At 39.3% G+C, this 269,280-nt stretch overlaps 16 protein-coding genes and 4 long non-coding RNA genes across 49 annotated transcripts; 8 read left to right on the forward strand and 12 right to left on the reverse strand.

The window, feature by feature from the left end:
• Positions 1-1,456: 1,456 nt before the first annotated feature.
• LOC110949427 (coiled-coil domain-containing protein 158) lies at positions 1,457-13,659 on the forward strand. 3 transcript variants are annotated; one of them, XM_051951163.1, is made up of 23 exons: positions 1,457-1,748; positions 1,829-1,886; positions 2,120-2,265; positions 2,558-2,742; positions 4,214-4,323; positions 4,400-4,727; positions 4,839-4,891; positions 5,213-5,323; positions 5,516-5,597; positions 5,852-5,971; positions 7,786-8,001; positions 8,168-8,404; positions 8,513-8,681; positions 9,413-9,565; positions 9,977-10,089; positions 10,274-10,432; positions 10,982-11,074; positions 11,191-11,313; positions 11,681-11,829; positions 12,137-12,199; positions 12,389-12,453; positions 12,851-13,012; positions 13,207-13,659. In XM_051951163.1, exons 1-22 carry the CDS (start codon positions 1,631-1,633, stop codon positions 12,964-12,966), a joined length of 2,967 nt encoding a protein of 988 aa, XP_051807123.1. In that variant the 5' UTR covers positions 1,457-1,630; the 3' UTR covers positions 12,967-13,012; positions 13,207-13,659. The 3 variants fall into 3 exon arrangements, with proteins under 3 accessions (XP_051807123.1, XP_022047197.2, XP_022047196.2); XM_022191505.2 differs by having other exon boundaries at positions 13,541-13,659; XM_022191504.2 differs by having other exon boundaries at positions 12,851-13,659.
• Positions 13,102-14,798, reverse strand: LOC127534866 (uncharacterized). Of its 2 annotated transcripts, none has more exons than XR_007943412.1 (2): positions 14,652-14,798; positions 13,102-14,533 (listed from the first exon to the last, which is right to left on the reverse strand). It is a non-coding gene; the product is annotated as an uncharacterized LOC127534866 (long non-coding RNA). The 2 variants fall into 2 exon arrangements; XR_007943411.1 differs by having other exon boundaries at positions 14,628-14,798.
• An 89-nt stretch (positions 14,799-14,887) lies between these two features.
• Positions 14,888-19,111, reverse strand: LOC110949426 (uncharacterized). The gene is made up of 3 exons (XR_007943413.1): positions 18,987-19,111; positions 15,183-15,507; positions 14,888-15,051 (listed from the first exon to the last, which is right to left on the reverse strand). It is a non-coding gene; the product is annotated as an uncharacterized LOC110949426 (long non-coding RNA).
• Positions 19,112-34,563: 15,452 nt separating this feature from the next.
• Positions 34,564-53,432, forward strand: scarb2a (scavenger receptor class B, member 2a). Its single transcript, XM_022191499.2, is given in 15 exon segments — positions 34,564-35,095; positions 39,080-39,237; positions 39,394-39,541; positions 39,878-40,072; positions 41,226-41,317; positions 42,240-42,359; positions 43,602-43,660; positions 43,663-43,683; positions 43,686-43,778; positions 45,851-45,969; positions 46,852-46,925; positions 47,040-47,091; positions 47,186-47,338; positions 48,880-48,927; positions 49,273-53,432. Coding segments are annotated over 15 exon segments (1,587 nt in total). The 5' UTR covers positions 34,564-34,972; the 3' UTR covers positions 49,405-53,432.
• Positions 53,433-58,534: 5,102 nt separating this feature from the next.
• LOC127534932 (uncharacterized) lies at positions 58,535-65,367 on the forward strand. Its single transcript, XR_007943585.1, has 2 exons — positions 58,535-58,621; positions 64,751-65,367. It is a non-coding gene; the product is annotated as an uncharacterized LOC127534932 (long non-coding RNA).
• Positions 62,580-84,410, reverse strand: ppef2a (protein phosphatase with EF-hand domain 2a). Of its 2 annotated transcripts, none has more exons than XM_051951390.1 (19): positions 84,370-84,410; positions 82,892-82,933; positions 82,343-82,471; positions 80,024-80,083; positions 78,511-78,638; positions 78,369-78,423; positions 78,094-78,269; positions 77,599-77,713; positions 77,111-77,157; positions 75,874-76,040; positions 75,749-75,785; positions 74,257-74,406; positions 73,838-74,176; positions 71,277-71,462; positions 70,377-70,519; positions 68,971-69,077; positions 67,559-67,725; positions 66,671-66,758; positions 62,580-65,294 (listed from the first exon to the last, which is right to left on the reverse strand). In XM_051951390.1, exons 4-19 carry the CDS (start codon positions 80,073-80,075, stop codon positions 65,041-65,043), a joined length of 2,211 nt encoding a protein of 736 aa, XP_051807350.1. In that variant the 5' UTR covers positions 80,076-80,083; positions 82,343-82,471; positions 82,892-82,933; positions 84,370-84,410; the 3' UTR covers positions 62,580-65,040. The 2 variants fall into 2 exon arrangements, with proteins under 2 accessions (XP_051807350.1, XP_051807349.1); XM_051951389.1 differs by lacking the exon at positions 84,370-84,410 and adding an exon at positions 83,936-84,004.
• Positions 83,928-98,716, forward strand: LOC110949423 (flavin reductase (NADPH)-like). Of its 4 annotated transcripts, none has more exons than XM_022191494.2 (6): positions 83,928-83,999; positions 84,571-84,623; positions 91,434-91,601; positions 93,140-93,341; positions 95,537-95,701; positions 96,757-98,716. In XM_022191494.2, the coding sequence occupies exons 2-6, from the start codon at positions 84,609-84,611 to the stop codon at positions 96,912-96,914; spliced, it is 708 nt and encodes a 235-aa protein (XP_022047186.2). In that variant the 5' UTR covers positions 83,928-83,999; positions 84,571-84,608; the 3' UTR covers positions 96,915-98,716. The 4 variants fall into 4 exon arrangements, with proteins under 4 accessions (XP_022047186.2, XP_022047188.2, XP_022047187.2 ...); XM_022191496.2 differs by having other exon boundaries at positions 83,972-83,999; positions 91,377-91,601; XM_022191495.2 differs by lacking the exon at positions 83,928-83,999 and adding an exon at positions 84,360-84,471.
• A 4,095-nt stretch (positions 98,717-102,811) lies between these two features.
• Positions 102,812-120,532, reverse strand: LOC110949419 (long-chain-fatty-acid--CoA ligase ACSBG2-like). Of its 2 annotated transcripts, XM_022191489.2 has the most exons (15): positions 118,180-120,532; positions 116,839-116,913; positions 116,510-116,712; positions 114,645-114,931; positions 113,616-113,704; positions 112,693-112,813; positions 112,501-112,581; positions 111,539-111,688; positions 110,168-110,335; positions 109,906-110,087; positions 107,341-107,571; positions 106,825-107,042; positions 104,244-104,383; positions 103,908-104,151; positions 102,812-103,587 (listed from the first exon to the last, which is right to left on the reverse strand). In XM_022191489.2, exons 2-15 carry the CDS (start codon positions 116,856-116,858, stop codon positions 103,496-103,498), a joined length of 2,226 nt encoding a protein of 741 aa, XP_022047181.1. In that variant the 5' UTR covers positions 116,859-116,913; positions 118,180-120,532; the 3' UTR covers positions 102,812-103,495. The 2 variants fall into 2 exon arrangements, with proteins under 2 accessions (XP_022047181.1, XP_051807348.1); XM_051951388.1 differs by lacking the exon at positions 118,180-120,532 and having other exon boundaries at positions 116,839-118,129.
• A 126-nt stretch (positions 120,533-120,658) lies between these two features.
• On the reverse strand, positions 120,659-124,391 carry hint2 (histidine triad nucleotide binding protein 2). 2 transcript variants are annotated; one of them, XM_022191493.2, is made up of 5 exons: positions 124,039-124,391; positions 123,806-123,943; positions 122,472-122,576; positions 121,071-121,143; positions 120,659-120,981 (listed from the first exon to the last, which is right to left on the reverse strand). In XM_022191493.2, the coding sequence occupies exons 1-5, from the start codon at positions 124,240-124,242 to the stop codon at positions 120,890-120,892; spliced, it is 612 nt and encodes a 203-aa protein (XP_022047185.2). In that variant the 5' UTR covers positions 124,243-124,391; the 3' UTR covers positions 120,659-120,889. The 2 variants fall into 2 exon arrangements, with proteins under 2 accessions (XP_022047185.2, XP_051807352.1); XM_051951392.1 differs by having other exon boundaries at positions 124,162-124,389.
• Positions 124,392-125,032: 641 nt separating this feature from the next.
• mrps30 (mitochondrial ribosomal protein S30) lies at positions 125,033-130,670 on the forward strand. The gene is made up of 5 exons (XM_022191490.2): positions 125,033-125,663; positions 126,756-126,901; positions 127,454-127,559; positions 128,212-128,388; positions 129,630-130,670. Exons 1-5 carry the CDS (start codon positions 125,057-125,059, stop codon positions 129,887-129,889), a joined length of 1,296 nt encoding a protein of 431 aa, XP_022047182.1. The 5' UTR covers positions 125,033-125,056; the 3' UTR covers positions 129,890-130,670.
• A 117-nt stretch (positions 130,671-130,787) lies between these two features.
• On the reverse strand, positions 130,788-137,530 carry emb (embigin). Its single transcript, XM_022191492.2, has 9 exons — positions 137,311-137,530; positions 135,434-135,511; positions 135,032-135,215; positions 134,565-134,647; positions 134,307-134,443; positions 133,271-133,438; positions 131,768-131,885; positions 131,540-131,570; positions 130,788-131,460 (listed from the first exon to the last, which is right to left on the reverse strand). The coding sequence occupies exons 1-9, from the start codon at positions 137,381-137,383 to the stop codon at positions 131,400-131,402; spliced, it is 933 nt and encodes a 310-aa protein (XP_022047184.1). The 5' UTR covers positions 137,384-137,530; the 3' UTR covers positions 130,788-131,399.
• A 1,239-nt stretch (positions 137,531-138,769) lies between these two features.
• LOC127534795 (uncharacterized) lies at positions 138,770-149,801 on the reverse strand. Of its 17 annotated transcripts, XR_007943254.1 has the most exons (6): positions 149,055-149,801; positions 148,224-148,306; positions 147,265-147,835; positions 143,754-147,020; positions 142,083-142,324; positions 138,811-140,092 (listed from the first exon to the last, which is right to left on the reverse strand). It is a non-coding gene; the product is annotated as an uncharacterized LOC127534795 (long non-coding RNA). The 17 variants fall into 17 exon arrangements; XR_007943261.1 differs by lacking the exons at positions 148,224-148,306; positions 149,055-149,801 and having other exon boundaries at positions 138,770-140,092; positions 143,754-144,703; positions 144,821-147,020; positions 147,265-148,216; XR_007943263.1 differs by lacking the exon at positions 149,055-149,801 and having other exon boundaries at positions 138,809-140,092; positions 147,265-147,461; positions 148,224-148,506.
• Positions 149,802-152,728: 2,927 nt separating this feature from the next.
• On the reverse strand, positions 152,729-174,865 carry malt1 (MALT paracaspase 1). Of its 2 annotated transcripts, XM_051950901.1 has the most exons (19): positions 174,833-174,865; positions 171,702-171,813; positions 170,417-171,181; positions 168,224-168,390; positions 167,821-167,942; positions 165,642-165,789; positions 165,369-165,550; positions 164,680-164,788; positions 164,537-164,584; positions 163,424-163,447; positions 163,269-163,313; positions 161,637-161,840; positions 160,501-160,678; positions 159,622-159,693; positions 159,407-159,534; positions 158,846-158,995; positions 157,178-157,335; positions 156,963-157,088; positions 152,729-156,275 (listed from the first exon to the last, which is right to left on the reverse strand). In XM_051950901.1, exons 3-19 carry the CDS (start codon positions 170,563-170,565, stop codon positions 155,784-155,786), a joined length of 2,502 nt encoding a protein of 833 aa, XP_051806861.1. In that variant the 5' UTR covers positions 170,566-171,181; positions 171,702-171,813; positions 174,833-174,865; the 3' UTR covers positions 152,729-155,783. The 2 variants fall into 2 exon arrangements, with proteins under 2 accessions (XP_051806861.1, XP_051806862.1); XM_051950902.1 differs by lacking the exon at positions 164,537-164,584.
• Positions 171,683-185,842, forward strand: prlrb (prolactin receptor b). Of its 2 annotated transcripts, XM_022191488.2 has the most exons (9): positions 171,683-171,821; positions 174,879-174,947; positions 176,245-176,377; positions 176,638-176,807; positions 179,407-179,573; positions 181,715-181,856; positions 181,948-182,044; positions 183,105-183,174; positions 183,260-185,842. In XM_022191488.2, the coding sequence occupies exons 2-9, from the start codon at positions 174,893-174,895 to the stop codon at positions 184,001-184,003; spliced, it is 1,578 nt and encodes a 525-aa protein (XP_022047180.2). In that variant the 5' UTR covers positions 171,683-171,821; positions 174,879-174,892; the 3' UTR covers positions 184,004-185,842. The 2 variants fall into 2 exon arrangements, with proteins under 2 accessions (XP_022047180.2, XP_022047179.2); XM_022191487.2 differs by lacking the exon at positions 171,683-171,821 and having other exon boundaries at positions 174,834-174,947.
• Positions 185,843-185,993: 151 nt separating this feature from the next.
• LOC110949415 (selenocysteine insertion sequence-binding protein 2-like) lies at positions 185,994-195,944 on the reverse strand. Of its 3 annotated transcripts, none has more exons than XM_051950903.1 (18): positions 195,720-195,944; positions 195,103-195,236; positions 194,860-194,993; positions 194,708-194,777; positions 193,829-194,049; positions 193,627-193,711; positions 193,430-193,524; positions 192,769-192,912; positions 192,611-192,685; positions 192,436-192,522; positions 192,211-192,343; positions 191,876-192,042; positions 191,668-191,797; positions 191,388-191,562; positions 191,023-191,243; positions 189,802-189,956; positions 189,501-189,696; positions 185,994-188,804 (listed from the first exon to the last, which is right to left on the reverse strand). In XM_051950903.1, exons 2-18 carry the CDS (start codon positions 195,125-195,127, stop codon positions 188,677-188,679), a joined length of 2,241 nt encoding a protein of 746 aa, XP_051806863.1. In that variant the 5' UTR covers positions 195,128-195,236; positions 195,720-195,944; the 3' UTR covers positions 185,994-188,676. The 3 variants fall into 3 exon arrangements, with proteins under 3 accessions (XP_051806863.1, XP_051806864.1, XP_022047177.2); XM_051950904.1 differs by having other exon boundaries at positions 195,694-195,944; XM_022191485.2 differs by having other exon boundaries at positions 194,860-194,998; positions 195,720-195,943.
• Positions 195,945-196,263: 319 nt separating this feature from the next.
• Positions 196,264-205,559, reverse strand: mfsd10 (major facilitator superfamily domain containing 10). Its single transcript, XM_022191484.2, has 13 exons — positions 205,419-205,559; positions 203,460-203,644; positions 202,869-202,965; positions 202,647-202,750; positions 202,277-202,435; positions 200,831-201,022; positions 199,219-199,321; positions 198,986-199,097; positions 198,787-198,895; positions 198,585-198,675; positions 197,508-197,555; positions 197,326-197,415; positions 196,264-197,151 (listed from the first exon to the last, which is right to left on the reverse strand). The coding sequence occupies exons 2-13, from the start codon at positions 203,610-203,612 to the stop codon at positions 197,048-197,050; spliced, it is 1,362 nt and encodes a 453-aa protein (XP_022047176.1). The 5' UTR covers positions 203,613-203,644; positions 205,419-205,559; the 3' UTR covers positions 196,264-197,047.
• A 749-nt stretch (positions 205,560-206,308) lies between these two features.
• On the reverse strand, positions 206,309-221,535 carry LOC110949400 (zinc finger protein 462-like). Its single transcript, XM_022191469.2, is given in 12 exon segments — positions 206,309-207,108; positions 208,154-209,342; positions 210,743-210,966; positions 211,050-211,192; positions 212,255-212,498; positions 212,583-212,717; positions 213,069-213,187; positions 213,798-214,087; positions 214,192-219,164; positions 219,167-219,289; positions 220,997-221,062; positions 221,392-221,535. Coding segments are annotated over 11 exon segments (7,593 nt in total). The 5' UTR covers positions 221,007-221,062; positions 221,392-221,535; the 3' UTR covers positions 206,309-206,965.
• A 2,639-nt stretch (positions 221,536-224,174) lies between these two features.
• coq2 (coenzyme Q2 4-hydroxybenzoate polyprenyltransferase) lies at positions 224,175-229,698 on the forward strand. The gene is made up of 8 exons (XM_022191481.2): positions 224,175-224,288; positions 224,667-225,043; positions 225,557-225,723; positions 226,645-226,766; positions 227,169-227,254; positions 227,351-227,484; positions 228,803-228,991; positions 229,196-229,698. The coding sequence occupies exons 2-8, from the start codon at positions 224,722-224,724 to the stop codon at positions 229,307-229,309; spliced, it is 1,134 nt and encodes a 377-aa protein (XP_022047173.1). The 5' UTR covers positions 224,175-224,288; positions 224,667-224,721; the 3' UTR covers positions 229,310-229,698.
• Positions 229,699-230,454: 756 nt separating this feature from the next.
• On the reverse strand, positions 230,455-232,639 carry mboat4 (membrane bound O-acyltransferase domain containing 4; the record flags this gene model as incomplete). The annotated part of the gene is made up of 2 exons (XM_022191482.2): positions 230,455-231,533; positions 232,401-232,639. Coding segments are annotated over 2 exons (1,191 nt in total), but the record flags the coding sequence as incomplete, so codon positions are not given.
• Positions 232,640-238,598: 5,959 nt separating this feature from the next.
• Positions 238,599-261,980, forward strand: gldc (glycine dehydrogenase (decarboxylating)). The gene is made up of 25 exons (XM_022191479.2): positions 238,599-239,069; positions 239,182-239,260; positions 243,951-244,086; positions 244,485-244,649; positions 245,178-245,255; positions 245,511-245,658; positions 246,153-246,349; positions 246,441-246,537; positions 247,106-247,211; positions 247,605-247,744; positions 248,503-248,583; positions 248,726-248,823; positions 249,810-249,894; positions 249,994-250,035; positions 250,657-250,799; positions 252,595-252,670; positions 256,008-256,133; positions 256,632-256,781; positions 257,551-257,663; positions 257,959-258,100; positions 259,002-259,113; positions 259,237-259,332; positions 259,479-259,651; positions 259,753-259,833; positions 260,953-261,980. Exons 1-25 carry the CDS (start codon positions 238,776-238,778, stop codon positions 261,091-261,093), a joined length of 3,099 nt encoding a protein of 1,032 aa, XP_022047171.1. The 5' UTR covers positions 238,599-238,775; the 3' UTR covers positions 261,094-261,980.
• Positions 261,981-269,280: the final 7,300 nt, after the last annotated feature.

Consider the following 269,280-nt stretch of genomic DNA (forward strand, 5'->3'; position numbering starts at 1 on the left):
CCTCTTCTTTCTGCAAAATGAGTGAATTTAGAAATTACAGTTGGCTTCTCAAACCCAAAGACATTTTAAACTGATCACTGCTGATCACATTGGAGGAGTTCCAACAACATTGAATACGTCAAATACTGCACTGTGATGTGGAAACCTCCTGTTTCTCTGTTAGATGTCATAAAACTGAATGATTCAGTGATATACAGGAACATGAAACTGTCAAAGACCTGATTGAACCACATCTTCTAAAGCCACGCTGTTGTAGTATTGTCTTTGTGTTTTATGCTGTTTGTCTTTAGTGTTCAAATTCATGTGAACTATTTTGACCTTGAAGACGGTGAAGCCTTGTTTGCTTTTACTTTCTGAATGAATTGGTGTATTTCTGTTCAACTTGTTCCTATAAATAAATATTTTTCATTGTTACATGTAAATGTCTCAGCAGCCCTTTCTTATTGATTTGCTCCTATATTTGCAGTAGCTTTTTGTTTTTTTTACACAAATTTGTTAAGTGTTTGCTTGTAAATTAATGGAACATTATAATTCATTGTTAAATTGTTAAAACCAACATTAGGGAAACAATGTTTTTATCATCGTCTACAAGGAAACTGTGCTGCAGTAAAAAGAACAATATTAAACATCCCCATCTGCTGGGAAAAAATATGAAGCAACTTTTCAGACTGATAATTTAACCTGTGACTGAAGTTTAAAAAGTCTCAGCAGCTCTTTCTTGATGTTTTGGCCTCATTTTTGCAAACATTTCTTTCTGAGTTAACTCATTATGTTTCAAAAACATTTTTAACATTTATTCCACCAAATAATGTTGAAGAATTTCCCAAAAATCTAATTTTAAAGTTTTTGCTTAAAATTTTACACGCTGTGAGTGACAGTGTGCTTAAATGACAGCCCTTGAAAATGCGGGACATTTTGGTTGCTGTATTTGGAGGAAGGATGAAAACTAGTTTCGTGTCAGCCCTGCGACAGACTGGCGACCTGTCCAGGGTGTCCCTTGCCTTCACCCGAGTCAGCTGGGATAGGCTCCAGCACCCCCCCCCCCCCCCCCCCCGCGACCCTCGTAAGGATAAAGCAGTGTATCATCTCGTGAAGATATGAAAAAACTGTTGTGTCTCCCCCTTTTTTTCATTTTCAGAAATATTTTAAGCGTGTGACTAACTTGAAAATGGGTTTTAAAGAATGTTTAGCTTCTTATCTCGACCTGACCAGTGTATTTGATCTGGACCTGATTTGATGTGGTCAAAGTGCAAAGTAAGCAGTGAAACGATCCCCTTTTTTCTTTTTTCTTTTTTGAATTTACATAAACGGAATAATGCTTCACAAATAAAACGCTGTATCTACAATAAAATAATAAATAAATAAATAAAATAATAATTAGATTTCCCCTCAACTGCCGGATCTGACGTTGACTTCCGCATCGTAAGCTTGTTGACGATTTGAACCGATGACGTATATATATAGTTATATACGTCATTGATTTGAACGTTAGCCGGGAGTTAGTAGCATTAGCGACGGATGTTGTCTCCATGGTGATCAAATTTGAGCAAGAACTTGCTAGCTGTTGTCGTGAGCTGCTTCTTGTTTGTAAATTCTCACATCTATGGGTTAATTACCAACGTGAAGAGGAATGTCGTCGGAGTACCGGCTTTCTGAGCCAAAAACCGACGGGTCTTTCCTCGAGGAAGAAGCTCATGTTTCCGATTCTTCACCGAAAGACGCGCAACAAATAGAAGCAGTAGCAGCAGGTAAGCTAACTAACACTGCCCGTTAGCTAGCTTCCTAAACGGTTAGTTTTTTAACTATTAAGCTCTTACATGTTTTTCAGGAACCAATGGCAGCACTTTTCGGATGACGTTCAACAGTCTGACACTGGATGAGCTGAGGTAGAGTTACTCACCTGAAGTTTCCTTTCATAAAGTGATAATATATTCCTGGTTTGGTAATTTGTTAGCTTCTTTGAATGATTATTAGCTGCTATTTGAAGATATACATGCGTAAAACATGTATGGATCTACTGATAACTTTAATGTGAGATTCTTGATCCCAAAATGGTAAAAATGAAAACAAAATGCTGTCTAAATTTTAATATTATATATTATCTTTTATAATTTGTCAGCGAGGAGCTTGACAGACGCACAAAGGAAACCCAAAGACTCCAAGAAGAGGTGGAAAATGCAACCAGGGTGGCTTTGGAGAGGTTTGGCTGCACACATGGTATCAGCTCATCCGGACAACACTGCCATAGTCAAAGATGTAATGTCTGTGAGTACAACATTCTGTTTATGCAGCAGCAGACATATAGGTGAAGAAATAATGTGTTTTGTAGGCGTCTGTTTATTGCAGAGTGCTGGAGTGTGACTGTAAACTAAAGCTACTCACAAATTCCTGATTTTTCCAAGAGATATCAGGCGAAACAACACATTAAAATCATTTAAGATGAGTTCACAAAAGCTCAGCCTTCTCTGTGCTACACAAAAGTGTGTTTTATAAGTCAGCCATTTGATAAAATGTGTGTGTATATTAAAGACTTTCTTTGTTCTTTTGTTTCTTTCAGTGACAGATGACACACCTGAAGACTACAATATTTCCTCAACGCACCAGCAGGCAGCAACTCTGAAGGGTCTGGATAATTTGAACCTGGGGGTCACCCAAAAAGGCATCAGCTCTCAGAGAAAGGAGGTGTTGGAAAATGCAATAGATGATCGTCTACAGCAGCTGTCTGACTTACAGCTCAATAAGGTGCATATATTTATTTTAGCTATAAATATTTTTAGTATTGTTTTAGTATTGCCTGATAAACTGATGCGTAGACCTGCGCAATACTGAAAAAGCTGTCACTGCAATATATTGTTTTTCTGCAATATATACTGACACGCAAAAGAAACGCAAGTTTCTTTTACCCGATGAAAAATTAAATTTGGTTTCCCAAAACAAAAATGCATTTGGTACTTTGTGGTGCATGGTGTGTTCTTAACATTTTCTGTTGCGTTTTGTAAGGTTGGTGTGAAAACGGAAAACGAATCGTCGCAATACACCAATGCATTGATGATGTGAACATGATTCACACTTTGCACGTGCAATTGAATATGCACGATTTATGGACACCTTCAGTGGGGATAAATTTCATTCAAGATCATAGGCATTTCACTTGCTGTTTAAGTATGCCACGCTTAAACCAAATTGAGAGGAACCAAGCCATCGGACGTCTGCAAGCTGGAGAGTCTGTCCGCTTTGGGGAAGGTCATCAGTGCTCTGTGTGGTGTTGTATCGACACTGGAGACGGTAAATGGTGGTGATGTTGACATTAAAGTGACGGGCAATGTCTCGGACAGAGTTAAGCGTGGCATACTTAAACAGCAAGTGAAATGCCTGTGATTTTGAATGAAATTTATACCCACTGAAGGTGTCCATAAATCGTGCATATTCATTTGCACATGCAAAGTGTGAATCATGTCCACATCATCAATGCATTGGTGTATTGCGACGATTCGTTTTCCGTTTTCACACCAACCTTACAAAACGCAACAGAAAATGTTAAGAACACACCATGCACCACAAAGTACCAAATGCATTTTTGTTTTGGGAAACTAAATTTAATTTTTCATCGAGTAAAAGAAACTTACGTTACTTTTGCGTGTGAGTATATATTGTAATGTCAGGAAATACAGGAATTCTCACCAGATGATCTGAATAATTCCATTTTGCAAGAATTAATCACTCAAGAGTGATTAGGGTGATTTTGTAGAGGAATGCATCTGCATAGAAAATTAAAACTTTTTATTCTTTTGAGCTTTATCATATGGTGTAACACTGGCGAAAATATCTGAAGATTTTTTGCTTTGCCCTTGTCATACAGAGCTTTGCAGTGCTGATTTAAATGTTCAAACATATTAGCTGTGCTGCCTCGCGTACTGACAGCAACGGCAAGACAGTGCTGACAGAATACTTTTTTTGCTCAACCACATCCTTTCTGTATCCAAAGTATTTCCACACAATTTCTACACAATTATGGCCAAAATCATAATCATCATAATTTGATCATCACTATTAGCCTATTTGTCACTATGATTTATTGACTTTCTGTGGTGTGACTCTTACGTATGAGCAGATTGCAACATATGTGCTGAAAGAATATATTGTGAAGCTCTAGTGACAAATAATAAGTAATTCTTTCTCCGTATGACATATCATTTCACCTTCTCAAACACAGACACATAATCAACCTGAACAAGACCCGATCAGTCCTCAGGAAACTATCGTGAACCTGCAGACTGAGCTGCGTGAAGCCCAGATGGAGAGAAATGTGTTGTCTGATCTGAGGTGAACACACGGAGACAATTTGTCCTTAAAGAAAGTGTTTTAAATCACTCTGACCCACAGATCTTTTTATTTGTAGACTGAAGGATTCGAGGAAACACGCTGATCAGATGGAAAAGATGCTGTGGGTGTTGGAGGAGCTTCAGAGCATCAAAGGGTCAGGCGACCAGAAGCGGCAGGAGATGGTGCAGGAGACAGAGCACAAAGCGTTGGCACTTAACAAGAAAATAGAAACACTTGAACAGACAATAAAAGAGGTGTACCATACACTGCATGAGAAACAATGTGAACACAACTTGATTATTAGTTCTAAAAGTACTGATAGCCCAAAGCAGCGATCTTTAACTGCTGAGGTAAATGAGGATTTCAACAATGACGCAGACAAACTACTGGAGAGACGTTTGTTGGTGAGTACTGGGAGTCAGTTATGGATCATGTTCAGTGGCATGTAGGCTCTTCCTTCCTACATTTCAAAACTTTGATCCTAATTTTTTTTTTTTTTCATCTGTTCATACCAGTCAGGGGAACAGCTGGACAGGGAGGAATACAGTGGAGCAGATACACTAGAAAGGTATAGCAAGTTTTAATTTTTGGTCGTCACACCCGTAAAAAGTGTTACTTACTGTCAATATTTGAAAGACTGCAAGTAGCAATGATTTTCATTACAGATGTCCCGGTGATCTTCTAGCTGTGTGGCGACAGTTTTGACCACTGTGCAGCTCTACCAATCCGATCCTAGTCCAGATGCTGTTATTCTAGATAATACACACTTCATGTACACTGCGCTTATTAAAATCAGTCCAAGGTATACAATCGACAACTGAATAGCTGTGCAGTGCAGAAACAAAAAATTCATTTCTTCATCAAACTATTCGCTTTTTTGTGCTTCCAGAGTGGAAGATGTGATTACAAGTCTCGGCCAGGAGATGGCAACATTGACTGAGAAACTGAGCTCATCAAAAGACAGTGGTGTCAGCTTGAGTGTGAAGTTAGAGCTGCTAAAGTAAGTTGATATCACAAATCATTGAGGGTTTGCAGTGTAAATTGTTTTAGTTCAGTAATCTCTCCCTGTTGATTTCTGAGTTACAATACAAGAACTTTACAGTATTATTGTTATTGTATCATTATTACAATTATTGTAATAATGTCTGCTAGGTGTTGTGCTGTCTCCTAAAACTATCACTCCTTTGCACAGAAAACTTGCAGACAGACAGACCTCACTGCAGCAGTATCAGATCACTGAACTTGAGTCAACTCTGTCCAACCGTAAACACAAGGTAAAGGTGAATGTACAATTATGTTATCAGCTATAGTGTCAGCAAATAATCAGCCTGCTCAGCATTACTATTAAGCAGCCATACAGATTTACTCCTCTAGATGTTTGTCAGTAAAACCAAAGTTTCTTGTGCATCGGTCAAACATAACAGTCGCCATGTTAACTTAGTAGAACTGTGCTGGTGTTGAACCCCATCGAACTGTTGTTCTTAGTAAATGTTTATTTAGTTTGTGAATGTAATTTGCTTTATTATAGGTTTGTTGTCTGGAGCAGCAGCTCATTGAGGCCCAGACTCAGCTCTTTAACATCCAGAGAGAGAAAGACCGATCACATCATCAGGAAAAGGAGCTGCAGAATCAGCTTGACCAACTTCAGGTACCGCAGCAAACCACTAGCATGTAGCCAGTCTTGTTTCTGTCTGGTAGTGTGATGCCCAAAGTCTGCTTGTAAGTTGTGGTTTCAGGATAATAAAGGAGCACTGATTGTGGCCGCTGACTTTTCATGATGTAACTTGTATAATCTGCCAGTGAAGCAGCTTAAGAGACGGGTGGGAGCGGTTAAAGAGGATTGTCAAAATCAGATTCAGGCTCTTGTAAGGGGGTGGGTTTGTTGAACAGACTGTTCTGATAACACCAGTCTTACAGCAACCAATATACATTTGTTCTCAGCAGGGGCATCTGCATCTTTGAGAAGAAATTTTCTGACTTATTTTGTGTAAGAAAAATGAATGACAGTCTCTTAATGAATTCTGTTTTGCTTTTCAGCAAAGCACATCCTAATAGGTCTTTATTTTTTCCCGTGACACTAACAGTAGAAGGCTTGTGTGTAGTGGCAGGTACTATTTAGGTGTGTAAGTAAAGGTTGGGTACTTCCTTTCTGTGTGGTAAGATGTGCAAGCCAGTGAATCTGTACAGTAATTCGGCAACAGAGGTCACACCCAGAATGGTGCTTCCTGTGGTGGAGGATTGCAATTTCTATTGCTGCCCAGGTTGATGTACAAAAAGTGATTCAAATGCATTGTTCTCAGTATCTGGGGAGTCACTTAATCATCGTCGATTGTTGTTTACTGTTTGACTTACTGCACTGATTCCATCCTCATGTTAATGTTTAGAACCAGGTGTTACTATTAAGAGGGTTTGTTTAACCCTGTGAACCTGAAGCAGTTTCTGGGTATTTGTTGCTGCTGTAACATTTTTACTCACTGTGGGCTCATTTTTCAATACAACATAAAGTCCTGCGCCTCTGTGGAAACAACACAACCGTGGCTAGAACTGTTTTTTTGTGCAGTATGACTCAGTTTTGTGTCATAAATCATAAAAAGGGGATAACAGTGCAAGTTAAATTTCTTTGAATATTTCTTTTATAAACATTGGCCAAAGCTGGAATTAGTAATAAGTGCCCACAAGTATTTCCATCACAGCTGATTCCACATACTTGGATATTTTACTAGTTACACTTCTACATCCTCTGTAAACTAGGTGTGTCTTACACTGCTATGCACATCAGCTCTGCAACAATGTTTCACCATTTTGAATGCGTCTTCCAAAAATGTGTTATCAACTCACTCCTCTGTACCATTTTTGAGCCATGCTGCCTTTTTTATGTTTGATCAAGTTGGTTTTATTTTCTTTTTTGTCACTCTAATTTGTTTCCATACTTGTCTTCATTCTTCTCTGTCTAAACAGAACCTGCAGTTCAGCTGAATTTTGGTCATGTGGTTGTTGATTGCAGCTGATGCAGTCATGGCTTCTGAGTTGGGCTCAGTAAGACAGATTTTTTTTAGTTTTTTACAGATTCTGGTTAGTGCAGAGGTTTTATTGTGGTAAATGTTTGAATGAGACACACAGACTGAAGCTCATGACACATGATTAGCTCAAGGAAAGATGAAGATCCAACAATTCATCCTGTTTCTACAGTTTCAAGCTTTGATAAGTGTTGTAATTTGGTATTTTTTGTGGCATATATCTTAAGATAACATGTCTTTCATACAGACTGGTGGATTTTGGGGTTCTGAGGGTTAAATGCAGAACATGCTTGTTCAATCAACCATCAAAGAATAACACAAGATGACATCTGAAGCCAGCTTCTCTCTCATCACTGAGATTATATTGTTTCACACTGCTGAAGGATTATTATTTTTTTCCCCCATTTAAATACAATCAGCCCACTGTGTCTCCTGCTTTATCCAGAGGTGCTTTGAGCAGCAGCAGTGTGAGGTCCTGGAGGAGGTGAAGCTCCTGAGAGGACAGCTGGAGGCGGCCAGGGAGCAGCTTCACAAAGCTGGGGAGGAGAAAACCTACCTACAGGCCCTGCTGGATCAGAGGGCCCAGGAGGGGAGGAAATCCCAGGAACTCCTGCGGGAGAAAGACGAGGAACTCCTGTTCAGGCAGCAAGAGACCAAGCAGGTAATGAAGCTGGGAAATTGCATGTCATGTTCCTTTTCTAGGGGAAATTCTTTGCAGGAGATGCATTTTTTAAACTTACCATTTAGATAATGTATAAAGCATAATCTGTTCACTACCTGCATGGTTTAATTGCACATTAGAGTCTGACTAAACTGATCTTTCTCAGCATCTTGCCAGTTTAGAAGAGGCTCAGAGCCGGTGTCAGACCCTGCAGGCTGAACAAGAGGCGCTGTGGCTAAAGCTGAATGACAGCGAGAAGATGATAGATGTTCTGAGGCTGCAGATGGAGAGCAGCATCCAGATGACAGTGCAGCACAGCCACACCATCGACAGTGTTCAGCAGGAGAACAGCCTCCTCAGCAACCAGCTAAACCAGCACAAGCTGGAGATTCAGCATCTCAGGGTCAGGAGCATTAATTAGGATGACACACGCTTGTTCTTTGCTTCCCATTGATTTTTACTGTTCAACACGACTGCTAACTTCACTCTCCTCGTCTGACTCTTGACGCAGGCCGAGTTAGACCAGCACAAGTCCGACTTGGCTGCTGTGGAGCACGAGAAGCAACAGCTACAGGCCTCCGTGGTCGAGCAGAGTCAGCGTGTCCTAGAAGAGACTCTGGAGAAACAGCAGCTTACCAATCAGCTGGAGCTGCAACGTATGCAGTTACTCACCCTGACTAGTGAGTCTAATGTACACAGAGTAGCCCAACATCCATTATACATGGCTTGTGTCATGTGCATATCCTGTTGGATAGATAGAAGAGATAAGGAAAACACTGCAAATATTAATATTATTAAACAACTCAAAAAGGTTGTAGGATGAAGAGCTGTTTGTTTAAAGTACAGTGTGTTGACAAAATAGGACTACAGCCATTAGATTTGTGTTTAATTACCTGAGTCATAGCATGGCTTATGTGAAGCATCCATGTTTGTTTTGTTTTGAGTCCCTTCTGTATTATTATTTGGATAGATGTTTATTCCCTTTAGCAAACTCAACTGGACTTCCCTTACAATTTCTGTTGTGATTCGGGACAGCCTCCTTGCAAATATCGTAGACAAGCATTAACTGACACTTAATACAATATTCTTGTTATTCAAATTTTCACCTTATTAGAAGTTAAGCCACCGTCTCTCGGACTTTTGACACATCAGACCAGCAGACTTTTGCAGTCAGGCCTTCCATTCACCAGGAATGATAGTCATGTTTCTAGAAAGAGTTCAGCCGTCATGTTTTTTTTTTGTCAAATCAAATGATCTTCTTGTCCTGCTGGATTAAAAAAAGGAAAGAACCATGTTTGGTATGTTTTCACTGTCAACCAAGCCCTTCTGTTGCTGCATGTTTTTGCCTATGTGTTAGCTTGTGTGTCTTTCTGTGGAAATAACGCATGTGTTTGTGTGGGCACGATTTCAGAGGAGCACAAGGAGATGCAACGGCTCCACAGCTGCAAGAATGAGGAGCATGAGGGTGTGGTGCTGCAGCTAAAGAGCCAGCTAATGAAAGCTCATGGTGAGCTGGACCAGGTCAGGAGCACCATGAGGACCCTGGAAGGAGCTGATGGACACGGTTTGATCCACAGTATTATTATTTAAACTGAGACTTAATTAGAAGCCCTTAAGAACAAAGCAAACTCAGAGAATTATATGATTTTCATCTAATATGTGATCAAGTGTACAGATAATGGTGAATTACTGTCATCTAAATGAAATCCAGGAATGCAGACAATCATTTGCAGTCTTGAGAACGAATATTTATTAGTAAAGTTCTGTGAAGCTGTTATTTTTCATCCTCCTCTGTTTCATGCCATTCTGATATGATCTGACAAGAGTAATCATTAGCACATGGCTTTGGTATATTTGTACAAAGCCGGTCCAAAGCTACAGCTCTGTGACTTATGTTTTTGATATACTATGTGCACGATGTTCTTTCTCAGTTAAGCACTTGCTCCCTTTCTGTTTTGTGATTGGTTTGTCTCAGGTCTCCAGGTAGCTTTGGACATGCAGAAAGAAATCACTGTCCGAAGAGAGCAGGTTGACACTATGCAAGGCAGAATCCAACATCTGGAGGAGAACATGGAGGAGTTGCGCAAGGTAAGAAGTACTTTAGTGTTTTTATGAATACCCGTACAGCAGAAAGCCTTTGTCAAGATAGCCAGTCATCTTGCAGGAATAATAATATCTCCTTTATATTATGCATTACTTGGACATTTTTGTTGTGCATATACATTTTAACCAGCACCACTGTTTATTTCATGTCTTTGTTCTTCTTGTCCAGGAGAAGCGCTACCAGAACAGGGAGACCCAGCGTCAGCTCCAGGAGCTTACCCTCGTCAAGGAGGAGAAGAAACAACTTGCCAATGAGCTGGAGGCCCTTCGGTCCAAAGATCAACAGCTGAGGGGCCGAATCGGCGAGCTGGAGGCCATCCTTCATAAGGTGGTGCTCATTCGTACTATATTTTATTCATTACACTACCACCAAATGCTTTCTGACATTAATAGCAGCCTGGATATGATGGTGACAGACTGTAACAGTTTTAACAGCACAGAGCCATTTTTATTGTAAATATTTCTTGATAGTTATCAACAATGAGGAATAAGAATTTCTTCTAAAAATGTGTTTTGTTTCCAAAGTATTTGATTGTGAAGTCAGGGTGGTCTTGATTTAAGGTGCAGACTTTTGCCAATCTGTGTTGCGTGTCATTCCCTTCTCTCCCTTCATCTACTGTCGATTCTCGACTGCATCCTCTGTAGTAAAGGCACAAAATACCCTGGAAAAGAAAATGTATTTAAAAAAAGAATGCTCTTTGAAAAGGTCTTCTAAAGCTTTAATATGCTTTTCTAGGTGTGGCATCATTTTTTCCCAGTTTTCTTGACAGTTCTGATCTCCCTCTGGAACAAAGTTTATATATTCTAGTCAAAAAGGAACCTTATCAGTCCTGTTCTGTCTCTGTTTGTGTCTGTTTTCTCTTGCATCTTGCCACAGATGTCAGAGAGTTTTGCAAACTGTCAGGATTTTATCCAGCTGCAAGAACAGGAATTTTTCCGTCTCAAACTCCAACATGCCCTGGACTTGAAGGTAGAGCCATCTGCATACTATTGGGACAGAGGGTTTTTGCAACTGGGAAAATGGTTTACTTAATATTAAATTAAGTGGGTTACTCTAAGTTTCTTACACTTTTATGTTTTCTGTAGGAGCTCCAAGGTCAAAATGTCTGCACAGCTCTGAATGTATCTCCACTTGTTCTGAACTCACCAACCCCATCAGCACACACTGCTGCACCCTCCTCCCAGCATGCCTCCAACACCCAGATCAAGGTACATCCAGGAACTCAGTATATCTGCCGATCCCCTTTGGTTTCCGCCCATCAAGTGCATGTGCGAATCGTTTTTATTTGGCTGCACATGCACAAGCTCAGCACATCTGCTCGGCCTTTAAATCAGAAACACACTGAAATGCATTCCTGTGGCAAGAAGTGAAAACAGATTGTAAATCATTTCTACACAACAGCCTGATTTAAAAAAAAAAAAGTTGCTGCTAATACCTACAGAAATAGATTTTGTAGCATTGTCTCATGTTTCCTGGTTTCATTTTTAAATGTGAGCAAATCAGAGCAAATATTTTAGTATCATTGCAGCACTGAGTTTACATTGTCTTTCCTGTCTCTTCCTTTGGCTGCTGAAGACAAAGAGTCGGCAGGAGAGCCCTGCCTGCGAGCTCAGATCTCTCATCAAAGACCTGAGAGGAGTGATTTCAGAGAACCACAGACCACACACCAATAACAGCTTCCACAGGAGGAGGTCTGCACCGGAGAAAGTGCACAGAGCCACATTGTACGTCTGGCTACATTCCCACACACTCTAAGGATTAGCTACGTTCTTGGGCTAGCTCAGGTCACATCTGAAAATCATGTGATGCTAGTAAGTGAGCAAGAAGTCACAGGAATGGAGGAGGAGGGGGGATTCATACACGAGTGGTTTCACTGACCACACTGGATCTCAACGCTTGCACTGTAATACACAATAAAAACAACAAATCTTGGCTTGTTAGTTAACAACTCCTTAACGTTCTGCTAATTTCTCATGCAATGTGATACGTTCTTGTGCAAGGCCTCACTTTATGTTTTAATATTTCCTAAAGCGATACTGACAGCGTGGAAGATGTAAAAGCTGAGTCCAGATTAAGAAGAAAGACCTGCGGCAGGTAGGCAGAAACTAACTTGTGTCATTATTTGTGTTTTTTATTGCTTTGAGCATGACTCCCCTCGAGACTATGAGATAGCCAAACCGCTGACTCACGTGACCTCTTACCCCTCATGCAACATGCAAGGCGCCACAAAGTGCTGTGGGTTGTGTAAAGTGATGCAATGTTTGTCTGTGAATAACTGTACAGTGAGCCACGTTACCTGAAGACAGCTGAGCAGAACGGGAAAATAATCAACAATTCCTTCAGCGAAAGTGAGTTTCATAATCAGACACTTGGTTTCAGTAAAAAGATGTACAAGTGTATATTCCAATTTCTCATTTCTGTTTTTTAAAAAAAAATGTAGCATTCATCTTGCAATACAACATACGATAAGAGCTACAACAATCATTATTATCTTAATGATTCATTATTGATAACTAGCAGTTATCTCTAGTTTAGCTTCTCAAAAGTGAGGGTCCTGCTTTTCTCTGTTTGTATTGGTTGGACAAACAAAGTATTGTCAGTATTTTCAGACAATTTATGTACCAATCAGTAAGTCAAGATACTAACTGACAGATAGACGCAGTCTTACAGAAGATAAGATAGAATGTAAATACAATAGGTTTTGATTAATATTCAGATCTTTAACAGACGCTCTGACTTTTCTAGGTCATGTCAGATTGAATCCAGCGGTAGCAGCGAGGTATGCTTCCTCCCTGCAGCTACTCTCGCTGGGCCGCAGATCACCCGTCTACTCTCTGCTGACCTCTGACCCGACTAGCTAACAGGGATGTGATCTGACAACAGTCCTGAGGCTGGTTCCTCCTATTAGTAAGTTGTTGAAATTAGTCGTAGATTTAAAAAAAAAATCAAATCGCTACAAACACAGTGCAGTAGACTGCACAAGCACAACTCTGAAGTACTCAAACATTTGTGTAGCTTTATGGTAGAAAAAAACATAAGAAATAACAAATCTACCGTCATATTGATCTAAATTAGGTAACAAGAGACATTTTTTTATGCAGATGGAGTCATTCATGGGTTTTCTTCAGTTCAGTGTGTCCTTCAGTGGCTGAGACAACAATTTCAGACTGTATGAACTTCTAGTATAAGAACAACATCCACACAAGGTCTAATAACAGAAAAGACAGGCATCATGTCAGACTGATTATTGCTAATTCTCTTAAGTGTTGGTGAATGTAACGAGACAACTGAAATCCAACTCAGCAATAAAAGCAAACAGCACACAGAAATCTTACTTTACATAAACTTTTGCAAATGTTACTGATTAACCACAGTGGAGATAATATTATACCTGACAAATTGGTGATTTAATTCTTCTTCTTTTTTTTCGTATAGAAAGGTTGTTTGTTGAAGAGTCACTAGAAGACCTTCAATGATGAAAGAAGATTTTCTAAATGTCTGCAATCAGGTGTATTTTCATAATTTATTGTTTAAATAAAGTGTTTAAGAAATTTTTTGGTGTTTGATTGTTGAATGCTGGGTAAGGAATGTATAAAAAGTGATATTCTTTATGTGTAGCTTTGTCATAGATTTGCACACTTGGAGGTACTTGGAACTGTGTTCAATGCAAACTAGAATCATGAAGCTGATCGTGACACAGAACAATAAGCAGGATACAAACAGAATAAACGGGAAGAAATTGTTAATGTGGTGCCTACAGTTTACTGGTAGTTCAGTCTAAGTTTAGACGCTCTTCAAACAATGTAAAGTCACTGCTTTCATACAGTAATTAATTATTTTTGCTTCCTTTATACACTCAGACACGTACACACACACACACACACACACACACACACACACACACACACACACACACACACACACCTGTCTCCTGGAGTTTTTGTTCTTGTTTTGAAACAAGATCATTTAGAAACTGCTGTCTGAAACAAGACATGCATTTCTTCTTTTTCTCCTCTTATTATAGTCCAGTTTTGCTGCAGATTTCCTGCATACAAATGTGAACCAGCACACGTGTGTTTGTGGCAGCTCGTTGTCGACTGTTTGTCTGTCCCATCTCCTCGTGTTGTTGTCAAACCGGCTGCATTAAACACACAGGAGAGGGAAAATGTTTACCTAGAGACTTTGCAGTGGGTAGAAGTCCTCTTCTTATCTCATGTTTGGATTTATCACCTGGGTCTTGAAACGGTTCATATGTAGATGCTGACATGAGGTTTTTCTAATCCGCTTGTGGTTTCCAGCTTTTTGTGGCCTTCACTCTTTTTGGCCTTTTTGATTCAGAACCTTTTGCCACATAACAGTCCTTCCTGTTTGGTGCTGTGACAAGATTCCTGAACGGAGAGACCATTGTTGTCATTTTGTCTCTTCATCCTGTAAGAGTCACACATACATCTCTTCTATCATCATTTCAACATTATTATTATGTTATTATTGTGTAACTTCTGACAAATTCATTGACACAAACTTGCTCTTAGTGGAGATCGCAAACCATTTTCTGAAGCGTCTGGCAGCTGTTTTTGCATCTTCATGTGTGCTCAGTGGATCCAGAGTGACCCCCTGGCCTTTCTTGATATTGTTTACATTCATTTGTAGTATATGAGGGTTTCTGTTACTTGGATGTTGTACATCAGTGCTGCTGTAAAGTCCAGAGAATTAGCATTAAGCCACATATTTCTAACTGACTGATGATAGCACCTATAAATTAGCCAGTATACTTGCATTTTATTGGCAGATGTTTCTTTTTTGTGTCCGTCCAGTTCCTCATCACTTGGCTCTCTGCTGTTTTCCTCATCTTCCACCTCTCCATGGTCTCCCGTAGGCGCAGGAAGTACAGACATGCTGTTTATGCACATATCTGGGTCCAATACGGATACCACCTGATCAAATAGCTGCAGGGAAAAGAGAAGGCTGTGTAAATATGTGTTAATGAAGAGTATAAACAGCCTTATTCAAGCCCTCATATAATTATCTGCCTACTCTGAATGTAAAACACAGGCCTCTTCGCTCCAGAACAGCTTACCTCAGGCGTCATGTGATCCTTATAGTGAGGGTACATAACTAGAGGATGCTGTTTGAGTTGTTCCTCCACAGAGGCCACATACTCTCTGCGGATCTGCTTTTGGATCATCTGCTTTGAGAAGCAGGCGTGCTCCTTAGAGAGGCTCTTTCTAGGCTTTTGACCGGAGCTGTGGTGTGGAGTTCCCTGGAAAATAACCGGTGAGAGGCCACTGTGGGAGCCACTGAAGTCATCAAGGCTCGTGTTTATGAAATGCCACCGAGTGCTGACCGAGGGCTGCTTGCTTGTCGGGGCTTTGAGATACTTTGTCTGCAACCTCTCCTTGTACCTGAAGATTTCCAAAAACAATTGAACTGTACTGTTCTTACAACGATATCTGAAATATGAGAGGAACCTTGACAAACAGTTTAGATTCAGTAGAGTAAAAAATAAGAATGAATAAGGGCACTCCTCCTGAAGAGACACAGCTTTTAACAGCAGACAGTGTGTTAAAGTCACTGTGTATCTGTTACTGAACACCACAGATATCCTTCCTAGGAATGAAACTGGTAACAAGAACACTGCATTCCACAATATTCACTAGGTATCAACAGTTATTAGAATTTGACATTAAGACATTAAAGTAATGGCAAACAATGATCAACTAAAGCTCGGTGCGAATGACTTTTTGTTGCTTCTGCAGCATCTTCACACTGTATGCATTAATTTGCAAACGCAGATCAATTTAAAGAACAAAAGTCAGACAGAAGTATTTTTTGCTCAACCCAAAATATGTTGAAGTAGAAAACAGGCAATTTTAGTTTTACAATGAGGGGATTTTTACTCTACTTCTTGAATGTTCAATCAGGAGATGCCTCTGTTTGAACCTCAGACTCTCTGCTCTCTGGTTGTCTTTTTGTGCCTTGCTTTATGTTCTGCCGCTTGAACACTCAGCCTGTACTAAGTTACAATCCATCACTGAGTAATGTCTCTGACAAAAAGGAGCTGATAAGACAAACTATATGTGAGGACTGGTAATAACTCAGACTGCTTCGATGTGTCGTCTCTTCATGTCATTTTAAGTAGAAGTCAGTGTCTTGTTTATGTGTTGGTTTATTCTACAGTGGATTTGATAGATGGATAACGCTGTGCATGATGTTCCCTTTGTGTTTGGAGTTTAAACGTCCCATAAAAAATGATTCCCCACTTCAACGTTCTTATCCATCTTTATAAACTTTCTGCAAGAGAAGTGGAGTTCACAGTTTGAAGTGAGGTCAGGTGTTAGTTTCTTTTTGGAAAAAAAAGAAACTAAAGTAGTTTCTCCACTTCCTATTTACTGGAATCCACCAGATTAGGTTATAATTTGTGTTTTACTTCTACACTGAAAAAAAAAAAAAAAAAAACCCAACAGACTGTTAAAAAAAAAGATAATATTCTGACCACTGGGGCACCATAAAACAGGACAGATAAAAAGCAAAGTGACCATCTCATAAAAGTAACTTCACATGACATTGTGTAATGTTTTGGCTGTTTTTTAGTTGGATTGTAGGGGGGAGTTTGAATGTTTAATGAAGGATATAGATATTTTTTATAAACTATTAATGTGTTTTCTGTTGTGAAAATGTCTGTAATTATACAAAATGTCTCTCATTTAACAGACTTAAGTACACTATCGTTCAAACGTTTGGGGTCACTTAGAAATATCCTTATTTTTTAAAGAAAAGACTTTTTCATTAAAGATAACATTAAATTAATCAGAAATCCAGTCTAGACATTGTTAATGTGGTAAATGACTATTCTAGCTGGAAACAGCTGATTTTTAATGGAATATCTCCATAGGGGTACAGAGGAACATTTCCAGCAACCATCACTCCTGTGTTCTAATGCTACATTGTGTTAGCTAATGGTGTTGAAAGGTTCATTGATGATTAGAAAACCATTGTACAATTATGTTAGCACATGGATAAAAGTGTGAGTTTTCATGGAAAACATGAAATTGTCTGGGTGACCCTCAACTTTTCAACGGTAGTGTCTGTAAAATTTCAGATGCTTTTTTTTTTAATGTTAATCGTCACTGATTGTGTCTCATTTTAGGCATAAATTTACAGTATCAAACTTGAATTTTACAGTTTTATCGACTGAGTAAAAAGAAAATGTTTTTAAATGCAAATTGATTTTAGCAGTCGTTTTATGTCAAAAACTTTTCACATTATTCTCTTTATAAAAGTAAATTTTATGGTTAATCGCAGTTGCAGGTTTTTCCATGTTACTTTACCGTAGACATGTGCATTAAGTATCTCCCTTCATTTTATTAATGTTTTGTATATTTCAAAAATACAGATTTTTTACTTCATGAAGGTATTAGTTGCAATGCTGCTGTATTCACCTCAAATTTATATTAAATTGGAAAATCTGAAAGATTTAATATTCTGTTATTAAAGTAAATATTTTCATATAAAATGACATGAAAACTTATATGTGTTTCAGCCATGTCAATTTTTATTGATAACTTGTGTAACTTAATTGCGTTGAATTTGCTCTCTGGGTTTAGATTTCCACTTTTTCTTTTTTTTCTTTCACTCTGTGGTGCATTCAAGGAGTTCAGAATGCCACCAGAGTGTTTTTGTTATTCTCATCTCTCTGCTTAGCAACAGACTGACTCCGGTTGTTGTATCATTGCTTCTTATGTGTTATTGTATTATTCATCTCAGAGGCATTTAAGTCTTTAACCAGAAGAGGGGATGTCCAGCTGCATCCCGTCTCTCTCAGCAGAGAAATGCATCACTCGTTGACATGAACTCTCAGGGTGTAGGTCTAAATAAAACAGCTCAGTCATATACATGTTTGTCTTATCTATTCCTGCCTCTCCCTTTTCCTCTGAATTCTAGGTATTCCACCATCCCTCATCTCCTCCTTTTTCCATCATTAAAGTGGGTCAGTTCAGAAGAGCGAACTGTATTTATAGACTGAAAGTAATGTTTTCACATTAAAGCTATTGGTAAACACCCTAATGAAAGACATTAATCAGTGTGTTTGTCATCGGTGGATTGACTCTAAGCACAAGTACTTTATTAAAACAGAATTCTGAGACACTATGTTATACCTATTTTGCAACTTTACATTTATACTCCACTGCATTTCAGATCGTATTTTACATTAATCTGACAGCTGTGGTACATTTTACAGGTAAAACAGCAGTTCATGGTGCAATGTGAGAAATGAAACTACACAGAGTAGCTGCAGGAATGCTTATATGTAGAAATTGTTAATGACACAACTAGAAAATGTAGGTCTACTGTTATCGTTTATGTATATAAAATACTCCGTGGCAAATAAAAGTGCAGCTTTCAAGATTTTGCTTACTTAAAAGTACAAAAATATTAACATAGCAATAATGGTTAAATTTAATTAAAGTGCAGATGGGCTCCCTTCAAAGTCAGATGTATTAATAAAGCACACTGGAAGGTTGGACCAAAGTAAGTGCACATCTAAAACAGCATAACACAAATCAACATTAAATGCAGTAACTAACATGCAAATCTAAATAAAAGTCAATAAAATAGTCATAAAAATACAATAAGAGTAAAGAGTAACAGCACAGTGAGTGGTTGAGTCGGGGATCTACTTGAATCATATGCCAACAGAAGGTAATATTACTATAATACAAGCTTAATTTGTAATATTTGTGGTTTGTGGAAACACTTATTTTACAACAATTAAAAAAAACACTAAAGAAACGACAGCTAATATTTTCAGGTGTCAAAACCGGCACATAAACGACTGTAACTAAATAATAATGTAGTCTATACGACGTTAAATGTCACTTACCACGGGAAAACGGGCTGTTTCTTTATTGTCTCCATTCGTCTTCTTTTAAAAAACTAAATACTATCTATTAAATCAGTAAAAGTCCAGTGAAAAATACACGCCGCTTTTGCAACGGCTGCGGCTGTTGTCGGTAACTATGGCAACAGCGGAGCAACAATGGCGGCTGATATTTCAGTGGAAAACGACAGAGCGGTAAACGTTCGATTTATACTGAAACAACTGCATTAAAACCATTTTTAGAGTTGCTTGTTTTTTTTTAAAAAAATTATACAATAAAATCTATATTTTATTTTACATTCATGTTGTTCCACTCTGCCGGATATTTATGACGTTACTATAGTAACTGTTTCAAACAACACAACAGCTGTAGTTAAACACTATAAATGGAGCTTTGGGTGGTCACATATCAACACTTACGTTGTATCTTTAGCCTGCTTTGTACAGGGTCACTTCTATATACACGGCAGGGATTGTTTTGTCATTTCTTTTATTTTACGATGTCAATGAACAAGCCAGGATTGTATTTTGCTCAGCCGTCTGAGCACTAGAGGGCTCTCTGTGTTAGATAATTTGGAGCTCAGGAATCCATCATTTGCTCACTATTAAATATCCTTGATTGTCAGTAATGGAGCTGTATTCAAATCCTTGTTAGAGTTAAAATAGCAATACCACACTATAAGTGTACTCTACACCACTTAAGCAGCCATGTATTCATTTTTTTTTTTACATAAGTAACAGTACCTAATCAACTAAATGTATGTAAAATATTTATGTGATGTGATGTTATACATCTATTACTCACTGCATCAAGTAGAATCTTAATGTTGTAAATGATAGAAGTGGAGCTAATTAGAGCTGCTTTAGTTACCTTTGTGTATTTTCATATCCTTGAATGTACAAATGTGCATTTGTCATGAATCATCATCGAAAAAGGCCTATAAATGAAAATATCACTTTCGACCCAGTGTGAATATTAGCAAACAGATAATGCTGAAATGATTAATTGATTAGGTGTCAACTGTCAGATTAATCGCCAACTATTTTGATAATTAATTATTTGGTTTGCGTTATATTTTAACGAAAAAGCAGTCTAAAATCCTTGATTCCAGTTGTCTAAAACTGAATAAATTGCTAATTTCTTTGCTACTATGGCATTAGAGTGAATATTTTTGGGTTGTAGATAAAAACATCACTTGATTATGTCATCTAGTCCTTTAGGAAGCACAGATCAACATTTTTTTCACAATTTTCTGACATTTTGTGGCCCAAAATATCTCTTTAATTAGTTGAGAATTTGACCAACAAATTAATTGACAATAAAAATATTCTTCAGCAGTTGCAATCCTACAGGCAGATTATGCCTGTCTGGCTAAAGATTTACAGTTTAGTTTAAAAATGTTATAGAAAAATAAATATAGCATGTTTTACATACTTTTCTTATTTCACCTTGATTATGTACATTTAGAAGGAAAAGAGAAGGCATGATCATATGTAGATCAGAATACTGGAGAAACCTGATGTTGTTTGCCATTTAGGGGAAAAAATATCTGCACATATTGGCCAAAATGATGTGAAAACTATTGGATATCAAAAAGGATTCAAAATCCCTACTACAAACAGTAGCTGTCAAAACACAGTGAGGCACTTCATGTATTGTGGATGTGCTTTTTAATAATCTGCTTCTGTTTTTACAATTCTTTATATTACTGGACTTATAGAACACTTTCCTGCATTTATGACTAATATGAGAAACTGTTCAGATTCCAGAGGAGGAATTCACGACAACTGCTGTTACGGAGCAAAGTGTTTGTTGTTGACTGGATTTAATCACATGTCATTGCCTCCAGGGCCGATGAATTAGCTAATTAGCCTGAGTTAAGGTCCCCGGACTCTCCTGCTGTTCAAACACCAGGGAAAACACTGCTGGGACAGAGAGACTACTGTTTCTCCTCTTTCAGCGCTGGGGATCCCTATTTATAGCAACAAACTAACTTAGTGAACGGTTTCAATGCAGTCAGTGAACTGCCTAATGCGCAGCTCCGGTTTGTTTGCCAGCAAAACAGCCGGCCCTTGATGCGGCCACAAAACAGTGACTTTTGGATTCGCATTTGGAACCGTCACCTTCACCTCTCTGTATGTTCTGTATTCAGATGTTCACAATGAGCCTACAAGATCCTGTTGTCAGTAGGAATGAGTAGCACCTGTTGAGGAGTCAATTAAGAATGGTGTTAAAAGAACTCCTTAGAGAAGAATTGTTTATGCTTTTTGAAAAAACACAATCAGGTGATGGAAAGGTCAGCACAAAACACCCGTTTAAAAGCAATAAATGTGATATTTTTTAAAAACTGTGCTGTTATTCAGATGCCAGCCTCCAATAAGATCAGTGTCGGAGCTGAAGCAGACAGTGAATTTATTTCACTCCACTCATTCTGGGACATCTCTCGCCTTTAGCTTCCTTCAAGCTGTCCCATTGCTGCTCTGAGGCGACAACATGATGCATCAGCGGCAGCATGGATCTGTGAATGGATAGCCATCTCACATCCGATGCAATCTCCAGCTGAAGTTTCACTCATGTGACTCTGTGTCCACCAACAACAAGCTTGAAGAGCTCTGTCTCGCATACCTCAGTCGGACTGGGTGGCACGCAGTGACCAGTAAAAAGCCAAGTGTTAGGTCAGGCTTTCTTCTCCTTTCTGGTCTGCTGATGACCTGAATTTTCAGTTTCAGTCACATGTCAAAACCAACACTCATATGATGTTTACTGTAATTGTTGACATTGGAACCTTTCAGTGTTTGCGTATCCTCGCTGTGAAACTCCCAGGTTCGGCCTGCTGTTGCCACTTCAGTACTTTAAATTAGTCTTTAACAAAGGAAGACTAGCAGAAAAGCCACTGGGAAGCATACAGTATAGGACTGAACCCAGTACACCCCTCTTCAACGTCATTTAAAAGTCAAATAACTCAAAATGTAATCATCTCTCTCTAATTACAGTATTTTTAAGTTTACAAGTGGAGCATTTACTCTCATAAACCATCAAAACAAATGCTTTAAATGGACTATATTGACAATACAGGCCCCAAAGTACAAACTCAGTCATCAAAGTTAATATTTTTTGATTACAGACCTGGGTTGGAAAACCATGTCATGATTCAAACAAAGTTAGTATATTTGTGATTTCCAGCTAGCATGAATGCGGTTATAAACCACTCAACTTTCTCAGTTGTGGACAGATGGAATGTGTCTATGTGTGCATCATGGCTTCATACGGAAAATAAGCTAGAAGAAGTTAAAAATCCAACTGTGAGACTCCACAAAGATGGAAAAGATCAGTGAACAACTAAAATACCACCCGAAGCACAGCTGCAGCAGTAATCAGGAGCTACAGTCCAAGCGATGGTACCGCTAATCAGCGCTGCAGTGGCTGTTTTCTTAAAATTACACCACGGAGAGTGTGTTAGTTTCATAATCTGCTCTGTAAAACAGACAGCAAATGAATTACACTTAAACACAGAGATTATCAATGGAAAATATAGTTTCTGTGATAGCTCAGATGGCACTAAGGACTCTGTATTCTGTCAAAAACAAGATGCCAGTGCTTGTTCTATGGAACAGTGTAGGATTACAGCACATCAACAGACGTTTGATAAGTGCTGGTAGTTCTTTCATCAAATGAGATCAAGACACATTTGTCATTTGTTGGGTAAGATGGGGTCAGCATGTTTGGTGCAAATCTGGTCAAAAGAACCACAGCTAATGCATAGTCCTGACCATGAAGCACAGAGAAAGGAGTGTGATGATATGAGGCTGCATGAGTGCAAAAGTGTTATAGAGGCACCATGAATGTCTGTGAATACACCAAAATACTGGCAGACAACGTGACTGTCTGTCTGCAGAAGCTTGATGAAAGAGGAATAATCATCCAGATTATTCAAGTTTCTGAAAAAGAACAAAATTGGACAAGTATGTAGCTTGACTTGAATTCAGCAGAACACCTTTGTGGTGTTTTAAAGAGAAACACAGCGCAACACAAGCTCTCTACCCAACAGCTAGAGATATTACTGAATGGTGGAACATCTCTCCAGAAGTTAGTGGATTGTGATATGACAAGCCTGCCTGAGTCTATCAAGCTTTCAGTAATTAAAGCTGTCTGGGCTTATGTGCTTTCCCACTGTGGGGCCTGTATTTTTAATGTAGAAAGTCTGACCTGTTATGTAAATTGAAAATGCAAGCGCAAATGCTGTTACTGTTCAACTTCGCAGCAATGGTATGACTGTTGACGTCACGCATTATAGAATCATCTGACATCTTATCTTATCTGTCTTATCTTCAGGATGTGATCTTAATCTCTGACCTATCTGTGGAAACACCTGAGACTTTGCGTCGTTTTCCATACCACACCTTTCTTTCCTTTTCAGGAGGATTTCCTTCCCTTGCAGTCGGACTTATGAACATTGAAATATGACACTTGTGTAATTGTCTGCAAACAGCTCTGTAAATGGCTGTGCAAAGATGGCCTGACTGTAGAAAGTTCAGCCCCCTTCAAAAAAAAAGAAAACGTCTGGCCTCATCTACTGCACACATGCAAACTTCAAGGCGTTGTAGTTGCTGATATACTCAATGTGGCCAATGCAGAAGCAATGTGCAGGTGCAAATTGAAAATAAATCACACTTTTAGCCTTAAAAGAAAACCCCGACATTCTGATTTCAATTATTTTTGCACTTTCAGACATGATAAAACTAAAGAGAAGCTTCTTTTGATTATTTGTGTGATTTTGTTTACAATTCTTTTTTGTTTATTTATTGCACGCATGCACAATAAAATTCAAATTTTAAAAAACAAAGCAACAGGACAGCATTTATTTTCCTCCAGAGACTTTCTTCACTCCCATTGACAGGATCAGTACAATCGGGGGAAACTGGTGCGATGCACAGGAAATGTTTTGTTTATGGTAAAATCAGAGGGTTCGGCAGCATGCTGGTTTTCCACTGGAAAGGAGTTCACTGCCATTTTTAACGACGTTTCACAGCCTTTAGGATGTTGAGCAACTGGAGAAAACAATACACCAAAGAGGATGTGCTAAACTCCCAACACGCTAGCTACACTGAAAACAATACAGGTGTAGCAGCACGGCGTCCTCCCTCTTCCTCAGTGTCCAATGGTCAAGGTCCTGTCAGCGTTTGGTGAAGTTTATTTGTCTGAACTTTAAGCACAGTTAACCACAACGACCTTCACACGTAAACTGAACATAAAAGTGATGCTGGGTTGTCATAACTTTTATTTTGAATGGAAACAAGATATAAAAAGAAAAGATGTAGGTTTAATACATTAGCAGTCAAGATTTGAACCCCTATTTTTTATCTTTTTTAAATCTATTCCTTTGGCTAATTTAGTCTTTTAAGTGTTGTTTTTATAACCCACACTTTTGACTATGTAAGCCACCTCTGACTTTCAGTAAGGCTGTGTATCGGCGTGACAATTTGAATTGAGAGAAAATAAGCAAGTATATAATTTGAAGTGCAACAAATGATCATTTTCATTATTTTTTTGTACAGTCATGACTGGAGGTTTTATGTTTTTGTTTCAGAGTGCAGTATATCAAGCACACCTTAACCCTCCTGTTGTCCTCATTTACAGGCACCAAAAAATATTGTGTCCTTGTCTGAAAAAAATCCAAAAATTCTGCAAAAAAATCCCACAAATTTCTGAAAATTTGCAAAACCTTCAGGAAGAAAATTCCATTAATTCCTTAAAAATTCCCCTTAAAAGTTTTATTTTTTTTTTAAAAAAGCCCCCAAATTTGGCAAGACATTTCTCATAAATATCTTCAAAAAATGAGTAAAAATCTTCCCAAAAAATCTTAAAAATTTCTAAAGTGATTCCATGTACATCAGTCAAACTTCTAATATTTTCTTTAAGAACATTCACATAAAAATAAACCAAAATCCAGTGAATTTCGCTGGATTTTTTTCCCCAAGATCTTCCCAAAATGTTGAAAATGTGGACATTAGAAGTTTCACTTTGAAAATATGTATTTTTTGCCACATTTTCAAACTTTAAATCAGGTCAATTTTGACCCGCACGACAACAGGAGGGTTAAGGGAATTTCTTTAAATTTCAACTTAAATTCAACAATAAATTGATTAGAAATCAGTGGTCAAAGATCACAGAGAGCACACAAAATGCATTTTCAACCATAATATAAACAGGAGTTTATATTGCAGTTAAAAATGTGACAGGAACAAAAAACACCAAGAAACAGCTTGTGGCTACGAGGGGTCAGGCTTTTGAATGGGGTGCTTGTTAATCTTGCATGAAATTAAATAATTTCTTTCATTAGAAATTTTGAAGATTTAAGCTTTTTGCTGCTTTGAGTACCATCAGATGCTTTTATGTGTACGTTTGCTGCACTTGTTTCCTGTGATCTCCCTTCACAAAGCCAGAGCACATCTTGCAATCGTGCAGGCCTAATGAGGAATGCTTTGTCAGACTTTGCTTAATGCACAATGCATACGTTGTTGCATAACCCTCCTCTGAAGCCCGAGGACAGGAGGGTTAAATGGGGGTCGCTGCAAAAAACTTAATCCAGGACGGACACTTTGGATGTTTTCAAAATATGTTTCAGAGATCAACAGGATTATTTTTCTGCCATTGTAATGTGATGCGACAGCGGTGCCTCCTTGAATTCTTAAATTAACACTGTTATGAACAATGAGTTGCTGTCTCCTGTTACAAAACACATCAGCTGAATGGTGGGAAATGAGCCACACCTAAGCAGACAAAGGAATGCTATGGTCAGTCCATCACTCAACCGCTGCTGAGTAAATAAACTAGAAAGCCAAACGATGAGAACGCGTATACAATGCATACAGTGACAAAGAAACTCTTTGATTGTTCCATACTGTGGACTGTGTGGTGTTTAAATTACAGTATAGCAGCAGCGGAAGACGTACTTACCGGTAGATTCTTTTCTTAGGTACCACTTCATAAAATCCTGAACCCTAACATCCCTATTTGGTGAAGTTTTGGTGATTAAAAAAATCCTTTAAAAATCTCATTTTTAGCCAAAATTGATGCATTAATATGTTCCCTAGGTAGGATGTTTTTCCTGTCACTCGTTGAGGTGAACCTCAGTTCAGCGGTTTTCAAGTAAGTCCTCAATCATCAGATGAGTGTAAGAGAAGTGTTGTTGGGGAAGTTGTGATCTATTGAACTTTTGTGTAACCTTTGTGGCTTTTGTGACATGTTGGAATTTCTGGACTCAGAAGTTTGGAGAAGTTAAATGGTGCTCTAGTTGGAACTTTTTTGAGTTTCATGCCCAACAATGGAATGTTTTTATGAGATTAAATGATGTAGGAGCAAGAAATGCAGTATTTCACTCTGCAATGTGGTGGAATGGGAATATAAAGTTGCAGAAAGAACCGAAACACCTGAAAATAATGTGAAAGTACTTTACAATCGTTAACGCTGCAGTATTTTATACACACTACCGTTCAAAAGTTTGGGGTCACCCAGACAGTTTCATGTTTTCCATGAAAACTCACACTTTCATTCACATGTTGCCATAATTGCACAAAAGTTTTCTAATCATCAATTAGCCTTTCAACACCATTAGCTAACACAATGTAGCATTAGAACACAGGAGTGATGGTTGCTGGAAATGTTCCTCTGTACCCCTATGGAGATATTCTATTAAAAATCAGCTGTTTCCAGCTAGAATAGTTATTTAACACATTAACAATGTCTAGACTGTATTTCTGATGCATTTAATTTTACCTTCATAGAACAAAATGCTTTTATTTTATTAACAAGGACATTTCTAAGTGACCCCAAACTTTTGAATGGTAGTGTAAGTCTCGGACATCTGTGCTTTACTTCCACGGTACATATTGGTTTTCTCGTATATTACCCAACATTTCTTTTGTCTGCTACCCCACAGCAAGTTTCGGTCACTGTGATCCTCTCCAAGGAGAACGAGGAATGGTTTCCCCAGATATAAATTCACCGTGGTGTCCTCTTCCCATAGCACTTAATGGCTTGGTTTACATTAATCTCCTCCAGTGAAAAGGTCTGCAGCTCCTCACAAGTCTCCACTCCCACAACTATGCCTGTATATCAGGGCTCTGGCCTCACAAAGACTGTCTCAGCCTCGGCAAGAACTGTGACTTAATGTTTGGTACCAGGCTCCACTGTGGTGCGGAGGAGGACACAGCTTACCATGTCAGGCAGCATTTACAGAAAGAGTTAAAGTTGTTTCTGTGGTGTAGTTTGAAGGAGGGAGCTGCCGATAGTTAGGACAGATGAGGGAGTTGGTTTGCACATTCTTCTTATGATACAGAAAATAGATTGTAGCTGACAAGTAAAAATGCCGCTCCTCCAAAATTTTATGTTTTAGAAAAGCTGTCCCCATTTTGGTAGACTGTCAAGCAGTTTTTAGATTGTTTGGTTTAGACAAAGTGACAACATTGGTTTCCTGAACCATAAAAAATATGGAAAAATTTTGTCACTTTTATGGGGCAACAACTTTATCATGAAAATGTTCAAAAGTCATGTTTCCATTTTGTACAATCCATCTAGTATATATTTACCATTGTAGATTTTACTATTTACTCCACCTTTTAGCTTTTCAATAGCATCAAAACTCCATCTATTGAGAAGAAAGCAGCATGTGATTAAAAACAGGCTGAGTGGATTTTGAGTAGTTTTATTTCAGTTTGCCAAGGTTAAGTTTGAACTTTCACAAATACAGTCATTGTAGTATTTTATACCTGAAGGCTGTAGTCATTCAAATGAATATCACCTTGTTTTTGTGGACATTTATGTGTTGTGCGTCGCTTTGGACAAAAGCGTCTGCTAAATGAAATTGTAGAATTGTAGAATTATGCTCGTAGAGGATGACACCTGACAGCTTTGGTGATCCCCTGACATTTTCTCTGGTGTCAACAGGAAGTTCACATTTGTGGTTTTGAGTTCAGCTACTGTAGTGCCTCTTCAAAATGTTCTTGTTTGTGCGTTGCTGTAGCTGTGAAAATGTAAATCACCAATTTTAATTCACTGTACCCACTTTAGCTGGACATGATAGGTTTAGAGCCTATCCCAGCTAACATAGGGCAAAAGACAGGGTACAACCCGGACAGGTGAAAAGTTAACTTTTATTAATCTCTTTCTTTGATAAAGCCTCTGCTGTGATAAAACAGATAGTTAGACAGCTCATAGTTACGAAGAATAACATCTAAATCAACGGCATATCTTATTTGTAATGAGTTTGAGCACAGTTTGAGTTTGTTTTGTGTAGTGTTTCTGCTGACTGGCTATGTGAGAAGTGGCCAGTGAGCTGCATTCTGACTGAAAACTGTTGCAATGTCAATGCTCCATGACGAAGGCTCCCAGAGGATGTCACTGAAAACATTACTATTGTGAAAGTGTAGCAGAAAGAATTGCTCATCTAAATGACTCCAGACACAACATTTCACTGGGTACTGAGTAACACAGCTGCCAAGGGTGAAGTACAATGAATAAACGGGTGTCAAGAAAAGACACAAATACAGAATAACCTTAGTCTATAGATAGATTATCTTGGTAGCTATGGATGTATACCCTCTTCAATTTGAAAAACTTTGGTAATCCTCTAACTCCATCTAATGCCATCATCAGGTCTGATCCCCCCCCCCCCCCCCCCCCAATAGTTAGTAAAGAAATACCCGCTACACTAATGACAGTCTTATCAGCCTCAACTGTATATTATGTTTACAGCTAAATAGCAAATGTTAGCTTGCTGAACTAAGATGGTAAACACATTGACTGCGTATAAAGATGGATGTAGATAAAGTGACATCACCCGTTGGTTTGTGAACTATAGTTTTGAAGCCTCGGGTTGGACATTTGTCTGTTGCCATTCTTGTTTTCTTCTAAACCAAAAGTAATAAATGAAGGGTGAATCTGATTCCTGATGCCCATAGGGTAGCGACTTGTCAATCACAGGATAGCCCCGCCTTAAAACCTACAATGCTTTATCGTCTATTTTACTCTAAATTAAACCATAATTTACTAAATGAACACCATTCTGTACTGAAAGACACTCAGGACTGGCATTAGAGACCATAAAGTCATTAGAAAAATGTTTACTGAAGTAACAAATTAGGGAAGAAGTTGGGTTATTTGCTTATAGATTCTTGTATGATCACATTTCTTCGCCCCCTTCAGACCTACAGGCTACATCCATCTTTCCTATACAGTCTGCGGGTCAACGTCAGCATTTAGGTCAGCACACTGTTGGTTTTCTTATTAATAACAGTCTCTTTTCAGACACACCTGTTGCTTTGTTGATACATGAAGATATAACCTCAGGTAGCTTTGTGAAGCAGGGCGTCGGCTGTGCTGTTTGTACAGTTCTGCAGATGAATTAAGTGTAGCAAAACTTGAAAAGGCATGCATCATTGTTTGCATACCGCGTCTGTTATCCGGTATCTCATTTATCAAGTAAATGATGTTGACTTTGGGCATTTGCAAAGTTCACAGTGAATCCACCCATCAAATATCAAACAGGACTTGTTGCTTAGACTCTATAATCAAACTCCACTCAGTGGCAGCTTTCTCTGTCTATCACATGAGATTGAACCACAGCTACTGAGTTATTGGTTGTGAATTGAATTTATTATAATTGCTGATCGTGTGAGGATTGTGACCCTAAATTGCCCACGAGTTTGCACATTTTGCACACTTCTCATTGCCGACTCTGAGAAGCTGACAGTGCAGAATGTGTGAAGCATCCACAAAATACTCGCTTTTCCAAACTCATGAATGGCCATTTGTGTTCATATAAATGTGCTCGGTGTTGAGCCGCATTTGCACTTTTCTTCAAAAGTAGCAATTGGTGCAGTTTTTTTGGGAGAGTTAAGGAGGGGCAAAATGTGTCAGAGCACAATAAGTGATTTGTGGGAACGACAGAAAGTAGTTTGAGGAACTTATCCAAAATCATTTACCCTGTGGATGAAGCCGTCGTTTCTTGCTGTAAATGGTTGCCTTATTCTCACCACGAACCCCTTTTATGATGCAGAGATATTTGCATAAAAAAACGTTGATCTCCAGTCATCAAATAGCTTTGTGTGGGCCTTCAAAGCTGGGTGTCTTCAGCTTCCAACAAGTCTGGCAACAAAAAAAAAGAAGAAAAAAAAAGAAAGAGACATCAGTGTCGCTCTGCTGACCAAACATAAAAAGAGACCATTACAAAGGTTGAACTGTTTTACCCCTCTTCGCCCTCCCACCCTTTCTTTTGGCAGAAACAATGTTGCTGCATTACTTGACTGTTATCCTTCCCCCCTGATGATTTTCTTTAGCATTTTTTACTCCTCTTGTTTGAACAGATGCCGCCCCCCTCCTGCAGCCCCTCGTCCTCTGGGATTGCCATAAGGCTTAGCACAATGAGGTAACGCTCAATTACATTAATGGCCAGAGTCCAGCCCAGTCGGTTCCTTCCAGTAAGCAACATCAAACGATATGATGTATATCACTTCCTGAGCAAAACTTGTTGTCTTTTGTCCTGTTTTTTTTCTGAATGGATTATGAAAGCGCCGGCTGCATGACCGTGCTCACCTCTCAGTCCGTCCATTACTACCAGTGCAGCACTTTGGAGCAGAATGAATCCCAACCTGTTGGCCGCCAACCAAACCCCAAATAAAGACGCAGATCGCTGAGATTGGAGGGCTTTCACGAGGCCAATTGCACAAAATAGATGCAACCAGAGGGATGAATCTGTGAATGAGTGGTGGAGCAGAGGAGCAGGGGACGATTTAGCCGGTCTTCTCATCTCATTAGATAACCTGGTATCTGAACTGGCATCTCGTCCAATAGGATTCTGGGTAGAAGTCTGCTCTTGAAATAGACAGCTGGTGTTGTCTGTAAATAAGGACGGTGGCGACTCCCAGTTCCCAGTGTCCTGTTTCAGACTTGCACCGGTTACATGCTTCAAGTGCCGTTCAATCCAAAAGGCATCGAAGAATCCCAGCAAAACGTCACCTTTGACCTTCTCTGGCTTTAAAAGTTGATCACATTTCGACCAGATTGTACCAGTGTTTCTGTGTGCTTTGCTTTGATGCCATGTAGTTGGTGTGAAACTGCTTTCACTTCAGCGTGCATTCAACCACAAAGGCTGCAGTCAAGTTAATTTTCCACTGGGTTTCTGGCCACTTGTTCAAAGTGGCCTCAGCAGTTACAAGCACATTTATGCAACACCAGACTTACATTTTCCCCTTTTTTCCTTCCACTTTTCATACCTTTGTTGTTACCATAGTACAGCAATGCTGTGCTAATGCTCCTGCTTCTTCTCGAACTAATTCACACTAAAAAAAATTAACAATCTGCTTTGAACAAAATCCACATTCACTCGATTAAAGCTCTGGAACAAGTTTGCATAGCATTGATTTGTGTTTGCCGTACCGAAACAAACGGATTATTTGAGTGTAAAGCACATGTTTGCTGGAATGAGAAAGTTTTCATCAAAGCAGAATGACTCATCTACAGAGTCATGAACAAGCTCCATCATTAATTGAACAACTTTTGCGTTCACATTTGTATTTTACATGATAGCTGCATGTAAGGAGGTGATTGACTTCTGGACACACACATGTACAATATTTTCTTGTTTTAAAAGACACAACTTTTTCTCTGTAACATCCATTTATCTGTGAGATTTGTGGAAATGCTGAAACCCTGTTTTAGTTCAAAACTGGTGCTGCATTTTAGTCTGGACAGGCAGCCAACACCCATGTTTGCTTGGTGATTTGTCCTTTCATTGTCAGTTCAAGCAAAAAAGAAAAACTCTGGTACTGCTTTTTGTCATTGCTGTTCTTCCTCTGTAGCATTTTGTGAAACTAAGCAACCAACCATCTGCTTCTTATTCACACCAAAGCATGCATGTCATGTGTGCGTACATGGCCATGTGATATGCAGGTGTATTAGCATGAACGGAGTTAGTAAATGGTTTGTACTAATATATATATATATATATATATCTGTGGTTTCCATTGACTTATTCACACTCTGATCTGCTATACCAGCTACTTTGGGTTGAATGCCTTGTATTTCCAGCATGTTATAAGGGTCTAAAAAAACCTCTTTTGCAAATAATAGACAACCTGTGTTACCACCTGAGCCACAGACAATCATTTTTGTTTCAAGACACTGTTTTAAAATTGAAGTGTATTCAAGTGGATGTAACCCTAATTAACACAAAGAGACATCAAACAGTGTGACCTGTGTGGTCATTTTGAAAGCAATTTTCAGGTAAAACCTTTAATAAAATCAAAGATGTAGGTTCACCTAAAGCAAACCCGTTAAATGATATGTTTTCTGGGGGTTAAAGCCTCTAAAAACCTGCAATTAGATCCCAAATATGCCTCTGCAGCATCGAACAAGCAGCAATTACAACTAAGGTTTGCCAATAAATGTCAACAAGTGTTCTCTCCAAAAGGTGGAGAACAGTTTGACGAGATCTGATTGACCACAACCTCGAAAAATCATTAGATATTCATTCAAATGTTGCTAAATATTAACTGCTGCAGGCCTCGAACACCTTAAACCAATGTGAGGAGATCAAGCAGAGCACAAAATGGGAAATCCCTGTCTGTAAAACAAGCTAAATTCTTCATTTGGATGCCACTAGCCAGAAGAACAGCTGACTGAAAAGCAGACGTTCAGGGCCTTTAATGAAATGTTGCTGCAACATCCTCTTTAAAGAGTTCAGTGATGTAAGCATGAATATATCGTCAGTCATGCTGCATTTCTGTTTAACAACATGTATGTAATGAATCACACACTGTAAACCAACTATTACAGTAAATAGTAAAGCTACAGCTTGTGGTCTGCCAGTGTAGTCATGCTCTAAATATAGTGAGAAAAGTCCCAAACAAACACATCGCATCACTACTTAATAGATTATTTAGTTTTGTTTTTTTTTAACTCATCTTAACTGGAAAATCCATGCTTCTTTTTATTCTAAACTTGTTTTAATGTTAATAATGTCGCTTCTCCTTGTTGTTCCAGTGTGTTTAAATACGAAGAAGGCTGTAAATCAAGAAAACTGTTAAATAAATCTGCAAAATGACATGAAACTAATCCAAAAATTTAATAAGATTATTTTTTACAGTGTACCAGGGGCATTACATCTGCACATTTTAGTAGAATTCAGCTCGAAATACTGTTCTTAGTTGTAATAACTTATTTTAAATGCAGTGTAAAGGTAAATAATCTGTGTTTTGTGACAGTGGAGAACCTTTCTTTCAGTTATAATTCAGTTTCATCAACAGCTGTGTCTTCCACATCTGCAGGGAGTTTTTCAATTAAAAAATAGTTCCAAAAAAATCTGTAAAATAACAGGAAATTGCTCAAAAAATGCAATAATGTTCATTTTTATAGCATTAAATCTGCACATTTAATTAAAATTCAGCTCTAAATACTGTTCTTAGTTGTAACAACTCGTTTTAAATGCAGTGTAAATGTAAACGATCTGTGTTTAGTGAGAGTGGAGCACATTTTTTAAATCAAAGTTATAATTCAGTTTCACCAGCAGCAGCATCATATCACTGAGTCTTCCACATCTGCAGGGGTTTTTCTGTTCATTCAGAAGGTTTAACGCGCCCTGATGTGTGCTTGTCAATATTTAATGGCCGTTTGGGTTCATGATGGCAGTAATGCAGCCATAAATCCTGCACATTTCTGCAGCATCCTGCTTGTCTTCGGTGGTCTCAGCCCCGCAACGAGCCGCTCAAACGATCCCACACTCCGGCGGAGGCTCGCGGCGCGTCACCACCGTCCGGTTCCCCCTTTATGGCGGCTCCGCCCCGAAATCAGTCGATGAAATTCAACATCACACTCACCGGCCACCGACCAATCCGCGCGCAGAGGGGGTGGTCTCGAGACGGTGGTCCGGGATGCTCGTGGCCAATCAGAGCGCGTGCTGGTCGGACAAAGGGCTCGCGTCAACGATCGTTGGTCGCCTGAATGGCACATTATTCATGTCCACGCGGTGCTTATTTAAGGAGTCACGATGAGGCGAGATAGCGGATTCCGTATAAAAGGTGAGGGATCCCTGCTGTCTGAGCATTTTCTGCGTGGATGAGTGAAGTCTGGATGCCGCTGTAATAAAATAAATAAAATAATTCTAAACTGTTTCCCCAAACATCCACACCCTCCCGGTAAGCGCATTAAAAAGTCACAAGGTGAACCACAACCACCGGTGTCCATGCGGATGAACAGGCTGCTGCTGCTAATTCATTCATAATCCCGGCAGTGCTGCGAGTTGTTCAGCAAACTCCTGTGTGCCACTAACCTAAAACAGCCAACTTAATGAAGCACAACTCAACACAAACCTCTGTGGAGTTCACCAAAACCTGGATAAACCGTGCGTAAAAGCGCGAAAAACAACATAATTAGTTCAATTCAAATGTAGATTTATTTATTTATGTTTTACAGCGCGACATTAGCTATGTAAGAAAAGCACCATCACTGAATTTTTTTTCTTCCTCTTTTTTTTTCTTTACACACACCCACCGCCCATGCAGCCTCCCAAAACGACGCTTTTCGCCTGACCGGCTTCATTAATGCGTAGAGGAAGGGGAGGAGGTGGACAGCTCGTCTTCTACTTCCCAATGTGCTGAGAGCTGCCGTTTCATTTCACCACCGCCTCCGAACAGCCCGGTCCCTCCTCTCTCTTGGTGCCAGGGTTAAGTATTACCAGTTTATTTTTTACTATTTACGCGAAACAAGTGCCAACATTTCTCAGCCTCGCCAAGGAGAGGAAAGAGCCCGAAGCAGGACGGTGAAGAGAGAAGTTTAAAGCCCGGCTGCTGCTCAAGAGGACGGAGGAATCGAGGTTTTTCACGGTCCTCGCTTTCTCTGCTTTCTGTTAAATATATATATTTTTGGAAGTTATCATCGACTTCAGTGAAGTTTCCTGCTCGCCCCGGGAGGACGACACAACACGCCCGGAATCATGACTCGGAGATCCTGTGCCATTTACGCCACCGGGATCGTGTGCGCTCACCTCCTGATCGTGGGGATCGCCCTGGTCGTGGCTCAAGTCTTCCAAACAATGATCCACAGCCGGTTAAAAAAGGTGAGTTTGTGAACATCCCGACACACTTTATCAAACGTGGCCACCGTTAAATTTCAGCGCTGTGCTTCAACCGTATGTCACACTTGAGGGATTTAAATCGTCTTTCCTCTGCAGTGACCAATCATAAGCATTCAGCATCTCGGTGGCGATAATACACGCGTGGGTCACACGATCAGCCGGTGTGTGAATTGTGGCTATTTTGTAGTAATTTTGTGTGTTGTGCTGCATTCTGCACCTCTGCGGGGAAAGTCGTCCCCTCCGTGAATCCGCATGATCCGATGCTTGTGCGGCGTCTAAGTCCCGTTACATGGTCGTGCAAGCTTTTTTTCCCTCCCATTTATTCATCAGTATATTTGTTGTATGATCTAATAAACGCCCTGCTGTAGGTAGAAATCCCCTGCAACTCCCACAGATGAGGGGGGAATTACGATTGTGCCACTCTCGGAGGTGAATCCTCCATGACCTTACCTTTCGTTTTAATGTATTTTCTCCCTTAAACGCTCATTCACGGACCTGCAGTGTCTGTACGTTGCCCCCAGTTATCACATAATTCATTTGGGTTTTAATTAAACGTAACCGGCTTCGAGAAATGTGAAGGAAATGTTTGATTTGTGCTGCAAACCGGCTGATCGGGTGAAATCATGACAGCTTGTCCAGAGCTTTGCGCATGACCCGGTGACATATTTCTGTGGATGCCGGGCTTCATGCGCTGACTTCTTCATGGTTTGCTATTCTGAGGTGGTGGTAGTAGAAATGTGGGGTAGGGGGGGAGGTGAGCAGGTCTGGAGGCATAGGGGGAAGGGAGAATGGGTGAGTGCGGGAGTACCTGGGAGTCATCCACCTTGAATACACCAAACAAATCTGCATTGACTGGTTGTCTCACCACAGATAAATGGATTTTCAGGGGTGTAGGTGACTGGAAACGCTTCAGTGTGCACTCAAAATCCTGTTAATCTTAAAACATGCAGTGTTTTCAGTCTTGATGAGGTATTTCTCTGTCAAGATTCAACATAATCAACATACAAGCTTCATTTGAAGGAGCTAGGTATTTATTCATTAACCCAAGCTGGATGGAAATTCCTGTAAAGTATGACACAAAATGTGCAAAAGCTGCGACGCTGCACCCTCTTCAATGTGTGCTGATTCTGAGTTCTGATTGTGGGTTTGTTGTTGTAGTATGGGGTGTGCATTGGAGATGTATTGGCAGCCAGGTGGGTTCAGAGGAGGGGTTTGGCTGGCAGCTGACACCCCCTCACATCCTGCAGACCCACTCACTGCCTTCTGCCCTTAAATACTTGGCGTTCCTCTTGCTGACATGAATCACTGTGTCTGATGCTTTTTCCACAAAGTTCTGTTTGGAAGAAGGAAAACAGGCCGAGCAGAAAAAGGTGTCACGTCCAAGTTCTGGACTCGTAAACAGCTGGTTTCCCCCCCTCCTGCAGTTTGATTTTTCTCTCATTCGGTATCCGGCAGCATCCCAGGGGACCCAAATTAAGAGAGTTAGTCAGAGTTCATCAACAGGGGACCTAATTCTGATGTGGCCGGCGATTACATGAAATGACAGCATAGCTAATCCTCTTTGGCCGCAGTCTTCCCATTGAATCAGGCTGGCCGGGGGGACATGCTGAACAGACTCCAAAAAAAAGAAAAAACAAATCCACCTAATCTGACTTTGAATGTGGCTTTCTGTACTAATGATGTGGCCGAGTTGTTTAGGTTGAGCCAAAGTTACCTCCAGGACAAACACTCTGCATCTTGGGCGTGGAGAGAAGCGGCGTTGAAGTCATGTGAGGAATCTGACAAACTTCTCGGCCCCCGAGGGCACGACTTTTGCCGGGGAGCAATCTCCTAATTCCTCGCTGTTGTTCCAGCCTCGGCCTATCCCCAGACGTACGGCTCGGATGACGAAACTGAAAAAGAAAAAAAATAGAAACACACCCTCCCATGCCACTCCTCTCAGCCTTGTTTGGCAGAGTTTTCACTGTAGCGTAAAAAAGCCTTGAAGAACAAGGTCATGTTCAAAACGCAGCACAGCTTGAATGCAAAGTCTTCAGCGCAGCAGGGAAAACTGGCAAATGATTTTCTTGTTTTTAATTGAATTTCTGTGTTTTTTTTGCTTTGAACTTGCGTCAGGCAGGATTTCGTCACACCACACCTCAGCTGTGCCTGACACTGACAAACCTCTTTTCCACACAGTTGTTTTACTTGTTTGTGACAGATCAAGGTTTTCCTGAGAGATAAATGAAGATTTACGTACAACTTTGATGAAGGCCTTTTAAAAGACCTTTAGTCAAGGTTGGCAAACAGGAAATCATGCAGGTTTCTGTCCCAATGCTGCAGGGTGGAAGGCCAAACCAGACGGATCCCTTCTTGGAAACAGACAGTTTGCATTTTGTTTCAAAAGCCAACAAATCGAGTCATTTCTGCTGGTTTAGCATAGTTTTTGACTCGATTTGACGGTCACACCCTTCTCCTGGTTTCATTTTGATCTTGATTAAGAAGCACAGAGACTCGAGAGAATCCAGCTTCTTAAATACCTCAAGTTCCTTCTTTCTTTCTATTTTGAGTGAGTTTCCTCTGATTCTACACGAGTAGTTTCGCTGCTGTGACGCCAAACTAGAAATCGATGATTCAGTCCCTTTGCAGGACAGTGACGGTCTCGTGGGTTGAATCTGAGATGAGGCCAGTGCATGATCAGTAATTCTGGTTTATTGAAAATGAAAATCAATGCAACAGATCCATAGCTGCAGAAAGGAGCCACGGCCATACTCATCTCTACTGATTTGTCCATCAAGAAAAATCAGCGAACATTGAATAAATGTGCAAATTTTCATTTTTTTTTAAAGCCTAGTGACACAAAAAAAGACATTTGAATGCATCATTTTGGGCACTGGTACCTTTTAAGAATCATTTTTCACCATTTTTAGTCCGTTTACAGTGGAGAATGATAATCTGATAATGAAAGTAATCACTGGTTGCAACCATAGTTATGCATGCACAAATCTAAAAAAAAATATGTAAAATCCGTAACCACATGCCCTTTTCTTCAATTTCCCCTTTTTTGTTTTATCAAAGTAGATGTTCTGGTTGACCCCTCTGATGCGGGTTCATGAAGGGGAGCTGGTGCAACAAAACCCGGAAAAAAGCCCCGTACAGGGCTACACGTTTTGAATAATGGAAGCTGTAACCCAAACAGGAACTGCCACACCTTAAGCTATAGTTTCTCAACAGTAAGTGCCTGCAAGCGACCACAGAAGACAATGTATGGCCTCTCGAGTGCACCTCTCTGTACTCAGGGGACGCAGGGTTTTCAGCAACTCCACTGAAAGACACAAAAGGAAGAGGGTTGATTTTCCTTTTTTCTATTTTTGTTTTCCCCCTTTCCCAAGTTTAAAAATGCCACCAAGAATGGAAAGAGTTCTTTCCTGGTCAACAAATACCTTTCAATCAACACACTGGAAGCTCTTCTTTAGTTTTCTGCTACAGCTGGAGTCAAACATTACAGTTTGTCCTGTTCAGACATGTGGCAGCCCAGCTTGTGTCGCACACATTTGCCTACTTTTAGCTTTAATTTTCAGGCTCGTTTTCCTCCACGTGATCACAGCCCAAACATGCGAGTGAACTCACAGCTTCACCTGACGTCCTGCGTGTAGTTTTGAGGCTAAATGCTGCGTTTGTGTCGTTTCAAACTTGTTCTGCTGAGTTGAGTGGGCTGACTGGTAGCCCACAGTCAGATTCTTGCCTCGGCTTGCTGAAGTTGAAACACTTTTTTTTTTTTTTTGCAGAGATTTGCTGATTGTTTGTCAGCAATGAAGGACTTTTCTCTGCTTCCCTGCTGTGTTTCAATTAAATGTTAAAAAAAAAGAGAAACCGAATGCATTTTCCATAATTTTCAGGGCTAAATGAGAGTCTCAGCTTATAATGCTTTGAAAGATTTTGGTCTTTTTTTGCTGTTTCTCAGTCTGAATATCTTTGTCTTGGCAGGAAATTACTTTGACAGAGAAGAGCCAAGTGTTTGAGTCATGGAAGAATCCGCCTCCACCTGTTTATATGGAGTATTACTTCTTCAATGTCACCAATCCAGAGGTGTTCCTGGCAGGCGGGAAGGCAGCTGTTAAACAGATCGGACCTTATACTTACAGGTATGTTTGACCTAAAAGTCAAAGGTGACGAATAAGGGAAGCAGTTGTTTGTACAAGCCACGTTTAAGGAAACCCATCTGGGATTGTAATTTTATTGTGTGAAATGGAAAACAAAATGACATCTGGACGGACTGACCGATGTCTCATCCTCTGCAGGGAATACAGGCCGCGGGAAAACGTAACTTTCCTGGAGAACGGCACCAAGCTTTACGCCCTGAACCCAAAAACTTTTGTCTTTGTGCCTGAGAAGTCGGCCGGCGACCCCGAGGTCGACATCATCAGGACCGTCAACATCCCATTTGTGGTGAGACAGCGTGTCTGTACAGGATGAAGTGTGTTATCATGACTGCCAGGTCAGTCGAGTCCTTCACATTTGATTGCTATGTGTGTCTTTATATTTCCTCACATACACTGTTATTCCGCTTGCACACTCCAAGCCATTGTTCCTCAAAGCTATGTTGTGACATTTTTGTGTCATGTGCGTATAAACTGAAGGCACATCAAGCCAAGACAAACAGTCCAGTGGTCCTGAATGCAGCGTTCCACCACAGAAAGGACATGAAGTATTCCAGACAGAAAACTCATTGTGTAGGATGGCAGCTTTCTCACCCTCCAGTCTTTTCCTTTGTTTCTTTCTCAGGCGGTGTTGAACGAGCTGAGCAGCTACCCCTTCCTTCTGAGGACTTTGGTTTCCGTGTACATGAACAGCCTGGGCATCGAGATGTTCATGACCCGCACCGTCCATGAGGTCCTGTGGGGCTTCAAAGACCCTCTGCTCTCCAAGATTCACAACATGAAGCCCGAAGTGGACGAATATTTTGGGCTGATGTGGAAGGTAAGGGAGCTGAATGTGCTGAAGAGTCCGGCTCGGTGTTCTTGTAGTGCAGAAACACAGAAAAGCCGTTGCGTGCTGGTTGTCAGGGGTTACTGAAGGAACAAGACAGGAGGAAGTGTGTGGTAACATCAACAGAAGTGAGATCGACTGCATGCTGATGGAAGATGCTGACACTTCCCATTCATAGAGCAGCGTCTGCGGCTCGGCACAGGCCCCACCAAGCATGTGATTCTTTAAAGTGCAGCATTTGGGGTAACGTCAGATCAGTTGATCAACAGGAACTTAGCTGTAATTGTGTCAGCCTTTTTTTTTTTTTTTTTTTTAATGTATTTCAAGCAAAAATGGTGCCGCCCAGTTTGTGAGTCACAAATGTGAGAGTTGGATGCTTTTATTTAACTACTTGAAGATATTAATGTGTAGAAAGTACAAATAGAAAAATAGCTTTTTTCACTATTTAGACATTCAGATCAATCGAGTTTTGGCCTTAACCCTCATGTTGTCCTGTGGGTTAAAACTGACCCGTTTTAATGTTTGAAAATGTGGAGAAAAAAATATTTTCACAGTGAAACTTCAGATTTCCACATTTTTGGGGATTTTTTTAAAACATTTTTTGGTGGTAAAAAAGAAAAGATAAAAATGTTTAAGAACATTCACAAAAAATCAGCCAAATCCAGCAAAGTTTGTTTAATTTTGGTTGATTTTTTTTGTGTGAATGTTCTTAAAGAAATAGTAGAAGTCTTACTGATATATATGTAATCACTTTAGATATTTTTAGGATTTTCTTGGGAAGATTTTTGCTCAGTTTTTGAAAATATTTGCACAAATTTTCTTGCCACATTTGGGAGATTTTTTTTTTTTAAATAAAACTTTTAAGGGAAACTTTTAAGAAATTATTGGAATTTTCTTCCTAAAGGTTTTTCAGAGTTTCAGAAATTTGGGAAATTGTTTTTGCTGAATTTTGGGATTTTTTTCAGACGGAAACAATATTTTTTTTGGTGCCCGTAAATGAAGACAACAGGAGGGTTAAACAGGAAGAACACCATCTAAAAATGTAATTAATGAGGTCCTTTTTCAACGTTCATAAACCGACAGTCGGTGCCTCTGCTGTGTCCTGATCCGTCTGAAACTCGTGTCTTGTCTTGGTTTTCCACAGAAAAACGGCACCCATGAAGGGGAGTTTGTGTTCCACACCGGCGAGGAGAACTACTTGGATTATGGAAAGATCGACACGTGGAACGGCCTGAGGTGAGGACTCGCATTAGACAGCGTCCACTGTCTGAGAGAAAAACTTGAGTTTTTTCCCCTGTTTTCCTAAATGAGATCAACCGTTTTCCTGTCAGCACATTTCTTCCACTTCCTTCCAATCAAGATGTTCACGTTTGCTTTGTTACACAACCTGCCTCTGAACATCCAGAGGAGAGTGAGCCTTTGGTCTTTGGCTTCAGTAGAGCAGGATTGCAAAATGAATGTTTGGACATCAGAACTGACTTTGCACTTTGAATGGTATCAGCTTGTGTATTTAGAAGTAAAAGTACTAATACAGTGTAGAAATACTAGATTACAGATAAATGCTCTGCACCGAACTATATTAGAAAGAAAACACTTTATTTGCAGGTATGTTGTATGTTATTGTTGCAGCTGATGGAGGTTGGGGATTGATTTAGACTTTATGTTGTCTTATAGCTTAGTCCTGCAGTTTTCAACCTTCTGTCTGCTCCAAAAAGTCTCTAGATAAATGTTGGAAGTTCTGATACATAAATCAGTATTTATATGTTGGAATTTTGTGTCGTATTTTCGTTTTTGGAGTATTCATCATTATGATAATCACAAAATATTTAACACCTGAGGCCTGTTTGTGTCCTACATAGGCTGAATCTCTTCAGGCTTTGGACTGTTTAACATGAATCAAATAATCTTTTACTTGAGGAAGCATTTGGCAGATTGACTGTTTAAGCAAGTAATTCTTTTTACAGCTCTGTTGGGGTTTAATCTTCAGCAATTTTAGCATTTATGTATGAAAAGAACTCATATCTTTTGGACACCTTCAGTAACATGTGCAATATTTCAGGTTGATTACAGTGTAGAAACTAGAAGTGCAGTGTTTGAGTAAAAGCTGACTTTTCAGCACGTGCAGCACTAATATCTAGTGTTTCTTCGTCATCAACAGGGAAATGTCGTGGTGGTCCTCCAATCAGAGCAACATGATCAACGGGACGGACGGCGCCGTCTTCCACCCGCTGATTAACAGGAACGAGCTGCTCTACATCTTCGCCGCCGATCTCTGCCGGTATGCGCATGTTCACGTGTGGCTATAAATTTGCTTACAGTCAAAGCATCCCGTGTGGCGGGGCGAATACCGGGACGTCCGGTGAGGTTTACGTTTGGAAATACCGGCTGAGTCATGCACAGTGTGCTCACAAATTGCACTGATAAGGACATGAGTTGTTGCAGCGTACGATAAGGCTGGTAATGAAGATTATTCTGTGCATGATACCCACTTTCAACCCATTTCCTTCATCTTGATGGCTCTTTATTTAGACTTTTGTAGCCTTAAATCAGAGGGGTCAAACTCATTTTAATTCTGGGGCCACATTCAGCCCAATTTGATCTCCAGTGGGCCGGACCAGTGAAATCACAGCATCATAACCTATAAAATAAATAACCACAACTCCAAATGTTTCCTTTGTTGTAGTTAAAAAAAAAAAAAAAACATTCTGAAAATGTTCACATTTAAGGAATTGTCTTTTTTACCAAACATAATGAACCACCTGAAATTTCTTAAGAAAAATAATTCTTTTTTTTTCAATATTATGCCTCAGTTTATCATTTACACGTTACAACTTTCAGATCAGAGTGTCTGTAAAGGCATAAACCATTTAGTGACAGATATTTGAAACTGCATGACTAATATTTTACTGTAAGAAAAGACAACAATAAGACAAAATATTACAAAACTGAGACACAAAACGACAAAAATGAGACACAAAACGACAAAAGCAAGAAACAAAATGACAAAAAATGAGACAAACGACACAAAACAAAAGGAGACAAAAATTTGAAAAAAGTTACAAAAAATGTACAAACGAGACAAAAAATATGACCAAAGCGTGAAACAAAATGACAACCATGGTGCACAAAACGATGAATAAAGCAAAACACAAAATAACAAAAATAAGACAAAACAAGCGTGACAAAAAGGAAACGCAAAACGACAAAAAACAGAAACAAAATATCAAAAACACGAGAAAAAACGGCAAAAGTCAGACAAAAAAAAGACAAAATATTACAAAATTAGACACAAAGTGACAGAAGAACAATAAGCAATCTCGTATTTTACTTTATGATCAAAGCTTCTTATGGTCATGAAATTATTTTAAATTTATAGTTTTACAAATTTACAAGTGGCAGTTATTGTCTTCTAATTTTTACACTTTGAGGGCCAGATTGAACCCTCTGGAGGGTCGGTTTTGGCCCGCGGGCCGCATGTTTGACACCCCTGTTTTAAAGTGTCTCCGTCTGTCTCCATCAGGTCTATTCACCTGGCCTATGTGAAGGACGTGGAGGTGAAGGGGATCCAGGCTTATCGCTTCGCCCCCCGAGCGATGTCCTCATGAGCCCAAAGACAACCCCACCAACGCCGGCTTCTGTGTGCCGGCCGGGGACTGCCTCGGCACCGGAGTGCTCAAAGTCAGCGTTTGTCGAGAAGGTAGGAGCCCCGCTAATCATCTAACTAACCCCCTTTTCTAATCATCGGAGCCTGACCCAGTTACCCACCACTTCCCCTCCGAGCAGCCCCATGACACAGTTTCCCCTCTTTTCTGCCCCCTGAAACTGTCCTCTCAGTCATCCACCGCGTCCCCCTGGCTGGGATCTGACATTCCCGGTGTTTGAGCTCGCCAGATTTTACTCAATACGCGGTTCAATGATTAACTGTGCTGACTGCGTGTGGAGGTTATTCGAGTGTTTTATGGTTGGACATTGAGTGGTGTAGGATTGCTCTGATAAGGGGATCTCCACAGGGTTTGACTGATGAAGAAGCTGTAGTGTTATTTAAAGGTATGCTACTGTAACCCCTGGACTTTACTTATTTATTTGATATCCCTTTGCTGCTATTTTCACAAATATATTCTAACATCCTTCAGTAGCAGAAAACAACACCCAGTGTTTTACAAACGGCTGTCTGCTGGTTGAACTGACTGTAATCAAAGCTGATTGGCTGACAGCATCACTTCCTCTGACTCAAACGCACCTAATGGGTGACACTCTGTGATGCTTCACCGGCAGCCAATCAGCATCGAGCCCTGCGGTCACGTGCACAGTGGTGCCATTCTGAAATGAGCTGTGTCTGAGGTTTTTTTTTTTTTTTTTTTTTTAAAAAAAAAAGCTTCAACCACAAAGGAACATTATGAAAATCTTCTTGCTGTCTCTACACCTGCTGTCACCACTCAAACACGTCTGTCTGAAAACATCCCCTGTGACTGTTTTAGCACAAAAAAAAGAAAAATCATTGCTTTTTTTCCGGTTTTTCCCATTGTGTGAGCTTTGTTAAAGGTATTTTTAGATTCATTATGTTTAAATTTGACTATTTATATTTCATAAAAAGCTAAATAAATTAAGATTTCAGCATCTTACCTTCAGCATTCTCCTCCTGGTAGCTTAGACTGAACTTTAAAACAGCATTTGGACATATATATTTGTAAATATTACTAAAGATGTACAGCTGACGATTAGCTAAACCTGTGTTTTATATATTAGATTTGAATAATCCTCTCAGTCCTGTTTCTCTGGTTCTCTAAAGTGAGAATAAGCTGCTTTGTTGTGTTTTTATACATCTACAGACTGAATCTTTTTCAGTCGATCGGGCAAACATTTTGAAGACGACACCTTTGGCTCTGAGCTCTTTTTGGTGGCATTTTTTCATAGTTTGCTGACATTTAATAGACTTAACAGTTAATCTATTACCCTCAACTGTGATATAAAGAAGAGCTGATTAGTATTTGGCGATCTTAATGTTGTTTATGATGAATTAGATTTTGCATTTAATCAGCCACTTCACGGTGACTGCGGGATTTTGGTATTTGAAAATACACCTTTCACAAACTCGATTTTGTTTTGTGGTTTGAAGGTATTAAGTAAATTTGCTCTTTAGTTTTTTTTTCTATAGTTCTGTCCTGTAACTTCAGGAGTCGCTAGATAAATGTGAACAGTTTTGAGGTGATTAATGCAGCAGGAAAGACATTTAAATCCAAAAATTAGTATAAATATGTTGTAAATGTGTGCCGCATTTTGTTATCAATCCTTATAATCATTGTAAAAGGTTGTATATAGCTTGTGATACATGAGCGTACATTGAATCAGAATGATTGACTTCATGATTTTTGTGTTGGGAAATAATCTGTTAAGCTCTAATTTGTTTTTGGTGGTTTGAAGGTGATGAATAAGTTTAATTATAAATATATTGTTATTGAATTTGTGGTGTGACTTCTGTAGAAGAAAATATTCCCCTGAGGCACCGGTTTTCATGAAGTTTTTTTTTTTTCTCCAACCAGTCATTATTTAGACTCAATAAAACCCAAAGCACACATTCTTTCAACTATCAGCTGCACTTTATCAGTTACAGATAATACTGTATCTCCCCTTTGGCACAAAACAACAACTGGCGGGTTGTTTGTTGTATCTTATCTCACGTTTTCTGTTCAGTCTCTTTCTGGACCGTGTTGCTCAGAGTCCTCTCAGGACGTAAATGTGACTCAATCTGTTTGACTCGTTTCCTTCAAGGTGCTCCCATCGTGGTGTCCTTCCCCCACTTTTATCAGGCCGACCCCGTTTACATCAACGCCGTCGACGGGCTCAGCCCCAACAAGGAGGAGCACGAGACGTACCTCGACCTGCAGCCGGTACGACGAACGCTTTGCATCACCACAGATTTTTAAAAAAAAGAAAAAAAGAAGTTGTTTTAGAAATGATGTGTCGTCAGCAGCTCTGCTTGCTTTTTCTGCATTTTTAAAAATTAGATTACATTTGCAGAGATAATTTTGCTTTTAAAAAATGGCATTGAGTGCTGGAAATGACATCAGTTTATTCTTGTTTATCTAATTATATTAATAGTTGGATCTAATAAAAGAAGAAAAACATGCATAGAAAGGAGTAAAAGAAGAAAAAAACAAGAATTACTACATTCAAACACTTCTTCCTGATTCTTATCAAAAAATGACTTTAGTCATTCGTTCAACATTAAATTAATTAACAGTGTTGCTTCTCGAGGCTTATTCTGTAGTTTATCTTTCATTTTTTTTATTACATTCTATCTTTTTTTTTTTTTAACCAAGCCTCACTAAATTTTCAAATGGACAAAAAAAGGCAATTTAGATATTGGGCTTTAAATCCAGTAGATGTGAAACAGAACAGACGAAAGGGGGAAATAAAGAGAAAAGAATAGCACAGGCAAAACAAAAACATGCAGAAAAGTCACACAGTTATACATGAAGAAAAGCATTTTTATTGAGAACTGAAGCCGACATTCATTTAAAATTTTATCAATATGTAGTAAAAACACCCAAATGTCTTAAATATCTCCACTCACATTTGTAAGATACCGTGAAATATTTCAGAAAGTCATTTCTTAATCTTCTAATTATTATAAAAGGTTTGTTTCTTGAAGCCAATTTAATCCTCTTTATTTGAAAGTTAATTAAAGCATCCAGCTGGATTTTAGTGCTTGGAGCTGCAGTTTTCTTTGCACTAAACAAAAAGAAATGTCTTTTTTTAATCTCTTCTAGACAACGGGGGTTCCCATTCGTGCCTGCAAGAGAGCACAGCTCAATATCATTCTGAAGAGGGTCCCCGGCTTCCCGTAAGTCCAGCTCCGTTCACCTCTAACCCACTTTGCTGTTGCTTCACTCGTGTTCCGGCCTCATGTCGAGCCAGATGTCCTCCCTGACCTCCCTCTCTTTTTTCTGCCCCTCAGCAAAACTAGGTACATCAACGAGACCATTTTCCCCATCATGTTCGTCAATGAGGTGAGGCTCTTTCGCCACCCTTTGCAGCACACACCTGTTCCAATAACCAAACGTGAACCCTTAAAATCAATACTGCTGTCTTTCCTGTCCCCAGACGGCGACGATCGACGATGACTCAGCAGCTCAGATGAGGACGCTGCTCCTCATCGTGACTCTGGTGTCCAACTTCCCAGTGCTCATCGTGGGCATGGGCATCATCCTGCTGCTGGTGCTCGTTGTCTTGTTCTGCCGAAACCGCCAGAAGAAGGTAGGAACCGCCGCCGCCGCTGCTGTGGACTAAACTGTAGAAGAATAATCCACACAGTTACTTTGGCGTTTGCTAGCCACTGACATTAGCTCACAGTGCAGACGAGACATAGCCTGGTGCTAGATCGTAGCCACAGTAAATGCTTTAGGAGTTTTTAATGTCCTGACCGGGTTTTTGCATGTTTTTAACAGTTTTCCTGCATCAACTTCACTGAGCAGCTGCAGGTTTTAACCCAAAGCTACGTGCATGTTAACTAACACACCCCTGTGCAGCAAAGCCAGCATGAGCAGTTTTTCCGCAATTCTGGATCAAGTGGTGTTTTTATTTTATTTTTTTCCCCTTGCTGAGTGTTTTTCTAACAGTCGATGCATCTTTGATGAATTCAGGAAGAAGAAGTGTCTCAGTTTCCTGTCTGTCAGCATTTAGCTAGCCGAGCTGCAGGTCACTGAACTAGAATAACCTGAGAGCGATGTACTGCACATGTCCCCCTCTTATCGCCACAAGTGACCTCTCAGATTATTGTAGTTCAGGTTATTCACTGAGCAAAGGGAGGCCTGCAGCATGTTAAAGGAGTAGTTAAATTCTTTGGGATATGTTCAGTTTTTTTTTGCTGAGACTTAATGAGGAGGTGATGCCAAACTTGTGTCTTTATACCAAATATGAAGCCAAGAGATGGTTTAAAGCAAGACTGGGAACAACTAAAAACTAAAGAAAAACCGAAAAATCCACCAACCACCACCTACTAGTTTGACTTTGGTACAGATTAACTCTATAAACCCAATTTAATTTCAGAGCATTTTCTATTCCTATCACATTTTTTACTCACTTTGGGCTAATTCTTTACTGCAGTATAAAGTCCTGCACTTCTATGAAAACAGAACAACAACGACAAGAAGTAGAAAGAACTTAAAAATACACTATCATAAATCATAGTAAGAGGAAACCATTTCTTTTATTACTTGTTAACAAATATTTTTCAGGTGCCCCAATACTGCAAAAATGCTAACTCTAAATACTAGTTTAAACACATCCTGCAATTTAGCTAAAAAGTCCCTGAAAATTAGTTTCATGGCTGTTGGTCACAACTGAGTCACTAATGACTTCCTGGTTGTGCCAAGAAGTGCAGAATTTTTATGTTTTTACAAAATTCGCTTAATGCAAACAGGTAATTTATGGCAAATTTTTGTATGAGAGAGGTTGAAGCTGGTTAAATAAAGGTAATCTTCAGAGGTGCTGGTATTTAGGTTTTGCTACTTTTTCAGACAGAGCCAGGCTAGCTGCTTGCTCCAAGTTATGCTAAGCTACGCTAACCAGCTGCGAGAGTGGTATAGATCTCCTCACCTAAATCTCCAAAGACGGCAAAGAACTCCATTCCCCAAAGCTACTCCTTCAACATACATCCATACAGTAAAGTTCAGACCTTTAGCTTAGCATCGTGAGAATGTTCCGGACATGCTTAATTGCAATGTGAAAAAGTGTTGTATTAACCATGTTCTAATTTTAATTTTCTGTAACCCCCCTTTTTTCCTTTTCTGTTTTAGAATGAAGTAAAACGTATTGATTTTACTGAAGCTTTTCATTCTTTTGCTGTAAGTCTTCAGTTTTGCCTTGTTTTTCTATTCTCCTTTTAATTTGTTATCCATCATCTCTTATTTGTTATCATTTTAATTACCTCTATGGGACATGAAGTTCTTTTTTGAGTTCTTGCCTCACAGTGTAATTGGGCTCCTTTTAAGTTTTCTGTGGTGTTTAGTTTTGTTGTAACTGGTGCATATTTAGACTGTTAGTGGTGAACATTTAGACTCTCACTGTGAACATTTCAGTCAAAACATTTATTTCCATTTCAGTGTTGAGTGTAAACTAATATTCAGACATGTTGCCATTTCTGTGATTTGCACTGACACTTTCTGTCCTCGTGAATCTTTCCCGCTCAGACGGCGAAAGACGACACGGCCTACACGCAGGTCAGCGACAAACCGGACGAGCCGTCGGAAACGGCGGCCAACCAGCCGATGAGGAACGGCTCCTACATCGCCATGTCTCCAGTGGAGGCGCAGAAGTGTTGATCGAGGATCCCCCCCGTCTCCCAGCGTGGAGCTCAGGAAGGGGGCTGAGGGAGCAGCACAGGGGCGTTACATTACCGCGGGTGGGAGTTTGCATATACGCTGGGCTCAATTTCACTTAATTTCGGGGGTTTGGGGGAAAAGTGGTGGGACACAAACCCCATTAGCCAACAAAGACATTGCTCCTCTCACTGAGCCTTCTCATGACTGACCGGCCTCCTCCACTCTACCTGCTGAGCATGGCCCTCACTGCCTGCAGTACTGCAACACAACCAACACCCCCCCACCCCAACACTCTAATCCTCATTTCCGTCCTGGTTGGGCCCCAAAGACGGAGGGACTCTTCGGCGGGCTTCGGCTAGGACGAGCCTTTTCTTTTCCGTAAAATTCTTCTGAGGGAACACGGTAGCGTAGGTGTCGCTGTTGCACACGGATGCATGATCTTCAGAGCAGACTCGAAACAAAACAAAGAGCATTCACGGGAACAGCTGTGGGTGTTTACAGTAGTGTTCTTGCTCTTTTTCCTCTCTATCAGTGTGGCGTGAGGAGAAAACTTCTATTACTAAAAGGCCCTGTAAAGTTAGGACTAAACTCTGAGCTCCTGGACTCAAAAGATCGAATGGGTTTGCTAGCAAAACTTTTATAAAAGGAGAAAAAGAAACCTGACTGAGCCAAACTATTTATAGCATTTTGCCTTTTATTTTTTCCTAAGATGAATTAGTGCACACACACACAGATAAACACATCACACTTCCAGTAACAGAGAAAGCGTGTGCACCTTTATCTCACACCTCAGCGTCCTGTTTTCATGGACAGTGGGCCACTATTTTTCCTAGTGACACCTGAAATACTCGTGAATTTGATCCCCTTCCTCCACCTTAACTCAGCTTTTTTTTCTTTCTAAAACACTAGTTAGAAATTAAAAATAACATCAGCTACATTTCAAAACTTCTGTCTAGTTAAGCTGATGACTCGTTAGCTGTGAAATTATTAGGAAAGTCGCACCTTTTTAGGCTTCATCACAAAATGGGGAATAAAAGGAAGATTTAACAAAGGAAAAAAAAACACCCACAGAACTTACAAGGGAGACTTGAACCTGCTTTCTGCCTTACAGTGGTTCAGTTTGTTCAAACGTCATTCAAATAAGCTGGAGATCTCTGGCGGTTATTGTACATATGTAAAGGGGAACTGTTGAGATACCTCTGACCAAATCCAGCAAGCAGTCCTGCTCGGTGTGCTGAAAGACACTAACTTTGCTCTGGTGTCGACCGCTCCTTCACATCTACACAGTTACGTATTAGAGAAAGCACAATTTGGATTGCTAAAACCAGTCCTCACACAAGGCTACCAGGTGTTTTTTTTTGTGTGTGTGTCCTGTATTATATATAAATATCGAGAACATTTACAGCTGATCTGTCAAAGACACTGTCAAGTGCCCAGACTTATTAAACTGAGCGGGAGCTTCTCGCCGCTGTGCAGTCGTTCGGTTTGCCAAGGAGCTGTAGGCATTCAGGCAAACTCAGCACACAGCACTTGAATCACTGTTTGTCTTACGTTTCATGTTGTGTTTTTAAGCTCTCTGTCCGCCACATTTTCAAACCCGCCGGTGGTGGGAAGTGAATTTAAGGCCATAATACTGTCAGCGTGGAAAATTCCCTGCACTTTGCCTGGAAATTGTGCCCTGTGTACTTTCATTTTTTTTGTTGTTGTTATTGTTTGTTTTTGTCCTGTTTTATTTCAATGCAGGTGGTCCATGTGTTCAGCACATTTCAAAGGTTTTGTCCCGACTAGTATTGCTCGTGAAGGATGCTGCTGTGATCCGACAGCAGACCTCCCTGCCTCTGTGTTACTTGCTTCTCAGCACATGGAGTGTCTTCTTTTGATATACTTTTGTATTTGTTATTGCTGCTACAAAATGCCATAACCGATGGACTTTTGTATTTGTATTTACCACAGCGTGCTCGGCTCCAAGTTGATCCACAGAGGCTTTTTTTTGTCTCGAGGCTTGTTGTGTTGCCAACCCTTTGACACCTGAGCACAAGATACAAAGCCCAAAGCTTGCTGCCATTCATTGGACTTAGCAGTTACAGTTTTTTTGTAAAGTTATCACACTCATTCCTTTTTACTAGCAGGTGATCTGACCATATCACACGTGTCGTTTGGGGGGGTTTATTCTTCGGGTTAGTAAACTTGACAGTTTGTTAAAGGTGCCCAAAAGGGGACGAGCCACTTTGGCGCCATCTAATGTTGGTGTCAGAAGTCTGATTGTGGGTTTAGGAACACTGTGGTGGAGAGTCCTTGAAAGCATCGGTTTGGAAAAGACGCTTATTTGCTTTGAAGTTTGATGCTACTCTGTTCATTAAGGCTGATTGGCTTAAATTAGCACAAAGTCTGGAAATGGCTAAGCTGGCTCTATGGAGCAATGAAAGCCAGGAGCACCTCTGGAGTTCAGTAAACGTGTAGCGTCTTGGCTTTTTACTCTATACAGAAACCAAAAAGCGCAATTCAGGCTCCAGAAATTGGGCAAATATGTCAGTTTTTGCACGTTGGAAGAGATGCTTCAAGTTGCTGATGTGAGGATTCCTCTGCGTTTCCATGCCAGGCCTTTGTGCTAAGCTAAGCTGATCATCTGCACAGATAGAAAAGTGGTGTCGATGTTTTTTAGCCACAAAGCAAATAGCTCCAACAATGTTGAACTCTTCCTCTGAAGCAAAATCGATTCACTAAAGGCCTTTTTATTCCACCCAATGCACGCGACCGGCACCTTGTGCAAACTCACAGTTCATCCTTGTTCACCTTTTTTGATATCTTGACTTGAACCTTTTCCTCGAGAGAGTCGCGCGCGCGTGTGTGTGTGTGTGTGTGTGTGAGTTGCTGTCCAAACACCTGAGCCATCACTCCTCTCTACTACGCTGACCTTTGAGTCCGATCCTTGAAGCCCATTGGCTCGTCCCTGCTCGACCAAAGATAACCCGTGTAGATCTGCCCCCCAGCGCCGTGTTTACTCTGCGATAACGGCCGTGCCACAAAAACCACCGCCTGCTTTTTCCTTTTTTTTTTTTTAAAGCAAACAAAATCGTGCCACCACTTACATGAAGTATTTGCAGCGGTGTTGCGTGTGTTTTTGTGCCTTCACATCGAGGCAAAAACAAAAAGAAGAAAAATTTGATGTTTGAGTATTGCTCCTTTTTTTTTCACCCAGCGCAAAGCAAACAAAAGTAATCAATGCTCTTTGTGAGCTGAAGAAATCTCAGTATTATGTAAGACAAAGCAATACAGAGTTGTGTAAAATAAATAGTGGATGTTTTATAAGGGGCCACGCGATATTTATGTTATTTTCTTCCCTGAAATTCCTGTTTAGGAGTGTAGGAGTATTTTCTTTTTTTTTCCTGTAGATTAATTTAGACATTTTATTTTGTGATATTTCAGCACATTTCATTGTCGATCATTTAATTTTTTTCACACTGAAATTACAAAAAGATGGACCACTACGTCACACTGGGAACAGTCAAAGTCCTGTAAAGAGTCTGTAAGAGTGATCATGATTGTTTTAAGTTTTGGGCGTTTGTGTTTAATGAGTATGAGAATGTGTTTGTGGAGCGATGCGCCGTTTCTATTGAACTGGAGTGATTTACTGGAAGGCTGATTATCTTGACTGAGAAAAGCGTTGATGCTGTGTAAGGTATTTAGATGAATGAAGCCCTCCTTTGGGGATGAGCACTAGTGCCATACCATCCTTATTGTCATTATTATTATTATTATTATTATTATTATTTTCCTTTCAATTTGCTCTTTGTAACAACACGTCTCCCCATTTCAATACCCTGAGGTCACTAACAGACGTTTCCTTATGAGATGTACTAATTTGTTTTGCTGCTGAAAATGACAATCCCCCTTGTCATGTTAGGTGCAAAATGATTTCAAAGTAATATTCATTTTTAGTTTTGATAATTTACACTGCACAGATGTTTCTACAGTGCTTTTGTAAACCTTTCTAGTGTATTTGCAAAAAAATAAAATTGCAAAGTTTACATGGTTGTCTGATGTCTTTTCTTCACCCTTCTGCCTTTAGACATAAAATATAAACCAACATGTGGCGATAAAAGTGTAAATGTATTTACATAGTGCCAACCTACAACATAGAGTGGTGGGAAAAAGTTTTTGGACCCCCCATGCCTTTGTGAAATATTGCATTAAGAATCACTCTTAAGCCATTAATCATTAATCTTTCACCAAAGAACAATGCGTCCTGAGAGCCAGGATACTTGAATGGAGAGTGGCGAGGATGTGGGGGGAAAAAAAAAAACTCTTCTAGAATATGTAAAATAGTTTTTATGACTTGTCTGAAACTGTATCATAAAAAAAGGATACAGAGAAGAAAAGAGATTCAAGTTTCGCTCTGCATGCTGAATACTTGTGAAAAGCTAGTGTGAGTGTACTTGAAGTGTATATTGTTGTCCGTTTGAAAATAAAGAATTGGAAAAAATAAGGCTAAAATAAGGAACCTAACGCACGCCTGAAGATACATATTCTCAGACAGGAGGGGTACAGCTGCCACCAGATAGCAGGAAGTGCAGATGCAGTCCTTCAGCAGAAATACAGACGAACCGACTGCTTGGAAAACAAACGAAGATCTGGGCGTCCAAGAGTTTCCTCAGCAAGAAATGATCACATCCTGATCCACATGTGCTGAATGGCGTCACAGGAGCTTCAGTAGCAGTGGTCAAACCAAACAGCCGGCTGGGCTTGAGGTCCTACAAGGATGTCAAGAAGCCCCTGATCAATGAGATACAGAGGTTAGCCCAGCATGTTTGCACCCAAGCTCACAAGAACTGGACAGCCAGGAATTGGAAGAAGATTCTGTGGTCAGATGAGTCCAGTTTCCAGCTTTATCTTCCCCCTGAAGTGAGGGTATGCAGAAGGCCAGACGAAGCACTATCTCCAGCATGTACAGTACCTACTGTCTAGCATGGTGGAGGCAGTATCATGGTTTGGGGATGCATGAATGCTGCTGGTGTTGGTCATCTCACTGTCTGTGATGGTACACTGAACTCACATGCACCCCTTTAAGAGGTGTACAGGAAGAGGGTTTTTTGTACTGATTATCTTTTACTTTGTTCCTGGTTGGAATGCCCATCAATGTCAACGTGAAGTTCACTTTTATTTCTGTTTATTTATTTTAATTTTACGAACACCCATTTTTTTAACCCCCTCACATGTTGTGTTGTTGTAAACTTACTCTTTCAAATAAATTCTCGTCTAACCCTCTGGAAACCAGCGATTGGACTGTTTGTGTTGCTCCTCACCTACTTCAGACAGCAGGGACAGAACAACGTTTTGTGGACTAGAGGCTATACTATGACATTTTTAGAGCGACATGCTATAATACAGGCTTTTTTAATTGACATATTACTATGACTTTTTTTTTGTTTAAGTTTTTTTTTTTTTTTTAGCAACATATAAGAATTTGATTAGTTTTAAAAATTACTATACTTGTGCAATGAAATATTATTCTATGGAATTTTTTAGACCACATATTATACTCTGATGTTTTCTTGAACAGCACAATATTTTGACAATATACTGCACTATGACATTTTTTGAACCACATATCATACATAACAATTTTAGGCCACATCCTATCATTTTGCGCTTCTTGAACCACATAATAATTTATGTTTATTTGGGGGCTTTTTTGCCGACATGCTATACTATGAACTACAGGCCATACTATGTTATTCTTGAAAAGTATACTATACTTTGACATTTTCTGAACTACATCCTATACTATGGCGTTCTACACAGAGTGCTTTGGTTATATGTTGATTTATCATCTAGATTTATTTTCAAACTAACGTCATTGGTGCATTCAGGTGCAGTCGTTCATGAGCGTCGGAAATCGGAGTATCAGTAATGTAAATTTCCAACGAAAAAAATTTTTTTTTGGGGGGGGGGCACACGGGGTGTCCAATCAGATCACAGGGGGGTCCACTGCCCCTAGTGCCCCCACGGAAGATCCACCCTTGGCAGTAAGATACAACAGTGTGTCATCTGTGTACAAATGCACATAACAGTTAGTTAAAAGTTGAACAATGTTATTGATAAAAAATGCAAACAAAGAAAATAACCTTGAGCTGAACCTTGTGGAAGTCAGTTAATGGTAAAGAACAACACAGAAACTGAACCCAACACTCTATTAATTATGTCTAAGTAAAAATTGGTCAGTGATGTTAAAAAGCTTCTAAAAAGTTCGGAAAAATTGGCAGCATAGTGTTATTTTTTTATCCATTGCACTAATAGTGTCCTTACAACCATACTGATGACAGAAACAGTGCAAAACATTGACCTGATGTGGACTCAGGATGCAGTTTGTGTTCAGGACTTCTTTACTGTGACATTAACAAGTGATTCTGGATAAATGCTCCGTTGAAGGCCTTACTTTGTACCATCTGTAGTGGGATTAACCACTGCAAGCATGGTCAGAGCTTGGGAAAATGATAACAGACTGGGAGCCGCTTTCAAACTGCATGTCAAGTGTTCTTATGGTTGGGTGATGCTACAGCTGAGATGCTCAGGATCAATAATAAACTGAGAGACATGAAACATTTTGTTCATGCTCTGAGTTTTTCTACGTCTTCCAACACTAGATTCTCTTTGTAACTATGACTAAGTTTCTCTAACAGGCTTTTGATAAATTATCTTTCTTTTCCCAGAATCATTAAAAGCAAGGACGTTGTCTTGACTCACCTTTTGCACAAACATCCGGTAAATTCAGGGAAAGTTCTACAGAAACGAGATACATTTCCAACAAGAGCTGAGACTTTTTGCTTTCTTTTCAAACTGTTTTGACTGTAAAAACTCAACAAGTTCAGGCAGGTTGTTTTAGGTGGAGATGAGGTCGTACATTTCCGTCACGTATCTCAGCCTGCATCAGAGACAAATGCACTAATCCACGAGGACGCTACATGAGTACATAGCAGCAGCCTTGTGTTTGTTATTCTGCCTCGGGGCAGTTTTTCCTCTTCTGAAAACAGCATATGTTTCTGCCCTCGAGATGATGGTTTCAGGGTCTGCAGGCGTCAGCATGTCAGCATTTTCTCCATCAGTTTATAAATTAGGTGTAAATTATTCACTTTTTTACAACTTTGACCTTCAGTAGAGTGGAAAGCACCTTCTGGATTCGTTTCTGTAGCAGATTTTAAGATTTAAGACTAATTTTTTGTTGTCAATTTTGCAAAATATGAACCCCAAATTCAACAAAACCTACACAGACACCTGCAAAATACAAATCTTGAGGTATAGACAATCGACATATTAATATTGAACACTTTTTATACACAGAAATACAGCAGAAAAAAAAGGCTGCAGGCTTCTTCTTCTTCTTCTTCTTCTTTTTTTTTTTTTTTTTTTTTTACCATTTCCGGTATTTGATGAGTACATGTTTCTTCACAATGTCTTTTTAAGAATTTCAAGAAAAGAACAATGCTATTTAGGTTAAATCATTGATCAAATAATGAAAGATTTAGCCTGAAATTTAAAAAGCACATAGTGTTGCCAAGAAAATCTTAACAAAAATCTGAAATCTGCCAACATATAGAGTAAAATGAATGAAGAAGAAAGTTTCTGATAGTAAAAAACATGTTTTTTCTTTTTTGAAAATCATTTAAATTGCTAACTCATGACGGAAACCTTGACACAATGCACTAATTTCTAAAAATTTTACCAAATCTGAATACTTGAAAAGTTGTGTGAAATGATTTGCACATGAGTTTTCTACATTTCAACACCAATATTGGCACAAAAACATAACAGACACAATCTGTTTGTTTGCCAAAACTATAGAACTTCTCATTCAGAATACAAAATGAGAGAATTGGAGCATTCTGCTTAATTCACAACCTTTTATTGGGCAAACAGACTAATGTTTGAACTCTAAATAGTCCTTATAAGAGTCTGTTTCTATACTCTTCCCTTCACTTTGCCCTTCAAATTCACATTTATTACGAACCGAAATGTCCCAAAACAATGGAACTTTACTATGTAGCAGAAAAGAAAACAGAAAATAGACAGTTTAGCCCATTTTTTTCCACCTGGCAGGAGGAAGTGAGGCGATAAATCAGACAACTGTTAGCTGCTAACAAAGGCAGAATGAAGACAATGGAGAGGGGAGTTAAAGTTGGATAAAAGTAGATCTCAGGAAGACAAACCAGCTTTCAGTCATCTTTGCGTCAAACAGTAGCGTTTTAAAGTAAATGGAACCCAAAAGTGTGAGTTTACAGCCGGATATAAATGATTTTGCACCTCTTTGGACACCTCAAGGACTGTCACATGGATGTTTGTCTCTTTGTTGGATCCTGTTGCAGATAAGCCTCCCTTTGTCTTCCTAAATCTCCAAGCTTCTCTTCTTGTTTAGGGCGAACCTCCTACCATCCTTAGCTCCTCACCAACATTAACTCACCCACGTCTATCAAAACTCATCTAAAATGCTCTGAACTGGGCTAAAATTTATATAAATGATTATTTCTACAACTGACTACATTTGGAAAGTTTTTCTTGATTAATTATTTTAATTTTCCCGATCAGTACGCTGAAATAGAATCCTGTTTTGCCTGTTTCTGATTAGAATTTGCATTTTGTTGATTTCATGCGCCTTCGTCCATGAGATATTATTGTGTGTGATCACAATTTGAGTTTTATATAACCTGATTTGAATAATGAACCTGGATTGATGTCTGTGTTTTCTTTCTGTCTTGTGTGTTTTTTTTTAAGCAAGGGAACGAAACTATCCCTCTGATTTGCTTAGAAAATATCTTATAAAGTGACTGCTCCCTTTGAATCTAAGGACTACATCCATTATGCTGTAACTGATGAAGACAGAGCGACGTCAGATTAATAAGACTGATAATAAATGTAATCCAGGGGCTGGTAAATCATTAAGAAGAGCTGCAGTTTAGTGTGTTGCTTCCAGCTGTTTGTAGAAGGGTTCCTTCTGAGTTTGTTAAATAACTATATAAGGTTGCTACCATTGTTCAACATGTGTAAATGTGCACAACCCATAGGCGTTTCTAGCCCATTTTTGGGGGTGCTTATTGGTATTTTTTCATATTTATATAATTTTTCCTCTAGCTGTATACAATCTATTTGTGTATGATTGTCAGTCCAAAGAGGGAGAGATGAAAAAGGGAAGGAGAGGAGAGATTGCAAAGTCAGGAAGAACCAGGTAAGAAAACAAACAGAGAATAGTGGCAAGCAAAACAGTAATTGTTAAGATGACAAAGAAAAACATCCTTTCACAATATAATTTTACATATATGTCATGGAGGTTATGTGTTCTCCCCACATTAAATGCTTTCCAGAAGCACACTTAACAGATATCAGTGGACTTCATTCTAAACAGAACATCTTCATTACATTTTCCTAATTATCTATTTGTTTTTCTATTTGTTTAATTTCACTATTAAAGGAAGAGAACAAGGAGAGACTCTGGGAGATGAGAGCGTGCAGACCAGGGAAAGAAATGCTGTGCATCACATTTCAAATAAAAGTCAAAAAATAAGTCCTAGGTCCATTTTTTTGTTTTGTTTTTTTGGTGCTTGGTATAGGAGGCTGGTTAACTCCAGAAACATACATGCTGTTTATGTGTATGTTGAGGAGCTGCTGTATCTAAATGAGTCATCTTGTCCCAGAAATTAGGACTACGATATGTTTCTTTTAAGATTCCAGTGTATTCCTCCTTTGTGGTGATTCTGCATTTAAATAAACTTTATCAGATTGGATGGTTTAGTCACAGACCTTTTCAAAAAGTGTTATGCTTTTCTTTCACAAATGTGGAAGTGAAACTGCATTAAAACGTACAAAACAATGAAGAAATTTATCTTGCCTGGCTGGGCACCTCTGGGTGCTCAGCACCCCTAAACCTCTGATCCTAGAATCGCCCCACAACCATTTCTATTTGGAGACACTCATGTGGATCCTGCTGCTGTTTGTTGCTTGCAGCTGTTTGTATTTGAAAATAATCATCTGTATTACTGTTTGTATTATATTTTTTGTCCACATAAGAACAATTTCATGTTTGAAATATGTTTGTTTTTCACTTTATAACAGATTTTGAACATTTTGATGATTGCTAAAGAAGGATATTACACGGATCAGCAATAGAAGAATGTCAACATGCATTTTGTTGACATTTTTCCCTCTTTTCCTCCAGGTTTGTGCGTCACCTTTAGTATGATATTATCAATGACAAAGAGCTTGGGGTAGTAATACAAATATTACAGTTTCATCAAAAGTATAAAAGGCAACCTAAAAATTTAAATGCAGTTATATAACAAGACACGCTTTTTGAGGAAAAACTGGAAAATGGACTGAAAAACTTTTCATTACTAAGACACATTTTTGACCCACTTATGTATCTAAGGGTTAAACACCTGCAGCATTATACAGCATCAGGATCCAGATGAGCATCTCCAAAGAGTAAAACAACAGCAGCAGCTTCATCGATTAAAATTGTAAATCATCCCTGGCATGGAGACAGGATGTGCCGTAGGATCTAACATAAGGCCACACAGATAAATCATTTGTTGCGTTGTGGTTTCAGATTGAATCTTTTATTTGTTACTGTGATATCAAGTTTATCTCATTTGATGCACCGTCTATTTTGACATATATAATAATGTTGTGGGCACGTATGAATAACTCTGAGGAACATTATTGTAAAAGTGACCCGCCTGACAGATTACCACCACTTTAGCTAGACTGATGAAGCCAGCAGTGTTATCCTTTGTCTGAAAGGAGCTTTTCATTCATTAGTGCAGAACTCCAACAGCTTCTCAACTGTAAGACCACCTGCAGACAGCAAACAATACTCTGAAAAACTGTGTCTAACTGCCTCCTTCTTTGTCCCACGAGTCTCCACAATGTGCGTTTTTCAGTGTTGGGGGTGGAGGCGGCAACACGTCGGCCTCCGTCCCTGGGGATTATTTCTGTCATGTTTTAAATGCTGATTAAGAGGTGAGCTTAAAGAAATGCATTTTGGGTGCAAGATTGATTTCACTTATGTTTTTGCAGAGAAAACCTCAATCAAATCAGGATTAAGTGCGACCGTCATTTGATTTTAAGCAGTTGTGTAGGTAAATTCAGGCTGCCTCTCCTCATGTAAACCCACTCTGACTCCATGTGCTGACTGTAGCCGACAAGCAAGTTTAGTGTTCGCCGCATAGCTCAGGATCACCCTTCAGTCTACACTAGAAAAACAGGATTGACCCCCTCCACATACAGTTTTCCTTCTTAAGTAGCTTTAAGGTCGTTAAAATCCTCTTATTCTTCTCGGTGTCAGCATGTTCCATTAGATCTGTACAATCTGTACACTGAGACAAATACGAGGAATGTAAAGGTTGTAGTGATTTGTCGTTAAGAAACGTCTTCCTTCCTTGCAATATCTGTAAATGAAATGCGATTTAAAGGCATTTTTTATTGCTGCAACAAGAAAATTGCACTTGTTGTCTTAAAGATAGGCGATTCATTGCTCCGTGTTTAAAATAGAAGTCTTTTCTTCAAGTTATTTACTGAGAGGTTTGTGTGAGAAGCTATTAAATGTAGGAATTTAAAATGAGACTTGGTGACAGAGAAGACAGATGAATCAAACTGTGTTTTTATGTGGTGTAGACTGTATTGTTGCTGTATCATCTTTCAATTAAAAATACCCTTTAAATTCCTGACCTTAGAGCTGCTTTTGTTACTTTTGTACAGAGCCAGGCCAACACTTTTCTCGTTTCCAGTCTTCATTACAAGCTAAGCTAATCAGCTAGCATTCATTTGAGCGGCATGAAGCTACTCGCTGCATTTTGCCAAGTGTTACACAACTTATTCCACTAATGTTTGCACACAGGGCTGTAGAAACTCGCCAGCAGGACAAATGTTCCTCCTAATCCAGGGAAAAGACAAATGTGTGTAAACTTTGATTTGTGAAATGCTTTAAATCCTGCCTTATTCAGCCTGCAGGCAGCTCTGGACCTGTCCTAAAGTCCACCCACGTAGAAGGTGATCATGTGCAAAGAAATCTGCTGTCCTGACTTCAGCAGCTCAGAGGGATAATGCAGCTGTGGTTCTGAATAGGAAAAGAAACTAACTAAATAAAAAAAGCACAACCCATCCCAGAATTATCTTAGTCAATGAATCAAGCTTGAAGATGGAGACGCATTATGCCAAGATAGAAATATACAAAAGCTCTTACCAAAAATACCATTTGTAAAATATTGGATTAACAACTCATAGACATCTGAAATGTGATACTGATTTTTGTAAGATGCATTTTTAACAAAGTGTTAAGTTCTATTGTGTAAAATCTTCCTCTTACAAGTAACTAATCCTGTCAGATAAAAGTAGCAGAGTAGAACGTACATTATCCCCCTCTGCCATGTAATGAAATAGTAGCAGCATAAACAAAAACACTCAGCAGTGTACCTCAAAATTCTACTTATGCCCAGTGAATGTAATTTCCACCACTGTTCCTCTGTGCCTGTTCTGTTTATCCTTCATGGACAGTGAGGATTTACTTCCATCCATGTGCTGGTAGAGTTGGTCTGTTGCGCCTCCTGCTGGTGATTCTGAAAACTCAGTGGACTTCCCAGCCAGAAAATGATCAAATAATACAGCTAATAATTTAACATCTGAGCCTGCAAATGTACTTTAATGCACTTTAAAGCAGAATTTAAATATCTGGACTGTTTGAAATATATAAGATGATGTTAAACTATTACTTCATTTAGATCCAGTAAGTGGAAAATATAAACTTAGTGTAAAATAGTTTGAAATATCATTGTTATACAGAGCAATTAATATAAAGTTTGTTGACAACAAAATAAAATGCAAACATGTAAAATATTCACATATTCCTGATTAGCAAATAACAGAAGATTTCATGCATAATAATAAATAAAATAAGTTTATTGAGAAAATAACTATCAGGTTAATGTTAATTGTAGCTTTATTGTGTAGGAGTTTTCTGTTCGATAGCTGAAATATTATTAATGAAGAAATAGTCGGCATAGATAAAACCATGTGCATCTGAGAGAAAAATAAAATAAAACCAAACAAAATAACTGTAAATTATTTATTTTATGTAGCTGCGTATGTCCATAAAACATCTTGGGAAGTTATAGACAAATAAAATAAACACATTTTCATTTTTTTTTCAAGTTTAATGAACTTTTGTATATAAAATAAGTAGATTTATTTTTTTTTAAATCTTGTCCTGCCCATGCCTTACTTTCTTTACAATGCAGCTGTGCTAATTGAGAAGAAATCTACAGTACATGTTGATAATACCAAGGAACACAGTCGTACTTTATCCAAAAGGCCTTCTTGCATTTCATAAACACAAAGACTGACACAAAATAAATGCTAAAAATGGGACTGTATTTACAGGACATATTTTTCATGATCGGAGTGCTAAAACACAAATGTTCTCCTGTCGTGTTAAATAATATGCATGAATGTGGGAACTTTGTCTAACAGATTTACCTAAAACATGTAATACAGCATGTATAGTTTTGGGAAATAAGTTTTTTTGTTGTTGTTGTAGTTTGTTTAGCTTCACATAAAGACTGGAAACAAGAGGAACTAGCTCGCCTAAAGGGAACAGTCAAATATCCCCAGTGAAAAACCACAACTTCTCATTTTTACTTACGTGTTTCCTTCAGAATAAACATACAAGATATAATAAATGAATAATTGAGCTTAAAACGTGCTGGTAAGCGGGTTTTATTAGTTTAAACTGAGCGAGCTAGCCGTTTCCCCTCTGTTTCCAGTCTTTATGCTAAGCTAAGCTAACACAGCTAGCTTACTTCCCAGCTCTCTCAAACTACTCCTTTAAACTACATTAAACATTCTAGATTTCAGAGCAGCAGTTTGGTTTGAGGCAAACATCCTAGAGGTCAAATTAATAAACTCATGAGTTCTCCCTTCTGGATAAGATGAGGGTTCGTTTCCCTCCTAAAATGAGGAGCGACCCATCGTTGGCAGGCAGCGCTGATGGAAAACTCCATCAACGCACACTGGACTTTACTTCAAATGCTTCGACTGTGAAGGCACCAGCAACATTTAGCTGCAGTTAGTCAGTCCATCGTACTATTTTATCAAATATTGTCAGTTTAGTGTAATTTCTGGTATCTATGAAGTCTTTAGAAGGAGTGTAGCTGTACCAACGTCATGTAAATACAAGTTATTGAAAAACTGCCTGTACGCTGACTCATTTAGAAACAACACTGGAGGCAAAACACACAGTTTCCAGTATCAAAAAGCATCATGTGCACTGAAAGAAGAGGAAAAATGACTTCTCATGTTTAAGAAATGCAGCATTTACATAAATCTTTAATGTAAATTTAAATGAGAGATAAATATCAGTAGGCGATGATTAGTTTAATGTTTGATGCACATTCAAAACATAAAGATTTGCTGCTTTTTACAGTTTTACGTCACTATACACTGAATATTTTTCAGTTTTGAACCATTATTAATTCAAATTTTGAGAAACTGACAGCTTATAAATTAAACTAATAGATAAGACAGAGTTTCGTTGGGGATTTTTATGCCTTATACCAACCTACGCGTTTTAAAAGATGTGCTATTATTTTTAACATTTTCCAATTAAGTGCAATGAATTTTGATTGCCTTATTTCCTTAATCATCCAGTTCATTTTATTTTTTCTTTTCTTTTTGTGCATTTACTATCAGGCCATTGCTGCTTATTTTTCTGACTTTTCAGGAATTGTGATGGAAATTCTTCACATTTTTACATAATTGTATGAACAGGATGATTATTCAATAGCAAAATTAGCCAGTAAGAGACAAATTCTTGATTATGGGGAATGTTTGGATTTCTCTTTGTAATATTAAAGTGCCTTAAGGTAACATATGTTATGATTTGGCGCTCTACAAATAAATTGAAGATTTTCTGATATAGGGGTTTCACTGTATTCTTTTGTATCTATGACTGTTTGCTTACAAGCAAACAGTCTGTCAGCCACTTTGAATATGATAATAATAAACTTTTCGGGGAATATTTCTCATATATTTAACATTTTCCTTCATGTGTGCTGCCACCCTGTGATGAATTTTCAATTGAGATTTGAATTTTTTGTCTTTTTGAGATGTTTATGTCCAAAATGTTGTCCATTTAATCACATCTGGAGTCAGCATGCAGGCATGCTTTCATTCTTTTCTGTTCTGTTAGTAAAAGCAATGACAGTTGTGGACATAAAATGCAAAATAACCGTATCTAGTATTGTTATTGTAATAATGCTGCAGTCTGAATATGCTGCGTTTTTGTTCCTGTGCTTGTTTTTAACAGTTTTAACTATCATAACCAAATGAAAGAGACACATTTCTTGATCCAGCAGCCGTGTTTCACCCTCCCACCTCCTGTGAGTGAAACTGTGTCACAAAGTGAAATGAACAGTCGCTGTCAAACGTCCTGACCTTTAAACTCCTCCTAATCCCATATGATCCACACGGCTGTTGCTCAGCGGTGTCCTGCGTCTTCATGTGCGTCATTGAAGCAGCTTGCGTTGGCTCTGTCTCCATCCCCTCCCCTCCACCGCCTGGCGAGGAATCTGCTTTCAGTCTCTGCGCTCCGTCTGGTCAGATGTTGGGATCTCCCTCCAGCTTGGTGAGGTCGGTGGCCGTGCCCATGAACATGCTGCGTCCTCGCTCCAGCCGGCTCTTCTTGTCCGTGAGCCGGAAAGCCTCCATGAACTCGTCGATGTCGATGCTGCCGTCCTGGTTGCTGTCGATGGTGACGGCCAGGTCAGAGATGGCCTCGTCCGTGATCTCCATCTTTAGGTAGACGCTCAGCAGCTTCCACGTCTGCCGGAAGTCCTCCATGGTGATGAAGCCTGAGGAGGAGGATGTTGGAGGTTAAACAAGCAGAGATGCAGTAACAATAAAGGATGGTTCCTGATAAAAACATGTCAGTGTGTGTTTGTGTCGTGGTCAGAGGTGGGGAGGGGAGCCAGAGACCAATAGATCAGTGGGTTAATCCTCAGTGGGATTCAGGAGGCCAGTATTTGCTGCGGCCTCTTTGGCATGCTGCAGGTGGATTAACGGAGGATGAGCTCAGCAGACGTGGCTCAAAGTCATCAGAGCCCTGACACACTTTACACCTCCACTGGACCACATTTTTCACTCTACAGCAGTATTTCTGTGCTAATTTATTGCTTTCTGACGCATTTTAACAAACGCTGTTTCTTTGTCAACCTACATATTATGAATATTGTAACAATTTTCAAACAGAAATTGACATTAATCCTTCTAAACCCAAAAATCAGCAGCAGTTTTGAAAGGCATGTCATCCTTTAAAAAATGATCATACCAGGATACTGCAGAAACAGAGATCACACATTCAACTTTCAAACAGTAAATTAATTTCTTAGGTATCACTTTTAGTTTCTTTGAGGAAATACTCCAAATCAAAGCTTATTTTAATAATATTTCATCAAAAATCAGTGTGTTCTACATTTAAGAACTGGTCAAAAGTAAGTCATATGCATGAGCCTGATTCTGTTAAAAACACACACAAATTTGCACTATATTACACTGACTATAAACCCGGCTGAATTGCAGGCAGTGTTGACATAAAAAATAGGGGAGAAGTATGGAAACAAAATTTAAAAATTAAGTAGTAAAATATCTGTTTTCCGGCATTGTTAACATCTTTGGACACCTGGAAAACCACTGCTCATATGTTTACATTTTTGCAATATTTAGAGAAATTCAACTTTTCTTTTTTATGCTCTTTGGTGTTATGACTTTGTTTCCCTGCACAAAACATATTTTTGAATTCTCTTTACTTCCAGCCATGGTTGTGCTGTTTCTATAGAGTACAGGACTTTATAGGGCAGTGAAAATTTAACCCACAGCAAGTAAAAATGTGACACTATTCCTTTATTTTTTATAATATTTTGCTGTTCTTTTGACACATTAATTGTCTAATTGCAATTTTTCTTTCTTTGTGACCTCTTTTCTCTCATCTTTCTCACCTCTGTCATCTGCTTTATTGTCTTGCAAATAAACTAAACTTTTTTCCCCCCCAAAATTAACAGATTGTTGAGTCACTGATAGTAAAATTTTATATTTCTTGACATTTCTGATGTGGACGTATCTGGCAGCTTTGGTATGGAACGACAAAATAAATCCATTTAAAGAGTAAATAAAAACAGCAGGGTGTGCAAACATGTGCACATATTATGGTTTACAAACAAATGACTCTTACCTGAGTTGTCTGTGTCTACGATCCTGAAGATGGTCTCCAAAGTGGAGCGGTGGCGGTACAACATTTCCAGCAGACTCTGATCAATGTTCTGAAAAAGAAGAAACAAGAAAATGAACAAATTCCAGAAGAAAAGCTTTTATTTCCTTTTTGTCATTTAAGATTTTATGAGTTTTAACATTTGGACATTACACAAAATGCACATTGTAGAGTTACATGACAAAATAAAACAGCTTGGTAGCTGTAAAAACATAATGCAGTGAAAAAGAACAACCAGACCTCGGTCTCCTGGCATTTAAAATAAAACCTGCTACTCATGGCTAAACTGTGCTTTAGTTAACCTTGATGGCAATAAAGAAGTTTCCACTACAGACAACAGTTTGAGGATTCAGGTAAAAGGTTTGTTTAAGGCACTATGGAAAGACACTTTAACCCTTTAGCACTCACTGAGTGAAAATTCTGTCACTCTGTGCTAAAATTATACACTAAAAAACTGTATAAATCACTGTAAGATACCAAAACCACATGAATAATGTTCTTTACTTTGTAATAAGGGTACATACTTGTTAACCTTCTGAATGCCAAAACCCACCAACGAGTTTTAAAGGCATTTTTTCTTCAAAAAATTGCCATAAATTACACCATTTATCAGTGTGTATCAGGCTAAGATATACAGGGTGTCTACAGAGGTGCATTCTATGAGGTAGGAAAAACTTTGACGACCACTGATTACAATAAAACAAACCTCGTTAAGATGTCTTATCAATTGCATTTGTAATAAATTCTCAAAATAGTAAAGAGACTTTATGGACACGCTGTATTAACTATGCACACTCCTTTGATTTATCCAAAAAATAACTTTATAACTTTACTAGAATTTCGCGTCCTTACGTCACTGTTGGGCCCGATGATGGCGAGCTCGTTGAACCAGTCGTAGTAATCTATCATGCCTTCGCTGGTCTTGCGGGTGACGAGCTGACAGCGAAGCATCCTCCAGGGCAGGTCGAGGTGCATCACACTCTCCACTGCCAAGGCCCAGTCGTTCAGAGACACCAGACCTAACAGAGGTGGAAGTTCATACTGTTTCAAAAGAGACTTTTTCATTTTCATTTGTTTCAAGTCCAATTAATTGCCTCAGTGTGTTGCTTTTTGCACACTGATGACATTTTCTGAGGTATAAATTCAGAGTGTTTTGCCAAACTAACATTCCCAAGGCCCTGAATCAATGTATGGATGGATCATATTTAGATTTGCAATACTTTGCTAATTGTAGCATATAAAGTGTAAACAGCATTTTTTCCTCATCAGGAAGATTGAGAACTGCAGCTAAGAGCTCCTGAAATGCTACTAATGACACTGTAGTGCAACTGTTTGGTCAAAAGCAGAATTGTCTTCAGTACGTACTTTTCTCAGTTCTATTCAGTTTTTTTTAATTACAATCCTAGTGGCAGAGGAACACAAACGCTGTAATCTGTAACATTTAGCCAGTATGTCATGTTTTCATGAATGAAAATATTAGTACAAGTTGTTCTTAATTCTGCAATTTTCACTCATTTCTCCGTGGACGTTACAAGTGCTGAACAAGACGTGATTTTAACAGTGGCCTTGATGGAATTCACGACTCCTGTTTCAAAGAGGGGGCTGCACAGTGGAGTAGTGATTAGCACTGTTGCCTTGCAGCTAGAACCTTCCCTGGATCTTTCTGCATGGAGTTTGCATGTTCTCTCTGTGCATGTTTGGGTTTTCTTCAGGTTCTCTGATTTCCTCCCACAGTCCAAAAACATGCTGAGGTTAACTGGTGAGTCTAAATTGTCTGTAGGTGTGAATGTGAGTGTGATTGTTTGTCTCTATATGTAGCTCTGTGATAGACTGGTGGCCTGTCCAGGATGTCCTCTGCCTTCACCCCAAGTCATCTGGAATAGACTCCAGCCCCCCACGACCCTAATAAGGATTAAGCTGTGTGTAGATCATGGATGGATGTTTCAAACAGGATCAAATGCTTGTCCAACTTTCCACATTTATTCACATGCCTGTATACAATTTAATCACTGAACATGTTCCATCTAAAGTTCCTGTGAAACTGAAGCGTTCTGTCCTGCAGTTCTACTTGTTTTCATCCTGAAAGGTGATTATTTTGTTCCACTAAACAAACAAAGACGAAGGCTCATATTCCTCCCCAGCCTGCCACTGTCCTTTGAGAACTACATGGGAAAATAAAAGTGCACAAGAGATCCGCCACAAAACGAATCAACACCCGATCTGCTGAGGACGGCAATGCTTCACGGAACTCAAACTACCCACACCTGTGTTCTCGCTGTCGAGCTTTTTGAAGGCACAGATGAGGTCAGACTTGTGTGCAAACAGCTGCTCCCGCAGGACTTTGAGGGCTGAGCGCTCCGTTCGGCCGACACTGCAGACGATGCAACAGAAAACGTGGAGATGTTTCATCAAAAAAAGGAATAATTGTGATTCTCTGTCAAATAAAACTTCATGAATGTTATCATTCATGTACAAAGTTCTTGTTTAATCCAGTCACAGCTGAAAAAAGTCACAAGAATATTGCAGAATTTCTGTGTAAAATATGAAAGAAAGGGAATTTAATTAGGATAATCAATATATTGTCTAAAGAACTCGCTGGACATTTAGGGAAATAACTGTATTCTGTCTTTAAAGCTCACAAACAAATGTGCTATATGTTGTTGTTTTCCTTCATCTTAGGTCAAGCTAACCTCAATCAATCGTTAATATAATATATTTTTTTATAGTACAAGTCATGCATTAAACACACGTGTTGAACATGAATAGATTTAACAAGTCCACAAGTTTAATTAATAATAAAGTAGAAAATGATAAGAGATAATATCAAGTGAATCATAAAAAAATATAAATTTACATGTTGACCTAAAAAAAAGTAAAAAACAACAAAAACAGATCCAAACTGTAAATAATATTTGCATCAAGAATCTGCATTTTTACAAATAGAAAATTATTCTTCTGCAATGTTTGACCAAAAACGTGACATTTCTTCTGCATTTAAATGAAAACAAACATGACTTTAAAGAAAAATGATGTACATTTGGTTTAAAAAAAATGAGAATATTATTTTTATTTCTAATTTCCAGATTTTCTCAGTGTTGTTAAATAACAGATAATGTCGAGAAAAATCACAGAAAAACACAAATTTACACGCTGACCTTTAAAACCAAAAAAATAAAAAATAAAGAAACAAACTGCAAAATAAAAAATAAAATAAATAAACAATACTGAAGTAATAATAAAATACTGAGTTACAAATTACAGTAAAGTTAGAATTTGAAATAAAAATATACTAGATAAAAGTAAAGTTTATTTTAAAGACATCCGACTCTCTGCTCCAGTCAGGTTAATGCACGACTGATCAATTCAACAGCTAGACAAAACAGCGGAATCAATCTTCTTATCTTTGCGTAGAAAAAGAAAGCAAATTTACCCGTTTCCTAAATGCCAAGCTGTTTTGGGTCTTCAAAACTCTAAATCTGCTGACTTTCTTAGTTTTGCATTACTGCATGGTGCAAATCTTTGGCCACTGAACTGTTCGCTGGACTAAACAAGCAACGTGAAGTCGTCACCTTCAACTCGTTGCTCATTTCTTGTTGTTTTATTTGGACATTTTCTACATTAAACCATTTTAAAGGAACGAAGCTACCAACAGCTAAATAGTTTCTGATACCTTTGCCTCACGGTGAGCTCTCTGATCATGCTGCTGGCCTGGTACTGGACCACATAAGGCACGAGGTCGGGACCCAGCTTCACGTACGCCCCCCTGTTGCTTCCCACATCGTAGTAATTGGAGGCAGAGAACAGAGTGAGGACCTGAAGGAAACGAAAGAACCGATAAGAGGAGCCGTACATCGTACTACGAGTGAGTCCGGAAACAAACCTAACATACATTTATTACTCTGCCAAGGAAGAGCAAAGGTATGTAACGATTGGCATCTGTCGGTCTGTCTGTCTGTCTGTGTGCAACATTATTCAAAAACGAACAAACAGATTTGGATGAAACTTTCAGGGAAAGTCAGAAATGACACAAGAACCACCTGATTAGATTTTGGCAATGATGCGGCTCATAGTCTGGATCCACGGATTTATTAAAGATTTCTGTATCATTGCCAGATAGCGTCACAGCGTCACTGTTACTATGACAACAAGTGAACGCTACATCACATGATTGCGAGCCTACTACAAATCCATCACTGCAAACTTATCAGGACTTATCCATCGGAAATGATACAAGGAACAATTGACTTAATTGTGGGGGTGTTTCCAAGTCCCAATTCCCACCATCCACTACAAATTCAGGTCACACGATTGGGTATCTGTACATAACATACACATGCATGACACGCCTGTGTTCAGCACGAGGTCATTTTGTTTGTGGGTACATATATTAAATGGCCACATTCTATGCTGCCGTGATTTCTGCACAAAATTTTTCAAGATTTGATCCGATACGACTGAGCAGCCTTGGTGGTGCACTGCGCTTCCTGAGGGTTTCTCTCGTTTTGCTAATAAAGTTCTGAACTCAGGCAGTGAACTGTGGGTCTCTTCACACCTCCCTGTCTGTACTGACCTTACGGTTGTGGCAGAACTCATAACCGTCCTGTTTACACTCGTGCGAGCGGATGATGAGCTGCAGGTTGTGTTTGTTCAGGAAGTCCTCGGTGACGTCGGGGCCCCAGTAGCAGCCTCCTCCTCTCACCTCGTTGGGGATGCAGCCTTCCTGAGCCATCGGGTCGCTCCACAGCAGGTCCAGGATCTGGTGAACCACAGGAATCACAGGAAGGAGATCTTTAGTGGATAAATCAGTTTGTTGTTGTTCCACATTTAGCAACCATTTCTGATGTAATTGGCTGCTCCTACTTCCTTTAATGTCAGGTATTTAACGTGTATCAATGGATTGGTGCGTCTGAGCTAAAACACAGACAGCATTTAAGTCTTGCATCTTATAGACACAGTTAATATTTCTCTAATTTTTCTTGTTTTCTGAGGTATGTATTTGTTCTTAGCATTGGGTAATGTGCACATGGTACGTAGACTTAAAACATTCAAATGGAAGTCTGAGTTCTCAGACTGAACTTCAATAAAAATGCAACTTTTTCAGTCAATTTTTTTTGCAGAAATGGCGACTATTTGCCATAATTATGTACCATGATAAATAAACAGCTGATATTCTGCAGTTTGCTTGTGGTTCATGTTCTGGAAATGCTTAAAATGCATTTATTTGGTGTGTTTATTTCATTTTTATTATTTTCTTTGGTAATTTTACCTTAAACCTGAATTAAAGTATGGCTTTTCTACTTGTTACTGTTTACCTGTTCATAAAGTGAATAAATAAATTGGGGGGGGGGGGGGGGGGGGGATGACTGAAGCAACAATAAATAGCAGAACGGAGGAAGCACAACAACCGGTCCAACTCTAATCTAAACTGGAAATAATCGCAAAGAAAAAGACACAAATCACTCAAAATAAAAATAAAAGTAATCAGAAGTAATTACTTTGCAGATGTATGTCTCTTTCAACAAGTGAAGTTACAGTTTACATTCATTTCTGTCCAGATTTCTGGATGCAGTGAAGGATTTAAAAGGTGGGGAACAATTAACAGTCTCACTAACTAAATAAGGCAGAATCTGACCAGAGTAATGGTGTTAAATAATGGCCACATCTGTCTCTGCAGTAACCTTTAACCAACTAAATCTGATCCAAAATAAAAGTCTCCTCTGTATGTCGTGAAAGCAATTTAAAGATCTGTTCATTTATACAGATAACATACATAATAAATCAGTTTACTGATGACGTTACAGCTTGAACCCGTTTGCACCTGCCTGCTGTTAAGGTGGTGACGATCAGTTTAAACAAAATCTGACTGAACTCATGGCAGCAGAAGGATTAATGACGCAGTGGATTACGGCTTTTAAACACTCATGCAGCCAACAAACCACATCAGTGTTGATTACTGATGGAGTGTTTATCGGGTCACGACTCTTCTCCAAGTCGCCAGGCATACATCCAAATTAAAACTTAGAGTAAATACATACACGAGTCTTCTTCATGTTCTTCTCAGTGAACTGCTCAGCGGCTTGTTTCGAGGCCAAGAATGAACATTTAAACTTATTCTAGACTCCTTTACCTGCAGGGAAGAGTGTTGTTGATTATTTTGAATTACTAACATATATTTTTAATACTGTAACTTGGGAAGCAGCAGTTTTAAAAAAAAAAAAAAAAAAGGTCTGTAGCAACCAAATGAAACTGTATGCTGTTTGAAAGTGTAACTAAACACATCCCTTTTCTGTAGAAAAGATGCTGAATATGACACAAGAGTTCAAATAAATCCATCTGTCAGCGACTAAATAATTATTCTCAATTGGCTGCAGCTTCATATTTGCCGTTACAGACATGAAAGTGCCGTCTGAGTCTTTGCTAGACCGAAACATCTTCTGTAACATCATAATATTTGTCTGAACAGTGCGACAAAAGCTGGATTCGGTGATCATTTTAAACATTTCTGAATACAAAATGGTGTACCTGCTTTCTACTGATAAGCTAAAAATTAAAAATAATCAAATACATTAAAGTGATTCATCCAGCTAAACAAACCATTGAAATTACTGATCCATTGTTTGGCCTGTATCAATTTCACCAAAGATATTCAATTTACTAAAATGCAAGACCAAGAAAAGCACAAAGTTCCCAGATTCAAGAACTTGCCTCAAAAATCTAAATTTATTGATGAATTTATCAACAAACTAATTAATCGACAGACTTATTTATAGTTAAATTTATTTAGTGACAAGTTTATATAAAATGCAGCATAAACGTCACCTGTATTTTAATGGAAATCTGACAATCATTTACCAACAAGTGCATTTATTTATTATTTTTACTCATTTAGGTTTTTATATGACAGGAAACAATCATTAAAAGTCACATGACTGATTTAATAGCTTTTCATTCCCCAGATCTTTAAAAAAGGTCTGTATCTGTTCTTCCTAAATTATCCTGCCTCATCAGCATTGTGAAGCAAGAAGAGCTCCATAAATAAAGATGAAAAAGACTCCTAATATTTAAAAGCACTTCAAAAAAAGTCTCATTGTGGATTTAGATATTTTAAGACTTTTATCTCTGCTCCTTTACCTGTTTCCACTCCTCTTTGGCGTTGTCACTGTAGACAGAGTCAAAGGATAAAGCAGGCGTTTCATTTTCTGGCGCCTTCATCACAGTATTGAAAGCAGACTGCCTCCTCCTGCGGATCTCCATCTCCGTCTCCACGTTCACTTTGATCCGGTCCGAGAAGTCCTGCAGCGAGCGGTTGTGGAAACAGTCGCGGGTCCCGAGAGGTTTGGGGAAAGTGAGGGAGGCTCGACGCCGGAAGATCCTGTTGGTCCCCCAGACGTCCTCGTCCAAGTCCGAGTCGATGGATGTTGTAGCTGAGCTCTGGTTTCTCTTCTTCGGAGGCCTCAGCGCTGAGATGTACTGATGGAAACAGAGAACAGAGATTTTATAGACTGCTGAAAACCTCAGTTTAATCAGGTTATCACATGTTGGTTGCTCACATTGTGTCTGTCCAGTCTGGCGAGGAGGTTCAGGTCCGTGCTGTCGGAGATCCCTCCATGGAGGACCAGGACCTTCTGGTCGATCACTGTTGCTAATGGCAACCAGCTGAAAATCTTCTGCAGCAGCTTCAGGATCCGTTTGCCGTGCATCTAAGATGAAACACAAACACAAAGCAGCAGTCTGCTGTCAATATCTACGTTTTACATCTTACAGAATATTTTATGATCTGGACTTTTCTCGTTTTTTTTCTTCTATGAGGTATACTGATCTTAGTGCTGGATAACCCACACGTGGTTTACAGATGCGCAGGAAAAAATTTAATAATCCAAAAGAAAGTGAGTTTTTTGTGTGTTTATAAAAATTTTTCTAATCTTATTTTTAATTCTATCTTTGTTGTCCTGTTCATAAATGCAATATATAATAAATAAATAAATTTGGAGGGGAACACAACTGAATTAACAAGAAGTGTAAATAGTAGAATAGAGGGAGTTTGAGTTCTTACACTGAACTTTAATGATAATGCAACTTTTTAAATCATTTGAATCACAGATATGGGGATTATTGAGCATGATTACAGGCCTTGATACAATACCTTTCAAAAATTTGGTCACTTAGAAATGTCCTTTTGTTTTATGTAGTTTTTCCAATGAAGATAACATTAAATGAATCAGAAATACAGTCTAGACATTGTTAATGTGGTAAATGACTATTCTAGCTGGAAATGGCTGATTTCTAATGGAATATCTCCATAGGGGTACAGAGGAACATTTCCAGCAACCATCACTCCTGTGTTCTAATGCTACATTGTGTTAGCTAATGGTGTTGAAAGGCTAATTGATGATTAGAAAACCCTTGTGCAACCATGTTAGCACATGGATAAAAGTGTGACTTTTCAAAACATTAAATTGTCTGGGTGACACCAAACTTTTGAACGGTAGTGTGCATTCACTTTAAATGAACAGTAGAAACAATCAAACAAAAAAATATTTAAAAAAAAACAACTATTCTTTGCCTCATTCTTTTAATCAGTTACTGAGGTTGTAATTGTCTCTGATGTTGTTTATAACTGAACTGTTTGTTTTTGCAGCCTCTGGTCCAGTGTGTGTCAGAAACTCTGCATTGTTAATAAAGTTAATGTTTGAATTATGCAGGTATTCAAACATCGGGGACATCTGAGGTTTTCTCTTTGGGTCTTTGGAGCAGCTCGAACTTTTTGACTCAGAAGTCAGATGTCCTCCGGCCACCTGGTTTAATGACCTCAAATCCTCTTAACGTGAGGAGGACTGACCGGTGTTGTGTGCAGAGGATGGCGTCCTAGATCGAGCTTTCCGGGGAATGTGTGGGCGAAAGTGAATGAAGCAATTTTAACTTGGTGCTTCAAAGATAGCACAGGTAAGGAAACCTTTTGGCTCCTATGATAAGAAAAGGTGTTAATACTAAGCTGCTGGCAAAGGAAGAGCTGCCCTTTCAGGCATGTAGGGCTGAACCTACCTTATATTTAGTCAACACCTCCTTAGTGAAGCCGTACCTAAAACCAGCCAGACAGACACGAGTTAGAAAACAAGGATTTAACTGCAGCTGGTGAGTGTGGTCAGACAGGAGCAGGGAAAATTCACCTCAGGTTGACGATGTGGTCCTCGTGGTTTCCTCTGTTGAGGTAAACATCGCTCGGATACAAGAGCAGGAACGCAAACAAGACGAGGAGGATCTCGATGGAGTCTTTGCCTCGATCCACAAAGTCTCCATTAAACACATACGGCTTCTCTAGAGACGGCATGCCGTTCTGTACAGCAGCAAAAGAAGAATAAGGGTTGAAGGATCTATCAATGGTCAAAATAAATGATAGCAAAAACACTGAAAATGCTGCTGTTTCACTAAGTGATTCGTAACAAGTGACTAAGAAGAAACATGCTGCAGTTAAACATCTCAGTTGTTTTGTTTAATCCAGTAAAAATACCAAAAATCATCTAACTGTAGCTATTATACTTCTCTCTGTTTTATATCACTTTAAACTGAATATTTTTCACCCTTTGGTATATCCAGACTGTCAAGATTTAAGTTCGAAAAATACGTTATTAATCAATGGCAGGAAGTTATTTTGTTACAGCAGCTACAATCACAGACACTAAAGATAAAACAGTGATGGCACAAAAAAACATATTCCAGTACTAAAATATATTTTAATATATATTTCAAGACCTTTTTTTCTCTATATAATGATATTTATACAATAAATTATTAAATTCTCTTCGCGTCACTCAATAATCTCCAATAACTACGTCTCTGTGCAACAACATAAATATAACTCCTTTACTATTTATTTTATTTATTAATAAAAATATAAAAAAAATTAAATAAAACACAAATACAACTCCATTACTATTTATTACACTTACATTTTCATTTTTCTAGAACAATGCACAGTTTACATTTCATTCTTATACTTTTCTACTTATGTTTATCTATATTGTTTTTGTACTGTTTACATTTCTAAGACTTTGAACGGGAGCAACTGTAACATAAGCAATTTAATCAGGGATTAATAAAGTATTTCTGATTCTGAAACTGGAGAGAAAAATCAATAGATTCATCAATGTGTGTTTTTTGCAGTTCTAGTAATGCTACCCCATGATTTGTTTTTGAACTATGAAGTTAAAGCTGGAGAAGAGGAACTTGATCACATTGTAAATATCAAAACATCTTAACAGTGTCAGTAATAAAGTACATCTGTAACCCTCTCTCAAAAACCAATAACTACAGCCCATAAGATATAAATAAAAAAAGTATAAATCCAGGTGTAACAGCTCAAAGACAGAAGTGTTTCAGCATTTCAAAAATGTTTAGAGTCCCAACCTTGTAGAAGATCAGCAGCAGGTCTTCTAGCTGTCCATGCAAATCACCTGAAATGAAAAACAGAGGCATAAATACACTCATAGACTTAATCGGCTAGAAAACAGAAACGCACAGTTCACATGTCTGTCTAGAAATGACAGAAATGACCTTTGAGGAGATTTTTGAGGTGGCTCAAGGATTAAAAACAGACAAAACCTATTTGTTCTAAATCTTTTCAACTAGAAAAAAATGCCCATCACAATTTAACATGGTTTATTTTAATAGGGAATTAAGAAAACCTGCACATATTTACAGTTTAGAGGCTGAATCCATACTGGTTTCAACATTTTTGCTTAGAAAATTACTTAAATGATGACTTAGATGATTATTAGCATTGTAGTCGCTCTTTTTTTTTTAGATCTCGATACGGTGAATACCACAATATTTCTCATCTCTCCGCCTTCATGTCCAGTCTCCTCTCCAGTGTCACTATCCATCTAAAATCTCACCACAAATCGTGATTTCTTTGCTGTGGCAGGTGGAGATGCGGTTGATATTTGGCAACAGGCGGAGCAGCTTCCACGTCTCCAGGAGGAGCTGGAGGGCGTAGCGCGAGTGCAGCTGCTGCTGGCAGAGAGACTGGTTAGCAAGAAGGCCTCAGACACAAACACATGAAAGCAGCCTCATGCTTCTCTGTTTGGTCACTGATGTTTGTCACTGCAGCACAGACACTTAGCAGCAGTTCCTTTGCTCAAATATAAAACATGTTCTCCAAAACATAGGCGATCTGCTGTTTGGAAGCACCTTGTTGAGGAAATATACACCATATAAACCTCACTGGATCCATCATTTTCATAATAATATTCCAAGAGTAATATTCCAAGTATTGTTGCAGTTGTTTAATGAACTGTTTTTCATTCATAAATATGATTAAAACAATATTCTACTCATTAGAGAGACACAAATCTGCTGAATGATAGTAAATAATACTGTTGGGCACCTACTTTCTTGTTCCTGAAGGCCTCCACCAGGCTGACTGCCTGCTCCACCGTCAGAGGGAAGGTGAGATGAGGTCCTGAGTAAATCTCTGGCACCTCGATTTTCTTGTAGCAGAAATACCTCTCCCACTCAGCGTCCCGACAAATATCGTTCTCCCTGAAGATGTGCGAGATCAAATTTCCTGGAAGGTCGACACAGTTCAAGGTTAGTTTCAAATAAATAAATCAGGTGAAGGACATCTCGTGCGAATCCAAATCACAAATCAGGACAGAAATCTTACGTTCATTGCTCGATGGTGTGAAATTGTCCATGAGGTAGCCGAGGAAATTGTACAGCTGCACACAAAAGAGACGTGAAGGTTGTAGTTTCGTTGTTAATTTAGGGCAAACATTCGGAGTGGATCGTGTCTGGTGGTTCGTCACCTTTATCTGGGCCTGTTCTCCAGAGTATTCGATGGACTGGAAGATGTGCCAGGTGTACCTCCGTCTCATCTCTGTGCGGGCGACATACTGACGGTACCATCGCTGGATCAGGACGGCAGCCCGTATGGCTGAAACACAGGGAACAGGCAGGATTTTGGAAGTATGCCACATAATCTACAGCCTGTAGGTAGACGTATACGTAGCAGTGCTGTGTAATTGTCAAGAAAAGGGTTTTTGACTGCTGTGATGCTAAACTTTGATGGTCTAAGTTATGGTTCATCATTGGAAACTTGATCATATTTTTGCACTGTGGAAGTTGATCATTATCCTGAAATGGCCTTCAGGTGGTGTATTGAGTACAACAAACAGAAAATATGGAAGATACAATGATAGCAAAGTAAAGCTAGTACTCCCATAACACTCCTACACCACTCATAAGAAAATTGTAACTAAAAGTTAACAAAATCAGTTGTGTGGTTTTTATTTTTTCCAATGCAACACACATTCTTGTATTGAACATTATTTCACTCAGTTTGACATGTGACATTATACATACATTTGCCAAACTGCTACCAATCTTGATATCCCAAATCTAAATATAATAATTCTGTAATACTCTCCGCAGTAGGCCCGCTTTGTCAAGATAAACAGCTAACTGCTTTTCTACTAAATAATAAGTACAAACCTCGCTGCCTTACTTGAGTGCTTCATAGTGTACTTTTTGTTTACTTGAAGACATTTGTGTCGCTAAAACTACAATCCACAATGTGGGACGGCATGGCTCAGTGGGTAGAGTGGCCCTGAGCAAGACACCGAACCCCTAATTGCTCCTGATTGCACCATCAGTGTGTGAATGTGTGTGTGAATGGGTAAATGTGACATATCATCATGTAAAGCGCTTTGGATAAAAGCGCTATATAAATACAATCATTTACAATGTGTGAAATTTCTTCCACCATAAAGTTTTAATTCTGTGTAACTCTAAAAAGCGAACATGTTGAGACATGGCTGCAGTTTTTCAGGCTTTCTCTTCTACTTTAAAGCCTTCATCAGCAGCAGAAACACACATATTATTTCGTCACTTTTCAAACAGAAACTGCTGTTTGAGCCGTACGTCCTGATATAGTCTCTTTCCCATATGTGCCTTTTTTTTTAAAAGATAGCGAACTTAGCAGTTTTCTTCTACTTGTGGTGCACAATCGTTCTTTCCATCACTGTCTCTGACCCAGAAATGTGAGTTTTGAGTTTACGACTAACATCTGGCAAACAGCAACAACGTCAACAACACAACAAACAAGGTGAAACAAATGATGCTTACTTGTGACAGCTGCATGCAGCAGAACAGAAAGACAAAAAGAAATGTAGATTCATGAATACAGCATGAACTAAAGGGAAGGAATCATAATATATCAACAAAAACAGAGCAGGTAACAAAAGGAATGAAGTGAAGTTTTCTGTACAAGCTGACTAATGATGATTTGTGTAAATCTGTGTGCGTTTGAAGTGTTGATACCTTTTCCCGAGTGTTTGTGGAAATGGTCGGACTTTGTGACGCCACATCCCATGACTGTTCCTGTTAAAGCAAACAAACATTCCTCACATCAGACAAAATGATTACGATATTAAGCAAATTTAAGTATAAAATGTATTTAACCATGGACAGATTACTGAACAGGCCTAATGGGCATAGGACCCCCCAAAACACAATATATGTCCCAGAAAGACACACAAAATTACTGAAATGAGACATAAAAGAGAGGGAAAGGAAGAGATGCAAAATAAAGAAACATAAATTAACCACACAGAGCTGAAACTGCCACAAAGAGATGTAAATTCACCGACACGAGACATAAAACGACCAAAATTAATTGCAACAATAAGCAATATGAGACACAAAACAACCATGGTGAGACACAAAGCGACCACAAAAAGACAGAATAGCTATAAAAAATGCAAAACGACTACAATGAGACAAAAAACTACCATGAGGAGACAAAAAAATAACCACAAATAGATGGAGAAAGTACCAAATCTGACACTGAAGAGATGCAAAATGACTAAAATTTTATGCAAACAACCACAAAGAGAAGTAGTAATGGCCAATATGATCAATATGAGACATAAATAAAAATAAATAAATCAAAATTAAATGCAAACAACCCCAAACAGATGCAACAATAAGCAATATGAGACACAAAACAACTACGGTGACATGCAAAGGGACCAAAAAGAGAGAATGTCTACAAAAAATACCAAACGACCAAAATGAGCCACAAAGCAACCATAAAAGACGCAAAAGAAACATAAATGAAGAGATGAAACGGAAAACAACAACAGCGACACAAAATGACAAATACAAAATGACCAAAATGAGACACAAAACAACCGTAAAGAGATGCACAATCACTGCAAAGAGGCCCAGAAAGTCTCAAATGTGACACTAAAGAGATGCAAAACGACCAAAATATGACAAAAAATGTCTAAATTTTTATGCAAACAAGCACAAAGAGACGCAACAATGGTCAATATGAGACATAAAACGACAAAAACCAAATGTAAACAAGCACAAAGAAATGCAATAATAAGCAATATGAGACAGAAAACAACTACGGTGAAATGCAAAGAGGAAACGGCTACAAAAAATACAAAATGACCAAAATGCGAAACAAAACAACCACAAAGAGACGCAAAAGAAACTTAAATGGAGAAATAAAACAAAAAGCAACAACAGAGACACAAAAAGGGCCGCAAACAAACACAAAACACCCAAAATGAGACACAAAACAACCACAGAGAGGCACAGAAAGTCCCACAGGTGACACTAAAGAGATGCAAAATGACGAAAATTGAATGCCAACAACCACAAATACTTGCAGCAATGAGCAATAGTAGACACAAAACAACCATGATGAGATGCAAAGGGACCACAAAGACTTACTAAATTATCAAAATGAGACAACAAAGTGCTAGAGAGATGCAAAATGATGCATGAAACCCACAAGAAGCACAGCTGGAGACACAAAACAACCACAGCTGATGTCTGCGTGGTTTTCTACACAATGGGATGAATGGTGGGGTCTGTTGTTTTACAGTCTGTCCTTATATTTAACTGTATGTCATTGTTGAAGTACTTGATGATTAATCACAAAGGTAAATCTGACTTTCTGGGGCCACAGATCTGACATTGCATACATTTTCAGGCTGGGAAAAGTTCTCCTCAGCAGGCACATTTTGAAACAGTTCAGTCTTGGCCTCTTCATTCACAGACTGACAAACTAAGCAGCAGCAGCAGGAGCAGGAGAGCTGAGGTTGGAGGACGTTCAACTTTGCGCCCTTTTAATCTCGTTATCTCCTGGTTCACTCCTAACTTCTGTGATTGGCCTCAATCCTGCAGCACAGGACTGCTTTGGTCCGAATTCTGCGAAAGCTTACACTGACAAACCAGTGAAACCAGGAAGCCAGGAAATATTCTTACAACCTGAAGCTATTTTAATGGAACGGAAAAATTAACACCCCCTCTTTTTTTTCCACGAGGCATTTTAAAATGTCACTCTGTTGTTTAAGGTCAGGAAATGATGGAGATATCAAAGCGTACCATTTAAAAATCAACACTGGGCGTTTAAAGCTGCTTTGTAAACTGTGCTATAGGGCAAAGCTGACATTTGAAGTGGGTGAAATTAAACTCTGTGAAGTACTTGAAAACTTGTGTTCTGAGAAGGAGCAATTTGACACACATATTATCTAATTTCCACTTGTGTCTGCTATTTTAGAGACTTTACTGGTCTTTTTATGGATTTAAATCAACTGCTGTAGAAATATGAAGTTCACTTACGTGGTCACCTGCTTTATCCAGTCACCACTTCCCAGGTTATTTGGCTGTCGGCTCGCGGATTCAGTGAGTATTCAAACAACCATTTGCTCTGTTGCATCCTCCACCAGTGGGCCAGGATCAGGTCAAGAACTGCGGGACGTCAATCAGACTGATCATTGTAGCTGGAAGAATGACAGCAGCACCCACCAACTCACCACAGTGGCCTCATGTATGAAGCTATCCGCACTGTGCAGCTCCCCTTTGACTGAGCCGAAGCTGCTTTAGTCTTTAGTCCCTCGGTGTGATCGCATAATCAAAGGACCGAGCCACAAGTGGATTACTTGAGCTAATGACTTGATGCGACTAGACGGGTCTTTATATAGGAAGATGGCAAAGTGCAGAGGTCAGCGTGGGTGGCAAGAGGTTGACCAGCGTCTTTTTTCGAGCTTGCTTTTGATTACAGGAGTCCAAGTTGGTGCTTACATGTGAGCTCATGTGATTGTAGTGGAGCAAAACACAATCAGATCTCTGAACATGTCAAATCTTGACGTGCGACTGATGGGAGCTTACCTGCTGATGGCACCACCATGGTTGACTGAAGCTGAGGCCTGGCTGGAAGAAAAAGCACAAAACCCTCGTCGAGAAACAAATCATAATGCTCTGCGTCATTTAGTTGGGTTTAATTGTGATTCTCTTTTTCTTGTTTTTATATGTTAGTAATTTTAATGTTTCCATTTCACTTCTCAAATGGTTTGTCCCCAGTGTGAACCATATAAAAATCACACAAAACACACAGTTGGGACTCAGTTTTACAACTTATACTTACTCTTTGGGGAGTATCATATAGTCTGAATTCAAAAACTGTTCCATACCTTAAAAAAAAAAAAAAAAAAAAAAGCAGAAGCAACCTAGAACAGAGGTAGGGCCCAGCATAAAGGATTGCAACATAATTTAGAGGGGTTTCTATGAGGATTTTAAGAAAAAGGAAGAGAAAATGCTGTGTTTCCCCCCTTTTTTCCCGTAAAAACGATTGCTTAATTTCACTCCTTACGGACAAAAAGTGATTTAAGTAACACACGAAAAGATATCTTCACTCTTTGATGAGCTGCATGGTCACAATTCTCAGGCTGGGGAACAAAGTAAACACATGTAGCTTTGTTTGAAGGAATCACAGGCCTAATGTTAGGAACCACTGACCCACTAATTATGAATTAGTCCTTTGTATGATTACTTAGTTCATCATTACTTCACAAAATCTGAGAGGTGGCATGATAAATGAACTTGACAAAGTTACCAAAGTCCAAAAATACGAGATGTTTGATATGAACTTGAAATTTAACACGTAATAGCAAGGACACGTAGCATTTTATAAGCTGTAACCTGAAAATTTGACGTACTGGTTACCAAACAGTCAAATTTCTGGCTATATGCAACTGTGAGGTTTAGCTGGATGCTACTTTCACGTTAAAATATACATTTTGGGATCTAGTTTTGCAGTAGCTTCGATATATGCCTTAAAGAATTATGTAACGTACCACTGCAAAGCATGAAAACGTAATTTAGAAGTCACAGTAAAGATTTAAACTTGTTAAATTAGTTGTTTTATGAACGCACCTGAACGCCACCGCTCTTGAACGTCTCCTTGACTGGACGTGACGTAATCATAATGGCGCACTGGGTGAGTGTGGAGCTAGCCAACATTTGGATATTACATTTTAACGGCTATAAGATGCTATCCTTTGTAGTATGTGTACAAATTCGGACGCCAAACTGTACAGATACTTTGCATAAATGTTGCACAATGCATGTCGTTTGACCTGTTGGCTACTATAAATGCGTTTGAGAAAGAAGTTAGACGAAAACAAAAGCGAAAGACAGGGCCACTGCGATTTGATTAACGTTAGAGATCAGCTAAGGTACCGTTTGGTAGTTAAACAGTTGACAGTTAAGCAGGTAAACCCAAAGACATCTAGCAAAAACAGACCATTCATGGGTCATGTTTTAGTTTCATGTTAAACTTTAAAATCGGGAGGTCACTTCCTACTCACCAACTTGTATAACTTCCTTGTGTAATCATGTATTTTGTCTGACCACATCAAGCACTAGTTGGAGAAAGAGTGATTGTTGGGTCATTACATTGAATCAGACTGGTAATTAATACAGTAATTACACAAATAAACTTTCATTGAGTTGTTATTCGATGTTTTATAAGCACAAATTGATGACATTGTCCTACCTTTTGACTCTAGATGGTGAGACTGTCAGACTGTCAGCAGTGGGATCACTGATGCATTTAACAAGAGTAAGTCTAAAACATCAGCATGTTGTTACTGCAGAACCAGAATGAACCCTTACTGACATACTTACTGATTAACTTTACACGGATAATAATAAGGTTAATGTTTGGGTTTCTTTATTTTGAGGACTGTTACTCAATTATGTGTACATGCTTAGATAATGCAACAAAACTGTGTGATTGGACTAAGACAAGATAATGATAAAACAGCTTGGTCTAAATACTACAATATCTATGCACTGACATTAATTACATACACAAATTTTATTTCCACGTTTTGTCATTTATTACGACAGCTTGTCTCCTGGTGTTTTTGCTTTCTGGCATGGTATTGTTTCTGTACTGGTATTAAAATATTTAGGCAGTTTTAAAACAGAACTTTGACATTGTGCCTGATTATCAAATCAAATCACATTTATTGACATTATATAGCAGGTTTAAAAACAGCCCATGCAATTATGTGCAAACCAAGTCAAAACAATATAAAACTTGTAAAAAATTATTGAGGAAACTAAGTAGAATAGTGTAAAAGTAAAGCACTAAAACAGGCAAAATAGGTAAGATCAACTTATAAAATAGAAATATGACCATGATGAGCAACCACAGACTATATAATAATTCTTATTTTTAATGATAAATTTTATATATATATACATACATACATACATACATACACACACACACACACACACACACACACACACACACACACATATATATATATATATATATATATATATATATATATATATATATATATATATATATATATATATATATATATATATATATATACATATAGTGCAGTAAATGTGACCAACCTACTATATACTGAACATTTTTTATTCGGTTAGAACAACTGTGCAAGTGTCACAAAGTATCCTATAACTACGGATCTAAAGTTGTGTGTATTTGCACGTTGTGACTTTTGATGGAGCTGTAGCAGTCAAACACATCAACCTGCGACGCCCTCTAATAGTCCCACCCACTCCACTGGGCCAGCTTCTGGAGCGGTGGACGGATTCTGGGCTCTGATTGGACGACTTCATTGTCAGTCAAGCCTGACAGCACTGTTTACATGTTTAGACAGTCCGGGAAAAGACTGATCACATGGAGATGGAGAAGAGCGGGGAGATTGTGGAAAATAAGGTGTCGAGGCAAACTAATGAGGGTCGGAGACGAAGTTTCGACGCTGCTTTTAAAATAATGGTGATTAACGAGGCCGAGGCGTCGAACAACTGCCAGGCAGCAAAGAAATACGATGTTACCGAGTGTCACGTTAGGAAATGGCGAGCACAGAAGGACAATCTTAGGAACGCTAACGGCCAGAGAAAAGCTTTCCGCGGGCCCAAAGCGGGTCGCTTCCAAGAGCTTGAAGGGAGAGTGTGCGAGTATGTGTCTGCGAAATGTACGGAAGGAGTACATCCGTCCAGAGCCGACATCCAGGCCAAAGCTCTGGAATTCGCCGAGCAGCTGAAGATATCTAAAAGCCGGTTCAAAGCGAGCGTCGGCTGGTGCCAGAGGATGATGCGCCGGAACGGACTGCCTTCCATGAGAAGGGACACTGTGACATCTGCGAAATGTGAGTAACCGTGTTTCCAAATAAAGGATGACATGCAAAAGTTTTCTTAATTCTCATGTATCAAACCAAAGTTGCAGGGGAGCTACCGTTATGTACTTCCGTGTATGCGCAGTAAACTGTTGCTAGCTGTTAGCATTCTTACTTACTTGTCACAAGCTTCGAGAGGGTTATCTGCATACTGCATAGCCAAATAAAAACACTAAACTGGTCTCAGTGCAACCGTAAAGGTGCTTGAATTTAAAGGATCACATTTCGTTTCGTGTTACAGCGTGCTTTCTTGTGTTTATGTGAAGTTTCGCGTATGTCTTGGATCTTGACGAGCCAGTGACGTAGTTGAAGGATGCATTGTGGGATAGCAAGAGTAAAACAAATTATGATCTAAATAAGGCATTAAATGAAGTACAGAGCTGTAATGCAGGATTTAGTAAGACATTAAAGTCAAGTTGTACATTAAATATAAATATTAAAAAAAGTTGTGGAGGTTGATATTTGACAGATATTGTGATCTTAGAATCTCCAGTAGAAGCCAACTGGACTCTTCTCTTTGGTTCTTGAAGATATGTCACCTCTCAGTTTGCTATGCAATTGAAGATTTAAAAATGAGTAGGGGGTTAAGCAAGAAGTTACTTAGAGGCACAACTTTGATTTTAGTTGGAGATAGATGACAAGCTAGAAATACTAGCTTGAGGTGGTTTGTCAGTATTAAGTAGCTGGGAAATAGTGCTTAATAATTTTCTGTGTTTGTTGTGGCATGTAGACCCTCTTGGTAGGACTTTTCGATGGTGCTTTTTCATTGATTTTGCTTTGTTTAGCAGTATTCTTTTGCTATCAACATTAATGATGGTGCATTGACGAGCTGTTCAAAAATGTGGCCTTTGTTTCTGCTGCTTAGTCTTGTGTAGTCTCTAATGAAGTACCTGATAATTACTGAGTGTACCATTTTTGTCAAATTATCTCCAGGTGTCGGTGAAGCACAGCAGTTGTCCGACCTTCCTGTGTGCAGTTCAGACAGAGCATCAGAGCGAGGAAAACGGTATCGGTCATGATGTCTTAGTCACACATTAAAAGAAATATTTAATAGCACATCAGCCAACTTGGACAGTTACATTAAAGAGAATAATTGGAACACATGTAAGACGTTGCCTGACTTGTGCTCAACCTTGCACACCTCAGTATTGCTTGAAAAGTATTTTTAATACCAGGCACTTTATTTACAATTAGAAGTATAATATTTTTTAAGGTGATAGTAATGTAGTCAAACAGGACCATTTATACAGATCAGCTGCGCTGATATTAATGTAAGTATAAACTAATTGGGATTTAGACAGTACAGTGTTAATGCAGCTCAATCTTTTGTTTATTTATGTTACTTTTACAGCACTACAGGCACAAGTTGCTGAGACGAGACCTCATGACTGTTTTCCTGTTCCTGTACCTGGCGTGAGCTCCTCAGACGATCAGGATGAGGAAAAATAAGGGAGAAAGTACTGTGTTCTCTGTTTGGACCTGAAGAAGAAAAACTGGACATTCTTCCAGTGCAGGTCTTGCAATGTTGCACCGTGTTTCATCCTGGACCGTCTCTGCTTCACAGAGTGGCATGACCTGCAGAGGGCCGGAAAACTGAATTCCAGCAATGCCAAGCAGTTCATGGAAGTCACTGTGAACAACTGTAAAGACACCAAAATAAGCCAAATCATGTGCTACAAATGGACAGTACTGCCTCATTAAAGGATCCCTTTGTAGACACAAGCACATATACACATCTACCTATATTTTTTCTATGTCCATTTTAAATGTCCTTTGTGTTGTTGTTGTTGTTGTTGTTAGCACTTTTACAATTTTGAGATGTGTGTGAAGAATGTTATGGAATTAAGAGCAACACTTTAGCCGCTTTTGGTTTGTTTGGCTTTGAAAAACTCCTGTACCTTTTACATATCAGCCTAATATTTGGCACATTTACAGTCTGCGCGAATGGGCACAATTTATTACTGGACCGTGGACCAGTAAACAGTAATTTTTTACTGGACCGAATATTTTATGCACAAATGTACCAAAAGTTGATGTATAATTTAATTTTAATAATTGTTATACAAATTTACTACCATCAACCCTTGCATACCATAATCCATGAAATAATCTACCATACTCTCATAGCAACAGCCAAATCTTGCTCAGAATCCACCCTCTCTCATTATACACCTGGTAAATTACCATCTACATGCACTGTCACCGTCACTACACCCTCCTACACCATTCTACCATACCACCATCCACTTTTACCATTGAATTACTCACCATACACGTCCAATTTGACCAGAAAAACAGCTCTCAGCTTCGTTTTGGCGCTACTTTCACACACTCCTGCAGAAACTTGAATTTGTACTTGTAACCGGAAATCACTCTGTGCGCGCCGGGAATCATGATGTGATCATGTGACATAACGTCATCATACAAAATGGCTGCCCCCACGATGTTGCATTATCCCTTGGTGATTCTCGGCGACTTTAGGGTGATTTACAGGAAAAAAATTACACCGGACATGAGACCAGTAATGTAGTAAGTTTTACCGGACTTTTGGTACTCAAATCGGATTTGACCGATGGTCCGACGTCATTGGCGCACACTGCATTTATGTACAAAAGACGAGAACCAGGAAATGTAACACTGAAAGACATTCTTATTTTAGTAGGTTCTCTAAAACACACACAAAAAATGCAATTTATATAAGTTCAAACAAATGACTATACTGTATTGAATATTTTCATGTTGCTAAATTAAGTAATAAATGCTTTTTTATCTCTCTACATCTTATGGTACGAGTCTCTTCTTTGATTTCAGCAAAAGTGGAGCTGTGTTATTAACATGGAAAGTTGTGAAGCAATACATGGCCTTGAAACAATTTCTACAGAAAGAGGTCTCACTGTAATTTGTTGTTACTTTAAAAAGATGTTTTGTGAGTATTTTGATTGATTCATTTTTTTGTTGGCTTGCACTATTTAAGTTCTTTAAATACAGTAGATTTGCCAAATGTCTTATCTGTAAGTGGTATTTTTTCAGAAACTGATGCATCAAAGGGAAAGTGTCTTATCTTCAGACCACTATGGTAGAGGTCATTCTGGGTGTTTAAAGATTTACATGGTATTTAATTGTTGTTGATTGAGTCGCTTCCTTTTTATGGCAGCGGCGTTCAATCAGCTTTATTGGATAGAAATCAGCAGATGCAGCCTGTTGATGTTTAACATCCCTGTAATCTACACTTGAGAGAAAAACTGCTTTCACTACTCACTTTATTCATGTTAAAGGAAAACTGGTCTGTGCAACAACCAAAAAACAAGTTTCCATCACATTTTCTCTGATACTAAAATGTCAGTAGTTCTCAGGCTTAGTTAACTTGAACATAGCTCGAAGCAGTTAGCTTGAAAATCCACACATCAGTTCAGATTCAGTCAACAGAGCCGGCTCAGTATCCGTAGTGAGCATCTGACCGACCAACTCATCGTACTTTGGTGCCACAGTTGTAATCCATTCGCCTCAGTCTGGATATTAAAAAGACATGCATTGTTCAGCTGTGCTTGTTGAATCAAACTTTGTATCTCCTAGAGATATTCCACAGTCTTCAGCTTTAGTGTTTCACTTAGTAGGAAGTAATGTAACACTTTGCTAGACAATTAGCAGACGTCCTCTTTAAATCATGTGATAAATGGACCCATTGGAAATGCCACACACCTATTTGATGTGTTTTCATGTGCAATCAGGCCATGACTGGAAATGTTGGTTTATTTAACTGCTGCAGTTGGGAACAAACTTTGCATACTCAAAGTCATGAATATCACAGAAGTCTTAAAGTTCCCAGTTACTCCTTTAACTTTAATTTTCTGTGATGGAATCATTTTAAACTCGTATGTCTTTGTCACAAAATATTATTCATCTTGGTTCTTTCATAAATATATTTTCATAGTAAAACAAGCCTCACAGCATAATACTGCCACCACCATGCTTGATGTTAGGTTTGGTGTTCTAGAGGTTCAAGGCCTCCCTTTCTTCTCCATGTTTCTCGTCGTGGCCAAATAGCTCACTTTTTGATTCATGTGACCACAGAATCTTTCTCCAGAAGACCATTTTCTTTGTCCGTGTGATCAGCAGCAAATTTCAGTTGAGCCTCAAGGAGATTTAGCCAAATTTCTAGAAGACCTATAATAATTCTACGAAAGAACCAAAAGGCATGCTTGTGTTTTGTGACAAAGACACTCGTGTTCTCTTTGAATAGTTCCATCACAGAAAAATATGAATCATGGATAACTCAAGACTGTCGTGATATACACCACCATTCAAAAGTTTGGGGTCACTCAGCCAATTTCATGTTTTCCATGAAAACTCACACTTTTATTCATGTGCTAACATAATTGCACAAAAGTTTTCTAATAATCTATTAGCCTTTCAACACCATTAGCTAACACAATGTAGCATTAGCACACAGGAGTGATGGTTGCTGGAAATGTTCCTCTGTACCTCTATGGAGATATTCCATTCCAGCTAGAATAGTAATTTACCACATTAACAATGTTTTAGACTGTATTTCTGATTAATTTAACGGTATCTGCATTGAACAAATCTGCTTTTCTTTCAAAAATAAGGACATTTCCAAGTGACCCCCAACTTTTGAACGCTAGTGTAAATGGTCTTTACAAGCATATGCAAACATTTGCTCACAACCGTTCATGTACATCTAAAAGCATTGCAGGTGCAAAATAAATGAATAACATGTTGTTTAATGTCATATTAAAAGATGTGTCAGTCATTCTGAGGTTAAGTCACAATCCGGTGATGAGTTAAAGTTGTACAGAATGGTCAGTAAAATTTCTAATCTGCAATAAATTTGATAGTTAAGACCAGATGTCAAACATTTTCTGACTGCATGCTCTGTAATGTCAATAGACAATTTCCCTGTTTTCTTGCATTTTATAGACTAAAAAGCTAATAGATCAGAATATAGCCAGTAGGAGTAAATGTGTCTTCTGTGCAGTGAATTTTGGTGGTCAGACTACCGCCAGCACATAATTTTAATTCTATAGTTAAGTACAGAATCTCTGTCAGATGACATAACATTGATTGCACAGAGAGAGTTTCTTTATTGCACCGTGATAAACCATTTTTTTACACTTGTGCTTGTGAAACAGGGAGGGACTCTCAGAGCAGTTAGTTTGTGAACATTCATCTCGTCGTCCACTAATCAGTTTCAGTCCCGACTGAGCTCTGAGTGCCAGAGGATGAAGATCGCCGTGCTGGGAGCCACTGGGCAGACTGGACAGTATCTGGTCAGCCAGGCGCTGGAGCAGGGTCACACAGTCACCGCCATCGTCAGGAACCCGGCGAAGCTCACGGTGCATCATGACAACCTAAAGGTAATTACCTGGGTTCAAAGTGTACAGCGTTGTATGAGGCAAGACATTGAGTGTGTTTCTGACCAGTAGTCACACATTTTCTTGAAGGTTTAACTTCTGGGTGTAACCTTGTGCACACAGCAGTGCAACAAAGTGGACATTGATAAGCCTGGCATTTTACTTGATCTGTTCTATTGCTAATAAGTCCCAGGAATGATAAATTACAGTAAATGGTAAAATTTATATAGCGCTTTACGTGATGATATGTCACATTTACCCATTCACACACACATGGCAGGAGCTGCCATGCAAGGTGCTAACTGCAACCCATCAGGAGCAATTAGGGGTTTGGTGTCTTGCTCACGGACACCTCGACATGAGCACGACAGGCCGAGGATCGAACTGGCAACCTTCCAGTTACAAGACAGCCACTCTACCCACTGAGCCATGCCGCCCCCAGTAACCTGATCTCATTCCTATGTGCCGTAGACCTGATTTGGAGTCCAAAAACAGTGAAGCTGTCTGTTATACTGCCTTTAACACACCCACTACAGGGTTTGTTGTAGCACTTGCATACACTCTCCTGGTGCTGTGCAGTAAAAACTATCTGCTGATGAAAATAGTCTCTGAAAATACTGTTTGAATTCTTTTAAATATACTTTACTGCTGTACAGTTGTGTTGTTCATGTGCAATACTTATCAACCGTCTAACTTATCAGTAGTCATTTGCACATTGTTTACTCTTTAATTCCTCTAATATGCTCTGCCACTTACTGACCGTGATGTGTTTTCATGTAGGATCTGTGCATGCTATGTTCACAATCATGTAATTCTGAATGTCTTATGTTATCTTACTCTTAAACAGTTGTTAAGAACTATAGATGCTACATGCTATCTGCAAATTAAGCTTTTACACAGACATCACGTTTTGATATGCTTTGGAAATGTCAGAGAATATTACAGCAATACTACTGCAAATATTACAGTAAAAGTTTCTGATGAGTTTGGTACATTTTTGATTACCAATTTGTACTTGGAAGCAGCAGCAGTTATCTGGTTAACTACAAGTTAAAAACTAGGAATTTGGGCCAAGTATTACCCATGGCAAAAAACCAATGAACAGGACCTGCTATAGAAATCATCCTAATGTGACAACAAAATGCACAGCTAGAAGAAAAAAATTGAAAAGTCACATTACAGGACTCAAAATGACAGCATTGGAACAGAGCTGCAGATAAATGAATCAGCAGAATGGCAGGAAAAATATAATGTGAGGGAGCCTCCCAAACTGATTTTATTGTTTGTTGCAAATCTCTTAAGATTTAGGCGAGTTTAGGCGAAACTATAGGCAAAACTACAGTTCATTGATGATTTTAGAGTCTATTTTCTGTTCCTTCCCTTTAGTACGACTGCCCCTTTATGCTGATGTATCAGTTAGAAATTCTGCAATTTGAAATGCATCATCTGTTTAAATACATTAAGATGTCACTGCCTGTTTTGAATTGTATTTCCTGTGATGACTGAAGAAACTACAATTATGCATCCTTCCCTGTTTTCAGGTGGTGAAAGCTGATATTTTCTCACCCGACAGCCTGAAGACTCACTTCAAAGGACAGGATGTGATCATGTCGTGCCTCGGCTTCCCGGCCTCCGTCTTCTCTTCTGTGACGGGCTACACCCAGACGATGAGTGCAATAGTCAGCGCCATGCGAGAGGCCCACGTCAACAGGATCATCACCATGACCTCCTGGTACACAGAGCGTAAGTATAGCACACAGACACTGGCCTCTTTTCTCAGTAATTTGTGTAAAAACACACTTTTCGATGCTCTTGGGTAAATGTTCCAAACTTTCAGAGGTTCAGTCACTCGTTTTTGCTTTAACCATTTAAAGATACTTTGCAAACTGATGTGTGAACCAGGGCTTGTGGTTTGGCTGCATCGTGGTCTATTGAAGCTTACATGTACTAAATTTTCTGTAACACACTTCTCTTTGTGTAATTGCTCAGAATTAAATCAAACAGCCACACAGAGGTACCATTTTTTGGCTCTGGAGCAGGGAGAGAGTTTATAGTTATGCTGGTGGCTGTGGAATCTTCTCAGGCTCATATCAAACTTTAGCCTAGCCGCGCTAGACAACCCACGGCAACGAATTTAATTCTCTGCCAGGGTGGGTCTAGTTACCCTCCATAAGGCTCGAGGTTGGATGCTCCTAAAACTGGCCGGACCAATCACCATGAAGTGTAGAGTCAGAAGGCGGGCGTAACTAAGTGATGACAGAGGCGCGACGATTCTGACAGAAACAACCGGCGCACAATAAACAGTTATGTTTCCACTCGGCTTTGGCCACAGCCCTTAAAGATTTGAAGCTAAAATTCAACTTGAAAGATAAACAAAGGACGGCACTGAAGTGTTTCATTGAGAAGAAAGACGTATTTGGACTTATGCCGACGGGATATGGCAAATCCTTAATATACCAGTTGGCTCCGCTGGTTGGGAAGCTAATGGGACTTAGCCACAATCCGCCGGTGCTCTAGGAACTACGTCAGCCTATTCGTTGCACTGATTGGTTGTATACCTACCCAATTGCTGCAGAGTGATTTGAAAGACAACCTTTTAGCCCGCCTCCCTCCCTGTCGAGCGTGCCTAGACCCTTATGCCTTCAGAAACATGAGTCTAGTGCGGCTAGGCTAATCAAACCTCCCATCTTATAATAAAACTACTGAAAAGGCTGTTGAACAGTTGATTTGATTTTTTTCTCATCTGAATTCAGACCACACTGTAGAACTGAAGGTGCTCTTGTTTAAGTCCTGCAGAACATCCAACCTTCAACACAGACAGTGGAAAAGTTTCTGCATTGGTATTCCTGATTCTTACTGATGCATTTGACACAGTCGACCACAGTTTGTCATGAGACAGACTGAGTTTCTGGCTCAGTGCACAGGAGAGGACAGAGATTATTTACTGGTGATTCCTAATTGCAAATCTAAGCACATAAGGAGAATGAGGCAGGTACATGGTAGAGAGAAGACCACATCCAACAGCCACAAAAATGAACTGCACACTAACTTGCAATCATAAATTTGTTGGTGTAACGTTTCAGTACTTGCCCGATGAAGCTCTAGTAATACACAAAAATGATACAGAATTCCCCAAGACACATTTTTTCAGGCCTCTATCTGATTATCTATCTGCTCTGACCGACTCATATTATAGAAAATAGCAAAATATGTTGTTATAGTTATGCAGATGACACACAATTTAATGACAAAGGTGTATTTTAATGAAATTACTGTTTTCGCACTTGAAGAAGAGCTATTAAAAGAGCCCACCCTCAGTCTAAAAGACCACAGACCAAGTCAGAAATCTTGTAGTAGTCATGGACTTATTCCACATTGGGACAATTACAAAATCGTCCAACTCTAACTTAAAAATTACATCAAGAATTAAAAGTCCCACCAGGACTTCTAATTCTGTCTTAACAGCTCTCAGACAGATTCAAAGCGCTGCCCTCAGAGTTCTGATTGAAACCAGGAGAGTGGATCACATCACTTCAGATCTAAAGAACTGGTTTCTAAAACACTGAATTATTGCAAGAAGATATTTGGATGTGCTTATGAACCGTCCAGACATCTCAGATCGTTTGGTTCAGGTCTTCCTACCGCCCTCAGAGTCAGAACTAAACATGGGAAATATGCATTTTAATTTCCACACTTTGCTTCAAGTCTTGATTCTTTTAAATGAGAGCTTAAGACTATTTCCACTGCATTTTAAAGTTGCATTTTTGACATTTTACTCATAGTGTGTTTGTTTAACTTATCACAGTGTATTTCAGGGTTTTTTGATGCAGTTTTGTACATAAACTACTTCCAATTGTTGTTTTTGGAAAGTCTCTTGCAGATATACTTTCCTCGCCTGGGTTTCACCGTGTTGCTCTTTTTTTACTTCTGTTTGTTAGCAAACTCAGGAGCTCAGTCGCCGTTCCTGATCCGCTTCCTCCTGCTGCCGATAATCCGAAGCGTCCTCAGCAACATGTATGAGATGGAGCAGTTTCTGCAGAAGACCGACGACATCAACTGGACTGTGGTTCGTCCACCGGGCCTCAAGAACGAGCCGCCAACAGGTAAAACCGAACCGGCAGTTTGGGCATCTTTGAGAAGTTTAGTAAAAAGCTTTGAGAAAGGACCGTTTCTGCCACCGGATATATTTTACCATAGTGAAAACATATCAGCATGTGTCCACACCAGTCAATCCAGCTGTTATGAGTACAGTCAGTCAGTTCCTTGAGGTTTAAATGTGTATCCAGACACATTATTTGTGGCTTTCTTACATCCAGAGAACCAATAAATGAAGTAGATTTTGTGTTCTTTTTTCCATATGTAACAGTTGAGGTTGTGTGATGTACCTTTAAGAAAGACTGTACAACGCCACCAGAGGGCACGGTTGTCATCTTTTTTCAGTCTGAGTGGCACTCTCGTTATGGACGCATTCCTGACGCTGAGCTCTCATTTATTTTCTACCACTGGACTCACAAGTGATGTATGGATTCGTACCAGCTATTTTGTTTGTATGATAAAATAGCAGCCGTGTAACCGGGCTTGGTAAGGTTATGTCTGCCTTTTTGTTGTAATAAATAAGCACATTGTGGAGACCCCAGACCTGCGTGGCTGTGCACTTTTGTGTACGTTTCCTAACTTTCAACGCTCTCAGAACCTCACTAAATACGGAAATACGGAAATACGGATCCAGACCCATCACACATACAACATCTCTTAGCACTGTGTTTCTCTATGCTGCTCTTTAAATGTTAAAGTATTATGAAACACTGTTTGCTTCCATTTAACCCAAAAACAAAATGGAAACTCATTGTTTTTACTGTGCAAAAACATCAGGTTTCCACTGGTCTTTTCTGTCAGTAACATTTTGACTCCAATAACAGAAATGTGGGTAAATTATCCAACATGTCATACCTCCACGTATCTATATGTAAATTAATCTTGCCTTGTCTATTGTCTTTATTATATCATTATTTTTTAGCCGTTTTTTAGTCTTATCGTACTTATTACTTATTGTACTGTAATTCTTGTCCTGCTTCTTCCAGTCTCATCTGTATTCTGCTGCTTTAACGTGTAAAAGATCAGTAAAGTATATTTTTCCTTCTCTTGTTGTCCTCTCCAGCTAAAGAGTTTCTGACCCATGACGGATACTCTGTGCCCCCGAGTGCCGGTCAGTCTGTTGGCTCCTCAGTGGGAAGAGGAGATGTCGCTCGTTTTATGCATTCTCTGCTCAGCAGCACCGCCTGGGTCAAGCAGGGTGTCGCCATGACGACCAAATAAGGAGGAAGAAGAAGCCGGTGTCGGTTCACTAAAAGTGCAAAAGGCTAAATCACTGACCAAGTTTTGCTCATATCTCACCGTGGAGATAATTTTGGGATGTCAACCTTCGAGACCTGAATGCAAAGTTTACATTTGTTGCTCACAGCATTGAATAATTAAAGCTGCAGACGTCAGTATTTTATTTAAACAACAGAGTGAAAAATGCACTGAATGATGCAAAAGGGAATTCTCATAGTGCCAAAGCAATAAAGAATTATCACCTGCAGTTCCCTTTTGCTCCACAAAGCTTTTTAGCATCTCTAAGCTTTTTGTTTTGTATTTTCAACCCCCAGGTTATATTCAAGGTGCCATCTTTAGCATATATAAATACACTTACTGTATGCTAAGTGCTACAATGACACATTTCTCTCTAGAGTCCATGAAGAACAAAATTTTTGAATATTGAACTTGCATTCATCATTTTTCCAGGAATGTGACTCCAAATAAAATGCTAGCATTGCTCTGTATCCGTTCATAAATAAGCAGCAAAAACATCATGAGGAGACATTGTTGTTTTACAGCTTAAATTGACCGAAAAAAAAAACATTATTTATTCCTGCTATGAACACTGAAACTACTTTTTATTGACTAATCTGAAAGCTAGCAAGAGCATCGCTTCTAAAATGACGTTTTTTAAAATATTTCCAAACAAATGCCAGTTCGTCTCTGTTGCCTTCAGGTTCTTGAGCCCAGAGCTGTCTTCATGGTGAGATTCTACCACTAAAACTGGAGGAGAAAAACATCTTCTGTTGTAAATCATAAACTGACCTTTAACCAAAAAGCCTGCTAGTGGATACAATGGTGTCACTGCCTCATATAAGAAGTCTGATGAATGTCTTTTTTAATTAACTTTTGTTTAACATATCCGTGCCTTTATATGTTAGAAAACATTCATTGATACATATTTAATCATGTCGGTGTTTCTATGATGATGAGGGGACGCTGCTCTTATGCACGTGGTTGTTGTACATTCTTTTAGCCACATGAGGGCAGTGTTGTAACGTGAGCTGCACTTAAATGGCAACTTGGATTAACAGCAAATCTGTTTGTCGTTCTGCTGCTTAAACGTGTCACAGATTGATTTTTAAAAAACAGTGTACATAGAAACTGCTGCACTGTGTATTCAGAGGGATTTATGTCATAAATTTACTCTAATAACTCGTAAAGGATCATTGCTGCTGGAAGTGTAACTACAAGTTTAGGAAAAGTTGAAAATTCAGGGTCGACTAATTCAGCTTTCTCCAGTATTTGACATCAAACTGAGACTTGTGCAGAAAAGGCAGTGGCACTGTGATGTTAAAGGAAGTGTTTTTTTTTTGCATTCGCCCGAGACCAAACATCTGGCCGCCTTTGATTCCAGGGTGTTTCGGGCGTGGCTTTTTTGCCTGCAGCGAATCCTGGTTTAAACCCGGCGTGATTACATTCTCAGCTGCTGGATTTCTAATGAAGATGTGACTGTGAGCTTTTTTGCAGGGAGGATTCCAGTCATCGTTGCTCCTCCCTACAAACTAATTACACTGCGTTTGTGTGAAAGCAGGATTAGCAAGTTATTCAGAAGCCTTTAAAAGTTCAGCTGTGATGCAAGATTGAATCACGTTCCTGAACGTAAAACTCACAGTTCAAGCCTCATGTTCACATTGTTATTGGATTTACAGGTTGTTGGTTTGTCAGGTGTAAGGAGGGGTCAAGATTAGCTTCCTTTGCACACTTACACAATAAATATGTAACCGTGAATGTGAAATAAAAATAATTTTAAAAAGACAGTTTTACCAGTGTCCAAATCTTTGCTTTAATAGAGAAAAAGGAGAAAACTCGTCAATTTCAGCAGATTTTCAATTTAAGTTCTCAAGTTTAAGCTTTGAATTTTTGTTTCTCTTGAATTTCTTCAAGTTATCGCAATCATTTTCAAGTTATTTCATCTTTTTGTGTAATGTTACGCCAAAAAAATCTCCAGAACCAACCAGTGAGTGCTAAAGCAGCTACTGGCATCATATTTTTACTCTTTCTGTACAGAATGACACAATTATAATGCCATAAATCATAGAAAAAGATAAAAATGAGAGTTGAGTTACTTTTATTATTCTTTTTACTGGAACCAACACAACATTTCCCCAAGTGTCCATGTGGGTTACCAATATTAGCAAGAAAAGCAAGAAACATTGCCTCTGCATATTACAGGTATTGAATTATTTACATTTTTTATTTGTTTCCATACTCGGGTCTTTGCTGCTTTATGTAAATACAGCCTGCAATTCAACCAAAATGTCCCTAAAGGGGGCGGGAACAGCAATAAGTCAATGTTTTCAGAGAAAAACTGTCCAGTAATGGTGAAAATGAAGCATCTTCGTGGTATTTTAAGTAAAAAACAAAAAGGAATACACATTGCGGAGACATGTCAGCCGAAATGAGGCAAAATATGAGACCTTTACAACAACATCCTTTATTTCTGTTATAAAATGATTTGTTTTATAGATGGACAAGCCCTGAAATAAGACAATAAAGGACATTTAGAGACACATATGATTGACACAGTTTAGTAAGGATTCTTTTAGATTCATTTTGGGACACAGCGATGAATGCACTGATTGCAGTCTATCAGGCTCATCAGCACATTTTATGAGACGTCAGAAAGTCTGTAGTGACTGTACAACCGTTACCCCATCTGAGATTAAACAGTTAAAGTGATGGAGGATGAAACATTTAGATTCTTTCTCATCACCTGCAGCTGACCTCAGACGAGTTTGGGCTGAAATGCCATTGTAACTTTATCTGCAAAACTGCTCCGCAATGAGATGCAACACAACCAGTTTGTCTAAAGAATGCAATCTGATCTGAGGTCTGCGAGCGAAAGGGGAACTTTATGAGCATAATCTGTACCGACGAGACCACTGCAGCACAGATATACATGAGTGATACAACCGTGATGCAGCAGAAGTCCTGACGCCGGCTGAAAGTAGATAAATCAGACACGAAAACCAGTGATTAGATGTCTTTGACCTACATTGATCAGGGCGTAAACCGGAATCCAGCCTCCAATAAATGTAGTTTACATGTTGAAACTTTGTTCTTGTAACTATACATACTCCTATTGGCTGCCCATTCTATAAAGTGACCCTGTCTGATTGGATGTTTAGGGTAATGAGGTTATCAATGATAAAAGGGGTTAAAGCCTGAGGGATTTTTTTCTTTGCGATGTCTGTAGTTTTATTAAAATGTAAAGGAAATGTAGACATGTGATGATGGATTCAGTCATGAAGCATTAAATTAAGCTCATGTTTTCGGCAGAATGTCAGCATCCATTTTAATCACGAAGTCACTCTATAATTCCACCCAATTGTGCCACTTTAAAGATAAAAGAAACACAAATGGTAGTTAACTGGTAGTGTCTGTTTTTTGAATTCCATTACATTTCACCCCCCATGTCTTAGAGAAATTAAATGCAATAAGGTTGTTCACAGGTGAAACTAACAAAAACTGCTCAAGCAGATTGCAGGGTTCTGTGGTCTAAAAGAGGACAGTGTTTGGTTGAATACCCCCACTATCCTCCACTAAATCTACCAAAGTGGTAGAGCAAACAAAAACTAAGATCCCTCAAAAGAAAAACATTCCCCAAAACAAAAGGAAGGAAATGCTGGGTTCTGTGCATTGGCGACACAAAGACACTTAGGTTTCTAGAAAGAAGGCCGACTGATGGCGTCAAACCTTCCTACCCACAACCAACTGATCAGTTAGGAGATCCCTCCTTATATCTGATTGACAACAGCACACAGCTGAGCTCAATCTCACAGGTGCTGCAGATTGAGCCTGATTTGAGAGCCAGGTTGTGAATTCTCCAAGCATATAACATTACCTACACCGGAAAGAGTCTTTAAGTGTCGTGAAAAGTGCTATGAGTATGATTATGATTAAGAGGAAGAGGCACTGTGTTTTTGCTGCTGTACTTTATCACATATTATGCTGCACTTTAACCTGTTCTACTTTACTTTATTCTGTCTTGATGCTGCTGATTAAGCGACTATTTGCACTGAAATACACTTGATGAAATGAATGAGCAAGATTGCTGCTAATGTTCTGTGTGATATTTTATTGTTTTTATTTTTTTCTGTTTTTATTGTGTTTTTTTACATTTTAAAAACATTTCTTTAAATTATTTTTTATAGGTTTTATTGTTTGTTTATTGTGAACGCTTGCATAAGCTGCTACATAACAAATCGCCCTGCAAGGGACAAAAAAACAAAGTTGACATTGATGATGATGATGTTGATTATTATTATTATTATTGAACGATGTATTTTTATTTATTTAAATGTATGTAGTTTTAAAAAATGAAATGATTGTTGTAATTCTATATATTTTTAAAGAAATCTTCTCCCCCATCAAATTATATTTAAAAAGACATTTTACATTTTAACAAATGAATAGTTTAGTACATTTTAAATATTATGAAGATTAAATTATGTTTGGTTGAAAATTTTGCAGCTTTTTGATGCATTGCTGCAATGAATGGCAACAGCCAGTGAAGAACGATATCTACAAGTTTCACTGCCTTACAGACACAGAAATATCTAAATGCCCCTTTCAAAAATATGTCAGATGGTAATTTTTGAATTCAAAGCAATTAATTGGGTGATTGGCAGACTATTATTCTCCAACCACACCTAATACTTTGCACTCAGTGTACACACTATAATGGAGAAAAAGAGGCTTGGGGCAATTTAGAAATAGTGTCATCATATAGTTTGAACATCAGAGCAGCTCCAGACTCAGTTGTTGCAATACTCGCATCATTTTCCTTTGTAAATATAAATATAACATAGACAGGTTTATATTCAAAATGAATACCAGCAAATATCAGCATTGATAGTGTGCATTATACACTATGAAAACGCTAATTTGCTTATCCAAAGTAGTTTAAATCAATCCACTGGACTTTAAGAAAGTTCCTTGAAGACGTTTCACCTCTCATCCAAGAGGCTTCTTCAGTTCTGGTGGTGGATGGTGTTGCCTCAGCTTTTAAACCTCTGTGAGGTGTGTCCGGGGCTATTATTCCAATGACCAATACCAAGACTCGTCTGACTACTCAATGATGGTCGTTGTATCGGTGGGGGTCGTTGAAATGCACAGATGTCACTGAGCCCTCGTGTGCTAATGGTGGTCATTAGCATGAGTCTGCTGAGTCGTTCTTTTGGGGAGTTTTGAAAGGACCTGATTGTAAATTGATGAAAGATGATGTTTCAGACACCCCACCCCCACCCCCAGTTCAATTCGAACCGAAGACGCCTCTTCAGCGTCTTCAAGGAACTTTCTTAAAGTCCAGTGGATTGATTTAAACTACTTTGGATAACCATGACCTGGATGAATGAGAACCTACACAGACAGCTAATTTGCTTATGTTTACAAACAGTTTACCATCTTGATTTAGCATGTTAGCATGCTAACATCTGCTAGCACAAACACCAAAGCTAGTTATGAATTATCAGCGTATATAAAATACAAAACAAACACCAAAATTAATGCAAATACGTTGATTGACGGGTTATGATGTGCCATCGTTTAACCCCATTGTAACAAAAGAAACACAACACAAGAAGCAAACACAATTAGCGGAGCCTCCTCGTAGCATCAATCATATTTGAGATGGAAACAGTCATCAATCAAGCAAAAATAACAAACATTAACTGATTCCAGCTTCTCAGATATTAAAATCTGCTGTATTTTTTTTTTTTTTTTGCTTTGCAAAAGCTGCATCACACTTTAAAATTACAACAGAGCATAGCTGACCCCTGTTGTGTAAATTATGTGCTCACTATGTAAAAAAATAATCATTCAAAAAAAAGCACAATTTTCTTTAAACCCAGTTTGATCAATTTGTCAAAATCATTCACTTTTTATTGACATTCATGGAATATCTATCACAAAATAAATATTTCAGTATGTGCCAAACTATACACGGAGAAGAACATATTCAAATGCATAATATACAATTTGCACATGCTTATGATTGGACTGTTGATATTCTTCTCTAATTATAAAAATATTTCTTCACCTCCAGCCTCCCCCTGATGGGGATTAACTCACAACATGGAAACTGGCAATTACTGCTGTAAAGTCTTTAAATATATAGTGCCGCTTCACAAAAAAATACATATGTTATAATCAAGCATCTTTCTCAACACAGCGGATTACGAGTTAGAACATTTCCTTCAAAAACTGTAAAAAGCTACCATCCAGTGCTTCCCACTTCATGTTCATGTGCCACGTTTGAGTTATAGCGTGTTCACCTGTATGCTCCATATGGCAAGCTTTGGCTCTGATTTTGGAGGTTTTATTTACAACATGTGCTGTGAATCTTTATGTACATCCAACAGTTTGGACTTCTTTGCAGCTCTTGGGAAACCTTGAGACATTTGAACGTAGCAACAAAAACTTCTAGTCTATTAAATACAGTCAGAATCAACACTTTGCCTCTTACATTATAAACCTTTGCGCTTGTAGGTTTATATTGTCTGGCCACATTTCTCCCGACTCTCTGTGATCTCAGTTTACTGTTTTCCTGCAGCCGCTGCGTATATTTCGTCTATTCTGTCCTGGTACATCTTCACAACAATGGGCCTCCTCAGTTTCATCGTGGGTCCTGTGCAGACAAAAAAGAGAAAGAAAAAAGAGAGAACAACAGGTTGAGTCAATCTAAACCTCAAGGTAACGATTCTAAAGATCAACATTTGATCTGCTGTAGAGATTGAAACGCTACTGCCTTCACTGGAATGTTGTCTGGAATGTGGCGCCGTCACCAGACATGACATGACCTCGATTGCGGGCCAATTAAAACAGCAGGTTAAACTGTGCCAGCGCCAGTCAATGCTTCCTCATTCCTTTATGACAGAGCTGTATGTTCACCTTTGCTCCAGATACCAGAGGACACAAAACAACCAAATGAAAATTCCAACAGCTGACCTAGTTCTCCTCCAGTGATGGAGAAGTCTCGGTCCAGGATAACCCACTTCTGGACCTTCTGAGCGTTGGACGTTGACCTGGCGTTGACTCGCTCAATCCCCTCCTGGATGGCTGTGTAAAAGGCCGGCTCCTTGTTGGCTACAATCTCAGACACCTTGGTCGCTGCGATGCCGTTCTGCCTGCAAAACTCCAAAGCCTCGGCGGTCAGCTCGTCCGTGGGGTCGCCGTTGTCGTCCACGACGCACTGCAGGAAACAGAAGAAAAGGCAATGTTACTGTGTTGGTTTCATTTAATTAGGAGAGGAGGCTGTCTCGCATGAAGCTGAGGCTCGGTTACTTTGAGCGTGAGCAGCATGGAGAGGAACTTGAGCTTGTCTCCGAGCAGCATGGTGTTGCTGAGGAAGGGCACCTCCGCCTTCACTGCATCCTCAATGGGCACCGGAGGGATGTTCTCACCACCAGCGGTGATGATCAGCTCTGTGGGAAAAAGACGAATATGTGTCACTTTTTGTTCAACGCAAAAATGTTTGCATTGTGCTGTTTTTGTCTCTAAGAACTGCTAGTGGTTGATAAAAATCTACTTGTCAAAGCTACTTCTCCAATCTTGTAAAGCTACAACCAAAAAAGTAATGGAAACAGTGAGCTAAAGCTAAAGACATTACTGTGGAACATGTTTTGTCATTCAGCAGATTTCAAGTTAGGTGAGTTAGCATTTTATATGTATATATATATATGTATAATTTCAAAATAAAAGGGTAATGCTTTTAGTGCTAGTGTTCTTTTCCTTTATCTGCTTTATCTAACTTTAAATGATTCTATATTCATTTCATGTTGGACTTATGGTAACTATAAGTCCATGTCTATGTTGCATATTAATAAAAACCACACCTTGTAGATACCAGAAGCTGCTGAATGTGACGTTAATTCAAATTATATAATATTACATAACATTGTTATCCTGTGTTATTTAATAATATGGACACTTGCAAGTCAATTATATGTTTTAGCATTTATTTATATAATGTCCTTTTTAAAATAACAGCTGCATGGTAATGCTTGTGGTGCTGAAATGATCGAACAATTTCTAGAGAATAAATAGTTGCAGAATCCCAGTGTTTTTTCCTTCATGTGTTTTATTCAACTTTAAAATATGTTGCATTTGTTTCATCATGTTAGATTTTGTGTCATAAATTCATGACTTTTTAATGTGTAAATCTCTTCAATCTAATCAAATTTTGATGCGAACGCAGCATTAAATCTTTGGCTTTAGACGGTTAGTAGGTTACAGAAACACTGTGAAGGTGGCGTTAGTGAGTAATGAAAACAGGGGTTGGTTGGAGGTCTGTGTGTGGAGTAATTAACCATTCAGTGGTTTTAAATGGTAGCTGAGAGTTAAAGCTACAGTATGAAAATTTGAGCTCATCCAGCTGAATAAAGCCACATTAAAGCTCAGTGTGTGTCGACTTTAAAGCTGCTAAAGACATTCTTGGGCACAGTTAAGCATGTGGAACCCTTCATACCGGATTCCCTGAACAACAACAGCCGGGACATGTTTTCATCAGCTTCTCTGAAGTGGGACAAAGGTTGAGCTGTAAGAATGTCTATTATCAAAAGAAGATCTACTTTCTTTACTAAAATATGTATTGAATGACAACAGCATGAGGTCAATCCTGATGCATGATCGTCTAAGTAGCTTTTTACTGTTGAGGTTGAAATACATTTTATATTAACATCAGTAATGTAGTATTGTGGCTTACAACAGAGGAGTCGGCCTTCTCCAAAAGGTTACAGATAAATCTGAGAGTTCATGAGAGGATTTTTCTTAAAGAAGAAAATATCAGAGACACAAATGCTCTTCTTCTCATTCATCTTCGTTTTTGTGGAGTTTTTTTGTAGTAAAATACAAGACAATTTTAGTTTTTGGACCTCAAACTGTCATTAGAATTACACTAAGAAATTGATATTTGGTAAAATGTCAGGCAGAAATTTGTACATAACAAAAAGGACAAGCATATTTTTCAACTGTAAAATGTTTCACTTCATGTGTTTCCACCCAGATAGCAAACTATGGGTGAATCAATGTTGAATCGATGTTGAGACCTAACGTTGAAATTATACAGAAAGCGCAAGGTTGATAAAATGTTGAGTCAACGTTTGCTTACATAGATTACATGTTTGCAAACATAGATTCAACATTAATTAAACATTGACCTGTCAAACATTTTAATTAAACCAAAATACAATGTAGATTCAATGGTATCTTTTAAACACAAACTTCAATGTTGACAAAATGTTGTTGAATCAACGTTGATCCAACCATCAGTCTTCAACCGTAACCACAATTCAACCTTCTTAACCCTAATTCAACATTGATTTAACATCTTTTGCTATCTGGGTAAAGTGTGATTTATGGTTGAAAAGCAAACGTTGACTCAACATTTTATCAACCTTGCGCTTTCTGTATAATTTCGACGTTAGGTCTCAACATAGATTCAACATTGATTCACCCATAGTTTGCTATCTGGGCAGCCACATTACTTAAAAAATAAACAGCTCTAAAGGACACATTTTGAGATTGTTTTTTATGTTATGTGTTCATTTAAAAAAAAATCTGTAACAGCTGATATGTCATCTTAATGTTTTTTAGGCAGGCTGCATTTTATACTCTTCATACTGTATATATTATTTCTAATTCTTAACCATCTAGAACTAAGTAAAAAGTACAAGATTTCCACATGAAATGTGGTTTAACACTTAAAAGCAGTAAGTCATAACTGGAAACACTACAAACTGCAAATACATTGCTAACATTCACATACTTTTCTTAACTCAAACCCTAAAAAGCTGAGAAACATCAGTAAACTCATGTAAACTCATGTTGTGGTGCATTTTCCCCTAAACTAAGACCCACATCTCACCTTTGATCCTTCCCGTGATGTACAGGAAGTCGTTCTCATCGTGTCTTCCCAGGTCTCCAGAGTGCAGCCAGCCTTCCTCATCCAGAGCCTCTGTTGTCTTGTCGGGCATGTTCAGGTAGCCCATGAAGACGTGGCGACCCCAGAAGCAGATCTCTCCGTTCCCATCCGCATCCGGATTCTCCAGCTTTGTCTTGCAGCCTGGCATCACCTTCCCACAGCTGGAAAAGACAAACCATAAATCAACAACATGTAGACGAGAATAGATATTGACCAAGATCTGCAGTACAGCTCAGTGATTTGTGATACAAAATGATTTAAAGCGATGTTTGGTCAAACAATACATTTATACAACAATTATACTTCTATATTATAAATCAAACCAATGGAAAAAAAAATATTTAGATATAAAAAAGAAAATTTTTTCCCAAATGAAAAGTCAGACTAGATGAGCAGTTCGCCAGCAGAGCTCCTCGTCACAGCAGCTTGTCAGATTCTGCCCCATACTGCTTTACACACCTCGTGATCCTGTACTCGTCTATGGAGACAGTGTGTGGACCGGAGCTTTCACTCATGCCGTAAAGCTCCATCACGGGGATGTTCAGACTCATGAAGTACTCCAGAGTGTCTTTGGTGATGGGAGCCGCTCCAGTGAAGCAGATCTTGCAGCGGTCTAAGCCCAGAGCAGCACGCACCTTCTTGAAGACCAGATTGTTTGCCAGCATGAAGCCCCATGGCACCAGATTCTCCCTGTGACACAAAACACACAAACACGTCACATTTACAGCAGGGTTAGGGGGTAAATATAAGGTTTTTATGTTCAACAGGACCACTTTAAGCCATTCTGGCAGCAAAGTAAAGATGCAGGTTTGTCCACTGATCTACCACTGCATTCCAGAATGGAACATCTCAACAACTACTGGATGGATTTGGAAGAAGTTCAGCAGGTCAAATGAAATATCCAAATTGCAATAGCTGCATTTTTTTATTTTTTGCTGATCTGCCACAACACATTATCATAAATGAAATACTCTGGTGTTTCAGAGATTCCTCAGCTCACAGATTCTGCTCTTTAGACCTAAGGAAGCATATTTCTTTGATACACACCACAGAAAACATCGCATCTTCTGTCTATATTTCTTTCAGCGGAAAAGAGATGCAAAATTTACTATTCGAAATTGTAACTCATGTCGCAATGCAAATCTCTGCCAAAGTATATGTTAAGCTTTACTTTGGTGATTTGGAAGGCCACAGCATTTAAGGAAGCGAAAAATGGAGGCTAAATCTCTTAATCATGACTTGCTGTCTCATAGTTATGAGAAAAGAGCTAAGAATTTACAAGACAACAAGTGTGCAAATGTATATCCTTGGACCTATCCTAGATCATGTCACTAGCAAAACAAAGTCCGGCATTTAGCATCATAAAAACATAGAGACATGACACGAGAAAACAGGTGAAAGGCGTGATCAGGTCATGAATCTGATGGATCACAGAAGACAGTAAAAACAGGTTGGATGCATTTCAGATGCATGTGTAGGTTTGTTTTGCTTCTGAAGGAGCAGAGCAGCTTTGAGGAGGTCAAAGCAGGTGAGACTTTTTCCACGTCCTTCAGATGTATGTATAATGCTGACATGCTAATAATGATACCATCTAACTCCCACTGCCTCAAATAAAAAAAAGGCTAGAAAAGCAGATTAAATAAGCTACTGTGCCTCTGCTTTCTCACTTAGTATCTGACAACCAGCCAGACTTTTTGTTTAATAATTACTACATTTTTTTTCCATTTTTACGACAACATATTGCAAGTATGAGATCTCGTTTTGAGTTTATGAGATAAGTCAAAGATAACGATGCATATGTCATAACTTTGAGATAAGGTTCACAAAATATGTGCAACACCAATGATGCCCCCATTGGCCTCAGCTGTCCTTTATGTTTAGTCTAAGTAGCAGATGTTAGCATTCAGACAACTAAGATGGTGAACATAGTTAACATCATATCTGCTTGAAGCTGGGGTAGGGGGTCATTGTGCAGCGTGACTGGACAGAAATTCCATAATAATCTTTGAGCATATTATGTTTCAAGCAATCTGAGAGGAAACTGGACTTTTGCACCTTCTTGATTACAAGATAAAACCCAGATTACATTTATTAATAGTGAGTCTAATTAACCTGACCTGAATATTCTCTCTTAAGTACAGTAAAATTGAACTTTTATGGGCATTTTAGTTTGTGATAGATGTGAGATTGTAGCACAAAGTGGACAAGAAAGGTGTTTTTTGACTTCTGTGATGTTTTTTGGACCAATATTGGTGCTGAAATGGGGAAAAAAATCTTCCCCATATCACTTCATACCACTCAAAGTATATTTCTTGTGCAGGTTAGACTTGCACTGTGTTGAAAATGATACAGAAATGTCACTGGGTTCAAGCTAGTAAGGTTGTAACTTTAAGAGAATCTGGGATCTCATTCAGACAAGAAGCTGACACGTTCAGATGGATTAATAGACAAACATCCATGTCTGAAGGGGACAGAGCCACAAGTACGGCTGTAAACACTTACTGTAGTGTTAATTTATCCTCATCAATTATGCATGTTGGTTGGGAATTGAATCCTTTAAATCAGGGGTGTCAAACTCAGTTCCTGGAGGTCCACTATCCTCTATGTTTTAGATGTTTCCCTCTTCCAACACACCTGATTCAAATGATCAGCTTATCATTAAGCTAAGCAGAAGCATTATAATGAGCCTGATCATTTGAATCAGGTGTGTTGGAAGAGGGAAACATCTAAAACATGCTGGATAGTGGCCCTCCAGGAACGGAGTTCGACACCCCTGCTTTAAATAGTCCCTTCAAAATCAAGTAATGGCATTGGTATGGAAACTGGAGGGGCTGCTAATGTCTGAGAAGATCCTGTCGCATGCTTTTCCACAGCATTTTGTCAAAATATAATGTGTGTATTTGCATGTGGTGAAATTAAAAAAAAATCCTACAGAGAAAATGTGTCACCATCGGATACAAAGAGAAAACTGCGGAAACACCTGATAGGTGTTGCTCTAACAAATGATCCCTGCTGCCGTCTCACCCAGTCATGGCACTGTAGTTGTACTGCAGACCGATGGACTTGGCCCAGTCCGCCACTCTCTTCCTCATCGGGGATGCCTTGGCACCCATAGCCTTCATCCTTTCCTGCATCTTCTCCCACACACGAGGAACCCCCATGAAAAAAGTCGGACGAGCCTCTTTCAACGTGTTTCCTAAGGTGCCCTGCAAAAATGATTGCCGATTGCAGTCAGAAATATTCCCCCATCATCAGTAAATGAATTTTTATACAATAACAGCCTCACCTTGAGGGCATCTGGGTCTGCAAAGTAGGTGGTCCCCCCTAAGCTCATACAGACCCAGATGTCGATCATCTGGGCCGCCACGTGGCTGAGCGGCAAGTAACTGATCAGAACCTCATTGTCACCACTTTTGCTCACCAACTTAGCTGCCGTAGTTGCCGTCCACGTCATCTGCGCATGAAAACACAGGAGCAGAGTCATCAGAAAGATTTATCTTCAAACATTTACCTTGAGTTTTCGCAGTGCAACTTCAAACACAGACTGATCCACAAAGCAACAGTGAAAATGGAGCGAGTAAAGTTTGTAAAATATTATGAAGTCTTGAGTCTTAAGGTCTATCTTTATATCTTCCAGCTCGCCTTAAATGAGGTATATGGGTCCATTTGGCTTTCAGTATAGAGGAAGAGACAACTGCAGCTTCACTGGAGGCGATCCTGAAATCCTCAGACATAGATATATGTGAAAACCTCAAAAACTATTGTCTAAAAATCCTCTGTATTCAAAAATTTGCTAAAGAGAGCTTTGCTAATTTGCTGCTGGTGAAGTGAAACCTATCAAGTACTACAATAGAATCAATCAGGAACAAGGCCATTTGTAGTATTTGTGAATCCTGATTCCTTTTCCATTGCAGTGCAATGCGATCTAAGGAAGGAGGTCCAGTTATATGAATTGTCTTCTATAAAACTGAAACCACACGCTTTTTCATGAGGTCTCAGCAGTGTTTATACTCCTGACAAAACCCTCAATCTTTGATGTGAAAGTTAGATGTGCTGATGTCGAACTGTCTGCAGAGCTGAAACCCAATCCACAGCAAAGCTGAGTTGACAAGGGGAGTGGAAAACAGAACAATGCCCAGAATAGCTACACTGAGAATTTATTCTTATATATTAAATCTATTAAACGGTGTTTCATTAAATACGTACAAATTCTTGGTATAGAAACTGATTTGTTGTTTTTGACCACAAATGTGGCCATAAATACTGTTTATAGATATTCAAATAAAAATAACTACACCTGCCTGACAGGCAAAACACAGCTGAAATAATCAGTCAAAAGAATGGGAATAGACAACTTTTTGTGAATTGGTAAAGTCAGTGTAAAAACGGCAAAAAAAAAAAAAAAAAAATTAAAATTAAAAAAATCTCTTGTTCCTGTTGCTCAAATGAGATTTGCTGCCTTTCAAGACTTTTGGTTAAAATGATGTCATCATGGTCTTTGATAGCTTGTGGTGATGATAATTATAAATCTATTTAGCAGATTTACAGATGAAAAGTTTTCACAGCTGGAGGAAGCAATAGCATTTAGAAACAGTTCAGTTGTGTCAGTGCAATAAAATAAAAACAAAACAGGAAGTCTCTTATCTAGGTCACTCACATTGTCGTGGCTCAGCATGACTCCTTTCGGGGTGCCAGTTGTTCCAGAGGTGTAGATGAGGGTGCAGCATTCATTGGCCCGAAGACTGGTGATCACAGCATCCAGCTGCTCATTGGGCACGTCCTCCCCCAGCCTCATGAACTCTGCCCACTACAGAAATACAGAGATTATATCAGAACAGTGTGTCGAAATGAAGAAAGCAAGAAAAATCAGTTTTAGGCTAAAATCATGTCCCACCAATAGAGGACTTTTTAGAAAGATTGAGAATTGCTCACCTAAAAGCTATAAAATGTTATTTTTAAGGTGATAGTTTTTAATTTTTTACATGCTGCCACTTTGAAATGTCATCAAAAGGGACAGCATCAGTATCTACAGTTACGCTGATGATATTTGATGACAGCTGTACATTTATGTCTCCTGATGGCCAACTGATGCCTTTTTTAACTGTTTTTTTAGACATCAAGTTATGGTTTCCAGACAACTTTCCACTGCTCGATCAGGACAAGAGTAAAATCTTTGTCACTGGAACAGACACTCACAAAAAGAGGCTTAATTGTAATATTTGTTGTATTATCTCAAAAACTTTCATTTTGTCTTCTTGGCAGTACACTAGTTTTGAGTTCTTTTGTTCAGACAGGCTGTCAGTGAGACGCTTCTGAGGAAGGCGACGGTGCTCACCAAAGCTGTCAAGCAAGGTAATCAACATCTATCTAATCTTTATTTGTCTGAACAAAAGAACTCAAAACTAGTGTGTTTGTTGTATTGTTTGTATTGCCTTTATCGTCCTTTTTATGTGTATAACAGTTAGTGTTACATTTCATTTGTATGAAAAGTGCAATATAAATAAAGTCTCACTGACTGATTGATCAGAACTTTGTTTATTAAAAGGTCAACAGTTCAGCTACAGTTATCATATAATCATAATCATGTGATTTGTCAATAGGTTTACTGCATCGACTTACTGTATACAGGTTCGGTGCTTTCTGCTGCAGCTCGCCTTTGTACTGGACGATGGCTTTCAGATGAGGCAGGTGATCCTTCACCTGATGGGAATGACAAGATAAACACAGGAATGTGAAGTCAGATTCTTTTCCATCTTTGCAAATAGTTACTACAGACACACTGAGTGATGGCACGGTATCAAAGCTCCTGACCTGCAGGATTTTTTGGAGCTGTTTCTGGTTCTCCACAACCAGGACGTTGGCCTCACAGTTAGCAGCCACATACTGACAAGCCTCTGGAGAGTTGGTCGTGTAAATACCAGTTCCCAGCCCCCTGTGGTACAAAAATTAAGTTGAACGCATGCATTTCATTACATGATTGACTGTGGATTTTGTTAATTTGGCTGTGCTGTGTGACACAGACTGGCTGATTATTAGACACTCTATTGTTTTCCTGGGCAGAATGTAGTGTGCTTATCTCACATATTGTTTGTTTAAACCATAGTTTGACAAAGAAATCCTCACAGAGATGTAAAATCCTTTCTTTGAGAGTATCCTGGGCAATATTAACACTGACTTACAGAACATGAACCACAAAGTTGTGAATACAATCATACTATAGATTACATCCAAGAAGAAAATGGCACCTTTAAACCACCATAAGGCGTGTCTAGCAACATTAAACTAATAGAAAACTAGTAAAACAAACATACTATGCAGTTAAAAAAAAACAGAAAACATCAACATCCAGCCATGGAGACACTAATCCAGACTTGGATGCAGAAATTAGCTGCAAAAAACTGAAACTGAAAAACTATTATTATGCTATGCACAATCCCGGCTGTACAGCAAATTAAAGACTATAAGTAGGTGCATTTGATGGCGCATCTGATGGCATTTCTTGCAGTTTCCATAGTTTTCTAAAAAGCAGTGAGACAATGGCAAATCTCATTAGGCTTCCTGAGGCCTTAAGGTGATACACCCCAAACCGGTGTGGGCAGAAATGCAGAGATGGACTCTGAGGCACGCATGGAGAGATAAATCTACACTGTCATGTGAGGCCATCCTGATACAATACTAGACTGGGAGATCTATATCGAATCTCATCGACCGCAGTTCCTTCTATATGATCTTACCCGGCTAAGATGCAGCCGATGTCTGAGATGAACCACTCGGGAGAGTTAAATCCCAGAATCCCCACTCCATGGTAACGCTCCAGCCCAAGCTGAAAAAGGACAAGTTGTTTTTTTAAAAGGATATGTACATTTAATGACACCAATGGAGACACGGTGCCTCTGCTACTTTTGACCTACATCTCTGCTTCAAAAGCCACAGCACTTGACGGGACACGAATATGGCCATGAAACAGGAGATGTAACACAAGCTGTGAATTTCACACACCCAAGTGTTAGTTTTCAGCAGCCCATTCTCACACCAGGGAGACAGGAAGTAGATTCTGAAGTACTGTTCGCAAAACTGGAGCCAGGAGTTAAATGCTTTGTGTAGCCTGCACTTTGAGCAATACAGTTCAACTATAAGTCACACAAATTCATCTACTGAATCAAAAACGATATCTGTACTTGTTTAGATTATAACAGAAACACTTCTTTGTTAATTATGGCTCTACTGCAGGACACTGGATGTGAATGAAACTGTGACAATGACTTGATATGCGGCTGCAGAGGAGAACTTTTAAAGGACAATACAGCAGGATGTTGATCCTATCATTACAAACCAGGGGAACTACAGCTTTAAATGGTCAAAGAAAGGGTTTTATTTGACTGCCCTGACCTCTAAAAGGTCATGTATTTACCGAAGGGCTAAAAGCAAAAAGCCCCTAAAGCAAACAGAAGAGGACTGCAGTAAAAATCTGTGGTTGCATCACGTGTCTCTGAGTTGTGCTGTTAAATACGATGACTTTCTGACAACGTAGTTCAGTTAGATAGCTTAGTTTAGTAAGTCTAGGCTGTGTAAGAATTGTAACATAAGGATTAAATTAATTTGCTTAGATTTTAAGCTTGAAATTAAATCAGCATATTAATCTCATGGTTAATATTTCATTCAATGAGGTGAATTACAGAGTCAAAATGACATCCTGACAGCACAATATTTCGAAAATGCATAAAATATATGCAGAAGTTAATTTGTGAAAAACAACAACAAACCTTGAGGAAGCTTTTAGCAGCTGCACGACACTGCTCGTAGTACTGCCTCCAGGTCAGAGTCATAACTTGGCCGTTTTCTTTGTAGATCAGAGCTGGATGATTCTCGCACTTCTCAACCGTCTCCAGGAACAACTGGTGGATGGTGATGGGCGTCTCAGAGCCCGGGCCAGAGCCCTCCATCCTCAGCCTGACCGCCTTGTCTCTCCTGGTGCTCCATTGCTGGTCTGCAGGGGCCAAAGTTGTTGCCAAGCTGGTCTTGACAGTCAAGACAGTCGCCTTGGGTTCCTCTGTATTGGGACAACAGGGACAAACGGATTTACCCGCCATGAAGGACAAGTCAGATTCCAAAGACACTGCAAGGCACAGCAAGCTTCCCGCTCAGAAAGACGAGTCAAGTGATTGAGAGCTCTGCGAACATCCCTATAGTATCTGTGTGGGCGTGGTACACCTGCTGTGTCAAAGCAACAGGATTTGCAGTGACGGGAAAGGCTGTGCTGTTACCTGAGACAAAACAGGAAGATGTGGAATGTCTATGACAACCGACTAATCAGGTTCGGCTAGAGGAAGTAATACGGCACAGTAATGTTATTTGTTTTAGAAAAGGGCACAAAGGCTTCACTGAACTACATTTTCTTTTCCTGCCTTTTTATTTCTGGATAAAACTAGGATGATACTGACTCATTTCTTCGCTCAACTTACAGCTTAGCTAAATCTTGCACTCAGCTTCCTACAAAAGCTTCCCAAACATGCTCTCGATGATCTAGCCCCTGAGCTTCTTATCTATTGTTAGAGCTAACTGGCCTCAGGTGCAGGTTGGTCTCCACGGTGACGAACGTGGCTGAAAGCACTTTGGTTTACCTAAAGCATAAATACTCAGGACTTCATAAAACTTCAGTCTGGGTTTTAACAGCTTCACAAACCTACTTTCACAAAGGTCGTAAATTTCTACCAACTGAGGCACATAATTATGCAAGTAATTTGGCAGAAAGTCACATGACCACAACCTTTTTACTGGTTCTAAAAGGGTTTTTTCTGAAGCACGATCTCTCCTCCTGCTCTCCTGCGTAACCCAGTAAAAATAATTCTCTTTGCCCAGTTTCACTTTTGCTGCATAAGTACATGAACATTTCCTTCAATTTTTCAGTAAGCCCACATAAGACGGAGCCTCTAAGACCTCGTGGCAACAAGTGCAAAATAAATATCCTGACGATAACAATATGAAAAGATGCAGCTCTGAAGGAGAGTGTGTTGTTTTTACCAGCTTAAATCATCTGTGCATTGGTGTCATCTGATCACACCAGCAGCTTCACCTGCCATCTGAGTCTTTAAAGCACTATTGTCTGTTCAAAAGCCACAACAATAACCTCTAAACGAGTTTCTGCCTCATAATCAAGACAGGAAAACTTGATACCTTGATAACAGAGGAAGGAATGTTCTTCAACCCCGTCTAAAAACACTACTTTGCAGAAACATTACATGTAAATTTATCTTTGTATCTATCTCATTTTTTTAGATTTTGTATTTTATTAACTGCACGGAGCTTTTTATAGTCAACCCTGATGATTTATCCGTCAATTAATCAACCAAATTTTATTTATACAGTCTTTATCAAACAAATCAGGTCCAGTTTAATGCGCCTTACAAGTGACAATACCTTCATGCAGCTTCTTATATGCAGTCTTTTTTGATTTTCAGATTAAATCATTGAAAGGCACCCAGTTCAAAATAAAAAGCATCTAATTATTGTCTTTCTCCTATTGATCTCACAAAGCTTTAGATTTATTTGGGAGGTGCTGTGCTCTACAATAAAAAACAACCCATTTCACTCTGAGATTTCCTCACATCAGATTAGTTTTTCCTCTCACCTGGTTGAAGCTCTTCAGTAGCTCCCGCTTCTGGTTCAGGAGATGTGAGAGGCTCGGCCGGTGGTTCAGCGTTACTGGCAGGATGAGTCTCCTGGTCCTCCGCAGCCGGCGTCTCACTGAGGTCAGCTGTGATGGCTTTTCCGTTGAGGACAACAGCAGAGAGAGTCTTTACATCTTCAGTCTGTTCCTTCTGGAAAGAAATGCTGTAGCAGCCGTGGAGATGGAACGAATGAGAACTGATATCCAGTCTTTTTTAGATACATATAAAGTGGATGCAAAGTGGATCAAATCTTCATGTGAATGGCTTTTTACACACACATCTGACATACCTTTCAACATTACCATCCATGGCTGCAACACCTTAGTTCGTCACTGAATTTTCTGTGAAACTTATCCTGAATTTACTGGAAACAAAGAAGCAGAGTCAGCATTCAGACACATAAGATGATCTATGATGAAACGGCACTGATCTGCTCGTTTATATGAGGGTGACGTTCATCGGAGTCATTGCAACAGGTCACGGCCAACGAACACTAGAAATCACACACAGCAGTGGTCCCAGTGTTGAAACTGGGAATATAGTGCCAGGAAGCATTGCTACATCTGCGAGCACAATTCATGCTCTTCAGCTGAAACTGTGAGCACCTCTGACCTGAAAGATAAATGCTGTCATTACAAGCTACCGGTAGTTAGCAAACTGACAAACCAGCATTTTAGCTATTGAATAAAACCCAAACACTGTTGAGAAAACAAAAGAGTCTGGCCGGTGATTTTCCTCGATTGTGTCTGAACTGTACACAGTGAAATAATGCCCTCCAGTGTGTGGATTTAGCAACAGCAGAGAGAATGCTGAAAATTTTGTTAAATCTTCAATTAACCACCTTGTCATAAGTAATCAATCAGTCATATCTGTAGAGATAAAACAGAACGTGGAAACAAATCAGAGCCACGTTCATCAGCAAGCACATTTCCGTATTTATTATAAAACCACATTAGATTAAGATCTGTGAAGACAGCAGGCTCTCAGTGTGACCTCTGGTTTTCAAGATTACTCAGGTCAACAGTTTGCTGTATCAAAGTTCATGCGACTTACAAATCTACAGTGTGGCAACACGAAGCAGCAACGGCAAACTCTTTGCTCCAGATGTCGCAAATATCAATTCAAGAGTCCTGCGATGCACAAAAAGTACATTTGAGCCTTAATAATGACTTGTACATTACCCAGAAAGGCGGCGTAACCCTTGAAAATACATCGTAAAAACTGAACATCCACCGTGTGCAGTCAGAGTAAGTAGTGATGAAGCCTGGGAGAAGATAATTCAAGCCTGCAGATGTCTGCTTTAAAATTTGAGCCAATCATCGTGGAGAAAGAAGATTTACAAGCAGATCTGTCTCCGTTGACGAAATAATAATAAAAAGTCGAGGAGCCTGCTCACATCAAACAGGGTACGTCCATGTGTCAGTCATGCATTAAACTCAAACATATTCACCACACGTCCTCAGAGGCTCTGTCAACACGTCAATGAAGTGTACTTTCTACAGTTACAGTCTGCTTGAGAAGAAAGCAGCTCTTACATGTCAATAAATAAAGACCTCATGCACATCCTGCAGTTCTTTTTACACCAAGCACACTCAAAAACAGAAGAATTGATGGAAATAATTGAGTGTACCTTCTCTGATGGCAGAGCTGAGTGGCATCAACTGGACTGGAGCTTGTCAGATGGAGGACAGACCTGGATCAACCTTTGCCCGGCACAGGTACTCGACCGTTGCCTCCTGTAGGGGACTTTCATGAGGTCATAGCAGGTTCCCCCTCATGCGCTCACGCCTATTCCAGAGCTCCAGAGCCTTGCACAATCCTCGGACCACCTGCTATGGAGGTTAAAGATCCACCAGCAGAACTGACCAAAGGTTGTGATTCGTCAAGGTGAAGAAGAGGACTTGAAATGTGACACACTATTAGCTCGTAGAGACCTGCTTTGTTGATATAATAATACCAGTTGCTAAGCTCCACTGGGGACAGTCAGTGACACTCAGTAGGATGAGGACTTAAAGATCCTATAAATGCAGGGAGGGAAAGCTTAATGAGATTCTTATCATCTCAAATTGACAGATTTTATCAGACATACATGACGAAGCCTGTCAGGGAAATATTTATAAAAACAGATAAGTTCTTGCAGGTTTATGATCATAGATGAGACTTTGACCCTTAAAATTGATATTCAGCAGGCGAACAAAACTTGTGCAACGCTGACTTTCCCTACTAGAGCAGATGCTGGTGATAAAATATATAAATATGAGTGGTACAGTCGTAAAAATCAGTTAAGATGATGGTTTTTAAATTAAGAAACAAAAAATCCTCCTTTCTCCTGAGCTTATCTGACAGCCGTCTCGTAGCTGCGTTCAAGGAGGTGAACGCTGTTTTGTAAGCAAATATAGAGCAAAGTTGAACCTTGTCTCTCCAGTGACACGCAGTTACCTCGCTGACGGGCACCAAAGTCACTGGATCACACCACCCGGTCGCACCACGGCTGCTCCCACTGCAGCTCCCACTGCAGCTCCAGCTCACATCCGTCTGTGGAGGTTATGAACGACTAGTGAGTGGAAATAATCAGAGCTACAACAAGAATATACAGACAACAAATTATGCTGTGCTGCAGCTGAATGAATATTACACAGTGTGCCTTTAGACATGGCTCTCTTTCTGATAAGACTCTATTACTAGCTTATCAACTGCTATTTCATGGCTTTATCAGTGTTAACGCATCACTCACTAAGGCTTTACTGGTTATTTAGAGCAACTATGGGGTTGCCAGATTGTGGCAACAATCCTGACACTTTGCTGGCAATTCTTTTTTAGCTCTTTCATTCACTAGAGAGTGGAAAAACAGAACAAAACTAGGAATGAAAAGCATTTAAGAACAGGTTATCAGCATTTAAAACTAGGGCTGAACAGTCATTAAAACATGATTTAAATTGCTATACGGCCAAGTGTAAAATCAAAACCACAGGAGCTGTAATCAGATAAATGTGCTACAGAAATGCTTCGACCTTTAAATCATAGTCTTTAGATATAAAGAAACATACCTGTTTGATACAGACAAAATCACTTGAATATTATTTTAGCAAGAAACAAATGACTTGTGACTTTTTAAAAAATATCTTTCCATCCTATTTGCGACTGCAAAACAACCTAATTTATTAAGCTAAATAAATTTTTGCCCATAGAAATTCAGAAATCCAACAATTATAATGCAAAACCTTTACTTAATTACTTATTTATTAGAACTTGTGAACCTCTAGTTAAATACCAACATTTATAGCTGCATTATTCAAACATCTGAAGGAGAAATGACCTTTGAAAAAATTTTACTTACCTTCAGCCTTTCACATTTACTCTATCAGTTCTTGTTGATTTTGGACCATTTTAAGTTTTTCATGTCAACATTAAACTCTCTGTATCAGTTAATAAAAGGTGGGGCCATAATAAACCTGCAGCTGTAAATGTTAATAAACTGTTAAATGGGCTTTGCTCCAGATGTCCTGCAGCCCTTATCTAGTTCAAACTGACAATTTGAGGACTGCAGAATCTGGCAACCCAGAAGATTCTCAAATAAATGGCTTTTAAGTCTACAACCTATCAACCAGCACTGCATTACTTACTAGTTCTTAACAAACATGAACATTTCAGCCTCTAACCCTTAAATCAGCGGCAGCCAACTATGTTCCAAACACTGGGATATTCAATAAAGTAGAATTAAAATGTGCATCTTAAAAACAATTCATGAGGCTCATTACTTTAAATAAAATGCATTCAGACTATTTTCACTGTTCACTCTCATGAGATATTTGATCTGTAGTAGATCTACAGTGTATGTTATTGTGTTTATTACATATTTAATAAATGTTTTAATGTTCATTCTGTGTTCAGTCATGCCAGGTAATTTACTGTTTGCCTCAAGAAAAGTGAAATTTACAATGAAAATATAGTTTGGATCAAAAAAACCTACAAATCTTACTGCTTACCATGTATGTGAATTCATCCTTTATCTCCAATTATTTAAATTGAAAATGTCACAATATGGCTGTCACTTGCATAATCTGTATTATTTTCCAGACACTATAGGACTAAAGAAGTGAGTTTTAAGGTTTTCGCATTAGAAATAGTGTCTTTATTTGCAGCTGTATCAAACATAATGTCATAATTCTTACGTTTCATTTTTACATTTCTTTAGATCAACATATTTACAATTGACACTTTGTGATTTTTTTGTACAGGAAATCAGACAAAAACATCAATGATTGGATAAACAGATGCCATGTCATGAAAATAAACCCATAAAAGCAGGTTGGAGACACACAAAAATAAATATGAAACTATTATCCAGGCGGCCACTTCATCTGTCTTCCTCCCAGGACGTGGATGTGAAGGTGGTAGACCGACTGAGCTCCGTGTTTTCCATCGTTGATGACTGAAAATACAATGTGGAGGTAAATAAACAGCCTGTCTGTTCACATGAACATCTGTGGGATCACTACTGTTCTAAATGAAGTAACTCACCCACTCTGTATCCCTCCTCTAAAGATTCTTGCTTCGCCATGTTTTTGGCAACAACCAACAAATGTCCTAAGAGCTGAAAGTTGAGAAAAAGAAAGCCAAAAATATCACTTTTCCTGGACTGGATGCACAGGATTTAATGATTGCCGAGCTGATGATGTCTGGCTTTTTCAAATATCCGTATTTTGAGTGTGACTGGACCCAGGTTGGGCTGGTGTTCAGACTACTTCCTGCAAATGCTGGTTTAAATCTTCATCGCTTCTTCTTGTGTGTTGATATTTAGCGACTTAGCTAACACAGATTGTGTGGATCAGTCAGAGCCACTTTATCTCCCAATTACAGCTGTGTACATACCTTGGATTGAGTTTTCAGCACACACAAAATGCAAATCCAACAGTTGGAGCTCTGGACGTTCAAACCCTGTCATTGTAGGGCCCTTGAGGAGAAAGGCCTTTAATCTGCTCCAGGGACGCTTTATCCTGGCTGACCCTGTGCTATGAGCTGAACTGGGGATTGTGAAAGGAGAATTTCCAGTGCTGTAGTGCATTTGTGACAAACAAAGGCTTCTTCTGCATCTTCTTCTGTTGGCTCATGAGGACATATTCACTTAATTTCACAAAAAGTATGTCGGATTAAAAGCTTGTATTCCACCTTTAATTAAACATGCTGTTGCTCCACTTTAATATTTAACATTATCAGTGGCTTGTAATTAGTAATGAGGAAATGCACATCAGGACACGTACACAGTTCATTTTCAGTTCCTCAATATTGGTACTTTATGATGCCGACAGTGATCATTGATAATTTGAAGCTGTGACGATGAGATGTGCAAATATGCACGACGTAACAGTGAGAGCAAACGGACTTTTTACATACTTGGTTTAAAGCTGATTGTGAGCTGCAGGCTGTGTATATTTGACAATTTTCCACTATTGCTCTTCCAGTCAAAAGAAATGTCCGTTTAGTGAGCAAAAAAACAAACAAACAGCTAAAACAGTGCTGCAGTAACACATCACTTCATGCCCTGAAGTATGTTGATGTACTTTTAAATACATTCATGTTCTCGGACTACGTCTGAATTACTAAAATCTGAAACCACGCTACTCTTACTATAGTTATGGCTGGGCTGATTTTGACTTAACACAACATAAAATTAAGTGTACATCTTTTTTACGGCCTGCTTCCAATATTCTAGAGGACACCATTTCCCAAACATAAAATTGCTGTTAAGCAACGTACAAAACATTACAGCTAATAATAGTGAATGAGTGACTGAAAGCAAACCTCTGCAGCCAGGTTACTCAGTGTTGTGGAACATAGCACGTTAATGAGTCTAAGTGTGTGTATGACGACGTGTCCCGTATGTACCAAAACGTTCTCCTGATCACACAGTGAACAACTTACCTCGGCATCGTCATCTTTGGCTGCACTAATTCTGGGAATAGGGACTCTCGGAATAACCAGGAAGTGAACAGGAGCCTGTGGGCTGATGTCCCTGAACGCCAAACACTGACAAACACACAAGAACAACATATTTATGTAGCATATACATTTTTATAGTCAAGTAAATCTGGAACGTTTATCCTACATCTCAACTGGAAAGCACTTTGGCTCAATTCCTCTTGTTTCGGATGTGCCGTACAAATATAGATGAGTGTGGGATTTATGTTCCAAAATGTTACGCAATCTTAGAATTTATAGAATTACCAGTTTAACCATTTCACATGAGGAAAAGAGAGTGAGATCATGTAAAAATTAATTTTATCATTTTTACACACATATATAAGAGAAAGAAGGATTATTTTAAAAAGACAAGCAAAGAGAGAACAAATTTAAAAAAAAAAAAAAAGCTTGCTCATGGGGAATCAAGACATGTTTTTTTAATCTGATGGGTTTCCTGTATACATTTGGTGGGTTGCAATTTTAATTTAGAAATTAGTCAGGTTAATTGATATGATTAATAATCCTTATTTCAATTATTTAGGTTACTCTCTATGATCATTAATATCTTATTATGTTAGCCTTATTATTTATGAATGCAATTTAAAGTCGTATTTAGTGTAAGCTTTCTAAGATTTAACACTTAATATTTTAATTATTTAGGCAAACTTACACAACAAATACTACTGTAGGGTCTTAACCACAACATTTAAAGGTGTTAATTGAATTTGTTTTGCCAATACTATTTTTCTAATGGCACGCAATGTATCTCAACAGCTGCTGCTTTAAATGTGCTGTAAAAATAACAGTGACGATTTGTGATGTGCAACAGTTCATAATTTGAAGTAGCAAAAACAAGATGCTATTTTTTTGTTTTGAAACTAATAAAAGGTTTGGACGAGGGTTTTCAGCTGCATTCCTAATATCCATAACTGCCAAACATTGGGGCTGAATGAATAATAAAATATTATTGAAACTATACGGCTTGAAGTGGAATATCTAAATCACAGGAGCTGCAATTTTCTGACAAAATTACTCTCTAGAACTGAAATAAAATGCATGGTTGGACAAGACAAGAAAATAAATACAAAAATGAACATTCTTACTAAAACCATATTGCAGCTTCTGTCAAAATAACAAAGTGACATTTCTGCATATCTTTCAGGCCCAACAAACACTGATAAACACAAAAAAACACAGATATGAAAGGTTGAAGTGCAAAATTTTACTTTAAAACAACTCCACGTCTCCAGATGAGATAAACACAATATGCTGAGACCATCCTGCTTGTTGTTTACCTTCTCATCCTCATAGATGATATCTGCAGGGATGCTCTTATCGATCACCTTGGAGAAGATGGTTGGAGCTGGAGATCCGTACTTCCTGCTGGCCTTCTCTGCCAGCCTGACCTCGTCACTTTTGGTGCACAGCGGTCTCTGGAAGGGTCACAGAGACACACGGTGACACAGAGAAACACAAACAGCTGATAACTGGAGTAAAACAACGTCAATGTGGCACAATAAAACCGAACCTCTGGGTGGTGGGGGGTCAGTGAGGGTCTCCCACAGCCACCACCAGAGCTGGAAGGACGGGAGCGGTCAAAACGCTCTGCCGCAGTTAACAAGAAAACGTTTAGTAGGATGACAGCAGCTACCTGAGAAACACGGTGAACACGGCTGAACAGAGGCGCTCTGGTCCCGACGAACAATGTCCGTACAACCTGGCGATAATACATAGCTGGCTAACTGGCTATTAAAGCCTTCTGGTGTGAAAATATCAGAATTCAGCTCTAGTTTGGGGGCTCAACAACTTCTTTGTGGAAATAAAACGTTTCACCTAAGGTACTGCTACCATGTTGCCTTCCGGTACCTTTTGTGAAATTCATATCACTTTACTGAACCGGGTCTCGACCACGGTTTGTCCTCATTTACAGGAGAAAACTGAAGAAAAGACAAGTTTTGACAAGATTATTACATTTTTGTTATAATTTTAATCAATTGTAAATACAAATATGTCGATAACAGTATCCGGAGTTGACGTAAAGATGCACATTAGGTGCAAAATTCTTCTAAAATATGATTTTACTGCCCAAAAAAGTGCAAATCCTCCCTTTATTTATTAAACATCAATTTGGTGTTCGATATGTACATTGTTTGCACCTATTTGTCGATATGTATGTACTTTAAATCATATTGTTGTCCTCATCAACACGGTTGCTACTTAATTTTACGACATTTCTGCGTGGCCGTAAAGGAACCATGTATTACGTAGTCAGGGGTCTCTTCAAGAACCTCAACGTTCTGTTATGCTAATCAGGGTGCTAATATTAGCCAACCTTAAGTACAAAGGAATTTCGATGTTTCGCCATGAAAATTGAATTATATACCTCAGCTGCACGTAGTCCAATCTGGACCAAACTTCATTTGAGGACCCGTCCAGCGCTGCTTGCAGCTTTAATTTTATTTCTTCCAGAGGGGGCCGCTGTTGTGAGAAGCTGCTGGTTCGTTCATCAACGAATCGGAAGTAGAAGAAAACGTCACACAGCAAACATGGCGGCCCGCACACGGCTGCCCTTGCTGTTCCCTAAAAACCTGCCTCCGTTTAGACACAAAAAGTTAGTTCACACCGAGACTGCGGTGAAGGAGCCGGCGTACCCTCCGATAGTCGCCTCTCTCACGGCTAAGAGCAAATCTGCCCGGCTGCGGCAGGTGGAGGAGCAGGTTAAAAAGATCTGTGCCTCCCCGGTGCAGGAGAAGCTTTCTCTCATCACTCGCATCCAGCGGAAGAAGTTCGTGGTTTATCCTCAGACATTCTCTCGAAACGCAGACAGATGGTACCAGCACTTTACCAAGACCGCATACATCCCGGGCCTGCCCGAGAAATTCACCCCGGCCCCAGTGGAGCCCGTGGCCGAGGGGAGCTCACCGTCCCCCGCTGCTCTCACCGCAGTGCCCGGGATCGGAGATGATGCGTTCGCGGACCTCCGCTCTCTGGTGACCCGTGTGATTTTACAGGAGCAGTGGCACATGAAGAAACGCAAACCTTTCCTGTACAGACACCAGGAGCAGACGTTCGGACCTCTGCTGAGGAGCCTGGTGACTGAACTCACCCACAATCTGGGAAAATACAATCCGCTGCTGCTCCTCTCCAGTCTGGGTATGAATGATTAGTGGTGGAAAAAGCACTCAGAAAGGACAGATACCTGATTTATTTTTTAAGCAAAAACGTCAAAAAGAGCCCATTTCAGCCTCCTAGAATTGATTATTTTGTCCATTTTTGTTTCATACTATATCAAACTGAATATTTTCAGAATGTTGGTTGAACAAATTAAGACATTTGAACACATCATCTTGGTCTTAGAGAACCTGGGATGTCATTTTATCAATTTATTATCTAAGAAAACAATGAATAATATTATTTATGCTGTAAAATCGTTACACCTTTAACATCAAATGAATTCAGTATAAATAAAAGTTCCTTTACGTAGAATTTAATATACTATGAATCATTTTTGTTCATTGCCATAAATATTTCAGTCAACCAAAGTGGGGATAATTTCCCCTCTGTATGTTGCCACATAGCTTTTAAAATTAAACACTTTATAATTTTTTCGTTGAGTTGTTGTGCCAAATAACTGAAGTAATCTAATGTTTGTTAGTTATTTGATATGGAGTATAAAAAAAGCATAAAATGCATTTTCTGCATCAAAAATAAGCTAGGATTTCATGACAACCTGTTCTAAGCCATGTGGATCCCTTTGAGGAAATAAACATCCATAATGAAGTAATTAGTCAATTGTAGTTGCTAAATAATTAATTGTTTTAGGAATTTATAAAGCAAATTGCCCAGCATTCGATGGTGCAAGCATCTCTACATTGAGGATTTGCTGCTTTTCTCCTTTCGACATGATTGTTAATTGATTAGGTTTCGTTTTTTTTCAGTTACACTGACAAAAATTCCGGAGTCATTTTCTTATATCCTCAAAGATTACTGGATAATTACTTAGCTCTGGCCTTACATCATTCAACTGAAGTGACTGATATGTTCTTTTCAGCTAAAAAGCTTAAGATTTTTTAAATGTTTTTTTATACAACAGTCATGCAACAATACAAAGAAGAAGTCTAGAACTTAAAGTTTGCATTCAGTAGCACCTCTCAGTACATGTTAAACACCAGACGTGTGAAGATAATAAATGAACTAGGATCCTGCAGAAGTGCTAATTTTGTTTTAAATGTTTGTTTCTTTCAGATATCAGTCCTCAGGTGAACTTTTACTGGAGGAGGGGACAGAGAATCATCCCAAAAGGACACCGGAGACGCCACTTAGAGCCAACCAGGTTCCAGATCGACGACCAGCCGCTCTGCCAGATCAGAATAACTCAGCAGCTGCCTCAGGTAGAAATCATTTCTGAGCTGGAAAGATGATGAATTAACAACAGCAACACCTAAAAATAGAAAGAAAGTTTTCAATGTGATTGAGCGTTTTTTCACAGTGTTTTAATATATTTATTCTTCCATCTGCAAAAATGTAAACTAATCCTGAAAATAGACAGATGCAGTAAGATATCACAAAACTTGAGCTTGACACACCAGAGACTAAAAACATCCACAACATATTTATCACATTTTCCTTTCTTTTTAGGAGTTACTTTTAAATGACTTCATGGTTTAGCTCCCAGCTGTGTTACTGAATTGTTGGGTTTTAGAGCACAAAGATCTGAGATGTGCAGAATTAATAACATTCTCTCAAAATGTGCCTCTTTTAAATGTTTTTATGCTTTCTATTCTAATATTTTTGTCTTTTTCTTGCTTTTTGTATAATATTGTTGCAGCTACAGTATATCAGTCACTTTGTAGCTTTATTTTGAAAAGTGCTGTGCAAGTATATAATGTTAAACATACACGTAATTGTGTTTTCATCTTTTTCTGTCTTCTAATTTCTCTTAGTTTACTCCGCTGGAGGCCTCCTATGCAGCTGAAGTTCCAGAAATCACGTATGCCCCCAACCTGATGCCGCTGTTCAGAAGACAGTATGACAACAACATCTTCACAGGTAACACAAGAGACCCGCTACGTCTCACTTCACCCTCATCACTTACTTTAGCAGTTGTTAAAATGAATTTTCAGTCTAATCTATTCGTTATGTGCTGGGTATGCAGTTACTTCTTGGTGTCATTAGGGGGCGCCAACATGCCTCTAACCTGTATTTTCTCCAAAACATCAATTATATATTCTTTTATATAGACTGTTACTGGAAACAGCCAGTACTTTATTGTGTTGCTAGTGTAATGATGCAGGCCAATGTAGCTTTACACTTTTTTTTTTTTTTTTGTGTCCTGTATGTTCTGAGTTTCCACAGAGAAGACATGACAAACTGTTATCAATACCACAGGGGGGAAATTTGCAGTGTTACAGTAGCAAAGAGGATAGTGCAAAAAATGCATCGAGCATCAGTAGAAAATAAAAATAAACAAATAATATGGATAAATACAGTTGTTATTGTAGAGATCGTGGACATTGGGATATTGCACAGATTACAATACGAGACATATCTGTATATTTAAAAAACAATGGTATGGCAGAGAGTCCTGTATATGTAGAGATCAGTAACATGTTCTTTAACATGCAGCTGCAGGATAAAATCTGTCACACTTGTTTCTGTGGTACCGTTCATATTAAAGCTTTCCCCTCTGTTTCGTGAACAGGCGCGAAGCTGCCAGACCCGGCATGCTACGGTCACACTCAGTTCCACCTGGTGCCTGACAGATACCACCGAGACCGGATGGCTCGGATGCAGCAGTCCGACCAGGTGGAGGTTTTCCTGAGAGCCAACGCGCTCGCCAGCCTGTTCGCCTGGACGGGAGCTCAGGCCATGTACCAGGGTGAGCGTTCCACACAGAAAGCTTATGAAACAGTACAACTGGAACTACAGACTATTATCATTGCTCATTTTCTCAACAAGTTCGTTGGTCCATAAAATAAAAAAAATAGTAAAATATGTCAATCGAGGATTCTTCTTTAGCCCAAGATGACGTCCTCAGATGTCTTGTTTTGTCAAAAGCTAAAGATACTGAGTTTGCTGTAAGAGAGGAGTAAAGAAATCAGAAAATAATCACAACTAAGAAGCTGGAAAGAAAAAAATATTCTGACTGTTATGCTTAAAAATTACTCGAACTTAGTAATCAATTGTCAAAATAATAGCTGAAAACTCCTTGATTAATCATTAGACCTATGATACAGTACTTCATTCCTAATGTAAGTGGTTGTTGATTTACTTTCTCTTTTCCTTGTGCCAAAGACAGAATCTCAGCTCTGAAGGGCTGTCAAACATGCTTTTCATCTTGTTTTCACTGACTGACACCTAAAAATGACATTTTCTGCTTTTGAACCTCTTAAAATTTTATAGTAGAGTAACTCCAAAAGAGTACAGGGACTTATTTGCCCTTTCAAGCTTTCTGCTTTACTTTAACATCCTCACGAAAAAGTGGAATCATGAGGAAAAAGTTAATAGACACAAAATGTGATTCAAAACAGGAAAACTCAGCAACAACTGATTTTTATCTGGAGTCAGTTTCTAAACATTTTAGATGAAGCTTTAGTTATCAAACTGCATTTTAGCAGAACAGTGACAGAAACACCATGATATATTGTCTTACATATATTGTTATGTACACTACTGCTCAAAAGTTTGGGTTCACCCAGGCAATGCCATGTTTTCCATGAAAACTCACACTTTTATTCATGTTCTGACAATTGCACAAGGGGTTTCTAATCATCAATGAGCCTTTCAACACCATTAGCTAACACAATGTAGCATTAGAACACAGGAGTGAAAATGTTCCTCTGTACCCCTATGGAGGTATTCCATTAAAAATCAGCTGTTTCCAGCTACAATAGTCGTTTACCACATTAACAATGTCTCGACTGTATTTCTGATGCATTTAATGTTATCTTTATTGAAAAAACTGTTTTTCTTTTAAAAAATAAGGACATATCTAAGTCACCCCAAACCGTTGATTTGTAGTATATATTACTATTCTATTATGCTGTCTACATTTGGCGAGGTTAATGTTAATATTTGTTAGTCCTAGCTGGTTTTCATGCCTTCTTCTCACCTCTGCAGGTTTCTGGAACCACGAGGACGTCACCAGGCCCTTCGTGTCTCAGGCCGTGATCACCGACGGTCACTTCTTCTCCTTCTTCTGCTACCAGCTCAACACAGTGGCGCTCTCTGTGGAGACTGACGCCAACAACCCCAGAAAAAACCTCCTGTGGGGCACAGAGAGCCTCCGACTCTACGACAGCGTGCAGGATGGAGAGGTGGTGGGCCTGAACGACGACGTCCTCAAGCTGCTGGTTCAGTTCCTCATGAACCAGCCGTAGAGTTGTTCAGGGGTTAAATGTCTGTTATCCAAAGGGATGAAGCATGCAAGAATTCAAGAGAAAGGGCGGGACGTGAGGGAGTTTGGTCAGACTGTACAAAATGTAATGTTAAAAAAAAAGCATAATAATGTGCGTCAAACAATAACACTGCACACATACATGCTTGATTATTATAGAGCTTCTGAAAGGTCACACTGGGGAATTCTGCAGACCGCTCGAAAAATGAGTAAGTGAGCAGACTGTATTGATTCTGTCCAGTTGTAATACACTATGCTCTACTAGTACAGAGATGTGAAGCATTTGGTGCTCAGTGCTTATTCAAAAAGGCCCATCTGACAGTATCCAGCTGCAGGTTTTGAGCACAGCTGTGGATAATTTTATGTTTTTGTCCATAACATCAGCTTTTCTTTTGGTTAAATCTGTTTCCATGAATATCTAAAACTAACCGAAGCTGCGATTCTTCTGTGACACCACAGGATATCAACAGTAAAGTAGCTTTAATGCAGCAATCAGCCAGTAATAGTCTGTTTTTTTGTTTTCTTTTAAATGCAAAAGTGCAGGTTTGTGCCTGAGCTGCCACAGCTGAGGATGTACTGACTCTCTCTGTGGTCACAACTGTGCTGCAAAGTATTGTACTGCTGTATAGATCAGTCTTTCTCTGTGGGACAGATGTTGTGAGGTAAATTAGAGAGAAAAAAAATCACCACTGTGACCTTTCAGGGCTCTGCAGATCATTATTTTGCTGGTTGTATTTATGAAAAATAAAATCATTCTGTAAAGATTTAAGTGTATTTGTCCGAGCTTACCGCTACAATATGAGTATTAGCGAGTTATCTTAAAATCCACTCATTTAGCGCTGCACTCCTGTGAAGTCATTGCACAGTTACTGAAGCACACGTAATGAATTATGTGCAATTTTATTCTGCCTGTTTGCATACACAGTGTAGATTGAAGCCACTTTTACACAAACATCTGCATATATGAGGGTATATCTTGAATACAAACACACATTGCTGTAAGGACAAACTCTAAAAAGTGACCAAAAGTCAGTTCAAGCACAGTGAATGGTTTGTTGATTACTTTTTGAGAGTGTAAGGCACTGCTCAGGAGCCACAATGCGGAAAACAGCAGCAGGAAGGACGACTTGAGGTTTAAGTTTCTGCAGAAAGAAGAAAAGCACACGTCCGTTTTGACAGAAGTAGCACAGACAAAGTGATGCTTGAAGTCAAACATGATCTCGGTTTCTCCACAGGAAGTGAGGAAATGCAGGGTGTGAAACTAACAGAGTGAAAAATAAAAACCCAGTCTTCAGGTGAAATGAAGACCAACAGAAAGATTGTACCTGAAACAAAAGGGAATGTTGCTTAAGTGGTGGTGAAAATATTTGGATTACAATAGACGATATATTCCCAAAATAAGTGAATAAATATTGCTTTAAAATTATCATTCACATTGGAAAATGAGCATTTTAAAGAAGCTTTAATCTGCTGGATTTCGGCCTTTGCAGTCTTTAAACTTTGCGTTGTCTCATTGAAGAACTTCCCTCTGTTGCATTATAGTCGCCCTGCGGCCTGAAGAAGACAGAAAAAGTCATTAATTCCTCGTGCAAACCTGCAAATATACAAATCAGACCTTTTCCATTGTACTTACATGTTCTTTTGGTCGGCAGTGGTCCCATCTCCTGAGAATAAGGCAGATAATGACACGTTTATTTCAATCAGAGGCTCAACAGTCAGACAAAAAATACTGTTAGTGAATGTATATAAAATAAAATGATGCACAAGATATTTAGAATATCTTCATGTAATGGCACATTTCTTGAGTTTGAATGAAAAAACATGGATTTACTGAATCGTTGGATTACTGCAGTCTAACTACCTGTTGTGACCTTTTTCTTGGACTGACTCTTCTCATAGAGTAGAATGGCAGCGACCAGGACGACAACTTCCACCATGATGACTATGAACGGCTTCAGGGGCTCCATGAAGGCGATGACCTTCATCACAGGTGGAGGAAAGATTCAGATTTTTCGCTTATGTGAAAAAAAAACTTACTTGCAAGTAAATTCTATATTAACCTTAACTTAAAAAGAAGCATATAAGGTTGCAGAATGTCTCGGCAGTGGCGTTATCAAAATGTAATCACTGTGGAAGGAGCTATTAGAAGTGAAGAGAGCTTTAACGGCTGTATACAGTAACACCGAGCATTCATTCCCACAGAGCCTAGAAAAAAGTGTTCATGCCTCTTGGAAGTTTTCCCTTTTTGTTGCTTTCTAACATTGGACCATGGTCAATTTAATTAGGCCTTTTTGGACAAGAAGTAGCAAAAAAGACTCTTTCATGCCAGAGTGATAGCAGAAATATCTTCTTCAAAGTAATATCAATTGCTTAAAAATATAAAATGTAATATAAATTATTGCAAAAGCATTCATCCTTGTCAAGTCAGCATTTAGCAGATGCACCTTTGGCCACAATTAAAGCAGTAAGTGTGTGTGGATATGCTTAAATCAGCCTTGGGCATCTGAACAGCAATTTTACTCATTTGTTCTTTGTAAAACTGCTCAAGTTCTGTCAGGTTATGACCTTTACAGGAGTTATGAGTGTCTTGGTGGCCTCTCTTTTTTCTTTCTTGCACTAATTTTTTCAGAATGGCAGATTTAAATGTGTCATATTTCTTCTATTTCTTGATTTATTATTTAACTGCACTGGATATTCATTGACTTGGAAATTTTCATGTACCCATCCCCTTAATTATGCTTTTCAGTGAATTGGAGTGTTTTTTTGTCTTCATGGTGTGGTTATAACCGAGAGTACCGATTCACCAGTGACTGGACCTTCCAGTTACAGGTGTCTTTATACTGCAATCACTTCAGGTACATTCACTGCACTAATCTCCATTTTACTAACTGTGTGACTTCTAGGACCTCCTGGGCTGAATTAGATGAGTCACTTTAAAGGGAGTCAAAATTTATGCAATGATTTATTTTACATTTTTTTATGAATTTACATGATTTTGTAGAAATCTGCTTTCACTTTGACAAGAAAGAGTCTTTTTTGTAAATTCTTGTCATGAAATCCTAATTACATTGACCATGATTCAATAATGAAAAACAATGTAGGGGACAATAACCATCTCTTTTGGTCAATCTGCTACAACTCAAACATCTAAAACATGAGGAAGCACAGTTTATATGTGAGGTGTAAAGATAAAAAAGTTCAGAAATGCTATTAAGTCTTTGACAACTGCTGTTGAAGCAGTTGTCTCAAGATCTTGGCAATTCAGAAATATAAAAATTTTTTTGAATGTTGCAAGAAGTAGTATCTAACATAGCAGAGTATTTCTGCAAATGCATTTAGGCTTCAAAACTCATCCTTAGCTGACCTTCAACTCCACATGGCTCATCGTGGTGCCGATGGCGTACACGGCACCGCAGGAATACAAGCCGGAGTCGGCCTCCGTCAGGTTGTTCACCACCAGCCTAGTCTCAGTCTTCTCCTCTTTGTTTTTGATTTCATAGCGGTGAGGCTCCACAGTAACATTGATCTGCTCCTACAGGACAACATGGGACAAGAGTTTAAATGACGAGCTGCGTCTGTTTGTGTCAGCCATTTCACACAGAAAAAAAAGAAAACAAAACACAATATGTGACAATTTTGATTTGATTAACTGAAATACGACACAATAATATAGCACTGAAACTCAAATGTATGAAAACACACATTCTGCCATGACACCAACAATGAATAAAAAAGCCCAGCACCACTGGTTAAGTTCAGTTTTGAAGTACTGGTGCTTAATTTTCGATTTCTGTTACTATATACCTATACTTCACTACATTTCAGATGAAAATATTGCATTTATCCCACTACATTTATCTGTAGTTACTAGTTCCGACAAATGCAGAATACATAATTAACTTTCAAAATACGTTGCATTACTGGTGGTAAAAACATTCAATTTTGCACAACTTTCACTACTTACAACAGTGAAATTCTATTTTTACATGAATGCATCCTCAGCAATAATCCTATATCACTCTCATGAGTTATATTTTGAATAACAGTTCCACCAGTGTGTTTACATCGTCTCCCTGTTAATTCAACTTCAATGACTTCTTCCACCTCTGCATTGCGTACCTGCACAGGTGTTTACATGAACTATACTGTGATAAAGTGAGATCAAACTTGTACAAGTGTTGATAAATTGCTCAACTCCAAACAGTAAAGAGGTCAAATGAGCCAGATAAGAGAACATACCATGAGTGTGACTTTAGCAACGTGAGCAGATTTGTTTACACACTGATATGCTATTCATAGGTATAATGGAATAACCTTGGCAATGAAGCAAATTCAGAAGTGACCTGTGACACAAATCATATTTTAAGCCACATAAAGACAAGTTCTGAGCAGCTCTTCACCTTTTCCGTCCCGTTGTGTCTATACCAGTTCCAGGTGTTGGGCTTTGGCTTCTTGTCGTCCATTTTACATGTGAGCACTGCAGAATCTCCCATGTAGCTGATGATTGGTTTGTCTCGCACTTCACCAATCTGTGGAACTGAAGGAAAAGAGCGAGATACGATGCTGACAACTGCAGACAAAACAAATTTTGTCTGATAATGTGCAATGTCACGCAGGTAATTACAAATACAACTTATATGAAAGGATTGGTTCCTTACTTGCCACAATGAATACAATTTTTGCTTCATTTCCAAACACACAGGAGTAATTTCCCAGGTTCTCTTCACTCACAATGCTGAACCTGCAAAGCAAAAATAGATCAGAAGTTTTAGTCAGATAAACATCATTAGATTGGAGTATTTTTTTCCCATCAAAAGTACACCTATAGCTAAAATATAAGAGATAAAAGTCTGATGCATGTTCATGTAAAAAAAAGAATTGCAATTGTAGATATGTCCTGAATAATAAAAGGCAATTTTGAGACATCAAAGAGTGGGGATAAAAGCTCTCAAGTTGCAGAGACTAAACATTAAAAACATACATGCAATTTCTAAAATTAGATATGTACACATTGTTAAATATTGTTGCAAATCATGTGCACAATTTGATCTATGAGACAATACTAGGGCTGATAGAAATGCTTTTTCTGAGAATAAATGATCAAATGTACACATAAAGTACTCACACTTGTTTGATATTATACTGTCCATTGTGGAACTGCACTGAGAGCTGACTGTTCTGAATTTCCTCCCCGTCTTTTGTCCAGTAGCTGGTTATGTTTGGCAGTTTGTTCTGATTGCCAGTCCATGTGCACTCCAGCGTCAGATTGACAGGATTTACCAGTTCGATTTTCTCAGTGTGACTTTCACCTGTGTGGAGCGTCGTAGAGAGGTTTCAGACTAAGAGATCAAATCATGGTCAGCATTATCTGAAAAACATCTATTTCTGCCATAACACCACTTTTTCCAAAAAGTGGTCAAAATTGAATCACTTAGCAAATTTACAGAAGCAGCTGGGCTGAAAAAAAAAACAAAATATGCTGACAAATGTAAAACACTGTGACGGACTGATGTTTGAAGGCTGCTACCTTTAAGGACGATGCTTCTTACATCTGTTTTCAGAGGAGTGATGGGAGCCAGCGGTGGCTGTGTTGAACTCGATGCCTCTGAAGTGAGGAGGAATAAATGTAGAAACACACAGAAAGTCGACATGCACGTCATTACATCTTCTGGAAAAAGTTGTGTAGGTGTTTGCTCAGGGTGTTATTGGTTGTTGCTAAGATGTTGCTGTGTGGTTGCTAGGCCAACCAAAAGTTGGTTACCAGGATTCTGATTAAACCCCAAAAACGACTCATCTCAGCGTGTCAAGTTTTTCCATGAAAATGATCCCTTTCTGCTGTAAATTGACTAAAATGAAACTCTACACGGTTGCTTCCTTTCGTAAGCGAGGACCACACCATCAAGTTGAAGCTTGATTGTTTTTTGGATGCAAATGAATGTTATTGTTGGTGAGTTGAGCTGATGAGTTGTGGGGAAAAGCTTCGTTGGGTATCAGCAGCGGTTCCTAGACCCCCTAGGAAATGGAAAAGACAGGAAGAGGAGGCGGAAGTAAAGAGAGGGTGGGTGGGGAGGGCAATGCTGTTGAGGTTTTAGCTAATAATCTCTTGTTTTAACTGCAGTAAAATCAATAGTTTATTTCTGTAATTTAATTATAAAGAATATAAACCTCTAAATTAGTCAGCTCTCTCCCATGTAGTACAGTAAAACAAACTTGGTTTATGTAAGCTATGCAATATGTAACTGATACCAGCAGATCCTCATGCACTAGTTTCTGTTATGGTAGATTTCAATACTCTTACCAGTAATAAGCAGCCAATACTAGCATGTCCTGATAGGTAACAAACTTTAAGATGCCGAGATGTAACACAGCATTAGATACCTGCAGCTCTGCATCAGATTTCCTCACTCTACAAATTCGTGATTATTATTTCTTGTAGTTATAAAACTGTGGTCTTTTATATAATTTTCTAAACAGCAAAACTCTGTCAGACCATTTTTTCTGGTCTTCTGGAAGTAGAGCATGAGGAGTCACATATAGGAAACCTTCAACTGAATCTGTAGGAATAGTTTCAAAATATATATTTTTTAAAAATATATTAGGGTTAGAATACGATGCTATGGTTAGAATCACTATTGGCCACCCCCGGTCCCCACTAGGTTCTGCCCCTGCGATTAACCTTCAGTTGAAGCTTCTCGTGGGTGCTGTGAGGTTGTGGTATTTAGATGTTAGCTAGGAGGTTGTTCCTGCTGTTCAAATATTTCCAGACTATTTCTGGTAAATATGATTCTGTATAAGGTGGGGTAGTTCAGGGTGTCGCTGGTTGCTGCTCTGGTGATGCCATAGGCTTAATATGCGTTTAAAATTAAAAGAAAAAAAGAAAAAAAACGCCGTTAAACCGACTGAAAACACATTAAAAAAAGCCTGTTGATGAATACAAAAATATCTAATGGACATGATCAAATATAGTAAAAGCCTGTGATGGTGAATTACCAGCACATGGTTTTATTTACAGAAGCACACTATAAATATGTTTGTGATATCTGCAACAGCTAGATAAAAACCGCTTATAAGATATCTTCCCCCCCCCCCCCCCCTCCCCCTTTCTCTTCTGGACACTGATGTAATTGTTCAATTTTGTACATAAAAATGAACAAAGAGATAGAGAATAGATAGTTTTAGTGTCCCATGAAAGGGTCTGGGAGGATTTTCCACTCACGAGGGGTGAAAAATACTTTTGGGAGACATTTCAAAGGAGCAAAATAACGACAACAAGCACTGATCACAAAACCCAAGACATATTCTTCTATCCCTCACAAGGTTACAGGAACATTTTAGTGGGAATAAAAGAAGAACAAAGCTTCAACACGAGCACATATCACAGAATTGAACCCAAATTTCATTTACTTGTATTGATGTGTCTGCAGGAGACGAGAAGCAGGAGGATCTGAGAGGAGAGCTGCTTCCAGGAGGCCGACATGGTTCTTATCCTTCTGTCCTGACTGAGAGCAGGTTCCTCTCTGCTGCATCGTCTCACAGCCCTCCTCACTCACACACTGCGGTCAAGCCAGCCGCCTCTCGTTTCTCCGTAGTCAAGCCAGCCGCTCCTACATTTTCAGTGCGCTCTTATCGTCAGCTTACGGTAAATGCACGACCGCGCATCAACTATTTCCGATTTAAAAAATAAAGCGCTGCATTCGCAGATGTATTATACAGGGATGTTTTAAGTAACTGACTCAGCTTAACTGTTAACTATCGAATTGTACGGCTAATATTTACACTAAATAAATAGCTTGAAGTATAAGAAGCTGAAAACTTGTTTATCTATCTATCTGTCTGTCTGTCTTAAAAATTGTGAATTCAAATAAAAAGTGATGTGTGTCATCCCAGTGATCTATTAGTGTGATAATAAAATAAACCTCAGTCGAAAAGTCACATGATCTGGACCGAAATGAGAAGACATGCTGATATTTACATTAAAAAATGTTTAATTTTTGCTTTAAAATCTTTTAAGCCAAACTATTTCTTCTTCTTTGGCGTATGCTGACCAGGTAAGGTAGCATTGTGATTCTGCATTAGTTTGGGGTCAATACGTCACATGACCTGAGAGCTATTGAGCAAAAAGGCTAATATTTACTGTCAAAAAACTGTTAAAAATCAATAATGTCCTAAAATCAAATATAAATTGCCGTATGTTGACCATCTTTAGTAGCACTATCATTCTGCATTAGTTTGGGGTCAATAAGTCACATGACCTGAGAGCTATTGAGCTAAAATGCTAATATTTACTGTCAAAAAACTGTTAAAAATCAATAAAGACCAGAAATCAAATATCAATTGGCGTATGTTGACCATCCTTAGTAGCACTATCATTCTGCATTAGTTTAGGGTCAATAAGTCACATGACCTGAGAGCTATTGAGCTAAAATGCTAATACTTACTGTAAAAAATTAATAATAAATTCATTAAGTATCCAAATGGTATAAAAAGTGCTGTGTCTTGATCAGTCTGTTTCATACTATAATCCCAAATAGATTTGGAGTCTTTGGGTCACATGACTTGGTAGCTATTGAGCTAAAATGCTATTACTTACTGTAAAAAATTAATAATAAATTCATAAAGCATTCATATGTAACAAAACCTGGTGTATCTTGATCACCTTTTATAGTCCTGTCAATCCTTATTGATTTGGAGTCTCTAGGTCGCATGACCTGGGAGCTATTGAGCCAAAATGCTTATATTTACAGTTAAATATCAATATAAAATATGCAAAGTATCCAGATGGAATAAAAAGTGCTGTGTCTTGATCACTCTATGAGATGCTCTAATCCTGCATAGATTTGGTGTCTGTAGGTCACATGACTTGGGAGCTATTGAGCTAAAATACTAATATTTACATATTGAAATTAATTAAAAACTCACTAAAAAAATATTAATAGTCTCCAAAAGCAATAATAAAGTCTGTGTAATAAACCAGGTCTAAATCTATTTAGCCAAAAGATCACATGACCTGGGACTTATAGAGCTGTAATGCTCATAATTACAGTATAAAATACATGAAAAATTCACAAAACATATTAATTGTGTCCAAATGTTCATTCAATGTTTCTAAGTGTGACAAAGGATCTATAAACTACGAATCCCTATATTTGAGTGCCGTAATGTATCATAACATAATGTAACATAACGTCACGTCAGGTCTTTGCTCTTCCTTTGTCTGCCTTTTTTCAAACGACCCATCGCACAACTCTGACTCCAAATGGTGTTCTGGATATTGAGCAGCACGTGTGTTACGGGCTCAGTCGATTGGATACTTATTTCATTGATAATTATCGGTTAACTTACGTGAGGCAGAAAAAGGAAGAGCAAAGACTGACTCAACCACTCCTATACTCCCTATGCCTATCTCACTCACTCCTATACTCCCTATGCCTATCTCACTCACTCACACCTGGAATTGAACCCCGGCCTCCCGGGTGCCAGCCAGCCAGCCACTCTATCCACTGAGCTATACTCCCTATGCCTATCTCACTCACTCCGATACTCACTATGCCTATCTCACTCACTCCTATACTCCCTATGCCTATCTCACTCACTCACACCTGGAATTGAACCCCGGCCTCCCGGGTGCCAGCCAGCCAATCCACTGAGCTATACTCCCTATGCCTATCTCACTCACTCCGATACTCACTATGCCTATCTCACTCGCACCTGGAATCAAACCCCGGCCTCCCGGGTGCCAGCCAGCCACTCAACCCATTGAGCTATCCTCCCTATGCCTATCTCACTCACTCCTATACTCCCGATGCTTATCTCACTCATTCCTATACTCCCTATGCCTATCTCACTCACCCATTGAGCTATCCTCCCTATGCCTATCTCACTCACTCACACCTGAAATCAAACCCCGGCCTCCTGGGTGCCAGCCAGCCACTCTACCCACTGAGCTATACTCCCTCTGCCTATCTCACTCACTCCTATACCTATACTCCCTATGCCTATGTCGGTCACACCTGGAATCCAACCCCGGACTCCCAGGTGCCAGCCAGCCTCTCTACCCATTGAGCTCTACTCCCTATGCCTATCTCACTCACTCCTATACTCATCTCTCTCACTCACTCACTCCTATAGTCCATATGCCTATCTCACTCACTCACTCCTATACTCCCTATGCCTGTCTTGCTCACACCTGGAATCGAACCCCAGCCTCCCGGGTGCCAGCCAGCCACTCTACCCACTGAGCTATACTCCCTATGCCTATCTCACTCACTCCGATACTCATTTCACTCATTCACTCCTATACTCCCAATGCCTATCTCACTCAATCACTCCTATACTCCCTATGCCTATGTCGGTCACACCTGGAATCCAACCCCGGACTCCCAGGTGCCAGCCAGCCTCTCTACCCATTGAGCTCCACTCCCTATGCCTATCTCACTCACTCCTATACTCCCGATGCTTATCTCACTCATTCCTATACTCCCTATGCCTATCTCACTCACCCATTGAGCTATCCTCCCTATGCCTATCTCACTCACTCACACCTGAAATCAAACCCCGGCCTCCTGGGTGCCAGCCAGCCACTCTACCCACTGAGCTATACTCCCTCTGCTATCTCACTCACTCCTATACCTATACTCCCTATGCCTATGTCGGTCACACCTGGAATCCAACCCCGGACTCCCAGGTGCCAGCCAGCCTCTCTACCCATTGAGCTCTACTCCCTATGCCTATCTCACTCACTCCTATACTCATCTCTCTCACTCACTCACTCCTATAGTCCATATGCCTATCTCACTCACTCACTCCTATACTCCCTATGCTTGTCTTGCTCACACCTGGAATCGAACCCCAGCCTCCCGGGTGCCAGCCAGCCACTCTACCCACTGAGCTATACTCCCTATGCCTATCTCACTCACTCCGATACTCATTTCACTCATTCACTCCTATACTCCCAATGCCTATCTCACTCAATCACTCCTATACTCCCTATGCCTATGTCGGTCACACCTGGAATCCAACCCCGGACTCCCAGGTGCCAGCCAGCCTCTCTACCCATTGAGCTCCACTCCCTATGCCTATCTCACTCACTCCTATACTCATCTCTCTCACTCACTCCTATAGTCCATATGCCTATCTCACTCACTCACTCCTATACTCCCTATGCCTGTCTCACTCACACCTGGAATCGAACCCCGGCCTCCCGGGTGCCAGCCAGCCTCTCTACCCACGAAGCGATACTCCCTATGCCTATCTCACTCACTCACTCCAACACTCATCTCACTCACTCACTCCAACACTCATCTCACTCACTCACTCCTATACTCCCTATGCCTGTCTCACTCACACCTGGAATCGAACCCGGCCTCCCGGGTGCCAGCCAGCCTCTCTACCCACGAAGCGATACTCCCTATGCCTATCTCACTCACTCACTCCTATACTCCCTATGCCTATCTCACTCACACCTGGAATTGAACCCCTGCCTCCCGGGTGCCAGCCAGCCACTCTACCCACTGAGCTATATTGCCGATGGCTATCTCACTCACCCACTGAGCTATACTCCCGATGCCTATCTCAATCACTCCTGGAATCGAACCCCGGCCTCTCAGGTGCCAGCCAGCCACTCGACCCACTGAGCGATACTCTGTCTGCCTATCTCACTCACTCCTATACTCACGATGCCGATCTCACTCACTCACACCTGGAATCGAACCCCGGCCTCCCGGGTGCCAGCCAGCCACTCTATCCACTGAGCTTTACTCCCTATGCCTATCTCACTCACCCACTGAGCTCTACTCCCTATGCCCATCTCACTCACTCACTCCTATTCTCCCTATGCCTATCTTATTCACTCACTTACTCACACCTGGAATCGAACCCCGGCCTCCCGGGTGCCAGCCAGCCACTCTTCCACTGAGCTATACTGCCGATGCTTATCTCACTCATTCCTATACTCCCTATGCCTATCTCACTCACCCACTGAGCTATACTCTCGATGTTTATCTCACTCGCTCCTGGAATCGAACCCCGGCCTCCCGGGTGCCAGCCAGCCACTCTACCCATTGAGGTATACTCCCTATGCCTATCTCACTCACCCACTGAGCTCTACTCCCTATGCCCATCTCACTCACTCACTCCTATTCTCCCTATGCCTATCTTATTCACTCACTTACTCACACCTGGAATCGAACCCCGGCCTCCCGGGTGCCAGCCAGCCACTCTTCCCACTGAGCTATACTGCCGATGCTTATCTCACTCATTCCTATACTCCCTATGCCTATCTCACTCACCCACTGAGCTATACTCCCTATGCCTATCTCACTCACTCAAACCTGGAATCGAACCCCGGCCTTCCGGGAGCCAGCCAGCCACACTTCCCACTGAGCTATACTCCCTATGCCCATCTCACTCACTCACTGAGCTATACTCCCTATGCCTATCTCACTCACCCACTGAGCTATACTCTCGATGTTTATCTCACTCACATCTGGAATTGAACCCTGGCCTCCCGGGTGCCAGCCAGCCACTCCACCCACTGAGCTACACTGCCTATGCCTATCTCACTCACGGAATCGAACCCCGGCCTCTCGGGTGCCAGCCAGCCACTCTTCCCATTGAGCTGTCCTCCCTATGCCTATCTCACTCACTCCTATACTCACTATGCCTATCTGACTCACTCACTCACTCACTCCTATTCTCCCAATCTCACTCACTTCTATACTCTCTCTGCCTTTCTCACTCAATCACTCCTGGAATCGAACCCCGGCCTCCCGGGTGCCAGCCAGCCACTCTACCCCCTGAGCTATACTCCCTATGCCTATCTCACTCACTCACTCCTATCCTCACTATGCCTATCTGACTCACTCACTCACTCAATCCTATCCTCCCTATCTCACTCACTCCTATACTCTCTCTGCCTATACTCATCTCACTCATTGACTCCTATACTCCCAATGCCTATCTCACTCACTCACTTTTATACTCCCTATGCCTATCTCACTCACACCTGGAATCCAACCCCGGACTCCCGGGTGCCAGCCAGCCACTCTCCCCACTGAGCGATACTGCCTATGCCTATCTCACTCACATATTCCCTATGCCTATCTCACGCACCCCTATACTCATCTCACTCACTGCTATAGTCCCTATGCCTATCTCACTCACTCACACCTATACTCCCCATGCCTTTCCAACTCACACCTGGAATCGAACCCCAGTCTCCCGGTGCCAGCCAGCCAGCCAGCCACTCTACCCATTGAGGTATACTCCCTATGCCTATCTCACTCACCCACTTAGCTCTACTCCCTATGCCCATCTCACTCACTCACTCCTATTCTCCCTATGCCTATCTTATTCACTCACTTACTCACACCTGGAATCGAACCCCGGCCTCCCGGGTGCCAGCCAGCCACACTTCCCACTGAGCTATACTCCCTATGCCCATCTCACTCACTCACTCACTGAGCTATACTCCCTATGCCGATCTCACGCACTCCTATACTCACCACACTCCCTCCTATAGTCCCTATGCCTATCTCACTCACCCACTGAGCTCTACTCCCTATGCCTATCTCACTTACTCACATCTGGAATTGAACCCTGGCCTCCCGGGTGCCAGCCAGCCACTCCACCCACTGAGCTCTACTCCCTATGCCTATCTCACTCACTCCTATACTCACTATGCCTATCTGACTCACTCACTCACTCCTATTCTCCCAATCTCACTCACTTCTATACTCCCTATGCCTATCTCACTCACTCACTCCTGGAATCGAACCCCGGCCTCCCGGATGCCAGCCAGCCACTCTACCCCCTGAGCTATACTCCCTATGCCTATCTCACTCACTCACTCACTGAGCTATACTCCCTATGCCGATCTCACGCACTCCTATACTCACCACACTCCCTCCTATAGTCCCTATGCCTATCTCACTCACCCACTGAGCTCTACTCCCTATGCCTATCTCACTCACTCCTATACTCACTATGCCTATCTGACTCACTCACTCACTCCTATTCTCCCAATCTCACTCACTTCTATACTCCCTATGCCTATCTCACTCACTCCTATCCTCACTATGCCTATCTGACTCACTCACTCAATCCTATCCTCCCTATCTCACTCACTCCTATACTCTCTCTGCCTATACTCATCTCACTCATTGACTCCTATACTCCCAATGCCTATCTCACTCACTCACTTTTATACTCCCTATGCCTATCTCACTCACACCTGGAATCCAACCCCGGACTCCCGGGTGCCAGCCAGCCACTCTCCCCACTGAGCGATACTGCCTATGCCTATCTCACTCACATATTCCCTATGCCTATCTCACGCACTCCTATACTCATCTCACTCACTGCTATAGTCCCTATGCCTATCTCACTCACTCACACCTATACTCCCCATGCCTTTCTAACTCACACCTGGAATCGAACCCCAGTCTCCCGGGTGGCAGCCAGCCTCTCTACCCACTGAGCTATACTCCCTCTGCCTATCTCACTCACTCACTCCTATACCTATACTCCCTATGCCGATCTCACTCACTGACACCTGTAATCGAACCCTGGCCTCCCGGGTGGCAGCCAGCCTCTCTACCCACTGAGCTATACTCCCTCTGCCTATCTCACTCACTCACTCCTATACCTATACTCCCTATGCCGATCTCACTCACTGACACCTGTAATCGAACCCTGGCCTCCCGGGTGCCAGCCAGCCACTCTACCCACTGAGCTATACTGCCTATGCCTATCTCACTCACCCACTGAGCTATACTCCCGACGCCTATCTCAATCACTCCTGGAATCGAACCCTGGCCTCTCGGGTGCCAGCCAGCCACTCTACCCATTGAGCTATACTCCCTATGCCCATCTCACTCACTCACTCCTATACTCCCTATGCCTATCTTACTCACACCTGGAATTGAACCCCTGCCTCCCGGGTGCCAGCCAGCCACTCTACCCATTGAGCTATAGTCCCGATGCCTATCTCACTCACCCACTGAGCTCTACTCCCTATGCCTATCTCACTCACTCACACCTGAAATCGAACCCCGGCCTCCTGGGTGCCAGCCAGCCACTCTACCCACTGAGCTATACTCCCTCTGCCTATCTCACTCACTCCTATACTCATCTCTCTCACTCACTCACTCCTATAGTCCATATGCCTATCTCACTCACTCACTCCTATACTCCCTATGCCTGTCTTGCTCACACCTGGAATCGAACCCCGGCCTCCCGGGTGCCAGCCAGCCACTCTACCCACTGAGCTATACTCTCTCTGCCTATCTCAGTCACTCATTCCTATACTCACTATGCCTATCTCACTCACTCACACCTGGAATTGAACCCCTGCCTCCCGGGTGCCAGCCAGCCTCTCTACCCATTGAGCTCTACTCCCTATGCCCATCTCACTCACTCACTCCTATACTCCCTATGCCTATCTTACTCACACCTGGAATTGAACCCCTGCCTCCCGGGTGCCAGCCAGCCACTCTACCCATTGAGCTATAGTCCCGATGCCTATCTCACTCACCCACTGAGCTCTACTCCCTATGCCTATCTCACTTACTCACATCTGGAATTGAACCCTGGCCTCCCGGGTGCCAGCCAGCCACTCCACCCACTGAGCTACACTGCCTATGCCTATCTCACTCACGGAATCGAACCCCGGCCTCTCGGGTGCCAGCCAGCCACTCTACCCCCTGAGCTATACTCCCTATGCCTATCTCACTCACTCCTATACTCACTATGCCTATCTGACTCACTCACTCACTCCTATTCTCCCAATCTCACTCACTTCTATACTCCCTATGCCTATCTCACTCACTCACTCCTGGAATCGAACCCCGGCCTCCCGGGTGCCAGCCAGCCACTCTACCCCCTGAGCTATACTCCCTATGCCTATCTCACTCACTCACTCACTGAGCTATACTCCCTATGCCGATCTCACGCACTCCTATACTCACCACACTCCCTCCTATAGTCCCTATGCCTATCTCACTCACCCACTGAGCTCTACTCCCTATGCCTATCTCACTTACTCACATCTGGAATTGAACCCTGGCCTCCCGGGTGCCAGCCAGCCACTCCACCCACTGAGCTACACTGCCTATGCCTATCTCACTCACGGAATCGAACCCCGGCCTCTCGGGTGCCAGCCAGCCACTCTACCCCCTGAGCTATACTCCCTATGCCTATCTCACTCACTCCTATACTCACTATGCCTATCTGACTCACTCACTCACTCCTATTCTCCCAATCTCACTCACTTCTATACTCCCTATGCCTATCTCACTCACTCCTATCCTCACTATGCCTATCTGACTCACTCAATCCTATCCTCCCTATCTCACTCACTCCTATACTCTCTCTGCCTATACTCATCTCACTCATTGACTCCTATACTCCCAATGCCTATCTCACTCACTCACTTTTATACTCCCTATGCCTATCTCACTCACACCTGGAATCCAACCCCGGACTCCCGGGTGCCAGCCAGCCACTCTCCCCACTGAGCGATACTGCCTATGCCTATCTCACTCACATATTCCCTATGCCTATCTCACGCACTCCTATACTCATCTCACTCACTGCTATAGTCCCTATGCCTATCTCACTCACTCACACCTATACTCCCCATGCCTTTCTAACTCACACCTGGAATCGAACCCCAGTCTCCCGGGTGGCAGCCAGCCTCTCTACCCACTGAGCTATACTCCCTCTGCCTATCTCACTCACTCACTCCTGTAATCGAACCCTGGCCTCCCGGGTGGCAGCCAGCCTCTCTACCCACTGAGCTATACTCCCTCTGCCTATCTCACTCACTCACTCACTCACTCCTATACCTATACTCCCTATGCCGATCTCACTCACTGACACCTGTAATCGAACCCTGGCCTCCCGGGTGCCAGCCAGCCACTCTACCCACTGAGCTATACTGCCTATGCCTATCTCACTCACCCACTGAGCTATACTCCCGACGCCTATCTCAATCACTCCTGGAATCGAACCCTGGCCTCTCGGGTGCCAGCCAGCCACTCTACCCATTGAGCTATACTCCCTATGCCCATCTCACTCACTCACTCCTATACTCCCTATGCCTATCTTACTCACACCTGGAATTGAACCCCTGCCTCCCGGGTGCCAGCCAGCCACTCTACCCATTGAGCTATAGTCCCGATGCCTATCTCACTCACCCACTGAGCTCTACTCCCTATGCCTATCTCACTCACTCACACCTGAAATCGAACCCCGGCCTCCCGGGTGCCAGCCAGCCACTCTACCCACTGAGCTATACTCTCTCTGCCTATCTCACTCACTCATTCCTATACTCACTATGCCTATCTCACTCACTCACACCTGGAATTGAACCCCTGCCTCCCGGGTGCCAGCCAGCCTCTCTACCCATTGAGCTCTACTCCCTATGCCTATCTCACTCACTCCTAGACTCATCTCTCTCACTCACTCCTATAGTCCATATGCCTATCTCACTCACTCACTCCTATGCCTGTCTCACTCACTCACTCCTATACTCCCTATGCCTGTCTCACTCACACCTGGAATCGAACCCCGGCCTCCCCGGTGCCAGCCAGCCACTCTACCCACGAAGCGATACTCCCTATGCCTATCTCACTCACTCACTCCAACACTCATCTCACTCATTCACTCCTATACTCCCGATGCCTATCTCACTCACACCTGGAATCCAACCCCTGACTCCCGGGTGCCAGCCAGCCACTCAACCCACTGAGCTATACTCCCTATGCTTATCTCACTCATTCCTATACTCCCTATGCCTGTCACACTCACTCCTATACTCCCTATCCCACTCACTCACTCACTGACACCTGGAATCGAACCCCGGCCTCCCGGGTGCCAGCCAGCCACTCTATCCACTGAGCTCTACTCCCTATGCCTATCTCACTCACACCTGGAATTGAACCCCTGCCTCCCGGGTGCCAGCCAGCCACTCTACCCACTGAGCTATATTGCCAATGGCTATCTCACTCACTCAAACCTGGAATCGAACCCCGGCCTCTCAGGTGCAAGCCAGCCAGCCACTCTACCCATTGAGCTATCCTCCCTATGCCTATCTCACTCACTCCTATACTCACTATGCCTATCTCACTCACTCACACCTGGAATCGAACCCCCGTCTCCTGGGTGCCAGCCAGCCACTCGACCCACTGAGCTATATTCCCTATGCCTATCTCACTCACTCACTCCAACACTCATTCACTCCGATACTCCCTATGCCTATCTCACTCACTCCTATACTCATCTCTCTCACATAGTCCATATGCCTATCTCACTCACACCTGGAATCGAACCCCGGCCTCCCGGGTGCCAGCCAGCCACTCTATCCACTGAGCTCTACTCCCTATGCCTATCTCACTCACTCCTCTACTCATCTCTCTCACTCACTCCTGTACTCCCTATGCCTGTCTCACTCACTCACTCCTGTACTCCCTATGCCTGTCTCACTCACTCACTCCTGTACTCCCTATGCCTGTCTCACTCACACCTGGAATCGAACCCAGGCCTCCCGGGTGCCAGCCAGCCACTCTATCCACTGAGCTCTACTCCCTATCTCACTCACTCACTCCTATACTCCCTGTGCCTATGTCGGTCACACCTGGAATCCAACCCCGGACTCCCAGGTGCCAGCCAGCCTCTCTACCCATTGAGCTCTACTCCCTATGCCTATCTCACTCACTCCTCTACTCATCTCTCTCACTCACTCCTATAGTCCATATGCCTATCTCACTCACTCACTCCTGTACTCCCTATGCCTGTCTCACTCACTCCTGTACTCCCTATGCCTGTCTCAATCACTCCTGGAATCAAACCCCGGCCTCTCAGGTGCCAGCCAGCCACTCTACCCATTGAGCTATCCTCCCTATGCCTATCTCACTCACTCCTATACTCACTATGCCTATCTCACTCACTCACACCTGGAATCGAACCCCGGTCTCCTGGGTGCCAGCCAGCCACTCTACCCACTGAGCTATACTCTCTCTGCCTATCTCACTCACCCTGGAATCGAACCCCGGACTCCCGGGTGCCAGCCAGCCACTATATCCACTGAGATATACTCCCTATGCCTTCCTCACTCACTCCTATACTCCTTATGCCTATTTCACTCACACCTGGAATTGAACCCCTGCCTCCCGGGTGCCAGCCAGCCACTCTACCCATTGAGCTATACTTCCTATGCCCATCTCACTCACTCACTCACTCACTGAGCTATACTCCCTATGCCCATCTCACTCACTCACTCACTCACTGAGCTATACTCCCTATGCCTATCTCACGCACTCCTATACTCATCTCACTCCCTCCTATAGTCCCTATGCCTATCTCACTCACCCACTGAGCTATACTCCCGATGCCTATCTCACTCACACCTAGAATCGAACCCCGGCCTCCTGGGTGCCAGCCAGCCACTCTACCCATTGAGCTATCCTCCCTATGCCTGTCTCACTCACTCACTCACTCCTATATTCATCTCAGTCACTCCTATAGTCCCTATGCCTATCTCACTCACTCACACCTTTACTCCCTATGCCTATCTTACTCACACCTGGAATCGAACCACAGTCTCCCGGGTGGCAGCCAGCCACTCTACCCACTGAGCTATACTCCCTATGCCTATCTCACTCATTCACTCCTATACTCCCTATGCCTATCTCACTCACTCACTCACTCACTCCCATACTCCCTGTGCCTATCTCACTCACACACACCTGGAATCGAACCCCGGCCTCCCGGGGACTTGGGACCTCAATAGCTCCCAAGTCATGTGACCTACAGACACCAAATCTATGCAGGATTAGAGCATCTCATAGAGTGATCAAGACACAGCACTTTTTATTCCATCTGGATACTTTGCATATTTTATATTGATATTTAACTGTAAATATTAGCATTTTGGCTCAATAGCTCCCAGGTCATGCGACCTCGAGACTCCAAATCAATAAGGATTGACAGAACTATAAAAGGTGATCAAGACACACCAGGTTTTGTTACATATGAATGCTTTATGAATTTATTATTAATTTTTTACAGTAAGTAATAGCATTTTAGCTCAATAGCTACCAAGTCATGTGACCCAAAGACTCCAAATCTATTTGGGATTATAGTATGAAACAGACTGATCAAGACACAGCACTTTTTATACCATTTGGATACTTAATGAATTTATTATTAATTTTTTACAGTAAGCATTAGCATTTTAGCTCAATAGCTCTCAGGTCATGTGACTTATTGACCCCAAACTAATGCAGAATGATAGTGCTACTAAAGATGGTCAACATACGGCAATTTATATTTGATTTTAGGACATTATTGATTTTTAACAGTTTTTTGACAGTAAATATTAGCCTTTTTGCTCAATAGCTCTCAGGTCATGTGACGTATTGACCCCAAACTAATGCAGAATCACAATGCTACCTTACCTGGTCAACATATGCCAAAGAAGAAGAAATAGTTTGGCTTAAAAGATTTTAAAGCAAAAAATTAAACATTTTTTAATGTAAATATCAGCATGTCTTCTCATTTCGGTCCAGATCATGTGACTTTTCGACTGAGGTTTATTTTATTATCACACTAATAGATCACTGGGATGACACACATCACTTTTTATTTGAATTCACAATTTTTAAGACAGACAGACAGATAGATAGATAAACAAGTTTTCAGCTTCTTATACTTCAAGCTATTTATTTAGTGTAAATATTAGCCGTACAATTCGATAGTTAACAGTTAAGCTGAGTCAGTTACTTAAAACATCCCTGTATAATACATCTGCGAATGCAGCGCTTTATTTTTTAAACCGGAAATAGTTGATGCGCGGTCGTGCATTTACCGTAAGCTGACGATAAGAGCGCACTGAAAATGTAGGAGCGGCTGACTTGACTACGGAGAAACAAGAGGCGGCTGGCTTGACCGCAGTACTCACACCCCTCCTCCGCTCCTCAGCTGCACGAGTGACGCAGACATGATCTCACTCTGCAGCCTGCTGGTGGCGCCTCCATCCATTATTCAGTCAGACTGGGTTCATACCTTTTAACGCTGCGGTGGGTCCCGTCCTGCAGGACAGGCTGAAATATAAACTCTTGTCTGCTTTGGGTTATTGTGCGTTTTTAATAAAAGTGTCACGTCCGTCCAAACTGGAGTGAAGCTGCTACTGTGCCGCTTTCTGCAAGGTGACCCGTCCTGTTATTTGAGAGGAGCTGGCAGCAGAAGGTCACATGATGTTCCTGCCTTGATGAAAACAACAAGGAATGGGAAATAGTCTGCATTTAGATTATATTCTAACACCACAAGTTCATTTTTAAATACATTTACTATGGTAAAAATATAGTGCACATTTCTAAAGAGTCCCTTTTAACCATCTTTTAGGTAGACCTGAGCAAGAGTAAAGCTCTCAGTTAAACATACACTCTAAAAAATATGTAATTTAATGATTTTTTAATTTAATTTTTACAGTTTTTCAATATTTTCATATCAGTGAAATTACAAAATATACACCCGTTTTACACATTTGATGTAAAATAGGTATAAAAACCTGCAGCTGTAAATAATACAATTTACATTTATTTAAAAGAAATTATATAATAGCTTTTCTAAACATTATCACAATTTCACAACTCTTTGCTTTTTATTTAAGAGTGTAACTGCTACATTTAAATTTAATACTGTAAATATATTTGCAAAATTAGACGCAACTACTGACAATTAACAGAAAAAGATTCAGTTCTTTAACTTCACATAGATTTGTTTGTTAAAGGAGATACCCGGTATAATTTAAAAAGTTTTCACAACAAAGATGTTGAAAGAAGGTGCTTCTATTAATGAAATCTATAAGCACTGATAAGTAGTCAAAATGTAGTTTTTATCATTATATTTATCAGTTATCTATATATGCTATAACTATATTACATGATCGGTTATTTCATTGTTTTTACGCATGTAAAAATCCTTCCATAAACAATAAAACGCGCTTGCTCTTATGCACCAATTGAGAGTAAAAAAAATATGTATTTTTAGAAGATGGCTATTTTCCATTATTTTATAGTTTGCCTGTTATGGGTGGCCCAGCTGGCAGAATATTTTCTTTTTTCACAGTTTGTATTTTACAGTGGACTTTTGCTTGAGTGGAACATAATAGTTCCATTACCGTCTCTACAAACATCCCCCATGAGCAATATTTACTATAATAGTGAGGTAAACACCATCATGTAGGTTAAAACATGTGAAATGCACTAGCGATATGCACACGGACACACATACAGTAGGTCTCACAACACCTCACATACTCGTTGAGTTAAAGTTCATATTCTTGTCATTTTCAGACCATAAGAATGCTCATGCTGTTTTTGCATAATCCTTCATTTGTAATTTTTGCCACTAAATTCTGTTTTGTCTGTGCGGTCGTTTACCAGTTTCCTCTTTGTCCTTCAGTGTTTATGAAAAAGTTCCTCTAACAAAGGATGAAAGACTGTTTAAAGTGAAACGGGCTTGAACTGTTGAACTGGGGTTCGGCTGTTTCTGTTACAGTGTGGGAAATCCTGGAAAAAGACTCAGAGCGTCTTATGTAAGGAGATTAATTCTTCATGTGCCCTATAGCCACATGCAGTGCAAATGAACGTACTGAACTATGCAACTGTCAAATTTGCACATGATGTCTGCACTCAGGGTCACAAGATTCTTAAAGCAAGGCTGAAGACCACATATAGGTTGACTGTGGGGGGCTTTTTAATGTTTTTTCCTTAATTTATTTTGTGTAAAAAAAAGAAATGAGGAATGACTTACAGCAAAAGTCAGATCAGCAGGACATTTTATCCCCTAAGCTCCCCAAACACTCCTCTATTGGGTCTCTCCTGGAGATAACTTGTCACATATTTTGTGTAAAGTACACAAAACAAGTGGAACCAGAGGGACAAAACTGCATTCATGGTTGTGTCCTTTTTAAGTTGTCACCAGCAGGCAGTGTTAATCAGCTCATTGCCAACAGGTGTGCTAGGTGGCTACCTGTAATCAGTGGCATCCTAAGATTTGCCTCACAGAAAACCTGAAAAACTAAATTTAAATGTAAATTTCAACTTCCAAGAACAAAATACAATCACAAAACTACATACTGATTATACAAACAATTAGGTCGATCATACAGGTCAGTATGAGGACCTGGCATGGCTAATAAATGAGTCTTTTTTATCCCTGTGTCCTTTTTAAGTTGTCACCAGCAGGCAGTGTTAATCAGCTCATTGCCAACAGGTGTGCTGGTTGGCTACCTGTAATCAGTGGCATCCTAAGAAGTGCCTCACAGAAAACCTGAAAAACAAAATTAAAATTTATAGTTTAACCTGCAAGAACAGAACACATTCACAGAACTATATACAAGCAAACAATTAGGTCGATGATACAGATCAATCTGAGGACCTGGCTTGGCTAATAAATGGGCTTTTTTTTTTAATCCCTGTGTTTGTCTCATCTGTGGCTGAATGTGACCGTTTTTCCATAAACTGCATTTGAAAAGAAATAACTTTGAGAGAAATAGATGAGTATGAATGAGGCCTCTTGAAGTAAGCTGCACAGAATCATATCACCTAATTAGTCTCCATAATAGGCTAAGAGACCTAATGCAAGACATGTAGTATTCAGTAGAAGTTATTCAATGAACTCCTTCATTTATTGGTCACAATTAAAACCAGTTGTAGCATTTGTGTGTGACCTATCCTGTAAGAACAGTGACCCAGATTATTTTGTTCTATCAGACTTTTATTCTATAGAAAATGAAGATTCAGGTCTAGATGTATGCCTATAAGAACTGGTAAATGAAAAGTTTGTATAATAATGTAAATCAGAGGGGCAGTGGACTTTGGCAGCTCTGCGATCTCTCAACATCAGGCCAAATTTAGAAGCATCAACATGAACATGTGGCGGATATTAAAGCAAACAGTGGCTTAAATCCCAGGAGGAAAGTGGTGAGAGTGTTTTGGAAAGTTTCATGGTTCACCGAGGGGGCAGAAAGTAATAAAGTCTAAGGACAGTGGTGGAGGGTAATAGAATACATGTTCGTGTATGTGTTTCTACAGTACAAAATATGAGTGCATTAAAGTATATTCTAAACAAACAAGCTTTATGGGCAAATTTCACTTTAGTTCATTTTTACTCATTTGTTTTTATTTGTATTTGTGGTGGTGTTCACTTTACTTCTGCTTGCTATTGTAACAATTTACCACTGGGGATCAATAAAGTATTTCTATTGTATTTTTTCTATTCTAAGTTACTGTATTGTATTATATACTACATGAATATTTTAAATTCTGCAATATTTACCCTGAAATTTAAAATTAGTTGTAGTTTAATATTTTATTTGCTAGGTAAATTACCACCTAGCAAGCGACTCAGCTGATATGATAGCCAACGTTAGCATGTTAGCATGCTAACTAGCAAGCAAACCACCAAATGAAACCATGCCAAACCAGAACATACATAAAATGAGCCAAATTTCTGACTGATTATTTATATTTATTTGCTATAACTTAAACATCTTCCTAAATGCCTGAAACCTTTAAACAACTAACAGAGAAAACCTTTTGTTAAGTGAGCTAGCTTCCCCACAGTCAGAACTTTTTCATTCATTTCATGTAAATGGAAAATCAAAGAAAGAATTTTAAAAAAAGCTTTTTTGTGCCATTTTTTGTTTTAAGAAGACTAGATGTAAGGCCAGAAAATGAAAATAAATATTGTGTAAGACTGTAAATCCACATTGTTGTATTTCCTAGCTTAATATTGTGAAAAATAAAACAAGAGAAAATTGGGATAGGTATATTCTGTCAGAGTAATTATTTAATATATTACCACTTTGAGTAATCTAAAAGAATACAATACAAATTATATGTATTCTGTAATGTTCTGAAATATTTGTTAAAAGTAAGACAAGGATATAAACTGGGCTCATGTTATATAATGCAAACAGCTAGGAGGCAGCTGGTGGAAAGTTTTTAACACAAAGGCCTTCTACTGCCATCCTGAGGGAACACTGACAGAAAACAGAGGAAGAGCTTTGTAAAAATACTTCATGTGTGAAGGTATTTAATCATATTTCCTCTCAGACATATCTATGATCAGTGGTGGAATGAGTTTTCACAAAAATATAGACTTGAGTAAATGTTTTGAGGTACTTGTACTTGAGTATTTCCAGTTTATGCTACTTTATACTCAAATTCAGGTAAAAACAATGCACTAATTGCAACACTACATTTGAGTAATTTTTTTGAAACAAGGAGATAAAATTATTTAACAAAAAACTAAGATTTTGTGAACAGAGGACAATGCAAAAACAACAAAAAGAAGAAAAACAACATTTGGGATGCGGAATTTTTCTTTGGTCAATCATCTTAAGATCACTCAAACCAGAGGCTCAAACCTCACACTGGGAACTGTAAATAAAGTGGTTATTAATTGTAAATGCAGCAATGCAAATATCGAGATTTTGAAACTTTTGCTTGAGTAAAAAATCTGCTGACTTTTTTGTCCATGACTGTTTGAGATCAAAGTTTTCATCCACCTTCTTCTCTCTTCATGTTTAATATTTTACAAAATAAGGATGATGCTCTTTGACCTTTAATTTGACCTCACTTGGCTTAAAGTTTGAATAAAGCAACAATTCCAGTTCTGTTTGAAAGCACTAAAAATCTACATCAGTCACCCTTTGTCAGTTTACTGAAATGCAATTGTTGATATCTCTAAAAATGTATTTACAAAATATACGTATGGCAGCATACAAATAATGCGTATAAATCCAAGAACACAAAATCTTTTCACGGCATGTAACAGGAAATACAGCAGCAAAGCCTCCGTGTGTTTCACTACAGCTGAGGCTGCAGACTGTTGATGAACACCGTCTGCAGCTCGTCGATGTCGTCCGTGGCCTCTATCGGGATGCTGAGTCGCCCTGGGGAGCTCGACAGCCCCTCAGGGGAGTCGTACGGCGGATCGTAGCGACGTTGGCTCAGGTGGTCACAGTAGGAATCCCTGCAGCCTCCCACTGTACCCTGGAGATGCTCACAGATGTCCAGGTAGCGCTGCTGGGGGGAGAGCCGGTTGCTGTCCTGGGCCTGCAGAGACCCGTGATGGGGGTGGAGGCGGTGTTCGGGCCCGGGGCTGTGGCAGGGGCTGTGGGACGGACTGTGGGGCATCATGCAGGTCTGCAGGCAGCTGTTCCGCCTCATGGCCCGGTGGAGGTCCAGCCGAGCGATCAGCGGCTTGCCGATGTTGACGCTTTTGGTCCAATGGACGGGATGGTCGTCGTCCATGGAGGCGAAAGTGCCCTGAAGGCAAACGGTGAAGACCAGCTCCTCCTGTGAGGTAAACAGTCATAAACACAAAGGGATGCTTTATTTTGTTAGATTTTAAAAGCCATAACTGCTTTTTTTAAGCTAATTAAAGTAGATATTTTGAGAGATCGACACGAAAGGATGAGGGAAAAGTTATGGCCAAGGAATTTTGCTCATTGAATTCTTTTAGCCATTCTCACAGATCTCATGATTAGCTTGCTGTAAAATTCACTTTTGTGTTGGGCAGAGAATGAATCCAACCTACTTTCCTCTAATGCTGGCAGAAAGGAGACAATTTTGGAGAAATGCCTTGACAACTATTATCAAGTTTGCCACAATAAATTTTCCTGATTTTTGTGACAAATCAATTTTGATTGTTTAGTCTTGTCTGTGTGAGTTTGTTCTGTTCAACTGTCTATGGTTTGTTAGTTTGTTGAGCCTTTTTGTGCGTTTTAATTATTATTTCTTGCTTCAGTTTATGCCATGCGTTTCTTACTTTTTTGGGATTTTTGGGTAGTTTACCCCTATATTTAATTTAACTAGACTGTTTGTTTTTCTACTAGCTTTTTGACTAAAGTCTCCTTTTTTTTTCTTAAGTACCTGAATTTGGGCCTATAACTCACTGATACATGACAGAATATGTAGTTTTGTTCTCTATTTAAAAGAATTTTACATTGAATTTTTCCCCTAAATGTCATGTTGAGTTTTTACCCTGAGTTTCTGCAGTGAGCTCAGTCTGGTGTAGAGGCAGTGTTGCGGCAGGCAGCTGGACAGAAGGTAGATTCCTGTTTCCTCTGGAGTCTCTCTGTTCATCTCTTTAGGATCCACATCCAGGTCCTACAGCAAGAAAAGCAAGTTTACACCAATTTAGAAAGATAAGAAATTATCCGCTCTCTTTCAGCAGTCATTGTTCCAGACATGTTGACCTGTGTGAAATCAGTGACGTGAGCCTGGCAGGAGGACATGTCCTCCGGCTTCTTCACGATGTGGGTGTAAATGACGAGCACGTTGGAGAACTCAGCAGCGAAGCCCAACTTGATCTGAGCACCGCAGTCAAAGTTGAGACACATACTCTCAGGAAGCTCTGCAATAACACACAGAAACAAACATTTCAGACACTTTACATTTGATTAATTTATGCTGCATTCCCAAATTCACACAAGGTTTCATTTACTGTTCTGTTACTTTAAATGTTAAAAAATAAACTTTTTCATTAATAGCTTTTTTTGGATTCATGTCCCAAAGATTAACTTGAAATGATTCTATCAATAAACAAAACTACTTTGTGTTGAATTTGGACAATGCACCAAAAAAAATCCTAAATAATTTCACTGAAGTAAAAGAAATCAGTCTTAAATCAGCTGAGAAAAGGTGAGACTTCATAATTATATCAGACACAGTCACTTGAAAATAGCAAAAACGAGCCCTGTACCACCCACACTGGAACATTAGTTTGATATAATTTTGGAAATATTCAAATGCAACAACTGACTTTTCCTCTGAGGTCTCAAAAATCATAAATTTTACCAACTATGCAAATCTAAAGAAAGTGGAACAAATTTATAAGCTTAGTGTGGGCAGACTTTTTATAAAACCCCCATTGTTTTAAGGTTTCACTCAAATGCAAAATGAGCACATGTAAGAAGGTTAAAACAGACAAATTGCTAATGGATTGAAATAGGATGACCGTACATGTATGAATACGGATGTGTAAGCGGATATGTAGAGTACACAGTATATAGACACATACATATGTATTCTTCTGTACATAGGATAGAATAGAGTAGTATAGATTAGAATAGACTGCAAATGTTATATATTTTTTTATTAATGTACATTGGTCTATATATGCATAAAAAAACGGGACAGTGTTCAGAGTCGTTACATCTAAAAGGCTCTGCAAATTGTGAAGTGTTCTAAGAAAAATAGAATAAAAATAAAGAAAAAGGCAAAAATGTCTAAATGTCTAAATCTTGTACAGCTTTAAATCTTTAAGTCTCTGCGGGTGTTCACAAAATTATTACACAGACGGCAAGAATAAATAAAACGTATATTTCTGATATAAACACTGCTTCGGAAAAATGTTTTTGTGAAATGAAAATTGATGCTTTCAGCACTTCGGGCCACTAAGACCCTTTAAATTGAAGCAGAGGACTGAAACAGAATCATCTTAACTTTGTTAGAATTTAGGAAGTGGAGTCACAAGTCAAACAGGTTGGAAACCAGAGTTCTCCCAACTAGCAGGTTGATGAATCACAATAAAGTCAGCTGTAGTGATGTTATTTCCCTCTTTGCAAAACCTACTGACTTCTGTGTTCTATAATCAAACATTCATAAGCTGATGGAAGAGAGAGACGTTACATTGCTGTGATCAGGTGATTTTCACTCCACCAACCTGCTGTTCAGAGACCAACCAGTTTCCAACAACACCGTCACTGTCTCACAAAACTTCCCTGTGTCCTTCGTCGACATTAACTAGAAACAACACTTGACTGAGCGAGCAGTGCTGAGCTGCTGTAAACAACCAGGAGCTTCCCACTGCAAATGATGACAAATGAAAAACAGATATATTATTTGACTAGTTTTGAACTCACCGTGAGCTTTCGCCCACTGACGGCTGTGAGCGTGAAGGAGGTCAGCGCTGTCGCCGGGCAGAATAGGATCGGTCAGCGCTCTCCTCTCTGACAGACTGCTGCGGATCTCCAGAGCCTGCTTACCCTTCGTAGCATCAAACTGACCCATGTCTGTGAACAAACACATTTCAACAACACACAAAAGCATCTATAAGCATTTATGACAATGGATTTAAATTAATTTACTTTCAATTAAAGTTAAAGATGTATCTTGGTTTTGATGCCTAAGTAAGTTTCCTTCCACTTAAAGGAAGCTCCATCAGCCCGCAAGCAAGAAACAATATTTACATTAATAATGCAAAGCGAGCTACTTTTAATTAAATCGATTAAATGATAAAGTGAAACCCAGCAACGGTGTAGCAACTGAAATTTGAAACCAACACGTACAAAATGGTCTGCTGATTCTTCACTACACCCCACGGTGACCCATTAATCTTCACAGCTACAACTTCATTTTATAATTTAATGCCTCCTGGGCTGCGTTTTAAATAATTCTATGTGGTGTTTCTGTCCTCCTCTCACCCTCAGCGACTCTGTCCAGCACCACTGTGATCTTCTCGTCGTCCAGCAGACGCTTCTTCAGAAACTTGACAAACACGCCGTTGGTGAAGCCGCTGGAGCTCAGCTCAAAGGCTTCGGCGTCCTGGCACCTGAAGAGAAACCTCAGTATTTTAAATGTGTGACATGAAAAAGTGTATCAGGTTAGTTTTTAATGATATTTAATGTTTCAGACTCACGTTGCATATCCAAACACTATGTTGGCCGTAACCCTCAGGACAATGTTTGGAGTGCTGTCGTCATGAATATTCCTGAAAATTCAGAAAGAAATCTATGAAACTTTTAAGATGCAAACCAAGGCTATAATTCCCAGTAAGCTCCAAAACACAAATCCCAGCAACAGCTCTTTGATTTGATTGTGGCTTTATTGCATTTCATTCCTGTGTCTCTGCACTCATTTTTTGTTTTTCTGCCAATTACAGTGAATTCAATACAAGAAAAAAATCTTTTAAAACTTTAATTCAAAGTTTAAACAAAAGGAAATATCATAAAGGAAGAAGAAAATGCTACCGTTTAAAAAAATACTTCTATCAGACACCTAAACTAGAGCTCAGGTAATGAATTGTTTAGACATCTAACTGAAAATGTCTTGGCGCATATTTAAAAAATTGAGAAACTTAAATCTGATATAAAAAATATAATTTACATCTTCTCAAATATCAATATTTGCTGGTTTTCTTAGTCTTTCATGATGATAAACAGTTTGTTTTACATTTACTTGGAAAAAAGTAGTTTCTAAAATTATTTTAACATTTTTTTTGCCCAAATGTTTCATCAGTTAATTAAGAAAAAACACATTAAACAATAATGAAAATAACTGTTATAAACTAATTTAAATAAAAATATTTTTTAGGTGTAAAATACCTCCAATTTCCCTCTTGTAGTCTACAAATCTAAAGTCCATTCAAGTGTGAAATAATGTGAATATTTGGTCATATTTTAGTGATTGTTTCATTCTGGAACCTAAACTTCCTGCAGTAGTAACTTTCCTCTACAGCTGCTCTGTGTAAGAATATTAATTAAATCTCACTTCAACATAATAAACTCCAAGGTCTCACCTCTTCCTGCACATGTCCAGCAGAAAAACATTGAGGCCGGTTTCCTTCTCCTGCATCAGCTTCAGGATGCTCTGCACACATAAACAGTTGGCTGACCTGTAGGGGTTTGGAGCATCTACCGGCACCATGAAGCTGTTTCCGTAGTTCTCGTAACCATGACCGGCGTAGTACAGCAGACCTGAAAACAGCATTAATGTTTCGTTGTTTGATGTAAAATTTCTATGTAGCATTAGTTGTCATTATTAGATTACAGGAAATGTTAAATATTCTGTTTCGAATGCAACGACAATACAGACATTTAGGGTTAAAACTGATGTATTAAATAATTTATTTTTATTTTATTTGTTTATTTGATGTATTTCAGATGTGCCACAGTATCATAGACAACAAACCAAATCCAAAACCTAAAATGTCTAAAAACAAGTAGGACATCTGTCTGCACATCTCATATCTTACTGTTTCCTGTTTGTGTCAATCCTTAAACGTTTTTAAAAACTCCAAGAACACACTTAATGTTCCACATCATTCTATTTTTCTTTTGTTTCTTCTGAAATTGTTTTATAGTTGTGCTCATTTTGAGCTGATCATCCAGACTGTTCCATAAGTTTACCCCACAAACTGAGAAACATCTACTCTTCATGAGCAGACGGCTTTTTAAAATTAGAATTTCTTGTTAATTCATAGTTTTCAGTGTTGCTTCTGAACAGTTGTTATCAGGGAGTAACTTGTGGTTTGCTCTGCAGATTATTTGTGCAGTTCTAAATTCAACTAAATCCATAAATTTCACAGTATTGGTGTTGGAGAACAATATATTTGTGTGTTCATTATCCACAACATGATGCATTATCCTGATAGGCTTTTTAGTAATATGTTTATTTGGTATAATGCAGTTTTATATGTGTGACCACACATTTCTGCACTTATGAATTTATGAACCAGTAACATTCCTAGAAATTCATTTTCATATACTCTTTATATATTGGAGTTCTCAATATTTATCTGAATGAAAGAGTTTGTTTTACTTATTATTTATACAGTACAATGCAGTTTAAAGGTTTAAAATTTCTGTCGTGTTTGTCCCTTCCTGGTCTAAAATAATCCACAGCCATCCAGAGGTTTGTAAAATCCCAACATACCATAGACGCCTTTGTGCAGCAGCAGCAGAAACTCATCAACAGCGTTTCTCATCTCCGACTCCGTGAGGTCCAGCAGCGAAACCACCTTAAAGTTTAGCTGCCGCAGCAGGTTGGTGAGATCGTAGACGTCCACCATGGGAGCTTTGAGCTGAGGGTGGTTCTGGTACGACAGGTTGCCGATCAGCAACGCCACCTTGTCGGTCGCTGGGATCGAACACAGAAGAAAGAGGAAGCCAGACTGATAAACAATCCGTATATGATAATATGCATCAGCTGAAAGTGAAGCTAAAGTGGAAAATACACTCCCCTCCAAAAATAATGGAACAATAAGGCCAGCTCCTTTATTTTTGCTGCAGACTGAAAACGTTTGAGTTTGACATTAAATGATAAATATGAATATTTCAGCTTATATCTACATCTGGGTCTGATGCACAGCTTAGAAGACAGCATTATTTGTAACGGAACACCCCATTTTTAGGATAGCAAAAGTGTTTTAATAGACTTAAAATAGATTAAAGTGAATAAAAATTAATATTTAGTTGCAATGACTGCATCAAGCCTGTGACCCGCTGACGTCACCAAACTTTAGCATTCTTCTTTTCTGATGCTTTTCCAGGCTTTCACCGTGGCCTCTTTTAGTTGTTTAGTTTGGAGGGTTACTCACTTCCGTCTCCTTTATAGCAGGTAAAAAGCAGCTCTATAATAAATAAAGGAATTGGCCTCACTTTTCCAATACTTTTGGAGGGGAGTGTAACTCATGCTGGCAGCAGTCCAAAGACTAGACTAGAAATGCAAGTGACAAATGCCCACTGCAATATTTTTGCCTATTTTAAGTTTTTTTCCAATGTACTTTAGTCCAATAGATGTTCTTCTTGCATACCATTTCTTGTTTAATGAAGCCTTTTAAAGCTGCTTTGTTATCTGGTTATCTGGTGGACAAAATAACAGAAACTACAGTCTGACAAACACAACTTTTGAGGTCCATATTGATGACAACATCTGAGTACTTACAAGTGTAATAAACACTTTTTTTTTTGGACAAGAATCCTTCCTTTGTTCACTAAAGAACTGTGACTGAGATGCTGTATGTGCAGAGCAGTACATCCATCTGACTGATCTGCTTTTTATTTAAATTATTAAAACTGCTACAAAATGTTAATTGTATATACTATTTCTTTGCGTACGTGGAATTTATCTGCAGGTGATGCTCTTGTTCTAATCAAGTGCACAATTTCCATCTGTTTGACCATTTCATGATTATATGTGGTAAAAAATAAAAAGCTTTTTAAAACAAATAATCATCAGAGCTGGGAGGAAGGAAGTGGACCAAACTGTGGTGAAAAATAAAACACAGTGACCTTAATATCTGTTTGATATCGTGGTTTACTCTCTTAATGTTTCCATTGTGCTCAAAGTGATGTCTTGGCTAACTCATCTCCTGTTACATGAAAGTTTCACATCTTTATTTTAGTGCTGATATTGAGAGGGGAACTGACATTCAGGACAAATATCCCCTTAATATCAGACACAAGAAGCACAGAAATGACACTTTAAGGAAGCCTTATTAATCTTTAGAAAAGGCAGAAACACTGATCAGATTTTAATAAGTCACATCCATTGAATAAGACTCACCATAAAGTTGTTCAGGAATACTGTTTAAGAAAAAGTCACTGGAATCTAAAATTGCAACAAACAACAACAAATATCAAACAGCATTTGCTTTTTCAAGAAAAACATGCATTTAAATCGTTATGTTTAAATGTTTGTTGACATTATTTGACCCTTACCTCTTCCAATGGCGTATATGTCATCTAGGAATCAAAAATAAAAATATTTTACCATCGTATAAGCTTTGCATGTCTATGATAAAACAATATGGTTATGGAAAACACTGATTAGTCAAAGGGAAGGTGAACCTACAGTTCATTTTCATGCAATCAAGTGAACTAATCATACACTTTGAAAGTTAGTGGTATTCTTTGTTTTTCTTATCGCCAAAAAAATCCCACAGAAAGACAAACACTGCAGTGATAAGTTTCAACCCCTTGATATTGAAGCCTTTTGGTTTAATGTTTTAAAAAAAAAAAGACTTGGGGATTTCCTAAAGCAGCTGGACACGTAGTCCAAGGCAAATATTACTCAAAGTTAGAAACAATTACTACATCTTTAGGGTTTATTTATTGTTGTGGTGTGTTAAAGGAGGATTTTGGTTTATATCAATCTGCCATTTTTCCCATCAATGTGTCTCTGTTAGGCATGTTAATTCTGCACTCTCTGTAGAGATTTAAGGGAAATGAAGAGTCGCACAAAGAAGTGTGTGAACAAACTTAAAACCAAACATTAGAAATAAGTCATGTAAAAATGATACTTGTGCAACTTCTTGTTCCCCCAAATATCTATTACAGAGGTGAAAAATGTAAAATTAGGTCAAATAGTGCAAAAAAAAAAATGCAAAAGTCACATTAATGGGTAATACTCTAAGGTGAAAAAAGTGGAATTATCCTTTAATTCACATTGTTATGCTGATGAGAACTTGTAGCAGCAGCAGTTTTAATGTGTTCTTTTTTTACATTCAGAGCTGTCAGTTCGGTGCTAGTTTCCATCTTTTGTGGGATTTGTTGACAATAACAGAATAGAAAACTACCATCATTTAATATAATCAGAAGTAATGAAATTAGTCAAATCAAACTTCATGCATGTGAAAGCTGCAGATCAAACCCAGTGAGTCTTGTGCTGGTTAGTGTTTATGTGGCAATAATCTAGATCATGACCCACATGCACTTACAGGAACAATATTAAAGAAAGTTCTGATTATTATTAGCATGCAGCTAATATTTGCTGATTGGTACCAGTGTTATTTAATACACCGTAACAAACAGGCCCGATGTTTCAACTGTTACCTTCAGAGCACTCCATTGCCCCTGAAAGCTGGACAGATATCCTCGGTGCTTTCAGTTAAGAACACAGGCAAATAATCGCTCAGACACAATGACAACAGAGCTGCTTTTATAGTATTAAAAGCACATCCTCGGGGGCGACATACCTATTATAACATCGACTTCATTGGTCCACATCCTTTCAGAGTTGTTGCTGCTTCTGCTGCTGATCTCACAGCGGTACCTGCCGTGTTGATCCTGCATCGCGTGAGGAATCTGAGAGGCAAAGATGCTTTTTAAAAAGTCACCTCAGCAATAATAGCTGTAAAAAAAATCTGTTTAAGAACCAAACAGCTTCCAGGTCAGGCCTTGTAACACCTAAAGACAAGAAATAAAAGCAGTATTCTTCTTTTTCTCTTCAGGTGCCACCACAGCGAATCATCTGCTTCCATCTCACCCTATCATCTCACACCAGCTAACATCCTGTCCTCTTTCACCTATAAACCTCCTCTTTGGTTTTACTCTAGGCCTCCAGTTCAAAACTCAGCATCTTTCTTCCGATATATTCACTCTCTCTCCTCTGTTCATGCCCAAACCATCTCAGTCTGGCCTCTCTATCTCCAAAATATCTAACATGCGCTGTCCCTCATCTTATCCATCCTGGTCATTCCCAAAGAGAACCTCAACATTGTAACATCTGCTACCTTCAGCTCTGCCTCCTGTCTGACAACATCGCTGGTCTCACACCTTTCCTTTCATTCTTGCTGGTCCTCATCGTTCCAACCTGCTTGCTTCTCTTCTCCACTCTCTCCATTGCTCTGGACTGTTGACAAGCAAGAAAACAGCGCCTCCTCACCGTGAGTTTCCTGTTTGAGGCGTTTGCGATCGGCACCCCGTTTCTGTGCCACTGATACCGAGGAATCGGACGTCCGACGGCTCCACACTCCAGCTGCAGGTTTTCACCGACATGTAGCCGCTGGGACTGAGGCTGGATCACCACCTTCATCCGGCCGTCTAAGGACTGATAACTCTGCCCTCCTGGTGGTGTAGGAAGAGAAGACATCATCTGCTACATCTACGACATTAGTTCAAAGATTCTTGATTCAGGAAACAGAAGCCCCAAACTCACCATAAGACACGGCGACATTCAGGACGTCCACCTGAACCCACTGGCTGAATTCAAAGTCGTCTCCAGTGTTCACCCTGCAGATGTAAAAGCCGGCGTCCTTCAGATGGACCGGACTAATCACCAGGTCTGGGGAGGAGCTGTTTGGCACCTAAAGGTGTGAAAATGTGAGCCATATTTATCAGCAGGTGAAGTCATTCCAGAAAGACAGCGTTTCCTCACCTGCAGGCTGAAATCTAACCTCTAGGCCTGACTTCACATTTACTCTTCTTGGCTCTCTCTGTACTTCATGTTTCTCAGTAATCACATATGATGCATCGCAGGATCTTTGTTCGCTAAAGAGGCTTTTTTAAACTGTAAAGAACATTATTCAGGTTTGCTTTGTTTTGTTTATGAATGCGGACAATGCAAAGAACACATCAGTCTGTAAAAGAATACAGATGAATGTAAATATTAGATCTCTAATGTTTGCTTTTAATTTCCCTGATGATTGCCGGTAAAGAAAACAGGATTCAGATGTCAGTTTAACCCTCTGAACCCAAAACACACTGTCAGTTTTTAAGTTTCCAAGTTTCCAACAGTCCTTGAAACACTCATCTCATGTCATTTTGTCTAAAAACCAAACTGAATCTGAGCTTAAAGTCGTGACATTTGACCAAAATCACTTCATTCTATGTGCCCTAGTTAAAAATTCTTGACAAAAACAAACCATTTGCACGAGATTCTGTGAAAAACAGAAAACTCTGTGCTCCTCAGCATAAACATAAATCCATTAATGACTCAAAAAGCAGAGACTTTTCCGTAAACCAGGCTGAACTGCAGGATGTGTTTACAGCGAACAGACAGGAGACATAGATGGAAACTAATTAAAAACGTAAGTAGTAAAATGGAATGAAAAGAGCCTAAATCACACGCTGGATTTAATAACGTAATTAAAACCTGCAAATTATTAAAATGGTAAGAAATGAAGAGCATCATAGTGTCTGTTATGAGAGAAATTCTGTTTGGAGTGAGAGTGGCTGTGCAGGACTCTCAGACTTCAGTCATTTTGTTTGTTTTTATTGCTTATTGTGAACTGATCATCATAAATGGACAGATTACATGAGTTTATTCTTCTTTTTGCTCCCTTTCATTCAAGTTTGGAAACTTTTGTTGTATTGTATTGATTTTTTTTCTTTTGTCAATGAATGAACTAAAAAAATAAAACAAAACTCACTGGAGAAACCCCATCATATCTGCAACCACTTGTTAATGTCTTGATGATGTCATGTTGTGTGGGTGTGTGAGTCTGTGTATGTGTGTGTGCATGGCTGTCTATATGTAGGGAGGGTGGAAAGGTTTTTTTTTTATTTCTATTTTTAATTGTATTTATTTATTGTCTTCTTTGATTTTAATTCTTGTGAAGCAGTTTGTGTTGTTCTGCATGAAAAGCGCTATACAAATAAATGAAGTTTGAAGTTTTAATATTCACAACAACAAATCACAGCCTGTCCTCTTGTAGCTGCATCAGTCTTCTCACACCACACCCAAAGTCCACCACTTCTCTTTTCAGGGTTCTGACTGGAATCACCTGCAGCAGACCTTAAAGCTCAGCTCATTCATTCCCCTCTGCTCATTTAAAATCCAGTTCAACCAACAGTACAGGACCACTGCACTTGCTTTTAGCCATTTAACTCTTATGTGTCACTGTTTATGACTATTGTCTGTTTCTGTCTTTTGTTTTCCTTTCTCTTTCTGTCCACTGTTTTGCATCCACCTTTTATGCAGCCAGGTTAGTATTGTAAATGGTTCTCAGTTGATCTACTTGGTTAAATAGATAAAAGTGTTTGATATTTATATAAGCTATTTTTTAAAATTAAGTAAAACAGATGCAACATGGAGATGCAGCGATCGTGTTTTGTGTTTGCTTGGAGCGCTGCTGAAGAAGATTTCAAGCCCAAACCTGTAAATTTGGCACTTTAGCTGCGCTTTGCAATTCACTGCAACTTTATCTGTGAATTCCATCAAGTCCTGCACCAGACAATATCGCTTTACTGAGTACATTTAGAGACACTGAAGTAGATACTGAGATACAACGTACAACTAAAACACTAAACACAATGACAAAGAATGAAAAGGAGATTCTAAGAAATGATAGCAGAGATAAAAACACAAGGTGAGGATGTGAGGACCTGCAGCTCACCTCTTCCTTAGATTTGAACCACTGGTACTGGAGTGGAGATTTGCCGACGGCGTGGCAGCTGAGGCGCAGATTGTGGCCACAAATAAGAGCTACAGACTGGGGCTGAATGACGATCTGCAGGGCTGCACATTGAGGAGAGGTTCACTGTGAATCCACACTGATTTTAAACAGGCTAAAGACAGCATCAGTTTTGGGAGTTTCCATAAGTAAACACATGATCTCATATTTCCTCTTTGAAAGTCCCAAAGTCTGCTCGTACTTGACTGCAAACAGGCCCGACAATGTAATCTGAGCATCATCAAACACTAGGAAGTGAGTCACGAATTCTCCTTAAAGCTAAAAATAAAACATAGATGGACCCTTGACAGCATAATAACAGGGTGGAGGTGTGTTTTCACTGCACCTGGCGGCTTCAGGCACTGCAGAGCGTCCTGGTTGCCCAGAGTCTGGAGGTAATCCATCAGGTGACCCGCGGTGCAGCCTCGCTCTCCCATCAGCCTCAGCAGCATGAGGCTCGGGCTGCCCTCCAGCTCCAGCACCTTCAGGGAGCACATCTCCATGTCGTCTGAGCTGCAGAGACCGACAGCACACTTCAGATCTCACACCGTAGAATCATAACTGTTCCAATACACGTGCTGAAAACACACTAGAACATTCAGGTTGTAAGTAGCTTTTAGATAAAGCGCATGAAGAAAACAAGCGAACACCTTACCTGTAACACATGAAATCAGGCTGGCTGAGTCAGTGATCTGTTTAAAGTCTCTTATTAAAACATACTTTTAGAGCCTTTACTGATTTCATTTAAACTTTTACTAATTACTCCAGCAAGGAACACAGCAGAGTTATGTGACGATCGGTGTAGGTCTGTCTGTCTGTCTGTCTGTCTGTCTGTCTGTCTGTCTGTCTGTCTGTCTGTCTGTGCACAACATTATTCAGAAACGGAATAACAGATTTGGATGAAATTGTCAGGAAAGGTCAGAAGTGACACAGGGATCACCTGACTGGATTTTGGCAGCTTACAGTCTGGATCCACTGATTTTTTTTAAAGATTTCTGTACCATAGTGAGATAGCGGCATGGCATCACTGTATCTATGACAACAAGTGAACACTACACCAGCTGCCTGCTGACGATCACATGATTGTGATCCTACTACAAACCGACCACTGTGGATTTATTGGGACTTATCCATCGGAAATAACATAACCACTGAGCAGCCTTGGTGGAGTACTGCGCTCTGTGAGTACTTTTCTTATTTGGAACTCTCTTTCATTTATGCTAACCTCCCGTTTCTAACACTTTGTTGGTTTTATGCAAAGTGTTGATTTTTTCTGTCTGATTTTATGGTTTTTCTGGGGTTTTTTTTGTTTTTGTTTTTTGCTGTCTTGTTAAGCACTTGGGAACTCTGATTTCAAAACTGCCCTATAAAAAATTTCTTATCAATTATACGGGCAACATCTGGAGGACAAACATACAGTATCTGAGTAACATGACTACTAGAGGTCGACTCACTATCAAAATGGCTGATTTTTGGATCTTGGATTTTTCTAATATTAGATATTATTATATTATTAGATATTATTCACTCATATTCATTCATATTATAGATATTATTCTTTAACTGATTCCGGACCAAATAAATTTATTTAATAACGCACTATTTTGTCTCTGATGCAGCCGTCTCTTTGCATCTGTAGTCGCAACTCTGTAGAGTTAAGCAAAGCCATCTGATTGGTTACGTGTCAATAACATTAGCTTGTAAACACTGACAAATGGCAAAAAGTTCATTTTTCTATATTGGAGTCCGTGTTACTCCAATTTTGACAACATTTTCATTTAAATGCAAACTTAGACCAGGTCCAGATATCAGTTATTGGTATCTTTGACTACTAATAATCAATAAAAACCTGGAAAAAACACATCAGCTGACCCCATATTATGATAAAACATCATGGTGATGGCTCAAATAAAAATAAGTTTATTTCTTTTAATGTGCAGGTTTCAGAAAACATTCGACATTTAGTCATTATTACCATTGTTAAAAGTCAAAATCACACAAGAGTAATATTTTTTTTTAATAAAGCAACTCTGCAGACTGAGTTTTAAATTTCAGATTAAACAACATAGTTCAGTTTAATTTTATCAAGATATTTCCGCTTCTGGTAATGGATATCTACTTTCATTCACTTACATATTTATTTAACTCACTAAATGTATATTTAGTTGCACATACATGATATAAAGCATTATGAGAATTATTATTAATGTTTTATTATAAACAACTCAAAAACCCTCTCACATATCTCAACTACATCCTCCAAAATGTAAATACAGTTAAACCACACCTGTCTAAAACTGATTTAAACATAAAATTAGCATTTTAACTTCAATAAAAGTAGGATTTATTGCAGAACTATTGCATTGAAGTGAATTTAATCAACGTGCTGCAGAGTGCAAATGTAATCACAGTCTAAATAAGCACTTTACAAAGATAATACTATTAAATAACCTGCAGAGCTGAGTGGGAAGGGGTTATTTTCCGATTATTACAGCGTTGATTTGTAAGTTACAGTCATTTCGAGGTATTTCCAACCCACCTGACTTTGAACCGCCTGTCACTGCCGACTATCTCTCCGAGTTTTCGCCATCCTTTGCTGCTGGATTTATCCAGAACCTCGCAGAGCTTCTTCACCAGCGACGCCTTCAGCTGGCTGATTTTGGTGTTTCTCTCCAAAGAGTCCGACATGGCAGCAAAACTTCACCATCAACGCCACCAGACGTGACACTTTTACCCAAGAAGACAGAAAAAAAGAGTCTACTTCCTGGAAGAAGTGGTAAAAGTGATACAGACACACCTCCCGCACAGCCGTGGTTTTCCCCCGCGCAGCTGCTTCTGACAAAGAGGGTTTATGAATTAAGATGAGTCTCTGGTTGCTTTTTTCTGGCACGAAGAAGAATTGTAAAGAGATTTTCAGGTTTCATAAATTCTCCCAAATACACAACCTAAAACACTTGTCACTGATGGCATATAGTCAGTTATATCTATAATTCATGTAAAGTAGATTGTAATCTGACCGTTTGTGTGTTAACATTTCTTGGATTTTTTCAGTTTAGCTGCAGTTGTGTTTGACTTGTTTATCTGTCCTGTAAAGGTGTCAACTAATATTTTCTTTTTTCAAGGGCGTGCCAATAGCCAGTACAAGGATTTTAAAGACTTTTTGTTTTTGCATATATTTTACTCAAGGAGTTCCTTCAAAATTTCATTGGATTACCGTCTCACACATCAGAATCAGCATCAGAATCATCATGAACGAGCTTTATTGGTAAAGTAAAGGAATTTGGTTTGGGTTGTTGGTGTCTTCCTAGGAAAAAGAAAAGAGAATGACAAAATTATTATAGAAAGAAGAAGAGAAAAAAATGCAATAAAATAGTTTTGAAATATTAGCTATAATAATAAATTAAAATATAAAAGTATACAAAGATATTTACACATATGAGAAGACCATATGGACACAGTAGTGCAAAATGAAAATAGTTACAGTGATATTACAGTGCGAAAAGCAGAGAATACTGTTCTTAGTGTCAAAATAGTGTACTGATACACTGCCATATTGTGCAATTTTAGAGGAATGGCTCTAATCTTATCTAATCTAATCTAATCTAATATAATATAATATAATATAATATAACATAATATAATATAATATAATCTTGTGTCCACATGGGGGCGCTATTTAATAAACTTCCATAAACTTCCGTAATATAATAACTTGTTCGTCCTCAGATCTATGTCTGCACTCAGGTGAGCAAATGGTGACGTCACCAAGCCCCTCCCCGTCTGGTGACTCAGCGACACCTCTCTTCCTTATTTCCTGATCCTACCTGTAGCTGAGCAGCAGTCAGGTGTGAGGGGGTCGTCAGAGGAAGAGTCATGACAGCAGAAAGCTGCTTTCTCCTGTCTTCATTGTAGGTCATTGGAACAGCTGAGAGGCTCCTGGACAGGTGAGGAAAGTCCAGAACTCTTGTTTAAACTCATGTCATAAACTGGTGTTTTATTTAAATGTCTTTGCAGCTGTTGCCATTTAAAACGAGTTACATGTAAAGATTTGTGGGAGCTTTTTGCATATTTTAATATTTCTACAAGTCATAAACACCTCGTTGTGCTATATAATGCAGTAATGCTCTCATTTAGCGCTTAGCATGTAATGTCGCTAATATAAAGTGTCTATAAAGGCATATTGCAAGCATTTTTTAAGGCTGCATGATGGGGAAAAAAAGAGATTCCTCTTCATTTTGTGCACCAAACCAGAAGAATCAAAAAGAACCACATTAAAAGGAAACTGGAGTCAATTTTGTAGAGATTATAAGCACAATTTAATTTCTGCTAATCAAAGAAAACTATATTTTAGACTAAAAATGTCTGCCATCTTTGTGCTATATTGCACTAAATACAGTAAACTGTACAATGTGGAAAAGTATTATATTATGTAGAATTTACAGTTAATGTTTTTCTCAGAATTAAATTCAAAATGTATCTAGCTTCAGACAACAAAGTGTAATATATGCTATTAAAGAAGCAAGTTTATCTACAGTCAAGTCTAAAATTTTTCATGTCCCAAGCAAATTTTCACTTAAAGTTACTTTTATTCAACCAGCAATTTTTTTAGCGATTGGAAATTACACAGGTGTTTCCCAAAAGATAATGTTATGTGTAAGAGGCATCATTGTGGGTAAAAAATAATTTGTCAGATTTTATGGGCATTTAAAATGAACTTTAAGTCAAAAGGGAGGAGTATGAATAATTTCAGGCTTGACTATATATCTATAGCACCTTATCATACAGAGGTTTTTCAAAGTACTTCACCAACAAATGTATAAAAAGCAACAAAACAAAACCTGCTATAAAAATAAAAGTAAATTAAAATAGTCCAGAACAGGACAAACAGGTTGAATAAAGTACAGGCTGAATTGTAGAATAATCAAAACTGATTTGATAAAAGAAAAAAGCATCTAAAAGATAATGTTCAATAAAATACTGAAAAAATAATTAAGTACAGACAAGTTTGACAAAATAAAACAGGCTGCATAGACCAGAGCTTATAACAACACTGATTACTTAAAATAATTTAGATAATATGAATAGTTTTACCTCACAGCATGAAACCAAGCTCACTGCTTGTTGTTAAAAACAGAAGAAAAAAGGTGAGAGGGGGTACATTTTTTGTGGCATCTAGTAAATTACAGACATGTGAAGGACATTAAATGCATCAGATGTTTTAAGGTTGTACAGCAGCACAAAAAAAAGGCTAGTTTGGAAACTGGAGCTTAAATCAGTCCTATGTGCTGTAAAACTGAGTGTTGTGACTAACTCTGACCTGCATTTTCAACTTTATTTGTGTCATTGAGTGTTAAAGAAAATGAGCTCCCAGAAGAACATAAAGTGCATTTGGGTTTATGAAGTTTTTATTCCGAGCAATGAATTTTTACAAACTTTCCAGTTTGATTTTGAAAGCAGAAACATATATACACACGTGGACAAAATTGTTGGTACCCCTCAGTTAAAGAAGGAAAAACCCACAATTCTCACTGAAATCACTTGAAACTCACAAAAGTAACAATAAATAAAAATTTATTGAAAATTAAATAATCAAAATCAGCCATCACTTTTGAATTGTTGATTAACATAATTATTAAAAAAAACAAACTAATGAAATAGGGCTGGACAAAAATGATGGTACCCATAACTTAATATTTTGTTGCACAACCTTTTGAGGCAATCACTGCAATTAAACGATTTCTGTATTTGTCAATGAGCGTTCTGCAGCTGTCAACAGGTATTTTGGCCCACTCCTCATGAGCAAACAGCTCCAGTTGTCTCAGGTTTGATGGGTGTCTTCTCCAAATGGCATGTTTCAGCTCCTTCCACATATGTTCAATGGGATTCAGATCTGGGCTCATAGAAGGCCACTTTAGAATAGTCCAACGCTTTTCTCTCAGCCATTCTTGGGTGTTTTTGGCTGTGTGTTTTGGATCGTTGTCCTGTTGGAAGACCCATGACCTGCGACTGAGACCAAGCTTTCTGACACTAGGCAGCACATTTCTCTCCAGAATGCCTTGATAGTCTTCAGATTTCATCGTACCTTGCACACTTTCAAGACACCCTGTGCAAGATGCAGCAAAGCAGCCCCAAAAGATTACTGAGCCTCCTCCATGTTTCACCGTAGGGACAGTGTTCTTTTCTTCGTATGCTTGGTTTTTGAGTCTATGAACATAGAGTTGATGTGCCTTACCAAAAAACTGGTCTTATAGCCTTTACCTTTAAGATGTTTGTCTATAAATTTTTTTCAGATGTCCTGGGACAATTCTCTCCTTGGCTTTCTGTTGTCCATGTTCAGTGTGGTACACACCTTTTCACCAAACAGCAGGGTGACTACTTGTCTCCCTTTAAATAGGCAGACTGACTGATTATGAGTTTGGAAACACCTGTGATGTCAATTAAATGACACACCTGAGTTAATCATGTCACTCTGGTCAAATAGTTTTCAATCTTTTATAGAGGTACCATCATTTTTGTCCAGGCCTGTTTCATTAGTTTGTTTTTTTTAAATAATTATGTTAATCAACAATTCAAAAGTAATGGCTGTTTTTGATTATTTAATTTTCAATAAATTTTTATTTATTGTTACTTTTGTGAGTTTCAAGTGATTTCAGTGAGAATTGTGGGTTTTTCCTTCTTTAACTGAGGGGTACCAACAATTTTGTCCACGTGTGTAACTCCTGTTTTTAATAGCTTAAAACCCTCACACATCATTTGTCTGATTCCTTCTCTGATTAAAACCGATGATGCTGCCAGTCAGATCATAAAATTGTTTCATCTACGTGTGATGACAGTTGGTTGCCTGTATGCCAGCTAAAACATGTACAAACAAATATCACTCGCTGTTTTCCCTCCATATCTGCTTGTTTTTGGTAGAAACAAGACGTGCAGCCACCGAGACACGAGTTTACATCACCTCATTAACTGCATGCTGCTGCTGTTGTTGCTGCTTCGTTTTTCAGGAGCTGGTGTCAGGATGAAGGGAGGCCTCAGGCTGGTGGTGCTACTGATGTTGTCTGTGGAGTCCAGCAGTAAGTTAAGATGCTCCTGCAGGAGCCGATCACCTGTATGAGCAGAAAGGGAGGGGTCGCAACACCCCCCTCCATAAGAACAATTTTCCAACATTGTTCAAATTTACAATATCCCATTCAGTTAAAATACATACAATACTCCCAATCCAAGTACCATGAAGGCAAACACAGAAAAGGCGATTGAGTCCAAGACCAAAACTAGTGGGTGCCACTCCCACTAGAAGGGCTACCACCATGAGGGACTGACAAAACAAGGTTACTGGTTCTCGAACAATAACAAGTGTCCAACAACGTGGGGTCGACAGTCCCACCAAACGGGTCGCAACAAGAAGTTCAGCTACAAAGTTGCCGTTCATTAACAGCAAGACACAAAGACCCAACCAAAAGTGACCTGCCACCACCACAAAACCAAAAGGACACTACATGGCCTTAATCCACAAACCCAGTTACTGTAACGATTAGGAAACTAGCACCGCATTCATTCCAACACAGCATCAGCCAAGACAACACACACAAAAATGGGCTGAAAAAGCCACACACAATCCCAAATGTCACACTGTAGCCAACCGCTACACACAAATGTTGACCCCTCACACCTGAGGAGCAAACAACAAGTGACTCAAATGTTGAAACAACCACCTTAAATCCAAAGCTTAATCAAGTTGTGATGACTGACCAAGATGACCAATGCATTAACTCATGGGAAACCAGACTCACGCTGTTAAAACTCCTTACCTTTTAACTGAGACACATGGCAGACCAAAACCCAAGATAACAGTGGACAGGAGCCCCATCCCCATCCTAACTATAAACATTAAAAGCTAGCTAAGTAACTCATCCCTAGTCTTCGTGCAGTTAATGGTGGGGGTACTTATTCACTTCAACTGGCTCCAACCACTGTCTCTGTCACATTAAGAACCCTTTGCAACAGATTCTCTATTAGAACCTGCTGCTACACCTGACAGAGGAGAACACCAGTCAAAGTAATGAGAACATAATGGAGATTCCTGCGTGAGATCAGATATCTTACTGCAACGTAATGCCAGCTAACGTCAGGACATCACTTTATTGCATTTTTCTCAGTGAAGAATCAGAATCAGATTTAGCAAACTGAATATTTTCACACTGATTGTTAGAAAGCTGCTGTTAAAATTCTCAAGAGTCCCATAGCTCCAAATCTGTTCCCATACGACCAAAGCTATCTGCAGGATTTGATACGACTGAATTAAACTTTTTATAGCTCTGGTGCTACACTGGGAGTTAGGAGCTACTGATTGTTTGCCTCCTGTGTTGCCAGGTTTGTCTCCACCTGGGAAACCAGTCCTGCTCGGCTGCAGGTCCCCAGAAAAGGAGACGTTTACCTGCTGGTGGAAGCCGGGTTTGGATGGAGGCCTGCCAACCGTGCACCGCCTCTACTACGAGAGAGAACAGTCAGTCAACTCGCCATGTTCTGTTTTTATTTAATATTAAGTCCAAGATTGATGAAAGGAAAAGGAGGGCACTGGCAGTGATGTTCAACAAAAGGCCCTCAGCCTGAGTCAAACTGGGAAGTAGCTACTTGTATATTGCTAACATGTGCTTACTGCACACAGCACAGTTTTACTTTGCGATATATGCAAGTAAGCAGAACGACCTGAGCAGCGTTCGCCCTTGTACCCGTCAATAAAGGCTTTATTTTGTCTACCCGCAGGTTGGAGGGAACGCATGAGTGTCCAGACTACCGCTCTGCAGGAAGCAACTCCTGTTTCTTCGACAAGAATCACACCTACATCTGGGTCGACTACCACGTGATGGTGGAGGCTTCCAACGCCCTCGGAAATGTCCCCTCAGATCCCCTCAAGTTCGATGTGATGGAAATCGGTAAATCCCAAAGAAAAAGAATCCAACACAGTTCCATCTGTCTTTAAATGAAGGCAAATAACACAACAGAAATACAGAAAAAACAAAGATGGTAGCTGAAGATGAGGCACCAATGGCTAAAAAGTTTTTTTCAAGCACTTTAATTTTATCATTTTGGGCTATTGTGCTTCCATAATGCAACCTATTTTGGACAAGTGCAAACAAATGACAAAAAAAACATTTAGGTGTTTATTTTACTAAATTTTATTTGTATTTGCATCTGTAGATTTCACTTCCAATACATATCTAAAGGCTGTTGTCTCAGGATCATTTTTTTTTCTCATCTTTTAAAGCAGATATCGCCTCCTGCACTAACCTTTTCAGTTTTATTCCTGTTTTTGTTTGTTTGTTTGTTTTAGTTTGTTCAAATAGCATTCATAGCCCAATTCAAGCATTTAATGCCTATGAACGTGGCAAAATTGTATTTTTTTTCTGGCTTTTGACAATAGTTTTTATCGTGATAAAAACAGACATCCAAAGTCTCCATTTGTCTACAAAATGAAACACAAATTCTGAACTCGACTTTATCCCACATTTAAATTTCTGTTATGAAAATACATTAAAATTGGCACATATTTTGGCAGACAACACCTCATTTGCATATTTAAATTTTATATTTCAGAAAATTTGTGATACAAGAAGTATCTCTCTTGATTTCATTCGTTGAGTGATGTTTCATGGTGATATTTTTTAGTAAAGAATTTTAACATTTTCACCTGTAGTGTCTTACCTGAAGTGGAATTTCAGTCATTCCATATCCTCCAAGCTGATTTTTTTCTTTGCTCCTCACTGTGCTGCTGACTGTACGTCTAAACAAGCTGCTGACCTCCCTTTGACTTCATGGATTGTTGTTTTACGACACTGACCCACTGTGGATATAATGGGGATGTTTTGGCAATGATTAACCGGGACTCCAAATAACTCATTCATGCAGAAAGAATGAAAAACTACAAAAATCTTTGATCATGTTTGTACCATGATCAAAAGTGCACATTTAGGCGGTTTATTTTACTACACTTGCTCTATTTACATAGATTTACGTAGATTTGAATTGCATTACGGTTTTTTTTGTTCATGAAGTCAGCAGTGGAGCATATTTGAGCCACTGACCTACTTACCACGACTACATTTATCTAAATTAAACGGAACATATTGAGGTAATGATTGTGCACTTTTACTGGCCCAGCTGCGTCCTTGAGCTCGGTATTGAAAGGAAAAGTACTGAGGGACAGACAGAATGAGGCAGAACCGGTTTGTGTCTCATGTAAAAATTGTGTACAGTGCCAGATCAAATTTCATATCTTGTGTTTATTGGTTATACAGACAGTTACATATCTGAGTCTTGTCACATGTTAGCAAAGAGCAACTCCACTGCAGTAGTTTTGGCACCAAGACAATCGACTCTACCACTAAACTACCAGATCAGATATTTAAAGTAGTGAAGGGTTTCTACACATGGACTTGAACTCTCATCATGTTAGCAAATCATGATTCAAAAGGTGGAAATGCTGTTCTGTTGGCCAGTTGATTCGCTACAGCCAAAATATCTCAGCAACTATAGGATGGGATGAAACAGATATTTATGAGCCCCAGAGATGAACCCTAATGGATGTCAGGATTCTCTACGATGTGTTCTACCTGAAATGACGGATACAACCTGAATCAAGCTTTTGATTTAGCTTTTGTTTATGCTAATAAGAATATGAATAATCAGGAAAAGCACCACAGAGAGCCAGGTCTGACCTTTTGTTTCGTTTTATGGCGGTTGGTATTGGGAGAGTGTTTTCCCTGATGTCAGATAAAGAGTCCACATTATGCTTTTTTGGGATTTTCCCTTTTGTTTTCCTCATCTGCCTAAAACACCTCATTTGACATCCAGGCTTTTCTTTTGTAACGTATCTACATCACCATTTAACGCATTTGCATATCTCGCTCCCTGGCAGTCCAACATTATTTCCTCACTGGAGCCACTTCTCCTCGAGCTGCACCTTTAGCAGAAGCAACATTTCTTCACTTTCCTCAGGCCAGCTGACCAATCAGAGCAGATCTGACTTTTCAAGTGGGGCGCTCATATTTCATGCTGACACACAGTTTTCATTTCACCAGTGACATATCATAACAAGTATTGGGTAGATTGTGGTGAAATTTGATACCAGCATTTATGTCCTCCTCAGGAAGAATTGCAGTGACTTTGGCTATGGGATGTCATAGTAGTTTAATGATTAAGGCACGTACTGCTGTTTAAAAGAGACTATTTTTGATGCCAAATCCAACTTTTTTCCTACTTATTTGCTGTCTGTATCTCCACTGATGTACTTCTCTGACTTCCCACCTTCCTGCCATCATTAGGTCAAAATTTTAAGTTCTCAGATCTGTTGGTTCATGGTTAGACACCTACAAAGCTAAATGCTATTCCCATTATTTTTGCTTTTCGTGCTGTTTGGCAGAGTTGGTGAACATTAGACCTGTTAAATATCGCCGTGAGCGTGTCGGTCTGCTGACGTTTAGCTCAAATCACCACAGCAGAGCTCATGAGTCCTGTTGTGTCTGTGCTCCTCAGTTCGGCCCTACGCTCCTGAAAACGTGACTCTCATGGTGGAGGAGAAACAGGAGAGTCCATATCTCCACATCAGATGGAAGCATCCCTCCAACACTGTCTCCAGGTCCGGCTGGATCACCATTAAATACCAGCTGAGGGTCAAACAAGAAAACAGCAACGACTGGAAGGTGAGAGTTAAATGTTAAAAAATCATTTCCTTCAAAACTCACTATATGGGTTTTTTTTTTTTACCTGTCTTAGAGAAAAAGTACATCAAATTATAAATGCTTTATAATTCTCTGCTAATAATCAAACGATTAAGCCAATCATTTTTGATAGGAAGTCACTTTTTCATGACTTGTAATTTTTCAGATATTTTCTGGTTTTCTTAGTTAAAATGTTGGACCCTAGTTGTACGATGTGTTACATTCACTCTTTAATTGCAAATATTTGCTAAAAAAAGAAATATATATAAACACTATCTTTGTATCTAAATTTAGCAAAAACACATCATGAAAACAACAATATTAAGCCAAAAAAGGGCCTGGTGTTTCACAAACTTGAGGTTTTAAAAAGAATTAGGTACAACATTAAACTTAAAATGATCATTGATTCAAATGAAAGGAAATGAGACGGCATTTAAGATTTTATATGTTCCTGAGCAGGATTATTCAGACTCAGCTGATGACTTTTCTAACTCAAAAATGAGTTAAAAGTTTCAAAGTTAAGGGTCAGACATTTAAAATAAATAATAAAGTTTAAAATAGAATAAAATCAGACTGATAGCAGGTGAGTTTGAGATGAATCCTAAAAGGGAGAAATCTGGCTTTGGTATGAATTACAGCAGTGCAAAAAAAAAACAAAACCTACAAGTTAGGGCAAAAAAGGGGGTCATCTAAACTTATTTTCCCTCCATATTACACACCGTACATGCAACGGTATGCAGTATCGACCATAGAAACATTTCTTTTATCTCACTAGTTCAGGGAAAACAAATGTATTTACAGCTTCTTTTTTTTATATACTTTATTATCCCCCGCCTCCACGAAGTGGAAAAGGGGGATGTAGGTTTGGCCTCCATCCGTGCTTCCGTCCGTCCATCCGTCCGAGATGAAGGGGACAGCTTTTCTCGGAAACTATTACAGCTAGGATTATGAAATTTAGTGTGTAGCTTCACACCATGGACACCTTGATGAAGTTCGACAATGAGACCTGTGCGATAATATTTAACAGAGTTATGGCCCTTGATCACTATTTTGGATATAGACTCATAGACATTACATGTGGCGGGGGGTATTGATGACCATGTTGTCTTGATGTTTTCATTTTTTAAAGAACAGAACAAAACAATTGAGGACAGAGGACCATTTCTACACATACAGCACATAGGGACAGCAGATACATTTTGGTATCAGATGATAAGGAGTCTTTTCCTTTTTTCAGGAGTGAGTGAGTCCCACTTTCTCCTGTATTCCTCTCCTTTATGCTTTTGGAGTCGTAAAGAAAAAGTCATTTTCTCCATATTGTGAATGGAGTTTATTATGTTTATGAGGAGTTTCATGGAGGGAGGGTTCTTCTGAAGCCAGCATTTAGTGATTGCTTTTTTGCTTGCAGCCAAAAATATCTTCAGAAGATATTTGTCACCTCTGCTGAGGCCCTCAGGCACATCTCCAAGATATAAGGATGAAAAAAGTCAATAGACCAGTCCAGGGTCTCTGTTATAAGCTGCTCCACTCCTTTCCAGAATGTCTTGCTCTTAGATAGCGCTTTACTACTCATCAGAGTACTCAAAGCGCTTATACAACAATTGCTTCCATTCACCCATACATTCTCACTCTGGTGGGGATGGAAGCATGGCTGCCAATCCTATCACCACCAACATTCACTGGAGGTGGGTTCAGTGTCTTGCCCAAGGACACAACAGCACATGACTAGGCGAGAGCGGGAATTGAACCGCAGACCCTTCAATCATTGGACGACCCGCTCTACCACCTGAGCCACAGCCGCTCAGGTGGTACAGACATGACCAAAAAACATGTATGTAGTCTGCAGGGTCTGCTCCACACTCCCTCCAGCAAACAGATTGGGCGCCACTTAGTTTTGATTTTTGATTTGGGGTAAGAAAAAATCTAATTATATTCTTCCAGCAAAAATCTCTCCAGTAGAAAGAGTTTGTGGAAGTGGACTGTATTTCCCAGATTTGAAACCAGGCATCCTCTGAAATGTTGATACTGGCTTCTTTTTCCCAGCGTTGTCTAATATAGTACAGCTTCTTTTTGATGCAAATGTGATCTTAACACAGGTAAAAAGTGGATATTTTTCTCTCTAGAATTACACTTCGGGTACACAGATGGGTTTCAGCCTGTACAGCATCCATCCTGGGGCTGTGTACGAGGTTCAGGTGCGCTGTACGCTGGACCACAGCTCCTGGAGCGAGTGGAGCAACACAACCTTTGTGAAAATCCCAAACTGTGAGTTTCAGAGACCTTTTGCTCCATTTGTGGCTTTACAACTAGTTGTTAAAATGCAATTTAAAAAAAAAAAGCTAACTTGTACGTTTAGATCTTCAGAACGAAAGACCATTCGGGATTTTGGTTTCCATCTTCTCTACAATTCCAGTTGTAGCAGCGCTGTGTGTCTTGGTCACAAAACGGAAATAGTATGTATCAAATATGTATTCAACTCTTTAATATTCCATCTCAAATCATCACAAACTATGCTATGGATTAAAATCAAATGCTTTCATAGACTTTTTTTCTTTTAAATTGCCTGTCGATCAACTCTCAGCAGATTTCTTCAGTTAAAGAAAAATAACACTTAAAAATATTTTATTTACTTTAGATTACATTAGGTTTATTATTACTATTATTATTTTTTCATTGATTTAGAGTCTGCAATATTACAAAAATAGCTTATTTTCCCTATTTTTTGTGTATGCATTTCATATAAAAATTATTCTATATGTTTTGTTTTGCCCGAGTGTGACATGTAACTACAAATGTTTAAAAAACTTCTGCATTATTAACAAATTTGGTGGGCTGCACATTGGGGTAGTGGTTAGCACTTTTGCCTTGCAGCAAGAAGATTCCTGGTTTGAGTCCCGGCCTGAGCCCGGGATCGTTCTGCATGGAGTTTGCATGTTCTCTCTGTGCATGCGTGGGTTTTCTCCGGGCACTCCGACTTCCTCCCACAGTCCGAAAATATGCTGAGGTTAATTGGTTACTCTAAATTGCCCGTAGGTGTGAATGTGAGAGAGATTGTTTGTCTGTATATGTAGCCCTGCGACAGACTGGCGACCTGTCCAGGGTGTCCCCTGCCTTTGCCCGAGTCAGCTGGGATAGGCTCCAGCACCCTCGCGACCCTAGTGGGGATAAAGCTGTGTATAGAGAATGGATGGATTGTTAACAAATTTGTTAATTTCTGCTCAAAGATTGGACTTTTCAGGACAGTTTAATTTTAATTTCAAAGCTGCTTGTCCAATATTGCAGATTCTGGATTGGCACCAAATTGGAAAACAAAAGTGAAGTTTTCATTTTTTTTAATCCTCAGTAGTTCCTGAGATATTGGTGTTTAAACATAGCCTTGAATTTCAATTTGGGAAAAAGTGGGTTAGAGCTCAGATTTCAGAGATAAAATTGATGGTTTGAGATGGACTGACTCGATATAAAGTTAAGATGACGAGGATAATCTGACTCACGGTTCTTCCTGTTGCTCCTCAGTGTGAAACGGTTTCTCCTGCCGCCTGTTCCTGGTCCAAAGATAAGAGGAGTCGATGTTCAGCTTCTCAAGGTAACGCTGCATCTTCGTAGTACTTCCAGTATTTAGCAAAAGTTGCTTCAGCCTTGATGACATTGTTGTGAATTATCCCGTCCAGAGTGGGAAATCAGAAGACGTCCTCGGTGCTCTGATTGTCAACCAGAACTTTCCTCCTATGGTGGCCCGCAAGGACCAGATGGAGGAGTATTTAATCGTGTCTGATGGTGGTGAATGGCTTCTGCCGGCTCCCTTAAAGTCTCAGAAGAAGAAGAAAAGCTCCTTCATTCCTGCTGGATTCCACTTAGACTCCCAGTGTAAGGAGTCAACCCCAAGTCAAGTTCAGGAGAACAAAGATGAAATGAAGAGTTCATCTAACCTGGAGCAGAAACAGGAGTTCTCGGGTATTAACTTTGCGGCAGCAGATCTGCAAAAAGGTGCTTCTGAGAACTTCATGCAACGGCTTCCAAACAGCGGCTATGTGGATATTCAGAGACAGGAGAACATTGTGGAGGTGGATGGGATACTGGTGGACTACAGCAGAGTGAAGGAGGTGAACGGTGACAATGTTTTCATCCTGCAGAAGGAAAACGTCCCGCTTAGTTTGGACGTTCAGAGACGAGAGGAGAGCATGTCAGAGGACTACAGCAGAGTGAAGGAGGTGAACGGTGACAATGTGGTTCTCCTGCAGAAACAAAATGGCTCAGATGACTCTTTCTGTACAGAGAAGGGAAACCGTTACACACACTGCACCAATCAGACGCAAAGAAATCCTCACATGACTGGACTCAGTAAAATAGGAGTCTGCACAGATCTAAGCAGTGATGGATATGTAGATACTATCCCTGCACCATCTTTAATTTAACTTTTGTTCTTTGTATAGTTAAATGATTGTGATTATGTTATCAAAAGAACTGCTCTTGCATTCATGGATGTCAGAAGATGCACCATCTGAGATCTAGAGTGGAATGTCTTCACAAAAGTTTGGATTGCTCTGAAAAGTCCACCGAGGATGAAATCAAGTTACTCCAGTACCAAGAAGAGGTCAGGTTTTCACTTATTAAGTCGACTGGTTTGGAATTTGCTTAATTTGCACTAAGTTTCCCCCATACATTCATGGTCTCCTGGGGATGCATCAGAACATGAAAGTGGTTTTGTTTGAACCATGTTTGCTGCTTCCTCAGGAAATTTTGAGCAGAAAACTTTTCATTTTCTGCGTTCTGGTGAAGTTTTCTGCACCGATTTGTGCCTTCTCTGCATGAATTCATTGTAGAAATGTTTGTATTTATGCAAAAGAAAACTCAAAATTTGTCATAATATAGTGGAATATGAGGCTGTCACGCACTCTGTATTGTTTTTAAATATTTATTTTCCTGGAGATCTGATGTTTTTAATTTAATATTTGTGTGTTGTGGTTAGTCGTTTCTTAAAATCTGTATGTGGCATCTTTGAATTAATAAAAAAAAAAAATTCAGCTAACAGCTTGTAGCACGTCTTTCAGTAAGATTTCTGTTTACTTTCAACTTTCTGTGCATTCAAGACATAAAACACTTTTCTGTGTTTTGGGATGATTTTTAGAAATCGTGTACATCTTTGATAACAGAATACAGCACATTTTGGGTGTAACTGATTAAAACATTGATCAGATCTATTACAGAATGTGATCTTCAGCAACACTTGTGAAACAATTTGGTTTTAAGCCTTTACGAATATTGAGGGCGATTTATCCTCTGCGTCAGTTTGGTGATTTTTGTCTTGTACCATCATGGGGTTGATATTTTTGCTTTTGTGCAACATTTGAAAGGATTGTTGTGAAAGTTACTACAGATATTCAGGGTCCATGAAACATAAATGGTAATGGTTTGATAACTTTTCCTGCTCGTGCCATCGTCTGTTCAGGGATGGGATTTGTTGACATTAAGATAAAATCAGAAGCCTCACCAGAATTTTATCCTCAACGAGTTATTGGCAGTTATTGGATTGCTTTAATTACTTTGCAGTTGTCTGTTTTGCCTCAGGCAAATTCTGGTCTGTCTGGTTCATCCGGGATGAACACAAGAAACTACATGTATTTTCTATTGAATTTAATTTTAGGAGCATTTTAAATATAGTTGTTGCTACTCGTGAGACTGTGCTTTTAATTAATCTGATGTAAAAAGACTGAACACAAACATGTCAGTGGTCTATTCAACATGAACAGTTCATTTCTTTAGACTTTTGCGGTAACTTATTTGACAAATTTATTTCCAGAATGGTTCAGGGGTTGAATTCTTTTTGGAAATACTTTTCTCCAATCATAACATTTTCCTATTTTTTAAAATGGGTTTATCTGAAATTCTAAATAAGACTTTAAAATCTATTTATGTAACACAATGCGATGAGTTTGCTAATAAATGAAGCCCCATACTTCTACTTTGAGACAGGAAGTCTTTTAGAAAGAAGCATTTCACATGTAAAGGTACTTTTTATCCTTTTCAACAAAGATTTTAAAAAATAGATATATTTTACATCCAATCAAGGAGCATAGTAATAAGATAATTCAAATGTGTTAACAAATATGACAGTGTAATAAATTTTGTGCAGCTTCTGTTTTCCTACTTTAGAAGTTTATTTTTGCTCCTTCAGGTTAAAAACAATGCCACTTATGAAGACCTTCAAGATAAGGCCTGCATTGTTTTGTATGAAGTAAAGTTTTAGGTTTTCTTGCAAAGGATGTTTCCTTTCTCTAGCCAAAATAAACACGTTTGACAAATTTACTTTATTCAGATCAGAATTTGTCATTACTTTTATTTTGGTGTGCCTCAAGGAAATGTACTTGGTCCTCTACTCTTGTATATTACTGAGCCACTCCCATGTAAACAGATTTGTCTCCTTTATTTAAATCACAATTTACACTGATGAAAAATGACTCAAAATTCTCCCCATTTTAGGCTCGTACATAACCACTATTAATGCATATAAAAAGAAAATGTCAGTTCATTGTTTTGGAGAATCAATCTGACTTACATATAGCATCTATATTCAAGGATTTATAAAACAATTGAATCAAAAAATAGATCTTTACTACATCTTGACATTTCCTCTATGCCAAATACTTTATCTTCACGTAGGTCTAATGTTTCACAGTTTGGTCTCTCGGTGCCACACATGTCTCTGAAGGAATAAACTGACATTTTGGGGAAAATGCTTATTTGCTGTTCAGGCAGCTTGGTTGCTCATCTTAGTTTAGCACACAGACTGGAAATAAAACTGTCTCAAATCAAAAGGTAAACAAATCAGTCAATCAGCACCTCTAAAGCTCACACAATAACATTTATAGCTCAATTGTGAATAGCGAGCATGCAAAAATGACTGTTAGCTGTTTTAGAGTGCATTTTTGTGACAGGCCATTTCTTGTGCCATGCAACCAGCAGGTTAACCAACCAAATAAAATGCATCAATTAATGATCTTCAGAGACACACCTAGGCTAACTATTTCCACTGTTTCCAGTCTTTGTGCTAAGCTAAGCTAGCCAACTGTTGGGTACCATCTTCTCATGCAACTCCCGCACAATGTAACCATAAAATATTTCCCAAAATGTCAAGCTGTTGCTGTTTAAACATTCATATAAAACTTAAGACTGTGTACAGACCATTTTCCAAAACATACAAGTTAAAATTAATGATGTATCCTTACAATTAAATACCCCAGTAAACAATGGTAAAGTTACATGTAGTTTTCCTGCTGCAACATGTCATCCATGAAAACTACCTATTTTTGTATTATTCCATTTCTCTTTTCTACCTTCTTCCTATAAAACTCGACATAGGTAAGATATAAATCAACCTGATATTGTTTTATCAGTTCAATATCAACTATATTAATTCAATATTTATAGGATTTTGAAGGAGGCACTTTGCTTGAGCCTAATTTCCAAACCAACCTCAAATAACAGTCTACACTTAACATTCTGAAGAGTTTTTGAAACGACATTAGACATCACATTTACTTTAAATAAACTTAAATGTTCGTATTAGCAGTTTGTTTGTCCAAATTATATTAAATGTCATAACCACAAGTCTTCTCTTGCTTACAGATTTTACATTTGATAATTTATTTGTTTTTTAACATGCGATTGTCACTGAGCACTTCAGACGTCTGTAATGTTTATTTTGCAATTATCGTGCTCTATGCTTTTTTCTCCTTTTGTGGAACAACAAAAAACTGTTAACAGTGTGTGATATGTAACATTATTTTCCTGTTCAAATATAACACAAGGCAATCATCGTATGTGGTACTGTTGTAAACTCCAGACATAAATCACACGTTCCATTATGTAGTGCGGTCACACGTTTCTGAATTAAATACAAGGATTTCATTTCCTATGCACAGAAATGTGAGTGTTTATTTCTTTAGCTCTAAACTAAAGCTCTGTGTGGTGTTCTACAAGTTTTCGAAAAAGTATGGTCAAAAGCGTTTTATGCTTGTGAAACTATGGCATGTGGTAGTATATCACCCTGCTTGTAGTTGTAGGACAAAAATTTGGATTTCTGAATATCACTTGTGCACAAATTATTTTCAGGTAATTCTAAGATAACATGAGAAAAGGAAATTGGCTTTTCAGTACATCTTAGTACAGAATGAAAGCGGCAAACTGAGTGTGAAATACTTAGGAACTTGTAGTGTGTTGAGCTGGAAAAGTGACAAAAAAAAATCAGATTTTTGACTGTGATGTGTGTGCACAATACAGTCACAAGAACGGTACTATTTCCTGTTAGAATAAAACGTATTAATATACCAATTACTTATTTATAAAGCAACAAAACACTATGCTATATCAATAAATACACAGCATATACTGTGCCAACAGGATTTGATTTGGAGGCGAACAGGTTTTAAATAGGACGTTTGGCCCCACTTTTACAGGGAAAACAGTGGCAACTAATTTTTTCTATAACAACAAATCTTTCGTACACATTCTCAACCTTGAGTTTGAAATGCTTTTTTTTCCATGTGCTTACAGAGGGTGATACACAACTATTACTTTAGAAGTTCTAAACTTGATCCAATATGAGCTTGTTTTTACACATCATCCACCTTATTTAGCAAAATTACCAGAAAAATATTATTAACTGAAACTAAATCACAGAAAAGTAAAATGCAACATAATGGCTCCAAAACACAGTGTCAAATCCTCACTGATTATTCCTTAGTGCTGAATGACTGGCTGATATTCTCTGCACATTTACTGCAACGATGCCTATACGTCTTAGAGGCAGGATCACAGACAACATTGGTAAAAATTCATATTGTGGGATCATTTCAAGTGACTGATTGAGTCCTTAAGAAAATCATATATCATTGAAAATATTAGCAACATGGTTAATTATCTAACAAGTCCTGGGTGGTGGTGGCTCCCAGTCTGAGAACCACTAGCAGCACAGCAACCGCACGTGGCTCCATCTCCTGCACGTGGGGTTAAGTCCATTCCAGCTTCTTCTGAGCTGGCTATCAGCACAAATGGGTTCATTTTTTAGGCACAGAACATTTCACCTCTGTCAACTCCTCTCATCTTCATCAGTGGTTTCAATACATTCGCTGTCCAAGTGCATGGAGCTCAGCTGCTCCTCAAAGTTCAGAAATGAGTGGTTGCATTCCTTCTCCAGCATCTTCTTCCAGATTTTTACTGAGAGGGAAATGAGGACAACATAGTTGACAAATGACACCCTGTAATGGATATTGTGAAGCTTTTGTTTCACAGAAGCAAAGTTTGTTGTACATTTTAAGCACTTTGTCTGGTCTTGACTTGCACTTTGTGAGGTGAGGTTTACACCTAGGTTCCTTCAGGTTAGAAACAATGCCAATTGTAAAGAACTTCAAGATAAGGCTTGCGTTGTTTTTTGTTCAACTGTTAACTGAAGCTTTAGGTTTTCTTGAAGAACGTTTCACCTTTTCTTTAACTGAGATAAAGACAATGTTTGATCAAAATTGACTGCAGTCAGATCAGAATTCAGAAATTCACGGTAGTATCTATTAATAATTGATAACTGTTAAAAAAAAACAAAAATACCCACTTCTTTTTGATTTATTTGATATTAGACTTTTCTTGGTGTGCCTCAGGGAAATGTAGTTGGTCCTCTACAAATTTATATTACTGATCCACTCCCACATAAACACATACACCTGTCTCACATAATTATTTTAGCTGACTTTTAATGGTGACATCTCCTAGCAATTGTACCCTTTAGTGCTGCTTCATTCTTCTTGGCTAAATTTAAAATTAAATGGCAACGTCAAAAACTGGGTTTACCTCAGATCAGTATTTAGACAATGCAGGCATCTCCAGTCAGCGTTATACTATTTCACTTTAACAGTAACTTACTATATTCTGGTTCCTCTGGCGGCTGTGTGGCGTCAGAACCAGGTGTAGGTTCGTTAGTCAGGCTGTTGATCTGCAGCTCCTCAGTGTTCACCTCCTGCTCTGCCTCTGCCTGGTCTCTCTGCTCCAGGCTCGACACCATCACCTCATAGGCTGTCCTGGCCTCAGACGACAGCTCGATCATCTTATGATAGTAGTTCTGTGGGAATCAAAGGTGTCAGTTTGTCTACTAAAGCAGAAATTATCTTAACTGATTGTTAACTGTCCTGAATGCTATTAGTGTTTAGTTGTACATAAACCTGACCTGTGCACCGTCATAGTTGAAGATGCCCACCAGGCTGACAGGCACAGCCTTGTTGACGCAGCGACCCAAAGCTTTCCTGGAGAGCGCAAACACGAACGGTACGCCCTGTTCACGACACGTGTTGATGATGGTGTGAAGAGCCTCATCCAGGCCACCTGTGAAAGGAGATGTTTTCATCACTGTGCAGTTTCAAGCATCCTGTGTTTCACTTTCAGGGCTACATTTGCAAATGATTACGATGCAGAGCCCTACATTTACCTTTCGCTGGACAAATCAGAAAACTAGTCTTTTTCTATTCATTTTGCCAATAAGCTGCTATTTTTACATCCTAACACAAAGTTTTGAAGTCCTTTCCATGGTGACTAATATTAAAAAAAAGCAGTCGAGCTGTTATGGGGAAAAGGGGATATTAAACTTTTTTTAAATTATTACAATAAAGTTTAAAAGAGAAAGTTTTTGTTGCTTCTAAATCACACAGAAAACGGGAGAAAGATGAGTAATGTAGCTATTTCAATTATTGTTTAGGCATTCTGTATCCCCAGATATTTTTCTAAAGAGCATTTTCAGTGAAACTAAGGTCCATCAAATAAAAGCAACAACAAAAAAGACTGAAACACTGACATACAACTGTTTCATTTTTCCATTAAAATGTTTTTTTACCCATCTTAAAATTACTGTTTATCTCAAATATGAGGATTTGCTGCTTTTTTTGCTTATATATGACATTAAGTTTAACATCTTTGATTTTAAAAAAGCATTTTAAGGCTCTGGAAGACTGTATATTTTGCAAATTATCAATAGACTAAACAATTGTGAAAATAACATGCAGATTAATCAGCATGGTCAATAAAGCTTAGATGCAGCTCTAAATCAGCAATTCTGTACAAGTTAAGTAATGCACAGCACTACCTGTATTGTGTCTAACCTGCATTATAAACTACTCTGGCTATTCAAAACTAACTCACAGAGAAACTAAAGTCTACTTTTGGTATGATGGCTTTATCTCTCTAGCACTTCTGAGCATTTCCATAAATAATTAGCATAGAAACAAGCTCCTACACTTTAACTTAATGCTGCAACAAAGAAAAACCTAAATGTGCATCAGCATTTCACTGCATTTTCACAGAACTACGACACTCACATCGGCACAAATATAGAGAAAATGCTCCCCTTTGTAGGACGTCCTAATGCCAAACACACTATAAGCCAACTGTAACGTACCTTTGGACTGGATGCGTTCACAGTTCGGTGAGATGATGACACATTTCACCTTCCTGAGTTTGAGGTGCTTCAGGACCTCGCGGAGGCCCATCACGATCCGTCTCTTCATGCGAGCCTTCATGGGGTCTTTCTGGTACAGGCGGTCCTGGAAACGAACCAGCTCCTTCAGCAGAGACGTCACACACTCATCCACATCTTTGCTCAGCATCTGGCTGCAATAGCTGATGCACAAAAGAACAGAAATGTGAGAGGAACAGTGATTCAATTCTGTAAGGCTGTTTTACCACTGATTAATTTTAGACACATAAATGGCCAACAACTTGTGCCTGGGTATGTAGTGAAGCATGAAGCCTTTGTGGTCTTACTCTCTGAACTTCCTGCTGTGGATTTTGAGTGCATGAGCCGTGCAGTTCTCAGGTGAGGTGGTTTGGTGCTGTACGGTCTCATCCTTGTCCGTCTCCTCATCAACCTCTCCTGCCATCTGGCTTGTGTTAAACTCCAGCTGATCATCAAATCCCTCTGTAAGACTACTGACATCATCTGAACACAAAATGTAAATATTTGCTGTAATTAAATGTTTCACTTTATCTCCCTACAGCTGATGATTACTCAGTAAAACTGGACTCCAACTGATTTTGTTCTGACCTGTGGCATTTGCGTCACAATGTTCTTCTTCTGGGGCATCATTAGAGAGCGTGGCATCATTTTCAGGCAGCAGTCCTCTCTCTTCCAGCAAACGTCTCTGTTTTCTCTCCTCTCTTTCTTTCAGAATAACCTGAGAATCCGATAGCACGTTGTAAGGACAAAGACGCACTGCAGTCATTTTTGTTCCAGACTAAGTAAGTGGACTCGCCTTCTTGAGAGGAGTGGGTTTCTTGGCTTTGGGCACCTCTCTCTGCTTGCCTTTCTTTACCAAAGGGCTGGTGGAGTCTAGTGGATTGTGTGCAATTTTATCCTGCTGCCAGGGCAGCTTCTTCTGGGCCGATGGTTGCTTCTGAACAACAGGTAGACCTCCGCCAACTGCAAAAAACAAGTAGAAGAAGACTTAGGTTTTGATACCCTGAACCACCAGATCTACATCAGGAGGCTGTTCCTTTAATAATTAGTATAGCCGTTTAAAAATACGGTTTAAAATAATTTGTATCAATTGGACTGAAGACAGAGGTCAATCTGCTGACCATAACCAACCTGAGAGAATGACCGGTTTAGGGTCCTGCTTGGTTTTCTGAGATTGCTGCTTCTTTTCCAGGGCAGCCAGCATGTTTCCAATGTCCAGCTGGACAGGAACTTTGCTCTTCTTCCCAGAGACTTTCTCCGCTTTCTAGAAATCCAGTGATGAATAAAAAAAAAAAAGGCTCAACACAAACCATAATCATTGTTTTCTTTTTTTCCAGGATAATGTTAAACACACACCTGTCCTTTTTTAACAGCTTCTGCGGACTGAGCTTTAGCTGCTGCTGATTTCTCCTTGTTCTGGTCTGATCCTCCTCTTTGGTTCTCCTAAAAACAACAACAACGTGACTCTCACAAAAAAAGCTCACAGTTTATTGTTTGTGACACTACACACAATTTTCTAATGACATATTACCTCATTGCATAGCTTTGCATTGCTGCTGGTTTTTAACCTGTCGGTCCCAGTCAATCCTGGGAACTCCTCTTCATCCTTGGAACAAAAAGAAGACATCTTCAGTTGCTGTTTTCAAAACTCCTGGTTGAATGGAAATACACAACAGAGAATTTGTTTACTTCAAACTTTGGAGGCGCTTGAGGAATCGCCGGTTCTTCTGACTCAGCTTCTGCGTCTTCACTAGAGCCTTTAGCCTTCTTCTTTTTCTTTCGTTTTTTCTTCCCTGAGGCCCCTACTTCCTGCTGTGCAGCTTTGTCCTCTGTCTGATAAGATAAAAAGAGACGTACCAAAAGCAAGGCTGAAACACCCCAAGAAAGCCAGGTTGTTTAGTAAAAACTGTACTTTATCACCGTAGAAAGTGTCTCATCACATTAACAGACTAAACAGACACATTTTTACTTATTTGAAATGGCCGTTTATTTATACACTAGAGACTGATGCTCAAGAGTGAATTAAATGTTTGATTTAACGTATGAAATCTGACAAAAGTCCATGGCTTGACACTACCCCCTTTAAAAACATTTTGATTGACTTTTCAGGTTGAATCTTTAGACTCTGATGATATATAATTAATATCTCAGTTTACCACGTTACTTATTTTGGTTTTAGTTCTGTAATTGCTTATGTAAATAAACACTAGACTTCTCTCTCCTCAGAAACTCACAAATCTTACCAATTAACTGATCAGAAAACTAGTTCTGCAAGTTTTTTCATTACTTTCTAATCTCCTTAGAAAACAACATTTTTTTGTCGAAAATGTAAATAAAACAATCACCATACCTGCATGTGGTTGCTGCTGATTGTCTTATCATGAGGAACGGGTTTCTTCGGAGGCTGAGAGGCGATATTAGCCCAAGACGTCAACACCGACTGACCTGTTTACACGATAAATATGAATATGCAGGGATATGAACATGAAATATTACCGACACTGCTTTGTTGCCACAGACAGGCTGACTCAGAAAATGTAACCCTACCTTCTGGGATAACAGTGGTGTCTGGCTTAGCATCAGCGGCACTTTGTGGGGGGTCAGCTCGTGGTGGGGATCCTCTCCTGCCAGACTGTTCGCAGAGAAATCACAGCAGCACCAAATTCATGAGTTGTGCAAGAAAAAAAAAAGAAAAGCATTCAGTATCAGATTTTACACATCATCAAGTCTGATATTTCCCTCAGCTGACCTTCCAGGAAGACACCAGTTTTGAAGCGTGGGGGCTCGTGGATGGACGATTTGGACCCCAGCACTCTTTCTGAGCAGTAGCAGGAGGAGGAGGCGCTTGGCTCCTTGAAACACCAGCTAACTCTGGAAAATCTGCCATCTTCACTTCAAATGGGACAAAGTTTGTCTGTGCTGGTTTTGACTTTACTGCAGAATTGGGAGCAGACCTGCTCCCTCTAAAACCTGGTGGACAATTTAAGTGAACACTTAGAGCAGAAGCATTAACTTTAGGTATGCAACAAATAATAATTTTCAGTGATTAAGTAAGTAAGAAAAAGTTGTTTACTACGGGTAAATTTCAGGAACATGATAGGATCCACTAGCTGTGGCACCAGGGGATCATTTGTGAGGACATTAATGCTATTTATAAGATCTCGAGGAATTTCTTGTGTCAGATATTGCTCAGAAAAAAACAAGTGGAGAATAAGTCAAGAGCCTGGTAGAAAATAGAAGTACCATACACTGACAATGCAATAAAATAAGGAAGCTAAAATACGACTAAAATAAAACAGCAAAGTGTAAAGCGGGCAATGATAGTGAATAGCAATAAGTAATATCATACATGTTAAAGAAATACTGCATGTGACATTGAAATACTGCAACTGAAAAATAAGACACTTTTCATGAAATTGACAATAATGTACAAGAAAGTGAAATATAAACTTAATTAATATATTGCACATGAAAATTGAATTCTTCACCAGATACAGAAACTGATTTTGCACAAACTTCAGCAAAAAGTAATATTGCAAAAGATAATGATACTACTGATTGTTTCTAAGAGTCAGATGTTTTAGCTGTCATTCCTACATATGTAGTATATATTCCCTACGAGAACTACCTTTTTTCTGTGCATCCATTGAGCTCTTGCCCATGGTTCTACCTTGGAAGTCATTGTTGCTTTTAGATGCCTGTGAAGACGCAATATAAAGTTGAGATTAATTTCATGAAAATGTTTACATCTAGTTTGCTGCTGGTCAAAGTGAAACCAACCTTTGTTTGTGGATCCCTCAAGGATCTGTCCCTCTGTGGGAAATCATCGCTGGTCTCTCTAACCGGCCTGCTGCTGCTGTAGCCATGACTTCTTGGTACATCTCCTCCTTTTGCAGCTGGCTTTGGACTCACACCTGATCTACAAAAAGTCCAGACATGCAACAGAATGAGTTGCTGAATGATTTGGGTCAAGACTCAAGTGAATGATTACAAAACATTATATGTTTGTCTTTATCTTCCTACCCCCTTGAAATCTGGTCAGACACATATGGATTTGGTAATATTAGAAAAGGTGTTGAGGTTGAATGAGGTTCTTTTCTCGGTCTCCTCTGGTGTTTAGAGTCAAAATCCTGGACAGCAGATGACAGTTTGCTCTCCTGGAAAGTAAAGATTAACATCAACAGTGTGCTTGTATTGACCTTTGACAATCACATTATTCGCTCCACTTCAACTGAATCCATGTACGACCACATTTAGCTCAATACTCGCCTCTTTATCATGCTTAAAACCAACATTTCATTCAATCTAAAAGCTTCTGCTCATTCGAGTACATGTAACAATTTGTTAGCTCGTTTATTAGCCTAACTAAATGCCTAACTAATGTTTCGCAGTTGAAACTTTGGGGTTGCTAGTCATTAGCAGCGTACTATTAAACGACGTAGCTAACAGTTTATCAATGTGGTCAAACCAGTTGTTGACTTAATTCGTATCATTCACACCTGATAGTAACTGCTAAAGTTTGCTAAAAGTTAGCTGACGCTTCACTACATGCATTAGCGTCAGTTAGCAGACAGCGTTAGCAAGCTAGCTAGCTAAAAAAAAACAAAAAACAACCGTAATCGTTGATTTGCTCTCACTACCATGTCCATTTTCAGGGTTTTCCTAAACGTAGTCACATCTTCGCGTGTTCACCAGAGCTTCCATGTGTTGTCAAAGTCCTCGTTGCAACGATGCTACATTTAAGTTCGCCAACACTATGTGTGTGTGTGTGAGTTAGCTAACCGGGTTAAGCAACCTGTTAGATAGCATAGCAGTAGCAGCTAGTTGATTGAAACAGCTGATGTTTACAGCGTGTGCGGAGAGGAGACCCACAGCGACATCTTCTGGCACATTAGAGAAAAAAACTACCAACAACACTCAAAAAAGTAGGTTACAGACTTACAAACTACATACACAGTATAAATAGCATTTCCGAAAAAGGCCAAAGTTATATTTTTAACTGAAATACAGCTGGGTGACAAATTAAAGGAAAAACCATGAAACCGTTGAATGAGGGGCATTTTACTGACCTAGTTTGGATCCACTTGTCCCTTGCAAATCAATACTAAGTTGTTTTGTAATCATCTTTACCTTGTAATCAAACATTTCTATCTTCGTGGGAATGATGTACTCCTGGACATCCCCTTTCATAGGGCTCATTGAACGCTTTATTGTGATTATTATGTGTTTTGTGTCTTTACAGTCACCAGATTTCCTTGAGCCCTTACATACTGTTCATGTCGAATTTGACCCATTTTGACATTTGACAGCAGTAAAAATACCCTAGACATCAGGCATGAAACATGATGTTTCCTAAAATGACCCAAAAAACACAAAAACGAAAAACTGCAAAATTTTATATGCTACAAATGTTTGTACACCGAGACTGTTTCGGGTTAAATTTGGACTGTATCTATAACCTTCGTTCTTACTGTTAGAAGAGACACATATTAATTCCCACAGACAGACATTTGTGTGTTTGGTCCTTTTTTTAATATTAGAAAATAGAATATCAACATTTTTAAAGACAAAAATAAAACACTACAAAATCGGAGTGATTGATAAAATATTGCAATATAAAATGATGCCTAAGTTACGGAAGCATAAATGATCATTTACAATCCACCCAAACCCATGTACTCTGTCTACCTGTGCACATAAGCAGCATTACGTCCATTCATGTCTCACTTACACAATAAAATCCCCTCAAATAATCCCTCTGTTTTGGCATGTGCATATGTTTCTTACATTATTTTGTTCTGTGTATTGATCTTTGGCCCCGACAGCGCAACAAGTAATCATGTCCACCTTGCTGTGACAAAGTGGTAACTCAAGTGCTTGCTCTCCCAGAAGATGTAAACATCATAACATTCATTTAGGCGACAAAATATCTGTCTTTTTAAAAAGTCTTTTCAAGTCTTCGCGCCACTCATTCCTCCTTTAGCCTCCTGGCTACGGTCAGGAGAGTCAGCGGTACCACGAAAGAGGCTGATGTGATGAGAAAACAGGCCTGAGCTCCTGCAATCCAGTAAACTGTGAAGCAAAAACAACAATTAAATCAAGATAAATGTTAAGATGGAAATTATTTAAATAGCATATTCTCAAAAAGAGCTGAGTGTGATATCTAACACTTAAAAATTCACAAATATTAGAAGCATTAAAAAGTTCATTGAGATAGGAATCCTTTTATTATCACATCTTTCTTACCAGAGGATGATACTACTGGTCCCAGTGCTCTGGCCAGAGCGCCCAAACTACGCAGGATCCCCATCACAGTGCCCTTCTGATGGGCTGAACCTGGAGGAACATCCACAGCCGATAATTAGCAAAAGTGTGCACATTATAGCAGACTACAAATGGCTTTATTACGGAGTTAATCAAAGGCTCACCATGGTCTGAAACGAGCGTAGACAGGCAGGGAACTACTATCGCAGCCGCTGTAAGAACAGGAATAACAAATAAATTAATAACTAAGTAAATCATTTAGATGAGGACACATTCAATGCTTTAGATATGTTGTGAAATTTGTGTGAAGGAAAACATGTTAATTTTTTTTTATTCAACCTTCATTCACCTAAAAAAGTCTCTTGAGATAGATCCAAATGGCAGAACAGAGTAATTTAACCATCATTAATAATTTATACCTATTTTTTGACTTGCCCATTTAAAGCAATTGTATCACTCTTCTTGTCTTTATGTCTGCATTTTATCTTGCTTTCATTTATTGCTTAATGAGTCTATTAATACTTTCAGGTCTTTTTTTTAATGCATTTTTATCATATGACATACAGAGAGCATTTTTTGTTAATTAAGGTCTGGAATTAATTAGTATTTAAAAAATCAAATTAAATGGATCTATATAGATCATTAAAAAAACTGATGTGACTAAAGTGCTGTAATGTGACCAGACAGAAAGCAACAAAATTATGTGCAGAACATTAGGACAGGATAACACGATTAAAATACAATTTAAAACAAAATAAAATACAAAAACAGACAAAAGAGGATAGCAACTTGTAAGATCAGTCTCTAAAAAAATAAATTTGAAATTAATACATAATATTAAAAATATTTTCTGTTAAATTATAAAATATGTGAGAATTTGATTAGAAAAACTCAATTTGCAAAACAAATATTGGAAGTTTGATGATTTATTGTATTTTTTTAACCATTTAGAGATTGTAGGTCATGTAAAACACCACTAGAACTAATTCATGCTCATGTAAAATCACATATATACTATTCAGGATGCTATTTGCATTGTTCATGTGCACATGTGTGTAGAGATCACATTCATTTTTCTTTTACATTTGCTAAATAATTGTCTTTTATAAATCAGTGTCATTTCCAGATGTGTATGTATCCATCCATATATTCTCAGATATAGGATCAGATATGATAAAAGAAATTAAATAGGAAAGAAGTAGAAACACTTGAATGTGAATCTGAATGTAAACGCGACTCACCGAAGGAGTACAACGCCAAGCCGATGTAAAGCATTGTTATGTTCCAGGACAACCCAATGAGGATAAACGCTGGGATCAGTGTTACGATTGCCTAAAAACCAAGAAACATGCTTCAGTAAAATTAGAAATTTATGCAAGAGTTCATCTTGTCCCAACAGCTGATTTCACAAGTATTAGTCGTATAAACAAATGCTGCCTTTACCATTCGAACAGCCTTAATGTGGCTCCCAGGTTTGATTCTGCGAGCGTAACCTCCCTGGATTAAAGCCATGATGACACCAATGAAGAAGAACATCTTTCCTTGCTGCATGCTGTTGAGAGAAAAATGTTTAGTTGCTATTCAAGTTTTTTTTTTATTTACTACATCTGATAAGTAAACAGCTTTATCCCTGAGTTCACACCTTGTAAACTGGAAGCGCTGGTGAGTCAGAAAGCTCAGTGTGAACTCCAGACCAGAGAACAGGAAGAGGTAGCAGAAATAAACCAGGCCTAACACTCGGAGCCTCTGCATTCCTGTAAGAAAACACAACCCCGCTTCCTATCAGTGTGCCAAAGTTCATTCATGCTTTTATAAGTGGGTCAGAAGGGTGCAGGGCTCTGCTTCTCACATGAATCTAGAAGGTGAAGTACTCACTGTCTCTTGAAGGTGGATCTTTTGTCCTGGAAACAGCAGCAAAATGGAACAAAGATAAGGGGCTGAGGAGGTCACTGGAGTCCCCGCACCCCGAAGATGAAGCCTGGAATGAAACAAGATAAATTATTTCCAGCTTTCTGATTAATGTGGATTTCAGAAAGAATAAAGTTTTGTTGTTGCTTGATACATACATAGTATTTTCTGTGAGCTTGTGTGATGTGTTTTTAGCACCAGGCTGGCTGACTCATCAGTCACAGAAATGGAAAATATCAGTGTAGATGTGCAGATTTATGTACATTATGTTCATGTATGTGTTTTCTGTTTCCCCTGGTTGGGAAAAACCTCCAGACATGCTTTAGATAAAATAAAAAGACATGCTTGAACAAAGCACAGTGTGTTTGATAAGCATTTTCCACAAAAAGGTTAAATTATTTTATTTAAAAAATCTCTCAAGATGCAATAAATAAGATGCAGATATCTGAGTTTATGAATTATTTAAGAATTATTGGATATCAGGTCAGTAATGTAATACACACAGACATTATGCTGGACTCAAGTGATTGTGTTGTGTTATTCTGCAGTGGCAAAATTGTCCTTCTTGCCATGAATGCAGCTAATAAACACATTTTACTACAATTGATGTCTAACTTTCCTCCACATACAACAACAATGGTGGACTGAACTCTTATCCAATTTCATCTCAGAGTCGATTGCGTACAAAAGACAGAAAAGGTGCAGCTTTGTGATACAAAATACGTCTGTGTTTGATATAAGTCAAAGGTGAAACAGAAAAAGAAGGAAACGGAATGAAATCCATCATGAATTGCATTTTTTTTTCAAAGAAAGAAATGAGAAAATGCAATGAAAATCACCTCAGCTGTAGTAAAAACATTTTCACGTTACTTCACAAAACATTTTTACAGTATGACGTTATCGTAAATTATTTCTGAACAAAAATTGCACTTCAAAAAATGCACACATTTGTCTGGTGAACACAGCCAGCAGCCTGTTAGCTTTGCATGAAGAATTGAAACAGAGAAAATCAGCTAGAAAGGCTCTGCTATGGTTTCACAGGGGTGACAATATGTCAAAACACTGAGCTTAAAGGTAACAGATTAAGTTACCTGTAGACAAAGCCACGCTACCTGTTTCCAGTCTATATGCTAAGCTAAGCTAACTCCACATTCATTATATAGACATGGGGGTGGCACTAGCGTTTTCATCTAACTACTGGGAAGCAAAAAAAATATATTTGAAAAAAGATGAATTATTTCTTTAAGATCGGGGGGGGGGGGGGGGGGGGGATTTTCGGATACCAAATTAATATCCGGATAGTGCCGTAGCAAACAAATATTCGGATATTCGGGTCCAGCCCTAAATATTTTAGGTACAAATTGCTGCTAACAAATTTCATAATATAAGTGGGTTTTTCACTTCAGACAGGGCATTTGTACAGTGAAGTGTTGCTACTTTTACTTTATTGAAATATCTTCACACCTCGTCCACCATTGTAGGTGTTCTGGCAGACCATATTGCACAAAAAACTGCTGCCCCTTTGGGTAAAATTGTATGTTATTCAGTCTGAAGTGAGAAAACGCTTCCGTAAACTAACCTTTACGTCCTTCGGTAACGTCTCTGGCAGCATGAGCCAAATAAAGAGCAGATCGGCGGCGCTGAAGGCCAAAGCGAGCAGAGCGGGAGTTTGGTAGAAGACGTTTCCTGTTGCTTTGGAGCCGATGGCAAAGTAGGCACCCATCAGGGGTCCCACAGTGAAGCCCACAGAGAAGGCAATGCCGATCATAGCCTGGTCACAGTAAAAACAAATGATTTTAATACACTGTTAAGATGTTTAGTTGAAAGTCTTACAATAACAAAAGCAAAAACCGGTTAAATGATGTACAGTCAATAAACGTGAGTGCCACAGTCACAATAAACATTTAGGGTGCTGAACAATAAGATTGATATCATCTGCAATATTGCCTTTCTCAGTAGTATGGACAATGTCAGTTTCAGTATCATATGAAAAGTTTAATTTTAATGTGCAGTATTTTAATTACATGTCCACAATTTCCTTTTCATATGAATATGTAAAGGAGAAGTTCAACATTTAATTTTTCAGGTGCCGTATTCCAGTTTATGTGCAATATTTCATCATAATGTGTAATATCACTTTATTACCTCAGTATCATTGTCAATGTTACTTCCTACTTTTCCATTTTAGTCATATTTTAGCTTACTTTTTGTTTTCAATAATGTATTGTACTTATATCTTGTTGCTTTTTACTGGGAACCAAAGTTTCTATCAAGTATGGAATTTTATTTTCTAAGCACTTTCAGGCAAAACAACTTTCTACAGGATTAGCAAAGTTTTTACAATAAGTCAGTTAGCTTCAACAGTACATTTCTAGTAATGACAGCACAGAATAACACTCTATTTATTACCTCTATGCAATAACACACTTTTTATTACACTGTACACATTTTATTTCTTAAAAATGTAGATTTTACATCAATGCTTATACTGTTTCTACTTAAACTACTGTTCAAAAGGTGGAGGTCACTTAGAAATGTCCTTATTTTTGAAAGAAAAGCATTTTTTGTTGAAGATAACATTAAATGAATCAGAAATACAATAATAGACATTGTTATTGTGTTAAATGACTATTGTAGCTGGAAACAGCTGATTTTTAATGGAATATCTCCATAGGGGTACAGAGGAACATTTCCAGCAACCATCACTCCTGTGTTCTAATGCTACATTGTGTTAGCTAATGGTGTTGAAAGGCTAACTGATGATTAGAAAACTCTTGTGCAGTGATGTTAGCACATGAATGAAAGTGTGAGTTTTCATGGAAACATGAAATTGTGTGGCTGACCCCAAACTTTTGAGCAGTAGTGTATGTTTATATATTTCGGACTTATTTTTCTACTTATGCTCTCTGTATATTTTGCACTGCTTATATTTCTGAGACTTTGAATGGGAGCAACGTAAGCAAGTTTCCCCTCAGGGACCAGAAAAGTATTTCTGATTCAGATGACCACAAGAGTCTGTGCCTACCATTCCTCGGTTGCGTGCTTTCGGGCATGGCAAGTCGGCTACGATGGCAGTGCAGAGGCTGACGTTTCCCTTACAAATGCCCCCAATTACCCGAAACAAAAGGAACATGCTGAAGCTCCGTGAAACAGCCCACACCGCGTAGGATGACATCAGCCCTAACTGACACACAAGGCACACAATTAGACGTGAATGAATCAGCGCCGGTGGCAGAACTGTACGGTTGAGTTATGACGAGTGAGTGACTCCACAATTAACAGGGAATAATGGCATCACAGCACTGGCTCTCTTCTGAAGGGCTTCCACTGTGAAACAACACTGAGGTTTAGGTTTTAAAGCTGAAAAACGTGGCGCTATGCGTCATTTTACTCACTGTGGTGACAATGAGAAGAGGTCGTCTGCCATGTCGGTCTGACAGAGCCCCGGTTACAGGCGACGACAGGAACTGCAGCAGAGAGAACAGCGACCCAATCAGACCTGAAAGGCAAATGAAAAAGCATTAAACCTGGAACTATCCCTGCATTGTTTGCAAATGTCAGGCAAAGGAAAAGAGCTCCACATAAGCTGCACAGAGGATGAAATCAACCTAATATACCTCCAAATAGGACACTGTTGTATTTCTTTTCCATAGGAATCCCAACAGCCTCCCTGAACCAGTCCACCACACTCTGCAGAGACTGATAAACACCATCCTGCCCGGCGAGGAAACACAAAAACACAACATGACATAGAAACACCGGTAAAGAGGTCACTTCAGCATGAGTCAGCACAGAGACTCCCCCACTGACTAATCTAATCACACATGAGTTGGTTAAGCTGTTTATGGAACACAGCCATGACACAAACCCCCTTTTGTTCGAGGAAGCATCGCAATCTGTGCATTATCAGAGCAGGAAATCCCACTCAAAATGACTTTTTATAGCTGCAGTAGAAGCAGTTCTTCTGGTTACTAATCAGCTCACTGTTTACCACACATATTGCAAAACCAGTCTGAGGATAATAACCTAATCGTTTGGCCATAACCTGTAATTCAAATGAATCATCCTTTTTCTTTTATTATTGTGGCTTTTCCGATCCGTTTCCTCATGTCCACGCTGCACAATAACACGTTTTACAGGTGCATTTAACGTCTCTGTGTTGCTTTAATTGATGTTATCGCTTTAGAAGAAAAACAGATCAAACCAACCTCTGTTTGTGCATAATGGTCCAAAATGGAAGGCAGCAGAGGAAGAATCAGAGTGAATCCAAGCAGGTCCAGCAGCAGGATGATAAACACGATGCGGATGACCTTCGATGAGAAGGCCGCTCCGTCCTCGGCAGATTTGTTTACGGCTGACATTCCTCCAAGTGTAGGCAGCGTTTCTTCTGGTCCTGTTCACACGTGTACAATATGAGTTAGAAGAACGGCACCACCATGAAAATAAATCCACCACATTTCATTTGCAGCCTGAATCTGTAGCTAAAAGAGTTACAGGTCTGTGTTTCCTTTACAGTTTTCTGGAAATAAATGTATCATGTGGGACTAATTGTAGAAAATTCATGAGCAAATTCTGAAGCTGATATCAGAGTTCATCCTTGAAAGAGCTGCTGTTTAAACCCCATCTCTCATGAAATTCATTTATTATTAATCCACTTTATGTTTCTAATTAACTGTCTGCATTTTCTCTTCAATCAGTAACACATCATACTGTTTTTTTCCCCCTCTGATTGTCTAGTAAATCATGGCAAAGAACCTGCAAATGGTGTAAAATTAAAGTTAACCTGCAGATTAATGGTGAAAGTCTGGGAGACATGCAGTGGTGAAAGATATGTTAAAATAAGTGAAATTAGAGAAAGAATCGTGTAAAAATTACAATTAAAATCCTTCCTGCCCCTCCCAAAGTTTACATAAGTACAAGGAAATTGGTATTTTAATCTACAGGTCTCTTCCAAAATGGTATAAAGATAAATCTAAAGTGTTGTCAGACAATTAAAAAAGCTCAAATCTGTGTTTCCATCTTGGACTTTGATGGATTTTACTTTACATTTTGTGTGTTTATCTAAATCTTAAAAGTTGGGGTCACCCGTTTAGCAGATTGAAGGACTCGATATTTAGCATTTTTCATGTTCTCGTTACTTTTTAAAACTGATCCCTTATTTAAAAAAGGGTTAATTTTTTATTTAAACATGCTGCTTTTTCCTCTAAAGCAGCCGCTTTACTCTAACGGTAGTCACCATCTTGTGGTCTTGAGCAATTTCCCACCCACAGCACTATGCAGTGTTGAGAAGTTCTCCTTTAGTTACACATTTGAAAAGCCAAATTAACAACACGTGCAAGTTTTAAGCTGGGGTTTGTCTTATTATAAATTTTGACACCAGGATTTTAATTTTTACTGCAGATGTGTTTGTTGGTTGCACATATAGACTATCAATCTCCTTGAATACTAATAATTGGTATTGATAATGACCCTCAGAAATGTAGTAGGCGAGAAATAGAGACCAGGATTTAGTGAAAACACTCCAATTTTCAATTTCACTGAATTAAATTTCATCACAAATTGGACTATTTTCGTAAAATCCTGGTTTATATTTCTCCTCTGCTACATTTCAGAGGGGAATATCTACTGTATACACCACTGCATTTATGAAACAGTTACAGGTATTAGTTTTAAGTAGATGTAAACTTGTTTGTGTTTTCAGGACAGATACTAATAAATTACATGACCAGTAATCAATGAACTCCAGCTTGAAACTTCTCTGTTGATTTATCTTTTAGTGTTTGAGTAAATGCACTTGACAAAATGCAAAAAAAAAAAAAAAAAAAACATGTCCACAAATGCCAGTAAGTGTGCAATTTATGGCACATTTTCCATTGATCCCACTATCTTACTGTAAGTCATGAGGAAAGACTGACTGAGAAAATGTGTCGTTCAAGGAAGGAGGAAATAATTCCTGTACACGCACAGAGCAAACAGTCACTACAAATGCATCGGCATGTTAACATTTTTAGTCCTGAAAAATCCTGCTCTAATGACAAAAACACATTTCCGACTTGTAGCTTCTCAAGTAGCAGAGGATAGTATCGATCAGTGATCAGCCAGCATCACCTCTCTACGGACTTTTTATTGACCGAGTGAGCAGGAACACTGTAGCCGGTTTTACTTACTCTGTTTCCGCAGACTGTTGAAATCAGAGCAGCAGAGCTCACCGAGGACTGGATCTCTTCTGCCTCCTCCGCCTCACCGGTCCATTATCAGCTCCCACACCAGGAAGCGGTGTCCCCTTACATTTGGATGACAAGCATGTGTCGTAATCAACGCGCACACACACACACGGACATGCTGCCTTCAGGTAACCCTCGTCAGCTCGAATTTTAGCCTTCTTCAAGTTGTTGCCGTCACCATGCTCATATTTTCCTTTTCGCTGAAGCATAAACTTTTTAGTAGATGTTACTTCGAATGTCTATCACCAATAAATCCGTGCAGCCATTTCAAGGAAAGTCCCACAGTAAATGCACACCTTTATTTGCAACTAATTTTCCCTGTAAATCATCACGTTTTAACATTTCCCTTAATATTTTAACATTTTACTGACAGCTATCAGCAACATACACTAGTTCATAGCATAACAACTTCCAGAAAATTCGGCGTTACCTTTTGCTTTAAATTCAGCAACTAGTTGAATCTTCAAGTGTATTTTTGCAACACTAAAGATGTCTACCGTGTGTCAAAAAGTATTGAATATCTGCCTGAGTCAGAAAATATATTTAAATCCGTCACTTTTATAAACTGTGCCACTTAGTGACTACTAAGCTAGTATTAGCAAGCTAAACTAGCATAGCAAGTAAGCTAGCTTGGTACCAAGTCAGTAGCCGATGCATTTAGTGTAAATATTAAATTTAATACATTTTATTGTTTCACGTAGGCAGTCCACATTTGCAAGATTGCGAATTCGGCCTGGGAAGTACAATGAACATAAAGGAAGAACAGAAGATTTACTCCTTTAGCGTTAACATTAGCATGTTTGAAATACAGAAGGGCAATTAATACCAGGTGCTGCAATCTTGCTGTGTTTATTAAAGCAAAATGAAGTATAAACAAAAGGTTACAAAGTAAACAAAAGTTTATTACTGACACAGAAAATCAAACAATATAACATTGTTGTACTTCAGTTGCAAAGTACACAAGAAGTTACATTCAAATGCCCAATAGCACTTGAAGGCAGCACAAGCATTTTCCACAATCTGTGGTACTGAGGTTTGTCCAGTTCATGGTATTTAACACAAGTGGTGTTAAGTCTTTTAAGTAACAACAGTTCACAGTGTAAAGATTTCTGCATGTTTTATAGTAACAATTTTTGAATAACTCCCTTCACAAACCGCAGGGATTGGGAAAAAAATGTCCATATGATAAATACTCATGGACATGGTCAGTGTTTTTAAACAAAGCAAATCTAAATAAGTTCTTTATTACAATACACACATAACAGTCATCATTTTGTTTTAGAGGTTTTATTTACGGAATCTCGCTAATTTCAAATCTATGTATAACAGGTGTACCATAAAAACATTTCAATAGTAAAGGGATTTAAAATCAACAAAAAATGAAAAAAATATTTGTAATCATTCAGCAACACCGTTAACATATTGAATAGTTTATCGAAACAAAACACAGCTGGAAGCTGCTTCATCCATCCGTAACATAAAGAAATGCGTTATATTCCATGACGCATGATGTGACGCTGCAGTTCAGAGCTGTTCATGAGGTTTCGTCCACATAACTCGCACTGAAATGGTTTGTCCTCGTTAAGTGAGGAATGCAGGACTTCAGCAGCTCCATCAGTGGCTGTTACTCCACCTGAAATACAGCAGGAATTGACTTAGACTGTCATCACGTAATATTTACCAAATTTACAACAGCAACCAGGCCTGGTATGATTATGAAATTTAAGCTGATAGTCTTTTAAAAAAGTGTGAAAGACTGAACTCAAAGATGCTCCCGATGGCAGCCGAGCATCATGCATGACCGTTCTGTCACCACTGGTGTGTGAATGTGTAAATGGAAAACATTATGAACCGCTTTGTGTACTTTTAAGATAGAAAAGCGCTATTTAGGTTTAGACCATTTCCCATTCCTTTGTCATTTGACTTCAAACCAAAATTTGACAGTGGTGCCGTCTTTTGTGATTTTGCAACTCCATTCATGACACAAAAAAATGTATCAAAATGCAGTCCGTTTAGTGATACTAGTTAGGCGCTTCTACATAAGCAATTGGTGCCATTAAACCATAGTAGAAGAAGATTTCACACATAGGGGGGACAACCATGTGAGTGAAACATGACATTTTTGTTAGTTTTTAGACAGGTGAATGGAACCTACTGAATGTAATAAATAATTACAGTCAAGCAGTTGTGCAATAATTGTGACAAGACTATTGCAACCTGCAATTATTGTAGAATAGTCCACCCTTAAGTATAAGAAAAATACCCATCACAGCATCCCATAGCTGATTAAGACTTAAAAAATATATAAATATTGAATGTAGTTAACGTAGCACGGTATTTTTTCTTTAAAGTTCAATTATCAAAATGATCAAAAAGGGGTTTGCAGATTTGGTTTTAACATACAGTCCTGGTTTCCTCAAACATCTCTGACATTTTCCTACTTATTCCTAACTACATGGGATGGTTTTTGGAAGACATTCTGTGCATTCCCTGAAGAACCACAAGGCAATCAAACAGTACTGTCTATCACACTCAAACGGATCTATGTCAAGACATTGCTGGAGTGGATGCTCACATAGCAATCAATGGACCCCAGTGTGTGCCTTCCTTCTCTGTGCATTCAAACTCTCAATTAAAGTAGTTTATTTGGATTCTGTGTGATCACTTTACATTCTTACCTTCGTGGACATGTTCATCGTCCAGATCTTTGCACTGTTTCCCGTTGTCTTCTGCGATCACCGCAGATTCCTTGTCCTCCTTCTGGTTAAGAGGATCAATCTCTTCGTGCTCCTTGTGACATTCAAGAGCAGGCCTTCTCTGCTTAAGATATTCATTCTCAAGAACTGGCATTTCTCCGTAATGCTCTGTTACATCCTCGCAGTTTTTCAGACTAGTCATTTTGTCCTGTCTGCAGATTGGAGGTGTGACTCCTAAACTACCCTTATGGCTTAACAGAAGCTCTCTGCAGTTGGGTGAAAGAGTTAACAAATGCCTTTCAATTGTGAAACTCTCTCGAGCTGTGGTGTTTTTAGCCTGCGTGTGATTCATCTTTGCGGAGGCTGAAACTGTCTGTGCGTTTACTTGATGTTTTGGGTTCTGGACCAGAGTGCCGTTTCCTTCTTCATCTAGTAATGGTCTATCTCCAAGATCATCGTCTACACCTTTAGCTTCAACGCTCTGCTCAGTCTTATCCGCTCTATCAGGATTTGTGGTTTTATGAAGTTTGCAGATGCTGCCATCTTGATCCAACTGTAAGATGTGGCGTAGTATGTCTTTTTCTACCTTTGCTTTGATGTCCTGTGTTCTCGGCTGAAATGTCTTAGTATGTAGCACTTGGGCCTGTGTTTTTTCAGCCGTTAGGAAAGCAGGTGTTGACCTCCCCTCTGCAGCTTTCTCTTTTTGTTCTGAGAAGCTGCTGGCTTCACCGTCGTTTAGTCTGGGTTGGGTGAAACCAGACTCATTTGTTGGATCCTCTTCCTCCGGATCATTGATCCTTTCCCCAACATTTTCCTCTTCAGTTCCTCTTGCAGTGTCTATCACTGCTTGTTTCTGTGGCTCCTGTTCAGTCTTCTCTAGGACAGTAGTGTTTGGTTTTGTATTCTCATGCTGACGGCTTCTGCCAGGGTTTTCCTCATTCCCATGCAGTCCTGCATCCTGGAGCGTAATGTCCTCCCTGGTGTTAATACCTGTTGGATGCTCAGTTTCATTAAAGTCTGTACCAAACTCCTTGGTTTCGACATTGTCAGTGTCACTGTTGTGCTCCTCCAAGTTAGATGAATGTTCCTCTTCGTTTCCTGGCATCCCACCAACATTTGCGTCTAGTTGATCAAGGCTCACCTGACCCACAAGCTCATGATTCCTCACAACCTGCATGAAAGAACCAAAAAAATTAACCAAAGCACAAACTTACAACATCACACAGAGCCCAGTGTCACTCTAGGAGGCTTTTACAGGGGTGCAGAAACAATTTCAGGAGCTGGAAACAGGGTCTAAATGATTCATTGACTGGTACTGAAATACGCATTGATGAACATGGCTCACTTGCACGAACCTCAGAACTACAAGAACTAGTGTTAATATTTTGTAACACATTGAATTTAAGAAACATAATGGCAGAGTTTTATCCCTGAAGGTGTGAGAGCTCCGAATATTGTCTGGGTGGGACAATACGATGTGAAGTCCCATCTTATTACAGCCACAAAATTGTGCTTTGTAGGCAAAGCCCCTTAGCAAAATGTGCAGAAAGGGTTCAACAGGTCACCCAGAGAGCCTTTAAACAGTCTCTGAACTCATAATCGATCCCCTTTCATTTGAGGACTTAACCTCTTCCGCTCTGGAACACCATCTACAGAAGCAAGGCCATATGTGTTAGAAAAAAAATGCTAGCGGTCCCAGTATGATATTGAAATTGTTGAACTTCTGTTCTGGAGCATCAAATCTGGTAGACACCCAGCTAGGAAAAAGTTTAACAACAGGAGTGTCACTGAGTCATTGTTTTAAGGACGTTATTTGCCGTCTAGTTTACAATTTTGATTAGGCAGGAGTAAAAATGTAAATTTTTACTTGAATTTTTCCAATCCAACTCTGACCTAGTGACTGTTGCGGAAGTCATTGGGAATTATGGGAACAATCAGAATGAAACATTTGTTTTTGTGTTATCAAGTGGAGGGATGAAATCTTAGTTTTGGTTGAAAAAGGACAGCGCCCAAACACCAAAGTGTGTTCAGAGGTCTGACTGACCTTCAAGATTTTCTGTTTATGTTAAGTCTCTGCGGTGTTTAAAAATGACAGCCATGAGAAAAACAAGATTCCTCAAGCTCTCCTTTCTTTGTGTCTCAGTAGAAAAAAATCCATATATATGGTATAGAATACAATTAAAATCAGAATAATGTAATGATAAATGTTTTATCATAACAGTGATAAGAATAAGGAGTCTTTTATTAGAAAACTGTGCTACAAGTATCTTGTTCACAGAACCTACAGATGCTCATTTTGGCTTTACGGTGCTGCAGCTGTTACTAAATTCTGTGATTTTTAAGGTTTAAACGTTCAAGTTTACAGTTCAATAGTCGAGGGCTTGAGAGCTATAAAGTTGCTAAATGCTAATATTTTTTTTCTTTTCAAGTTGTCCTGATATTCATAGTTCTTGCAAGAATGCTTCCAGTTCTGTTTAGATTTTCAAAGTCTGTTCAAAGTGGCTAATTGTCCATTTCTTCAGATAAAGGAATTCCAGTGATGCACAGAAGGGCTCAGAGACCAATCCTCACCTGATGCTTATCGCTCAGGTGTGCCTCCAAATCGCTCAGCCGAACGCAGTCGAAGTAGCACAGACGACACTTGTAGGGTTTGATGTCATCGTGCCTCGTCATGTGCAAACGCAGGTTTTCGGCACTGCCACTTGAGAAAGTGCATTGATGACAGCGGAAGACGATGCCTTGAAGGTAACGTGACAACTTCGAGCGTCGCACCTCTATTGGCACAACACGTTCCTCTGGAAACAGTAAAGGAAAACAGAATGAACACAACTTCATGTAAAGGCATAAGGGGATAGGAACTCTGAAGCATCTAACCTACCACGATGCAAGATGATGTGATCGATCATGTTGTTCTTGTCGTTGGTCTGATAGAGGCAGAAAGGGCAGCGCAGGTCCTTCTGATGAGTAGGCTCTGACTGGCAGGTAGAGTGACCTGTTCCTATGTGCAGCTCCAGAGTTTTCCTGGTAAAGACAGAAGAAATTTGAGACATGAATGTAACACGTGACATGTGTTTGAAGGGAACTTTTGATGTTACAGATGATAAGCTGATGACAAATTCAGACAAACATACAAACTCAGTGAACTTTTTGCAGATTTATTTCTGAGTCTCCAAAGCACAAGTGATGATCTGTAACTTCATGCCGTTTTGATATAGATCGATTCTTTAATAAGAAATCTATGAGTACACAATCTTTGTTCATCTTTGTTTACATAATTAAAAGAAATATTGAATATCTGTTTACATGATCATGATTTGAAAGTCTAAACTCGTAGTCTTTATGCTGACAATTAGGACACTGACTCATATTTCACGCTGTTTTTTTTTTTTTTTGCACAATTACTGCCTATGTTTATATTACAATGATAATGAAAATGTGATTAATCAGCTACCACTGCTCTGAACAGTAGTGCATGCAAAACATTTTCAATGAAGGAGAATGATTTTTTTTTACTACAAACCTAATAAAAATGCACTTTGTTGCAGCCGATTTGAAACAACTAGTTGTTTGACTCTGCACCTATCAGCCATGTCAAAGTGTATTTTAGATATTGAAACCTATGAATTGAACAATGACAAGTTTTAGCAGCATTTCATGGTACTTCAGAAAGTAACCAGATTTTCCGAGTGGATTGTTTCGACTGTATCTATTCCCAGGATACCATTTGTGTGCATGCCCTCGTTAGAAATGTTTAGGAATGAATTTCAAATATTTGCCTGATGAAGGGCTAGTATTGAAATGCTGCGCTAATAAATGTGTCTTTGTGAGTTAGACACTGTATGGGAGTCTGACTGAAGCTTCTGGATACACTTATCCTTCTCTTAGGCAAAGTTCCTTTAGTGGTAAATACCATGATGTTATGCATAGTTATGCAACTATGTGAATGCTATTGACCCAACAAGCAACTGATTCGTGGCAACACACTGAATAAAATGGACTTAGGAGAAAAATAAGAAAAAAAATAGATTTTGGAAATATTTTCTTTTTGAATAAAGAAGAATCCTCAGTGTGGCTGCAGCTTACCTTGAACCAGTGAAAAAGTTGCAGTCTTTACATTTAAAGATCCTCTTTCCATGATGGTTTATATAGTGGCGTCGCATACTGGACAGATGTTCAGTGTTGAAACTGCACATCTCACAGTAGAACACGCTGTTCTCGGCTAACTTTGATTCGTGCACATTGCCTCTGGATTTGGCGTTACGCTGTGCCATCAAGTTGTAGTGGTTCAACTGCCGCTGCACATCTGGAGGCTCCAAGTACATCGATTCTGTTCAAGTACAAGAAACCACAATCTGTCAGTATAGAGTAAACGGTAGATTATATTTTAGGAAACACAGAGGGGATGACTTGCCTTCAGTCATTTCAGTTTCTTCGTCGAATTCAGACCAATTGTTGAAAGCTTCTGATGAATAAGAAGACTCCCAGTCGGTCCTCTGAGCGTTCTCCTCGTCTTCGCAGTGACTCTCAGCTGAATCCTCAATAACATCTGGATATTCAGAAGGTTGAACATGGAATCAGACATAGAAGAATTTCTCATGAAATCTCTCAAAGCAACTCCTGTGAAATCCGTGTGATGTTCAGTGTACTTTCTACATTCTATGGTGAATTCCTAAATTTGCCTGCAAAATTTATTTATAGAGCAGATAATGAACTCAAAAACAACCCCATTACTTCCACAAAGCTGCCAAGACAAAACAGACAGCCCCTCTTTCGTGTGTTAATAATTTGACAAATTCTTGCAAATTAAATATGTCAACAAGTCAAAGAAGAGACATTTAGTAGATTGTGTAACCATGGCACCAATGGCAATCGTCACAACTATATTTGGATTTCTCACCTTTATGTTTTTTCATAAAATGGTTCCTCCACAGGCCCAAGACAGTTGTCCGATAGGAGCACAAACCACACAGGAAAGGCTTCACAGTTCCAGATTTGTGGATGACAAATTTGTTAATGCTGGTGAGAAAATGAGGGGGGAAATAAATTAGCTAACCAATAACCACAAAAAATATACATTGCAGGTTAAGACAAATAGAGAGCTCTCACATATGTCCAAGTCCAAATTTAGCCATTATAAATATGGTTTTCATTTAGTTATTTTTGCACATGACTAAATTTTAACAGGTTTTACGGTAAAGGACAGTTGTACAGATGTTTTTCCTTGCTAAGAAAATGCCTTTGGGGGGTAAACATGTACAACAGTAGGCATGATCAATCCATATACAGTACAGGCTATGAGTCTGTGTTACCTTAATTGACTGGAATCTGTGCATTTCACTCATTTCTAACCATTTGATGCAGAAAAATATTCATTATACTAAAGAAAACCATGAAACCATAATGGATAAAACTGCCTGCAAAAACTGTTTAATATTCTGAGTTCTTAACATTTTAATACAAGGTAAAATCTCACTTGTACTAAAAAAAATCCTCTATGAAGAGGGAACCCTGTTACAGCGCTGATGAAACTAAATTTTGACCATAGTAACTACAGATTGGCTCATCTGTAATCTACACTTAAGAATTAGCGACCAAAATTAAATAAAGGGTCAAAGTCTCTTCTTACTTGATCTTCAATGCTGAGATCGACGGTTTGCTCAGTTTCTTGATAGCTGCCAGGGCTGCGTGGCTGCGCTCATGTGAACGCAAACCTTTCATTGACATAAATGTCCGGCCACACTGTTCACAAGCGTGTTTGTCTTGTCTTGACTCCAGCTCTGGTTGCTCTACATCTGTTTGTTTTGAAGGTGACAGCAGGGGGCTTGTTGGCAATATGAAGGTCTGCACTGGTGTCACGTTCCTCTGGATGAGCTCCTGCAAGGTCTCCAATTCGGGAAGTACATCTGGCCTGCTCAGCTAAAAATCAAACAGAAAAGGTGATCAAATTCAACTGAATGTAGCTCATGAATGTGGCAAAAGATCAAAAAGTGTAAATGAGCATTCTGGGAGAATCAGCTTACTGGGACGGTTTGGATCTCCGGTTTTGGAGTGATGACGAGCGACGACTTTCTCTTTGCTGCCTTTGTCTTGTCTTTCCTCCCTATAGCGTGACGATCCAGATGACGGCAGAGCTTCCTAATTCCAAATAATACTGTTGCGCAGTGGGAACATTTGTAAGTCCCTGTGGTTTTATTCTTTTTTGATCCTAACGATAACACAGTAAAGTCCAATTTGCAATCAAAGCGATGAAAAATATTGTAGTGGTCAATAAGCAGCTGAGGGGAGTCAAACATTGAGTCCGGACACATCTTACATTTGACATTTACACATTCCTCAGGTTCAGTAGGCACAGGCAATTCGCTGGGCATCTTGCGTTTACGTATGTTATACTTTGCTAGCAGCCTGTACGTGGTAACCGCATCCAGTTTGTGAGTCTTTCGTAGGTGGCAATGCAGATATTTTCGACACGATCCTGCATAGGAACACATGTGGCACTTGTAAAATAGTAACTTGCTCTGTCCTGATGGTGAGTCTGACTGACATGTCTCAGCGGTATCAGGCTGGAGACAGTCTTCAGTTTCCGTGATCTTGACTTCTGATGTTTCGTCTTTTAAAGACACAGCCTTCAATACTGAAGCCTGAGAGTCGTAATCATGTTGGTTTTTAGTTTTCTCAGCTGAATGCTCAAAAACAAACAGCTCACCATGGGTCTTCATACAGTGGACTCTCAGTTTTGACATTGATCCATGAATTTCTAGGCATTTTTGACACATATACCCTCGTTGATTCGCACTTCTTCCAATTGTGCACCTGACCGTGTTGGATAAGAGTATTTCAGTTGTTTTAAGCTCATCGGCTCTGGCTACCACATCTGGATGCTTCATTTGGCAGTGAGTCAGAATTCCATGGTAGCTCGCATTCACATACGGACAGCTTGGACAACTGAAGAATAATATTTTGTTACCGTCTGTTGTTAGGCTCAATTTTGGTGGCTCAGAGGTGTTTTCTGGTTGCTGAGTTGATGTGGGGTCAGGAGATGTTGGCGCTGGCTTCTCAAAACCCTGTTTGTACACTGGTATGTAGTACTTTAAGTAGGCCTCTCTTCCGTGTTTCTTAGCATAATGTCCCGCAAGACGCTTTGTCATGAAATAGATTTTGGAACACAGGACACACTTGTATACACGATCCTTTGAAATAGCGTTCTTGTGGTGAACACGCACATGTTGACTGAGCTCAGTTTTTGTTCTGCATGTATAAGAACACTGCTGGCACCTAACCATGGCATTTATCTTCTTACTTAAAAGGGAAGCCTTTGACACAGATCTCTGGGTGCTGTAGGACTTGGACATTGTTATTGTACTTACAGCTGATGATTTGAGCGTGCTTTGCACGCTGCTTGCCGCAGTGTCGTTATGTTCCATCTCACGGTGCTTGCTGAGTTTGCTCAGCGTTGCACAGAGTTGTGGGCAGGTTTCACACAAGTGTCCACGAAATCGCACAATGCCATCAGGATCATTTTTTTTCGAGCATTCATCCCAGTTTTGTACATAAGACAAGTCCACATTAAGACTGCCTGCCTTGGATGGGAGGGTAGGATGCTTCATCTGGCAGTGAGTGAGAACTCCTTGATGAATGGTGTTGACATAGGTACAATATGGACACTTAAAGATGTGCAAAGGTGTTTCGATTTGCTCTGATGGTTTTGGCTTTTCTTCTGACTCTATAGGTTCTGCTTCGTGGTGTTTCATTCCACAGTGAACGCTAACACCATGACGGGTGCTAAAAGTTACAGAGCAGTAAGGGCACTTGAATGTTGCTTCATCAGAAGACTTGTCAAATTCAAGAGGCACTTGGAAGGAGTCAAACAGCTCAGGGATTTCATCATGATCTTCCATCTGGCTGCTTTCACTTGTCTTTGTGCTGTTCAAGTTATCCAAGTGGTCTTCTTTTGCAGGCAAAGGATGAACAGCACGGTAATGGCGTGCAACACTCAACATTGAGCTACTTTTGTAAGAGCATGAGCTGCATGAATACCTCTCAGTTCCCATCTGCCCTCTTTGGGATGTCAAGCTGCCATCATGACCATCACGATCACGCATGCCATCAGTGTGCTTTAGTTTTGGCTTCTTTGTTTTAGGAGGATCTTTATCGGGACCGACATATAACAACTTACGTATGTGCCCAAAGCTTGTCTTAGAACTTGGGTGTCTTTCCTGGTAGTGCTTATAGACTGCTGCTGCGTCTTCGTCAGAGAAAATGCAAAACTCACAGTGATAGCCCGACTGCAATGCTCCTTGTTTAAAGCATACTCGTAAAACATCTGTGACTGAGTGTACTGTCAGGTGAACCTTCCTTATATGCCTTTTCAAAAGATACACATATGGCGTACTGTATGCGCATTTGTAGCACCGAAGGGTCCTCTGTCTTTGTAAGGCTCCCACTGGGGAGGATTTGGGAAACTCCTTTGTTTTTTTCGGATTATTTTCCAGTTTCCCTGGTGATTCCTGACTGGCTTCCTGCTCTAATTTTCGGTGCAATTTCTGTGTTCGTTGGAGAACCATAGAAGTATACTCTTGGACTTGTGTGGAACTTTTCTCAAAACCACGATGTGTTTTGGAGTAATGGCGCATCACTTCTTTTACAGTACTGTGTCTATAGTTGCAGTAGTGGCAGAAGAACATATGTTCGTCACCTTCATTCATGAGAGGAAGAGGTAGGCCAGTAGAAAAAGACAACTCCTTCTCATTGTGTTTTGACTTTTCAATTTCATCACGAACTGAAGCTGTATATTCAACAACTGATTCACGGCTGGTATGAATACGTTGGTGAGCCTTGGCTTGATGGTTAATTACTCCTTTTGGAGTTGGATTTCCAAAGTTGCACTTTTGGCAGTAGAACAGGTTTTCTGCACATGCATAAGGATTAAATTGTGCCACAGAAGCATCTGTTTCATTCTCCTCATTATTCTCAACTTTTGTTTCACTACATGCCTCAACACTTGTGGGGGTTTTGGAATGAGAGGGTGGAGGACTTTTTGAGGATTTCGTTTTTTGTATCTCAGCACTGTACAATACAACGTCATCAGTAAATACTGGTGCATCCATAGAATGTTTTGCATTATGATGACCAATAACACTTCTGACACTGGGACTTGTATAATTGCAAAACTGGCAGTAAAATATTTGATCCGGTGAACTGGATGACAAACTGTCCATTTCGGCACTTATTTGCCATTCATATTTGGCAGAAAACTTCTTTCTTTTGCTTCTGTTCTTCACAGATTTCACTGTCTTCGTGTCAGAAGACTCTGACTTATTCTGAGATGCTTCTGCTTTGTATTCAGGGTTTTCCAAAAATGACACCTCAGCTTTGTCTTCTGAAGAGCCTGAGATGTTCTTTAGAGGTGCAGAGCCTTCTATTACTGTCCCAGAATTTGGAGACTTTTCAGGCATCATCTCTGACATTACACAAGTTGACTGTTTGATTTTTTGAAGCGTAATTTCTTCGTCTGGGTGGCTTTTTTGGTAGTGAACATGCATGACAACAACGGATTTATGACTAAACTTACAGATGTTGCATTTGAACAAGGCCACATCTGCACCATTAGAGGTGGCATGTCGGGGTGAAGCTGCATTTTTGTCTTCTCCACATGTTACATGGGATCTCTCTGGAGATATTTCTCCTGATCTTTCTGAACTGGCCGTTTTTTCACATGTATTACACGAAGACGGCTCCTCCTGCCTATCAGTCACAGAATATCGGCAGAAGAACAAAGAACTCTCCACTCTATGTGTAGGATGTTTCACCTTGTAATGCTCTCTCAAGTCCCTCACCGTGCTGGTGGTAAATGGACACACAAAACATTTGAAAACCATATTGAGCTGACTTGCTGTCATCGTGAATATATCTGGGGCATCTGGATGATTTTCCATGTAGTGCCACTTAAGGTCAGCTGTGCTTAAAAACTTAACTGGACACTCCAGGCAACGAAAGGTCGCACTCTGATCATAAATGTCCTGAATGTAGACAGCATTATATCTCACATAAGGGTGGTTGTCCTGATAATGGGCAGACAGACTTTTGATGCCCACATCACTGTAGTCACAGTGCTTACAACAATAAACATCTGTGCTCTCTGTGTCTCCATTAACTGGATCACCGATCTTTTCTTCTTCATCCTCACTAATATCAAATAAAAACTTAGCGCTGCTTAATGAAAGTTGGTCACTTGTATGTTCTTTGTTTGGGAGTTTCGTCTCTTCTTTGTCTGACTTTGATTTTTTAGCTGGACGACTTTCTGAACTTTCCTTACTGGGCCTTTTGCCAGTGTTGTTAGGAGGTGTCTCGCTTAACTGTGCCTTAGCTTTTGACGGGCTCAGGTCAGTCATCAAAAGTTGTTCATTATTCAAAAAATGGTCAGTCACTGTGTTGGAGATATCAATCATGGACTTTGCAGTGACTTTAAATACACCACTACTGTTTGGGCTTGAGCTTGAGGGAGAGTCCTGCAGAATTAGGGTTCCTTTGGTGCCATCAGCCAGCTTTGCAGTGGGTTTCTCATTTGATCCAGACAATACTGTGAAGTACTTGGTGATGGTTTGTAATGGCCTCTTGTATGTTTTCAGATCCTTTACTGGGTTAAGTGAAGATTTAGTTTTTGAGGTAGACTTAACTGAGGAAATCTCTTTTGCTTCTGCGGTTTCATCGTGCTGGCTTGTTATAATCTCAGTTATTGCGGTGTCCTGGTTTTCAGAAAGGACTGCAGTTTCTAACAGATTGTGATTTTCATTTTTTTTCTCGCACTGTTTCTCGTGTTCGTTTAAAATGTCCCGACTAAAAGCTTTAAAATCACAATGCTGGCATTTAAAATTACTTCCTGAACTGCTGGTACTGTTGTCAGTGTTGGCTTTGTCAGTCTTGATGTATTTTAAACCAGCTTCTGTGAGAGCAGTATCTACATCAAAGCCATGCACCTTGTTGAGGTGTTCAAAAGGTACACTTTGGATTTGAAGATCAGGATACAGTGATTACACTGGAACGACTTGACCGAGGACCCCTGAGGGACGGCTTGTTTGCTGACTTGCTTGATGCGGCAAGAGGTGGAAAACTGCATTGAATCTGAGGGATAAACACAAAATACTGTCAAATACTCGACATAATTTGGTGCACTGACTTGAAAAGAACTTGACTTGTCTTTTGGGTTCTTGAAGACACTTCTCCTGTCATCCATGAGGCTACTTTCGTTCTTACTGACCAATGGGGCATCCCAGATATAAATATATAGTCACCCTTTGACTGATTAATAATCCAAAACTTGCATGTGTTGGAGTTTGAAGAGTTAAGAAAGTGAGAAACTCAGAAGCAGTTTCTCCAAACACAACATCTGCATGCACATTAGACCCAGCAACTGTTTGAGACAAAAACCCCAAGGATCAAACACCTAAACGCAACCTTAGCAATGCTGTATGTGCAGTCGAACGCAGTGAGTAGTGCATAGACCTATATATAAGAGACAAAGCAACTTTTCCACAATATGAAAGAACCAGCTCTTTAGGACAAGATTCCGCAGTCCACCTGCATCTGAGGACAACAATCTGCACATTCTGGACAGAGAAGACAGATAATTTGAGAGAGAGGTTTAGGATGATGTCTATATTGCACTAGAACAGCAATCTCTTAGACAGTCTTTCTTAGAAGGATCATTCTGCAGAATATAAAGGTCTGGCTGCATTTTTTATTCTGCTATACAGTTAAAGATGCAACTGTCTTTGGTGGGGCTAAGTGAAGGATGTGGCTTTAGTTTTCCCTCAAAATAATCACAAAGGAGGCAAGAACTGTAATTAAAACAGCTAATTCACATGCACACAAATAACTAACAAGGCAGCCTTACTGAATGACCCAAATCCTTGACAAACTTTAACATTTTCAATGAGTTCACTGGCTAGCCTGGAGGTTCCTGTTGTTGTTTGAAGTGGATTTTGAAAACAGCAAGGCACGGAGAGCAGAAGAGGAGGAAAAAGCTGTGCAATCTAAGCAGCTAATGTCAGGCTAATGTCCGGCTAATACATGCAGCCTATATCCAGTGAGAAAGACTATCAGTGTATTCTGTAAAACGAAATAGTGTGATTGCACTTCTTTAAAGCCGTCATAATCATATCTCAGCTTAGTGTACAACTTTGGTGTTCCTTCAAAAGAGTGATGGCTGAAATTATTTTAGTGCAACATTTGCGTACAGGGAGACAAACGCTGGGAACAAAATGGATAGCTAACTGCTAAATACAAGTATGGCTACTTGCTGCACAATTGAAATGAGTTAGCTGGCTGGCCTGGAGGTTGCTGTGTCATTTCCCATAAAGATGAAAATAGTAACACACACATGGCAGACGTTGGGAAAGCTGACGAAAGTGATTCATGGCTTATACCCTACATACCGAGGATGGTGCCTATGACAACTTATCAGGTACTTTTAATGCAGTCTTGATATCCCTCCACATGCAGTCTCACCCCCAGTGGAGGGATATCAAGACTGAATGCAGTCTTGATATCCCTCCACATGCAGTCTTACCCCCACTCACACCTCCAAGCATGTGAGTTTGGGTTTTGACCATTAGACATTTGTTTGAGGGTGAAAATATACATGTGGAACTATCTATCAGTTAGTTAGAACTGAATAAGCCTCTTGGATGAGGGGTGAAACATCTCCAGGAGCTAAAAAGAGAAGTCTAGTTGCTTTATAGTGAAGCTTTTACGATTAAATTGATGTGGATGACTGAAAAACTACACAGATGCATTGGAAACACACAGACAACTGGATGCAGTACATACCGTTTTGCATCTTGCATTCCTCTGTCCCCCCAGACCTTTACAAAGAATGACACAGCTATGACACACCTAGAGGATCGAGAGCATACATTGTTGCATTGCTTAAGGTTGAAAACCAGCATCATGCATTTCTTCCCTGCTTTGTTACCACTGTTAAAAGTTAACGGCTTCACTTTGTTTTTCGCAGGGACTCAAAAACAGAAATGTTTTTCAAATCAAGTATGAACAGAAAATCGGTGCAAAAACGGCAGTAAAAGCAACTCAACCTCGGGATTTAACTTACAGTCAGACACGTTCAACAGGAAGGAGATGTAAAACGAGACTAACTGAATAAACTGATAGGAAGTGGACGGCTGCAACTAAAGAAAATGATCACTGCGCATAGATTGTTTACTCACGCATGCAGGCGAACTCAGGATGAGGCGTATTATGCAATGTTTTGAATCGCTGGTATTGATAGCATAAAGAGACCACACATTTCCGCCATTTTTCCCGCGAGTAGTGCTCCGTGAGGCTTCTCCTTCCGTCCAACTGCAAACATCGCCGGGTTGCAGCCGCACTTCAGTTCCGTCCGCAGGCGCAAACTTTCAAAATAAAATCGATCAACACTCGAGTCAGCATTAAAATCTCAATAATCTCATGTAGGTGAAAGTACATTTTGATTGTGTTTGCATGTATTTTAAAAGCTTTGAAAGCTGAAAGATTACGAAATTGTTCCCTACTATTATTCCTCTAAATTCCTGTCAATGAGACCAATTTGACTGCTGCATGCCATCTGGTTAACCATTAGTGATCTTGCTCAAACTTTATGTAATCTTGCTGCTTCCATGAGCAAAGAGCAGTCACCTCACAGTCCACCAGGTTTATTTACTTTCTAGAGCTACTTCTGCTAACTCTTGACTCTGCTCAACCACAAGCAAAGCGCACCAAATGTTCTGCTGTTGGCTACAAGAGTGAACACAATATTTTTCATGCTGTGCAAGCAAAAACGGTGGATTCCCATTATTATCTATAACGTTAACACAACAATGGGAAAATCCTTACAGTTATGTTACTATTTCCTTTGATCATATGCCCCACAAGTCAGAGCACTCTGGAACTGGGTGGACCAGGCAAAGACTGGTCCACCCAAAAGACCCTACACCACACAGCCAGAAGAGCAGCCTGATGTATGCAGTTAAATGCAGCGAGGAATGCTCAGATCTCTACATAGGGGAAACCAAACAGCCACTTAACAAGCGCATGGCTCAACACAGGAGAGCCAGTTCCTCAGGACAAGATTTGGCAGTCTTCCTTCACCTTAAGGAAGAAGGACACTCATTTCAGGACACCAATGTTCAGATTTTGGACAGAGAGGACAGGTGGTTTGAGAGAAGAGTGAAAGAAGCCATCTCTGAACAGGGGTGGTGGTCTGCGACATCATCTTTCGCCAATTTACAATCATGTCCTTTCAAATCTCCCCAAAAGAACTGCTCAGCAGACTCATGCTAATGACCACCATTAGCACACGAGGGCTCAGTGACATCTGTGCATTTCAACGACCCCCAGCGATACTCACAACGACCATCGTTGAGTAGTCAGACGAGTTTTGGTATCGGTCGTTGGAATAATCGCCCTGGACACACCTCACAGAGGTTTAAAAGCTGAGGCAACACCAACCACCACCAGACTGAAGAAGCCTCTTGGATGAGAGGTGAAACGTCTTCAAGGAACTTTCTTAAAGTCCAGTGGATTGATTTAAACAACTTTGGATGGAAATGGTACAGTTAATAGATGTTTAGAGATGATGATTTAAAACTAGTAAACCAGGATAGGAAACTGCATCTTCGCGTCGCCAGTTGCGCTTCACTGCAAACTAACCTTTCCTGTACACATTTTGCAGTTTTTGTTTTGTCTTTTGGGCATGAGCTCATTCAGACTACATGTTAACTGGCAGTCACTTGAAAGCCATTTGCAATCTGCAACTCTACCACTATATTATTAATTTTATGAACACAAACCTTATCTGACAAACTCCCTATGCACATGAATCGCCAGCAGTGATTGTGTGGTGAACTTGATTGTATTTTCATATAAAATGATGACTCAGAGAGAAAGTTAGAGATGACAGCAAGTCACAGATGCAGAGTTGTTTTTCACTGAAGGGGGTGTGGACAGCAATGTATGAGTTGTACTGAGATTTTCTATAATTTGCTGGAAAGAGGAACAATGTAGAACCTTAAATGCACTGCTTGCTACACACTAAAGTTCACCGGCGGCCAAACTGTTATTATCCGAGGGGTCACTATATGACAGTATCTCTAACTTTTAATCCACATGTTATGCTCTCACATTAAATTTCATGTTGCTTTATACTGGAAAAAGAAATAAACCTTTTGGTTCCTTACAGTTTGAAACATGCATGTTTCTTAACATAATGCAACAATAATTAAAATTAAAGTAAATTATAGCCTGTTTGTATTTTAATCTGCACAAAGAGGTGTAGTCATCCCTAATGGTTTCGTTGTTGCTGAGTCACTCTTTTAAAAGTAATAAGTATTCACGTGAAAAAAAAAAACGCATGCTGTAATTTTGATATCACAGATAAAACTTACCGGAAGTACGTAGGTTACGCTAAATTTTACAACTTAAAGTGACAACAGTGAATTTCTTTGCCTTATTTTTCTCCCCCAACTACCATTCATCTATGGCATGCCCAATATTGTTTCGGATTCTGTTCATATGTGGTAATTTACTGCACATTTGTGTGTGAAGAAGATTAGAATAAGCGAACCGGACTTACAAAGTCTTTTTAAAGGGTTTGAAGAAACTCCTTTATACAGAGGTTTCAAGCACCTACTTCATTTACAGCTCACAGCAAAACAAAGTTTCGCTGTTGTGTTTCTTAAAATATGCATTAAAAGAGTGTTGCAAAAGTGAACCAAAAATAACAAATAAACCAATCAATCTCAAACATTATTTTCATCTTCATTTTTTGATATATAATTCGTCTTTAAACAATAACAACAATAATACAAATAATTGCAACGATTGCTACTGTTATTGCTGTTAAAGCATTAGAGAAGTACTACTGTAATTTCATACAAAACATTGCTATTGGTGCAGCTAAAAAAATCAGTGGAGGATAAGTGTCCCGTCCATTAGCCTTATTGGTTCCGGGCTTACGTTGTTTCCTTCGGAGCAATAATACGCGACGTACCACAACGCGGAAGCATCAGCAGCATTGACCTGATGGGCACCTGTTTTGTGGTTAGTCGTAATTAAAAACTACGTTTTCGCGCCTGTACCATATAATGTAAGTTTCTTTTGCTTTTATCTTACAGTTTATTTCTTCACGACAAGCTACATATGTTAAACGTGACCTGAAAATGCTAAATTCAGCTACAGTTAGCAAGCCAGTATCCAAACTTTATTATACCTTCAGCAGTAGCTATAAGTTTACCTTTGCAGCGATAATGTCTACAGCGTATTCATCTGCATTAGTTAATTTATTTGACAATCTGTCTGACCGTAACAGCTGCAATAATCAGTCAGTTCCACTAGTTGATGCTGCAGCTAAAATCTCAGTCTTTGTGCAGCTGATTGACTGTTGCACAAAAGGATTGCCTGTTGCAGCAAATCAGTTCTTCTCTGCCATAAAGCCAACGTTAAACTGTTGCGTTTTGTGTCAAAGGCTGACATCTATTACAGAAGAGAGGAAGATGCTCACTTGACCTGAGAGAGACATCATGTTCCAAGCCAAGCTGACCAGCCAGTTAACTTTGACAGCCCTGAAGAGGATTCAACATGGGAGCTGTTGTTATCCTTGCCTCACCAAACTTTCAAATGACTTCCACCGAAAGGAAGGAATGAGGACTAATGATGGTCTCCACTCAAAATCCATTGTATTGACAAGAGTGCTTTACAGCCAGAGAGCAATCCGGCCATCAAGACTGCTAGAAACACAACACAATGGGAGATCGTTCAGTGTATCAGCTGCTAGTATTGTGAATTCAGCACCAGCTCATGTGCAACCATACCTCAGACTGATGAGGCTGGATAAACCTATTGGTAGTAAATAATAATTCTGTTTAAACCTGTAACTGTTACATAAAGTTTTATATCTGAAGCTCTAGAAATGTCCACCATTTCAGTTCGGGACAATTTTGAATGTAACCCAAAATGTAAGGATGTCCTCCAAATCGAGCAGCACTACTGGTATTACATGAAACTGAAGCACAAAGAATGTGTTACGTAATAGTCAGTAGTGCACAAGTTAAACTGCAAGATGTTTTGTTAGATTTTAGTTGAAAATGTGTTTGGAAAGGAAGGGGAGCTCACATGGTTTTTGTTTAGCTGCTTCAAACTCGCAGGACACTCGCAGATAGGTGCTGTTCAGTGTGAAATGCCTTGATTCAGCAACGATGTATTTTACAGCTAATACACTCCCAGCTAGACTACAGTCAACCTGCCATAAGCCAAATGTTGCCCCTAGCTGGGCATTACTTTCCTTGGTGCATTTCTATTTGTAAGCTGTTTATCCTGTCTTCATTTCACACGAGTTTTGTTGCATCTGTACTGTAGGAACATGGCTGCTGTACCTCCCGTGTACATGGAGCATCGCTCTGGCTGCCGAACCGGGCCAGCTACCACATCTGGGCATGCTCACTCTGTTTGGTGTAGGTAGTCTGGTGATGAGAGGAGCTGGCTGCACCATCAACGACATGTGGGATAAAGACTTTGACAAAAAGGTATTTGGACAAAATTGTATAATTTGTTGACTTGTAAACTAAAAAGGATAAAAACAAACCCTATGAAAAGCAGCCAATAAAAAGTATCAGTTTTTCAGATGTTAAAGGCATTAGAGGAGATTTAATTTCCTACGACTTTGAACGTAGCATGCACATGCGCACATACAACCTCTCCCTCACCCCTCTCTAACCTCCCCCCTCTTAACATTTACGAAGAAACGCCCCCCTCCAGAAACTTGCGTAGCACTCGTGAAGTTGTCTTTTACGGCTGGGTCCCCCTGGATCTTTATCTGCCATTATGTAAAAAAAGATGAGCAAAACAAGTCGCCAGCTAACTACGAAGCTATACCAAAGCAACACATACAGAAAACACGTAAGTCCAAGGCGTACGTAATCTACGTAACTAGGCCTGAGCCGGAAGATTTTTGATTGACAGGAAAGGGAGCAAACCAAACGCCTCGGTCCGAGCGCGTTTTGCTGATGTTTTTCAGGTCCTGCCATGTCCACAGTTATTTTTTTTTTTTTAAATTCTTTTAGAGACCATACATACAAGTCCACTAAAGGTCAGTATATTCATTTTATGTGAATCAGACAAATTAAACAAACAAAAAAAAAACATCCTCCATAATGCCTTTAATAAACTGTTACTTTAAAAGTCATGAATTTCAAAAAATAGATTGCCACTTCTATGTCAGTTCTCAGGAACCCTCTCTCTGGATGACATGACGGCTTACATATACTTCTGCAACAAATCAAGAGTCTAGAAATCTTTTCTGATCATACATGTTCAAGTACAAATACAGTCTTTATTAAGCTGCAGTACACAAAAATGTCGTTAGTGGTATGCAGTTTTACAAAAGTAAACTCGCTGTTCTGTTACAGCAAGGTTGCCCGAGTCACAGTGTTGGTGTTTTTGTGCAGGTGTCCAGGACAGCCACTCGACCGATTGCATCAGGAGAGATTTCTCAAATGCAGGCACTGGTCTTCCTGGGAGGGCAGCTTTCTCTTGGACTCGGGGTTCTTTTGTGTCTCAACTATTACAGGTACCCAGAAGTCTGTCAGTGTGTTCATGAGTGCTATGTAGAGATTTATTGAGTTTTCATCTCAGTTAGTTAGCCAAATGATAATTGAACAACAGCACAGATGGACGAAATGATTGAGTGTGTAGGTCAGACAATGACCACCATTTTTTCATTTCATGTGGGCACTGTTGCCATTTTTTAGTCTTTAATTGCCCCTGAGGCCATTGTGAACATAAGTGCAGCAGTGATGCTTCACTAAAAACTGGCTCACACTGTTCTCTTGGTTAGATTTATAGATGAGTTATTTAAGGTGTGTTAATGTCCAGAATCAAGGCATGTATGTAAGATTGCAGGCAAAGGCAGTTGTTTATGTTTTTTATACTATTGCTTATTGACTCACAGTGGTCACATTGTTCCTCACAGCATAGCTCTGGGTGCTTCTTCATTATTACTTGTTGTCACCTACCCGCTGATGAAGAGGATCACTTACTGGCCACAGCTTATGTTAGGTACGGTCTGTGTTAAATTTTAATCACAAAGCTGATATTTATCCCCATCACCAAAACTGAAGTTTATCTTACGTTCCTTCTGTTCCCTCTCTTTAGGGCTCGTTTTCAACTGGGGCGCTCTGCTGGGCTGGTCTGCTGTTAAAGGCTCTTGTGATTGGTCCATTTGTCTCCCGCTGTATCTCTCAGGAGTGATGTGGACACTGATGTATGACACAATATATGCACATCAGGTGAAGTATGGAGTTAGCTCCTATGTCACAAGAAACACGGTTTCCAATCATTTCTAATCTGGAATCATCAACATTCTTTATACTCAACATGAAGTTCAATGCAGTTATTTGAAGACAAGCCACAATCCTCACTCAGTGTGGAAATGCATTCAATAGTTTTGGCAAATTTAATCTCAGGTATGGTTATTTTTGTACATTTGCAGTCACTTTGATTATTCTGGATGTAATATATGATATGATGTAGACAACATTCTGGTGGTCTGTCCTTTAAATACATGTACAAGTGTAAATTTTCGGTGAAAGAAGTGGTCCACTAGAGGCTTTAAAATGTCGAAGACATTTCACTCTTAGTTCTGCAAAGTTTGCTGTAGTGGGGTGTTTATTGGTATTCCGGTATACGGTGGGCTTACCAACACAGACCAGGGATCTGTGAAAGTATGCCGACCCAGAGCATTTTGAGAGTACCCCTTTTATCGGATGTCAGAGGGTAGGGAGGGGGCCGTATATAAACACAAGGATGAATAGTGGTTAATTTGCGTGTCGTTAGTTATCAATAACAGAGGGTAAGACAAAAAGAACAAACAGTTCAATCAAAGTTCAAAACAGATGCAAATGGCAGGTGTGGCACCAAAAGTTAAGGGGTGTGTGTCTGGCAGACAGTAACATATAATAAAGATAACAGAAATAAGATAATCTTTTATTGATCCCCAGAGGAAATTGAGGTATTGCAGCAGCACAGGGCAAATACAAGGATACAAGGGTAGTAGCATGCATTGGGTTCAAGAATTACACATAGTTTTAGGACAAACCAAGGGTGATGTATAATAAACGGAACAAAAAGGGGAATTGTGGATAACCATGGGAAATGAAATGCAGAGGGTCACATGTGACACTAGAACCAAACGGTATTTTCTTCATTAAAAACATTGGAAATTTTCAAACAAATTACAGTGATGTAATATCTTATCCTTGTGCAGTATATTCCTTAGTACATATCACTGCGAGCTGCTGTGGCATCATCTTCATCATGTTTGCCTGAACTGGATTTTTAGGTTCTTTTCTCTCCACTGAGCAATGTGGAGTTCCTGCAGATTCATTTCTGTGGATTGTTGGAGGAACACTGTGGCTAAAAAGACAGTAAAACTGAAATTTATGCGAGCGGTGAAAACATGTTAGACGTTAGATTAAAGGTGCAAATTATTCCTTTCACATTTAATGAAAACAATCTACTACTGTTGCGGTCACTCACTGCGCATAAGATTAGTGTCTCACGTTTTAAAGTGTATTTACTGAGTGTGGGATTTTCTTTGACAACCAGGATAAAGAAGATGACATCAAAGTAGGAGTCAAATCCACCGCACTGAAGTTTCAGGAGCAAACCAAACCTTGGCTGTGTGGCTTCTCAGTGGCCATGATGTCAGGACTGGTTGTAGCAGGCATCAGTGCTAACCAGACTCTCCCTTACTATGCTGTACTGACCACTGTGGGCATTCACCTCGCATACCAGGTGAGGAACACAGCGTTGTAATGTGTAGCTGAATGCTGAGGATAAATGACTAATTCTTTAATGACAGAATTTAATTCCATAGTGAGTGAACTGGTGATGTAAATATATTTAACAGATAGTCTTAGTTAATATGCTAACCTTTCTAAGCTTTAGCCATGTTTTTTTTAAAAATTAAAATATGGTATTTACTTTACTTTCTTGTAGATTTACACTTTGGACATCAACAAACCAGAAGACTGCTGGAAGAAATTTGTCTCCAACAGAAATCTTGGACTGTTGTTATTTTTAGGCATTGTTACTGGCAATTTGTGGAAATAATGAAGAGAGACTCAGATAAGTGAGTTAATCAGTGCACAGCGTGTTTTATTACGTGATGTGTGATTTTTAACAGAACACAGTTTTGTAATGTGTTACATGACTGTTCTCATAAAACAGCACTTACAGTTGCTGATTTTAAAAAAAATGACATAACTGCATTTTCAGATTTCTTTTTAAATTATTCTATAATGATTATATGATTAAGGTCTGCATTTTAAAAGGAATTCAACTTGAATAGTAGATGAACCTGCAACGTGCTGTTGTTATTGGTACACTTCAGACCTGCAGTGTGGCATTTCTGACCACCAGGGGGCGGTATGAATGTATTGTACACTCCAGGCTTGGCTGCTCGTACACTGATCATTAAAAATATCTGGGTTTTAAGCTCAGCTGTCGTCATAAATCATTGGTTTACTTTGCCTCTCTGGCTTTTCATGCAGGGTAGGCAGCATACAACCAAAGTACCTGAGCATTTGAACTAGAGGCCAGTGGCAGTGTTTTTTATGAGAGGTGAGTGAGAGTCACAGAACTGAAAATAGGAGCTAAAACCTGCACATACCTGCAGAGTTCAGCGCTTTTTCCAAATTTAACAATATGATAGAAGCTGCTCTCACATAGTGACGCGGTATAATTTCAATGGCACTATTAACAATGGCACTTAATGCATGATTAAATTGTAGCAGTAAACAAACATCTTTGCTTTTATCTCTAATGCCCACTTCATTTAGGTGTAGTGGAGGCTATAGCATATGCCAACTAGCCACACCATAAAATCCTATCCCTGGTGGAATGATTTACATTGTTCATCCTGTTACAATGCAATGTTCTCCTGAGAAACTCTGGGTGCTGGCATACATGTGGATGTAACTGTCACCCACCTAATCTTTTTTTCTAGACCAAATGGGACCCCCAGATACCCTTAAAAACTGCTTAGAAATAGCTTGAGGAGCCTGACCAAGATCTGAAAGTATTGAGTTGGCCTCCAGATTCCCCAGATCTCAATCTGACTGAGCATCAGTGGGATGCACCAGATCAAACCGGATCCAGGGATGTCCCACCCTGTAACCTGCAGGACCCAAAGGATCCACTGCCAGTGTTTTTGTGACACAAGAGAGACGTAAACAATGTAATGCAGGTAGTTTTAATGTTGTGACTGTGGTATAAAATAATGTATGACTACCCGTTACATCTTGCTCTAAAACTACTAATTTGAATACAGTTTTCTAATATTGCAGTAATACATATTTTTGACTCCCAGTATGCACATTACTTTCAGCGTCTCTCAAGTTTTAATAAGATAAAGAGCAGAATTATATTTGCAAATGGAAACAGACCTACATATGTTCCCCACAAGAGTCTCAAACCAGACATATTTCTGAATTCTACTGCTATAGCAATGCAAGTAACAATCATTTGAGTGTTAATCCAGCCTAAGAACGTGTATATTTTCCTCCATGTTGGTGACAATTGTGGCCACAAGTGCTTGTGTATGTGATAGTCTGCTTTCACTGTTGCTGCCCAGGTGAAAAACCCCACAAAGTGACCTACATGTAAACCATGCCACCAAAGTGAAAAGCCAAAACACATGAACAACGGGAAGTGTTTGCACCTCATATAAACCAGTCTGCGCAGCCATAAAGCTGTTGTAAAGTTCCATCGACGGGCATACTCTGACATTCTGCTCGACAACTCAGTGGTCCAGAAATCCCCATCAGAGAGTCCGCTCAGTTCTGAGGAGTCTACGAATGAATATTCCCAAAAGCCAAACCCTACTGCGTTATTGAGGCCTTCACTGATCCTCCAGTGAGAGTAATACTGGATCCTAAAAACTAGTGCCAGACACCAAATCCACAGGATGCCATAGAGGACGCCGGAGTTGACGGGATCATACATGTTATGTTTCAGAAAATAGATTAGACACCACCTAGCCCACTCCAGCAGTAACACTTGGATCAGCTTCAGGAAGACCACAGCCAGTGGACTGGATGGACAGCTGAGGCCGATTCCCTCCATGAGGAACACAAATCGGCTGTAGGAACACAGAGGACCACCGAGCAGCGTGGTGAAGCTGAGGGTGTAGCTGATGAGAGGGAGGATCATCACACACGTCTGCTTTCTGGATGATGTGTTGTTTGTCAGCATAACTCGTTTCTCCTGTAGGTCCATGGACACTGAGGTGATTCTCTGAGTGAGCAGCATCAAAGAGGACACTGCCAAGAACAATCTGAAAGCACAAGAGTTGTTAATGTGATGACATGTAAGTCCTTCTTTGAACATTGAGAAATTAATATGTAATGTGTCTCTGTACTCATTTCATGTTTTATCCATAGTACACAGGAAAATAGCATCCAACAACTGGACGGAAGTGGTGGAAAGAGCAATTGACTGAACAATCTCACATTAAAGTTTATTTAGTAGCTGTTTTGAAGCTTTTATTCATGCCAAGAAGCTACATTTGAAAGCAAACTCAGTCTTATGACTACTACATGTGGCTGGAAGCTCCAGGGCAGCTGTTGTAGACCTTAATGATGTAAAGTTATCTATTGAATATTTCATAAAGCTTCTCCAGTTTGAATACAAATTAGTTAATTCCATAATTTTATGTTGTGTTTGGTAGGCAGTGGATTTTCACATTCAGACTGTGTTTGGAATATTTGTGGTTCTGAGGGTGAGAAACTCAGAAAAGCCCATCGGTCGGTAGAATCAGCAGAGAACAATGTGTCTCTGTGATGTTTTACCTTTTCCCAACTAGTCATCTTAAAGGACAGGGTGGGCTTGTGAGTGTTTACAGAAGGAGAATAAGGGGTGAAATCTACAGTGTCCATTTGAATTGCAGCAATGTAAAGAAAGAAAAGACGATTTTAAAAAAAATGGTCACAGTGTTTTCAGTCCACAGATGTTTAAAAAAAATCGTTCAAAAATAGAGCTTTGTGCCACAGACAAAGGATCAGCCCATTCTTGCTTTTGGTCCTTTAAAAAACCGCCAGACTCATTGTGTCCATACATTAATTATTAAGTTATTGAGTGTTCTAGTGAAGCACTGAGGCTTCAGCTTACATAACATAATAGAGGAAGGATTTAAGACTAGTACCTGATGCTGACAGGTTCATGCAGGTAGTGTTCCCTGTATTGTATTAGCAGGTGCCAGAAGGTTTGCCACAACATCTGGATACCAAACGCCCAGATGTGGACACAGCTGGGATCCACAGAGAGGACGAGCAGAATGAAGATGAAGGTGGAAGTGAAGAGGAGCAAGCTGTAGAAGCCCATTGTGACGACTGCCAGGACACATCCTCCAACAGAAACAAACAGGTACCTGCAGATGACAGTTCATGTTGACCACTAGTGCTGTTATTAGTCAGTGAATATGTTAGCTGGTCTGGTAAATGTTTTAAAAGCAGAAATACCAAAAATTGTTGTTGCCAGCTTTTGTATTTAAAGGTTTTGCTGATTTTCTTTCATTACAAACAGGGTAAACTAAATGTCCTAAAAAAAGTTTTTGATGTTGTACTATTTACTCACATTTTCTGAGATTTTATTAACCAAATAATTAGTCAAGAAAATGATCTGCAAATTGATGATGAAAATAATCATAAAGTGATAACTTAGTGCAGTCCCGACACAGTGAGATTTTTCCAGCAAATTTATTTATAGAGCACATTTGAAAACAACAATTATGCCAACTCAATTACAAAAAGAAATTAAAAATAGATCACTTGCAAACAATTATATAATGAAAATATCTCTACAAATTTACCTCTATTTTAATCTAGTGCTGTTAAGATACCACAGGTCTGTTACTGCCTTTATTTTTCCTCCACCGTTTTGTTTATTTCAGACAAGGACACATTTGATTTTTAAGATCAAATAATAGGTTCACTGAAATATGTGACACAAAATAGAGTTTTTTGAATCCTGGGTTAAAGTGCCTGCTAATAATACCAACAAGTTTCACAACACACTGCTAATATAGATGCAATATAGTTAGAAATAAAATAAATCAGTTGATTCATAATTAAATAGTCATTATACATACCTGTGTGTCAAGGACAGATATCCCCGTTTGCTGAGAAAATAAAACAAAAATGCAAATGGAAGTGGAAAACATTGGTACATTAAAAACTGATGTTGCTCCCACATCCAGCTGGTTGAGCTCATGTTTGAGTTTAAAGCTGAATATCACAGGCAGAAAAATAAACCCACTAATAGCAGAACTGTGGTGCTGATTGTCCTATTAAATACAGGTCTAATATTTGTCTTACCTGGATGACTGTCTTTGCCATTCCATCTGTGGTTAGCATTCAAATCATTCCCTCTGTTTGTCGCATCATGCAGCACTAATAGCGGTTATTTCCTTTGTTTACCTTTATCTCTCTGTGTCTCTAAAGAAGTGACTTGTCGGTTCATACTTTTGCAGCTGGAGCAACCAAAACCAGTCTTTTTTTTCTTTCTAAGTTTGTCTTTTTAGTTCCACAAATCAACTCAGGAATCTCTTTCTGTCACACCTGACATTAATTTGTATGATAGTCCTAGTTTAGACATGTTTCAGGTCAATTTAATGTCATTTATTAGCACTAATATCAGATTGACAATACTGATCGAGCATCAAGATGGTGTCATTTTTTTTAAAAAAGGAGAAAAATACATAAATTATGAAGTGGAATTCAATAAAATGGGGTTATCTCACTTCTTTATATTTAATCTTATGGCTTTTAGTGATCAGGATTTATTGTATTTGCAAAATGTAGTCGCTGGTCCAAAAATAACAGCCTATAGTACTGGTTTTAATGTGAGACTGTGCAAAACAACAATCAGTGCAAACATAGGAAGAGATAGAAAGATTCTAGATGAAAAGAGAGGTCGCCAGGATCCGTGACATTTGTACTGAACAGCAAACATTTTACGTTTGGTCTAAAATTAACATTTAACCACTTCAGTGATGTCACTGATAAGCACTTTTTAAAATATTTTTTATTGTTTAAATTAATGATATCTGCTGAGATGTAGTTGAAAGTTCTGCAGAATGCAATAAATCAGGACCTTGAGTCGATGTATTGATTTTAGAGGATTGTGTCGTGTTTTGGTGCTGTAAAGCATTATTTGATTGTAATTTAAAGAATGAAAACAGGAGATGCGGTTGAAGATTTCAGAAACGGTAAGTCAGACCTTTAGGATCAAACTTTCTCCTGATTTAATGTCAGACTTTGAACACGTTCGACTCCAGGAGTGAATCTGCCTGTTCAGGTATAACTGATAATGATTTTTTTTAATGTGCTTAGTAAAGATTTTATTACTTTTACAAACACACGGGTTTGTCACCGCCAGCTTTAAACCAGATGATCAAATCTAGGATCATATTCAAACAGTACCACTAATCAGAGCCACAGCTGTCTCACAAAATTATACCATGGAAGGGACATTAGGCCGAATACCTCAGACTTGTCCCAGGGATTATCAGCAGAAATCTGAGTTTCTGTAACAGCTCAGACAGTATGACGGATGTGGCACCATGTCAACTTCTGTGAATGGCATCCGAGAAAGGAAAAAAAACTTGTTTCTGCTTTGACACAGAACTGCAAGATGAAACTTGTATGAAGACAAAGAAGTGGAAGTGGAACATTGCAGCTTTGATCAAGGTCAAACTGTTAAAACCACACAAGAATTTCCAAAGAAGAACAAGTTTTGAACTGGCGAAGTATGTGTCCCTGATTTGAACCCAATGGAGCATCTTGGCGGTATTTTAAAGCGCAAAATGGAGTAACGCAACCCAAAAATAGATGTGGACGCACCAAGTATTTATAATAAAAGGTGAAAGTAGGACATGTGGGAGCAGCTGATCAGAGGAGGCAGGAGAGTGGATCATGAAAAGAAAAAAGCCACAATGAATGACTGAATGGGTGACTCACGTTGGGAAGCAGCTGCAATGCGGTAACTGCCAGCTACAACTTATCAGTTGAGTTGCTGACAATGAGAACAAACATGCAGTGACAACTTAGAGTTCAGAGATATTACTTTAGTAGTGCCAGTAAAAAGCAACTCCCTTCTCTGTTTCACTGATTAGTGACTGTTTAGTTTACAATAATGACAACGGATTTGATCAGACATCCTTGGCTCTCTGACAAGTAGGTCATTTTGGGACACTACATTGTCTCTTTTCCTTTTTTGGGGGGGCTTCTATCCAGCTTTCTGGCTCATAATGCAGAAATTCATCTCATAGTTATGGAGATAATACAGTTAGAATCAAAGTGATGACTGGCCGAATAATCAATATTGCCATCCGTTGAGCTTCACCACTAGCATGATTTAAACCTGGCCGCGCTTTTAGTCTACATAAGACTCTTATTCCATTCAATTCAATTCAAAAAACTTTATTTGTCCCCAAGGGGCTATTAAAAAGGGCATACAAGTAGCTTAAAAAGGGCAACCAAGCAAAACACACAATTACACACAAAAAGGCAAAACAGCATTGCAAAGAACATTGTAATTTTAAATTGCTTTTTTTTTGTTCCTCATGTATGGGACAGTAAAGTGCTCTTAAATACGATGTTAAAAGAATGTGTGTTAAAATACATTTAAAAAAAGTCTACTGAGCTGAATTAAGAAGCAGGACTTTCTTACAACAGTGTGAGCCATGATTAAATGGGTAATGTCGTTAGCTATAGACCTGTGATTTTCCCATCGTATTATACTAGATTTTACACTAAGGGTGCCAGATGTTCATTAATATTTATGTTGGATGCAGAGTAGCAGTGGGCAGGTAGCTTCAGCTTGTTTTGTCAAACTGTCACACACCTTCAGTGGTGACAGAAATATTCAGAACCTTGATTTAGTAAAACAACAGTGCAAAATGTACAGGTTAGAATGAAAATCTTGGATGTTTAATCCACATTTTACTGTTTGCATAGCATTGCCAAGCCTAGTCTATTATTTGTTTGTATTTTTAGAAGTATATTATAAATGTGTTTATATGACATTTTAACTTAAATCAGCTGTATTTGTACATGTAGTGCAGTAAGTGTATAAATGAACACGGTTAAGTAAAATCAAAATGACTCAAAAATGCCATCAAATAAAGCTTAGTTCATGAATTAGTGTTGTGTTGTTCTCTTAGTAAAGATGTATTGATTTGCTTGATTGTTTGTTAGTCAATGTTTTTCCATCTTTACTCAGTATTTATGCTCTTATCTCTGTCCTAATCTGTGATCCTATAACAAAGCAACATAAAGCTGAAATGTTTCATCTATTTTAATTTTACGTGGCAGATCTTTACCTCAATAATTAAACTGAAAGTACTGTATATGCAGTACACATTAATAGACCAAACCCTAAAACACAAGCAGCTGGTAACAAAAAGACAAAGTAGCCCAGAGAAGATACAACCAAATAACAACTGGAATGCGGACAAAGTTTGATACACGTTTAAATGCGTCATCTTATTTCATCTGACTAACTGGCGCCAAAAACTAGTTTCTGCTCGCTGAATGCCGCGGCATACTATAAATCAGTGTCAGTGGTATTTAACCCTCTTTGAACTCGCTGAGTTTCGAGGGTTTTATTGCGAAAGTAAATTATGCACAACCAGGGCTGCAACCTGTGAGTGTTTTAATAGTGACTTTATCTGACATTTACATCCTTGAATTAGCTGTTTGGTCTGTAAAACGTCAGAAATTATGAAAAATGTTGATCCCAAAATCCAAGATGATGTCCTCAATTATCTAGCCTTGCCCACGTTTGAAAGATATTCAGTTTACTGTCATAGCGGAGAAAAGAAACCAGAAAATACTTGAAAATCTGAGGATTTCAACTTCTTTTAAAAAAATATTTAATTAAAAATGTAATAATTGACAGCTCATTAATTATATGTTGCAGCTCTATAGGATAGCTAATGCTACTGTAGTAAACAGATTAGATCTAATGAAGAGTGCTTTGTGTCTTTGTTAAACTGCTGTTATTTATCCAGGGGTTTGGATCTGAAGGTTAGTGTGTTTTGTATCAAATAAACAGAACAAAGGCACTTTTGATAGCCTGCTGTATTGAAAAGTCTGGATTCCACACTATTCTGTCCCATTTCTCAGAAACTGTTTAACCCTCTTGCTCTTACACATGATCTTTGAACACAGCTTGACTTTGGTTTATGAGGACTCGGTATTCAGGCTGCACTTTGAAACTGGCTTCTGAAACATATCTGGCATTGAACCCCTGTACAGCATGTACATCAGAAATTTTACTTGTCTTGCAGACTTTGATATGTGCACATCATAAGTTTTAGATGGACAAAGCAGTCGTTTTGGGGACAATTTTACCCTTTTATACACTTATATGAAGCACCAAAGCATATCTTGGACCAATTCATCTTTAAAACTTGAAATTAAGGGTGGAAATAACGGATTAGAACAGGTTTAGTGGATCACCTGCATGTATTTTCTGTAAGATGACAATTTCAAGTTGTGTTTTTATCGGATATCTTAATATTTTGTTGGTAAAGATTAGAATAAAGATTCACTTTTGCCAGCCAGTGTTGGAGACGATTGGCTAAATAACTATAAAGTTTAGATGCCACAATATCCTGTCCCATTTCTCAGGCACTATTTAAACTCTTCTGCCTCACACATGATCTTTGAACACATCTTGACTTTGGTCTCAGTATTCAGGCCGGACTGTGAAACTGGCTGCTGAAACATTTCTGCCGTGAAACCCTAGTTTTCTTCAGCAGGCACGTGAAAAAGTTTCCACTTTTGCAGATTTAGAAATGTTTACATGATAAATTAGACATGCTAGCAGTCACAGCTGTTATTTTGTGGGCTCTTTGATCCCTTTTAGACACAAATATGAAAGCAGTAAACCATAATTTATAGCACTGCACCTTTAAAAATAGAGATAAAGTGTGGAAATAACAGATGAATGCATGTATTCTGTGCAGGATGACAGTTTGGAGATGTGTTTTCATTGGACATATGAGTGTTAAGAATCCAAAATGATCATTATGGCACTATTAAAATCCTTTATTTATTGATGATTGGATAAGTCTGGATGCCTCAATGTCCCATCCCATCTCTCAGCTACTATTTAACCTTCCTGCTGTCACACATGATCTTTGAACACATCTTGACTTTGCTCTCATTGTTCAGGCTGGACTTTGAAACTGACTTCTGAAACATCTCTGGAGTTAATCCTTCGTTTTTCCTCCTTTTGGTCAATGGATGGAGGGCACGTGAGAAAGTTTAGCAGCTGTTTTACCGGGGCTCGTCACTGCGCATCTGCTCGCTGATTGGTTCGCTCTTGTGCAACTGTGCCATTGTATAAACTCTGCAGTTAGAAGGAGTTGGCAGTGTCTCCTGCACGGATCGTGTCGGCCTCAGTGGGGGGAAACTCTGCTAAGTTTGAGGGCAGTAAATAATTTAAAAAAAAAGAGGGAAAAAAAGAGGCTTCACCGGTTTTGTGCGGCATCTTGAGAAGCGATTCAGAGATGCAGAGCTGCGCCAGGTCCTGGGGGATCTTCTTGGCCAAGTCGGTGAATCCCGGCGCACCGTGCAGGCATCTGAGTGACAAGAGCCGCGTGGTTTGGAAACTTCAATGCAGGAACCGAAACATCTGCGCGTCCCTGACAACAGCAGCAGCCGTCCGGGGAGTGAGGACGTCCGCGGCCCCGAGCTCCCGGCAGATAGAGAGAATATTACCCAGACACGATGACTTCGCGGAGAGACACATCGGTCCAGGTGAGAGGGAGAAGAGAGAAATGCTGGATGTTCTGGGACTCGAGGTGAGGACACTTTTATTTCTTATTTCAGCCACATTCCCACAATCCAATCCACAACCGAGCCGCAGATTGCGCGCGGTTTTCTTTCTTTAATAAAATGCTTTTGTGTTCACAGTCAATCGACCAGTTGATCGAAAACACAGTTCCATCCTCCATCCGTATGCAGAGGAGTATGAAAATGGATGATCCAGTGTGTAAGTTTGGCTTTATTTTATTATATGTGTGTGTTATAACTGCAACAGCACCATCTCCGTGTTGCGCTTCGATCCCCATGCGTCCTAGATAATAGCGCGTAAAAATGAGAAATATCCCTCTAAAATCACAGTCATCCGCAGCTATTTTGCACGGTGAAGGGTCTTTTTTTCCCCTCCTCTTTCTTTCCCCACCACATCCAGCGGGCGTTAAATGGAGCCAAGTGAGTGGCCGGAATGTAGGTTGCACCTCTATTGTGCGCTCTCCTCCGTTAAGTCTTCCTTTGAACATATTTGGAGTTGTTTTTGCGAAACTCGGCGAGCGGCACCAATCTCCTGATGGGAAGCCGATGCTCATAGGATGGCAACTGGAGTGTAAAGTTTAGCCTTGAGCTCCGGTCCCAAGTCCAGTTCAATCTGGTTACAGCGTTCACATTACATCACAGCCGAGGGGCTTCCTAATAAGGGGACTTCAGTAGCCTATGTTTTGCATTACATTTGCATCCATGTGTGCCCCCCCCCCCCCCCCCCCCCCCTCTTCTCTCTCTCACTGTGCGCCACCAATACTCCATTTCACGAGTTTGTTTTGGTTTATTTCTGGGAAGACATACAATTTGGATACAGATGATTTAGCCACTCGAGCAGACAATAAAAGAGGATAATCCAATTTATAAAGAGAATGGATTTCACCCTCCTCCAAGCTGCCTCTGTGTCAGTTGTAAGCTGAACAAACCCAGACTGGCTGCATAAATAATGTGTATTTTCACATGCAAATATATGTCTGCATGGCTCAGCTGTTGACTTGCATTTGATTTCTGTGCTTTGAGTGTGCAGATGTGCAAAAATCGAAATGATAGGTTCATTATCAGCCACTCTGAATATGAATATATGATCAATTATTTATAAAGTCAGGCAATAAACATCCATAAATAATGCAGGCTATCTGTGATAAGTTCTTAATGCCTCAAGTAGGGATTATAAATGGCTTGTTTGTCCGACTATTAGTCTGACTAATGCTGGATTTTTGAGGCCTATTTTTACGAGCAAAAACTCATGATATTGACTTATCGGCTAATAATGCAGATTTTCTCATGCCAGTAAATGTCTGCTTTGCTCATTTGTTGATTTGCATTTGCTGGCACATTTTGAGTATACAGATGTACAAAACTGAAAGAAAAGACTCAAACTTGGGAGAATATTTGAAATCAGCACCTTTTATAATAACAGAATTTCTTTTCTGGTATCAATACATATCCTACAATAACAAATAGCAGCACTGGAACTGAATAATCCTGTTGATTTAAGTGAAAAGCAAACTCTTTAATAGGTTTAGTCATACCTGACTGAAATCAAATATAGTAGTGCGTCAACCAATATTGATTTTAGACTAGAGTAAGAAATTTGGTCAATAATGTGTATTTTTACATGTAAATGCTTGGGTCATTTGTTGAACTGCATTTGGTGTCATTGCTTTGAGTGTACAGATGTGAAAAAAATGAAAATAATAAGTTCAAGCTGGCGGCATGTTAGTTATCAGCACCTCTATAATAAAAGAACCTCTCTGGTTACAGTGCATATCCTAAATGGACAAATGACAACGTAGGAAGCGATCATTATCCTATTAAGCAGAAAACAAAATCTTCAGTAAGTTTTTTTTTTATCATACCAGAGTGAAATTAAATGTAATTGGTGCTTCAGCTTCCCATTAGTTTCATTATTAGTCACTCTGAATATGAATATTTGATCAATTATTTCAGTTTCAGGTCATGTTTGTAAATGAGAACTGGTTCTCAAACATTGCTACCTGGTTAAAGGCCAAACAAATCAAATAAAATGAATAATTTACATAGCTAGGCTAGAAACATCCATAAATTATGCACAATGCTGCGAACAAGCGGCTTGTTTGTGTGTCTACTAGAGTCCAACCACTGCTCGATTTTAGAGGCTGATTCCGGTTTTAGAGAGGAAGACATTCTGATATTGACATATTGGCCGTATTTTCTTATGCCGTGGATTGCAGTGTATGTCTGTTAGACTCGGATACCGGCGTAGTGAACGGATATTCGGGATATTCTGGTCCAGCCCTAAAAATTACATTGATGTGATGACACTGTCCTACCTCATGCATTTTTTTGTATTTTATTCTATAAAGGAAGGTTTTCATGTCAGACATGTATGTTGATGCCAGTATATCTGTAATAAGCCAGTATCAGCTGATAATATTGGATCTATCGGTCAAACGTATTCATTTCACTGTGATAGAATTGAAAGAAAAACAGCAGTTTTGGCAAGCAGTTTTAGCTCAAACTAATCTTTTCTTTTTTTTTTTGCACTGCAAGAAAAATATGCGCAAGTTGTCAGAACAGTCTTACACTTAACAGTGTTCCAGCTCCAGATGTAATCATTTCATGATATGATAACGCTGAAAGATGATAAATTGTGACACTGAACTGTTGACCAGCCGAAGCGCAGACTGTCTTGCGTGTTCTGAAAGGTGTGTCATGCCATCTTGTGACTCTGCACATTAATAAATGCTGACGGGGAGTTTTTCAGACTCCGTAATGACTCTGTAATCATAAACTCAGATTGCTGGACATGACACGCTGTTCGTTTGTTCCAACCCCACTGCGATACAATAGAAAATCCAACATTTCGAAAAAAAAATCTTGAGATAAGAAGTCATTAATGCTCAGGTACTGTGGCTTTTCCTGATCTGCCCTGGTGTCGGCCCCTCCTCTGACTGTCAGGTTTCATAATGCGACAAGCCATGCTGAAGGAACAAACTGGAGGCTGAGCTGGTTTTCTGCTTGTTCAGCTTTGAAGGGCTTCAGTTTGCAAAGCCAGCGAGGGATTCTCTCTTCAACAATAGACCTCCTGGATGGTTCTGAATCAGGCTTTTTTTGCTGCCCTGTAGAACTCCGGGACCATGGGAAAGCAGTCCTTCCTGCTGAAACAAACTCACATTCACACAAAAAAATACACACTCTAACAACTCACCCTGAACCTGCTGACCGTTTACTAAATTTCATTTTATTTTTTGTAGGGAATTAGGCAAGTTTACCATCTCGAAACGTTTTTGTAGAGTCGAGTGCGTTATCCAATTGTACACTGGCTACAGTCCCGCTCACCACCGAGGACTGGAGGTGTCTTTCTTTTCCCAAAACAGGAGTAGTCGTGGCTCTCGGTTCAGACGGACGGTATTGTCCATTCCTTGGAGTTGCTAGGCAGCCAGGAAGCCAGAGGAATCTCAGGGGCTGGTTGTGCTCTGGCAGAGCTCCCTAATGGCACTGGGGAATGAGGCTAAATAACATCAGGACAGAAACCATTTGGGGTTTGTCTTTTTCTTTGATGGGAAGAGAAGTCTTGGATGTGACAAGGACAGAAATGTGACACATGCGTCATCTATCTCCAGTTTAACTGTTAGGTGTTTTTTCCCTTGATGATACTTTGTTCATAGTATATTATATTAGTCTAAGCAGTTTCATTATTTTGGGTGTTGTATTGTATTTTGGGCTTCTACTAATGATTATGTTTATCATGTTTTGATTAGTTTGACCTATGAAACTTTAGAAAATAGCAGAAAAATGGTCCTGACAGTATCCTCGAGCACAAGGCTTTGTCATCTTATGTCCTTTTCTTTAGGCAAAACCTGAAACCAAGAAAAGCGAGTTTTGGCATTTGAGAAAATAGTTTTTAAATCACTCTGTCTCTCAGCAGATGTAACTGACTCCTCATTGGAGTTGTAACTATATGAGAACCATCTGACTGACTGCATGTTTCGCTGATTTCCTTCATCACATTGTACAGTCAGTGTCTCACATGAGTGATACAACGCTGCTCATCAGATCTTTTGAGATTTCTTATTTGATTTCTTGTTTGGCATTGCACATGAATATAAACTAATGTTTTCTGCCCTGTGTAGATAAAATGTAAAATGGTGTATGTGATTTCATGTTGCATTCACTGTAAATGGTAGATTATTTGGAAATCAGGTGAAAATGGATGACGATGCCAGGTTGTTTTTTTTATTAATGTGATTGTTTAAACAGTTCAAATATGAAGGTAATTTGTCAGTTTGAGGCAAAAATCATGCAATTTTGTGTTGCCATAAAGATTATCCGTTAAATGACTTACCGCACACATGCTATAAGGAAAAGAGTCCCGAAATGAAATCTATTGACACAACTGCTTTTTATACCTTATTCTGGGGCAAATTCACCAACTTTTCTTTCATCAGATTTGACTGGTGATTCTATTCATGCAGTTATTCATGCACTTATGGCTCTCACTCCGTTCATTTTAAGAGGCTTGGTCTTGTTAGCCTGAGATAACTGCTGGTTGTTTTATCAAGATTGCTCTTGATTGGTGACACTTACCTTTATGGACTTTGTTTGCAGCATTACCCGGAATGGTCACAAAGAACCAAACATATTGACAGATTTTAGTCCTGCTGTACAAATTTTAGTATTTCAACTGGCCTTGTAGCATCACTTTATGTAAAAGAGAAAATTAAACAGAGTATTTAATGTTAAAAAGTTCAATTCATTAGCACTCTTATGGTGGCTCATGCTGGCAGACTTTTTCTAGATGTTGTAGTTTGAGCTCTAAATCTTGGTAACTGTTGCGCCACTGTTTTTTACCATGATCCTGCGTTTGATGTTTGTCAGATAATCTTATTGTAAATATCTTACAGGTGAGAATGAAGTTCTGGAGTCTCTACAGAAGATTGCAGCCAAAAACAAAGTATGGAGATCCTACATCGGCATGGGCTACTACAACTGCTCCGTACCGCCGCCTATTCAGCGCAACCTCCTGGAGAATGCAGGCTGGTAAGTGACATTCTCTCAAGAGAATATGAAAGAGCTGCCTTCTCTGATGCCCTCACAGATAACTGTTGATGTTTATTCCTAAGTTTGCGTTACTCATTTCAGCTTTAATTGCAGTGGTGCAGAGTAACGTGGCTTTAATTGGAAACTTGGTGACTTAGATTTAGTAAACGATTCACGTGAGAACAGATAATGTGCTTTTCTGCAGCTTTATGCTGAACAAGATTCCTTTCACCCAAATCAGCACTCCCTGCCCACGCTTTCTCCAAACTCCCAGTGTCGGAGGAGGAATTCAATGCATTCCTGTCCCGTCTTGGTTCCTTGAGTTGTGCTACTTTGTGCTATTGTCCTCGTGTTCAAACCCGCTCTGTGGAGTCATTGTGTCTGGTTTTTGTCCTCAGGGTGACTCAGTATACGCCTTATCAGCCCGAGGTCGCTCAGGGTCGCCTGGAGTCTCTCCTCAACTACCAAACCATGATCTGTGACATTACAGCAATGCCTGTGGCTAATGCCTCCCTACTGGATGAGGGAACAGCTGCTGCTGAGGCCATGCAGCTCTGTCACAGGTAATTACATGCTGGCTTGCTGTTGATCATTAGCAGAAGCTGCAAGGTGGAAAACAAGCTTTGGTGCTGCTTACATGTCAATATAAAGTTTTTATAATAAGCAAAAAGAGCAGTCAACACCTTAGCTGAGCATTTCTACCCTCAAACAGCAGGGACAGTCTCAAAAAGCATGAATTTAGACAACCAGGCTTTCATATTTACCAAACTAAGGGACCATTCTTCAGGTTCAAAGAGTTACATCTTGGCTAGTTTTTGGTATAAATAGATCATTTTAAAGAAAAAATATCTTCTAAATGTGTGATTTAAATACAGGGAAATGATCAATGGCTGGAGAGAGACTTTAAGATGATTTTCACTCTTTAGAGACAAATCACAACCAAGCAGTGACCTGTATTTTCAATGCAAAACCTTTGTTTGTAATCAGGAACAACTTGTTGTACATCCGAGGTACAACTTGTGTGCTTCTGACACACCCAAAATACAATGTTCTCTATTATTTTCAATTATTTGCTTTTTTCTTACCCACAGACAGAACAAAAGAAGAACTTTCTACATTGACCCACGCTGCCACCCCCAGACTATTGCTGTGGTGCAAACCAGAGCCAAGTATGTATTAAAAACAAACACAATCAGTACATGAGCTCTCCTATAAAAACAACTTTTGTATGTATAAGAAATGAAGTGAGTGACAAAGAAAGTCTGCGTAGTTTGATATCCTTTCATTGTATTAAAACAAAAAAAACATAACGGACAACTTTTGTTTTTGAGGTGCTGAGTGTTTTCACTTCTGTTCATCATTGTTTGACTATTTTTTCTGATGCAGTGAGCCCTAATTATTAAACTTTGACTGTTATGTTGCAGCTACATTGGGGTAAAGACGGAGCTGAAGCTGCCTCATGAGATGGACTTCAGCGGTAAAGATGTGAGCGGTGTCCTCTTTCAGTACCCAGACACTGATGGCAGGGTGGAGGACTTCACTGCCCTGGTAGACCGGGCACACAAAGGCGGGGTGAGAGCGCTTTAATCACAAAAAATACCACAGGTAAAGACATGACAGTCATGCTTGAAGGCAACTTTGGAAATTAGCGATTGACAAGAAGTAATTACCTGAATAATTTGATCTTAGATACCCAGAAATTATGTAATGTGCTACTGAACAGCACATTTGTTGAATAAGAGTTATTTCTCAGTGGAGCTGATCAGTTTGCATGATCAGGAGGTTTGAATTATCATTCACATGAGGAGTAGTGCCTATATCCAACATCCAAACCTCCGTCTCAAGAAAGTCATTGGACGCCCCTTGTATAGCAACTCTACATATATACTGGTATATATTTAGATGTAAAGACTGACTTTGTGCAGTTTTAGTGGAAAGGATTTACTGGATTTACTTTATTTTTTTCATACAGTTTTATACATTTTTTTTTATTCCGAATACAGTTGTGAAACAATGACATGGTTAATTTCCACTCCTCATTTTGCTTTCGTTTCCCCCCCAACCAGGCCTTGGCTTGCTGTGCCACTGACCTGCTGGCCCTCTGTGTGCTGCGTCCCCCAGGAGAGTTTGGCGTCGACATCGCCCTGGGCAGCTCCCAGAGGTTTGGGGTTCCTCTCTGCTATGGTGGTCCACACGCTGCCTTCTTCGCTGTCAGAGACAACCTGGTCCGGATGATGCCTGGCAGAATGGTTGGAGTCACCAGGTGGGAAACAAAATTCATGACAAAATCAAAGAGGGATTATCACAAGCTGAAGGACAAACTTGGAAAGTTAAAATGTATTTTGTTGTTTCAGAGATGCAGCTGGAAAAGAAGTGTATCGTCTTGCCCTGCAGACCAGAGAGCAGCACATCCGCAGAGACAAAGCAACCAGCAACATTTGCACTGCACAGGTATGACCCGAACCACAATTTGCAAAAAAAAACGGTGTACAAAAAGCATGCACATTCATGTCAATAAAAAAATATATAAGGCATCATCTGGAAAAACATAGCCTGCATGCTAGTATAGATACTCCCAGGAATCTTTATTAAATGACTGCTTCATGGTGTGATTTTGAGCATAGACACTCTTCTTCATACAAAGGAACAGACAGAGATGCCACCTACAAAAATATCTAGAATGGATAACCAGAAATATTAGTTGGTCGTGATAGGCACATAACATACTGGCTTCAGCATATTTATTCTTGCATACATGATAAAATTACAAAACCTACAAAATACATACAAAGCTTTATAGTTCACATTTAGTTATTTTTGTTCATTAGTGAATGTGTGCGAGGGGAACCTACTACTGCATAATAAGGTTTACAAGGTGATGAAAAGGTTGAAAGTTAAGACTATCAGTCAATTAACTGACTCTTAGAGCTTTGATTTCATTTTCATTTCACTGTTCTTTTCTATTTTTAATTATTTAAGTAACTTCTTTCGACTTGTTGTTCAATGACTTTTTTCTTAGGCTCTACTGGCCAACATGGCTGCTATGTACACGCTGTATCACGGTCCTCAGGGACTTAAACACATCGCTGAGAGGACACACAATGCTGCGCTGATCCTTGCTGAAGGTAAATTTATAGTTTGTTTTCCAGAGTTTTCCTTTTTGCAGCACTAGGATTATTTTGTGGAAGGAGTCACCTCTGCCAGCTTATGCAGGTTTGTCCCACACATCAGTGAGATGAGCAGTTTTCTACAAAGTGTAAACATCCATTAGTCAGAGATATTACACTTCACCTGTTGAGGTATAAAAGAAGAAAAATGTTTAATTAATTAAGCTTTAAACTGAGATTTCTGTGTTTGCATCTTACATTTTGTGGGGGATGATTGAATGAAAACTAGACGGAGACCGGCATGACATTTTGTTAAAATAAGCACAATGAGAAAAACTCAAACATTTTAAAAATGAAGTTTTTCCTGTTTTAACACACATTAAACTGTTCCCCTCCACACCTTTCTTTCAGGTCTGAAGAGAGCAGGACACCGGCTGCACAGCGACATGTTCTTCGACACACTTAAGATCAACTGTAGCGTGGCTGCCAAAGACATCCTGGAGAGAGCCGTGCAGAGGGAGATAAACCTGCGAGTCTACACCGAGGGAGTGGTGAGAATGAACCCTTCCCTCTTTGAGAGCACTACACGGGTGATTTAGCAAATCCTAAAGGGTCGCAGCCACTGGAGTGGAACTCTTTTGGAAAACAATTGATGGACAGAAGCTCACAATTTGAATGCTAAGCTTGGTCATTGTTGTAGCACTGCAGGGTAGAACTGCAAATTAGCACAACAGCATGATGCATCACCACCAAACTGCAGGACTGTGACACTATCAGGATTTGGAAATGCATGACAAAAAATCTTGACCCAAAACTTCTCAACCAGAGCATCTCCCACACAGACACAGGGCACAAGTAGATTAAATTGTGATAAATAAATGTCCCAGGTGTTAATTGTTCCAGCAACTACTTAAAAAAATTAGGGATTTTGCCACTTGGAGTAAAATCTGTAGCTCATAAAGCCAAAACAGTTCATATTGGAGTCAATCAAATAGCTGATGCTTCAGCAAACGCTCACCCTCATACAAATCTATGGCTGAGTTCTGTAACACCAGTGCTACAGTTGTATGTCCTGCCTTTCTGCGTCTAGTGGGAGAAAATGATCAACTATAAGATGGGCTCTGCTTGTTTTCAGATTTTTTTGACCTTTGGTGATAAACTTGTGTAGCCACATGTTTGATCTGATCAGCACTGATTAATTTGTCCTTTTGGCCCTTTTTTAGAGAAAAGTTTCATTCAAGTTCTGACCTTACTGTATTTTATCTTGTTCAACAGCTGTACTTATTGATTCCTGCTTCTTTTTAAACAGTTGGGCGTCTCTCTGGATGAGACGGTGACGGAGAGAGACTTGGACGACCTGCTGTGGGTGTTTGGCTGTGAATCTTCAGCTGTACGTTGACGATTACATTCATGCTTTATTTTCTTTGCATTCATTTATTCATTACATCTTACTACTTTTTGCACATTTTAAATCAGCGCCGAGGTTGAAGAGCGAAAGCTGAAAGCATCAATTTGTAATTTGACATTTCCAGGAGCTCATCGCTGAAAAGATGGGCGAGAGGGTGAAGGGCATCATGGGAAGTCCTTTCAAGAGGACGAGCAAGTACCTCACACACCAGGTCTTCAACAGGTTGGTTCTCAGTTTAGTTACATTATAGCACATAATCAGGGAAAAACAAATGTATTTTTAATGGCAGATTCCGATTGTTAGTATGCAAGGAGACCGATAGCCGACATACAGGTGAATTAAAAATGAAGATCTTGGTGTCAAAATTTAGAATTACACAAAGCCTCACTGAATTGCCTTTTGTTTATTTTTTGCAAATGTTTAATTTAAAGTGATTAAAAAAGTTCTCTTAAAAATAGTTTTTAAAATATGATGCCAAGGTAAAATGCTCAATATTAGACTTAATACCTGGTCACTTATTATTATTAATTTTTTTTACAACAGGCTGCCAAGACTTAGTAACATGCTTGGGCTTTGTGGGATGTTTGTCTACAAATATCAGAAGCCAGTTTTAAATTTTTGTCGTCTGTTATCAACCACAGCTGCACTTCCTGTGCTGCTGATGTTCAAGCTGTTCGATTACATCCATAATCACTACATTCCACAACAGGGGAAAAAAAAAGTTGCGTTCACTTCTTTTCTTACTTGTCTGATAGGAAATCCTGCTGCACTTGCTACTGCTGATAAAACGGGTTTTTTTGTGGAGTAACAAATTGATTTAAGTGTCAAACATCGTTTTAATTATGAATAACTACATGTTTAGCCTTGTTATACCCGCAGGCAGATCTAAAGGACGTGCTGTTCCTAAGAAAGCAAGAACTCTGCGCATGCTAACAGCTGATTTTTGCAGCGGGAATAACCTTTCTCTAGCTGCAAAATACTTAAGCACCCCTTTGAAAAGTGGAACAAATGATCTTTATTCGTGCCATAAAGGCAGCCTGGTATCTGGACTTCTTATGTCTGAGCCCTCCATCTGTTCTTTGACATTATATGAAGACATCGTTGAGAAATGCTTACTCTACCTATCTGCCTTTCAAAGTACAGCATTTAGAGACATTAGTTAATTGTGTCACAGAATAATGGTAATAATGGTGCATCTTTTCCCTCAGTTACCACTCTGAGACCAACATCGTGCGATACATGAAACGTCTGGAGAACAAGGACATCTCACTGGTGCACAGCATGATTCCACTGGTTAGTCCCAACCGAAAACAAACCAGATATTTCGATTTACAAACAGCTAAAACTCATATCTTGTCATATGCAGGAGTAACATATTATGTTCCTCTTCAGGGCTCCTGCACCATGAAGCTGAACAGTTCGTCAGAGCTCATGGTGAGTAGATCAGTAAAAAGATGTCTTTGCAATTTCTCTGAAGAGAGTGTGATGGGAAATGACAGATATTTAATCAAAATACTGCTAGTGGCTTGTAAAAAAGCCATAACAGGAAACCGGGGGGAAAACAGAACCACCAACAAAAGACCAATGGTTGAAAATAACTGAGGAAATCTATATAATGGAGAAATTAACTCACAAACTGAGACTACAGGAAGCACAGATGGACAAAAAAATGGACTAAGTGGACAAAATACAGGACACGAAATGCCAATGTTGGAGGAGAACCAGGAGAAAACTACGATTTGCAGGACTGAAAGACGATGTAGATGATCTTTTACCACCCAGGCATTGTTCAGTTGTTGTTTGTTTATCTGTTTTTCTATGTTTGTGTAAGTATATAAATTATATAAAAACTTGAGTGGAGAAAAATGATGTAGTTGTATGTCCCGAAATCCTCGTCACAAGCAGCACTAGCAAAAGTCTTCAGTCAGATGGAGATGGTTTAGTGGCCATGTAGCAGTTCAAAGCCACCCCTACGTAGAATTTCTTGTCAACTGGATTTTCCTTCAAGTTAAACTTTCTGCTTTTCCCCTGTTTTGTTGCTGCTGCTGTCTTCAGCCCATCACCTGGAGGGAGTTTGGTAACATCCACCCCTTCGTGCCTCTGGATCAGGCTGAAGGTTACCAGAAACTCTTCAGGCAGCTGGAGAAGGACCTCTGTGAGGTGACGGGCTACGACAAGATCTCCTTCCAGCCCAACAGGTGAGAACAAAAACCTGCATGTATTTTCAAGCTCTTATTGAACAGTGCCGGCCTGCTTTTAAACATCGGATTGAAATCATTATTAGGATTCAACTGATGTGTCTTTTTGTCAGGGCTGATGCCAGGTATCATTAAGGAGACCCTTAGCAGACTCAAGACTTTGTGTTTAGTAGAGCCTTACTGATACTGGATTTCTGGAGTTGATATCAATTTTAGCGACTACAAAATTCTGTTTTGATACTGTTCTGTTCCGATACTGTTTATATAGATGTTATATCGAAAAGACAGAATAATGGGTTGTTGTTTTTTAACTTCCCAGCAATGTATTTTACAAAGTAGTTAGCAATTTACCATTAGGACAAAGCTTAACTGTGCACCACCATCTGCTCATGGTCTGAGCTCTGCTACATGTGCTGCAGTCAGAGCTGCTCGGCTGGACGGACTTTTTAAAATGCCCCCAAACATAATTTATTATATTATGTCCTGTACACAAGTTTTCATACTGAAAGTCATATACACAAAAACTAAGATATTGTTTATAACTGATGTTTTGTTTGGGCACTACTGTTCAGCCTTTTACAGACCGTTTACAACAAAGGTGTCAAACTCATCTTAGTTCAGGGGCCACATTTGATCTCAAGTGGACCGGACCAGTAAAATCACAGCATAATAGCTTATAAACAACCACAGCTTCAAATATTTCCCTTTGTTTTAGAGCAAAAAAATACATCCTGACAATGTTCACATTTAATGAATTATCTTTTGAATTTTTAAAAAAGATCAATAAGTGCAATTTCAACAAAATTATGCCTCACTTTATCATTTGTGCTTTACAGTTTACAGATCACAATGTATCTGGAACTGAACGATTTAGTGTTTTACTTTGTGTTCGAAACAACTTGTGAAGATGCAGAAATCATTCTAAATTCACATTTATTTCCACACCTGTGTAATGGTCCTAAGCACCTGAACTGACATATTAATAAGGAAGAAGGTTCAGTTGACCACCTACCTTGTAAATGTAGAAAATTTATACATTTAAAAAAAATACAAAAACAGTGTCTCAGTGCAGGAAACACTTTTATACTGACTGATCTTATATTGCACAACATTCAGTGTCTTTAAATATTTTTGCAGTAAGTGTTCATTTTCACTTCTGTAATGTCGTCCCGCGGACCGTATTGGACTCCCTGGTGGGCTGATTTTGGCCCGTGGGCCTTATGTTTGTCACCCCTGGTTTACAAGAAGCCTTAAAACAATCAAAAGTCCCCATTTAACACATTTAAGGCATTTCTGGTCAAATATGAGAAATGCTTTCATGGTTGCTTCGATGGCCCTGTACAGTAACTGTTCAAATTATGTTAATAGTGATGATTTTTTTGTTTGTTTTTATCATGCATGATTTACTGATCATTCTATGATTAAGAAGTTAAATTAGCATCTTGTTGCTATGCATAAATTCTTATCTTGAGGTGTAGCCGAGTAGAAAATTGAAAGTTATAACTGGTTTCAGACTTACAGTATCCTGGAATTGAGAACTACTGTTTCGTATTTCACGTTCCAGCTGACAAAACGCACACCCGCCTCTGCTGTCTATCACCGCTTATCAGCAGCGGCGGGTTCATGAGTACGTCAACGTTACATTGGCCAAGACGGTTATCACACAGTTGGCTTTTCATCCCATCTTTTTTCTCTTTTGGTAATGTCTGTAGATCGCTCTTTGGACTTTGCTGAGGGAAGGATGTGTGTCTCAGATGCATTATCATGGTGTATGTGCCTTTTTTTTCCCCTCCAGTGGCGCTCAGGGAGAATACGCTGGCCTGGCTGCCATAAAAGCCTACCTGAACTCAAAGGGAGAGAGCTCAAGAAGTGTAAGTATCCCCTGTACAGAAAACCACTCGTATCAACAATCAGTGTCAGTTAGTGAGTGATAATAAATCAGTTCAGGCTTTTAAAACGAAGACGAGGGAACTCGCAGTCAGAGTAAGATTCATGAAGCAGTTGGGAGAAAAGTATACTGAAAGGAATAGTTTGACATTTTGTAATGCGAAGGCCACATCTGTGCATCTCATATGTCCAGCAGACCGCTGCAGCACAGAAAAACAAAGAAATTTGCACAAAAAGTGGTGTACAAGTCCTGTTATTCTTCTTCAGGTTGAAGAGATGAGAAATCACTTGTTAAATAGCAGCTTAAACTTCACAATCTTTCATCCCTTTGCATGCTTGTTTCCTGTCTGCTCTGTGTAAACACCGCCTGCACTTCAGCCCAGGTCAGTCATAAAGTCCCTGAATTTTAGTCACATCCTTGTTGATCGGCGCTCAGTCAACAATGGCTGCAACGAGGAGCGCGCAGTTTTTAGTTTTTTACAGGATTGGGTTAACGCAAACTGAAGCGAATTTGATTAGACATCATGATTTTACACTTAGATTGAGTTAAGTTTTCTGACTAAACGGGACGTTACAGATAAGTAGATCAAGAACTGTTGGAAAGTTCAACATCTAGCATTTCATTTTGTTTTTACACTTTCAGACTCTGATTAATTTTAAAAAGAAGGAAGGCATGTCTTTCTGTAGAGTTTATTCCAGGTTCTAACTCAGTTCATAGAATACTGTTTTTGCATCCAGCTCATTTTATTTTGGAGCGACAGTCATACATTCATTGTTTTATTCCACAGTAAGAAGCCCTGTCCTACTGTTTATTTAACCGTACCTCTGATTCACTATCCTTTTCATTCTCATAAGCACTCAAATTGCAAAAACCTTGGGCAATACTTAAAACTAAATTGAACAAAGTGAATTCAGGCATATGGTGTCAGATTACAGGCTACGTCGATTACATTAGATGATTTACATGAAACTGCCCTAAAAATGACCTGTGATTCCAGTGAGTGGAGGCAGTTAAGAAATCCCTCCATGTTAGCTTTAGACAGAGCCAGGTTGGCCGTCTCTGTGTTCAGATAATCTAATCACCTCCAGGCTGCTGCTTAACATTTAATACATAGACAAGGCGGTGGTATCTGTTTTCTCACCTAACTCTGAGAAAGTGTCAGTTTGCATAAAGAGAATTAAAGAGCCCAAGTCATGTAAACCTGAAGTTCATGAAAAAATTAACAAACTATAATACTTCCGATTGTGCAGAAACTGATTAAATACTTCTAAAAGCAATAATTTACTTACTCCCAGATGCATGTTCTGTCATCACCAGAGCTACATTGCTGACTGCCACAGACGGTTTATCACCAGTGGTTTCTTTGATTTTGCTGACTCGCAGAGGTTAAAAAAGAGCATCAGAGCATGAGTCACTCAGTGTAAAGCCTTTCTGTGTGAGTTCCTGACCGTCCGGTTTATTGTTCACAAGCTACAATAGGTGACTTTGACATCACAGGTTAACATTTTTAGGTGTCTTTGTGAGACATTCCTTCAGTATCCCGATGAGCTGATTGGCAGCAGCTCGAGGACAAGCAGAGATAAGAACACCCCCTCAGATTACAGACCGGCTGACTCAACTATTCTTTCCTCGTACTGTAATTTGGCCTTTGTTTTTTAATAGCTTCCTCATAAGCGCATCTTAGATAGCAGCCTGATCCCTGGAAACAGTCAAGGTCCAACTGTTTATGCAAACAGAGGGGCTGAAAACGCTGTGATCCGACTAAAGGCTACCTGCTTTCAAGATTCCATATTAGGAGGTTTAAGACTTTGGGAAAACAGCGTGGAGCCGGTTGCTTCACTGTTATCCAACCCGAAGGTCTTTGTGCCCCAGTTTCCCTGTGTGACTAAATTGCAAAATCCCAAAAGTGTCACCCTAATAAGGGATAAAATCAATTAGTGGCCTGCTGGCAGGTTACACATTAGTAGCCGAGGTGGGTGTTTGCCGGATCAAAATTCAACCAGAGAGCTGCAACATGTCCTCTCACTGAGACAATATGAAGAAAATCAGTTTGATCATTTACTCTACAATAAACTACTACTATACTACTACACTTAACTTATTTTTATTAACTTATTTTTATATTTTTTATTTTATTTATTTCAGTTCTAGTGTTTTAATTCTCCAATGTTTTCCTGGCGGAGGGGCTCCCACATGGGGAGCTGTTTCTGTCCATGGGGGTGTTAACCCTTGGTCCCAATGCCCCCACCCCCACCTCACCCCCCTCCCCTACCGCACCCCCCTCCCCCACCTCACCCCCCTCCCCGAAAACCCCCACTGGTCTGCCACCCTCTCAGTGTGGCTACCCCCCCCCCCCCCCCTCCTTCAAGGTAGTGTCTTACTTCTAGCCTCGGTGCCTCGCCCATAGACTGTATATATAGTGGACGTAGCATCTGGCTCCAGAATTGAAGCCAACCCGGAAGTGTCAAAAACTTGCAATATCCCGCCGTCCGCTAGGGTTGGCTCCAAAAAGCTTTTGCTCCATAGACCCCAATTCATTTTTGGAAAAAATAAAATTTGATACTGATTTTCTACAGCTCAGGATTTTTTTCCCGTTAGTTTTCATGGTCCAAATGAGAGATCAGGTGGCCGATCTTAAAATAAATCAATACTGAATTTTAAATAAATCGTTAAAGTTGGCGGAGCCAGGGGGCGTGGCTATACTTGATAGACAGCAACAGAAGCCTCTGCGTTAAAATGCGGGCGGGATAAGAGAGTCCTCAGCCAATCCTGCCCCTAGTTGCTCTCCGGTCCAGTCTGTTTGACGCTTTTTACGTCACTGGCTCCAAAAAATCCAAAACGGCGACCAGGAAGTAGCAAAATCCGGGCTTCATTTTCTTGGCGTTGAAACCAACGGGTGACGTCACGATTAGTTTACGCCTGGCCTCGCCATGTCTTGATGATGTCGTGGGTGTGTGGATGTGAATGGCTGTCTATATATAGGGAGGGTGGAGAGTTGGGTTTTTTTTTTTTCTATTTTTAATTGTATTGTCTTCTTTGTTTTGAATTCTTGTGAAGCACTTTGTGTTGTTCTGCATGAAAAGTGCTACACAAATAAATAAAGTTTGAAGTTTGTACACTATAAAACTACTTCTTTCTTTAAAAAAAATGTAAAGTATTAATTCCCCGTAACCTGCAGTCATAGCTTCTTCTTTCTTTTTTTTTTTAGCACCAAAAGGCTGTAAATATGCCACAATCTGCTGATGTATTCTCACTATTATCTTGGCTGCTCATTCATGTAATTATCTTTTTACTCACTGATATTTTTCCTCTTCCTCCAGGTCTGTCTAATCCCTAAATCTGCCCACGGCACCAACCCAGCCAGCGCTCAGATGGCCGGCATGAAGGTTCAAGTAGTGGAGGTGGACAAAGATGGAAACATCGACCTGTCGCACCTCAAAGCCCTGGTGAGAACTGAAGTTTGGAAAAAGTTGTCTTTCTTGTGATATCAGCGGAGTTATCTGCAGTTTGGTCTAATGCATCATATCTGGGAAGGAGATAGACGTGGGCATTTGCAGATGACAGAGTTGGTAGGATCTAGTGTTTTTGGAACTTTACCTTAAACGTCAGTATGACACCGCCCCCTGCTGAAAGATTAAGCATACTTTTTTGACTTTTTTTATCTCTACAGTTTCCTTCAACAAAGTAGTGAGAACTTAGTTTCTAAATCAGAATTTTATTTCTGTTGTCTGGTCTTAAGAGCTATTTTTATACCAATGGCAGGTGAAGCAATTTGTGTAAAATTATTGTCTATATATTTGTTGCTCATTCTGGGATATAATTCAGTAAAGTAAATCCCCAGTTGTGGGATCAAGAGCTACTGTTGGTTCTCAGAGGTCACAGGTCAGATTTTCATCAGGGGATGTTACTCTTTGTTGTCTCCTAAACCCACTCGTCTCTTCCAGGTGGACAAACACAAGGCGAGCCTGGCGGCCATGATGATCACCTACCCCTCCACGTTCGGTGTGTTTGAGGAGCGAATCAGAGACGTGTGCGATCTGATCCACAGTAACGGAGGCCAGGTGTATCTGGATGGCGCCAACATGAACGCACAGGTTAGAGAAGAATCCTGTTTCTGTTTCATGGTGTAAAAATCTGAAACTACTTGTGAAAACTAAAGGCCAATAGGATAAAGGTTTATTGATGTGCATTATCATGCTGTAGATAGATAACCTTTGGTCTCTGCAATATGCAGAGGAGAGCTTCCACGCCCAATCTACCTCCACCAATCCCTGACAGACTTACAGACCCTTCCCCCTATGGCTTTTAAAATGTAAACTTTCTCTTCTTTCTTCTGGTGGTGTCAAGTCACGTGACTATTTATAACTGGACAATCAAACAGGATTTTTAATGAGATTGCTCAAGATTTAAGTATATTTTCCGTCACTGCCTTTTGGCACAGCTTATATGCACTTCTTAAGTATGCAAAACAGTATTTTGAAATCCTTATTAATGCTGCAGGTACATGCAATTCAATTAATCGGCATTTTAGAGGGGTTTAGCTACACAATCCATCCTTTTTTAACTGGATAAATAATTTAAAACACTTACAAAATGCAGGAAAATTGAAACTGAAACTAAATAGTTCTATTTTCTGCCTTTCCATTGACCGAGCTACCTGAAATATGTGGAAAATAACTGCTGAGGGTGAATTTAGGGATCTTCCAATTCTTTTCTATTCAGTGTGTATGCAGCAGCCTGCAAGCAACTGTGCACAATAAACATTCAAACAGAGGACAAAAAACAAAGAATAAGCTTCAAAAATGTTTAATAAATTCATTCAAAAAGCTTCATTTAAAGTTTTCTTCCTTCTCTGTTTTCCAGGTGGGTTTGTGTCGTCCTGGAGATTACGGCTCAGATGTTTCTCACCTGAACCTGCACAAAACCTTCTGCATCCCTCACGGTGGAGGAGGACCTGGCATGGGGCCGATTGGAGTGTAAGTCAGAATATGAAGTAGATAAACCAAGAAAATGTCAAATTATTTTGCATCGGTGTTTGAGATTGAAGGTCAGGTGTGAAATCATGTCTGAGCTTAGCTGAAAGCGGCACACGCCTGCATGTTTCGACTGCACGACAGGTGAAATACTACAAAAGCCAAGCTGTAAATCTTTTGTGTTTCATCTGGTGTGGTTATGGATAGATCGCATGTAAAAATGGTGGATACATGAATAACCTTTAACCTCTGAGCCTCCCAGTGTGTTCTTATGACATCTCCTCCTCCTCCTCATCAGGAAGGCCCACCTTGCCCCCTTCCTGCCGAGCCACCCGGTGGTTCCCATGCAGTCGGTCAACAGCAGCAGCTCGCTGGGCACCATCAGCGCTGCTCCCTGGGGCTCCAGCGCCATCCTGCCCATCTCCTGGGCTTACATAAAGGTCAGCATGAGTCGGTGTGACACTCTAAATCAGGGATGTCAAACTCATTCCACAAAGGGCCGGTGTGGCTGCAGGTTTTTGTTCCAACTAAGCAGCATTACACCAGACCTGACTCATTTAATCAACCAGTCTCAGTCTCCAGATAGGTGATTGGTCAGACTGTGTGCTCTAGGCTTTTAGTTCCAACATATCTACAGCACACAGTCTGACCAATCACCTGTCTGGAGACTGAGACTGGTTGATTAAATGAGTCAGGTCTGGTGTGATGCTGCTTAGTTGGAACAAAAACCTGCAGCCACACCGGCCCTTTGTGGAATGAGTTTGACATCCCTGCTCTAACTCTAAATATGTCTTAAAAAACATGCAAAACATGTCAAGAGAGACTCCAGAAATAAGGTACAATTCTAAAGCTAAGGGACATATGTGGAAAAAGATTGGAACAAGCTTATTGCCTTTGTGATTTAAACTTGGCAAAACTGTAAAAATGACTAAGTTTTCAGTCATTTAAACCGTCCTGGCTCTTGATAGATGAGTTGTTGAAGTCCAGTGGACGTCACGTGAACTTCATATCAGTCACATGCGCTATGATGTGAATTTGTGATAAATTGCTTGTGAAGGAAGGTATAGATGTCACTAAGTAGTTAATAAGTGTTAATGAAGTAGTTAATAAGTGACTTTTCTTACTGTCTGTGAGGCAGAAGTGCTCTGAAGGATCACGAGGGGCAGGTTGTAGTAAAAAGACTGACAGAAAAGGAATAACTTCAGCTGAAAATGTTTCATTGACATTTTAGTAAAACCCGAGCTGCATGTGTCACAGCTTTAACAGTCCATACTTTTAATGCAACTCCTTATTTTATCAGTGAAAATATCTTCTAACTGGTGTGACTCCTCCTGATTTTAGATGATGGGATCCAAAGGACTGGTTCACGCTACAGAAGTGGCCATCCTCAACGCCAACTACATGGCCAAGAGGCTGGAGGGTCACTATAAAGTCCTCTTCAAAGGCAGGAAAGGTAAAATGTTGTTTCTATAGAGACATGTTGATGTAGATTTCCAGGAATGTCTCTAAATACTGTTTTAAAAGACATGACTTTGAAGAAATATAATCGGCTTTTGTGTTACGTCGGTCTGGACAGGTTTTGTAGCTCACGAGTTCATCCTGGATGTGAGGCCGTTCAAGAAGACTGCCAACATTGAGGCTGTCGACGTGGCCAAGAGGCTGCAGGATTATGGTAACATGAATTGAAGACATTCCTCCTTAACTGTACCAGAAACTGTGTTTATGGTAACACTGCTGGAGCTGAAATCTTATTAAGTTTGTTCTGATTTTGATTTAAAAAAATCTGATTTGAGTTTGTTTGTTCGTGCTGGTGTCCAGGTTTCCATGCACCCACCATGTCGTGGCCGGTGGCTGGCACTCTGATGATCGAGCCCACGGAGTCGGAGGACAAAGCTGAGATGGATCGGTTCTGCGACGCCCTGATGGGAATCCGACAGGAGATCGCAGACATCGAGGAGGGAAGGATGGACTCTAGAATTAACCCACTAAAGGTACACTGATTTGACCATTTATGAGGTGAAACTGTCTCACAATGACAGATATGAGCTGTAAAGTGTCTTCTGAGGTCCTCATATGTTGTGTTTATGTGCAGATGGCTCCTCATTCTCTGGCCTGCATCTCATCCTCCAACTGGGACAGACCCTACTCCAGAGAATATGCTGCTTTCCCCTTGGTGAGTGTCCTCCTCACTTCAGCTTTTCTGCAGAGCCAAAGGTGCTTCAGAGAGGAAATTGTTTGTCTTTAGTTCCCTCTAGTGGTGACAAGACTGAAGTACACCAAGATCTTGCAACTATAAATAACCTCTGTGAAGCAGATTATAAAGTGCTTGACTAACAAAACAAAAACAGTAGAAGGTAAAAGAGAAAAACGTAAATTGTTGTTGCATACTACATGTGATTTTGTTCTGTGTGTCCTGATAAAGTATTTTTTAGTTAATTTGCTTAATTGTTAAATGCATATTTCAAACTTTTCTGAGACAATTTTTGACATTGATTAGCATTAGAAAATGGAGAATAAGCACCCATTTTAAAAAAAACAAACAAAAAAAACTAGAAAAGCACTCTGTACTTCGCCAAGGCTCCTCAGTTTGACCTATCATTTCAGACTGATGAAATCTTTCTTAAAAAATGACCTTGCGCTGAACACAGGCATGTGTTATGTATGGAAGGGCTGCACAATGGTGTAGTGGTTAGCATGGCCTGGGACCTTTCTGCATGGAGTTTGCATGTTCTCCCTGCGCATGCGTGGGTTTTCTCCGGGTACTCCAGCTTCCTCCCACAGTCCAAAAACATGCTGAGGTGAATTGGTTACTCTAAATTGCCCGTAGGTGTGAATGTGAGTGGGATTGTTTGTCTGTATATGTAGCCCTGCGACAGACTGGCGACCTGTCCAGGGTGTCCCCTGCCTTCACCCGAGTCAGCTGGGATAGACTCCAGCACCCCCCGCGACCCTAGTGAGGATAAAGCGGTGTATAGAGAATGGATGGAATGTTATGTATGGATACCAAATTTCGTGTAAATTACTCTTATAAAGGTCTGTTGATCAGGTCAGCACTTTTGGCAAGCCTTTGTTTAGCTAGTGTTAAAATAACCATTCCCGTTATTTTGGACCACATAGTATGAGGTTTTTTTCCCACATTTTGGACGACATACTAAACTGACATTTTTGTGACATTTTGGATGACATACTAAACTGTCTGTTTTAATCAAGTTATTAAAGGTCTGTCCCACATTTGCATCGTGCAGTAAATACTCATTAAATGACTTTCTTCTGTCTTTCTCTCTCTCTGTAGCCGTTCATCAGGCCGGAGACCAAATTCTGGCCGACCATCTCCAGGATCGACGACATCTATGGCGACCAGCACCTCGTGTGCACCTGCCCACCAATGGAGGTCTACGAGTCCCCATACGAAGAGAAGAGGGCCTCCTCGTAGACGCCCTCCATGGCTCCGTCCCAATGTCCAGCCTCAAGTACTAAAACCTCACAGACTTGGAGCTCGGTGTAAATGTGACAGAAGGAAGGTATAAGGATTAAAAACACATTAGCTGAGGGAAGCATTTCCATTGAAGCTCATGCTTTCGCAAATTTTATAAGGCGAGATGCTCATTTTTATATCTAAAATAAACCAGCTTTCCTTTCATAGGGTAAAACAAGCGCTCCTCTCCAGCTCAGACAAAATGTTAATATTCACTCTTTCCCTCGTCGTACTTGTATTTAATGTTATCACTGTGCTATTTCTTGTTAATTCCCTCATACAAGAGCTGCTGAGATCTGTCAAGCACTTGATCTCACAGTGGAATGGCTCTGAGGAGTCTGTGAGGTGGACATTGGGACTGAGCTGTCTGACTGCACCCTTTTTTACCGGAGATGTGGGGTTTAACTTTAACTGTTCAAATGGACCAAAGGTGCAAGTTTTTGCTTTTCCGAGTTCACAAAAACAAGCGCACCGTTCGACACAGAGGCCACTTTGTAACACACCTCTGCAATCCTGGACTCTGAGCTGAGTGCAGCTCATTTCTTTACTCCCTGACATCTACATATATATAAAAAAACAACCCTTGGTGCCTCTATTTTGTTGTGTAAAATAGCTGCATTGACTTTTCCCATTTTTTGTTTCAAATTCCTGACACAAATAGGACTTGTAGTTCTTGTAGGATTTTTGTTAATATGCATCTCTTATTTGAACATGTTTTAATGTGTTGTGACATTTGTTGACCAAGTAGGGAAAGACAGTTTTAATTTTAAATGAATTATTTTCTAATTTAAACTTGTTCTCCCTGTAGAAAAACTGTCTATATTAAAACATTTTTTGACTTTAAATGTGTCCATCTTTTGTATGAAGACTACAGATGAAATTTCGTAAATTTTTGGGGCAACACTGCCACCTAGTGATTAAATAGTCTTACATTTTACCTGAAGCATACATTGGGCAGTCCTTGGAGAGCAAGTTTTTTACTCTGCCAAAGAACAGTGGGGTTATGTGTCGATCGACATACGTTTCTCTGTGTGAAATATTACTCAAAACCAGTCTCAAGCATTTGTATGAAATTTTCAGGGAAGGTGTCATAGTTTAGCATGTCATCCAAAATATGGGGGGGAAAAAGTCATATTTTAGTATGTCGTCCAAAATGTGGAAAAAAAACATCATAGTTTAGTATGACGTCCAAAATATGGGGAAAAAAGTCATATTTTAGTATGTCGTCCAAAATGTGAAAAAAACGTCATAGTTTAGTATGTTGTTCAAAACGCGTAAAAAACATCATAGTTTAGTATGTCGTCCAAAATGTGACAAAAACATCATACTTTAGTATGACGTCCAAAACGTGACAAAAACGTCATAGTTTAGTATGACGTCCAAAACGTGAAAAAAACCTCAGTTTTAATATGTCGTCCAAAATGTGACAAAATGTTGTAGTTTAGTATGTTGTCCAAAATATGGCAAAAACGTCATAGTTTAGTATGTCGTCCAAAATGTGACAAAAACGTCATAGTTTAGTATGTCGTCCAAAATGTGACAAAAACGTCAGTTTAGTATGTCGTCCAAAATGTGACAAAAATGTCATAGTTTAGTATGACGTCCAAAACGTGAAAAAAACCTCAGTTTTAATATGTCGTCCAAAATGTGACAAAATGTTGTAGTTTAGTATGTTGTCCAAAATATGGCAAAAACATCAGTTTAGAATGTCGTCTAAAACGCGTAAAAAACGTCATAGTTTAGTATGTCGTCCAAAATGTGACAAAAACGTCATAGTTTAGTATGTCGTCCAAAATGTGACAAAAACGTCAGTTTAGTATGTCGTCCAAAATGTGACAAAAATGTCATAGTTTAGTATGTCGTCCAAAATGTGACAAAAAAGTCATAGTTTAGTATGTCGTCCAAAACGTGACAAAAACGTCAGTTTAGTATGTCGTCCAAAATGTGACAAAAAAAGTCATAGTTTAGTATGTCGTCCAAAACGTGACAAAAACGTCAGTTTAGTATGTCGTCCAAAATGTGACAAAAATGTCATAGTTTAGTATGTCGTCCAAAATGTGACAAAAAAGTCATAGTTTAGTATGTCGTCCAAAACGTGACAAAAACGTCATAGTTTAGTATGACGTCCAAAACGTGAAAAAAACCTCAGTTTAATATGTCGTCCAAAATGTGACAAAAATGTCATAGTTTAGTATGACGTCCAAAATGTGACAAAAACGTCAGTTTAGTATGTCGTCCAAAATGTGACAAAAATGTCATAGTTTAGTATGTCGTCCAAAATGTGACAAAAAAGTCATAGTTTAGTATGTCGTCCAAAATGTGACAAAAACGTCATAGTTTAGTATGTCGTCCAAAACGTGACAAAAACGTCATAGTTTAGTATGACGTCCAAAACGTGACAAAAACGTCAGTTTAGTATGACGTCCAAAACGTGAAAAAAACCTCAGTTTAATATGTCGTCCAAAATGTGACAAAATGTAGTAGTTTAGTATGTTGTCCAAAATATGGCAAAAACATCATAGTTTAGAATGTTGTCTGAAACGCGTAAAAAACATCATAGTTTAGTATGTCGTCCAAAATGTGACAAAAATGTCATAGTTTAGTATGTCGTCCAAAATGTGACAAAAATGTCATAGTTTAGTATGACGTCCAAAATGTGACAAAAACGTCAGTTTAGTATGTCGTCCAAAATGTGACAAAAAAGTCATAGTTTAGTATGTCGTCCAAAATGTGACAAAAACGTCATAGTTTAGTATGTCGTCCAAAACGTGACAAAAACGTCAGTTTAGTATGTCGTCCAAAACGTGACAAAAACGTCATAGTTTAGTATGTCGTCCAAAACGTGACAAAAACGTCATAGTTTAGTATGACGTCCAAAACGTGAAAAAAACCTCAGTTTAATATGTCGTCCAAAATGTGACAAAAATGTCATAGTTTAGTATGACGTCCAAAATGTGACAAAAACGTCAGTTTAGTATGTCGTCCAAAATGTGACAAAAATGTCATAGTTTAGTATGTCGTCCAAAATGTGACAAAAAAGTCATAGTTTAGTATGTCGTCCAAAACGTGACAAAAACGTCATAGTTTAGTATGTCGTCCAAAACGTGACAAAAACGTCAGTTTAGTATGACGTCCAAAACGTGAAAAAACCTCAGTTTAATATGTCGTCCAAAATGTGACAAAATGTAGTAGTTTAGTATGTTGTCCAAAATATGGCAAAAACATCATAGTTTAGAATGATGTCTGAAACGCGTAAAAAACATCATAGTTTAGTATGTCGTCCAAAATGTGACAAAAATGTCATAGTTTAGTATGTCGTCCAAAATGTGACAAAAATGTCATAGTTTAGTATGACGTCCAAAATGTGACAAAAACGTCAGTTTAGTATGTCGTCCAAAATGTGACAAAAATGTCATAGTTTAGCATGTCGTCCAAAATGTGACAAAAAAGTCATAGTTTAGTATGTCGTCCAAAACGTCATAGTTTAGTATGACGTCCAAAACGTGAAAAAAACCTCAGTTTAATATGTCGTCCAAAATGTGACAAAATGTAGTAGTTTAGTATGTTGTCCAAAATATGGCAAAAACATCATAGTTTAGAATGTCGTCCAAAATGTGACAAAAATGTCATAGTTTAGTATGACGTCCAAAATTTGACAAAAACGTCATAGTTTAATATGTCGTCCAAAATGTGAAAAAAACCTCAGTTTAATATGTCGTCCAAAATGTGACAAAATGTTGTAGTTTAGTATGTTGTCCAAAATGTGACAAAAATGTCAGTTTAGTATGACGTCCAAAATGTGACAAAAACGTCATAGTTTAGTATGTCGTCCAAAATGTGAAAAAAACCTCAGTTTAATATGTCGTCCAAAATGTGACAAAATGTTGTAGTTTAGTATGTTGTCCAAAATATGGCAAAAACATCATAGTTTAGAATGTCGTCTAAAACGCGTAAAAAACGTCATAGTTTAGTATGTCGTCCAAAATGTTACAAAAACATCATAGTTTAGTATGACGTCCAAAACGTGACAAAAACGTCATAGTTTAGTATGACGTCCAAAACGTGAAAAAAACCTCAGTTTAATATGTCGTCCAAAATGTGACAAAAACATCATAGTTTAGAATGTCGTCCAAAATGTGACAAAAATGTCAGTTTAGTATGACGTCCAAAATTTGACAAAAACGTCATAGTTTAATATGTCGTCCAAAATGTGACAAAAACATCATAGTTTAGTATGACGTCCAAAATGTGACAAAATGTAGTAGTTTAGTATGTTGTCCAAAATATGGCAAAAACATCATAGTTTAGAATGTCGTCCAAAACGTGACAAAAATGTCATAGTTTAGTATGACGTCCAAAATGTGACAAAAACGTCATAGTTTAGTATGTCGTCCAAAATGTGACAAAAACGTCATAGTTTAGTATGTCGTCCAAAATGTGACAAAAACGTCATAGTTTAGAATGTCGTCCAAAATGTGACAAAAATGTCATAGTTTAGTATGACGTCCAAAATGTGACAAAAACATCATAGTTTAGTATGTCGTCCAAAATGTGACAAAAACGTCATAGTTTAGTATGACGTCCAAAATGTGACAAAAACGTCATAGTTTAGAATGTCGTCCAAAATGTGACAAAAATGTCATAGTTTAGTATGACGTCCAAAATGTGACAAAAACGTCATAGTTTAGTATGACGTCCAAAATGTGACAAAAACATCATAGTTTAGTATGTCGTCCAAAATATGGCAAAAACGTCATAGTTTAGTATGTCGTCCAAAATGTGACAAAAATGTCATAGTTTAGTATGACGTCCAAAACGTGACAAAAACGTCATAGTTTAGTATGACGTCCAAAACGTGAAAAAAACCTCAGTTTAATATGTCGTCCAAAATGTGACAAAATGTAGTAGTTTAGTATGTTGTCCAAAATATGGCAAAAACATCATAGTTTAGAATGTCGTCCAAAATGTGACAAAAATGTCATAGTTTAGTATGACGTCCAAAATGTGACAAAAATGTCATAGTTTAGTATGACGTCCAAAACGTGACAAAAACGTCATAGTTTAGTATGTCGTCCAAAATGTGAAAAAAACCTCAGTTTAATATGTCGTCCAAAATGTGACAAAATGTTGTAGTTTAGTATGTTGTCCAAAATATGGCAAAAACATCATTGTTTAGAATGTTGTCTGAAACGCGTAAAAAACATCATAGTTTAGTATGTCGTCCAAAATGTGACAAAAATGTCAGTTTAGTATGACGTCCAAAATGTGACAAAAACGTCATAGTTTAGTATGTCGTCCAAAATGTGACAAAATGTTGTAGTTTAGTATGTTGTCCAAAATATGGCAAAAACATCATAGTTTAGAATGTCGTCTAAAATGCGTAAAAAACGTCATAGTTTAGTATGTCGTCCAAAATGTTACAAAAACATCATAGTTTAGTATGACGTCCAAAACGTGAAAAAAACCTCAGTTTAATATGTCGTCCAAAATGTGACAAAAACATCATAGTTTAGAATGTCGTCCAAAATGTGACAAAAATGTCAGTTTAGTATGACGTCCAAAATTTGCCAAAAACATCATAGTTTAGTATGACGTCCAAAATGTGACAAAATGTAGTAGTTTAGTATGTTGTCCAAAATATGGCAAAAACATCATAGTTTAGAATGTCGTCCAAAACGTGACAAAAATGTCATAGTTTAGTATGACGTCCAAAATGTGACAAAAACGTCATAGTTTAGTATGTCGTCCAAAATGTGACAAAAACGTCATAGTTTAGAATGTCGTCCAAAATGTGACAAAAATGTCATAGTTTAGTATGACGTCCAAAATGTGACAAAAACATCATAGTTTAGTATGTCGTCCAAAATGTGACAAAAACGTCATAGTTTAGTATGACGTCCAAAATGTGACAAAAACGTCATAGTTTAGAATGTCGTCCAAAATGTGACAAAAATGTCATAGTTTAGTATGACGTCCAAAATGTGACAAAAACGTCATAGTTTAGTATGACGTCCAAAATGTGACAAAAACATCATAGTTTAGTATGTCGTCCAAAATATGGCAAAAACGTCATAGTTTAGTATGTCGTCCAAAATGTGACAAAAATGTCATAGTTTAGTATGACGTCCAAAACGTGACAAAAACGTCATAGTTTAGTATGTCGTCCAAAATGTGACAAAAATGTCATAGTTTAGTATGTTGTCCAAAATGTGACAAAAATGTCATAGTTTAGTATGTTGTCCAAAATATGGCAAAAACATCATAGTTTAGAATGTTGTCTGAAACGCGTAAAAAACATCATAGTTTAGTATGTCGTCCAAAATGTGACAAAAATGTCAGTTTAGTATGACGTCCAAAATGTGACAAAAACGTCATAGTTTAGTATGTCGTCCAAAATGTGAAAAAAACCTCAGTTTAATATGTCGTCCAAAATGTGACAAAATGTTGTAGTTTAGTATGTTGTCCAAAATATGGCAAAAACATCATAGTTTAGAATGTCGTCCAAAATGTGACAAAAATGTCAGTTTAGTATGACGTCCAAAATTTGACAAAAACGTCATAGTTTAATATGTCGTCCAAAATGTGACAAAAACATCATAGTTTAGTATGACGTCCAAAATGTGACAAAATGTAGTAGTTTAGTATGTTGTCCAAAATATGGCAAAAACATCATAGTTTAGAATGTCGTCCAAAACGTGACAAAAATGTCATAGTTTAGTATGACGTCCAAAATGTGACAAAAACGTCATAGTTTAGTATGTCGTCCAAAATGTGACAAAAACGTCATAGTTTAGTATGTCATCCAAAATGTGACAAAAACGTCATAGTTTAGAATGTCGTCCAAAATGTGACAAAAATGTCATAGTTTAGTATGACGTCCAAAATGTGACAAAAACATCATAGTTTAGTATGTCGTCCAAAATGTGACAAAAACGTCATAGTTTAGTATGACGTCTAAAATGTGACAAAAACGTCATAGTTTAGAATGTCGTCCAAAATGTGACAAAAATGTCATAGTTTAGTATGACGTCCAAAATGTGACAAAAACGTCATAGTTTAGAATGTCGTCCAAAATGTGACAAAAATGTCATAGTTTAGTATGACGTCCAAAATGTGACAAAAACGTCATAGTTTAGTATGACGTCCAAAATGTGACAAAAACATCATAGTTTAGTATGTCGTCCAAAATATGGCAAAAACGTCATAGTTTAGTATGTCGTCCAAAATGTGACAAAAATGTCATAGTTTAGTATGACGTCCAAAATGTGACAAAAACGTCATAGTTTAGTATGTCGTCCAAAATATGGCAAAAACGTCATAGTTTAGTATGTCGTCCAAAATGTGACAAAAATGTCATAGTTTAGTATGACGTCCAAAATGTGACAAAAATGTCATAGTTTAGTATGACGTCCAAAATGTGACAAAAACGTCATAGTTTAGAATGTCGTCCAAAAAGGGGCAAAAATGTCATAGTTTAGTATGTCGTCCAAAATATGGCAAAAACGTCATAGTTTAGTATGTCGTCCAAAATGTGACAAAAATGTCATAGTTTAGTATGACGTCCAAAATGTGACAAAAATGTCATAGTTTAGTATGACGTCCAAAATGTGACAAAAACGTCATAGTTTAGAATGTCGTCCAAAAAGGGGCAAAAATGTCATAGTTTAGTATGACGTCCAAAATGTGACAAAAACGTCATAGTTTAGTATGACGTCCAAAATGTGACAAAAACATCATAGTTTAGAATGTCGTCCAAAATGTGACAAAAATGTCATAGTTTAGTATGACGTCCAAAATGTGACAAAAACGTCATAGTTTAGTATGTCGTCCAAAATGTGACAAAAATGTCATAGTTTAGTATGACGTCCAAAATGTGACAAAAACGTCATAGTTTAGAATGTCGTCCAAAATGTGACAAAAATGTCATAGTTTAGTATGACGTCCAAAATGTGACAAAAACGTCATAGTTTAGTATGTCGTCCAAAATGTGACAAAAGTGTCATAGTTTAGTATGACGTCCAAAATGTGACAAAAACATCATAGTTTAGAATGTTGTCCAAAATATGGCAAAAACGTCATAGTTTAATATGTCGTCCAAAACGTGAAAAAAACCTCAGTTTAATATGTCGTCCAAAATGTGACAAA

The sequence above is a fragment of the Acanthochromis polyacanthus genome, chromosome 7 (assembly GCF_021347895.1).
Source record: "Acanthochromis polyacanthus isolate Apoly-LR-REF ecotype Palm Island chromosome 7, KAUST_Apoly_ChrSc, whole genome shotgun sequence".
NCBI classification, from domain to species: domain Eukaryota; kingdom Metazoa; phylum Chordata; class Actinopteri; family Pomacentridae; genus Acanthochromis; species Acanthochromis polyacanthus.

What these genes read in the sequence shown, in the direction of transcription:
- prlrb (XM_022191487.2), top strand. Translation starts at nt 174,845, where the DNA reads ATGCTGCTGCTGTTGTTGCTGCTTCGTTTTTCAGGAGCTGGTGTCAGG. An exon ending in GTTGTCTGTGGAGTCCAGCA is followed by an intron (nt 174,948 to 176,244) that starts GTAAGTTAAGAT and finishes CTGTGTTGCCAG; the next exon opens with GTTTGTCTCCACCTGGGAAA. An exon ending in CTCTACTACGAGAGAGAACA is followed by an intron (nt 176,378 to 176,637) that starts GTCAGTCAACTC and finishes GTCTACCCGCAG; the next exon opens with GTTGGAGGGAACGCATGAGT.
- coq2 (XM_022191481.2), top strand. Translation starts at nt 224,722, where the DNA reads ATGTTCCAAGCCAAGCTGACCAGCCAGTTAACTTTGACAGCCCTGAAG. An exon ending in GAGGCTGGATAAACCTATTG is followed by an intron (nt 225,044 to 225,556) that starts GTAGTAAATAAT and finishes TCTGTACTGTAG; the next exon opens with GAACATGGCTGCTGTACCTC. An exon ending in CTGGCCACAGCTTATGTTAG is followed by an intron (nt 227,255 to 227,350) that starts GTACGGTCTGTG and finishes CCCTCTCTTTAG; the next exon opens with GGCTCGTTTTCAACTGGGGC.
- mrps30 (XM_022191490.2), top strand. Translation starts at nt 125,057, where the DNA reads ATGGCGGCCCGCACACGGCTGCCCTTGCTGTTCCCTAAAAACCTGCCT. An exon ending in GCTGCTCCTCTCCAGTCTGG is followed by an intron (nt 125,664 to 126,755) that starts GTATGAATGATT and finishes TGTTTCTTTCAG; the next exon opens with ATATCAGTCCTCAGGTGAAC. An exon ending in AGCTCAGGCCATGTACCAGG is followed by an intron (nt 128,389 to 129,629) that starts GTGAGCGTTCCA and finishes TCACCTCTGCAG; the next exon opens with GTTTCTGGAACCACGAGGAC.
- LOC110949419 (XM_022191489.2), bottom strand. Translation starts at nt 116,858, where the DNA reads ATGGATGGTAATGTTGAAAG. An exon ending in AAGCACCGAACCTGTATACA is followed by an intron (nt 111,689 to 112,500) that starts GTAAGTCGATGC and finishes GTATTTCTGTAG; the next exon opens with TGGGCAGAGTTCATGAGGCT. An exon ending in AACTACAGTGCCATGACTGG is followed by an intron (nt 107,572 to 109,905) that starts GTGAGACGGCAG and finishes TTTGTGTCACAG; the next exon opens with GGAGAATCTGGTGCCATGGG.
- mfsd10 (XM_022191484.2), bottom strand. Translation starts at nt 203,612, where the DNA reads ATGTCAGCCGTAAACAAATCTGCCGAGGACGGAGCGGCCTTCTCATCG. An exon ending in ACATTAAGGCTGTTCGAATG is followed by an intron (nt 198,676 to 198,786) that starts GTAAAGGCAGCA and finishes CTTGGTTTTTAG; the next exon opens with GCAATCGTAACACTGATCCC. An exon ending in TACGCTCGTTTCAGACCATG is followed by an intron (nt 197,416 to 197,507) that starts GTGAGCCTTTGA and finishes ATGTTCCTCCAG; the next exon opens with GTTCAGCCCATCAGAAGGGC.
- LOC110949427 (XM_022191504.2), top strand. Translation starts at nt 1,631, where the DNA reads ATGTCGTCGGAGTACCGGCTTTCTGAGCCAAAAACCGACGGGTCTTTC. An exon ending in AATGTGTTGTCTGATCTGAG is followed by an intron (nt 4,324 to 4,399) that starts GTGAACACACGG and finishes TTTTATTTGTAG; the next exon opens with ACTGAAGGATTCGAGGAAAC. An exon ending in GTGAAGTTAGAGCTGCTAAA is followed by an intron (nt 5,324 to 5,515) that starts GTAAGTTGATAT and finishes TCCTTTGCACAG; the next exon opens with AAAACTTGCAGACAGACAGA.
- LOC110949423 (XM_022191494.2), top strand. An exon ending in GACCTCCTGGTACACAGAGC is followed by an intron (nt 93,342 to 95,536) that starts GTAAGTATAGCA and finishes TCTGTTTGTTAG; the next exon opens with CAAACTCAGGAGCTCAGTCG. An exon ending in CAAGAACGAGCCGCCAACAG is followed by an intron (nt 95,702 to 96,756) that starts GTAAAACCGAAC and finishes TGTCCTCTCCAG; the next exon opens with CTAAAGAGTTTCTGACCCAT.
- LOC110949415 (XM_022191485.2), bottom strand. An exon ending in TGAGGGATCCACAAACAAAG is followed by an intron (nt 194,778 to 194,859) that starts GTTGGTTTCACT and finishes GCGTCTTCACAG; the next exon opens with GCATCTAAAAGCAACAATGA. An exon ending in AAGCGCCTCCAAAGTTTGAA is followed by an intron (nt 192,686 to 192,768) that starts GTAAACAAATTC and finishes TTTTGTTCCAAG; the next exon opens with GATGAAGAGGAGTTCCCAGG.
- gldc (XM_022191479.2), top strand. Translation starts at nt 238,776, where the DNA reads ATGCAGAGCTGCGCCAGGTCCTGGGGGATCTTCTTGGCCAAGTCGGTG. An exon ending in TGCACAGCATGATTCCACTG is followed by an intron (nt 249,895 to 249,993) that starts GTTAGTCCCAAC and finishes GTTCCTCTTCAG; the next exon opens with GGCTCCTGCACCATGAAGCT. An exon ending in GCGCCAACATGAACGCACAG is followed by an intron (nt 256,782 to 257,550) that starts GTTAGAGAAGAA and finishes TCTGTTTTCCAG; the next exon opens with GTGGGTTTGTGTCGTCCTGG.
- ppef2a (XM_051951390.1), bottom strand. Translation starts at nt 80,075, where the DNA reads ATGGGATGTGGCGTCACAAAGTCCGACCATTTCCACAAACACTCGGGA. An exon ending in CCAGACTGGACAGACACAAT is followed by an intron (nt 74,177 to 74,256) that starts GTGAGCAACCAA and finishes TGTTTCCATCAG; the next exon opens with TACATCTCAGCGCTGAGGCC. An exon ending in CCAAAGAGGAGTGGAAACAG is followed by an intron (nt 71,463 to 73,837) that starts GTAAAGGAGCAG and finishes GTGGTTCACCAG; the next exon opens with ATCCTGGACCTGCTGTGGAG.
- emb (XM_022191492.2), bottom strand. Translation starts at nt 137,383, where the DNA reads ATGTCGGCCTCCTGGAAGCAGCTCTCCTCTCAGATCCTCCTGCTTCTC. An exon ending in TGAGCCATGTGGAGTTGAAG is followed by an intron (nt 131,886 to 133,270) that starts GTCAGCTAAGGA and finishes CCTGTGATGAAG; the next exon opens with GTCATCGCCTTCATGGAGCC. An exon ending in ACTGCCGACCAAAAGAACAT is followed by an intron (nt 131,461 to 131,539) that starts GTAAGTACAATG and finishes TGTCTTCTTCAG; the next exon opens with GCCGCAGGGCGACTATAATG.
- malt1 (XM_051950901.1), bottom strand. Translation starts at nt 170,565, where the DNA reads ATGTCGGACTCTTTGGAGAGAAACACCAAAATCAGCCAGCTGAAGGCG. An exon ending in GAATGTCGCCGTGTCTTATG is followed by an intron (nt 165,551 to 165,641) that starts GTGAGTTTGGGG and finishes CTACACCACCAG; the next exon opens with GAGGGCAGAGTTATCAGTCC. An exon ending in TATTCCTGAACAACTTTATG is followed by an intron (nt 161,841 to 163,268) that starts GTGAGTCTTATT and finishes GTTCGATCCCAG; the next exon opens with CGACCGACAAGGTGGCGTTG.
- hint2 (XM_022191493.2), bottom strand. Translation starts at nt 124,242, where the DNA reads ATGTATTATCGCCAGGTTGTACGGACATTGTTCGTCGGGACCAGAGCG. An exon ending in CCAAAGATGACGATGCCGAG is followed by an intron (nt 121,144 to 122,471) that starts GTAAGTTGTTCA and finishes CTCAACTTTCAG; the next exon opens with CTCTTAGGACATTTGTTGGT. An exon ending in AGAGGAGGGATACAGAGTGG is followed by an intron (nt 120,982 to 121,070) that starts GTGAGTTACTTC and finishes TTGTATTTTCAG; the next exon opens with TCATCAACGATGGAAAACAC.